Source organism: Anabrus simplex, chromosome 2, assembly GCF_040414725.1.
Source record: "Anabrus simplex isolate iqAnaSimp1 chromosome 2, ASM4041472v1, whole genome shotgun sequence".
Classification (NCBI taxonomy): Eukaryota; Metazoa; Arthropoda; class Insecta; order Orthoptera; family Tettigoniidae; genus Anabrus; species Anabrus simplex.
The window spans coordinates 286586398-286874755 of NC_090266.1; the positions used below are offsets into that span (position 1 = coordinate 286586398).

A 288358-nucleotide genomic window follows, 5' to 3' on the forward strand; every position below is an offset into this window, starting at 1 on the left:
TGTACCTTTAACACTTTGAGTGTAATTACGACGTAATCCATTGCTCTGGTGTTTACTGTAGATGTGTCACGCCTAACGTGGTGATACATCCTTGCGACTGCTTCTTCTCCATATCATCTGACTTCTTTGTAAGTCAATATGGTATGACCTCTTGGCAGGTCCAGGGTTGCCCTCTCTGACTCCTTGGTAAGCCTTTCGTCCGCGTCTTCCACTAAGTGACGGACCAACCATTTGGTCTCACTCTCTCAATGACCAATAATGGCTCACTGAGTCTTCACCATCTCTCGTTCACACTGGTTGGCTGACCACTTAAGGCCTCTTGATCTAGTAGACTACTTCACTGTACTGCATCCGTATAAGTAATGACTGACGCTACAATGTGCACCCACCTTATATAGACTTTGGTTGACACAGCTACGTAATCTCCAAAAATAACAATGACATACTCCCACCTACGCGACAAATATTACATACAGTGGTGAAATAGCCCCGCGGCGATGACACCGTGCGCGCATATTCTAAATAAATACGATGACATAGCCAAGGCGCGGCGATGACTTGGCAGAATCGCCACCAATATTGCACAATGCACCAACGTCACATCCGATCTCTCATATATACAACAATTCTCACTGTACAGGTATCGAGTGTTATACTACACATACGTATATATGTATACATCTAAGTGCAATCTTGCAAGCAACAGGCAATTGCAAAATTGAATAAAACGGATAATTACAATAATAGTACAATATCACAGATAACATAATAATAATACTGACATAATAATAATAATAATAATAATAATAATAATAATAATAATAATAATAATAATAATAATAATAATAATAAAATACAGATAAAATCATACAATAATAAAAATACAGATATCATCTTGTAACGGGATTTGAACCGTTACACTTTAAAAATTGCAGGTATGTAGCAATCGGCTATAAACGAGGAAATAGCAAAATAATCGTTGTAAATGCTATATAATGTGTAAATTCTTTGTAATATGGCGTACGTATAGCTGATTTTAAAATATTATCAAATAAATTGAAATTGTTAATCTATGTACATGCCTGGTTGTATTAAGGACAGCTGGGCTGAGTAGCTCAGACGGTTAAGGCGCTGGCCTTCTACCCCAACTTGGCAGGTTCGATCCTGGCTCAGTCCGGTGGTATTTGAAGGTGCTCAAATACGACAGCCCCGTGTCGGTAGATTTACTGGCACGTGAAAGAACTCCTGCGGGACTCAATTCCGGCACCTCGGCGTCTCCGAAGACCTCAAAAAGTAGTTAGTGGGACGTAAAACAAATAACATTATTATTATTATTGTATTAATGATATACCGGGCGAGTTGGCTGTGAGCTTGCATCCGGGAGATAGTGGATTTGAGTTCCACTGTCAGCAGCGCTGGAGATAGTTTTCCGTGGTTAATCATTTTCACATCAAGTAAATGCTGGGGATGTACCTAAATTAAGGCCTACCGAGCTCGATAGCTGCAGTCGCTTAAGTGCGGCCAGTATCCAGTATTCGGGAGATAGTGGGTTCGAACCCCACTGTCGGCAGCCCTGAAGATGGTTTTCCGTGGTTTCCCATTTTACACCAGGCAAATGCTGGGGCTGTATCATAATTAAGGCCACGGCCGCTTCCTTCCCACTCCCAGGCCTTTCCTATCCCATCGTCACCATAAGACTTATCTGTAGCGGAGCGACGTAAATCAAATTGTAAAATAAAAAAAGATATAAATATATTGATATATTTATATATTGATCTTACTTTACGGTGACTCACTGAAGAAGAACAAAATAAAGAGGCGCCCCTTTGTCCCACTAGGTGCGCACGCAACGTGCGTCTTGAGATGTCCCTTATACCACCTTCCATTTTCAGTCAGAAGGCTGAAATCTCAACGCGCTGTCACCACAGTGAGTTACGTGAACTACAGGTAAGACTACGGTATATTCTAAACACTATGGATAAACAGTTGTATTTATATAAGAGCATGTGTGTGTGTGTGTGTGTGTGTGTGTGTGTGTGTGTGTGTGTGTGTGTGTGTGTGTGTGTGTGTGTGTGTGTGTGTGTGTGTCCATGCTCGCTGATTTTAATCTCATGAAAATGGTTTATCGAACTAGATTTCATCGACTTCTCTTAATCCCATCAACTCCTATAATATATAAATGACACATCTAAGAGTACGCTGTACCTATTCTTCCTTTCCCTGGGTACGGAAATGTATATTTGAGATGAATTAGCATCGTATTCTCACTTCAACCTGTTGCACATTTCCCGCATGGGCACTTGAAGAGTGTGTTAAAGAGATTTTTATTAATAACTCTTTAAGAAAGCAATATTCGAAAACAGTTCCGTGAGTAACGTCTATAAAAATTAATCCTCATTTTTGAACACATTATTTTCCAATTTGCTTTATGTGGCACCGACACAGATAGGTCTTATGGAAACAACGTGATAGGAAAGACCTAGCAGTTGTAAGAAATCGGTCGTGGCCTTAAATAAGGTGCCTCGTGTGAAACATGGGAAACTACGGAAAACAATTTTGAGGGTTGCCAAAAATAGGTGTTCGAACCCACTATCTCCCGAATGCAAACTGACAACTACGTAATCTTGAACACTCATACGGCTAGTGATGAAGATCATTTTATGTTATTCATTTAAGGACTCAAACATCGTGGTCACTACTCTCCCGTACTTATTGACTGCATACATTTTCCTTAGAACATGTGTTAACAAAGCGAGTAGGCTACGCCTTTCCAGGCATGTCGCTGCTAACCTGCATTAACGAGATAATGGATTCTGTCCAACTCTTTGGCTGAATGGTCACCGTTGAAGCCTTCGATTCAGAGGGTCCCGGGTTCGATTCTTGATTCTTCTGGCTCGAGTACTGGATGTGTGTGTTCGTCCCAACACTTTCATCGTAATATTTAGAAAACATACCACACAACCAATCACCAGAGAAACACGCAATAGTGATTACATCTCTCCATAGCGTTGCCGTCAGGAAGGGCATCCGGCCATAAAACCGGGCCAAATCCACATGTATGACACATTTCGCACCGTGACCCCACAGGTGTGGGAAGGTGTGGAAGAATAAGAAGAAGAAGAAGAAGAAGAAGAAGAAGAAGAAGAAGAAGGGAGATAAAATGGATTCGAGCTCCACTGTCAGCAGCCCTGCAGATGGTTTTCCGTGGTTTGCCATGTTCATAATGGGCAAATACTGTAGTTATATCACTTCCTCTCCATCCCTAGCCATGCCCTATCTCATCATCGTCATAAGATATCTCTGAGTCAGTGAGGCGTAAAACAAATACTGGAGTGAGTATACGTGTGGTTTAAGGTTGGTCCAAAAGTCTTTGTGATCTTCCTGCTGCTGCTGATTATGATGACGATGATGGGTTTTTTTTAATTATTTACGGTACTACTTTCGTAGTAGTTTAACGTCGCACTAGCATACTGAAGGTTTTCGGCGACTCAAGGGTGGGAAAGAGCTAAGAGTAGGAAGGAAGCGGCCGTGGCCTTAATTAAGATACAGCCCCAGCATTTGCCTGGTGTGAAAAGAGGAAACCAAGAAAAAATATCTTCAGTGCTGCAGGCAGTGGGATTCGAACCCACCCCCTCCCGAATGCAAGCTCACAGCTCACGACTCTTACCGCACGGCCAGCTCACTCGGTACAAGGATGATTGTTGTTCTAAGAGGCTTCATATCTAGGCCATCGGTCCCTATCGCGAGACTGAGAAATTTTATGAATACCGGAGATAGAGCGGTGAGCTCCGTGCCTGGTCCCTTTTACCCAAGGATGTTAACCTGGTACGCACATTTTGGTGTAGGCTGAGTGAACCTCAGGACTAAGTGCCTCTCCAGGAGAGACATTCTCGTTTCTAATCTTTTCAACCTCCTCGCGGGGAACTGAACCCACGTCCTTCTGGGTGAACAGAGCACGCCTTTAGCACCTGAGCTAGGCAGCCCATTCCCATGTTTGAGCGTTATAATTATCATTTTAAGTTAGTGTGGGTTACTGTGTAGTTTAACGTACTACAAACTGTTCACGTGTTCGCTGACAAATGGGAATTGCTCTTTTTATTTCATGTAACGTTATCTCATAACTGTACAACGTCGCCATAAGACCTATCTGTGTCGGTGCGATGTAAATCACAATTGTGGTAGCGTCTACCAGCCTTAAAGGGAAAATTTGAAGAAAAATTTAAATACGGAAATAAATACGCCATACACCATCAAATTGTGATTCTCATAATGAATGGTAGTAAGAAGCACCTTCATGTTGCCGTATGTTTCCTTCAGGTGCACAGAATGTCCGACAGGTACTGAGGCATGCATGTTACCATTGTGCAGCAGAACTGCCTTCAGGCCTCTTTTAGATGACGTTGGGGATAGGAATGGCCTAGGAGTGGGAAGGAAGCGACCGTGGCCTTAATTAAGGTACAGACCCAGCATTTTCCTGGTGTCAAAATGGGAAAATACGGGCTGCCGACAGTGGGTTTCGAACCCACGATCTCCCGGATGAAAGCCCTAAAAGTCTCAGATATATCCCTAAGGGTACGCGTACCACAGTTTGATAATCGATGCCCTGGAGCTTAAATATGCACAATTCATTTAGGCTACGGAAATAAGGAAATTATAAATAAAACATGAGGAGAAAAGTTGCGGCGATTTCAAAGTGTTGAATATGTTTCTAGGACAACAGACCAGATATACCAAGTTTCCTTGTTTCATCTGTGAATGGGACAGTCGTGCTCGTGACAAACGCAGTGGCCCCGAAGGTTGGAATTGGTTCCAGGGGTCAACAATATCAAGTGTGACCCTCTAGTGGAAAGATACAGAATACTCTTGCCACCTCTGCAGCTCAAACTGGGCATAATGAAGCAGTTTGTCAAAGCATTACCTAGGTGTGGCAACTGTTCGCCAACCTGTCAGATGCTAAGCTAGCTCCGCTTTAGCCTTAGCACGAGCAACACGTATCTCGAGCAAGTGTGTACAAGTGTGGAGCCGTACAGTGAAGTGGGGAAAGTCCGTTTGGTTTAAGTGTTTTGCGTATTATACGCTTAGGGAACTAAAGACATTACGGAACGATGATAGTTGAAAGGAAAAATACAATCGTCATCACATTCACAGAACGAGATATACCAAAACCTCCCCTACGAAATCCACGAGTGGATTTTTGAAAATTTGAAACTTGATGAAGCCGACATCGAAACATTACAGCTCAACGGAATTTCCCGACAAGTCTTCATTAAGTGCCGGAGGCAAGAGACAGTTGATCATCTTCTCAAGCACTATGCAGGTGAGCAATATTTTGTTCATAGCAATGGCTATCGTAGTAAAATAACTGTTGATTTGGCCGGCCTAGGGATTAAACTTGTGAGAGTTTTTAACCTCCCCACCGAAACATCTCATGGACACATTTCAGACGTTTTATGTTTGTACGGGACTGTACTTTCAGTAAGTGATGAAACGTGAAGTTCCAATTTTCGATATAAGCTGCACAATGACATACGTGCAGTACGCATCATGCTTAAAAAACATATCCCTTCCTACGTATACATAGCAGGAAATAAGGCTTTAGTAAGTTATGATAACCAACCACCAACCTGTGCCAGCTGCAGTAAGATAGGCCATTGCCGTAGTGAGTGCCCAACGCGCCGTTTACCAGTTCAAACACCTGCTACACCCGACAAGCCAACCTGGGCGACCTTGACTTCAGCCTTGGGGAAGCTACCGACGCAACGTATACCTCTCACAACAACACAACTCACCCCAGATTTTCCGGAGGTGGACACACGATCAGCTGATACACCAGACTCACATGTAAACACACCGTCCGCACAACAGGCAGAAATTACCACAGAAGAGGAAGAGACACAAGTAGCCAAGCCAGCAAACAACCACCTTGAGGGGACAACAGAACCTGTTTGCGATAGAAATTCCCCAGTGGAACAGTCGCTCAGCGCATCAACCTACCAAAATAATACCCAGTTAAATGACGTACCGGTACTAACAGAGCCACCCTCACAGCACCAGACACAACGTTGTGAACCTGTCAGAGAACCGTTCCCGACACCTACCAGTGACATGACTGATTGAAAAATGACACCACCACACAGTCTGTGCAGACGCATTCCGCACAGTGCACAAACAAAGTAAGCGGTGACGAAGGTAGTTTAATGGAAACGGAAACCACCAGTTCAAAATCCAACCAAGCAGTTAGTCACAGGGATCCAAGATTTAAAAGATCGGTTGAGGGGAATGATAGGAAGAAAGTAATAAAATTAAGTAATTGTCTTCCACAAACCTAATCTGAAGAATATTTACGTGCTGTTGGGTAACGCCAAACGAGTATGGAAGCTGCTAATGTATTCTTCTTGGTAATCTTAGCTGTGACGTCAGTAGTTAGCTGCTATGGTACTCTGAATGTGAACTGCCTCCGAAGTCAGAGCAAGCAGGTCTTGCTAAAAAAAATTATTAAAGATTATGATTTAGACGTAGTTTTCTTGCAAGAGGTTAACGTCACGAACTTAGCTTTCCTTGGATCTCAGTACAGTTATATAATCAATGCCGGAGAAAATTTAAGAGGAACTGCCATAGTCTATAGAGCAGGAATAACTATCAAACTCAGTGAATGTCACCCGAGTGGAAGAATTTCATGCATACTTACCGAAGATAATACACTGATGATTAATATATATCTACACTCAGGAACACACAGACGCCAAGAACGGGAAGATTTCATTCAGAAGGAACTGCCTTATTTTCTGCGTCACAATTATGATAACATTATTCTCGGAGGTGATTTCAACTGTGTATTAAACGCAAAAGATCAGACAGGTGACTTCCATCCCTCCCTGGCATTAGGGAGAGTATATCGCGAACTTAGGCTTTGTGATGTGTGGGAAGTTATTCATGGTAACAGAGTCGAATATACTTTCTTCCGAGGTACGGCTGCTTCACGTATCGACCGATTTTATGTAAATAAAGAATCAGAGAATAACATCCGAGCAGTAACTGTTAATGTTGCACCATTCAGCGATCATCATGCAGTAGTGATGAAGACTGCGGGGCATAGACCGGCGGCACAGATGGGAATGGGTTACTGGAAAATAAACAGCTCCTTACTGTCTGATGACGATATACAAAATGAATTTTCACTCCTGTGGAATGATCTGGAAACTAGAGTGCGAAGAGGTGGACAACTTTCGATCAAATCTTGGCTATACAAGTTTAAGCCAGCTATTCAGAGCTTTTTCAAACGAAAGGGAGTAGAAAAGGCCATCAACAGACGCCGTACGCTGCATTCTTATTACGTGATTCTTCACGATCTTGTCACCCGTCAGCAAGCCGGAAATGACGTATCCAATCATTTGACCGCTGTAAAACGCTGAATCAACTCAATACAGGAAACTGTTCTCCGAGGAGCAATCATTCGCTCCCGTACAACATCAGTCATACACGAAGAGAAAGCACAGTTGTACCACCTTGCCTCCGAAAAGAATAACGCGAAAAATAAATACATTCACTCGTTAATTACAGATGACAATAGGAGTCTTACCACTACAAGAGACTGCATTACTGAAGCCGAAAAATTCTTCCAGAGAACATGTAGTGAAAGTGAGATATCGATACCCGACCAAAACAAAATACTATCCTACTTAGATCAACGTTTGTCTGAGGAAGGAAAACAGCAGATGACCCGTGAGATCACCGAGGAGGAAGTTCTAAAGGCCCTGCGCACTGCAAGTGACAGATCAGCTCCTGGCCCAGATGGTCTCAGCTTCACCTTCTACAAAAACTACTGGCCAGTCATTAAATATACGCTCGTAGAATTGATGAACATTCTATTAAACAACTCCGAAGAATCAACTGGATTCAGCGAAGGCATAATCATTCTTATTCCAAAAGTTTCAATGCCCCGAGCTTCATCAGACTAAATGCAGACTACAAATTATTTATGAAAATTCTGGCCAACAGGTTACGGCCGTTTCTGGAAACCATCATTCAGCTAGGGCAGACGTGTGGCATTCCGAACAAGAAAATCACTTTTAATATCCAAGCAATTAGAGATGCTATATTATTATGTGAATACTACCCCCACAATGACGAAGCAATACTTAATCTTGACTCTGAAAAGGCCTTTGATCGAGTTCACCATGGTTATTTGTTTACGATTCTCGATAAGTTTGGTATTCCACAGTCAACATGTAGTATCATTAGAACTCTATACACTCATGCTCATTCCCCTCAATGGTCATTTCTCCAAACCTATTTCAATACGAAATTCAGTGCGACAAGGATGTCCTCTATCTATGATTCTCTTCGCCTTAAGTATAGAACCCTTCATTCGAGCTGTCCATCACCTCCTAAAGGATGTACTAAATCCGCACAAGATGTTTACCGTCCGAGCGTATGCTGACGACGTAACACTTTTATTACGGAACCGAGCCCAAGCGGATCAGCTGATTGGAATAATATTTGTGTACGAAAGAGCCACCAACGCGAAAGTGAATTATCATAAATCTGTGTTGTTACCTCTCGGTACCTGGCCAAACCACATCACAATTGCTGGAATCCCTGTCAAAGAAGAAATAACAATTCTCGGTTTGAAATTTACACGCAAATTTCAGGAGACAGTCGAAAAGAATTGGACTGCAGTCATCAACACTGTCCGGAACACAATGACGAAGGATCTCAGCAGAAATCTTAATCTAACACAGAAAGTATGGCACATTAACTCATTTGCTCTCTCCAAGATATGGTACGCGGCTCAGGTCCTCCCCATTTCAGAGAAGCATACACAAAGAGTGGAACTTGGAATGAGTTACTATCTATGGAGAGGATACATCTATCGCATATCAAGAAATCAGCTCAGAAGACCAGTTGATCAAGGGGGCCTAGGCCCCATCGCCGTCTCCGCTAAATGCCAGGCTCTGCTTCTGAGGTCAATTCTAATGGCAAAGAACGGACTCGGAGATATTAATGATATGCATTTTTGGACATCACCTCGAACTGGAAGCTTTAAACGAGTACTGCATACTATTGAATCTTTCTATCCTCAGGTGAATCAACAGTGCATTCCACCCACGCAAATCATCTACCGTCGTCTTTTAAACCGTCAACTTGTTACCCCACAGATCATGGAAAAATTTCCCAATAGAAATTGGAAAAATATCTAGAAGCAGTTCACAACACAAGAGATCCCAACAGACTGGGAAAGTTCAGCATACATGTCCATCCAAGATGCCATACCAACCGAGGAGAAAAAATCTCGCCACAACTTGGTCAGTCACCCTTGTGCCAAAAATGTGAGATTCCAACTAATGACACACAACTCCACAGACTAACACGATGTGATGGTATGATGGACGTTTGGCGATGGGCACTGACTCTGGTGCAGCAGTTAACATCTTCCAATAACCCTAACGATATATATCGTATCTTGTTAGCTTTGGACATACCCAACAGGAACAACAAGTTTGCCCTAGTATGGCTGGCAATGGGCTATCTTCATTATGCGCAGACCAACGAGAAATGCTCTGTACAAGGTTGTAGGCAGTTTCTCAAGACAGCGGGACAAAAACTGAAAGTGTATAGTGCTTCTGGAGGGCAGGAGAAATTCAATGAACTTTATGTTCTTACCTTGTGATGATACAGCTTGTGTAAATACTACTTTGTTTCTGTATGCATTTATTTGCTTCTCTATTTAATAATCTAAATTAACGATGTAATTGTATACTGTATCGGTCACCGACGAAAGTGGATCGCCTTTCCGTTCCTCATTAAAGTGGTGGATCACGTGTGTTAATTATTTTTAAAAAACGAGATATCTTAATGGCCGTGTATCTCTCAAGATTTGTTTGTTTTTTGTTGATTTTGTATTTGATGTTTATCTGTAACAGTATGTCTAATTTAAGCAGCACTGTAATTAATAATATATCCTTTACTTTGCTCTAGAAAATAAAATAATTATTTGAAAAAAAGCTAACGGAGGGTGTGTTCAATGGTCCCGATATTCGGAAATTAATGCTAGATGAAGATTTCCTTAATTCGATGAATGCCGTGGAGCGAGAAGCCTGGACTGCCTTTAAGTGTGTGGTTCAAAACTTCCTGGGAAACAATCGTAGGCCAGAGTATGTCGACATAGTGAAGAACATGCTGACGAAGTTGAAAAAGCTGGGTTGCTCAATGAGTTTGAAGTTACATTTTTTACATTTTCACCTTGACTTTTTCCTCCAAATCTGGGTGCTGTAAGTGTGGAACAGGGTGAAAGGTTCCATCAGGATATAAAGGACATGGAACGACGATACCAGGGAACTTGGGATGTATGGATGATGGGCGACTACTGCTGGATGCTTCACCGTGAGCACACAGAAATGCCCCATAAGAGGAAAGGCAAGGGCCATGCCATGACAACTAAGAAAGTACGGAATGAATTACGTTAGTGCATGTTTTTACCACATTCTGTTCATTGTGTGCATATTTCAGTATGTTGTTGGTTTAAACTTGTATTCTAGTTCAGCATGATTTGTGTGCCATATATATATGTATTACTTCAATATGTGATATCATTATTAACATAGTACACGTTTTTTGCCAAAACTGTGGGTGATACGATATTTTCAGTGTCATTTTTGAATTCAGGAGGCAGAAATACATAAAGTACGCCTACTTTTGTGAAAAAAAGATTTTTTTCCTGTTGCATAGTGTAATGTGCGAAAAACCGTGGGTCTACATTGCCTGTGATTAGTACCACCATGTGAGCAACACCATGAGTCTACGTTACCTTTGATTAGCGAAACCATGGGGGGGTCAATATGGTTCTGCTTTACCAATGATTAGTTCACTTATAAAGGGACGATGACCTAAATTTTGGACTCCTGTGGACAACAAGCGTCATCTCGCAATATTAGGCATTGTGAATTGGATTCACTGATTGTTTTGGATTCATGGTCATTTTTTCTTCATCATTCGTTTTAGATATTAGTCAGTGGATACATTCTGAAGTTTTAATTGTCGTTTCATTTCGTTGCACTTTTCACAATTAGGGGCCGATGACCTAGCAATTAGGCCCCTTTGAACAACAATCATCACCATAATCATCATAATAATAATCATCATCATCATCAAATCTACAGACACGAGGCTGACGTATTTGAGCACCTTCAAATACTACCGGACCGAGCCAGGATCGAATCTGCCAAGTTGGTGTCAGAAGGCCAACGCTCAACCGTGTGAACAAGCAGCCCGGCGCGGCAATGTCAGAGTAGCTCTTTACCTTTCTAGCAATTTTCGAAAGGATGGATGCAACCACGGTCCCTGAAATTTGAGACATGAATAACAATTTCTTTGAATCTACGGATAACGTATTTTTCAGTGAACACCTTTCGTTCGTTGACCTGAAATTATTATTGAAATAGTATAGACAACTCGAGCCTCCGTGGCTCAGGCGGTAGCGCGCCGGCCTCTCACCGCTGGGTTCCGTAGTTCAAATCCCGGACTCCATGTGAAATTTGTGCCGGTACTCCGGTTTTTCCTGTCATATTTCGTTCAAGCAACACTCTCCACTATCATTTCATCTGTCATTCATTGATCATTGCCCTAGAGGAGTGCGACAGTCTTCGGCAGCCGGCACAATTCCTATCATGACCGCTAGATGTGGGCTTCATTCATCCCATTCCTGACCCGGTCGAATGACTGGAAACAGGCTGTGGAATTTCATTTTCAGTATAGACAACTCGCATTCAACATAGACTGACACAGTATCAGCAATGAAATCGTACACCCATTGTTCATTAACTCATTAACTATTTTCCTTCATTTTTGTCAGCTTGGATCATGAGTAATGTCACTGACGTCTTATGAATCACACACCACTGCACAACACTTGATTCACATGTGTGCACTGGTACGGATATTCCGCGTCACATACTGTTTTAATTGTCATAGCCCGTAGTAAAGGCTGAATTTCTGCCGGACATAGTCGTGAAACTTGACAATTTTAAAACTAATAAACCTTAGACATTGTTTATTACTTACGTTATAAGCTCATTTCCATTTCAACCAACAAATCTGTATAACAGAATAAGGTTTGTACGAGTGCAAAATAGCACTCGGCGGCAACTTCGGTAAGGATTACGTGTACTTCCCACAGAGTACCCTAGACCGGTTTTTGAGTATGCTTCTACCACCCCGACTTGCCCAGCGGCTAGGGGAAGGGACAGCACATGTGTTGGCCTTCCATAACTGACGGGTTCAACAAGCCCTATACTCTGCTATTGTACTCTACTACCCAAGGGCAGATTGACATAACCTGTGTTTCCTAATACGGCCATTCAAAACACATTAGGTCCTGAAATATTTGGCTCATTTATGGGGAAACTAATATGACAAGGTAAAAAGTACACAACATATTTTCTGAGATGTATTTTTCTTTACCAACTAGCAAAATATCTGCACGTATACCCCTAACATCCTGTTTAAACATTCAAAAGGAAGGGGAACAAACTGCAGCCTTGCCTAATAATAATAATAATAATAATAATAATAATAATAATAATAATAATAATAATAATAATAATAAATGGTTCATGTTTGTGAGTTACTGTAGTCACGTCCTAGTTCGTGAACCATGGGCAACGGCTGAGTGGCCTAGTAAGTGGTCCTGAGAGTCGGGATACCAGTTACTATGGAATGGGAGTGGGCATCTCGGACATATTCTGAGTCGTGGCCCTTCTTGTGCTCAGGCGGCTAGGACTATACAATCCACCGGTGGTCCATAACCCGTTAGAGGAGAGATCCTCACTTGGACTATGTGCAAGTAGGGCAGCATCCTGCTTCATGAATTTACCGAGCTCAGAACACTTTCAGCAAGCCTCGGACCTATGGGAGTAATGGAGTCCCACTCCCATTTGACAGGCGAGGGACTCCTTGGAAACAACTTGTAGAACGAAATGGAATTCGATGGGGAGCTATCAATATTAATGGGGCTTATGGAAGAAAGAAGGTAGAACTGGCTGAGTCAGCAAAGAGGATGTATCTGGATGTGCTAGGAGTAAGTGATATTCGGGTAAGGGGAGATAATGAGGAAGAGATAGGAGATTATAAAGTGTACTTGACGGGTGTTAGAAAGGGAAGGGCAGAGTCTGGGGTAGGGCTCTTTATCAGGAATACCATTGCACGCAACATAGTTTCTGTTAGGCACGTAAATGAGCGAATGATGTGGGTAGATTTGTCAGTGGGAGGAATTAGGACAAGAATTGTGTCTGTGTATTCACCATGTGAGGGTGCAGATGAGGATGAAGTTGACAAGTTTTATGAAGCATTGAGTGACATTGTGGTCAGGGCCAACAGCAAGGATAGAATAGTGCTAATGGGCGATTTCAATGCGAGAGTTGGGAATAGAACTGAAGGATACGAAAGGGTAATTGGTAAATGTGGGGAAGATATGGAAGCTAATTGGAATGGGAAGCGTTTACTGGACTTCTGTGCTAGTATGGGTTTAGCTGTTACGAATACATTCTTCAAGCATAAGGCTATTCACCGCTACACATGGGAGGCTAGGGGTACCACATCCATAATAGACTATATCTTAACAGACTTTGAATTCAGGAAATCTTTTAGGAATGTACGAGTTTTTCGGGGATTCTTCGATGATACAGACCACTATCTGATCTGTAGTGAACTAAGTATCTCTAGGCCTAGGGTAGAGAAAGTGAAATCTGTCTGCAAACGAATAAGGGTAGAAAATCTCCAGGACGAGGAAATTAGACGGAAGTACATGGATATGATTAGTGAGAAGTTTCGAACAGTAGACAGTAAGCAGTTTCAGGATATAGAAAGTGAATGGGTGGCATACAGGGATGCTGTAGTAGAAATAGCAAGGGAATGCCTAGGAACAACTGTGTGTAAAGATGGGAAAAGGCGAACATCTTGGTGGAATGATGAAGTGAGAGCAGCCTGTAAACGTAAAAAGAAGGCTTATCAGAAATGGCTCCAAACAATGGCCGAGGCAGACAGGGATTTGTACGTAGATGAAAGAAACAGAGCGAAACAAATAGTTGTTGAATCCAAAAAGAAGTCATGGGAAGATTTTGGTAATAACCTGGAAAGGCTAGGTCAAGCAGCAGGGAAACCTTTCTGGACAGTAATAAAGAATCTTAGGAAGGGAGGGAAAAAGGAAATGAACAGTGCTTTGAGTAATTCAGATGAACTCGTAATAGATCCCAGAGAATCACTGGAGAGGTGGAGGGAATATTTTGAACATTTTCTCAATGTAAAAGGAAATCATCATGGTGGTGTTGCAAACAGCCAAGCTCATGGGGAGGAGGAAAATGATGTTGGTGAAATTATGCTTGAGGAAGTGGAAAGGATAGTAAATAAACTCCATTGTCATAAGGCAGCAGGAATAGATGAAATTAGACCTGAAATGGTGAAGTATAGTGGGAAGGCAGGGATGAAATGGCTTCATAGAGTAGTAAAATTAGCGTGGAGTGTTGGTATGGTACCTTCAGATTGGACAAAAGCAGTAACTGCACCTATCTATAAGCAAGGGAACAGGAAGGATTGCAATAACTATCGAGGTATCTCATTGATTAGTACACCAGGCAAAGTATTCACTGGCATCTTGGAAGGGAGGGTGCGATCAGTCGTTGAGAGGAAGTTGGATGAAAACCAGTGTGGTTTCAGACCACAGAGAGGCTGTCAGGATCAGATTTTCAGTATGCGCCAGGTAATTGAAAAATGCTACGAGAGGAATAGGCAGTTGTGTTTATGTTTCGTAGATCTAGAGAAAGCATATGACAGGGTACCGAGGGAAAAGATGTTCACTATACTAGGGGACTATGGAATTAAAGGTAGATTATTAAAATCAATCAAAGGCATTTATGTTGACAATTGGGCTTCAGTGAGAATTGATGGTAGAATGAGTTCTTGGTTCAGGGTACTTACAGGAGTTAGACAAGGCTGCAATCTTTCACCTTTGCTGTTTGTAGTTTACATGGATCATATGCTGAAAGGTATAAAATGGCAGGGAGGGATTCAGTTAGGTGGAAATGTAGTAAGCAGTTTCGCCTATGCTGACGACTTGGTTTTAATGGCAGACTGTGCCGAAAGCCTGCAGTCTAATATCTTGGAACTTGAAAATAGGTGCAATGAGTATGGTATGAAAATTAGTCTCTCGAAGACTAAATTGATGTCAGTAGGTAAGAAATTCAACAGAATTGAATGTCAGATTGGTGATACAAAGCTAGAACAGGTCGATAATTTCAAGTATTTAGGTTGTGTTTTTTTCCCAGGGTGGTAATATAGTAGGCGAGATTGAATCAAGGTGTAATAAAGCTAATGCAGTGAGCTCGCAGTTGCGATCAGCAGTATTCTGTAGGAAGGAAGTCAGCTCCCAGACGAAACTATCTTTACATCGGTCTGTTTTCAGACCAACTTTGCTTTACGGGAGCGAAAGCTGGGTGGACTCAGGATATCTTATTCATAAGTTAGAAGTAACAGACATGAAAGTAGCAAGAATGATTGCTGGTACAAACAGGTGGGAACAATGGCAGGAGGGAACTCGGAATGAGGAGATAAAGGCTAATTTAGGAATGAACTCGATGGATGAAGCTGTACGCATAAACCGGCTTCGGTGGTGGGGTCATGTGAGGCAAATGGAGGAGGATAGGTTACCGAGGAGAATAATGGACTCTGTTATGGAGGGTAAGAGAAGTAGAGGGAGACCAAGACGACGATGGTTAGACTCTGTTTCTAACGATTTAAGGATAAGAGGTATAGAACTAAATGAGGCCACAACACCAGTTGCAAATCGAGGATTGTGGCGACGTTTAAGTAAATTCTCAGAAGCTTGCAGACTGAACGCTGAAAGGCATAACAGTCTATAATGATAATGTATGTATGTATGTATGTATGTATGTATGTATAATAATAATAATAATAATAATAATAATAATAATAATAATAATAATAATAATAATAATAATAATAATAATAATAAAATTTGATTAAACCACCAGCTGCACATGGCCAAATATAAGACGGTCCCTATTTATGAACAGTCGTATAAATACTTTTGATAGATTCATTTTTTTTTTTGCTATTTGTTTTACGTCACACCGACCCAGATAGGTCTTATGGCGACGATGGGATAGGAAAAGCCTAGGAATAGGAAGGAAGCGGCCGTGGCCTTAATTTGCCTGGTGTGAAAATTGAAAACCACGGAAACCATCTTTCGGGCTGCCGGCAGTGGAGTTCGAACCTACTATCTCCCCAATACTGGATACTAGCCGCACTTAAGCGACTGCAGCAATCGAGCTCGGTGATAGATTCAGTGACATGAATGACGTTTCTATGGTGATAATCGTTCATCTAATTTTCTGTTATACATATTTGATAGAGGGATCGATATTATGTAGGAAATTCAGAACAAGTCGTCCCGCTAGACACGATCTTGAATGGGAACTTCACCACATCATCGGGTATTCTGCGAGTGTTGTAAGTTTCATACGTTTATCCAGTGGCGGCTGGTGGTATCTGAAGCTGGGTGTTGCATCAAAATGTTCAATGTCACATTTTTATATGATAAACTTATAGAAATAACAAGGATGTATGTTATCGTTAAGTAATGAGCTACGTTCTCATTAAAACTGAAATATATCCGCCAATTAAAGCACAGGAAAAAAGAGGCTAATTTTACAGTATAACTACAGTTATTCTTACCTCACTTGAATTGAGAATTTTCCCGCCTGTTCCTCATTGATGCCAAATGTTGTTAATATTGTGGGTGTATCGGTATGGCATACCCAAGTCGCGAGGAAAATAAATTACATTTGCGAGAGTAGAGAAAGCAGGCATGGGGTCATCGCCGCGGAGTGGTGCGATCTAACGGGGACATTTGGAGTTGTTTCTCGATAGGAGATTTGCTGGTTTCGTATAACACCCAAGGACCAATACTGGCGAGCGTGCTACCTAATGCTACGTACACGCTTAGGCTTACCGCTTGGGAGTTCCCGCAGGAAAGCAAACCCCTGAGTTTGATTCGAAGCCGGCAGAGTTTATTGCTCCATTACGAAGCATTAGTACATCAAATGACCAAAAGTGGTTGGATTTAACATATTTTTTAATATATTATGCTAGATTTAGTAAACTAAATATTTTGAAGAAAAGACCACAAATTAAATGTAAAATTATTGGGAGTTGTGCAACACTGCAACACCACCACGCACCGCCCCTGCGTTTATCGATAGTCAAAAGTCTAGTGGACTCTATTATACCATCTGGAAGGCAGGCGTGACTGTGCTGCAACCAGCCTTACAGCTGAGGCAGTGAAGTCACTTAAATACGTATCTCAGCAGCAGGGATGCCACAGAATACAGTGCATCCAGATGTGTATGGGTTGCTGTCTCTACAGTAATATTTAACACTACTTTTCGTACTCGGTTATTCCTTTATTTGATGACATGGTAAATCTCCCGTCACCAGATCAGTGTGCAGTGAGATTCATCACCACTCTGCACTTACGTAGAGGCATGATCACTTTTTAAAATAATAATATTCCTGGTTTTACGCCTCACTAACTAATGTTATGGTTTTCAGAGACGGCAGGCTGCCGAAAAGCTGTCCCGCAGGAGTTGTAATGCACGGCAATATACCTACCGACAGGAGGCTGACGTATTTGAACACGTTCACAGTTGAAAACTAGAAAAGCAGCTGGAAATGATAAGATTTCTGCGGATATACTAAAGACAATGTGTTGGGATATAGTACCATATCTAAAGTACTTATTTGATTATTGTTTGGTCGAATGAGCTATACCAGATGAATGGAGAGTTGCTATAATAGCCCCTGTGTATAAAAGAAAGGGTGATAGACATAAGGCTGAAAATTACAGGCCAGTAAGTTTGACATGCATTGTATGTAAGTTTGGGAAGCCATTCTTTCTGATTATATTAAACATGTTTGCGAAATTAGTAACTGGTTCTCTAGAAGGCAGTTCGGTTTTAGGAAAGGTTATTCCACTGAAGCTCAACTTGTAGGATTTCAGCAAGATATAGCAGATATCTTGGATTCTGGAGGTCAAATGGATTGTATTGCAATTGACCTGTCTAAAGCATTTGATAGGGTGGATCATGGGAGACTACTGGCAAAAATGAGTGCAATTGGACTAGACAAAAGAGTGACTGAATGGGTGGCTATATTTCTAGAAAATAGATCTCAGAGAATTAGAGTAGGCGAAGCTTTATCTGACCCTGTAATAATTAAGAGGGGAATTCCTAAAGGCAGTATTATTGGATCTTTATGTTTTCTTATATATAAATGATATGAGTAAAGGAGTGGAATCAGAGGTAAGGATTTTGCGGATGATGTTATTCTGTATAGAATAATAAATACGTTACAAGATTGTGAGCAACTGCAACGTGGCCTCGATAATGTTGTGAGATGGACAGCAGGCAATGGTATGTTGATAAACGGGGTCAAAAGTCTGGTTGTGAGTTTCACAAATAGGAAAAGTCCTCTGAGTTTTAATTACTACGTTGATGGGGTGAAAGTTCCTTTTAGGGATCATTGTAAGTATCTAGGTGTTAATATAAGGAAAGATCTTCATTTGGGTTATCAGATAAATGGGATTGTAAATAAGGGGTACAGATCTCTGCTCATGGTTATGAGGGTGTTTAGGGGTTGTAGTAAGGATGTGAAGGAGAGGGCATATAAGTCTCTGGTAAGACCCCAACTAGAGTACGGTTCCAGTGTATGGGACCCTCACCAGGATTACCTGATTCATGAACTGGAAAACATCCAAAGAAAAGCAGCCCGATTTGTTCTGGGTGATTTCCGACAAAAGAGTAGTGTTACAAAAATGTTGTAAAGTTTTGGCTGGAAAGAATTGGCAGAAGGAAGACGAGCTGCTCGACTAAGTGGTATGTTCCGAGCTGTCAGCGGAGAGATGGCGTGGAATGATATTAGTAGACGAATAAGTTTGAGTGGCGTTTGTAAAAGTAGGAAAGATCACAATATGAAGATAAAGTTGGAATTCAAGAGCACAAACTGGGGAAAATATTTATTTATAGGAAGGAGAGTTAGGGATTAGAATAACTTACCAAGGGAGATGTTCAATAAATTTCCAATTTCTTTGAAATCATTTAGGAAAAGGCTAGGAAAACAACAGATAGGGAATATGCCACCTGGGCGACTGCCCTAATGCAGATCAGTATTGATTTGATTGATTGATCTCAGAAAGCCAGCGTTTTACCGTCTGAGCCATTCAGCCTGGCGTCATTCGGTCATCGCTTGCCTGCCCTCTACTCAGTAATAATCCGATAATTCCTTTGCAGTTACTGACTTCTTGTTGACCACATGGATTTCATTTCCATCTTGTTTATTAGGATTTGAAAATAAAGCGTGATATCTCCATCCACCCAATATAGGTGCTAAGGATATCCTAGTTATCAGTCATTAGTAAGTTTTATTAAGAACCTGCAGCATTGCACCAATGTAATTATTTAGAAATGAGCTTAGTTGGGTACCCTGTGAAGGAGGTATTCATACTGCAAATTCTGAAGGTAAGCCAAGTCAAAATTTGTGTAGAAATTAATGTATTTTAAACTCATAATCCGACCACGTTACTTTCTGTCTTCCAAAATTACATACGAAGTTTGTCTTAGCACGTCACTGTGCGGTGTGTTAATCTATGACAAGAGGAGCAGACGGAAACTACAAAGTGATCATTACGTTCGATATTTACAGGTTTCAAAATAAGAGGCATAGAAGTAGAAGTATTATTATTGGTGGTAGTATTATTATTACACTGACTGACAGAGCAAATGCAACACCAAGAAGGAGTGCTCAGAACTTTATGCCAATTGCAGGGTAGACTGACGTCACTGAGGTATGCTCATGATGTGAAATGCGCCGCTGTGCTGCGCACGTAGCGAACGATAAATGGGACACGGCGTTGGCGAATGGCCCACTTCGTACCGTGATTTCTCAGCCGACAGTCATTGTAGAACGTGTTGTCGTGTGCCACAGGACACGTGTATAGCTAAGAATGCCAGGCCGCCGTCAACGGAGACATTTCCAGCAGACAGACGACTTTACGAGGGGTGGTGATCGGGCTGAGAAGGGCAGGTTGGTCGCTTCGTCAAATCGCAGCCGATACCCACAGGGATGTGTCCACGGTGCAGCGCCTGTGGCGAAGATGGTTGGCGCAGGGACATGTGGCACGTGCGAGGGGTCCAGGCGCAGCCCGAGTGACGTCAGCACGCGAGGATCGGCGCATCCGCCGTCAAGCGGTGGCAGCCCCGCACGCCACGTCAACCGCCATTCTTCAGCATGTGCAAGATACCCTGGCTGTTCCAATATCGACCAGAACAATTTCCCGTCGATTGGTTGAAGGAGGCCTGCACTCCCGGCGTCCGCTCAGAAGACTACCATTGACTCCACAGCATAGACGTGCACGCCTGGCATGGTGCCGGGCTAGAGCGACTTGGATGAGGGAATGGCGGAACGTCGTGTTCTCCGATGAGTCACGCTTCTGTTCTGTCAGTGATAGTCACCGCAGACGAGTGTGGCGTCGGCGTGGAGGAAGGTCAAATCCGGCAGTAACTGTGGAGCGCCCTACCGCTAGACAACGCGGCATCATGGTTTGGGGCGCTATTGCGTATGATTCCACGTCACCTCTAGTGCGTATTCAAGGCACGTTAAATGCCCACCGCTACGTGCAACATGTGCTGCGGCCGGTGGCACTCCCGTACCTTCGGGGGCTGCCCAATGCTCTGTTTCAGCAGGATAATGCCCGCCCACACACTGCTCACATCTCCCAACAGGCTCTACGAGGTGTACAGATGCTTCCGTGGCCAGCGTACTCTCCGGATCTCTCACCAATCGAACACGTGTGGGATCTCATTGGACGCCGTTTGCAAACTCTGCCCCAGCCTCGTACGGACGACCAACTGTGGCAAATGGTTGACAGAGAATGGAGAACCATCCCTCAGGACACCATCCGCACTCTTATTGACTCTGTACCTCGACGTGTTTCTGCGTGCATCGCCGCTCGCGGTGGTCCTACATCCTACTGAGTCGATGCCGTGCGCATTGTGTAACCTGCATATCGGTTTGAAATAAACATCAATTATTCGTCCGTGCCGTCTCTGTTTTTTTTCAAAACTTTCATCCCTTTCGAACCACTCCTTCTTGGTGTTGCATTTGCTCTGTCAGTCAGTGTATTTAGAATTTGCTTTACGTCGCACCGACACAGATAGGTCTTATGGCGACGATCGGATAGGAAAGACCTAGGAGTGGAAAGGAAGCGGCAGTCACCTTAATTAAGGTACAGCCCCAGCATTTGCCTGTGTGAAAAGGGGAAACCACGGAAAACCACTTCAGGGCTTGCCGACAGTGGGATTCGAACCCACTCTCTCCCCAATGCAAGCTAACAGCTACGTGCCCCAAACCATACTCGCTCATTATTATTATTATTATTATTTACAAGCGAATGGACCACTAAGGATCACGCTACATCTTCATTTCTTTCTCTTCGTGTGGAGTTTTCTCTGTGTCCAATACTCCTTCATGCGTTCGCTGGCCTGCTTCCGTTGTTCATCTGTCCAGGCTCTTCCGGTCTTCCTAGTTCTTCCTGCGGCTTGAACACCTTCCAAATTTTTCAGTGTGTTCCTAAACGCATTCCTTTCTAACAGCTGGTCTTCCAAGATGCTTAACCTTTCCATATCCTTCTTCGTTTCCTTAATCCATGCTGTAGTGGTCTTTTTTCTCCAGAAGTAATCAAATATCTGTTTGGTAAGTCTGTTTGCGTTCATTCTGTATAGATGTCCAAGAAACGCCAACCTCCTTTTCTTCATGGTCTCTGAGATTCTTTCCACCTTCTGGTAAACTTCGTTGTTACTCCGAAGTTTCCATCCGCTTTCAGTTTGGACAGCTCCCATAATTTTTCTGAGGATTCTTCTTTCTAGGACTTCTAGCTTCTCCAGCTTGTAGTTCATGGACAGGCATTCACTGGCATACAGGCATTCTGTTTTGACCACGGTGTTGTAATGTTTTAATTTGGAATTCCAAGATAAGCACTTCTTATTGTAGATGTTTTTTGTCAAGCCATAAGCTCTCTCCATTTTTGAGATCCGATCTTCCACTGCAGCTTTTTCTAGTCCATTCTCCTGTATCGTCTCACCAAGGTACTTGAACCTCTTGACCCTTTCTATCCGTCCTATCTCTGTTTCCAAGAATTTTGGTCCATCTTTGATGTTCTTCATGAATTTGGTCTTTTCTGCTGAGATCCTCAGTCCTGTTTGGCTGGCGATTCTTTCCAAGAGGTTGATCTGGATGGTTGCGACCTCTGGACTTTCTTATTATCTTTCTTATTTCTTATTATCTTCATTTTCTCCTGCGGCTTTTGCCACACCTTGGTGGGGTCTCAGGTACGATTTGCATCGAACATATCTAGATGACCTAGTTTACTGTCGGTTGCCCTTCCTGATACCAATCGTATCTTGAGGGATGTACGTAACTGTTTCATTTCACTGCAGTGGTTGCTATTAGTGTCTTAATAATAATAATAATAATAATAATAATAATAATAATAATAATAATAATAATAATAATGGCGTGTGGCCTCCGAAGAGGCCTGATGAAGGTCTTTCTATCTGACGCCGTACAGGCGACCTGCGCGTCTGTGAGGAGGGGGCCCTACCTAAGATGAAATCTAATTATGAAAACGTCACAAATACTGACCCCCCAAGCCGTAGGAATTAACTAATGAAAGTTAAAATCCCCAACCGGACCGAGAATCGAACCCGGGATTCCTTGAACCAAAGGTCAGCATGCTAACCATTTAGCCATGGAGCCAGGCTGCGTCTTAATGAAGGATGTGCATTAAGACAAACACGAACACCCGTTTCGCGAGTCAGAGGAATTAATCAGACGCGGCTAAAATTGCCAAGGCAGCCAAAAATCGAACCCATGACCCTCTGAACCGGAGACCCTTGGCTGTCTATTGAACCAAGGAGCCAGATATAATAAGAAGGAGAAGATGAAGAAGAAGGATGCCATGCCACGGCCGCTTCCTTCCCACTCTTAACTCTTTCCTATCCCATCGTCACCGTAAGACCTTTCTGTGTCGGTGTGACGTGCAGGAGATTGTAAAACATCCCTGCAATTGATATTGATTATAGGAGACACTGAACTGCTGAAATTTTGCCCTGGAAAGAGCTTGATTAATGTGTCACTCAATAGGCCTATGCTGATGCGGTTCTCTCGCATTTAAGGACTCTTTACAGCCTACCTACTGCGTCGGGATTCGATCACGCAGTCCTGAACAAGAATGGCGAGATTGTATACTGCTTTGAAAAGAAGCGTGTGAGTATGTAGCTACGTGCATTACGCATGCTTCCATTAAGCCTCCTTAATTTCCAGCTGTCAAATGCACAGTATACGTCCTAGTCATAGAGGACAAATACATTTTATGAAGAGATACAGTATTCCTCGCGTCAATTCTACATTCTTCTCTCTTATCTTCTGCTGTGGTAAAATCTTGTTATCAGGCTCCTTCTTCCTGTCTGTATTAGTAACGAAGTCCATATGCAAATCCAATTGCTCCAGTATTCGCTTGGTTACAATTGCTATACAGGTCGCTCCACTGCACCATGGCTCAGATATCATTACATACGGTTTTACCATGACAAACCATGTGGTAGAAACATCAACGTTGTCACAGTTCACAGGTTCTCATTGATCTTATAATTATAGTTGACGTTATTTCTATTAGTGACGACAATGATGATGAATTACTTCACGGAATTATTAGATCATCATCTCCGTGAACTGTCGCAGAGGAGTTCATTATAGGGTCCTTACTCTTATTCTTCTGACGCTTTCCCCATACCCTGGTGGGGTCGCGGGTGTGAACTGTGTCACATGTGAGGGCTTAGCCTTGTTTTGCGGCCGGATGCTCTTCCTGACCCCAAGCCTATGTGGAGAGATATATTCACCGCGGCGTGTTTCTGTCCCGTGTGTTGTGAGTAGATCAAGGTGTGTATCAAGTCACCAAGCCATGTGAATTAACTATATGCGGGTAAAGTCCACGATCTGTCTGGGCATCGAACCCGGGCCCTATGAACCGATGGCCACGACGTTGACCATTCAGCCAAGGACCAGGACATTTTGGGTTAAATGTAACTATTTGTAACCAAGATAAACTCTCCCTGTTTTGAAGAATTTTCAGTTACCCTACGGCCTGTACTGTGTGATGAAAATTTCCCGGAAATTCCACCCAAACATTCGTTATCAGTTCCAGGATCTGCGGCCATACAAGTGCCGTGTCCTATCTGGCAAAGTGAGATATCGCGACCACCTGCAGGAATTATATCACGGTTTACAATGTGAGTGATTGAATTCATCTCTTGTTTGCAAACACCATAAGTCAACACCACACCGGATACCACCTGTCCCCATTGTTAGAATTATCACCAGCTGGACTAACAGGATATGGTTTCTATAGGTATTGAATTGCCTTCAAGGAATTGTATACAGGTAAATATCGTATAGCAACCTGAGTGGTAATATTACTGTCATGACGTATAGATCGACGACTTTCAGTTCATTTCACTAGTAGCAGTCATACTTCGAAGACGTCTTCCAGCTGTCTCTGGTTACTTTGTAGTTTAGTACAGAAACTTGAAGCTGTTCGTTTGATTCCTCCATAATATCACGACGGCTACGAAGTATGTCTTACCTAATTATACGTACAAGTACTTGTGCAATTAAGATAACGTACAACCTGGCGAGTTGGCCGTGTGGTTAGGGGCTTGCAGCTGTGAGCTTGCATCCGGGAGGTAGTCGGCAGCCCTGAAGATGGTTTTCCATGGTTTCCCAGTTTCACAGCGGGCAAATGATTGGGCTGTACCTTAATTAAAGCCACGGCGGCTTCTTTCCCGCTCTTAGCCCTTTCCTATCTCATTGTCGCCATAAGACCTATGTGAGTCGGTGCGACGTAAAGCAAATTTGTAATTTAAAAAATAATGTTATACAGAAATATTTTGATAACTTTATTTTCAGGAAATGAAGGTTTGAATTCTTGTTTTAATATTGTTCCTCAGTTCTAATTAAGCCAAATTGTCTTCTCCAGGTTTGAGTGACGTACCGACGAGCAGGGGAGTGGGGCAGACGTCCCACGTGGCTTGGGCTAGGCCAGGACTCCACCCGCCATCTGTATTGATCCCAGACACAGCAGTGCAGCGACTGAAAAGTCTACGCAGTGGGGTAGGCTATGCATGGTCTCATCATTTTCACGTCTCTTCAGCAACCAGTGTTGTTTTATAGGATGTGTGAGTAGTTCCTTCGTATGGAGTGTTAGTTATCGCTGAAATCTGAGTGAAGCCACGCGGTCTGCAATCCAGACGTCCTCTAACCTCTCAACGCTCGTTCCGCGTTCCGCTCCACTTTAATTTAAAGGTGTCTTCTCAAACGACGGAGGAAATACGTCTTCTAGACGTGGGCCCATCTCCCACCCCATCATCACGAGGTAAGTGCATAAAACTACTCGGAATTCAGAGTTAGCCGGGTACCGGTACCACATGCTCATAAAGTTATACCGGCAAATAAAAATAATGTATTTTTAATCAAGTTTCTGTACAGGATGTAATCGTCTTCATAATTACCTACGGCACATTCTCGCACGTATTTCAGTCAACCCCCGTGAAGGGGGATAATATAAGCTAACTAGTAATATTCCAGGATTTACAATTACTATCTGAAATGTGATGATGATGATGATGCTTGTTGTTTAAAGGGGCCTAACATCGAGGTCATCGACCCCTATATCTGAAATGTTACCCCTTAGTTCGTTATACGCACATGTTCAACTTCAGAGTACCGTACAGATTTGTCAATAGTTCTTGATAAGAAAGAATAATAGTCATATCATTAATATCCTTCTTAAACATTTTACCACACTTTAAGTGGTGTTTTCAAACCTACAATTTTAAATCGTGTTTTAATCGTGGTTTTTTTTTTCCTAATTACAAACTTCAGACGTGCAAGCTGGAGTGTGAATTAAAGTGAACGAGTGCCACGTTGACATATCATACCGGCTGGCGGGGTATAGGAATATTATAGTGCAAACAATCATTTGTGTACGCTACAAGAATAATTCTTCATTTTTTGGGATGTAGAATAATTTTGTAATTGTATCTGAACAGAAGAAACTCGCATACCTCAGCTATGGTGTGTTAACCTGCATCACAAATGGAGTAGTGGAACAAATTTTCAAAGATGTTTAATTGTTTTTACTACTCTCAATAATTCCCTCCTTTCACTTCCAATTCAAGTAACAACATTAATCTGCATGTTTATATATTTACTAAATAAGATAATGGGTTGTTAAAACTGTACTCAAAACAAATTCTTGAAAGAAGTAATGAGTATTTCTTTCCTTCCATCGTCTTCTTAGTTCCATTCAATTTGAAAAATACATCTGTATGACAAAGGGTTTGATTGCTCGTACAATTATGACTACAAAATTTCAATTTTTTAAATCAAATTTATCATCAAATTTATGATCATTTTAACGCACTATCAATAAACGCCATGAATAATTTGTTAGGTCACTGTTAATTCATACTCACCTCTTCTTCCTTGTAAATATATTCTCTATTGTACACTAGGAACTGTTATGCATCTCGTGATTTGTTTCTAATTCTTTCACTTCTGTCAACGACAGAACTCTATTAAAATATCGCATTGTAATTTGTTGCATTAGAAAGTCGCCATCCTTGTTTCCCGCTCATGGTGAGCGATGTGCTGATGTCTACTTCTATTTCAGCGTTACCAAGTTTGCCGTAACATTGCTGCCAATCTCATCCTTCAAAATAACAATGAATAGAAATATATAATCGTTTCAAGCGAACTTGTATGTTGTCATTTTTTGTTTACATAACTGAGTTGGAATTCAGTATTTCTTGAAATTCTCAGAGACATTCTTAAGATACTGTATTGCTTCCTGATTCTAAGGACTGATTTATAATGATAATTTAATAATGAAAGTGTATAAATAGTCTATAAAAAGTCAAGAAGCGGCTGTCAAGGTGATGTGGTGGTTTTAAAACCATAAAAACGAACATTTTCTGGGAATTTAAGTACAAAATATAATCAATACATTTCCTCCGGTAGTGACACAGGAATAACAAGAAATGCATGTTGTTGTCGTGGTATGTCTCCTACCAAAAACTATTGTACGCAACTCGTCTCATATTACACACAAACGCGCGCGCGCACGCACACAGGCACACCATAAGGATGTTTATAATGTAGTCTGAGTAGTAATGAGAAAAATATACAGGATGACCCTAAAGTACATTAACATTTGACAAGGCAATACTTCACGGAATATCAGAGGTACAGAGGTAATAACTGACACACATGATTGGCATAGCATGGAGTTTTATTGACACCAAATGAAAGTACACAAGTACACAGATGGCGCTGCATACAATGTGATGTGGTGACAAGCGAGGTTTAGCAAAGACGATGTTCTTTATACCACATGCTCTACTTGTCGGCCGTCATTTAGCAACAATACCTGTTGTTGAGCGACAATGTTGTGAACAGCAATGTACAGCATATCCATAGGTATGGTGAAAAATTGCCGTCGGATGTTGTACTTTAGCATCCCTAATGAGGTCGTTCGATCGCGTAGACTTGCGATTTCTCGTGTACTTTATTTTGTTGTCAATAAAACCCCATGTCATGCCAATCATGTGTGTCAATTATTACCTCTCTACCTCCAATATTCCGTGAAGTATTGCCTCGTCAAAGTTAACGAACTTTTCAGTCACCTTGTATATTGGATAAACATGTAACAAGGGTGTGCATAAAAATAATTTTCAGTATAAGGTAAGTAAATGGAGTAAACGAAGTAACCTGGTACGCTAAGAACGTCCTCAAAAACTGTTCTAATACAGTATTTTGCATGCGTAATTCTAACGAACTCACTTATTTCTAGACTGAATTCATTTCCGCATTTAATAATTCACATGTCTACTTCATTAGTCAGACATGTAAATCAGGTAGGCTATTTATCTTAGCTTAACTTAGATCATTTTAAAAGCCCTGCATTCAGAAATACTCTCTCAAAATTATCCCCATCGTTTTGCTCGTTCCATGATCATTCAAATGTCAGTTTCTTCGAATATATGAGCTTACTTTGATATATTCCCATCACATTCTGAATGAGAATGAGGATTTGGCACATAATTGTGACACCTAAGTGTTAATTGAAGCATTCATTCTTCACCTCTTGGAACCTAATATTATACCCAGTAATTTGTCACATTTTTCTCTCATTATCAAGTACTGGTTGCCCTATTGCTCAGTAAGTCTTTGCCCATGAGTGTGGACGTCTCTTTGCCTAAATAATGCCAAGCCATTCTTTCTCCCAGCGTGACATTCCACAATATCAGGTCCGACTTAGTTTATATATCGCAAAAGATGATCGGTAGGGATATGGATCGTAACTCGCATTCATGCAAGCAATTACCAACATCATGTCTTGCAACATGAAATGAAACATTCGCTTAAATATGATCAGTTGTTACTCGAGAATGACTAAGTCAACACGTTGTATGAATCATTCCCCCACCCCCTCCTTCATTTCCAGTGGCCTATGGTGCGTGTGCCTTCTTTCCATAATAGCTCTACTGTATATTAATTTCCACCAGCCCGTGAGGCGACATTCTACAGAAACAACCCGCTCTTGCACATGTGCTCCCAAATATTGACAGTTGTTGATTCTGTAGTCTTCTCCGTTCACTTTCTACAGCATTAGCCGAGTTACAGTATGCTGATGATAATTCAGTTGTAGCTCAGTCTGAAGAAGAACTAGTGTTAATACAGATATGTTGGTCTCAAACTGAATGCCAGTAAGACACAGATTCTCTATCAACCATCTCCTGAAGACATAGGGGGATCAATGTCTCCATCAAGTAGTAAACTCCTTCCCTTACCTTGGCAGCATCCTCTCATCAAGCGCAAATATAGATTCGGAAATCCAATTTAGAATAAACCGTGCTGGAGCATCGTTTGCCAAACTACGATCCCGAGTAATTGACAGTCATTATGTCAATGCTGCAACGAAGATCCTCGTATAGAATTCAGTTCTGGTTCCCAGCTTACTATATGGATCTGAATAAGACGTCAGCTACGATGGACAGGGCATTTAGTACACATGCCCGACAATCGCATTCCCAAGCAAGTGTTTCACACTCAGTTAACAGAGGGTAAACGTTGTTTGGGAGGTCAGAGGAAGCGATTTAAAGATATAATTAGGGCTAACATGAAGATGTGCCACATTGATGTCAACAACTGGGAGACTTTAGCCCTCAACCGTTCATCCTGGAGATTTTTAGCTCATCGCGACCCACTACTTTTCAAAGAAAACCGTAAGCGAATAGCGAACGATAAGAGGCAACGAAGGAAAGAAAAAGAAAGAAAAAGTAGAACAATGGCTGTTCCACCTGGGACTATTTGCCATCTCTGCGGGAAATTCTGTGCCTCCCGTATTGGGCTGTTCAGTCACCTACGGACTCACAGATGAAGAGGAATTCTGATTGTAAGACCAACCTACTTGTTTTTGAGTGATTGCTATTGTATTATAGTCTTATTTATATAATGGACATGCCTGTTATTATTGCGCGGTGTGGCTGTGATTTTCCTTACCTTGAGCAGCGCCAGTGACAATTTCGGAAATATTGCTTTACTTAAGCTTCGCCAATGAGAGCCTTAAGGTATCCAGTGAAAACCTGAAGATGACGTATGTCAGTTTCTTGTCAACTCTGCGTAGAGTGACGCGCTGGGTTGCGATATTATTCGTAGCCCGTGATATGTTATTATGTCTATCGTGTCCGACTCATTGGCTGAACGGTCAGCGTACTGTCCTTCGGTTTAGAGGGTCCCAGGTTCGATTCCCGGCCGGGTCGGGGATTTTAACCTTAATTGGTTAATTCCACTGGCACGGGGGCTGGGTTTATGTGTTGTCTTCTTCATCGTTTCTTTCTCATCACGACGCGCAGGTCGCCTACGGGTGTCAAATAGAAAGACCTGCACCTGGAGAGCCGAACTCGTCCTGGGATATCCCGGCACATTTCATTTCATGTCTATCGTATCATGACTGCATATTTCACGGTACTGATATACTGTAAGTGATTTTTATACTGAATAACTCACAATACACAGCATGTAACTCATTTGATCAAACCATAATATAAATATGAGGTGAGCAGCAAACACTGCACTGAAGAAAGAAAACTGACAACTCCGCTTCCTCCTCTACCCATCCCACTCACTTCTAGAGATGCCAGTTGTTAACCTGTTGAGAAACACAACAATGCTGACTCAATCAAACCATTCATTAAACTGAGTGGCATTCAAAATGAATACGTTTGTTTTGCTAGTGGCTTTACGTCGCACCGACACAGATATGTCTTATGGCGACGATGGAACAGGAAAGGCCTAGGAGTTAGAAGGAAACGGCCGTGGCCTTAATTAAGGTACAGCCCCAGCATTTTCCTGGTGTGAAAATGGGAAAACACGGAAAACCATCTTCAGGGCTGCCAATAGTGGGATTCGAACCCACTAGCTCCCGGATGCAAGGTCACATCCGCGCGCCCCTAACCGCACGGCCAACTCGCCCGGTAAAAAAATGAATACTTGGAATGTTTTACCTGCTTCTAACCACGTAAGAGGCTTCCATTATTTTTAAAAACCACGGGTATATTATGTAAGAACAACTCATTTATCATCTTTTACTTAGTTGCACTTCCTTTTTCTATACGGTATATGAATTGAAACCGCATTCGTATTAACAATTCTCTGCGTATTTCTCATGTCATACAGCAGAAATTTGGAATTTGAAGCCAATAAATACCCGGTGAAAGAAAATAGAGAGTGAAGATGTGGATGATTTTGGTATCTTGCCATGAATAATTGCGTGAAACCTTTACTAACATAACTTTATTTATTTATTTATTTATTTATTTATTTATTTATTTATTTATTTATTTATTTATTTATTTATTTATTTATTTATTTATTTATTTATTTATTGCAATTTGCTTTACGACGTACAGACACAGATACGTTTTATGGCGACGATGGGATAGGAAAGGGCCTAGGAGTGGGAAGGAAGCGACCGTGTCCTGGTGTGAAATGGGAAACTACGGAATATCATACTCAGAGCTGCCGGCAGTGTGGTTCAAACCCACTAACTCCAGAATACAAGCTGATAGCTATGTGACCCAAACCACGTAGCCAATTGCTCGGTTTAATGTGTACATTTTATAACGATGAAATGGCTTGAAAACCAAACCATTTTAAACATATAACGATGGTGTTTCATTATAATTCAGTGGTAACACAACGTAGTTGTCTAGAGGGAAGTTTGCCAACCTGAGTGAGATACAATGAAGAAAGGCAGGAAATTAATGGCATAAGCTCAATTATCAGATGTTCAGTCCATGCAAGGATCTCCTCGGTTTCCATGACATCTTTACTTTAACACTGCCCTGCATGCTGTGTAGTCTCTGAATGCAGTACTTACTGATGTCAAGACTGTAGGAATGCTGTCAGAATAATTCCGAAGCTAATACAGCCAAGACCCTTGTACCCAGCTAGGAGTACGCAACTGAATTCAGAAAATATAACTTTTCTATTGGATCAGCTGTATGGAGAAAGTTTTCACTTGCTACCTAAGTTCTTAAAACTTGCCTGTATCAGCAAATCATCTAATATATCGACTGTACCCAATATCGAAAAAGTCTTGCCGTACTTGCAATACCGGGCGAGTTGGCCGTACGCGTAGAGGCGCGCGGCTGTGAGCTTGCATCCGGGAGATCGTGGGTTCGAGCCCCACTGTCGGCAGCCCTGAAGATGGTTTTCCGTGGTTTCCCATTTTCATACCAGGCAAATGCTGGGGCTGTACCTTAAATAAGGCCACGGCCGCTTCCTTCCAACTCCTAGGCCTTTCCTATCCCATCGTCGCCATAAGACCTATCTGTGTCGGTGCGACGTAAAGCAAATAGCAGCAGTACTTGCAATACTTCTCATGAAGTATTTTCGAAGCGCTTTCTTTCCATTTATAAGAATTTTGTAAAATATGCTTACTCTGGAGCTTAAGGTATTAATTGCTGACCTTCGATCTATAATTGGCTCTGAATTTGTGTGTTGTAAGCACGAAGGAACTAAGGGAACTTTGGGATTTACGACTACAAGTAGTGTTAAAAACTGGAAATCCGCCGCGTCATGTTATAATCATATTTTTATTACGAGTATTATTTTTGCTAGCAGTTTAACGTAAAATTAAATCAGATAGGTTTTCGAAGACATCTGGTGGACTTGGTTTTAAATAAAGTACAGTCATGTATTTAGTGGATGGGAAAATAAGAAACACCCGAGGACCCCCTTCAGGGCTATCGACAGTGGTGTTCGAACTCATCGTCTACCAAACGCAAACTTATAGCCACACGACCCGTTCCCCATAGCCAACTAAGTCACTCGTTATTATTATTATTATTATTATTATTATAATTATTATTATTATTATTATTATTATAATTATTATTATTATTATTATTATTATTATTATTATTAATTTCGACAGAAAATATTAATGTAATGCGTAACATATGTTAAGGACCACTAGTATCAGCCCATGTATCTACAATGTTTCGGACATATTGATTAATTATTTCTGCGTAGCTACACGAAACATCCGGAACGTTCTATGGAGGCCACGTAACAAAATATCCAATAGGATTGTTTAAAATGAACCAACATCGCCATCTCGTATCTTATGATACTGAGCTGTCATTGGTGAGATGGTGTGGAATAATAATAATAATAATAATAATAATAATAATAATAATAATAATAATAATACAAATAATAATACTTTCGTGTGGCTATTTCTAGCCGAGTGCAGCCCTTGTAAGGCAGACCCTCCCATGAGGGTGGGAGGCATCTGCCATGTGTAGGTAACTGCGTGTTATTGTGGTGGAGGATAGTGTTAAGTGTGGTGTGTGAGTTGCAGGAATGTTGGGGACAGCACAAACACCCAGCCCCCGGAACATTGGAATTAACCAATTAAGGTTAAAATCCCCGACCCGGCCGGGAATCGAACCCGGGACCCTCTGAACCGAAGGCCAGTACGCTGACCATTCAGCCAACGAGTCGGACGGTGTGGAATGATATTAGCAGACAAATAAGTTTGAGTGATGTTTTAAAAAGTAGGAAAGATCACAATATGAAGATAAATTTGGAATTCAAGAGGACGAATTGGGGCAAATGTTCGCTTGTGGGAAGAGGAGTTAGGGATTGGAATAATTTATCAAGAGCGATGTTGAATAAATTTCCAAATTCTTTGCAATTACGTAAAAAAAGACAAGGTAAACAAAAGATAGAGAACCTGCCACCTAGGCGACTGCCCTAAATGCAAATCAGTGGTGATTGATTGATTGATTGATTGATTGATTGATTGATTGATTGATTGATTGATTGATTGATTGATTGATTGATTGATACTTGTCTTTAGATACCCCGTATGTGTAAAATAAAAATCTGAAAAGAACAACATTAATTTTTGTCGTCGTCGTCATCTGTTTACCCTCCAGGTTCGGTTTTTCCCTCGGACTTAGCGAGGGATCCCACCTCTACCGCCTCAAGTGCAGTGTCCTGGAGCTTCAGACTCTTGGTCGGGGGATACAACTGGGGAGTATGACCAGTACCTCGCCCAGGCGGCCTCACCTGCTATGCTGAACAGGGGTCTTGTGGAGGGATGGGAAGATTGGAAGGGATAGGCAAGGAAGAGGGAAGGAAGCGGCCGTGGCCTTATGTTCGGTACCATCCCGGCATTCGCCTGGAGGAGAAGTGGGAAACCACGGAAAACCACTTCCAGGATGGCTGAGGTGGGAATCGAACCCACCTCTACTCAGTTGACCTCCCGAGGCTGAGTGGACCCCGTTCCAGCCCTCATACCACTTTTCAAATTTCGTGGCAGAGCCGGGAATCGAACCCGGGCCTCCGGGGGTGGTAGCTAATCACGCTAACCACTACACCACAGAGGCGGACATTAATTTTTGTACCAATCAATATAGTTATTATAAAATTGAAAACATCACGTTTTGTAATTGGCACAATTTTGTCTTCTGTTTTTAACCATAGGGCAATTTGCTCCTTCTCTTGTAAAACCAGGCTTTTTGTTATATGCGAGGTCTCCATTCTTAAGCCACAATTTAGCACTAGAGTCTCGTTCTCGGTAACTAGGCAACTCTCATGACCTGTGGGTAGTTCACGTTTCAGATTTAGTGTATATACATACGTACTGGAATCTCGATACCCGTAGACCTAAATATTCAGTAACTTACAATATGATCCATTAAGCAATCAAGTTAGTAGTTTAATGCGACCGTTAATATCCTGATTTTTAGCCACTGGACCTAAAGTATTAGACGAAATGCGAACCACAGAGATGTGACCTTTGATTACCCTCACTTACAGTATGTTGAAGGGCTGCCTAGCCGAGGCGGTAAAGGTGTGCTCGATTCAGCCGAACGGACGTAAGTTCGATTCCCCGTCAGGAGGTCTAAAAATTCAAGAAACGATATTTCCACTTCCGGAGGTGCATATGGTCCTGAGGTTCACTCAGCCTACACCAAAATTGAGTACCAGATTAATTCCTGGGGGCAAAGGCGGCCGGGCGTACAGCTAACCACCCTACCCCACTATGTGCCGAGGTTACGGATAACGGAAGCCTTTACCTTCCACACATCCTGGGACCTTCATGGCCTGTACGGAGATGACTACAGTATGTACCACGACCGCCTTGGTGAGAAGCCGGTAATGATGTCGGTCAACTATTTTGCTCCTTCGGACTTCTATTGACAGCTAAAGTGCATCACAATCGGTTATATTCTTAATAAAGATTACCAAGTTTCTTCCTAGATTATAGGCCTGCTGTAAACAGAGCAACTGGCTTACCATGTCATGTCCTTTTCTGAACGACAACGAACTCTCACTCAATACAAAATGAAACTCTTCTTCTTCTTCTTCTTCTCCTCCTCCGTCTTCTTCTTATTCTTCTTCTTCTTCTTCCGCTATTTTTCCCACACCCAGATGTGGTCGTGGGTGTGAACACATGCGAAATGTGCCCTGTTTTACGGCCGGATGTATTTACTATTGCATGTTTTTGTGGTACTGAGGATTGTGGTGTGCTGTCTGTGTATGAATAAGTATGTATTGGGACAAACACAGATACGCAGACCCAAGTCAGAGATACGGCTAAAATCACTGACCTGGCCGGGACCCGAAGCCACGACCCTCTGAACTGAAGACCGTGACGCTGACCATTAGGCAAAAAAGTCAGACACAAGGTGAAGCGATGAACTTACGAATTAATTTTGTTGTTTTTATCACATTTTTGTTAGGCCATAAAGGGCATGGTGAACATCAGCCTCGTACATAGTATTTACTGCAGGAATGGGGTTCTGATCACCTCTGTCGTTGTGGCATCTGTATTGGAGTCTTTTATCCAATCTATACCTCATTGGGTAGCTTCTGAAAGTAAGAAACTGCATGATATAAATTTACTATCCTAGCATTTGTCCGTAATTAGAGTGGGAGGATTAACCACACTCAGACTAACGTCGAGATTTGCTATGGCTCAGAGAAGGAACAATCACCATTGACTTCAAAGTTCGGAACGCCTTCCTTTTCGTGTGGACACCTACTTGAAGTCGAGATTTTTACATATGTTGAATGGGGAAACCTCATTTCTGGATATTTTTCCGGCATACAATATGCATAATGGCTGTGCGTCGCAACTAGAAAAATGGCTAATGCTGCTCCCAGATCAGTCCCTATTCATGAATGCAAACTTACCGGTCTCAATCCCAGTTTCCTCCAAGTCAGTTCTTGGTACCACACACTTCCTCTGTCCGCCTGACGTGCGAGGAAAGCCCTTCAAGAACGAAATATATCCTTTAATAATAAACATTGAACATATCAATGTATGTGCTATGTTAACAAAGGCTATTTTTCCGGCGAGTGGAATTCCATTCCCATTAATACTATAAAAATAATCATAGGTTATAAGCACTTGGCCTTTGAAGGAGCGTTATTATTATTATTATTATTATTATTATTATTATTATTATTATTATTATTATTATTGATATTATTATATCCCTGTTTGTGGATTAAGTGCGTCGACACACGGATTCCAAGATCGTGGATTCAAGTCCAGTACAAGAATTCGTATCTTTGAAGGGTGCAAGAGATCACATTCGGTACTCCATGTCGTACAATCTGAGCCTGTAAAAGATCTTTCGTAACACATTCGACGTTTAACCATCAACATTGATTAAAACTCGTTATATTTGTTAAAATTAAATAGATTTCTGGTTTCTTTGTCTTCTAGTAAATAAAATGTGGAACTCCGAAATTATTAGTTAGGGAGGCTGAACTATGTTAAATCGAAATGCTTGCATATGGTAGCTGAGTCCATGTTATTATTAAATAAACGTGTCCTACAGAAATGAAAAGATTGCATAAGAAATATAGTACCAAATGAGGGTAAATATATTAAATCATAAAATGCAAATTTTAAAGGAGAAGAAAAAACAGTTTTTCCAACATTCTGAAGCAGATGTTACGGAAAATAAATAATGTAAAATCAAGGAGTACCGGTAATCCATTTATCAGTTTAACATACAAGTTGATTTACGTTGCACCGACATAGATATTTATTGTGACGACGATGAGACAGGATGGGGCTAGGAGTGGGAAGGAAGTGGCCGTGGCCTTAACTAAGGTACAGCCTCAGAATTTGCCTGGTGTGAAAATTGAAAGCCACAGAAAATCATCATCAGGGTTGCCGACAGTGGGGTAGAACCCACCATCTCCCGAATACTGGATACTGGACTAACTTAAGTGACTGCAGCTATCGAGCTCGGTAGTTTAACATACAAATTTATGCTAATTATGTTTCAGGCACAAATTTTTGCGATAAAATACAATGTAAAAAATCACTGTCTAATCAGTTTGTCAGCTGACGTTCATGTTTCAAGCGGACATTTCACGATAAAACAAATGATGTTTTCCAATCAAGAAATCCAGCATAGCCAATAGACCTAAGTCATGTTTCTCGGTTCGCTGATAGTCTCCTTCCAAGTGGTTGTAAGGTCTGTATGTAGTTGATCGTGTGATAGGACCGTCCTCGTCTGAGGATATTGTGCTCCTTCCACGGTTCTAACTCGTTGAATGATTGCATTGTCTAGACTGAGGGAAGTTCGTCTTCAGAAGTCCTTATCCAGCTTACAGTGCTAGTATTAAGACGTTGAGAATTTAAATACACTGCTGTTTGTAGAAAGTGGAACACCAAGACTGAGAGCTGTGATCACAATGCAATTTATTCCACATATTAGGGACATGACAAGACACAAATGATTACAATTACAGAACTGTACATGCACGGTGACCGTGGAAATTCAGTACGGCGTAGCGCCACCACGTGCTGCAAACAGAGCCGCTAGACGTTGTGGCATGGGGTCAAAGAGTGCCTGAATATGCTGCTGGGGAACACTCTGCCACGCGGTTTGTAGGCGCGTCCATAAATCATCAACAGTGACTGCAGGAGGACCTGAACGAACAAGGTGCCGACCGACCATATCCCAGACATGTACAATGGGTGACATATCCGGCGAACGGGCAGGCCAGGGAAGCAGTGGTATCCGTCGTTCTTCGAAGAAGGCTTGCACATTCCTTGCCGCATGTGTTCGGGCATCGTCCTGCCGGAATATGGCGTCTGGAACGGCCTGCAGGAGGGGCAGTGCCTTAGGCTGTAAAACCTCCCTGATGTAGCGGCAGCTGTTCAGATTGCCCTCAAGACGTCTGAAGAGAGATCGCATGTTATAGGCAATTGTGGCCCAAACATCACACTTGGGGTTTGTCCGCTATGCCCCTCAACAATACAGTCTGACCAATGGCGTTCACCACAGCAGCGTCTAACGCGTATGCGGCCATCACTGTAGGAAAAGGTGAAACGGGACTCGCCCGAAAACACTACATTTTGCCACTCAGCACGCCAGTGTCGGTGTTCAGATGCCCATTGCAGTCTACGGCGTTAGTGGTTGCTGGTCAATGGAAGCCAGCGCAATGGCATGCGTGCCACCAGTCCAGCCCTCGGAAGACAACGTCGAACCGTCGATGCAGACATCCCCACACCCGTTGCAGTGCTCCAACGTCGAGCCAACATCGTGGACGAAGCTGTTCTGTCCGTTACGGCCAGGCGGACAAGATAGCGGTCATCTCGCGCTGTATTCACATTGTGTCGTCCAGTACCCTGTCGGCGTTGTGTACGGCCCTCTTCTCTCCACTGATTCCACATACGTCTCACTGTTGAAGCAGTACGAGCCGCAATGTCACGGAACGACAGACCCATCATTCTGCCCCGTTCGAACGCACTCACATGCTGATGTGATGTCGGCGAGGCACACGTACACGTTTCCACTTCGTATGATGGCAGCTCCGCACTTACTGAGCATTGCGTAACACTGCCCTGGCCAGTCACACACAGAAGGGCACTGCTGGGCCTATGTGCACGCCATCTCTCTGCAATTTAAAACACTTATTATGGTTCCACTGTTCTACATGTCCTCTGATTTTGGCATGTTTCAGATCATGGCTTCTGAGTGTTTCACTTTCTACAAACAGCAGTGTATCACTCGCTTTCCATGGCGAAGTCACGAAAATCCCCAAGCATCATCATGCTTACATGAAATAGTCGCTCTCTGATTATTTACGCGGTTTCTTCTGGAACCACTGTTGGCCACACGTAGTATCTATTTTTGAACATAAGGAACTAGTTATGAATGTCATGTCAAGATGCTGGCAATAACGACTTACCGTTTTGAACGGAATAGGTTTACGAGGCATTCTGGTAACTGAAGTATCACTATGACGAACTACAATAGCTATAAACAAGGTTTACATGCAGTTGACTTTCAACAAATGGTAAAGGTTATATCTAATTCACTAGCGGCAAAGGCTGACTCACTACCTTCCCCATGCCAAATCTCATGGACTTACAAGTTCCGTCTTGCGCCAATCGTAGAAACTAATCTACTGTACGAGTTAACTTGCCACCTTTCGATGCAATTGGCATGAGCGTTTACTACGTTCTCCATGAAAAAACTACATTTCGATGTTTTTTGCTTACTACCTTTCCCATGCCAACACTTCAAATATCTAATGACATCGTTATTTGATTCTCACTAAGGAGACCGTGAATTCGAATCATGTAGCGTATGTGGGATTTTTAAAACAGCACGTCTTTGTAGTTTTGATTCTATGTAAGAAGAAGAAGAAGAAGAATTATTATTTACGTCCCACAAACTTCTTTTAAGATTTTCTGGGACTCCGAGGTGCTGGAAGTTTGTACCTCAGTTCTTTAACGTGTCAGTATATCTACCGACACAAGGCTGGTGTATTTGAGACTACCGGACTGAGCCGGGATCGAACCCGCCTGTTTGAGCTGAAAAAGCCAGCGCTCTATCATCTAAGCTCTTTGCCCAGAAGATTCCATGTAAAACTGGTGGTCCTGTGACTATGATCGATCATGATCATGCAGAACTAAAAGCTTGGTTGCCTGCTTCATTGCATAAAAATCTAATAATAGCTTAGGTTTAGCATCATATTTACGAGGAGGCAGCACTAGCCGTATGGTGCAATGAAAATGAATAACAGTAACTTCTCCTCGTCAGTTGTGTGGAGGTCAAGTACTACGTCTGGGTTACAATAGATTGTGAAATCGCAAAGTATGAGAAAACATACAAAGTGACGTCGATCAGACCTGTGAGTCTCTTTTCTCAACAAACTGTTGCCTTAAAAATCTAAGTCAACAGTTACCAACAATAACTTTCCGTGTCTTGAAAAGGAGAGAATTGCATGTTTCAACGTATACATTCTCAGTGTGTTACGATTGCTTCATATTTGGGTTGGGCGCAAAGTGGAATCATTTTCCTAACCACTATTCTCTCATTTGATACTCTTTGATGATTTTCCTAGCGTATTTTGTTGTAATTATGTGCAACTAAACTTGATGCACCTGGATTTAGAACCTGCCGTCAGTACGTAAGCTGCCATCCAATCCAAGATGTGATAACATCTGTTGAATCTTCGATATTATTTAGTATCTTCTGCCTTTTCTTCTACTTCTGTTTCTTGTGACGCTTTCCCCACACCTTAGTGGGTAGTGATGGCCAACACTCTCGCTCCAGACTCTCGAGACTGTCGCCACAGATCTCGAGACTCTCGCGAGAATCTCGAGACCGATTCACCTGTACTGCGAGCTATGCGACGTCCCAGTAACTACGAGTTTAAACTGATAATATATCATCAGCAGTTATTGCGTGAAATAACGTTCTCATAGGGAAACGTGTAAGCCAATAAATTTTGTCAAAAGCCTGGAAAAGTACTGCATGTTCAATTATGAACCCCTTAATACCATTAACGAAGGTGAAAAAAAGAATGTCAGTATCTTAAACTGTTCATAACTTATTTTGAGAGGACATCTTAGTTTCTAATCCTACATAATTTGTGTATGACTGTAGATACGATGTACACCTGCTAGGATACTAGAGGCGTGCATAATTCGAAGTTGAGACGGGGAAAGATGTGCTTTGCTACATATGCAACCACCATTACACATGAGTGGAGGATGTACTGTAATTTGAAATGCCCAAGTTTGCTCCAATTCTTTCGACAGGGGTGAAGAGCAACGCTCTCTAGACCGATTCTCGTGTACTGCGAACTGTGGGACTTCCCAGTAACTACGAGTGTAAGCTTGATAGTTAGCATCAGCAGTTCTTATATGGAAACGTGTGTGACGATAAATTTTGTCAAAAGCCTAGGTAAGCACTGCATGTTGAACTGTGAGCTCCTTAATACCATTAACGAAAGTGAAAACAGAATGTCAGTATCATAAAACTGTTCAAGAGTTATTTCAGGTGAACTTCTTAGCTGAATAACCCGTGTAATTTGTTAATAACTGTAATTAGGATGTACACCTACCTGGATGCCTCACAATCGTTGTCGGCAGGGTTGCTTCTTATGATTCAGACCTGATCGGAGGTGTTCTGTGACGATTCCTCTTCATTGATATTATGTGTTTTTTAAGTTTCGGATCATCTTTTGTATTTCTGCCGACGTATTTTACTTCTTTAGAACAAACAACACAGCAGGCTGTGCTATGTGGCATCTCTTCAAAATAACCGACATCCACGACTTACGTTGCGTTTCGGACATCGTCTTCAAGTTGTCGCGTACAACTAGACACAATTACACATTGCACCATCATATACCGAAGTACCTAATTATTATTAACAAATACATCGCAAATGGAAAATATCCCGGTGGCAATGGTCACTTACAGTAGTGTAATAATAACCAGTACACTGATGTGGGCAAATTTTCCTTCGTAAACAGGAACATAAGGGATTGGAATAAATTACCTGCAGCAAGCCTTGATAGATTCCCGTCCGGTATCAAATCGTTTAAGAAGATTATTAGTGCTAGTGTGAAGTGAACAGTAAAAGCTGTAAATGACGGACTCTGAATTTATAATTTTCTGCTGGATTTAGAACGTTCAAATAGTAGTATTTCTTCTAATATTTTCTCTCCGTGGAATTGCTTGTTGTACTTGTTGTTGGATAATTATGTTTTTAACTTTACTTTATCATCACTTGTAATGTTTAGCTAGTAGTAAGCTCAACCTACAGTATTGTAAACCGTAGAGTTAAGTACTGGAAATACTTAAGTTGTGTTTGAAATTGTATATAATGTTGCTGGATTTAGAAAGTTCAACTAGTAGTACTTCTTGTCATATTTTCTTTCGTTGTTGTTGTTGTTGGGTAATTATGTTAACTTTACATACGACGCGAATACTCCATAACATTGTAAGGAATTATTTCCTTTGTCACCAAAATATTGCTAAACGCAAGCAGTGGTCTAAGATTTTCAATCTGGGGTTTGATAACGATGTACACGCACATGTCGAAAGAAGTGGAGCAAACTCAAGCATTTTAGATAACACGTTCCACTCATGCGCAATGGTGGTTGCATATGCAGCAGGGCGAATCTTGCCTCGTCTCGAGTTCGAATAATGCACGCCTTTAGTATCCAGGTAGGTGTACCTAAAGTTGCCGTCAATTTCTGTACTTAGCCTATTCATTCGTGTACTTACCACTTCTTACAATGCCTGAATGCGTACCCTTTATAATTACGTTATACTGCGTCAAAATATACCTCGGTAGAAATGAAAGAAATGAACGCCCTAATCGCTTGTTCACGCGTATTTACGGAATGGAGAAGGTGCGTGGTTTACTATTCGCATACTCGGCGCTAACAATACTCAGCTATGTCTATCTGTAGGTCTACGACACGATACTCGCCACACAATGCGGGGACAACGCTCTCCAGATCTCTCGAAATTTCTCGCGAGAAATAGTGCCTGTGCTAGTCTCGAGAAATCTCGAGAAATTTCGAGGCCTCGAATCAGACTGCCCATCACTAGTAGTGGGATCGCGGATGTGAACTGTGTCGCATATGTGGCCTTGGCCCTCATTTACAGTCGGATGCCCTTCCTGACACCAACCCTGTGAGGAGGGATATATTCACATTGCGTTTTTCTGTGGTGGTTGGTAGTGTATTTTACATGAAGAGGAGAATGTTGGGACGAGTACAAAAAGCCAGTACCCGACTCAGCGAGTCAGATTGGATATTCCTTAGGATATAGTGTTAAAAACACTGGGCTGAGTAGCTCAGAGGGTAGAGTTCAAGATGGTGGGTTCGATCTCGGCTCAGTCCGGTAATCTCAAATACGCCTGCCTCGCGTCGGTAAACTTACTGGCAAGCAAAATAACTCCTCCAGGACAAAATTCAAGCACGTCGGCATCTCCGAAACAGGTAAAAGTATTATCCCCACGTCAGGAGATATTGCTGCGAGCATAAGGGCTGGTAAGGACGAGGTTTATACCACACTCAATACCGAAAACTTCGCTTGGCTTACCTTACGAAGGGGCGAAGGAAGATGCGAAAGATTCCCTATCATTTTCGTAATTAACATTCTTCTTGCTGGCGTGCTGTATTATTCTTGTACATACATTAAAATACTTCGTAGCTCTCACTTGTTGCTTTATTAATTACATATCTTCATCACATACCTTTATAAATTTGGCCCTCAAAGTTCTCACTTCACCGTAAACTGCTTCTCGTTTCGGTCTTTCCACTGACATTTTAGTTACCTTCTATATTGTTATTTTATTACCTAGATAGTATACTCAGCTGTGAGCTTGCATCCAGAAGATAGTGGGTTCGACCCCACTGTCGGCAGCCCTGAAGATGGTTTTCCGTAGTTTCCCATTTTCACACCAGGCAAATGCTGAGGATGTACCTTAATTAAAGCCAAGGTCGCTTCCTTCCCCCTCCTTAGCTTTTTCCTATCCCAGGGATGGCGAACCTTTTCCGACTAGCGTGCCATTTTAAGTATGGTTTATTATTCTCAACTGTTGAGTGTACCACTTGTTAACTTCCTTTCCAAATTTCCAATAATGATTCATAATATGCTATTTATTTTTTTTACTGATTTATTTGTTTATTTATTAGATATATATCTTGTAAATACATTTGATTTCATGTTCTGTGTGTCGTATTTTGAAAATAATGCAAAACATACATTTAAAAAAATGTAACTTTTGAGAATACATATTATTATTTGTAAATAAATAATAAGCTCCTAATGTAACACACTTCGCCATTAAATATTATTACCAGGCGAGTTGACCGTGCGATTAGGGGCGCGCATCTGTGAGCTTGTATCCGGGAGATAGTGGGTTCGAGCCCCACTCTCTGCAGCCCTGAAAATGGTTTTCCATGGTTTCTCATTTTCACACAAGGCGAATGCTGGGGCTGTATCTCAATTAAGGCCACGGCAGTTTCCTTCTCATTCGTAAGCCTTTCCTATCCCATCGTCACCATAAAACCCATCTGTGTCGGTGCGACGTAAAACAAATTGTAAAAAGATAAATATTGTCTATACTAATATTATAAAGAGGAAACATTTGTATGTTTGTTTGTAACGAACAGACTCAAAAACTACTGAACCTATTTTAAAAATTACTTCACCTATAGAAAGCTACATTGCGAGTGAGTAACATGGGATGTATTTTATTTTCAAAACAATTCGAGGCGGGGGGCACGGGAGGGAGATATAAAAATTATAGGCTAATATAGGCAAAATATCGAATTTGTCGTATAAGGACGAAACAAAGCTCAATTTAATCCTCTTGACGCAAAGAACAAAACTCGGTAAGACTTACGGGCCCGAAAACCATGGTGTAAGGCCCTAAAACCAACCGTTACGGCGATATTGGCACCACAGTACCCCTGTTCTACGAATCGGATAAAGTAATAAACTGCCGTAACCATGGCAACGTCAGCTCCAGGATTCTACAGCAGCGAAATTATCTACAATAAATCACAAAAAAAACCTAACATGTTACAGACATGAAAAATGATATTTGGAATCGCCTTTAAAAATAAAAGAACACAAGTTTTCGTTTTCAGAAAATCCACTTAAGGTGGGGGGGGGGTGAAAAGAAGTGAGGAAGGTGTTGAATTATTTATATGAGGATACATATATCTCAAAAAGTAAAGATGTTACAGACTTTAAAGTTGGTACTTGGAATCTCCTTTAAAAATGAACACACTCTTTAGGGAAAATTCACTTAAGGGGTTGAAAAGAATAAAAAAGGGGGTGAATTTTTAAAATAAGTATCTTCTTCTTCTATCGCTTTACCCACACATGTGGGGTTGCGGGTGCGAACTGTGTCGCTCATGTGGATTTGACCATGTTTTACGGCTGGATACCCCTCCTGACGGCAACCGTATTTGTAGAGATGTAATCTATGCTTCTATACTAATATTATAAAGAGGAAAAATTTGTATATTTGTTTGTAACGGGTAGACTCAAGAACTACTGAACTGATTTTATAAATTACTTCACTTATAGAAAGCTGCATTCCAGTGAGTAACATGGGCTGTATTTTATTTTCAAAACAATTCGAGGTGGGGGGCGACGGGGGAAATATAAAAATATTAAAATAATACGCTAATATAGGCGAAATCGAATTTGTCGTACAAGGACGAGACAAAGCTCATTTTAATCCCCTGGACGCAAAGAACGAAACTCGGTAAACCCTTCGGGCCCGAAAACCATGTTTTAAGGCCCTAACACCAACCGTTATGGAGATATTGGAACCACACTACCCCTAATCTAGGAATCAGATAAAGAAACGATCGGCCGTTACCATGGCAACGTCAGCTCCAAGATTCTAGAGCAGCTAGATTATGCATGTACGTTTGAGCATAGCTGTCAACCAAAATTGATACACACATGACTTACTATCTGGAAAAAATAAACTGTTGTGTAAGACGCTCATAGCACTCCTTTGGGCGGGGATGAAAGCTAGTGAAGTATAAAATTAATAGCCCCAGAGATCTCCGTAGTACAGCGACCACCGGTTGCCGACGGGCCTCCGTTTTTACGTACTGGCTTAGGTTTCAGCGTTTTGCGGAGTCTGTTACCTATAGTTTCAGCTATTTTATATCAAATCATGGAGTAGTAGGATCACTGATGTTATTAGTACCGATATTTTGGTCCACTTTTACGATCATTGCAACCATGAAAACAACCTATATACTGTCCATGACTTGAAAAAATTTCTCAACATTTATGCTCAGATTCATTATATGATGTGCGACATGAGTGACAAGCCCTGAGAATTATAATTATCGATAATTATAGTAGTTTCTTTTATGCATCGCGTATTTCCTTGATCATTTGTAATAGTTACTGTTGTAACCAAGGTTGAGATTTACAAAACACAACTTTATTATTCGCTTCAAATGCAAAATACACTATTTACACAAATAAAACTGAAATTTAACTTGAAGCAAAATGAATTAGGAATCTTGAGAAAGAGTCTATCTTTTGTACACTATATACAAGTTTACAGTATTTACATCCACTTCTATCTCGAAAAGATAGTCCTTGTGATAAGAAAAGTCGATAGTCGAAAACTATCCGAAGTACTGACATAAATGTTTGGAAAGTCCTTCCTTGCTGAGTTCATAAAAGCAAATTCAATGTTGGAAGAATTCTTACTTAGCGAAACTAAGGGAGCTTGCATTAATTAAGGAAATATGACGGTATGTAATAGTATGACTGGATATGGGCAGCGGAAGAGGAGCGGTGACCAGAGGTGAGACCTCGTACTGCCAGAAATTCAGTCCACCTGGCCGAAGCACATTTTCAAGAGGAGTAGCCTCCGTGCTCGACGTAGGGTGTATTCTGGAGCTGGACACCGGGGCAAGTGGGCATCTGGACAGGCTGGGAGTTCCTCTTTATAGTACACACACGATGGTTCAGGCACGCGCACTGAGGGCTGCGCGTCGAGGCTAGAAGAATGACACTTGGCGCGCGTGTAGCTGGCTGGCGGAGCGAGAAGGGAGCGCCGAACATACAACACCCTCCCCTCCTAAATACGCCGGTACGGCGTGAAACGGCGGCGGCGCTGGCGGCGGCTGCGATGCTGGGCCGGAACTGCTGATGTCTCTGTTGGATTGTCCGGAGCTGGGACCGGGCGGAGTGGCGCTGTCTCATCCTGAAAGGAACCCATGGTTATTAAATGGTCTAAAGCTCGTTCAGCAATAGATTTATCTGGCTGAGCAATAGAATCAATAGCTGGACATGGGCGGTAGCGCAGACGTATCTGGTCTTGATGGCGGCAGATACGTTTCTCCGTAGTCTGTATTTCGTAGAGACGATGACCCAAAGATCTGCAGATGACTCCAGGTATCCAGAGTGGGTTTGACCTGAATGTCCGGGTGTAGACCTTGTCGTTGACTGAGAACTTCGTTGGTGAGGTCTGAGACTGGGCCGGAAGAGGCTGCAACAGAGAAAGTAAAGTTCTGTGAGGTCGTCCATGGAGCTTCTGTGCAGGAGTGATATTATCAGCGCCGGGCAGCGTTCTATAGTTGCTTAAGAGTTGGAGCAATGCTTGGTCTTTAGTTAAGCCTGAAGAGACAGCTTTTTTCATACTTCTCTTAAATGTTTGTACAAAGCGTTCAGCTTCACCATTAGATTGAGGGTGAAAAGGCGGTGCTAGGATATGACGAATGCCATTATATGTACAAAATTTCTTAAAAGCAGTAGCTGTAAATTGAGGTCCGTTGTCCGAAATGAGTACTTGAGGTAAGCCTTCTGTAGTAAATATTTTATGTAGAGCACGAATGGTAGCTTCGGTCGTAGTAGTCGAATGCATATCCACTACATATGGAAAGTGCGATAGTGAATCGATGACTATTAACCACATGGAATTGAGGAAAGGACCTGCGAAATCGATGTGAACTCGTTCCCATGGAGTAGTAGCAGGAGGCCATGAAGCTATATCAGAAGATGGGGCGTTCTGATTCAGTTGACATTGTTCACAATGACGGATGAGCTTTTCGATGGCGGCATCAATACCGGGCCAGTAGCAGTGTTGACGTGCTAGTTGCTTCGTTCGGGATATACCCCAATGGCTTTGGTGTAATAATTCTAGAACTTGTTTCTGTAGGCTAAGTGGGATAACCACTCGGAAGATGGTGCCTGCTTCTAGGAGTACGACTCCAGCACGAGTCGTGAGACGATGCTGCATACGATGATAAGGTGCAAGGTGGGCGGGAAGATTGCTCTGAAGAGGCCAACCGTTGCGGATGTAAGTACGCACAGTAGCAAGTGTACTGTCCTTATCCGTAGCTTTAGCTATGCAGGTAGCATCAATAGGAAAACTGGAGACAGTATCTTCAAGTTCTATGTCCAACTGAAGACATTCAGATTCTTGAGAATCGAAGGCAGTATCAGGACCAACTGGTAAGCGTGAGAGGGCATCAGCATTACAATGCTGGGATGTGGCTCGATAGACAATCTGATAGGAATAATCAGAAAGGAACATGGACCATCTTTGAAGCTTTCTGAGGGAATTCTCAGGGATCTTATTACCAGGATGGAATAAGTGTACGAGAGGCTTATGATCAGTAATGATCAGGAAATGGTTGCCATAGAGATATTCATTGAAACGGCGAATACCAAAGATGATGGCTAAAGCTTCTTTCTCTATCTGTGAGTATCGACGTTGATGGTCATTAAGTGTTTTCGAAGCGAAAGCGATGGGGCGTTCCCGTCCATGACGATCCTTCTGGGAGAGAACGGCACCGACACCGTAGTCTGAAGCGTCAGTAGCTAGCATGATGAGCTTGTCGGGCTGAAAATGAGTGAGTTGTATAGCTTGAATTAAGGCGTTGTTGATGGTTTTCCATGCCTGTTGGCATTGCGGAGTCCATTGAAATTTAACACCTTTTTTACGTAGAGCGTTTAATGGAGCTGCCACTGTAGCGAAGCGGGGAATGAACTTATTATAGTAGTTCGCTTTGCCTATGAAGGACTGGAGCTGCTTGAGGTTCTGAGGTTCTGGCATGTTGACGATAGCTGAGACATTCTGTGCACTAGGGCGAATTCCAGTCTTATCAAGTATATGTCCTAGGTAGTGAACTTGAGGCTGAAAGAATGTACATTTAGCGAGATTCGCTCGTAGGCCATTGTCTTTCAATTTCTGGAGAAGGAGGCGTAGATTGTTTAGATGTTCCTGATGATCTTTTCCAGTAACAATAATATCATCCAGGTAGTTAGCACAACCGGGAATGGAGGCCGTGAGTTGAGCTAAATAGCGCTGGAAAATAGCCGCTGAGGATGAAACACCGAATGGGAGCCGCTGGAGCTGGAGCAATCCGAGAGGAGTGTTGAGTGTTAGAAATTTCTTAGAGTCTTCGTCTAAAAGTAGCTGGAGATATGCTTCTTTAAGATCAACTCGAGAGAAGAATTGTCCACCAGCGAGACGACGGAATAAGTCTTCTGGACGTGGAATAGGAAAGATATCTGTGTCGAGTTGTGCGTTGACTGTAGATCGAAAATCGCCACAAAGTCGAACATTACCATCAGGTTTCTTGATTACCACTAGTGGAGTAGCCCATTGACTAGAAGTAACTGGTACCACAATTCCAGTTTGTATCCATCTTTCTAATTCTTTCGTGACCGGGTCTTGAAGTGCTAGGGGTACTGGACGTGCTTTGAGGAAGCGAGGCTTAGCTCCGGATTTCAGCTGTATGTGAGCTGTATAGTCTTTTGCTGTTCCGAGCTGAGAGGCGAAGACTTCAGGAAACTGCTTTAGGAGATCGGTAACGTCAGAAGTAGTATGCAATGTAGATACAACGTTAATGTTGTCATGTATCTGGAAACCAAATAAGTTAAATAGATCCATGCCCATAATGTTGGATGCAGTGTAGTTGTTAACTACGAGAAGAGGAATGGCCTTCTGAATTCCTTTATAACTAGCCTGAAGCTGGATTTGACCTTTAATGTCAATTTTCTTTTTGTTAAACGTCACAAGCTGGATGTCAGCTGGAGAGCATGAAGGGGAACCTAAGTCATGGTAGGTAGCTAGATTAATAATAGAGACAGGTGATCCAGTGTCTAATTGAAAATCGACAGATCGAGTAGAGAATGAGAGAGGAACGATGATCTTGTGAGAATTCCTTGTGGGAAGAATAAGATTGATCTGATCAACTTCCATGTCTTGGCGGGGCTGTATATGCTTCGGGCGTGCTGCAGGAGTCTTAGCAGGGCGGAGCGAACTCCGACATACAGTCTTAATGTGTCCAAGTTTATTACATCGTTCACAAGTGGCTTTGAAAAAACGACAGTCACGACGTTCATGATGCTTGAAACAGCCTCGGCAGGAAGGCAGGAGTTTCGAGGTGCTTTTAGAATTGGGCTTCCTTGTAGCATTACGAGAGGGAACCTGGCGAGAATGCTTGGTAGAGAGCGCCTTATCCGGACGGTTCACTGTAGCAGAGGACTTGCGGGCCTGAGTCGAGACTTGAGCAACTTCGTGTGGAGAAGCTATGGCTGCGGCAGTCTTGGTAGTAAGCTCATAAACCGTAGCAATACGCTGGACGTCTTCTAAAGAAGAGTTACTCTGCTTGACAGCGTCAAAACGTATCTTGTCCTCAGGAGTATGTAAAATTACCATGTCCCGAATGAGAGAATCAGTGTAGGGTGAACCACAACCGTCCTTGGAGCATATGAACTGGCAGGGTTTAGCTAGACCACGCAATTCAGTTATCCATTCAGTATGTGTCTGATGGGGTTGCTTTCTGCTCTGAAAAAAATTTATAGCGAGCAGCCACTATGTGAGGAGCTTTGGCATAATGTTCAGTGAGACGGGCCAGGAGCTGTGCGAATGGTACCTCAGAAAGGTTTTCTTCTGGACCTAATTTACGTAGTAATTCACACGTAGCATTGCCAACCGAACTAAGAAATAGTGCTCGGCGGCGTTGATCATCTGTGACAGAATGGCAGATGAAATGCTGTTGTAAGCGTGCTAAATAAACTGACCATTCTTCCTTAGGCGGATCAAAAGCAGAGAACGGAGGAATAGCTGATGGCTGTGTAGAGACAGAAATAGCTTGAATAGCCTGAATTAATGCTGCCTGTTGTTGTTGCATAAACTGTTGTTGTTGCTGCTGTAAGGCTTGGAATACCGTAGCGAGTTGCTCAGCTGTAGCCATTGCGAGATGCGTGCAAGAAAGAGCAAGGAGAGCTGTGTGTCAGAACTGGTTGTAGGCGCGACCTTGACCGGTATATGCTGGGAGTGAGAGAGAGAGCAAGCAAACACGCTGGAGCGTGCCACACAGGTGGAGCGCACGACAGAGAGCTGTGGAATGTCTGTTAAGTGGGCGACACACTGAGCACTGATTGACTTCGTCGCCAATGTCTAAGCGTATGAGGGCACTGAGTTTGCTGTACCTCGTTGTGAAGGAGTGGATGAATTGCAAGTTATTATCCTGTCGCCACAGAGTTGGTGACTGGGGCCGATGAATTGGAGTGTTTGGTGCGTTTTTTTTTTTACCTCGTCGCCATAGAGTTGTGTTGTAACCAAGGTTGAGATTTACAAAACACAACTTTATTATTCGCTTCAAATGCAAAATACACTATTTACACAAATAAAACTGAAATTTAACTTGAAGCAAAATGAATTAGGAATCTTGAGAAAGAGTCTATCTTTTGTACACTATATACAAGTTTACAGTATTTACATCCACTTCTATCTCGAAAAGATAGTCCTTGTGATAAGAAAAGTCGATAGTCGAAAGCTATCCGAAGTACTGACATAAATGTTTGGAAAGTCCTTCCTTGCTGAGTTCATAAAAGCAAATTCAATGTTGGAAGAATTCTTACTTAGCGAAACTAAGGGAGCTTGCATTAATTAAGGAAATATGACGGTATGTAATAGTATGACTGGATATGGGCAGCGGAAGAGGAGCGGTGACCAGAGGTGAGACCTCGTACTGCCAGAAATTCAGTCCACCTGGCCGAAGCACATTTTCAAGAGGAGTAGCCTCCGTGCTCGACGTAGGGTGTATTCTGGAGCTGGACACCGGGGCAAGTGGGCATCTGGACAGGCTGGGAGTTCCTCTTTATAGTACACACACGATGGTTCAGGCACGCGCACTGAGGGCTGCGCGTCGAGGCTAGAAGAATGACACTTGGCGCGCGTGTAGCTGGCTGGCGGAGCGAGAAGGGAGCGCCGGACATACAACAGTTACGAAATGTCGTTTCAAACAAATACATTCAATAATATTTACATTTGTGGTACTATCTAGCGGAAGTATACTTACACTAAACCTGCAGCTTTGTGAAGGGAGCAGGTATATCTAGGTGGGAATGAAGGAAAGACATGGTAGCGAAAGATCTTCGAGGTCGAAGCTAATTAGGAACTAATATTTAGAGGCCCTCATAAAGAAAAGAAGAAGAAGATACACTATAATTCCAAACATGACAAATAATTTCTACGTACTTATGTAAATAAACCAGTGATATAAATATCTAATGAAGTCAGTCACACCGATAGTATGAGTAACTAAAGCCAGTTTCTGATAACCCGTACGAAGAACGGGTACTTCTGCTAGTTAGATATAAAAATCAAAAATACTATTTTTTTTTTTTGCTAGGGGCTTTACGTCGCACCGACACAGATGGGTCTTATGGCGACGATGGGATAGGAAAGGCCTAGGAGTTGGAAGGAAGCGGCCGTGGCCTTAATTAAGGTACAGCCCCAGCATTTGCCTGGTGTGAAAATGGGAAACCACTGAAAACCATCTTCAGGGCTGCCGATAGTGGGATTCGAACCTACTATCTCCCGGATGCAAGCTCACAGCCGCGCGCCTCTACGCGCACGGCCAACTCGCCCGGTAAAGCTCTACCCACTGCACCAACTGTACAGCACAATACTAATATTGCCAGTGGACTTCACTTCCTTAGCTTCATTTTCCTTCCATGTTGTCGTAGTTCGTATGCTCAACAATTTAACTAATTTCTACCTCATCACATTTCTGCAAGGAAATCAGAAGAAAAAAACCACCGATCTTTGCTTGTAAGGTCACATCCATGCTTTCATCAAAACATATTGCATACATCCGAGAGTTATCCAAATTAGTTTTCAATTGCTCCGAAACTTCTTCACTCATTCTTATTATTCTGTCATTCAGCTGGCTGGTATTCCTTTCATTCTGTTAATTATTTGTTGTTTGTTAGGGAAGTTTTCAAATAATGTGCCGGACATCAATAAGGAAGTTTATTTCAAGAACTCACCGTCAGAAAGCGGTTCCCCATGCATGCTGTACTATGCAGTGAAACAGATGGAAACAGTCGCACTGGTACTCAATTCCTTGGCCGACAAGAAGATACGAAAGAAGTAGTTTGTTTCGAGTAATGTTCAATATTTTGTGACACGAACTCTCTTCTTTCTACATTTGGCATGGAACGAACATTTGAATGATTAGTCTCGAAATGTCGCTACATTAAATGTGAGGGATACAATTGTTTCCTAACCCAGGCAACACACATGTTTCTATCAGTCCGAATTCCCTTGTCCACTGTTCTTGAAAAATCTGGTCACTACCTTTAAGTTTCTGTTCTTTTCGGCACCGGAAACATGTTTGCGCGGTTCGTATACAAAACCACCAGAAAACGACACTGTTATCTCACTTGACTTTCGGACCTGTCAGTGTAGCAGTGTTGCCATTTTGCACGTCCGGATGGAACTAGTATTTAGATTTTCGATATTTATTTATTATATGTGTAACACTATAAGATATATATATATATAAACATCATGTTCATGTGGCGTGCCACCGTAATCGTGTTCGCGTGTCACCTAGTGACACGCGTGGCATAGGTTCGCCATCCCTACCTATCCCATCGTCGCCGTAAGACTTATCTGTGTCAGCCACGGCCAACTCGCTCGGTATTATTATTATCATTATTATTATTATTATTATTATTATTATTATTATATGTCTAACCCTTAGTCCCGTTTCCTGATACGGGGTCGTAGATGAGGTAAGAAGAAATTATAAATGAAATTATAAATGTATTGTAATGAAGACGAATTGTGGTGAATGAAACAGGGTAAGGAGCTGGAAGGATTCTGCTGTGGCCTATGAGTAGAAAGTGTCATGGCATTTCCTGGAAATGAAAAGGGAAAACCGCAACACCATTCTCAGGCTGGCTGACGATAGTTGGGTAACTGGACATCGCACTGGTTCTACACCTCTCCACCCTTCGCCTCACTGCGACTGGGATGAAAACACTGTGGCATTATTAATATTAGTGTACAAAAACATCTAAGTTCGCATTATGGGCATAATAACTGAGTGATGTCATCACGGGCTTCTCAAAAAGACGACCGCTGTTCGAATCTTGGTCAATGCATGTTGAGATTTTGAAATAAAGTCACGTCGACTTGACTCGGCTTCCAGTTAAGTTTAAATGTTTATTCGAATTATTGAAATCTCAGTAATTAGTGATGCTACTGTTAAAAAAATTTCATACATGCAGGGGGTGGTTATTATTGTTTTCGGAGAAAGTACAACTGGGCAACCATCCTCTATCAAGATTAAAAAGATAGGTGAAAGAAAGAGGCTCGATCCTTCGGGATATGAAGGTATCGGCTGAAGAAAGGAAACAGCCACAAAGGGTCTTCTGGGGACAACGCCCTTCCGTATTCAAGCTCATGGTTGAATTGACGCTAGTCATAGCTCCAATCATACTCATTTCGTATATGTTCACTCTGCAGCGTAATTTTTAGGGTTAACTGCCACATTTTAATAAGTCAGAATAAATAGTAATAGAATTGCAACCTACTATGTCTTGCGAAAGAGTATAGTAGGATTATGTGTCCGAAGAATTCATTATTATTGTTAGTAATAATAATAATAAGAAGAAGTACAACTGTCGATTTAATCGATTAATCGAACCGATTAATCTAAAAATCAGATTAACCTATCAATGTGCTTTAGTCGATTAATCCTATCGGTTAAAATTGTAGTGTAGTGAAGAAACATTTTCTCCGCCAATCCGATTGTATCATCGTTCTTAACACAACACGAAGAGCATCCCTGGTTATAGTTCTGATACACTCTGCATCATTATAGACTGTTATGCATTTCGGCGCTCAGTCTCTAAATCTCTGTGAATTAACTATTTGTAAAAAAAATGAAATGGCGGATGGCTTTTAGTGCCGGGAGCGTCCGAGGACAAGTTCGGCTCGCCAGATCTGCGCGTCGTGATAAGGATGAATTGATGATGAAGATGACAAATACACCCAGCCCCCGTGCCAGCGAAATTAACAAATTATGGTTAAAATTCCCGATCCTGCCGGGAATCGAACCCGGGACCCCTGTACTCATAGGCCAGCATGCTAACCATTAAGCCATGGGGCCGGACTAACTATTTGTAAATGTTTGTAACTACCTCCGTGGCATCACCAAATTCCGCATCTCTTATCTTTAAATCATTACAAACTGAGTATCACCATCGTCGCCTTGGCCTCCCTCTACTTCTCTTACCCTCCATGACTGAGTCAATTTTTCTCTGAGGTAACTCATTCTGCCTCATACGACCCCACCACCGAAGCTAGTTTATGCGTATAGCTTCTTAGCCTTTATCTCCTCATTCCAAGTACTCTGCTGCCTTTTTCCTCCACCAGTTTTACCAGCAATCATTCATGCCATTTTGATGTCCGTTACTTCTAACTTACGAACAAGATATTATGAGTCCATCAGCATTCACTCCCGTACAGCAAAGTTGGTCTGAGAACAAACTGGGGTAAAGATAGTTTCGTCCAGGAGCTTCTTGTAGAATATCGCTCATCGCAACTGCGAGCACACTGCATTAGCATTACTGCATCTTGATTCAGTTTCACTTACAATGAACACCGCACCGGGATTTGTCACGGCTCCTTTATTTGTCTCTGAATGCTATTGTGACAGATGTTCTTCTGTAAAACTCCCCATGGACCAGTATACAAGAACCACTTCGAAGTACAAAGAGCCGATCTGCACGCATAAGGTTGCTGTTGACATCCATAACTGCATTATAAATAGTCGGGACATGCATATGAGGACATTCTACAACATGATGACGGCAATAGCCGTTACCGCAAAATGCACAGGTAATAAATGCAACATCAGTACACTCAATGAATGCACACTGACGAAGAACGTTACTGTTGAAAGCCGCATCTAGTCGCCATAAACATGTTTGTGTCGGTGCGACGCAAAGCCATTTCTAAATATTAAAAAAGCCGCATCGATGATATTTATGGACGTCTGCGCAGGGTTGTCACTATGCATAACGCAGCTTCGGTCGATAGATCACCGCAGACAAGTTATTGAATATTACAGATGCATTTTGAGAATGTATAGTCTGTCATGTAATTTAGGCTGTGGCGTGTTGAAAGGTAGTTTCATGTAGTCCGTGGTCCTTTTGCGGTACATTTTTTACTGTCTGAAAATACTCAAACCTAGAGATTGAGGATATTTCGTAATTTTCGGTAGGACGAGATTTAAAAGAACGCGTTATCCCCCGAAAGCCTATTGGTTTATACACTGACTGACAGAGCAAATGCAACACCAAGAAGGAGTGGTCAGAACTTTATGCCAATTGCAGGGTAGACTGACGTCACTGAGGTATGCTCATGATGTGAAATGCGCCGCTGTGCTGCGCACGTAGCGAACGATAAATGGGACACGGCGTTGGCGAATGGCCCACTTCGTACCGTGATTTCTCAGCCGACAGTCATTGTAAAACGTGTTGTCGTGTGCCACAGGACACGTGTATAGCTAAGAATGCCAGGCCGCCGTCAACGGAGGCATTTCCAGCAGACAGACGACTTTACGAGGGGTATGGTGATCGGGCTGAGAAGGGCAGGTTGGTCGCTTCGTCAAATCGCAGCCGATACCCATAGGGATGTGTCCACGGTGCAGCGCCTGTGGCGAAGATGGTTGGCGCAGGGACATGTGGCACGTGCGAGGAGTCCAGGCGCAGCCCGAGTGACGTCAGCACGCGAGGATCGGCGCATCCGCCGCCAAGCGGTGGCAGCCCCGCACGCCACGTCAACCGCCATTCTTCAGCATGTGCAAGACACCCTGGCTGTTCCAATATCGACCAGAACAATTTCCCGTCGATTGGTTGAAGGAGGCCTGCACTCCCGGCGTCCGCTCAGAAGACTACCATTGACTCCACAGCATAGACGTGCACGCCTAGAATGGTGCCGGGCTAGAGCGACTTGGATGAGGGAATGGCGGAACGTCGTGTTCTCCGATGAGTCACGCTTCTGTTCTGTCAGTGATAGTCACCGCAGACGAGTGTGGCGTCGGCGTGGAGAAAGGTCAAATCCGGCAGTAACTGTGGAGCGCCCTACCGCTAGACAACGCGGCATCATGGTTTGGGGCGCTATTGCGTATGCTTCCACGTCACCTCTAGTGCGTATTCAAGGCACGTTAAATGCCCACCGCTACGTGCAGCATGTGCTGCGGCCGGTGGCACTCCCGTACCTTCAGGGGCTGCCCAATGCTCTGTTTCAGCAGGATAATGCCCGCCCACACACTGCTCGCACCTCCCAACAGGCTCTACGAGGTGTACAGATGCTTCCGTGGCTAGCGTACTCTCCGGATCTCTCACCAATCGAACACGTGTGGGATCTCATTGGACGCCGTTTGCAAACTCTGCCCCAGCCTCGTACGGACGACCAACTGTGGCAAATGGTTGACAGAGAATGGAGAACCATCCCTCAGGACACCATCCGCACTCTTATGGACTCTCTACCTTGACGTGTTTCTGCGTGCATCGCCGGTCGCGGTGGTCCTACATCCTACTGAGTCGATGCCGTGCGCATTGTGTAACCTGCATATCGGTTTGAAATAAACATCCATTATTCGTCCGTGCCGTCTCTGTTTTTTCCCCAACTTTCATCCCTTTCGAACCACTCCTTCTTGGTGTTGCATTTGCTCTGTCAGTCAGTGTATATTCATTCTTGTGTCGAGCCCAGGAATCACAGAGGAGTGACCTCTATTCTTCTCCTTCTTCTTCTGCCGCTTTTCTTTCACTGAGGGTTCGCGGGTGCGAACTATATTACACATGTGGATTTGGCCCTGTTTTAAAGTCGGATGCCCTTCCTAACGCCAACCCAATGTGGAGGCATATAACAATGCTTTCGTGTTTCTGTGGTGCTTGGTAGTGTGGTGTGTTGTACGTGTATGAAGATGCAGAGTGTTAGAACAAACACAAAAACCTAGTCCACGAGCCAGAAGAACTAATCACAAGCGATTAAAATCCCCGACACGGCCAGAAATCGAACCCGAAACCCTCTGAACCGAAGGCCTCAACTCTGACCATTCAACCAAGGAGTCGGACAGGAGTGACGTCTATTATCAGGCAGATATCTATTCAAAACGGACGGAAAGAAGTTCTGCAGGTGTTATTTCGTCATCATTACGATCACAATGGCATCCACAATAACATTTTCAAAACAGTTTTCTTCGGTTTCTCGTGCCACACAAGGTCCAAATTTTTCATTTTGTTCCTGGAAGCATATACAAAGGCCTGTTGCTTAAACGGCCATCCATTTACATTGCAGTGTGTATCGTATAGCTGTGTGCTGCGCTATGAAGTGATACCATCGTCTCTTTGGTATGAGAAAAATGGTAGTTTGGGGGAAGGCCTAAAATTTAATTGTCAAATATTTATTTTCTTTGTGGTCGTATCTTCACGAAAATTGGTATGCAAAGTCAGGGAATAGGTCGCTATAATCCAGGCTATCAATAATGTTATTCACACCGAGTGAAATGGTAGTTTAGGGGAAGGCCTGAAATGTAATCCATATATATAACATAAGAGTTTTGTCTGTACATTGCTCAGAATTTGAAAAGAATGGTATTTCTGTATCGGTCATGTCCGCAGTAACAAGAAAATGAATTTTTTACTTTTCCTTAATTTATGTCTGTCTGTCTGTATGTATGTATGTACACGCATCACGATAAAACGGCTGAAGAGAATTTAATGAAAATCGGTATGTAATGTCGGGTGATGAACCACTGTAATCGAGGCTACAAATTATTTTTTTCACGCTGAGTGAAATGGTAGTTTAGGGGAAGGTCTGAAATGTAAGTCTCATATACGTTATTTATGTTATTAGTGGTCGTATCGATAAATACTACATAACTTTAGTTATGTCGTAAGTTAGTAGTAGTTATGTAAGAAGTTATTAAATTTCCGATCACATATGTCTTATACATTGTTACCGTACCGCGTATAATCGGAGATATTCATGAATTTGGATTTTTGTTACTAAGTCAATATCAGCGCCGAGTCACGAGAAAATGGGTAAACAGAATTTAGTGAAAATCGGTATGTAAAGTCTGAGAATAAGGAACTACAGCCTACGATATGAATAACTTTGTAAGACATCCTAATATCACAGAGTCGAAAGAAAACTTATGTGAAGTCCTGCAATATAGAAAGCTCATAAACTTTATCAACAACAACATTACATTGACCATTGTTTGTTGTGATGTGCTTTTTGTCTTCTGTTTCCTCTCATCCCCGATAGATAGGATTACAGCAGCGTACCAAGGTTTTTTTATTTGCTTGACGTCGCACCGACACAGGTAGGTCTTATGGCGACGATGGGATAGGAAATGAATAGTGGTGTGAAGGAAGCGGCCTTGGCTTTAAGGTACAGCCTGGTATGACTGGTGTGAAAATGGGAAACCACGGAATACAATCTTTAGCTTTTTGCTTAATGTCGCACCGACACAGATATGTCTTATGGCAACGATGGGATAGGAAAGGTCTAGGAAGTGGAAGGAAGCGGCCGTGACTTTAATTAAGGTACAGTCCCGGCATTTGCCTGGTGTGAAAATGGGAAACCACGGAAAACCATCGTCACGGCTGCCGACAGTGGGGCTCGAACCCACTATCTCCCGATTACCATCTTCAGGGTTGCCGGCAGTGGGGTTCGAATCCACTATCTCCCGGATGCAAGCTCACAGCGGCGCGCCTCTAACCACACGGCCAACTCGCCTGGTCGTACCGACTGTAACAGCCTGCCTGTATATTGGCGGGAAGTAGCTGGGGAGTTAGACAACTTTCTTCTTTAGCATGCCATTCCTCTGGTTCATACATTTTCTGATATATCTGGTACGTAACACACTGGTTCTTCATAGTATTCGAGCTATACAATCCCTACTCTGAGGCACTGATTGGAATGAGTAGTGTGCATATTTAACGGAATAATGACAGATGAGTGTTCACGGCAGTCTGCGACCTGGTTATTCCAGCTCTGGAACTTTGGACTCTTAGATCGGCACCGTAGTACTGTTCGTTGAAAGTAAGCGGTTTTTCATTTGATCGAGTATTTTATATGATAACATTGCTTTCAATCGCTACATTCCTACTAACGTTTTTGTAATGATCTATGTTGAATTCAGTTAGGAAAACCGCCAAGTCAGTCTTTCTGAGAATCCCGTAGCGAAGCACGGGTACATCAGCTAGTTTTTAATAAGTCAGGATAAATAGTACTAGAACTGCAATCTACAATGTCTTGCGAAAGAGTATAGTATAATTAGGTGTCCGAAGAAATTATTATTGTTAAGAAGAAGAAGAGGAAGAAGTACAGCTGTAAATTTAATCGATTAATCGAACCGTTTAACAGATTAATGTAAAATCAGATTAACCTATCAATGTGCTTTAGACGATTAATCGTATCGATTAAAACTGTAGTGCAGTGAAGGAAAAATAACCGGTTTTCGTGGCATAAAATCTGTGTATTGTTATTTGCTATTTGGTGTGCTAGTCTCAGCTACTGTATGATGGACTGGTCATTAAGGTAATCTGATGTTCATATCTTTCTCTGATATTATCTAGATATATCAAATAACATGTCCTGACTGACTGACTGACTGACTGACTGACTGACTGACTGACTGACTGACTGACTGACTGACTGACTGACTGACTGACTGACTGACGGACCGACCGACCGACCGACCGACCGACCGACAGAATGACCGACTGACTGACTGACTGACTGACTGACTGACTGACTGACTGACTGACTGATCATCGCCGACCCAAAACTACTCGATATCAAGATGTGAAATTTCAGGAATACTATTGTATGCCAGCGTAGGTGATCGCTAAGGAAGGATTCTTGGATATTCCGTCGATAAGTGGGTGTAAAGGTGGGTGAATTGTTTAAATGAGTATATCTATATCTCGAAAACTGAACAGTTTACAGGTGTAAAAATTGGTATTTGGAACCTCCATTAAAAATAAAGAAATACATATCTTTTGTTTTCGGAAAATCCCCTTAAGGAGGGTGAAGAAAGGTGAGAAAGTCTTGAATAGGTTTTATGAGGACACTTATATCTCAAAAACATAGGTTGTTACAGACATGGAAATTGGCATTTGTAATCTCCTTTAAAAATAAAGAAACACGTATTTTTTGTTTTTGGAAAGTCCACTGAATGGGGGTTGAACAGGAGTGACAAAATGGGGTTTTAAACTGAGTATATCTTTAAAAAACGTAATATATTAAAGGCGTGAAATCTGGTATACGGAATCTCCTGTAAAAGTAAAGAAAAACGGACAATTGTTTTCGGAAAATCCACTTAAGGGGAAGTGAAAAAGGGGTGATATTAAAAAATGACCATATCTACAGTAAACCTCAAAAACTTAACATGTTACGGACGTGAAAATTGGTATTTCAAACACTTTTAAAAATAACGAAACACGTATTTTTATTTTCGGAAAAACCACTTACGGCGGGGGGGGATGAAAAAGAGATTGAATGATTTTTAATACTATACTGATATCTCAAAAACTGAAGATGTTAAAGACGTGAAAATTGGTATTTGGAATCTCCCTTTAAAATACAGAAAGTTGTATTTTCTTGTTTTCGGAAAATTCACTTATGGGGGTTTGTACAAAGGACTGAAAATGGGGTTGAATTCCCTTCATCAGAATATTTATACCTCAAAAACTGAAGATGTTACAGGCATGAAAATTTTTGTTTGTAATCTTCTTTAAAAATAAAGAAACACGTCTTCTTTTGTTTTCGGAAAACCCACCTAAGGGGTAAAGGAATTAAAAAAATAGTTGAATGCTTTGCATGAGGATACTTATATCTCAAAAACTACAGATGTTTCAAACGCGAAAATTGGTATTTGGAATCTTCTTTAAAAGAAACATGTCTCGTTTTGATTTCGGAAATTCCGCTTAAGGGGGCTGGTGAAAAGAAGTGAAAAATTACTTAAATTCTTTTTATGAGGATACTTACAGGCCTACCTCAAAAAATGAAGATGTTACAGACGTGAAAATTAGTATGGGAATCTCCTTCTAAAATAAAGAAACACTTATATTTTTGTTTTGGTAAGATCCAATGAAGCGGGGGGAGGGGCGGGGAGAGAGAAGAAGTGAAAAAGAGGTGGAATTATTTTTATGGGGATACTGATATCTCAAAAAATGACGACACAGACGTGATAGTTTGGTATTTGGAATCTCGTCTAAGGGAAGGTATGACTGAAATATCAAACTTATGTCACACACATATACATTTAGTAGTAAGCTGTTAACTGAATTTCATTAATTTAGGCCATTCGGTTTTGAAGTTATTCTTCTTTATTTACAATTTTTGATGCTCAATAAAAAGCCCTCCTCGTGACAACTTTGTCGATAATGAAACCAAATTTAGTAAAGTGTACTTTATGGATGTATAAACAAACTTTTCTGTACATTTTATAATTCTGTAAAGATTATTGCAGTCAATAGATTTTTTAATTCTTAAGATTTGAATGTTATCCTTCTGAAGGGCATGGCCTTAATTAAATGTGAAAAAAGGCTGTTATATATACTCAATAGCAAGTGTTAATTCCGACATATAACACAGCTTATAAATAAACTTTGTACAGGTTATGAGGAAAACTCTGTCACAAGGAGCATTTTGTACACAGTAACAACTACTGCTGTAAAGTCTGAAACTGAGAGAAAAGAAGTAACCATGTCCTTACCATAGAACTGTCCTGTTATGGCTGTTATTACCATTATCGATGTCAGATTGGATACTAATTTATAATATTTTCTAGTACATTAAGGACTGGGATATTTTATTATGCAAAAAAGAAATAATGAATTTTCACCAACATCCATCAAATTACACTCATACCTCCCCTTAAAAATAAAAAACACGTACTTTTTGTTTTAGGAAAGTCCATTTTTGTGAGGGGGTGAAACGAAGTGAAAAAATTGAATTTTTTATGATGGTATTCATATCTCAATAACTGAATATGTTACACACGTGAAAACTGGTATTTGGAATCTCCTTTAAAATTAATGGAACACGTATTTCTTTTGTTTTCGGAAAATCCACTTTAAAAGGGGGATTAACAGAACTGGAAAAAGGGATTGAATTATTTTTACAGTGATACCTATATATCAAAAGCGGATGTTACAGAAGTGATAATTGGTATTTGGAATCTCCTTTTAAAATAAAGAAGCAATTTTTTTCTATTTTAGAATGGCCTGTTTCTCATATGGACACTTCTATGTCGCATGACCCGAAATTAGCTCTTCCAGTAGCCTGGCCTTATTAGCCCCAAAAGGCAATACCAAAAACGTGGATTACGAAGAGGTACTGGGGTAAATGAAATTCAATTTTTCGGTGAGTGACCTTAGGAATTTTCATAAAATGACTTACAAGGAACACCTTTGACCTCGAACGCTCGGAACCGCACGCAATCATGCTTAGAATAACAAGCAATCATAAACAAAACAGTGGTGTGCGTCATTTCCATGCAGAACGTTGCATTCTACCTCAAGTAACATTTTAATAGAGAGAAGCAAAGTAACAAGATATCAATAACGTAGGAAGGAAATTATATGTAATTTAATGGTGTCAATGTATCTTTACAATCTCCATCAGCAGCGCCAAAAACACTCTGCTTAAAGTAGGTACAATTGCGCAGAACACACATATACAGCAGTACCACACACCAGAAAGTGCTTATATTAGTCCTCAAAGTGCAGATGCGGGATTTCGATGAAGTGGTTAAAACCGAGTGGGAGAGAACAATGTGCACACCTCACTAAAGCCACGTTATTACATTCCAAATCACTTTCGCATTCACGCAGTCCAATATCAAAAGCCACACTAATTACATTTTCAAATGATGATGATGGTATGTCAATGTCATAACCTGGCTTTCACCAAGCATATTGCAACATAGGCTTATACGTAGGTGCAGCAAATTGTTTGTAAAAGACAGAGTGAAGTTTCACGATGAAATAACGATCTCGTACTTTCACTTGTTGTTTGGCACCTTGTAGTTTTACAAAATCAGTAATCCTTCTAATACATAGTTTATATTGCTGAAAGAAGTAAACAACTATGGGTTGGCAATATTTTGTTGTTCTTGGTGGCAATATTTTCAGCGTAACATCTTTGTTTGGAAAACTTGAATCTAGAAGGGTACGAGCTGTATGACCTGCCCATGAATCACATACCAATAGGCTCTTTTCATTTGTTACATGTTCGCCAAGGACTGACGTTAGAGAACGTCTCATGTGTTCTTTAGTCATTTTTTCACTTTTTCTCCCCTCCACGTGAATGTTTCGTGCACAAGTTGTTGCAAGTTTCTTTAAAATATTTGGACCGAAAGTGCCTTGTGTCTCTTGAAAACAGATGTACAAGTTGTTTGCTAGTCTGCCTGCCATTGATAAAGCCACATCAATTGTGTGGCTGTGGGTAGAGCTATGTACAGACTGCAACACACTACCTGTAGTTTTCTCTCCTCTGTAGGACAGTGTTGATGCTGAAGACATTTCATACTGGAATTGACTCTGGTCACTGTTCCAAACATTACCTTTCTCCACACCCTCCTCTGAAAGATCTTCATTGGGGTAATCACATAAATATGATTGTAAATAAAGGGTACAGATCTCTGCACATGGTTATGAGAGTATTTGGGGGATGTAGTAAGGATGTAAAGGAGAGAGCATACTTGTCTCTGGTGAGACCCCAACTAGAGTATGGTTCCAGTATATGGGACCCTCAGCAGGATTACTTGACTCATGAATTGGAAAAAATCCAAAGAAAAGCAGCTCGATTTGTTCTGGGCGATTTCCGACAAAAGAGTAGCGTTACAAAAATGTTGCAAAGTTTGGGCTAGGAAGACCTGGGAGAAAGGAGGCGAGCTGCTCGACTAAGTGGTATGTTCCCAGCTGTCAGTGGAGAGATGGCGTGGGAGGACATCAATAAACGAATAAGTTTGAGTGGTGTCTTTAAAAGTCGGAAAGATCTCAATATGAAGATAAAGTTGGAATTCAAGAGGATAACTTGGGGCAAATATTCGTTTATAGGAAGGGGAGTTAGGGATTGGAATAACTTACCAAGGAATATGTTCAATAAATACCCAATTTCTTTGCAATCATTCAAGAAAAGGCTAGGAAAACAACAGATAGGGAATCTGCCACCTGGGCGACTGCCCTAAACGCAGATTAGTAGTGATTGATTGATTGATTGATTGATTGATTGATTGATTGATTGATTGATTGATTGATTGATTGATTGATTGATTGATTGATTGATTGATTGATTGATTGATTGATTGATTGATTGATTGATTGATTGATTGATTGATTGATTGATTGATTGATTGATTGATTGATTGATTGATTGATTGATTGATTGATTGATTGATTGATTGATTGATTGATTGATTGATTGATTGATTGATTGAACATGTTCACTTCCTCCACAAACTGCTGTGCCTTCTGACGTATAATAGTATCGTCTTTTATGTCCTTACGTGTGATAAATGTAGTAATATGCCTGGATGAAATGCCATATTTAGCCTTGAGATGGTCAATAAAGGAAATGGAAGCTTTGAAATTGATAAAGCCAACCATTTTAGCCCCTTCTAGTGCCCACATCTGCAGATGCTAATAGTGAACTGTAGATCCATACCTCCTTGCACCATCAAATTGCGATATTACATACACTTTTATAGTTTGTAATTGCGACAGTCTGTTTCCTTTGAAACGAACACCTGCTCCCCGTTCCCTAGACACATAATTTAGAATTAATGTGCAATTTGATTTGTTTTTTATGCACTTATAGCGCTTCATTAGTTTGCTATAGGAATTGAAGCCATGATTGTAATAGTCCCCATAAATGTTCTCTAGCACGCTGTCATCAATATCTTTTAATACACTGGACCTCGTCTTTTTGGGTGGAGAGAGTTCGTACTCACTTTGACTTGACTGTTCCTACCGGGCGACTTGGCCGTGCGCGTAGAGGCGCGCGGCTGTGAGCTTGCATCCGGGAGATAGTAGGTTCGAATCCCACTATCGGCAGCCCTGAAGATGGTTTTCCGTGGTTTCCCATTTTCACACCAGGCAAATGCTGGGGCTGTACCTTAATTAAGGCCACGGCCGCTTCCTTCCAACTCCTAGGCCTTTTCTATCCCATCGTCTCCATAAGACGTATCTGTGTCGGTGCGACGTAAAGCCCCTAGCAAAAAAAAATGACTGTTCCTGTTGCACTGGAGATGAATGTCGTGTACTGCTTGAAGAGCCACCTTCAGGTTCAGGTTCCTCCTGTCCTTCAAAATCCGTATATCTATCCAGCGTAACGTCGTGTATTTCTCTGCCATCGCCATTATATTTCTGAATTATCATGTTATATAATGTATCCGCGAACTCCATATCCTCGGCCCCGGTGTCGTTTCCATATTCAGCACGTCGCAATTTGGTCCCCAATATTTGGACCACATAATTCTCTTCATGAAATCATTGCACTGTACACAGTTTACACAGTAACTCGCTTGCGAACACTCCAAGAGACAACTACGTTCTGCAGCTATACCACTCACGCAACTGGAGCACTGGTTAGTGCAGCTACACTATGCCACCGTCTAGTGGCACTAGCAGACAAGTGCGGAGTTTTGCATGGAAATGAAGCACATCACTGTTTTGTTTATGATTGCTCGTTATTCCAAGCATGGTTTCGTGCGGTTCCGAGCGTTCGAGGTGAAAGGTGTCCCTTGTTAGTGCAGTAGCGAGGAACGATTCTTTTATCAAATTAGGAAATCCACGCGAGGGTAACAGCTAGTTGTAGTATATGTGTGGATCTTTACAAAAATAAAAACAGTCAGGTGGCATAATTTGGGGAAGGTTCTTGAAGCGACTGTCATTAAGAAATTTTCAGGAATTTCCAGGTAATGCGTGAATGGGCCGATAACAATTGCTAGAAAGACATAGCAGAAAATGTGATAACTTAAACCTCAGTCTGTGTGCGGTTGTTATACACCAGACAGTATATGTTCGCATTCAGTGTCAGGGAACTTCAATTACAAATATGGCTTATGAGCCGATCCGATGAAAACTTGGTGAATTTTTCGGACTTAAACTAAACAACTGTTGTAAGGTGTCAGACAGAAAAAACAGTGTTTTGTAAGAAATGCGGAAAATCGTTATGTTTGAAGTACAAGTAGTCTTCAATATCATCTTAAACATGTTCCTCCCTTCCGAAGTCCACCTGCATCTATCAATGACTCTACCAGTTCGTCTTCTCAGTCAACACTGGAGCACCTAATAGTGAGGCGTGTTTCCTCTAATATAGAAAGTGAAAATACGAATAAACTAGTGAAGTGGATTGTGCAGGATAGCAGGCCGCGATGTCCCTCATCGTGGTATTGAAGAGGTGTTCTCACTTTTTTCTCTCTAGTGACACGGTAACAAATGAAGAAAAGGGGACATGTTTTATGACGTACAATGGTCAAATAATTAGATGAAATGAAACAAACAGCCTTTGCTGATCTCGCGGGGAATTTTTGATCTTACAAATCCAACCGTAGCTACCTGGGGGTCACAGCTCATTGGATAGTATCGTCATTCAACATTCCAAGTTAAACATCTTAGAGAAAACCACAACGCCGTCAACTGCACAGAACAATTTGAAGGTGTAGCCGAATTCGTGAATGGGGTTTGGAAGACAAAGTTGTCACTGTTTCTACCAACAACGCAAGAAATATTGCTCTAGGAGCTGAGAGAGCAAAGTACGACAATTTTCGGTGTGCACCCCACTCTACAATTAAGTTTAAATAAAGCTTTCAAGGATACTGTGTGCACCCGATTAAAATTCGATTAATCGATCGATTAATCGATTAAAGGCATTCGTTTAACTGATCAAAATTTTTAATTAAATGACAGCTCTAACAATAAGGTTGCTTCTATGAAAATATAGAAAAATACGCCGATGGAGAAATCTCCCAAGTTATATAATAAATAAGCGCAGTAGAAAGGATTGAGGGGATTGGAAGCTGGCACATTAATTGAGTGAGACCCCGCGGAGGGTACGAAAAATGGTACACGGAAAACAGAAAGCCAATGGGACATGAAATGTGGAGTTAAGTATCCAGAAAATACCACGAAGTTCAGTTATTATTACTATTCTTGTTTACCGAGCGAGTTGCTGGGCGATTTGGGTCGCGTAGCTGTCAGCTTGCATTCGGGAGGTAGTAGGTTCGAACCCCAATGTCGGCAGCCCTGAAGATGGTTTTCCGTGGTTTCTCATTTTTACACTAAGCAAATGCTGGAACCTGTACCTTAATCAAGGCCAAGGCCGATTACTTACCACTCCTAGCCAGTTTCGATCCCGCCACCGCCATAAGACCTACCTGTGTCGGTGCGACGTAAATCAGTTGTAAACATTAACTATTATTATTATTATTATTATTATTATTATTATTATTATTATTATTATTATTATTATTATTATATCAGAAATGGTAAATTAAACAAGTTATTTGCAATAAAACCTTATAAACTGTGTAAATAATGGCAAACAAAGTAAGGTCTGATTAAGGGACAACGTTGAAGGCATCAATTTTAAGCTAATATTCCTGCAATAATAATTCGCCTGTAACCATTGTAACAATTAATCTCATACGAAACAGTAGATTATGATTATTAGAGCTCATACTGCTTCAATCTATTCACAAAATGTTAAAATACAATAGAACAGGAGATTACAAGAGTTAAATAAAATAGCAACTTTTCAGCTACAAGAAATATTCGCAAAAATGTAGTCGCACAAAAAAATGTATCAAAAAAGGGAGAAGTTAACTTGTTTACAAAATTTAATTTATATACTATATATAATATGAATGAGACAATAAGAAAAGACAGGGGCATGTCAATACATCCTTGTATCTTATATCACAAAGAGAAAGTAATTAAGGACACTCCTTGCCAAGTTTATTTATTTATTTATTTATTTATTTATTTATTTATTTATTTATTTATTTATTTATTTATTTATTTATTTATTAAATGTGCCGGCAACAGAGACACACTGCAATTAAAAGTGGCTTTTACAAATTATTTGACACAAATAACAGAGAAATGCTAAAAAGAAGAAATTACGAAAATGCTATTTAAATGAGATGATAATGGCACAGACCAGAGTAAAGTGTAGCTTCCACCGAAGTCCCAGTCTCATCCATGGCTGTGACAATATGGAAGCTGCTGGGGTATGGATGGTGCTGAGTAATAACCTTCAGGGCATGACTAGTGCATCTGAGCGTTATGAAAGGTGTTGCTCATAGGGTCAGTCGTGCTGCAGTAGCACTTTCTGACCCAGTGAGGAAAGCAATGGCAAACTACCTCACTCCTTGTCCTACCTAGTACGCCTCATTTTGGTGCTGCCATTGGTTTTTGCGGTTTCCTTATAACCGCATAACCTTTGGTGGTGCTATTTGAGGATCCAACCAGCCTCTGGGCTGATGACCTAACGGACAGACAATGCTCTCTATGAAATGGATGAAACAATATCTCATATACAGATGTCTGTTAGAACATTAAACAAATCACTCCGACGAGTACAATTCTTTTAATATATTTACATATGTGTCATATTCATAAGCAAAGTCAAGACCTATATGCAATTTATTAATTAATTTATTGTATGTTTCACACATGTTGTTAAACGGAGAGTTCTTAAAAATACAGTTTTGGAGACTGGAGTTATAAACAATTGCCGAAATCTTAAATTTCCTTTTCTAACATTAAAGCATAACTCGTGAAGCAAACTATTATCGTCAATTAATGCATTAACAATCTTATAGAGATACTGTAAATTTGTTGAGCTATTACACAACAAAAACTCATATGAAACATAATTTCTAAAAGGGAATATCTTATATTTTTCATAATAAATATTCTTAAAAAGCGTTTCTGCACTCTTTCAAGTTGATTTCGACAAGATTTACAACATGGAGACCAAATTATACATGAAAAAGCTATCTGTACAAGCCTTGTCTTATCTGCTAATTCTTTCCTTTATTTTCTTTAATTAATAACATAATTATTGGCGGAAAGGTGTGCTGTACCGGGAGGTACACCGCAACGCCGCGCATTCAAAATAAGCGCCTTAATAAACTCCTCTATTGATCCCAAGGTGAACTTAGAACGTTAATCAGAAGATGTCACTACTGAAATATTAAGTAATTGTGTTTTGGTGAAGTTTCCTAAATTGATTGAATTTCTCCTTGTTTTGTTTTGCTATATATCAAGAAGTTTGGACATTTTTCCACAGATGACACTACCAAAAACTATGATCATGCACTCTGGTGCAAGATGGAAGAACTTACAACCTAAAGAAGTTTTGTATTCCTAGGTTTTTCATAACTGAATCTATGCTCATTTATTTTTGGGTTGGCAACACTTCTCTTTCCTTCCGCCAGTTTTGATTTTTACCAAATGAAATTTTCTGTAATTAAATTTCAACCTATCACAGGCTTCTTGTTCGATTTTGAGTGTAACTTTTGAATTCAACCAATAAAATTGAGAGGGTGTGTACGGATTAGCCCAGAATCCTCTCGAACCTTCCATGAGGGTATATAGAGTGCGGCTTTTCACGCTTCCTTGTCAATTGATCGCCGTCATTCTATGTGTGGGTGTGCTAAGGCAGGAGGCGGGGCGCCTCTTTCTTCGGCCAGCAGAACATCTACAAGGTAATGGCCACATAAATTCTATCTTTCTTGCTGTATCTGCCAATTAATCCGAGGGGAAGGTCCGAATCTTTAATTATGTAACAAACGTTTCTAAAATGTAAATCTTCTTTCGGCTAATGTAAAAATTTCATTTTCAACAAAGCCACATTATTCGATAAGAATTTATGCAATTGGATTATACCGGGTGGCTCACCCACCCCTCGCGACCTAGTTTTATGCAACCCACCGCGCTGACTACAATTCTGAAGCACATCCGTCCCTCTACCTAAGCCGGGTTGATATAACGAGATGTGTGGTTAAGGGCTAGAAAATAGCAGGAATCGTGAGCGCCACCATTGATTCATTATGAGTACCCCGAATGAACGCGTAAAACTAGCAGAGATACCAGGAACATGTACCTTACAACAGAAAGTGCACACACAGATCAGGAACAGGTATTGAATAGGCTACGAACTGCCCGCTGCATGTCATTCATTTGAGTGCTGAGAGCACTGAGTACAGTGCCCCTACACAAGTTTAGTTATGCGCTGCGCACGGGAGTTTTGGACTTTAAATATTTCTCGGAAACAGCAATGCAATCAGCCCTTAATATACTACCTTTGTTTTCAGGTAAAGGGTAGCAAAATCAATGTAATAGTGTGTATTTACCCTTAACTAAGATGTTCATGAATTTTTCGGGGGTTGCAAGGCGGGGCAAGGGGACATTGCTACCCCACCCCACCCTTACCGCACACCTGTCCACCAAACCCGTGCCAGATCCTCAAAAAGGCCAAGGAAACATGACGCTGAAGGTGTTAGTTCGTGTATAGCTACCATTTTCCTATGTCTTGGATGTAAAAGACATTTATACGTATACTTAATATTGCAGTAACTGACTTTATTGCTGATTGACTACAGATGTATAGAAATAAAGGTTAACCAATTATTAACATACATTTCAATAAATATTACTGTACATTACCAACAGATATGTCATCTATATTGTTAATTATATACATCAACAACCAACAGGAAACTTTACAAATGGAAACCTAGTAAAGGAAAGAAAGGACTCCATCGTTACAGATCTACATGATAAAATTGAATACGTAGAGAAGAGAGTGAAACTGCAATTCCTGATTGGGCTAGACATAACAGCAATGGATGACAATAATAATAATAATTTCGTGTGGCTATTTCTAGCCGAGTGCAGCCCTTGTAATGCAGACCCTCCGATTAGGGTGGGCGGCATCTGCCTTGTGTAGGTAGCTGCGTGTTATTGTGGTGGAGGATAGTGTTATGTGTGGCGTGTGAGTTGCAGGGATATTTGGGATAGCACGAACACCCAGCCCCCGGGCCATTGGAATTAACCAATTAAGGTTAAAATCCCCGACCCGGCCGGGAATCGAACCCGGGACCCTCTGAACCGAAGGCCAGTACGCTGAACATTCAGCCAACGAGTCGGACAATGGATGACAATGCGATCACCATGCAGAGACCAAAGTGTGTACTGATTGTCCCTCCACAGTCTCCTCACATTGTCCGATTGGGGGGAGGGGTTTTACGGGATCGAAGGAAATGAATACGGATAGGGACGAAGAGTGGGTACTTAAGAGGGTCCTGTGGCGTGTGGAGAGGATAAGGCGTTTACGGTTCACGGAACGCTGGAAGTATCGGGATGCTAAGGTGGATACGTACGTGTTGAGTTTGTGAACTGGGAAGATGTTATAAAGGTCAGCGGTACGGAAGTTTGGGTAGAGTCGAAGGACAATGCGGATGAGGTGGCGTTCCATGGATAAGAGAGGTCGAGAGTTGGCGGCAGTTGCCCCAGCGGCGAATCCATAGACTATAGCGGAACGGTTAAAGGAGGTGTAGTTGAGGGTTAGAAGTTTGGAGTATAGAGCCCAATTGGTGCCCGACAGTCAACGCACCAATTGGGCTCTGCGGTAGGGTTTGTCTTGAAGGGTCTAGAAGTAGGGCCGGAAAGTCAGGAATTCATCTACGGTAACGCCTAGGTACTTCATGCTGGGTTGGGTATTTAGGAGTGTGCGGTGAATCGTTAGACGGAGAACGGGTGACGGGGAATCGGTTGAGACCGCAACGAATGAGGATGGACTGCCTTTTGGATGGGATTCAGAAGAAGAACAGTCTGTTATTTATACGGCACCGAACAGGTCAAATGAGTCACAACTAGCGTAACAGCAAAGATTGTCGAAGGCAGTGCTACCTAGTGATGTGTCGCATGATGCATAACTCTCGATGTATTCTGAGCAACCGATGCAGTACGCGTATCGTTATGCTATCTCGATGTTTTATAGTGACGTAAGGCGTATGCGGTCTGTGTCTCTGGCTAGTACTGGGAAGCGTGATTCAGAGCTCTCGATGCATTCTGAGCAACTGATGCAGTCCATGCCTCATAATCCTATCTCAAAGTAGAATTGGGATATCGTACGCATGCGGTGTGTTATCCCTCGAGTATAGTATGTCTGCTGATCAACTAACGACAACGTTACGTCCACTTCTTGATAATCTACTCTCTTCCTGTATTTTACTTTGTCCTGTCCACCTCCGCAGCGTAACGGTTAGTATCATTACCCACCGTCCTCGGGGTCCGGGTTCGATTCCCAGTACTACCCGAAATTTGCTAGTGCTACCGTAGCAGAGAAGGTTCCCCTGAGCTAGGAGCAGTTGCTGTCGTCATGCGATGACGTAAGCAAGCTTCGGGGAGCGAGCTAAGCCGGGCAGTTGGATTGTGAGAGGGAGTGGTGTGTAGTCTTCCGTGAGTGTGTACAGCATGACAGCGATGTTTCACGTTGTAGATGTACGGTAGAAGAGCTGGAGTAGCAGATGCCTGAAGGTAAACTTGCAATAAGATAATTAACGTCAGTGACAATGTTTCTGCACGTTAGATTTTCTTCTTATTATTATTATTATTCTCTATTCGCGTTCTTTGATTGGAGCTTAGTTATATTGTGTGACGTTATTCCAAATTCAGTTACCAAATTGATCAATAAAATGTCGTGAAGCTTTGAATTTCAAAAGACCGATAATTTTGGCTGCTTCAGTTGCGTAATGTTGCAAATTCCAGCAATGCACGCTATACCCAAGTCCCCTTGCCTCATCAAACTTAACTACTATTGTTTGTTGTTTGTCGTTTGTCGAAATGTATTTCTTGCGTGCGGTTTCCCTTGACCACGATTACACCTTTTCGTTTACCTGTTACATATTCAAGCATCGCTTTAATATTACTTTTCGTTTTCTGTTTCGGATTCCGCTTCAGTAGCTTTTTCATGACCGGACGAGTTGGCCGTGCGGTTAGGGGCGCGCAGCTGTGAGCTTACATCCGGGAGATAGTGGGTTCGAACGCCACTGTCGGCAGCCCTGAAGATGTTTTTCCGTGGTTTCCCATTTTCACACCAGGCAAATGCTGGGGTTGTGCCTTAATTAACGCCACGGCCACTTCCTCCCCAGTCCTAGCCCTTCCCTATCCCATGGTCGCCTAAGATCTATCTGTGTCGGTGCGACGTAAGGCAACTAGCTAGCTTTTCATGTGTGTTGTACCTACAATAATCGTCAAAAATACGGTCTGATACTTCTCATTAAATATTTCGACGACGATAGACACTTCGCTCTTCTTGGAAAGTTAAAGTTCATATTCATATTCATTGTGGCTGCTGCCTTGTTCACCTGTCGAATTGGAATTACCCTGCTGCTTTAAATTCACTGCTTATGGTTATCATAACTGTGGTCTAACGTTAAGTTTACATATTTGCTAAGTGATAGCTCTGTCAAGAGTGGGTACAACAGGTATAATCGCTATAGAGAGGACGGATAAAAATATGCAAATGACTCGTCCTCCTCACCAGCACCTTTTTACGTCGTATTTTCAGTTTCACCAATCCCACAAAACATTAATTGGATTGATTGCTACTCGTCGAACCATTGTGTTTTATCTCTCTACAAACAATACACAGGTATCGAGACGTTTGATAACACCGCCGACACAATCTTGGTTGACGCAGTGTACTGGGAGTCAAGCGTGATGCATCCCAAACCCCATGGCGCAACAGTCCCGAAGGCGCACGGCCTACCAAGCGACCATTGCTCAGCCCGAAGGCCTACAGATTACGACGAGTCGTGTGATCAGCACGACGGATCCTCTCGGCCGTTATTCTTGGCTTTCTAAAACGGGGTCGCTATCTCACCTTCAGATAGCTCCTCAATTGTAATCACGTAGGCTGAGTGGACCTCGAACCAGCCCTCAGATGCAGGTAAAGGTCCCTGACCTGGCCGGAAATCGAACCCGGGGCCTCCGGGTAAGAGGCAGACACGCTACCCCTACACCGCGGGGCCGGCTAAAGCGTGATGCATACCTGCGGAATATTACAGGCAAATGCCTTTGCTGGCGAGATGTAGTGTTTACAGTGCACTATGTCTTCTGGTATGGGCTATATCAAATTTGTTACTTTCATTGACCTGTCACAGTCTCATCCTTGGCTTTGACAATATGAAAGTGACTGAGGTATGAGTGATGCTAGTAATACCATTCCTTATGCAGCCAGTCCCTGTTATGAATGGTGTGAAAATATCGCTCATAGGGTCAGTTGGTGCATACATTTCAGTGGGCTTGGCAGAATGATATGTAAGAGCAACTGCTGGCTCGGTGAGGAAAGCAACGGGAAACTACCTCACTCCTCGTTTCCCTAGTACGCCTCTTCAGTGACGCCTAGGCTATTTATGACAGCTGTTGGCGAAGCTGCAGAGGATCAAACCAGCCTTCGGGCTGATTACCCAACATACATACATACACATTACAGGCAAACGACTGCCACCAATGAAAGCAGGGGAACGTACGGGACCTTCAACTGCATTTTGGTGCCATTCTGCTTATTCGAACACAGGGTGCTCCTCGTTAGTATACGACTATCCTGGGTGAATACACATCCTAAATACTTTATATAATCTACGTGTTCCAGTTCTTTATTTCCGATCAGAGATTGCCTTAAGTTTGCTCCCTCTTTATATCACTTTAGTCTTGGAAATATTAATTTTTTATCACACTCTCTGCACCTATTTTCAGGTTCCATAAATTCATTAATATTTATGGAATAATATTCAGACTTTCAGTGCGATGCAATTACCTGAATTATTAATCAAATCTCATAAAATCGTCTTTCTGTCTGTACGTTTTAACATTAACCTGATACTTGGCTTTCACACCGACACGACAAATAACAGCATACGGCGTATTCAGTTTAATGGGTTCGATCCTGGCTCAGTCCGGTGGTATTTGAGTATGCTTAAATACATCATCCTCAAAACGGTAGATTTACTGGCAAGAAGAAGAACTAATAATAATAATAATATAATAATAATAATAATAATAATAATAATAATAATAATAATAATAATAATAATAATAATGTTACGTGCTTTACGTCCCACTAACTACTTTTACGGTTTTCGGAGAAGCCGAGGTGCCGGAATTTTGTCCCGCAGGATTTCTTTTACGTACCGACACGAGACTGACGTATTTAAGCACCTTCAAATGCTACCGGACTGAGCCAGGCTCGTACCTGCCAAATTGGGGTCAGGAGGCCAGCGCCTCAACGGTCTGAGCCACTCAGCCCGACAAGAAAACGAGCTTATGCGGAACTAAATTCTGGCACCTCGCCGTCTCCGAGAACCGTAAAAGTTGTTAGTGGGATGCAAAGACAATAACAGCGTTCATTACATCTGAAACTTGACATATCTCTCTTACAGTTCGTTTCAGAGAAAAATTGCTCGTGACAAAATTGATTTAGAATATTACTTACAAACTTTTTTATTCTAGCATACAGTGGCAATCATCTGAATATTTAAGTCCATGAGCTGACAACTAACTCTACGTAGAGTTGTTATGGAGATCATTCCGTCAATAAGTTATTCTAAATGGTTGGAACATCTCTGTGCTTCTTAAATATTAACGGGATACTTGGTTCTTATAACAGAAGCAAGAGGTCAAATGTAAAACAGATGGAAGTGCACAGAGAGAGAGAGAGAGAGAGAGAGTTGAGAGGGGTGGAAATGTTACGAAAATTTGGTAAACTTTAAGCTGGAAAGATTTGGGAGTGAAGGGACGACCTGCTTGACCTGGAGCTGATTAAGATTAGAAAGGTCATAATATGAAAGTAAAGTTGAAATTTGAGGGGGAAAATTTGGGTAAATATTCATTTATAGAAAGAGGAATTAGGGATTGGTATAATTTACCAAGGAAAATGTTCAATAAATTTCCAACATCTTTGAAATCATTAAGTAAATACTAAGTAAGCAATTGGTAGGAAATATATCACCCGAGCGACTGTTCTAAGTGCAGATCATTGATTGATTGATTGATTGATTGATTGATTGATTGATTGATTGATTGATTGATTGATTGATTGATTGAAGAGCTGTCTGGTATGAGAGACAGCGGCCTTGGTCATGAAAGCCGACCAAAATGTTTGCGGACGTAACCAAGCTGACCACGCAACACTGAACTGTCTGCAGTCGGTCAGGCTGGACAGCAGTCGTCTCGGCAGGCCAAAGCCCTTAATCGGCTACATGTGCAATTGTGAGGGTTATGATAGGCCTACAAGTTGGTCAACAGTCCGATATCTATCTACTGTATACATAATAATTTTATCTGTACTTTGGTCAGAATTTTAAAACTTGGTATTTGTATTTCGGTCATGCCCATAATAAGAAGGAAATGAAAACCCACAGCCTGTTTCCAGTCATTCGACCGGGTCAGGAATGGAATGAATGAAGCCCCCATCTAGAGCCGAGGATAAGAATTGTGCCTACAGCCGAAGCCTGTCGCACTCCTCTGGGGCAATGATTAATGACTGACAAATGAAATGTTAATGGACCGTGTTGCTGGAAAGAAAGATAACAGAACAAACCGGAGTATCCGGAGAAAAACCCGTCCTGCCTCCGCTTTGTCCAGCACAAATCTCACATGGAGTAACCGGGATTTGAACCATTGTATCCAGCGGTGAGGGGCCAACACGCTGCCGTCTGAGCCACGGAGGCTTGTGCAGTAAGAAGGAAATGTAATTTTTAAATTTCCGTCGTGTTTGTTTGTTTGTTTGTTTGTTTGTTTGTTTGTTTGTTTGTTTGTTTGTTTGTTTGTTTGTTTGTTTGTTTGTTTGTTTGTTTGTTTGTTTGTTTGTTTGTTTGTTTGTTTGTTTGTTTGTTTGTTTGTTTGTTTGTTTGTTTGTTTGTTTGTTTGTTTGTTTGTTTGTTTGTTTGTTTGTTTGTTTGTTTGTTTGTTTGTTTGTTTGTTTGTTTGTTTGTTTGTTTGTTTGTTTGTTTGTTTGTTTGTTTGTTTGTTTGTTTGTTTGTTTGTTTGTTTGTTTGTTTGTTTGTTTGTTTGTTTGTTTGTTTGTTTGTTTGTTTGTTTGTTTGTTTGTTTGTTTGTTTGTTTGTTTGTTTGTTTGTTTGTTTGTTTGTTTGTTTGTTTGTTTGTTTGTTTGTTTGTTTGTTTGTTTGTTTGTTTGTTTGTTTGTTTGTTTGTTTGTTTGTTTGTTTGTTTGTTTGTTTGTTTGTTTGTTTGTTTGTTTGTTTGTTTGTTTGTTTGTTTGTTTGTTTGTTTGTTTGTTTGTTTGTTTGTTTGTTTGTTTGTTTGTTTGTTTGTTTGTTTGTTTGTTTGTTTGTTTGTTTGTTTGTTTGTTTGTTTGTTTGTTTGTTTGTTTGTTTGTTTGTTTGTTTGTTTGTTTGTTTGTTTGTTTGTTTGTTTGTTTGTTTGTTTGTTTGTTTGTTTGTTTGTTTGTTTGTTTGTTTGTTTGTTTGTTTGTTTGTTTGTTTGTTTGTTTGTTTGTTTGTTTGTTTGTTTGTTTGTTTGTTTGTTTGTTTGTTTGTTTGTTTGTTTGTTTGTTTGTTTGTTTGTTTGTTTGTTTGTTTGTTTGTTTGTTTGTTTGTTTGTTTGTTTGTTTGTTTGTTTGTTTGTTTGTTTGTTTGTTTGTTTGTTTGCACGTACCCGCAACAGGAGAAAATGACAGAACATAATTTAATGAAAATTGACATTTAAAGTCAGGAGGGAGAGCGCTACAATCTAGGCTTTTTAAAATTCAAGTTGGGCGAAATATTAGTTTAGAGGGAAGTTTAATAATTCATTCTCAAATATTCACGTCAATACGGATTCTGGCGATAAATATTACATAATAAAAATTGTTGGAAAATAACATTTCTAAACGTATGCGCAGTTAAAGTTCATCCTGTGATGAAAAATAATGGAAATATTTTACACTGTATTTCTTTGATTACTTTCTGCGTCGTACCGTTGCTAATATTACAGTAATATTACAGTAATCCTACCAAACAAACCTTTGTAACAAAGAGCAGTAAATCCTAATAGTCCGTGCCTCATATTTTTATCGTAGTAGAAAATCTATCGGTTCGAAGCCCTCCTGGTGGCCATGATCGTTAAAGGACCAGGTCTATATAATGTGACGCAGTGGTTTGCCGGTTCGAGTCCTGTTTGACGAAAAAATGTTTGCCATCAGAATGTTGGCTGGAAGGCTAGGAGAGATATTAGTAAACAATTTATAATCAAAAGATTGCGCTCCAAAAGGCCTAGATTAACTTCCAAACCTCTCTTCAGTGTTCAGATGAGGAGTGCCTGTTCAAGAGGTGTTATTATTCTCCTTTAAAAAATAGTATTCCGTCCACAGTCATAACCGTGCCATGTGCATTGCAGACCAAAAATGCGCAATTTCTTGTGTAAAAACATGATCTGGTACAAAAGGTCCTATAACTTATATATTGTGGTGTAGTGGTTAGCGTGATTAGCTGCCACCCCCGGAGGCCCGGGTTCGATTCCCGGCTCTGTCACGAAATTTGAAAAGTGGTACGAGGGCTGGAACGGGGTCCACTCAGCCTCGGGAGGTCAACTGAGTAGAGGTGGGTTCGATTCCCACCTCAGCCATCCTGGAAGTGGTTTTCCGTGGTTTCCCACTTCTCCCCCAGGCGAATGCCGGGATGGTACCTAACTTAAGGCCACGGCCGCTTCCTTCCCTCTTCCTTGCCTATCCCTTCCAATCTTCCCATCCCTCCACAAGGCCCCTGTTCAGCATAGCAGGTGAGGCCGCCTGGGTGAGGTACTGGTCATACTTCCCAGTTGTATCCCCCGACCAAGAGTCTGAAGCTCCAGGACACTGCCCTTGCGGCGGTAGAGGTGGGATCCCTCGCTAAGTCCGAGGGAAAAGCCGAACCTGGAGGGTAAACAGATGATGATGATGATGATGATGATGATAATCGGTGTGCGTTCGGAATCACCGAACGAAATTCGGGAACAAAGGAGACAATTTCCTTCGCATTGTGGGTGGTAGGAAAGGTATTCCCTTTCAAAAGGGCGTATTTCCTGTGGGTATTCAGTGACGTTTATTAAGTATCAGAGCTGTATCGGACACGAAGGCGTATGTGTGGCGACACCTGTTAGCAGGCAGGTGTACCCTCGGCAGCATAGACACGATACTCGTTGTTTGGATGCACCTTGCTGTGATTACTGCACGTTCGTACCTGTGTGATGGTCAATTAACCTGAATCCGCCCAGCGTGCCATATATGGCACGGCAAACTACACAGTCTTCTTGGACTCTTATTATTGTAACCGCGCGCACTGTATCCAACGCTAAAAGTTACAATTTTATTCTCAAAAAATTCAATCTTGGGCGGATCCAGGTTAATAGGCCTACCATTGTGTACTAATGCTGAGATAGATGTCTCTGTTGATATTTTGTGGTAAGCTAATTTAAGTCCGCCTCTGTGGTGCAGTGGTTAGTGTGATTAGCTGCCACCCCCACCCCCCGGAGGCCTAGGTTCGATTCCCGGCTCTGCCACGAAATTTGAAAAGTAATACGAGGGCTGGAACGGGGTCCACTCAGCCTCGGGGGGTCAACTGAATAGAGGTGGGTTCGATTCCCATCTCAGCCATCCAGGAAGTGGTTTTCCGTGGTTTCCCACTTCTCCTCCAGGCAAATGCCGGGATGGTACCTAACTTAAGGCCACGGCGCTTCTTCCCCTTTTTCTTGCCTATCCCTTCCAATCTTCCCATCCCCCCGCAAGGCCCCTGTTCAGCATAGCAGGTGAGGCCGCCTGGGCGAGGTACTAGTCATCCTCCCCAGTTGTATCCCCGACCCAGAGTCGGGAGCTCCAGGACATTGCTCTTGAGGTGGTAGAGGTGGGATCCCTCGCTGAGTCCGAGGGAAAAACCGACCCTGGAGGGTAAAGAGATAAAGAAGAAGCTAATTTAATGCGTTAGTGGTCCGTATGTAACAAACTTTATGCAATGACCATACGCAGACATTGTGGAGGAGCGGATTGTGCTTACATTGAACATTATGTGTGTGACGGTCGAGTGTCATGTTCTCTCGTCAATGAGAGCACAACTTATCCCACATTGTTATAAAAGTATGTAAATCTATTATGTATTTGTTGCTGTTTTGTTCTGTGCTATTTCCTCATTCCATTTCAAAAAAGGTTATTTCCGATGTGTCTGAACAAGAAATTGCTATTTGTGTGGTACCCAATCAAAAGACGCTATTTGCATTTAGTTTACAATTATATTGATGTTAATATCAATGCGAGAACACTCGTCACCGGGCGAGTAGGCCGTGCGGTTAGGGGGTGCAGCTGTGAACTTGCATCCGGTATTTAGTAGGTTCGAAGCCCACAATCGGCAGCCCCGAAGATGGTTTTCCGTGCTTTCCCATTTTCACACCAGGCAAATGCTGGAGCTGTACCTTAATTAATCATCGCCATAAGACCTATCTGTGTCGGTGCGACGTAAAACAAATTGTAAAAAAACACACTCGTCATTTACATTTGGGTTCACAGCATAGTTGTAAACAGTTGTACCATACCCGATCATGGGTACGTCCCATGTGCCTTTTATTACTACGCGTTTCTTGCGTTTTCCCACAACTTACTGTTGGTTGAAATAAGAACATCTGAACAGACACTCCTCATATGGAATAAGGGCATGTGACGCTGTTGATGGTGATTCGTCCGTCGGAGGAGACTTTAAGCCTTGAGCAGACCCCTTGCGCTATTCGACAGGAGTAGGCAACGTGCCGGCACTGAGTTTCATTCTCTCCCTTCTCACTATCGTATATTAACTCCTCTGATGAGACTGAAGTGAGGAAAGGCATTCGGTCCTAAAACACCCTGCGAAGATTCATCTCACTTCATACTCAACCTCGTGGAGAAACGGGACAAGGGTTTTACATACAGAAAAATTATAGTTGCGATACTTAAATATATTGTGTGTCCCAAAGGGAGCCATGAGCGAGCGTTCCACACGATGCGTGATCTAGGGGAGTTACGTCGCCCAGTGGAACAGCCTGTCTCAATATTGACGAGGAGGAACTTGGAAGTTAGATAACTTCCTTTTCTGTCTTGCCATTCTTCTGGGTCGTATACTTTACATTCTGATAACTAATGCGCAATGATTTCTATTAAGGGGACCAAAACAAGCAGTGACGTGTTTCTACGGTAATATTAGCTGTATGGGAAAGCTATACATCATTAAACTTGTGCAAAATTTAAATTCCGACCTTTTATATTTCATGCTTTTTTTATCATGCGGTGAATGATAACGGAGATATTAGTGATTGTTATATTTTTCACAAACTTGGGCTACGAATATCTCGGGAAATATTACTTCTAAAAATATTGTGCTTCTGATGGAAGATCCAGCCAGTTGCCAAGCCTAGGTCTCAAATATCACCGAGCCGGAAGAAAAAAATTTGATGACTGGCAATATCCTAAGTCTCCAAAACGTATCAACAATAATATTACACTGCCGGATTATTGTTGTTAATTGTCTATTCTTCTATTACTCATCTCCACCAGATAGGATTACCGGTGCAGTTACAGAAACGACTTCTACACAGCAGGTAGTATTAAGATACAATGTAGTGTTGGTGTTGGTGCTAGTCTTTAGAAGAAGTGTAAAGAAGGAGCTACCTCGGTCGCCGATCGAGAATGAAATTATTAGCCCATTTCCCTAATTTTAGATGTAACCACAAGAGTCACAACTCCCATTCTAAGAGCTAAATCGTCCATAAGAGACCCAAGAATTGAACCCTGGCCAACTTGTCAGAAAGCTAATATCCTAGCCCGTAAAGTACGACGGAGATACAGTACGGCTTATAAAATACTACTGCGTGTTGAATGTATGAAAGTGAAAGCTGCACTGCGAAAACTGGTTCCATTTCGAGCCATGGAATATTATACGGAGTGAGTCAATAAGAAACGTCCACCTCAAATACCTCCAGATACATTAAAGGTACCAACATTTTACTTTCACATTATTAAATCATATTAAAGGGCTCTTAAAACAATGTGCTTCCAAATTTCATGGGTTCATGGAGGAATTGATACTAACTTTGCCTTATAAAATGAGTCTACTGGTTTCATGCGCGAACACAATACCTAGCGTTAAATGGGCAAATTCAGCGGTGTGCTTGTTTATAATGTACATTCGTTTCTTTCGGAGCAAGTCCAGCTCCATGGTTAAATGGTTAGCATGCTGGCCTTTGGTCCCAGGCTCTATTCCCGGCAGGGTCGGGAATTTATCAATCATTGGTAAATTTCTCTGGTACGGGGGCTGGGTGTATGTGTCGTCTTCATCATCATTTCATCCTCATCACGACGCGCAGGTCACCTACGGGAGTCAAATCACAAGACCTGAACCTGGCGAGCCGGACAATGTCTTTGGACACTCCCGGCACTAAAAGGCATACGCCATTCCATTTCATTTCGGAGCAAACAAGTATTCCAGACAATACTCTTTAAAACGTGGCAAGTACGGTATGTTGGATGTTACTTACAAGGAAACCCTTCCAACTATAAGTCCCCGATATGAGTGAGATTTGGTACAACGATAACAGTAGGAATGCTTTATTCATCCTTATCAAAATTAGATGCCCGGTCTTATATTTAGCGCCTGTTTTGGGGTGTCAATGTTCGCTCATTTAAGCACCGCGTAGACAGGAGAGAGTGGCGGAAAGCAGGTAGAAGTGAAGTAATGTGTGTGTGTGTGTGTGTGTGTGTGTGTGTGTGTGTGTGTGTGTGTGTGTGTGTGTGTGTGTGTGTGTGTCCCACGAACCTACTACGCTGCCGTAGCAAGGGAAGAGGTGATAATCCGACGTGGCGCGTCCTAGGTGGCGGATAGAGGGGTCCTAACCGCCTTGCCGGCGGCCTTGAGCGAAATAAAATAGCTCTCGTGACCAAACACACAACCCCTGTGGGTGGGGGACGCAGACGAAGAATACACCCAGGTATCCCCTGCCTATCGTAAGAGGCCACCAAAAGGGACGACCAAGGGATGATGATTTTAGAACCATGAGACTACTTGTGATTAGTACCATTACGTTAGGAACACCATGGGTCGACTTTTGTTGCGATTAGTACCACCATGTGAGGAACACCATGGATCTACGTAACCTACGAGTAGTACCCTTATGTGAGGAACAGCACGAGTCTGGGCGTTACCTCTGGTTAGTACTATCATGTGTATTCCATCATGGCGGGGGAAGGGGGCATTCGGGAGCGCGGACTAATGTCCGTGTGTCGTAACACTGCGCTGGAATGTGTCGGTTCCCCTGTGTTCAGAATGGGTATGCGCTCCCTATGGGTAGTACCACTTTCTGAGAAACTCCATGGGTCTACGTTGACTGTGATTAGTGCCACTATGTGAAGAAAACTATGGGTCTGCGTTACCTGAGAGTAGTGCCATTATGTAAAGATCACCATGGGATTTGTTAACTGTGAGCGTTACCATAACGTGCCATACACTGTGCCTATGATGAGTACCACTATGTGAACAACACCACGAGTATACGAGGCCTGTGATTAATTCCACTAAGTGAAGAACACCACAGGAACACTGGCGCCCGTGATTTGTCCCACTATGTTCGGAACACCATGGGCCTGCGTTACTTGTGAGTAGTACCGCTATGTGCGAAACACCATGGGTTTGTGTTACCTGCGAGTGGTGCCATTGTGTATGGCATACAATGGGTCCACATTACCTGTTATTAATTACACTTTGCGAGACACACCATCAGTCTACGTTACCTATGATTGGTACCAGTATAGGAAAAACACCATGGTTCTGCTTTACCAGCGATTAGTACCGTTATGAGGGGCCAGTGACGTTGATTTTGGACCCCTTTAGATAATGAGCATCGTCCCGGTCATTAAGACATTGCGAATTGGATCCACTGATCGGATTTTTCATCATCATTCGTTTTATACTCTAGTCAGTGGATATATTTTGAGTTTTAATTGTCATTTCGTTGCAACTTATACAATTAGGGGCCGATGACCTAGCTGTTAGGTCCCTTTAAACAGCAAACATCATCATAATCATCATCAGAGAGAGAGAGAGAGAAATAGTGAGAGCGTGCCACACGAACTGGCCGGCCGCCCCACCTCTACCTGCTTCCCGCCACTCACTCCTGTCTATGTGATGCTTAAATGAACAAACTTTGACACCGCAAAACAGGTGCTAAATATTCGACCGGGCATCTACTTTTGATATGGATGCATACATCATTCCTACCGAAATCATCGTACCAAATCTCAATCAGATCGGAGACCTACAGATGGAAAGGTTAGCAGCAGAAGTTCCTGGCGGGTGGGGGTTAGTAACAACGTAGTGATATAATCATACCGAAGTTCCGCCTAGAGAAACCAATATGTGTTAACATTTCAGCTTAGAACTCTTGACTAGGAAGGTTTTGTGATCTAAGTAAGATTCAGTATTGCACGAACACTTATCAGCGAATGTTCATTCTAAGCGATACTTGTTCCGCGGGTCGGTATTTCTCCCCTGAACATTGTCAGGGAGCGGTATTTTGGGGCGCAGCAACGATAACCTCTGTCCAATCGGAGTGGATGTAGGTACAGTCATTCCCATAAATATTCGGCCACTGATAAAACCCGCGAAAAAGTTATGACAATAACACACCCATGAGCCGAATGTGAAACCAAATGTGTCCAAGTTATGAAACTACATTTGGTTGCTTAGGCTGCATCACGGAACATTGATGTACAGTATGCTGTAAAAGAAAGGACATAGTGGACATGGGTGAAATGACACGCCTCAAATATATTCGGTCACCCGAAAAGGCCGGGATTGCCGTTGTGTTCATTGACAGAGACAGGGCAGATAGCGTTGCAAAACGTTCAGTTCAGGAGTGCGGTGCCGCGAGACACGTCGTGCAGAAATCATATGCTGCAGTGTTGCGGAATGGTATTAAATGGGGTGCAAAATACAACACAATGCCACTTTTGAAGAACGCCAGCTCGTGATATTCCACGTGCTCGAGGTAAATCGCATAGAAAGATATCGCAGATGCTTAACATAACCAGAACAACAATTGGAGATATAATAAGACGATGCAAAAATGAAGACAGAATTGATTCAATTCCCCAGACAGGCAGACCAAGAAGGCTGACACAACAAGAGGAGCGGTTGTGCTTCAGAATGGAAAACGAAATCCGAAAATTAGTGCTCCGAAACTGGCAGCAGCTGTTTTAGAGGAGTGTGGAAAGAAAGTGGGTACTGATACCGTGCGAAGAGCACTGCGAAGGAATGAGTTCTTTCGGAGAAGAGCTAGGAGGAAACCATACATTAGTGCAGTAAATAAAAACAAACGGCTAGAGTTCGCAAAAACCTTCGTACGCAAACCCAGTGCCTGGTGGGAGGATGTGTAATTTGTTGATGAGTCAAACTTCAACGTCTTCGGGTCCGATGGAAAGCAATTTGTGTGGCGGAAACGTCACGAGGAACTGAGAACAAGCAATTTACAAGCATCGAACGGGGTTGGTGCACTGAGTTTCATTGAAGATTCTTTGACAAAAAAGGGGGTATTTGGCTATCCTCAAAAACAATTTGCGACAATTTGCGGAACAACTTGGTATACAGTGAACTTTCAAGTTCTACCAAGATATCGACCTCAAGCACAAGTCGTAACTTGTCAGGGAGTGGCTGTTGTACAACTGCCCGAAGGTCTTGAAACTCCACCACAATCACCCGACCTGAACCCCATCGTGAAGGTATGGAGTCGAATGAAGGCAGCTCTGCAATTGCGGCAGCCAAGTTCCTTCAGAGACTTGAAGAGGAGACTGCTACAAGAATGGGCGGCATTAAGCCCTGATTATATCAAGAAAGTTATCGCCAGTATGCCGAATCGACTGTAACAGGTCGTAAAACATTAAGGTGGACCTACAAAGTACTGAATGTGTAACATTGTTGTGAATTATGCGAGTTTATGTTGCTTTTTGTATAGTGGCCGAATATTTTTGAGGTGGCACTGGAATTATTGCTTTTATTTAATGTACGACAGAGGGCGTACTAATGACTCTCAGAAGATTTTGAATTGCATCACAATGTTTGTAGAACGTCTTACTATGTTTTCCTACATGTTTCGTTGTATTATACGTTATCATTATAGTGTAAGAATAACTACCCAATAAAAGTTTGTGAAAAATCAGACTGACCGAATATTTATGGGAGTAACTGTAGATGCATCAAATCGACAGATATAAACAGAGTTCGATGCATCCCACGATTAAGATGCGTGCATTTGGTACGATGATTAACTGTAAGTAAGAGAAGTGGTTATAAAAGTCAATATAACTTTTACGCGTAACACGAAAGCAAACAGAAGTTTATTTGTTCTGCTGTGTAATTAGAACTGCATGGAAACATTTCAAACGTTCGAAAATTCCTGCTGGAGGAATATTGTATGTAAACCGTGTACCGTGAGTAGTGCGGTTGACCGGGCGAGTTTGCCGTGCAGTTAGGGGCGCGCAGCTGTGAGCTTGCATCCGGGAGATAGTGGGTTCGAACCCCATTGTCGGCAGCCCTGAAGATGGTTTTCCGTGTTTTCCCATTTTCACACCAGGCAAATGCTGGAGCTGTACCTTAATTAAGGCCACGGCCGCTTCCTTCCCACTCCCGGCCCTTTCCTATCCCATCGTCGCCATAAGACCTATCTGTGTCAGTGCGACGTAAAAGCAACTAGCAAAAAAAGTAAGGCGGTTGAAGGAGGCACCGCTTCAAAGTCACATAGAACATATGGGGCCATGTTCGAACTACACAGGTTTTATCCGCCAGCACAGGAGTGATAAATTAGGCAAATCCCATATCCTATGAAACATAACACTGTAGAGGGATGGAAAATTGATCTCCTCCCAGAGGTATAATTATACGTTGAAAACAAGTATTACAATGGATTTGCCTAACTTGACGCTGCTTTGCCGGTGGATAAAATCTTAATAACTCCCTTTTAACAAAAATGGTATCGATACCTCCGTTATCAGTAATTCGACGGAAAATGGCATTATATTTCCTTACGACCCCTATAATACCAATTAAACATATGAAAGCAAAATATCGAAATCTTTTGTGGATCTGGAGATATTCGAAGCGAACTTACTGATTAACTCATCATGAACAGTGGTTTATAACAATGAAAATGTTAACGACGAATTCACGATTTCTTCGGTCAAATATCAAACAATATCTAAGAGTTTGAGGTATCTGAGGATGGAGAAGGAAAAATTTGAATCTGCACGTTTTTAATAATAATAATAATAATAATAATAATAATAATAATAATAATAATAATATAATTTTCCATCGATCGACTTGGCCGTCTGGTTAGGGGAACGCAGCTGTGAACTTGAATTTCGGAGATAATGGGTTCTAACCCCATTGCCGATAGCCCTAAAGATGGTTTTCCGTGCTTTCCTCTGCCGGGGCTGTGCCTTAATTAAAGCCACGACCACTTCCTTCCTACTCCCAGCCCTTTCCTATCCCATCTCCGTCATGAGACCTATCTATGCCAGTGCAACGTAAAGCAACTTGTAGTTTTATGTCCCACAGACTACATTTTCCGAGCAAGTTGATTATGTTGTTTGAGGTGCCTAGCTATTGCATTAGCTTATATTCGAGAGACAGTGAGCTCCAACCCCATTATCGGCACCCATGAAGATGGTTTTCAGTGTTTCCCATTTTCACTTCAGACAAATGTGGCCTGTCCCGTCCTTGCCCTAGCCTATTCCTTCGTCGCCGTAAGATCTTTCTGACCGGGCGAGTTGGCCGTGCGCGTAGAGGCGCGTGGCTGTGAGCTTGCATCCGGGAGATAGTAGGTTCGAATCCCACTATCGGCAGCCCTGAAGATGGTTTTCCGTGGTTTCCCATTTTCACACCAAGCAAATGCTGGGGCTGTACCTTAATTAAGGCCACGGCCGCTTCCTTCCCACTCCTAGCCCTTCCCTGTCCCATCGTCGCCATAAGACCTATCTGTGTCGGTGCGACGTAAAGCAAATAACAAAAAAAAAAAAGAAGATCTTTCTGAGTCGGTGTGACTTAAAAACTAACAGCAAATATGAAACCTACTTTTATAGTTTTCGTGAAAGGGGACTGTGTTGCTTTACGACCATATTAATACTGTTTAAGAATTTGAAATGTAAATGCGGATGTCTGAATTTTGCCCCGCAGAATTTCTTTAACTTGCCAGTAAATTTACCGACACAAGGCAGCGTGAAATGCGGCTGGACTGAGGTGGGATCCAGCTGCCAACTTAAAATTTGTATTTCAGCATTAGTTCGTGGTCGCGACTGTCCACTGCAGAATTTATCCAGTCCAGTCGTGCGCCCTGTACTTGAGATAATTCACAGTGGAATACTACTAAATGTTAACGGAACGTTTCTAGGAAAGGTTACACTTGCAGGAACCACATTTAAGGTCAGAGTTCACGAGTGACGTGTAAGGCAGTTGTATAACGTTTTGGCAACTTAACACAAAAGTTCTCGAGCCATTAGTCCCACAATCAGAGCACCCTGAAAGCCCTTTATGCAGGGTTCATCTACGGAACTAGGTAAATGTCAAAATCTCATTATGTTCATTTTTTAAACGGCCCAGTACGGAAGCGGCCAGTGCACGAGTTTCCAATCAATAGAGGGCAGGAGAGTCATATTCCCTGAATAGACAACATCGAGCAGTTGGAATCACTTAGCGTGACGTCACTGGCCTACCATGGTTCACCTGTCAAGCGTGGGCTGGCCCTTTGACAGAAATTCCTTCACTTTGAGTTCGACATTTTATGGCAAGTAAGAATTTGAAAGACTACGATTATATAAAGTTTCACAACGCAACTCAATTGTGAATACTCATCCATGATGAGAGGAACAGAACCTCTCTTAGGGAAATAACTGCAGATACTCACAATAGAACAAATACCACAGTAATCAACCATTCCATCAAGCAACGATTGTGGTGTTTCTAATCTCTAAATTTAAAAGATCATGCTAAAGAGGAATTAAAGCTCCAAGTTTTAACTTCATAGAGTACCTACACTTTGTATAACTGTTAGGTTCTTCAGTCTACCGAAACTACTTTCTTTCTTTCTTTCTTTCTTTCTTTCTTTCTTTCTTTCTTTCTTTCTTTCTTTCTTTCTTCTTTTTCTTTCTTAATTTGTTTACCCTCCAGGGTTTGTTTTCCCCACAGTCTCAGCGAGGGATCCTACATCTACTGCCTTAAGGGCAGTGTCCAGGAGCGTGAGATTTTCGATCGAGGGAACAACTGGAGAGGATGACCAGTACCTCACCTAAGTGGCCTCACCTGCTATGCTGAACAGGGGCCATGTAGGGGATGGGAAGATTGGAAGGGATAGACAAGGAAGAGGGAAAGAAGCGACCGTGGCCTTAAGTTAGGCACCATCCCGGCATTTGCCTGGAGGAGAAGTGGGAAACAACAGAAAACCACCTCGAGGATGGGTAAGCTGGGAATCGAACCCCCTTTACTCAGTTGACCTCCCGAGGCTGAGTGGACCCCGTACCATTTTTCGAATTCCGTGGAAGAGCCGGGAATCGAACCCGGGCCTCCGGGGGTGGCAGCTAATCACACTAACCACTACACCACAGACGCCGACCCACCGAAAATAATATTAAATAAATACATTTATAAACAACCTTAAAATTAAAGCTTATATTTGAAGAAACAACTTAATTGAAATACCTTTCGTTCGTAAAAGATCATCAGATTGTATCAAACACACTCAAAATATTTAGAAATGTATACAAATATTTGTTTATTTCTGTTTAAATCCTTGAAACTTGAAATTTGGAACTTACCTTAATTATCTTAATGAAGAAGGATGACCCGCTGATATGCCCTTGGCGTTAGCGATCGAAAAAATATCACGACCCACTAGCACCCCGTGCTAGTAACAGGATCGGAACAATCTGGGGTACGCTAGTAGCGTCTTACCTTCTTATACACTGTTAAAGAAATTAAACCAAGCCAAACTTAGCTACGACCACAACAGTTCCGTAAAGTCAAACTGGACCTGACACACGCTTACACGGTATTGCCTGTCATCTTACTAAAATTCAAGCAATAATGCATCACTCTCAGTACTATTAACTACAACATTACAGCAGCAATGCTACGCACAACTTATACATAATATGTGACCGATATCGAACAGAACTAAAAGTAATAAAAATATGATCGATACAATCGTGCCATTACACCAGAAAATAAAAGGAAATGCATATTCTTAAAATTTAGTAATATTTCAATTACAACTGTTCGTTGGAAACGGTTTGTTTTCAATGAAATGGCATTAGATGCAATGTAAATCATAGTTATTTAATCTCACAGAAAGAAAATGTATATCACCAATATTACTAGAGGATCCACCACCGCTGCGGTACGGAACAGGAAGCCTACAGAAAGGAAACTTCTCTTCCATCCGCGCGAGTGACCAGAAAGAGAGTAAAATGCCGCGGGGAGTAAACTCTTGTTTTATACCTTGTGACATTTAATTTGAACATAGTAAGCGGCTGTAGTACTTACATGCAAGTGACACTTGTTTTATACATTTTAAATGTTACATTTGAAATAATTCTGCACTCTTAACAATAAGAGTGTGTAAGCTCAGCAGGTAATATCCACTTACGTTGAAAGTAGACAATAAAGCAAATGTTTTTAAATTCAATACGTTTTGGTTTATAGGATGAAAAAAATTGAAATTATAGCACCAGAAAATGTCTTCAGAGTGTTCTAAAACTACTGTTTTTCGGAAGTAAAGTTAATTTACTAGGTCACAGCCCTATAGAAGAAAAACTGAAGAGACACTTAAAATCATTCCGACCGAGCTCGATAGCTGCAGTCGCTTAAGTGCGGCCAGTATCCAGTATTCGGGAGATAGTAGGTTCGAACCCCACTGTCGGCAGCCCTGAAAATGGTTTTCCGTGGTTTCCCATTTTCACACCAGGCAAATGCTGGGGCTGTACCTTAATTAAGGCCACGGCCGCTTCCTTCCAACTCCTAGCCCTTTCCCGTCCCATCGTCGCCATAAAACCTATCTGTGTCGGTGCGACGTAAAGCAACTAGAAAAAAAATCATTCCGAAAAAAACATCCAGAATTTAAAAAATAAGGTATCCTCACTTAAGTAGAAAACAGAACTAATTTTAGATTATGGATATAAATAGCGAACAGTTTAAAAGTCTGTGTGATAAGTTCTTACATAATGTAAATCAAATGGATTAAGAGATCATAGCAAGAAAGGAATGTGATATTCAAAAGAATTCAAACTATGGCTCTAACCCTATTTTTAAAGTCCTAATGCATAGAAGTTTATGGTAAATATAGTATGCAAAATTTGTCCACATCAAGATGCTTAAAACACGTGTCAGAAAAGTAGTAGTACGGTACTCTACTCGATCAAATTATTATTATTATTACTATTATTATTATTATTATTACATACATTATCATTATAGACCGTTAAGCCTTTAAGCGTTCAGTCTGCAAGCCTCTGTGAATTTACTAAACGTCACCTCAATCATCTATTTGCAACTAGTGCTGTGGCCTCATTTAGTTCTATACCTCTTATCTTTAAATGGTTAGAAATTGAGTCTAACCATCGTCGTCTTGGTCTCCCTCTACTTCTTTTACCCTCCTTAACAGAGTCCATTATCCTCCTAGGTAACCTATCCTCCTCCATTCGCCTCGCATGACCCCACCACCGAAGCCGGTTTATGCGTACAGCTTCATTCATAGAGTACATTCCTAACTTAGCCTTTATCTCCTCATTCCGAGTACCCTCCTGCCATTGTTCTCACCTGTTTGTACCAGCAATCATTCTCGCTACTTTCATGTCTGATACTTCTAACTTAAATAATGAGATATCCTGAGTCCACCCAGCTTTCGCTCCCGTAAAGCAAAGTTGGTCTGAAAACAGACCGATGCAAAGATAGTTTCGTCCGGGAGCTGACTTCCTTCTTACAGAATACTGCTGATCGCAACTGCGAGCTCACTGCATGAGCTTTACTACACCTTGATTCAATCTCACTTACTATATTACCATCCTGGGAGAACACACAACCTAAATTCTTGAAATTATCTATCTGTTCCAGCTTTGCGTCACCAATCTGACATTCACTTCTGTTGAATTTCTTACCTACTGACATCAATTTAGTCTTTGAAAGGCTAATTTTCATACCATACTCATTGCACCTATTTTCAAGTTCCAAGATTTTAGACTGCAGGCTTTCGGCACAATCTGCCATTAAGACCAAGTTGTCAGCATAGACCAGACTGCTTACTACATTTCCACCTTACTGAATCACTCCATGCCACTTTATACCTTTCAGCAGATGATCCATGCAAATTATGAACAGCAAAGGTGAAAGATTATAGCCTTGTCTAACCCCTATAAGTACCCTGAACCAAGAACTCATTCTACCATCAATTCTCACTTGTCCCAACTGTCAGCATAAATCCCTTTGATTGATTTTAATAATCTACGTATAATTCCATAGTCCCCCAGTATGGCGAACATGTTTTCCCTCGGTACCCCGTCATATACTTTCTCTAGATCTACGAAACATAAACACAACTGTCTATTCCTCTCGTAACATTTTTCAATTAACTGGCGTATACTGAAAATCTGATCTTGACAGCCTCTCTGTGGTCTGAAACCGCACTGGTTTTCATCCATCTTCCTCTCAACCACTGATCGCATCCTCCCTTCCAAGGTGCCAGTGAATACTTTGCCTCGTATACTAATCAATGAGATACCTCGATAGTTGTTGCAATCCTTCCTGTTCCCTTGCTTATAGATAGGTGCAATTACTTCTTTTGTCCAATATGAAGGTACCTTAGCAACACTCCATGCTAATGTTACTACTCTATGAAGCCATTTCATTTCTGCCTTCCCACTATACTTCACCATTTCAGGTCTAATTTCGTCTATTCCTGCTGCCTTATGGCAATGGAGTTTATTTACCATCCTTTCCACTTCCTCAAGCGTAATTTCACAAACTTCATTTTCCTCCTCCCCATGAGCTCGGTTGTTCGCGACACCACCAGGAAGATTTCTTTTTACGTTGAGAAGATTTTAAAAATGTTCCCTCCACCTCTCCATTGATTCCCTGGGATATATTATGAGTTCACCGGAATTACATAAAACACTGTTTATTTCCTTCTTCTCTCACTTCTTAAGATTATTTAATACTGTCCAGAAAGGCTTCCCTTCTGCTTGAGCTAGTTTTTCCAGGTTATTACCAAAATGTTCCCGCGACTTCTTTTTGGATTCAAAAACTATTTGTTTCTCTCTGCTTATTTCATCTACGCACAATTCCCTGTCTCCATCGGCCCTTGTGTGGAGCCATTTCTGATGTGCCTTCTTTTTACGTTTAAAAGCTGCTCTCACTTCATCATTCCACGAAGGTGTTCGCTTTTTTCCATCCTTCACAGTTGTTGCTAGGCATTCCCTTGCTGTTCCTACTACAGCATTCCTGTATGCCACCCATTCTCTTTCTATATCCTGAACCTGTTTGCTGTCACTGTTCGATACTTCTCACTAATCATATCCATGTACTTCTAATTTCCTCGTCCTGGAGATTTTCTACCCTGCTTCGTTTGCAGAGAGATTTCACTTTCAATATCCTAGGCCTAGAATTACTTAGTTTACTACAGATCAGATAGTGAGTGGTCTGCATCATCGAAAAATCCCTGGAAAAATCATACATTCCTAATAGATTTCCTGAATTCGAAGTCGGTTAGGATATATTCTATCATGGGTCTGATACCCCTAATACTCCATGTGTAGCGGTGAATAGCCTTGTACTTGAAGAATGTATTCGTAACTGCTAAACGCATACTAGCACAGAAGTCCAGCAAATGCTTACCAATCCTATAAGCTTTCATATCTTCCCCACATTTAATAATCACCCTTTCGTATCCTTCAGTTCTATTCCCAACTCTCGCATTGAAATCTCCCATTAGCACTATCCTATCCTTGCTGTTGACCCTGACCACGATGTCACGCAATGTTTCATAAAACTTGGTCAAATTCAACCTCATTTGCACCCTTACATGGTGATTAGAGTGAGAAAATTCTCGTCCTAATTCCTCTAACAGCCAAATCTACCCACATCATTCGCTCATTTACGTGCCTCAACAGAAACTATGTGGCGTGCAATAGTATTCCTGATGAATAACCCTACCCCATACTCTGTCCTTCCCTTTCTAACACCTGTCAAGAACAATTTATAATCTCTTCCTCGTTATCTCCCCTTACCCTTATATCACTTACTCCCAGCACATCCAGATGCATCCTCATTGCTGACTCAGCCAGTTCTACTTTCGTGGCAGACTTGCGACTTCTTGCGTACTTTATTTTGGTGTCAATAAGTCATGCCAATCATGTGTGTCAATTATTACCTCTCTACCTCTGATATTCCGTGAAGTATTGCCTCGTCAAATATTAACGGACTTTTTCGTCGTTTTGCTACACACTTACTTCCATTTACAAGTATTTTTATTATTTATTCAGTATGTCGGAAATTTCCTGAAACACTTTCTCGGAGCTTGATGTTAAAAATGAATTTGTACTTTCGGGAAATGTTTAAGCCCATGAAAACCACAGGTCATCGCTTTGGAAGTATTTCCCACTGAGTAAATAATACGTACGCTTGCATACCTATGCTTTTTGCTTCTGAGCCCCAACTTCATAACCCCAAATCCAACCAGCAAGACCCCCAGAGGAACGCTTTTAAACATTTAAAATTTGTTGGAGATCTTAGTGGCATCGGGTTCTCTGGTATCAAGTTTTCTAAGTATCCAGATTGCGTCTGCCCCACGTTTATTCGGTTTCAACATGGCGGCCAGCACTAGCCACCCTCAGCGTTCCGTTCTGGATGTTTCGAATTCTGTGACTACAGTCAACCTCGTTCCGCCGCGCGCCCCTCTTTTTACGCCACAGAGACGTGTTTCACAGTCCTGGTGCCTGTTGTAGACAAACTTCACAAGATATTTTCTTTACTCCTCCCTTTTTATTTTACATCTAGAGCGGAAATTTGTTCGTCATAGGGAACTTTCTTTTTTAAAATTTGCTTTACGTCGCACCGACACATATAAGTCTTATGGCGACGATGGGATAGGAAAGGCCCAGGAGTGGGAAGGAATCCGCCGTAGCCTTAATAAGGTACAGCCCCAGCATTTGCCTGGTGTGAAAATGGGGAAATCACAGAAAACCATCTTCAGGGCTGCCGACAGTGGGGTTCGAACCCCACTATCCCCCGCATGAAAGCTCACAGCTACGCGCCCCTAACCACAAGGCCAACTCACTCGGTCTCATAGGTAACTAACCTAACTAATAAGAGTCTGGCCCTTCACGGGTCTGGCGTGGCCTACAAATATTAAGGAGGTTCTGCCAACATTAGATAAGAAAGGACACTATTCGAAACCAGATGCATCGGCACTATTCCGTGCTCAGGACTGTACAAGTATGTAAATGCATACAGTTGCAAGCTGTAAGGCTGGTTGGAAACGAACAATTCCACCATTAGCTGTCGTAGAAAACTTGACCATCAAAGAAAAGGAGTACAAGGGATATGAGGAGAATGGTGCTTGCCTCATGCTTTCCATACTGTGCCAAATTGCTTTACATTAGAGCAGAGGGTCCTGGGTTCGATTCCCGACCGGGTCGGGGACTTTAATCGCTTCTGATTAACTCTTCTGGCTCGGGAACTGGGTGTTTGTGTCCGTCCCAACACTCTCCTCTTCATATTCATACAACACACTACACTATCAACCACCACATCCCTCCATATAGGGTTGGCGTCAGGAAGGGCATCCGGCCGTGAAACAGGGCCAAATCCACATTTGCGACGCAGTTTGCACCCGCGACCCCACGGGTGTGCGAAGAGCGGTAGGAAAAGAATAAGAAGAAGAAGAAGATTGCTTTACATTACAGTTTGTCAAAATCGTCAACCGAGCCTAGAAGCCATTATTTCGCAGCATTCACGACAGGGACTGACTCCACAAGGAGTGGCCTCACTAGCAATCACTTTTTAACCTTATCAGAAGACTCTCACAGGAAATGAATCAAGACGAATCCTCTGCACGGGCAGATAGGAAGAGAGTGACGGATGTCTTGAAATAAAGGGAAGTTCTTTAATTAGGTACCTTGAACTCTGGAGTGGATTATAAACTACTACTACTACACCAGGAGAGTTGACCGTGCGGCTAGGGGCGCGCAGCTGTGAGCTTGTATCCGGGAGATAGTGAGTTCGAAGCCCACTGTCGGCAGCCCTGAACATGGTTTTCCGTGGTTTCCCGCTTTCACACCAGGCAAATGCTGGGACTGTACCTTAATTAAGGCCACGGCCACTTCCTTCCCACTCCTAGGCCCTTCTTGTCCCATCCTCGCCATAAGACCTGTCTGTGTCAGTGCGACGTAAAGCAAATAGCAAAAAAAATGCTACTCTACCCATTTTATTACAAGAAATAAAATTCATATTTAGCTCGTATTTTCGACCATAACAAATGTTATGGTACTTTAAGGTTTCGTCAGCTGCGTGCTTCCTGAGTGTTTTTTGACTGGACTTAGGACCTTTACTACGACAGGCTGAAAAATGTGCGGTTTACATTTATGTGGCAGTTTGCACATTTGTCTGGAAGTTTGGTTGAAAACGCGTATTACGACTTTCGTTTATGTGCAGTCTGGGAGAATATTCTCTAATTTAGCTATACCGAAGTTGGCGAGGCAGTTAACGCTGTTATCTGGGACTTGGCTCCTATCGGAGACGCTGCCGTAAGAATCAAGGTGGCTGCACATCGTGATGAATCTACATCTGCACGATGCTATACGAAAAATAAGTTGTTATAATGTAATTTATGTATATATTTTTTTTAAAATATCACGCTCCATGTCGAGCGATCACATATCTCTTTTAAGAACTTCCCAAACTAGCAAGTTGTTGCCACTGACTTACACGCAAACATATCAACGACAAGCTTCCTAGGTACTCGTGGTCGTTACAGCGTCATTACTGGTTGCTGTCATGTTTTTATTTAACGGTTCGAGACCCAATAGTTCAAACATTTTCTTTTACCTTCTAAATGTTAGTCGGCAGAGTATTAGAGTATGGAGTAAGGATATATGAAGTTGTCCATGGTGATTCGTCCGTCGAATGAGTCCAATGGTCCGCCTCTGTGATGTAGTGGTTATTGTGATTAGCTGCCACCCCCGGAGGCCCAGGTTCGATTCCCGGCTCTGCCACGAAATTTGAAAAGTGGTACGAGGTCCACTCAGCCTCGGGATGTCATATGAGTAGAGGTGGGTTCGATTCCCACCTCACCCATCCTGGAAGTGGTTTTCCATGGTTTCCCACTTGTCCTCCAGGCAAATGCCGAGATGGTACCTAACGTAAGGTCACGGCCGCCTCCTCTCTTCCTTGTCTATACCTTCCAATCTGCGGATTTGAGGGATATCAATCAGTCACTACTGATCTGCATTTAGGGCAGTCGCCCAAGTAGCAGATTCCCTATCTGTTGTTTTCCTAGCCTTTTCTTAAATGATTGCAAAGAAATTGGAAATTTATTGAACATCTCCCTTGGTAAGTTATTCCAATCCCTAACTCCCCTTCCTATAAACGAATATTTGCCCCAATTCGTCCTTTTGAATTCCAACTTTATCTTCATATTGTGATATTTCCTACTTTTAAAGACACCATCAAAACTTATTCGTCTACTGATGTCCTCCCACGCCACGTCTCCACTGACAGATCGGAACCTACCACTTAATCGAGCAGCTCGTCTCCTTTCTCCCAGGTCTTCCCAGCCCAAACTTTGCAACATATGTGTAACGCTACTCTTTTGTCGGAAATCGCCCAGAACAAATCGAGCTGCTTTTCTTTGGATTTTTTCCAGTTCCTGAATTAAGTAATCCTGGTGAGGGTCCCATGCACTGGAACCATACTCTAGTTGGGGTCTCACCAGAGATAAATATGCTCTCTCCTTTACATCCTTACTACAACCCCTAAATACCCTCATAACCATGTGCAGAGATCTGTACCCTTTATTTACAATCATATTATTTTATGTGATTACCCCAATGAAGATCTTTCCTTATATTATTACCCAGGTATTTACAATGGTCCTCAAAGGGAACTTTCACCCCATCAACGCAGTAATTAAAACTGAGAGGACTTTTCCCATTTGTGAAACTCACAACCTGACTTTTATCCCCGTTTATCATCATATAATTGCCTACTGTCCACCTCACTACCTTATCGAGGTCATTTTGCAGTTGCTCACAATCTTGTAACTTATATATTACTCTGTACAGAATAACATAATCTGCGAAAAGCCTTATCTCTGATTCCACTTCTTTACAGTGTTCTGGAGCGTGAGTCATTGGGTCGGGGGATACAACTGGGGAGGATTAGCAGTACCTCGCCCAGACGGCCTCACCTGCTATGCTGAACAGGGGTCTTGGCGTTAAGTTAGGCACCATCCTAACATTTGCCTGGAGGAGAAGCGGGAAACCACGGAAAACCACTTCCAGGATGGCTGAGGTGGGAATCGAACCCACGTCTACTCAGTTGACATTGTGTTATCATCATATCAGTTAATATCATTGATATATATAAGAAAATATAAAGGTCCAACAATACTGCCTTGAGGAAATCCCCTCTTATTTTTTACAGGGACAGATAAAGCTTCACCTACTCTAATTATCTGAATTCTATTTTCTAGAAACAGAACCACCCATTCAGTCACTATTTTGTCAAGTCCAATTGCACTCATTTTTGCCAGTAGTCTCCCATGATCTACCCTATGAAATGCCTTAGACAGGTCAATCGCGATACAGTCCAATTGACCTCCTGAATCCAGGATATCTGCTGTATCTTGCTGGAATCCTACAAGTTGGGCTTCAGTGGAATAACCTTTCCTAAACCCAAACTGCCTTCTATCTTACCAGTTATTAATTTTGCAAACATGTCATATATAATCAGAAAGAATGCTCTCCCAAAGCTTACATACAATGCATGTCAAACTGACTGGCCTGTAATTTTCAGCTTTATGTCTATCACCCTTCCCTTTATATACAGGGGCTACTATAGCAACTCTCCATTCATTTGGTAAAGTCCCTTCATGCAAACAATAATCAGACAAGTACTTCAGATATGGTACTATATCCCAACCCATTGTCTTTATTTATATCCCCCGAAACCTCATCAATTCCAGCTGCTTTTCTAGTTTTCAACTTTTGTATCTTACTGTAAATGTCATTGCTGTCATAGGTAAATTTTAGTACTTCTTTAGTATTAGTCACCTCCTTTATCTGGACATTATTCTTGTGACGAACAATCTTTACATACTGTTGACTGAATACTTCTGCCTTTTGAAGATCCTGGCATACACACTCCTCTTGTTCATTAATGATTCCTGGAATGTCCTTCTTAGAACCTGTTTCTGCCTTAAGGTACCTATACATACTCTTCCATTCGTCACTGAAATTAGTGTGGCCACCAATTATGCTTGCCATCATGTTATCCTTAGCTGACTTCTTTGCTAGATTCAATTTCCTAGTAAGTTCCTTCAATTTCTCCTTACTTCCACAGCCATTTCTATTTCTGTCATCCGCTTCATGAGGGATAGCGGTCTGTGTTGTTTGTGTCAGTTGCGCTTTTATCCCATTGATTTCATTTTAGTGTGTGTTGCGTATTTTAATGTGTTATTTTAACGTCTAACGTCAATTATGTGTTAATATCTGTACTACTGGGCAATGCCTTATTCCTTCGTTTTCCTGTATTTTCTCTTATTTTATTAGAAAATAAGGCATTGCGTATTAGATCCTCTGAATGTTTTAATCTCACCCTCATTTTTCTTCATACCCATTTTTTTAACTCTAGTCAGTGGATACTTTTTAAAATTTTAACTTCATATCTCATGTCGTTCATTTCGTTCCATTTCGTAACATGACCTTTGATGTTAGGCCCCTTAAAACAACAAGCATCATCATCATCAACTCTATTTCTTTCCAACCTGCACCTCCTCCTTTGTCTCTTTACTTCTGTTATAATATAGTGGATAATTACCATTCCTTACCACCTTTAAAGGTACAAACCTATTTTCACATTCCTCAACAACTCCTGTTCAGCATAGCAGGATCGTCACCATAAGACATATCTGTGTCGGTGCGACGTAAAGCAAATAGCAAAAAAAAGCATAGCAGGTGAGGCTGCCTGGGCGAGGTACTGGTCATTCTCCCCAGTTGTATCCCCGACCCAATGTCTCACGCTCCAGGACACTGCCCTTGAGGCGGTAGAGGTGGGATCCCTCGCTAAGTCTGAGGGAAAAACCAACCCTGGAGGGTAAACAGATTAAGAAAGAAAGAAAGAAAGAAAGAAAGAAAGAAAGAAAGAAAGAAAGAAAGAAAGAAAGAAAGAATAATAATTAGACCTGGGATTTTAAGGCAAATGCCTATTTCGTTCCTTACGTAATAACATGATTTTTAAAAATATGTTGACGTTTCATAATAAATCCCTTACATTAATAGAGTTTTATAGTATCCTAAAATGCCTATTTGGACCTTTAGAGCCTATTTTACTATTTTAGTGCCTTAAATGCCTATTTTCTACATTTAAAATAAAATTCAACTTCTGTAATTTTTACTACCACACAATGAACATCCCTGGAACGAGCAGAACAGCAGAGGCTGGGTTTTTCACAGAAATGAGCTCTTCTCAGACAACTGTCACCAAAGGAATGCTGAGTGACGGGGTGAGTGGGAGGATTATCTAGGAAGAACAAGGAACAGGTAGTAAGAAGGGACATACTGTGTTAAGTCGCCAGTGAAAGAACATCTGTTTAAGCGAATATAGTTTATCACGCCTAAAACGAAATCATCTAAGAGTGTGCTTATAGCCTACAACAATGGCTTGTACAATTTCCAGGGATGACTTGATGGCAAGATTATTTTCTGCCAGTACTGCAATAAACAGGTATGTGCATATATCTTAAATTTCATATTCATCTAAAACTAAGTTTTTTTTATATTGGCTCCTCTAATTAATTGCAGAGACCTAGTCCAGGCGACCTGGGATCGATTTCCAGTACCAGCAGTAATTTAGAAATCTATGAGGTCTGGAACGGTGTTGACCCAGCATCGTGAGGACAAATGAGAAGCTACAGTAGGCAGGGGTCACGGAGGCAAGGCAATACGGCTGAGGGATGTATCGTGCTGACCATACGCCATCCAATATCTGCAGGCCTTGAGCTGGGCAGCAACCGTTATTGAAAGCCAAGGCCCTTCGGGGACTGTAGTGTTCTTGTTCTTAGTTAACTTTAGAGTAATAATGGCTTAATTTAAATAGTTCAAAATTACAAATTTTATTCAATAGCTCACCTTTTCTATTCCTCATCTTAGTCTCTAATTGACATCACTTTATTGTGTTTTAGATTTCACATGAGAAAAAATGCCACCTTCAGCAGCATGCAGATACTGCCAGTCAGAAAGCGAAAGCAGCTATGAAAAGTAACATTAGACAGACTTTGCTCACACAAACTATATCTCCTACAACCCATAATGGTCTCTATGCTGATACGTGTAGAGCCCTAGTTGAAGCAAATATTCCCTGGAATGCTGTGCATAATCCGGTTTTCAGAGATTATTTACAGAAATACACCAAGCAGCACATCCCGTCAGCATCTATATTAAAGAAAAACTACTTAGATAGATTTTACAATGAGGTCATTTTGTCAATCAGGGAGGATATTGGGGAGTCTTGCATATGGTTGTGTGTGGACGAAACCACCGACTCTGTGGGCAGGTACATTGCTAACCTTACAGTAGGAAAACTGGAACCCAATCAGGCATCTGCCGCTCAACTTCTTTGCTCTATTCTCTCAGAATAACTCGATCAAGCAACTTAAGGTACATGATTTAATAATCGAAATAAATTTGAAGTAGGTCGCTCAAGTTGCATAGTCAACCAAACATAGGAAATCCCATTAAAAAAGGCAGTAAGAAGTAAAGAACATAGAAATAAACTGAAGTTAAAGGGCGAACCCCAGGATCACAAGGATATAAAACAGAATCAGAACAAATCACACCAGAAGAACAATAAAGCATATCAACAAAGAAAACATGGACACGCCCACAACAGGGAGAACAGCTTACATGATATGACTCAAGAAATGGTAGAACCGAAAGGATCCTTCGCTCAACTTATAAATGATTACAACTTCACAATTTAAAGTTATAACATTCACCAAAACTGGGAAAGGTTTACAAGCCTAGAAGGAAATTTAAGCATTAGAGTAGAATAATGCTCAAATTAACTTTGATGCACTCCCAAAAGATCAACGTCATCACTAAAACTATAGAAACAAAATTTAAAATCAGGTAAAGAAAAACATAATTAAGTTCAACATAAAATATCAGTGGAACCAAGGAACAGAAAAGTATATAACTCGCCCAAAAAATTAATTAAATCAACCCATGGATGGTTCATATTGTTATGAAGGCGTAGGTGCAATCAGAACGATCATAGTAACAAGTACAGACCGAAGAAGGTTACGTAAAGAAAGAACACTTCACAAGTTTCAATTTAAAGTTACTTAAATATACTAATGCAGGTAAGATACCGTCCAGGTAACCATTTTTAAATGGTCAGTCAAATGCAGATGGAGCATACTCCACAAGGGGCAGTAAATAGATACGTAAACAGCCAAAGCAAGGATATATCTTTCATAAAGGTAATACCAGAGATTACTTACATCGGCGATGATGTTTCATTTCCGTCAATAAGAATATCTTAACAGCGAGTTACCTGGCTGGCAAAATTATTTAAAATGACATTTACGTTCAAAATTTAAAAGCCACTGCTCACACTAGCAGTAGAGATAGTTTCTTCTCCACAGCACAGCTAGAAACCCCTCCATGGAATTCCACATTGCGAAGAGTAGTAGGGCAAGGGGGATTGAGAAACAATTTTTATCTACACCACTGTCACCCCTAGTAGTATACCTATGTGGGTTCTGACCCGAGGTCATTGACCCCTAGTATAGTAGTAGGGCTATGCTGATTCGCGGATTTTGCACAAGAGAGCGAGCCTGACCGCACAGACGCCACCTTGCAGGGGCCTAACCTACCTTTTACGGCAAGTTGCCCTTCCCGACGTGGATTTTACTTAATAGAGCATGCTTAACCTCACAGTCGCCATCTTGGAGGGGAATAACCTCAGTTTAACTCCTAGATACCCTTCCTGACGCCCTCTTGTGTAGTAGGGCAATGGGGATTCTCGCGACGCTATATTGAGTGGTAGGGAAATGGGGATTCGCGTAAGAGAGCATACCCTAAACGCATGGAGGAGCCTAACTACACAGAGCCTAGGATTACGGTCAGCTGCCCCTCTCGACGCCATTTTGGAGGAGCCTGACTAAACATGGCACAGTTTTACGGACAGATGACCTTCCCGTTGCCATTTTGATCCTCCTACTAGAGGGAGCAAATAGCTTTATGTCTCCATCCGACAGACTGTCTCCGATGAAACTGAGCACGTGCCATACTAAGATTATTCTGTTTTTAACATGCAGCGATGACATCGACATGGTTACACATGTTTAAACTTGTTCGTTATCAGGGTTATTCTCAAGTAAACTCATACCACAATAGATGGTATAAGTGTAAATATTTTTGATAGGTGTAAGGATGCAAACGGAATGCCATAAGTAGAACATTTTGAATTTAATGAAATATTTATTGTATGTATAATTATTTTCAAAATTAAACAAACTACTACCGGTTGTACAACACTCTTGGTTATGTTGCCGACAAGGTTGCTGTACTGCTTAACATCTTACTGCGAAAATGTAGCATGCTTCCAAAATTGTAATGCCCCCCTGCAACATTAAAATTAAACAAAACTTTATTTTATTTATGAAATATATTATACTACGTATGTTATGCTTTACGAAGAAGTTAATACAGTTCTTAGCTTGTTGTTATTCATGTGTTTTGTTCCTTTCTGAATTATTATCAGGTACTGCAATAAAGGGAAAATGATCATACATACACTGTGTACAGTTTTCAGTCTTCGGATTAGGTCAATCACGATCATCATCATCATCATCATCATCATCACCATCACCATTTTTACCTCGATGCTTGTAATGACGTTGACAGGGTCAGCATGAAGCTACATCTATTGACACCCTTCTGTGGAGAGGAAGAATGTCCCAAAAAGCATTTAAGAAAGGAGCAGCGTACGTAGATAAAAATCCTGGTGGTAAACATTATATCAGATATTTTGGCATCTGGTACAAGGCTCCATGTTTATATAACATCTTAATAGCCTCACTTAATTGTGTGAGATAAATAAGATGTTGCGTATTAGCATGCGAACAGCATGCATGTTGACAGTTTTGTTTGTTATCAAGACGATTGTCTGTAACCGTGTAGTCTTTTCCTCCTTTCTGTGTCATAGCGTACGATGTAGAAGCACACACTAATGTTCACGATAAAGAACTATCCTTATTTATAGTCTTCTAACAATATTCGTTAGCGGATGGCAAGTAACATCACTCATATGAATAACTAGCAGTTACCCGCGACTTCGCACGGGTGGATTTCGTAAAATAATAAAATTAATCGTTCCTCGGTACTGTACTAAGACATTATCAGAAAATCCATAAAGTATAAACGGCTATTTGTTTTACGTCGCACCGACACTGATAGGTCTTATGGCGACGATGTGAGAGGAAAGGCCTAGGAATGGGAAGGAAGCGGCCGTGGCCTTAATTACGGTACAGCCCTAGCATTTGCCTGGTGTGAAAATGAGAAACCACGGAAAACCATCTTCAGGACTGCCGACAGTGGGGTTCAAACCCACTGTCTCCCGGATGCGAGCTCACAGCTGCGCGCTCCTAACCGCACGGCCAACTCGCCCGGTTAAAGTATAAAAATTTACCGACAAATTGAGTTTTATTTACCCCAGAAACTCTTTGTAAACCACGTTTGTGTTATTGCCTTTAAGGGCTAAGATGACCATGTGCATACGAGAAAGTCTCTTCTCTCAAATCGAAGAGAAAAGTCTATTTTTAAAGCAGATTCCAAATATCTGTCTCCATTTCGTAACATTTACAGTTTCTTGAGATAGGCTATAAGAATCCCCATAAAAGGAATTCAGCTCCTTTATCAGTCCTTCCCATTTTCCGAAAACAAAAAGAAATACATGTTCCTTTGCTTTTAAAGGAGATTCCAAAAACTAATTTTCGCGTCTGTGACATAATCAGTTTCTGACATATAAGCATCCTTATTAAAAATGATTCACTACTTTTTTATTTCTTTTCACACCCCGTTTCCTTTTCCGAAAACAAAAAGTACACGTTCTTGTAATTTTAAAGGACTTTCCTAATACCCAGTTTAATGTCTGTAACATGTTAAGTTTTTGACATATACTGTAGTTATACCGGTACTCATTTTCAAAATTCGCCAACTATTTCAATTATTTTCGACCCCTTTAATTCTATTTTATGAAAACAAACAGTACGTGTCTCTTTATTTTTAAAGGAGATTCAAAATACAGTACCAACTTTCACGTCTGTAACATCTTCAGTTTTTGAGATATAAGTATCCTCATAAAATGAATTCAACTTCTTTTTCCCATTTTCCGCCCCCTCTTCCTTTAAGTGGACTTTCCGAAAACAAAAAATGTGTTTCTTTATTTTTAAAGGATATTCAAATTGCTACTTTTTACGTCTGTAACATCTTCATTTTCTGAGATATAGGTATCATATAAAACAGATTTCAACTCCTTCTTTACTTATTTTCACCCCCCCCCACAAGTCGATTTTCCGAAAAACAAAAAATACGTGTTTATTTTTAAAGGAGATTCCAAATACCAAGTTTCACGTTTGTAACATCTTTACCTTTTAGCGGAATAAATATCCTCATACAAATAATTCAACGAATATTTCAATTCTATCCCCCGTAAGTGGATTTCCGAAAACAAAAGAAGACGTGTTTCTTTATTATCAAAGGTAAGTGAGATTGAATCAAGGTGTAGTAAAGCTAATGCAGTGAGCTCGCAGTTGCGATCAGCAGTATTCTGTAAGAAGGAAGTCAGCTCCCAGACGAAACTATCTTTACATCGGTCTGTTTTCAGACCAACTTTGCTTTATGGGAGCGAAAGCTGGGTGGACTCAGGATATCTTATTCATAAGTTAGAAGTAACAGACATGAAAGTAGCAAGAATGATTGCTGGTACAAACAGGTGGGAACAATGGCAGGAGGGAACTCGGAATGAGGAGATAAAGGCTAATTTAGGAATGAACTCGATGGATGAAGCTGTACGCATAAACCGGCTTCGGTGGTGGGGTCATGTGAGGCGAATGGAGGAGGATAGGTTACCTAGGAGAATAATGGACTCTGTTATGGAGGGTAAGAGAAGTAGAGGGAGACCAAGACGACGATGGTTAGACTCTGTTTCTAACGATTTAAAGATAAGAGGTATAGAACTAAATGAGGCCACAACACTAGTTGGAAATCGAGGATTGTGGCGACGTTTAGTAAATTCTCAGAGGCTTGCAGACTGAACGCTGAAAGGCATAACAGTCTATAATGATAATGTATGTATGTATGTATGTGATTCCAAATTCACATTTTCACGTCTGTAACATCTTTTTTTTTGAGATATAAGTATCCTCAAAAAATTCAACTCCTTTTTCACGACGCCCTCGTTAAGTTGAATCCAATCCCCCTCCAAATGTGTGTTTCTTTATTTTTAAAGGAGATTCCAAACACCAGTTTTCACGTCTGTAACAATCAGTTTTTGAGATATAAGTATCCACATAAAAATAATTCAAATTTTTAACATCATTTCACCCTCCCTTCGCAAGTGAATTTTTCTAAAACAAAAAATACGTGTTCATTTATAAGGTAAGGTAAGGGTTATTCTGCCCGAAGGCAGGTCCGGACCTCCGCAGAGGTATTCCTGAGCCGGAGTTTACGTGCGATAGGGTGGCCAGTTCCTTTCCGCTCCTCCATTCCCTTACTCCCCACCAACAGCGCGTGGCAACCCATCCAACTCCTGACCACGCCCAATGTTGCTTAACTTCGGAAATCTCACGGGATCCGGCGTTTCAACACGGCTACGGCCGTTGGCTTCATTTATAAAGGAGCTTCTAAATATCAGGACTGTAACATCTTCAGTTTTTGAGATATGTGTCCTCATAAAAGGAATTCAATTCCTTTTCACCCTCTCCCCGCAAATATTTTCCCCTAAAATGTGCGTTTCTTTATTCCAAATACCAATTTTCACGTCTGTATCAACTTTAGTTTTCGTAAGATATAAGTATCCTCATACAAATAATTCAATAATATTTTCATTTCCTTCACCCCCCTTAATTGGGAACATGCATCATTTTCAAAAATATTTTTTTTGAAAAGTACACCAATGAAATAGTACGTAAACGTATTACATTGTGGTATGTTGCCTTGTTTTCTACCATTAAAAAAATATTTAATAGTGCCTTTCCGCAAGGCGAGTGAAACGGCCTCTGACGTAAGCGGCGCGCTGTGACGTCACGATCCAGTACCGCATGGAGCTCTACCAGCCGTTGTGCATCAGCCGTTGCTAAAAGCCGATCGTTTATTATTCATGATCGCGAATAACTTCGAAATGACAGAAGAAAGGTTCAAAACAGCACAGTCAATCTACTATGTGTAGATGTCATCATTCTTGAAAAATGTGACTTTTGTGGCCGCAGAAATTAGCGGATAACAAGCAAGTTTGTAAGTGGCGTCTTTTATATATGTGCAATGTACTGTAACCCATAGTATTAGGATAACAACGAACCTGGATAGATATCACATCACTTTCAATATATTTACTTCTGGACTGATTCCCCTATTAAAGAATAACATTACATTTTCGGGCTTTCAGCATTAGTAAAGTAAGAAATCGGATTTCAGCACTAACATAAACATATAGGTAGCATTATAGTACTAGTCCGCTTCTGTGGTGTAGTGGTTAATGTGTGCCACTTCCGGAGGCCCGGTTTCGATTCCCGGCTCTGCCATGAAAGTTGAAAACAAATAGTACGAGGGCTGGAACGGGGTCTACTCAGCCTCGGGAGGTCAACTGAGTAGAAGGGTTTCGAATCCCACCTCAGCCATCCTCGAAGTGGTTTTTCGTATTTTCCTACTTCTCCTCCAGGCACCTAAGGCCACGGCCGTTTCCTTCCCTCTTCCTTGTCTATCCCTTCCGATCCTCCCATCCTCCAACAAGGCCCTGTTGAGCATAACAGGTGAGGCCGCCTGGGCGAGGTAATGGCCCTCCTCACCAGTTTCATCACCATACTCAAAGTCTCACGTTCCAGGACACTGCCCTTGAAGTGGTAGAGGTGAAATCTCTCGCTGAGTCCGAGAGAAAACCGACCCTGAAGGATAAACTGATTAAGAAAGAAAGAAAGAAAGAAAGAAAGATCATAGTACTGTAGATCTATAACCTATCATTTCTAAAAAAATATATATCTATGGTTGGGGCAACTGGCCTACCCACTTCCGGGGCCCATGAAAGAGAATTAAATATCTTGGTGGAGGGAAAAAGTTAAACATGATAAAGATAAATATGACTTCATCTAGTTTTCACAAGTTGGGCTGAGTGGTTCAGACGGTTGAGGTGCTGGCCTTCTGACCCCAACTTGGCAGGTTCGATCCTGGTTCAGTCCGGTGGTAGTTGAAGGTGCTCAAATACGTCAGCCTCGTGTCGGTAGATTTACTGGCACGTAAAAGAACTCCTGCAGGACTAAATTCCTGCACATCGGCGTCTCCGAAAATCGTAGAAGTTGTTAGCGGGGCGTGAAGCCAATAACATTAATTACATTTGGCTTTTAACAAGCTGAGCATATCAGGAAAGAAAAGTGTCCTGGTGACATTTTAGTCGCTCAATACAGGAATGTCTTTGGGTGCTGTGACTTTTACTTTTTTTTGTTTTTGCTGTTTGCTTTACGTCACACCGTCACATATAGGTCTTATGGCGACGATGGGACAGGAAAGGCCTAGGAATGGGAACAAAGCAGCCGTGGCCTTAGGTACAGCCTCAGCATTTGCCTGGTGTGAAAATGGGAAACCACGGAAAACCATCTTCAGGGCTGCCAGCAGTGGGGTTCAAAACCTTCTATCTCCCGGATGCGAGCTCACAGCTGCGCGCTCCTAACCGCACGGCCAACTCGCGCGGTATTTTTACCCTTCGGTTTATTGACTTGGCTTGTATAACCGAAAACTTAGGCTAAGTTGGATAATATTTTAAACACCTACATCACTATTTTCACCTGTGTGCAATTATGTTATTTATTTCATTAATATTATGATAATTATTATAATTGAGCATTGTTAACTTATAAGACCCCAACAAACAAGCATTGGTTTTGTGTAGAGTTATACATTTCTTAAATTCACGTTGTTTCCTTTCGTGATGTACACGCCTATTCTTTGTTACATTATAGACTATTTAGATATAGCCTAAATTTCTTTACCAATTAAGCTCTTCAATAAAGACATACATAACTGTCCCATGCCAAGATATATTGGTAGAATTAGAGCTGTCAAAATGGTTCATAACCCCTTTGATTTATTATCTTGACATGGATCACCCAAAACATAGGTTAGGTTTGGAGAATACTTTAATAATCAGCATTATTTAATGCACTGTTTATTACTTTCATATTCCAAGATGTAATTGAAGCATTTAAATAAAGCATCATATATTAAAATTTAAAGTTTTACCACTAGAACAGCTGACATGGAAAAATGATTTGAAAATTCAAACAAATTCATCTTACGTTAAAATCTTCAAAAAAATAAACTGTAGACTTTTCCGATATATCACCAGCATTTTTCCGGCTCGCCAAAATCCATTTCTCCCTAGTTTTAGCGTCTTTGGAACATGTATAAAAAATTTGTTTGGTATGGTATGCGATGTGCTATTGCACATCGGAACTCTACACCATTTATAAGTTTTCTGCCTCACTGTCTGCGCAGGATTCATTTTAAGTCTAAAATATACCACTCAGATTATTATCCGATGTATAGACCTCGAATTTAATCATACTAGACACTAACGTAAAGTAGAAATACGCGAAGTGTATCCTGCTTCTCACAGCGCGCTATGCGTTATTTCGTCTGCTAATTCAGTCAACCTGTACGATGACGTCAGACCAATGAGATCGCGTACTTGCGTGACGTGACATTTTCGTAGATTTTTATCATGTTTGGAGTTATTATTTGTACATTCTGATCACATTTTTGAATTCTGCACGAAATTTTGAATCAGATTAGCATATTTTTAATTAAAACCCCGGATCATGCATGTTCCCTATTGGATTTTCTGAAATCAAAGGAATGTGTGTTATTTTACGTTTACAGGTGTTTTGAGATATACTGTAGATATGGTCATTCTAAAAATTCACCCACTTTCTTAGTTCCCCTTAAGTGGATTTTTCGAAAAAATTGTCTATGTGTCTTTACTTTTACAGGAGATTCCAAGTACCAGTTTTCAAGTCTGTAACATGTTAAGTGACTGAGATATATTATAGGCCTAGATATATATTTTTTAAATTCTACCCTGTTTGTCGCTCCCGTTCACCCCCCATTCATTGGATTTTTCAAAAACAAAAAACACGTGTTTCTTTATTTTTAAAGGAGAAAGTCTGTAAACTTTTAAGTTTTTGAGATATAGATATCCTCATTTAAAAATTTCACCCCCATTTTCACCCTCTTAGCGACGGAATACCCGAAAATCCTTCCTTAGTGAGCAGCTACAACCTAATATAAATGTATCCTCAAAATGTCATTTCTTTATATCCAGTCGTTTTGGCTCGGCAATGATGAATCAGTCAGTCAGTCAGTCAGGACATGTTATTTTATATAGATAGATAGATAGATAGATAGATAGATAGATAGATAGATAGATAGATAGATAGATAGATAGATAAGACAATAGACTGTTGTGTTAGCAGGAATGTTTTCAGATGTTTCAAACTCAAAACGAATATCGACAGGAGATTCTTTTATAGATTCTTCATGATACGAGCAGTCTATTGCTACAATCGGTGCTTTATTTTTAAATTCTTCAGGCGAAAATAGCGGACGATCTTCTTTCTGATAACACGATGATTGGAATTTACAAAACATGTCACAGAGCAACCCAAATTTATTTTTCTCAAAATTAATGTCCATATTTATGTATGGATACGTAATTCTGTTGAGGTATAGTCTAATATTTCTTAATTTGCAGTAATCAAACTGTGAGCTATCTTTTTCATGGTTGAATTTACGATAGGTTCGAAATCCAAAAATAAAACGTGGTGTTTTAACAACCCAGCTATGCTTGTTTGTAGGTGGTAACACAACTTCGAAAAAGTATAGGTAATGGTGTATCATTTTCTACAATCTTGAGTAATCGAAGTTTTTCTCGATCAGATAATGTTATATGTGGAATCCTTCACATTATACGATGAAGTGTAATTTTCTAGTCTACAGGTGTTTCTGCTACTTTAAGAGAATTGTAATCACTTCGATCACGGATCAGAATAAGCTCTTGTTTTGCGTTGGTTATAATACGTCTAAAGTCTTCTGCGAAGTCAATAGTATGTTTCAATAACAACATACCTGTAAAAGTTCCGTCCTGATTAATCATCCAGTTGTTAGCAGCTTTTGGACACCATCCCGCCACCCGTTAAAAATTACTTTCTTCATCACAAAAAGACGGGTAGAATTTCATTGCACTTGTAATACCAACATTCTTCGATCTATCTATTTCGACATTATTTACATCATATCGCGCTTCAGAAAAGATAAAAGCTGGACCATGGTTGTTTAGTTGAGATGTGCTTGGTCTCCTTCCATCTGACTTATCTAGTCGTCCTTCAATATAGAGGTAGCTTTCGTGTGGTAGGGTGTATACATCAGGCTGATTAATGATAAAGCGAATTTCATCATTGTTATTTAATCCAAACGTAAAAGGTTGATAAGAATGAAGCTCACTTCGTACTACATCTTCATGAGATTTTACTGTGTTCATAATGTCTAGCATTTCTTCCGTTTTGTTGTAGTAGCGTATAACCTAAATATTGAAGTATCTGCTTATGGTTATCTGTTAACTCGTTGAGTCTCCGCAAACATGTAGTATGTCTTCGGATTGTACATTGTGTTTTAGATGTTTTTCATACTGGTTTAAGATGAAGTTTGTAAGCTTCGTACGTGTGTCGATCTAAATTAATAAGCTGATTATGTTTATTTACAAGCCTAAGAGTGATGCCACTAATGTGTTTTACAGACACAGGATGATAAAGAAATACTGACGGTTTCTAACGAATAGTATATCCACGTTCCTCTGTAATAGTAAAGTCGTGCAGGACGTGCGAAGGTTGTTGATTACTATTCAAGTCTGTAATAATATTACAAGTAATGTTCACATGATGATCATCGCAAAGTGTTATAGGTTGATAAGACTCGTAGCGTATGTTCTCTATAACCTCCCTTGGTGAAAATGCAAGCAATGGTCCAATCGAATCAGGTTGTGATTTGAAGTCAACCTAAAATGATGATTCAATAACACATTTATGCGTAATGTTGCTTACAGTAATTGAGAAATTGTAATTATGATTACTAAAACTCTCTTCCCTAAACTGTTCAATTAAGGTACTTTCAATTTAGTCATGAATATTGTCTACTGAATAAGTGCCTGATGGTAGAGTTAGCACATACTCATCGCAATAGAACTTGTTTACACCATCAGGCATGTTATAGATTTTATTGTAGCTTTCAAAATGACACTAGTCCAAGACTATGCGGCTGATTACCGAGTTCGATCGGGGGATTAAAATAGACTGTTGTTTCAGGTCCTTCTCCACGTACAGCGAACGTTCTTTCAACGTTAGTCATCACGTGCACACTAATGCTCTTTGTCTATTGTCTGGGTTTGATATAGGAACATAAGACATAATCGTCCGCACATGTGTGTATTGAATTTTTGCGCAAGGTTTTCATTGTAAACAATGTCTGCACTGCTTCCGAAATAACGTACGAGCTCAAATGGGGGAAGTAAGTCTCCATAGCTATTGAAATACCATACTTTGGATTTACGTTTTACGTAGGCAACGTAGTGAGTTCCAGGTCCACGACTGTTTTCTAAGTTAATTACAGCACTCTTACGTTCACTTGGGCACGCTGGGCGCATATACACACCTCGAAAATAATGAATTCCTAGTTGTTTAGCAAACATAAAAACTTCTTCATGGGTTAGAGCTCGATGTAGCAGTGCATTCAGTAGACGGTTTTTGGAGATATGTAGATGCCAAGCCCTTTTTTGTATGGCGCTAGATTCACGTGTACGCCTTTGCCTCGTAATGCAATTACCTCCATCGTCTTGTTATCACGTTCACTCTCTTTCAACTGTTGCTTCGCTCCTACTACTGCCTTCACAGTTCTTGCTACAGCACTAACACCACCCAGCAATGACCCTAAAGCTGCTAGTCCAGCAAACAGCGCAGGAAGAAATCCTCCTCGTTTTGGTACAGGAATACTTCGCGCACGTTTACAAAACATTGCTCTGCACTTTGGAGAAATTCTTGCGCTTGCTGCGCGTAGTGCCTTAGTAATAGCTATATGCGGATTGTATTCCCCTCGAATAGCTTCTTGTGCAGCCCTTACAACACCTTTCCATCCAACAGTTTTAGTTTCCTTCTTCTTCGTATCGTTTGGATCTCGTTGTTTCACCATTCTGTACACGACTTTACTCGTCAAGAGCAAATTATAAACTGTCAGTTACCTGTTGTTTCGTTTGATATATATTGCCTACTTTATTAGTCAGTTAGCATTAAAATTATAAAGCAGCAAGACACACTACCTATTAGTGACATTGTGCCACATCTCTTACCTAGTTCTAGTACAACTACAAAAAAATCATGGAACGTTGTTTCTTTTTACTATTCGATGTATTATATCTGGCCCATCGGGATGTAGGAAGACAAATCTTTTACTCACACTCATTACTTCTTTAAATGGTATACGCTACGAGAATATTTACGTTTTTGCAAAGTCACACTATAAACCACTATATACTATTCTACAAATTGTAATGAACGATCTGGTTAAAAGTGGAATAAAATATTTTGAATTTAATTCACATGAGCTAGTACCATCACCGGATGATGTGCATCCCAATTCTCTCATGATCTTTGACGATTCGTGCATACTTTAGTATGGGACGACATAAATATGTTGATTGCACCTATATAAGACAAACCTATTGTCGTGTGCCTAAGCAGTTGATACGCGACAACGCAAATATTATTGTGCTTTTTCGGCAAGACGAGCGCAACACGCGGCATGTGTATGATGATCATGTTAACAGTGATATGACGTTCAAAGACTTTAAACGTATGTGTGCTACATGTTGGTCATCACATCGTTACTGCTTTTTAATTATTGATAAAGAAATTAATGTTCAGTTTATATGCATTAACACAGAATTACAGTTACCACTTGATCAAAAACCACCATCATGTTAACATCTAGCAAGGAAATTACAAAACATATAATCCTTGCTCGAAACAGTATTCGATGGAAATTTAAAGAGCTTAAAAATATTCAAGCAGACACAGATTTATTTTTGAAAACGCAACTCGGTACACCACTGAAAGACATTTATAATTCTACTTCATCGCCGCATTCTACTACAAGTTTTGTTTCTGTGCAAACATCATATGATAAAGAGAAGCATGAACAAGGAAAGCATAAACAAGAAGAAGAGAAGCATAAACAAGGAAAGCATAAAGAAGAATAGAAGCAGGATGAGGAAGAGGAGAAGCAGGACATGGATGAAGAAGAGGATGAGGAAAAAGAACTTAACGATACTTCACAATCTAATAGTGTTAAGTTTTTAATTACAGATGTTATTGGTGAAACACGTACAACATCATCACAAGTTCTACCTTCTTTGTCTGAGGTTATGATAACGCCTGATTATCGTAATCAGTTTAGAAATGTTATTCTAAATACCTATGGATCTCTCTTTGCTCCTTTTATAGAAAAACTATTTACAGGACAAAGTGACACAACCTACGGTATTCGCTATGAAAACGACTGTTTCTGCATAGGAAATGCAAATGTTAAGATTAATAGCGACAGACTTAACGAAAAAGGTGTTACCTATAAACCTACTAAAGGACACTTCGAACTTCTTTTCTCACGAATACCTGACACGGATATCATTTTACAAGATGATCAAAAAATATATAGCAATACGCAACAGGACGTAATTACAAGAGAACAGAAGCTGTAAATGCAAATAAGAGTCACAAGTATTGTGAGTTTATTTCTAAGCTGTTTCCGTCACATCAACCAACTGCTCGTGGTCTTAATGTTATCTACAAGCCTTTGTTGCTGTATGTAGACGTAAGATACTGGAATGACCCTAACTTACTCGCTGAACGATTACAACTTCTAAGAGCATCACAAGATGCTGTGTCCACTCCTGGAAAATCTGGGGTGAGTTGTGTTGATGTGAAAAATATGCGTTACGTCGGTAACTTCCCTAGGCTGAAGTTAAGGTCGCCCAATTTGGCTTGTCGGGTGTAGCAGGTGTTTGTACTGGTAAACGTCACGTTGGGCACTCACTACGGTAATGGCCTATCTTACTGCAGCTAGCACAGGTTGGTGGTTGTTTATCATAACTTACTAAAGCCTTATTTCCTGCTATGTATACGTAGGAAGGGATATGTTTTTTAAACATGATGCGTACTACACGTATACCATTGTGCAGCTTATATCGAAAATTGGAACTCCACGTTTCATCACTTACTGAAAGTATAGTCCCGTATTGACGCAAAACGTCAGAAATGTGTCCATGAGATGTTTCGGTGAGGAGATTTAAAACTCTCACAAGTTTAATCCCTAGGCCGGCCGAATCAACAGTTATTTTGCTACGATAGCCATTGCTATGAACAAAATATTGCTCACCTGCACAGTGCCTCCTGCACTTAATGAAGACTTGTCGGGAAAATCCGTTGAGCTGTAATGTTTCAATGTCGGCTTCATCCAGTTTCAAATTTTCAAAAATCCACTCGTGGATTTCGTAGGGGAGGTCTTGGAATATCTCGTTCTGTGAATGTGATGACGATTGTATTTTTCCTTTCAGCTATCATCGTTCCGTAATGTCTTTAGTTACCTAAGCGTATAATACGCAAAACACTTAAACCAAACAGGCTTTCCCCACTTCACTGTACGGTTCCACACTTGCACACACTTGTTCGAAAAACGTGTTGCTCGTGCTAAGGCTAAAGCGGAACTGGTCTTGGCCCACAAGTGGCCACGGCTGGTCCGTGATCCAACAGCTCTGCACTCTGACCGGTCAACCGAGCAGGGGAGGGGTGGTCACGGCTCTCCCGTGGCCCTACGCCTCTGTATTTGGGAGATGGGACAGGGCTGGACCTCATGGCTGGTCCCAACCGTCGGCTGTCCTGAGAGTGGTTTTCCGTGGTTTTCCATTCTCCTGCACTAAGATGAATGCCGGGACAGTTCCTGCGTAGGCCAAGGCCGCCAACCCCTACACCTTCTTCGTGCATCTTCTTCACCGTAATAAATCTCCCGGACTGAGAGACGGCGTTACCGTCTAAGAGGCCCGCCTCCCCCTTCAGAGGAGGAATGAAAATATTTTAGTAGTAGTAATAGTAGTGCCTTCCACGGCCATCCTTCGCTGTCCAACGTTTTTTCTACACCGTAACTCAGGCACTCCCTATTTAAAAAAGTGTTCTGACCAGGTGCACTGAAGAAAATCCGACAGGTATCACCTCAGGGCGAGCCCATCGTCAGCAATGCCAGATTTCCTCTCACTCTAATAAAGATCACTCTCCGTCATGTATCGTTACTCACCTTATTGTCCAATCAGCACCACAGCAGCGACCACCACAACCACCATCACCACCATCGCCGCCATTGAATTCAGTCAAACAGCCGAAGCAGCTTACCATTCTACTTTTGCCACTCCTGAATACCAGGCCAGATTTCTTCCCATGACACCAGCTTCGCTGGGAGATAACAGTAGAGTTCAATTCCAGTTTAAGAGGTTTCCTCCACAGTTTGCTCCGGAGGAAGAATAAGCTCCACGCCACCTTGCTTTGGACCCGGAACCTGCACCATCAGTCCACGGACGCTGTCACTCAGCACATTCCTCCCAATTCTACCCCCACCAGCACCACGACTTTCTCCGCTCGGACTTTCATCAATCATTCCCCTTTGCTCCAACCTAACCCTTCAGGAACGCACCCATTTCTACTCTCCAAGCCTGCCCCTCGAGTTCCCATCACCCCTCGCCAATTTCTCCACCCTGCTCAGATTTAATTTGCGACGAACGACAACTGGAATCTTCATTCAAGTTAATGGGACACCGCGGCTACTCACCTCACCACTGCAACTACTCTCAACTCAACCCATCGGAACTCCCCCTCCCAACCACGCTACCGCCTTCTCAACTGTGTCATACGAGGTGTTGACCCCCTACATCACAGAAGAACTCCACGGCTCCCACATATATGGTGAAAATTCTTCTGCCATCGCCCGAAGATATCGACCGTGTCTTGGCCAGCGGAGTCTCCATGCACAAACATCACCATAAAGTGGAACCATCTCGCGCCCCACCACCACGAGTCATCCGGTGTGAGCGTTGCCTCTTCTTCAACAGTCATAACGCTATTCAGTGTACCGAGAAGACCCCTAAATGTGGACATTGCAGTGAAGCTCACTCTACATCCGGGTGTCCCAACATGCATCAACACCCCCTCCCCCTGCCATACCTGTGGAGGTAATCACGCCGTGTATTCTCGCCGCTGCCGTCGACGCCCTGCACTTCAAAATCAACCGCAACGTATAGCTCCTATCAGAAGCATTGATCCACATACATCACCTAGCTGTTTCCTTTTTCCATCACCTACAATCGAGGATCCAATTTGCATTGTCACCATTTCATTACTAAATATCCACCCCTAGAACAGACCCTTAGTTATCACTCACAAGCTGCGGCAAATCAAGCATTCATTCTTCACTTTCTAACCACCCATTCCGGCCTAAATTCGCACTTCAACCTTACACCATTGGTAACCCTTGTGTAAACATATTCAAAGCCCCCTCGGCTCAAGCAGCTAAGCAACTATGCCAGAGAATCGCATCCACTGCAGTCTTTGCGATCACCGACTGAGTTTACATTCTATTCACCGCAGACTTGTAAGTGCACCAGGGAAATTAAATGCCGTTCTTTACACATATGCTACCCTGTCTTCAAAATAGAACACCTCGGTGAAGGAACCAAGGAACCAATGAAAAAAATTGGTGTTCATAGCACAAGAACTGTTAAACTGTAAAAGTTATATAGACAAATATACATGAAAAAAGGAAAATACCTTCGCAAGTAACAGTTATATACACAAATATACATGAAAAAAAGGAAAATACCTTCGTAACTGATAATGAAATAAAATAAAGTTCCCAACCCCTTAGCTAAGTGTCCAAACCTCTCCAATCTCCTCCTTCCTCACACCATTTACCTACCTCCTTCTTCCATCACATCTCCCCAATCCGCCCGCATCTCTTGGCCAGAGAGAGGACGTAACCCTCTAGGTTTCCCGCCCCACCCCCTCAGGGTGAAAATGAAAACATTGATGGAATAGCCTCCACGGGGTCGGTGGATGCAGAGAGGGTCTCGGCCCACAAGTGTCCACGGCTGGTCCGTGATCCAACAGCTCTGCACTCCTACCGGCCAACCGAGAAGAGGAAGGGTGGCCACGGCTCCACCGTGGCTCTATGTCTCTGCATTCGGGAGACGGGACAGGGCTGGACCTCATGGCTGGCCCCAACTGTCGGCTATCCTGAGAATGGTTTTCCGTGGTTTTCCATTCTCCTACACTAAGGCGTATGCCTGGACAGTTCCTAGTATAGACCACGGCCACCAACCCCCTCACCTTCTCCGTGCATCTCCTTCACCGTAATAAATCTCCCGGCCCGATAGACGGCGTTACCGTCTAAGAGGCTCGTTTTAGCAGTAGTAGTAGTAGTAGTAGTAGTAGTCTCCACGGCATGCACTAGCCACGCGCATTGGTATGTGTGCTGTTTACTAACTGATGAGCCAAACTTAGCACACCGGGGCGAAACGCTGGCAACCAGGAATGAGTTAGCTGGAAAATTTATAATGTCCAATAACGGACGAACTATACTTGGATATAGGGTATTGTTGAATTTCCATCGGTTGAGTTTATAGAAAGTTGACAATCCACATAATGCAGAGGCTGTTCCCCACCCATTAGAGTTCTAAATAAAATATCGCATTGGTACTGTTGTTAATGATTCTGTCCGACTCATTGGCTAAATGGTCAGCATTGAGGCCTTCGGTTCAGATGGTCCCGCGTTCGATTCCCGGTTGGATCGGGGATTTTAATAGCGTCTGATTCATTCTTCTGGCCCGGGGACTGGGTGTTTGTGTTTGTCCCAACACTTTATCTATATATAAAAAATAACTTGTTCTGACTGACTGACACATTAATCATCGCCGAGCCAAAACTACTGGACATAAAGAAATGAAATTTTGAGAATACATTTATATTACAATTTAGGTGCTCGCTAAGGGAGGATTATTTGATATTCCGTTGCTAAGGGGGTGAGAAGGGGGATGAATTTTTAAAATGAGTGTATTTATATCTCAAAACTTTAAAAGTTTACAGAAGTAAAAATTGGTATTTCGAATGTCCTTTAAAAATAAAGAAACACGAATTTTTTGTTTTCGGAAAATCCCACTGGAAGGGGTGTAAAAGGGTGAAAAACGGGTTGAACGCCATTAATGAGGGTACTTATATCTCAGAATCAGAAGATATTACAGACCTGAAAATTGGTATTTTGAATCTTCTTTAAAAATAAAGAAACACTTTTTTTTGTTTTTGGAAAATCCAATTAATGGGGGGTTAAACAGGCGTGACAATTGGGGTGAATGTTAACAAATTTTTAAAATTAGTGTATCTATATCTCAAAACTTTAAAAGTTTAGAGGTGTAAAAATTGGTATTTAGAATCTCCTTTAAAAGTAAAGAAACACGTATTCTTCGTTGCTTAGGGTATGAATGAGGGGTGAAATTTGTAAATGGGGATATCTATATATCAAAAACTTAATAGTTTACAGACGTAATACTTGGTATTTGGAATCTCCTTTAAAAATAAGGAAACACGTGGTTTTTGTTTTCGCAAAATCCCATTAAGGGGGGTGAAAAGGGGGGAAAATTGCTTGAATATCTTTTATCAGGATACTTATATCTCAAAAACTGAAGATGTTACAGACATGAAAATTGGTATTTGGAATCTCCTTTAAAAATAAACACGTATTTTTTGTTTTTGGAAAATCCAATGAATAGGGGGTGAACGGGAGAGACAAACGGGGTGGAATTTTTAAAAGATATATCTATGCCTACAATCTATCTCAGACACTTACATGTTAACGACTTGAAAACTGGTACTTGGAATCTCCTGTAAAAGTAAAGAGACATAGATAATTTTTTCGGAAAATCCACTTAACGGAAACAAGAAAAGGGATGAATTTTTAGAATGAGCATATCTACAGTATATCTCAGAAACTTAACATGTACAGAAGTGAAAATTGGTATTTTTAATACCTTTGAAAAATAAGAAACACGTATTTTTCGGAAAAAACACATCGTAGGGGGAGGGGTGGCTAGAAAGGACTGAAAAGCGGGTTGAATTATTTGTATCAGGATACTTATATCTCATAAACTGAAGATGATACAGACGTGAAAATTGGTATTTGGAATCTCCTTTAAAATAAAGAAACGCGCATTTTAGAAGAAAAGTTAACTTGGGAGACACATATTTCGAAAACTGAAGATGTTACAGTTGTGATAATTGGCATTAGAAGCTCCTTTATAAATAAACACGTATTTTTCGTTTTCGGAAAATTTACTTACGGAGGGAGGGTGAATGGATGTGAAAAAATTGAATTATTTTTATGTGAATACTTATATCTCAAAAACCGATGGTTACAGACGTGAAAATTGGTGTTTGGAATCTGCTTTAAAAATAAAGAAACACGCATTTTGGGGGCAATCAACTTAACGGGGGTGGGGTGAAAAAGCTGTAAAATTCATTTTGTGAGGATACTTAAATCTTTAGAAAAAGATGCTACAGACGTGAAAAATTGTATTTGGAATCTCCTTTAAAAATAAAGAAACGCGTCTTCTTTTGTTTTCGGAAATCCACTTACGGGGGATAGAATTGAAATATTCGTTGAATTATTTGTATGAGGATATTTATATCGCTAAAAGGTAAAGATGTTACAAACGTGAAACTTGGTATTTGGAATCTCCTTTAAAAATAAACACGTATTTTTTGTTTTCGGAAAATCGACTTGGGGGGGGGGAAGGGTGGAAATAAGTAAAGGAGTTGAAATCTGTATCTACAGTATATCTCAGAAACTGAAGATGTTAGAGACGTGAAAGGTGGCAATTTGAATATCCTTTAAAAAACACATTTTTTGTTTTCGGAAAGTCTACTTAAAGGGACAGGGGGCGGAAAAATGGGAAAAATAAGTTGAATTCATTTTATGAGGATACTTATATCTCAAAAACTGAAAATTTCATAGACGTGAAAGTTGGTACTGTATTTTGAATCTACGTACTTTTTGTTTTCGGAAAATCCACTTAAGGGGTTGAAAAGAATTGAAAAAGTGAGTGAATTTTGAAAATGAGTATCGGTATATCTACAGTATATGTCAAAAACTTAACATGTTACAGACATGAAACTTGGTATTTGGAAAGTCCTTTAAAAATACAGGAACACGTACTTTTTGTTTTCGGAAAAGGCACTTAACGGTGGGTGAAAGAAGTGAAAAATAAGTGTATAATTTCTAACGAGGATGCTTATACTTCACAAACTTATGATGTTACAGACGCGAAAATTAGTATTTGGAATCTCCTTTAAAAGTAAAGGAACACGTATTTCTGTTCGTTTTCGAAAAATGGGAAGGACTGATAAAGGGGTTAAATTTTTTTTTATGGGGATTCTTATAGCCTATCTCAAAAACTGAAAATGTTACGACGTAGAGATAGATATTTGGAATCTCCTTTAATTTTTTTTTCGATTTGAGAGAAGATTGTTTCTCATATGTACAGTTCTATGTTACATGGTCATCTTAGCCCCAAAAGGCAATAACACAAACGTAGTTTACAAAGAGTTTCCTGGGTAAATGGAACTCAATTTGTCGGTGAACGTTTATACTTTAGGGATTTTCAGATAATGTCTTAGTACAGTACCAAGGAACGATTACTTTTAATATTTTACGAAATCCACGCGAGTGAAGCGCTGGTAAATGCTAGTTTCATATTCAGACCACACACTACACTACCAATCACCACAGAAACACGCAATAATAATTACATCTATCCATATAGGGTTGGCATCAGGAAGGACATCCGGCCGTAAAAGACGGCCTAATCCATATGTGCGACACAGTTCGCACCCGCTACCCCACAGATGTGGGAAAAGCGGAGGCAGAAGAAGACTGTTGTTAGTGATTCTACAATTTTAAAAAGAAAATATGCTACCTGGTGCCATGAAATAGCCTATTGTACGATATGAATATAAATTATTCTAATTACTCAGAAATTGTTAGGTTAACAATTGGGCAATTCTTCTCAGTTACTTGGTCTTAAGTTGTTACGCACAGACAGCATGCACACGCTCCAAGCATTTACTGTGTAGCGCTGTAGCGCTTGTGTCTAGAATTGGCGTTCACATGTCAGCCTGTGTTCGTGATTTGATAGGTGCGTTATAACCAAATAAATAGGAGGATTGTTATATTCTTACTCCTGCATTTGGGAGATAGCGGGTTCGAACCACACTGTCGGCAGCCCTTTTTACGTAGTTTCCCATTTTCACAGGAGGCATATGTTGTACCTTAATTTTAAGGCCACGGCCGCTTCCTTCCCTTTCTTATCCCATCGTCGCCATATGGCCTATCTGTGTCGGTGCGACGTAAAGCAAATTGTGAATATACAGCATATATGTTCTTACTCCTTGTTACGAGAGAGTTGTGACTTGGAGAATTGCTAAAATTATTTAGTGGATCGGTGGGATTGTGTATCGGTGAGCATTTTTGTTTTGCTAGTTGCTTTACGTCGCACCGACACAGATAGGTCTTATGGCGACGATGGAATAGGAAAGGCCTAGGAGTTGGAGGGAAGCGGCCGTGTCCTTAATTAAGGTACAGTCCCAGCATTTGCCTGGTGTGAAAATAGGAAAACACGGAAAACCATCTTCAGGGCTGCCGACAGTGGGATTCGAACCCATTATCTCCCGGATGCAAGCTCATAGCTGCGTGCCCCTGACGGCACGGCCAACACGCCCGGTATGAGCATATTTAATAAATAAGGTAAGTTCCTCTGATGTTTACCTTTCTCTCTGCTTTCAGCTAGTGTGAACACCCAGCTACTTTTGCCTCGAGACGCCACTGCCATAGTGTGTTTACATGTTTATTTACTAATTTACACCGAACATAAATATTTTCTTAAACTTCCTCGTGTCTCTCTCATCGACCATATCGTCCCCGCGCGACCAATAGTCTACCGCATTTGTGACAATGCTCTTCCTATCCATTATGACCCTTAAGACTGGTCACGCCTCCCAGCCACATACGGATATGCAGTATATTAAAACAAAATTCATAGTTCATTTTCCTATGATAATGTGTAACGGAAATTTAATCTCAAATACGTTATACAGTGGGATTGCGTACATACGTCATGCAAACATACATTCCTACAGTGCCGTACGGTAAGGTTCATTTTCTTTACATGCGCATAAGAAACTGAACACAATGATGTTAGTGTGGAATCCATAGTTTATGGGGTCCCTGAGATGAATAGTGACAATCCAGATGCCGTGTAAGTTAACATTCAGCTCTTCCGGCGTAGGGGCGTGGGGAGGTAAAGAGCAAATCGTCCAAACTAACCGAGATTAGTGCTGAATCCACTTTTCGGCCTCCGTAGGCTGACGGCTGAGAGATGGAATCGTGTACGTCATAAATATGGCGCGATGCGCAAATACATACAGTCATCACTTATTTTCATCATTTAATTGAAATGATCAGCTACTTCTCAGACAACAAGGGGCTGCCACAAGGGCAAAGTTTAACTAATGCGAAACAAAATAATCTAAAATTTAAGTAAACATATTACAATAACTATTAAATTACTAAATAGTTCTTAAAATATCAATCAACGTCACAATAACATATCTACAAAACACGGCTTCATATAAAATTAACAGGTAATACAAATCATCAAGGTAAACGTTCAAGGTAAAGAGCGCCCGGTAATATAAAAAAGCAAAGCAAAGTCATCTCCGTACAGGCCATGAAGGCCCTGGGAGTAGTGGAGGGTAAACGCTTTCACTATCCGTAACCTCGGCACTTGATGGGGTAGAGTGGTTAGCTCTGCGCCCGGCCGCCTTTGCTCCCAGGAATTAACGTGGTACTCATTTTGGTGTAGGCTTAGTGAACCTCAGGGCCATATGCACCTCCGGAAGTGGAAATCTCATTTCTTAAACTTTTACGACTTTTGATGGGGATTCGAACCCACGTCCTTCCTGGCGAACCGAGTACGCCTTTACCGCCTCAGCCAGGCAGCTCCTGCCGGGTAATATAGCCAGTTGAAAATAAAAGGAAATTCATTGTAACTTATTTTACGGAGCAAACGCTGTACAGGTTACAATATTTAAAATATTAAGAACTTCATACGGATTATGGCGTTCAATCACCACTGATCTGCATTTAGGGCAGTCGACCAGGTAACAGATGCCCTACCTGTTGTTTACCTAGTCTTTTCTTAAACAATTGTAAATAACTTGGAAATTTATTTAACATCTCCCTTGGAAAAATATTCCAATCTCTAACTCCTCTTCCTCTAAACGAATATTTGCCCCAATTTGTCCTCTTGAATTCCAACTTTATCTTCATATTGTGATCTTTCCTACATTAAAAACACCACTCCAACTTATTCATCTACTAATGTCATTCCACGCCATCTCTCCATTGACATCTGGGAACAAACCACTTACTCGAGCAGCTCGTCTCATTTCTTCCAAGTCTTCCCAGCCCAAACTTTGCAACATTTTCCTAACGCTATTCTTTTGTCGGAAATAATTCAGATCAATCGAGCTCCTTTTCTTTGGATGTTTTTCAGTTCTAGAATCAAGTAATCCTGGTGAGGGTGCCATACACTGAAACCATACTCCACTTGGAGTCTTACCGAAGACATAAATGCCCTCTGCTTTACATCCTCACTACAGCCCCTAAATACCCTCATAATCGTGTGCAGAGATCCGTACCCTTTATTTACAATACCGTTTATGTCATTACCCCAATGGAGATCATTTCCTATATTAACACCTAGGTACTTACAGTGATCCCCATTAGGAACTTTCACCCCATCAACACAGTAATTAAAACTGAGAGGACTTTTCTATTAGTGAAACTTGAAACCTTACTTTTAACCTCGTTGTCCTTAGGTCTCAAGTCATCTATAATGGCAACAATATTACATCAATTTCTATGCGTTTAAATTATGTCAAGTTTTCTTGCGGAAATTAAGATGTAATGCCCGATAAAATTTCGCACACGGATCCTTCAAATTCGGACAAGTACCTGGAAAACTAAACAAGTTTAACTGAACATCAACACTTGCCGTGATTGTGCAGTACTTAACTGAGGGCAGCGACACTTGTCGACTCAGTGATTATTCATAAAACAGAGCGTCGTTCAATGAGCTGCATCAGCGTTTCCAGTCTATTGAGCGCAGCTTCAGTTTCCAGCTCTGGTAGTAGCTACACTGCCAACATTACCAGTGTTATCACCCTTACTGCAGGCGTGTGGCATAGTCATTGGCTTCCCACAAAGGGGGACGCACTTCGAATTCTAGCCAGTGGAAGTGGAATTTTTTGAAATAAAATGTCACGTCCGTGCGCTTCGGGTTTCCCATAAAATTGGAGGTCCCGTGGCTATAATCACATTATAAAGTCACGTACAACTAAAAGCTTATTATTATAATTATTATTATTATTATTATTATTATTATTATTATTATTAATTTATTATTTTTTATCATTATCCCGAGCATTTCGTGGAACGCAGAGGTGTAAGAAGGTGCCGGGGTGAATGGGTGCACAAGGAAATGACCAGAGCACTAAATGTTGAAATTTTATTTCTTTCCTTTTTTATTTTAAAATTTGGTAGGTAGAAAATCAAAACAAGCAACAACAAACAACAGTCAAATGGAATAACAATTGAGCTCGTCAGCTCGGATGACAACGGCGGACTGTAAGTCCGAAAATCACGTATAATAGAGAAAATTATCGACACACTAATTTACGAGGAATGTGCAATATAGCTCAAAACAGGTACACTTTTACAAGAGCATGTTTGCCCCACTCATTTACATTCTAGAAGACTGAGCTCCAAACGTTACTACAGTCCAGCCTCTCAGAGGCACAAGCTTCTTACAAAATATACCGGATAAACTTCAAATACTGTGTTCAGTCACTTAGGCTCAACAGTATTTTACACACTCGTCTATGAACAATTACCAAATAAACAGGGGTAATGGGCGCCCATTCTAAACGGCCTTAAATTAAAAATAAAAGGTTTAACATGAACGGCCATGGACAAAATGCTAGGAGGGGAAACACTTGCATTACTTTTAGAAAACCACTTAAAACCCTAAATGGGCTTATGGCCCGAAGTCGCAGAGGCTAAGCCTATACTACAGAGGGGTGACTAGATGCGAAATATTAAGTACAAAGCAGAGTGAAGATTTTGGAGGATTAGAAAATTGTAATCACCCCCTACCAAGTTGAGTGGGAATCAACACTCTTTGTTCCCTTAATTTACAAGTTCCCAGCAGGGCTTTGAACAGAGTCCTCAGACTTGCCGAAATATTACATTTAAACTAGCTTTCGAACTTTGCGTTATGAGCAGGAACTTGAAACCTTCCCCTCAAGTGATCTGTCTGGATCTATCACATGTTAAGTGATGTCTGCCAATACCTTGAGTTGTTGGGCCTTGCGATAGCCGCCCTGCAGCCCCTGCCTCCTAATTACACCGCACACACACTAGACCGGAGCGATGAAGGTGACAATACGACCCTAAAGCGCCCAGCTTTTATAGCATCTCAGAGAGGAAAGTTCCAGAACTCTCTATAGATAGGCTGGATGCCTGTACACACCCCGAATTTAAATTAGTTACAGAAATATACACAACATTCCTGATTCGTTAATAACTAAGGAAGAAGGAAGCCGTAGGAGTGTTGACAACTTTAACACATTAAAAACCAATCTACAACAAAGACTTAAGGTTTGCCACCTTCAAAAATTTGAAATTCCCTCAAGAACTAATTGTCCTTAATGCCGCCAGAGGGGGGCACATAGGGCGATGGTAGCGACATCTAATGGTTGAAGCTCCAAGTATCTTGTCGTGCGTTAGTTCAAGATTCATAGCACATATGGCCTTCTAGAAGGCGCGCAATTCAACGGGACGAAGAATGTGTACCTCCGGTATTATTATTATTATTATTATTATTATTATTATTATTATTATTATTATTATTATTATTATTATTGGTACGTTATTATTTCGGTAGTTTCATTACTGTCTTATCGTCCGGACAGCACACATTCGAAACCCAGTGAATCACAGTGGACATGTGTGTGGAATTTTCACTTCCGGGAAGGGCATCCGAATTCACACTCCCGGTCAAAACTCAAAATCATTCAGAGTGGGTTCAATGGCCCTAGAAATAAGTGGGCGTAGAAGACTGAGCTCCAAAAGTTACTACAGTCCAGCCTCTGTGGCACAAGCTTCTTACAAAATATGCCTGATAAACTTCAAATACTGTGTTTACAGTCACTTAGGCTCAACAGTATGTTACACACTCGTCTATGAACAATTACAAAATAAACAGGGTAATGGGTGCCCATTCTTATATGGCAATAAATTAAAAATAAAAGCTTTAACATGTACGGCCATGGACAAGAGAAGAGGAGACGAAACTTTTGCACTCATTTTAGAAAACCACTTAAAACCCTAAATGGGCTTATAAAATTGCTGTTGCTATTGTTATTAATAGGGGAACGTTATTAGAGCTGCGACCTATTCATTAGCTTACGACATTCGAATCCTGGTGGATCCCGAATTGGATTTTTCACCTAAAAATTCATGCTGTGTCACGAAGGGTATCCAGTCTCGAACCCCATGTCAAAACTCAAAAATATCTGGACTGCTTAAATAACGATGGCATCATGTCCGTAGATTTACCAACACGTAAAATAAAAACCCGAAGTACAATATACTGGCACATAGGCGTCTCCAAGAACCGTAACGATTGTTAGTGGGAATCAAAACCTATATACTAAAACTCAGTGTAAGTCACAGCAGCTTGAGAGCCCCCCAGAAGTACCTGTTGTAAACCTTGTAGGCCTAAGTGTGAACATGGTATCATTCCACCTCGTTAGCCAAGGTTTAATTCCCGTCCCTCTCATGAATTTGAGACGGTTTGAGAGACTGTGACGGATGTTCATAACCTCCAAAACACCCGATAAATACGAGGAGTAGGTAGAAATCGAACTAACGACCATCCGTGGTTCCGCACTTTAACAGATCAGGAAGGCCACAGCTACTTTTCTATTTATCAAAAGCTCCAGATGGATAAACACACACACATCAGAAGAGACACCACACTGGCATAGTTTTCTAGACAAGATAAGTACCGGACCTGGTGATCAAGATGCCTCAGCCTCTTATCGCAACTGTACGAGTAGCATAAAGAACCTGCAGTTTTACGTGCAATCGAGATAACGAAGATATGATTTCCCATTTAGAAAAATGCACTCTATTGAATGAATTTTGAGAAACAGCTGAAAATGAGACAAAATCGGACTCTCGAAATTCCCACCGGTTACCTTTTCGATTTTCTCGCCAGGGTTTTCCATTCTTGAAGTAACGATAATACGAGCTGACGTAATGGAGTTGTTATTTTGGATTATATTCTACTGTTCTCTTTTGGGCAAGGCTGTGTGATTACCCGTTCATGGAGGATAAATATATTGATATTCTAGTGTTCGTTTGTCCACGTCAACTAGAATTTGTACTGTATGTTATAATACGAAAACTTACCCTAGTATTAATTCTGGTTTCGTTATGTTATAATTGCAGGTGATGTACAGTTAGAATTTTGTAGTATCCCTTATATCATGTCAACAATTTAGGCTTTAGGAAGTCCACGAATCAGCAGTACATAATAAAATAATTGTGACATGAGCTGCAAATATTTACTGACTTACGAAGTGGCACCGCAAGTGACTTCGTAGTAAGGCGGCCAGGATTTGAACCTTGGCCACTGTATAAGGATATTCATGCGATTCAGATTCCGAATAATACTAATAACAACAACAACAATAATAATAATAATAATAATAATAATAATAATAATAATAATAATAGAGTTCCCGTGGCTACTAATAATAAGACTTAATTAATTTCGTGTGGCTATTTCTAGCCGAGTGCAGCCCTCGTAAGGCAGACCCTCCGATGAGTGTGGGCGGCATCTGCCATGTGTAGGAAACTGCGTGTTATTGTGGTGGAGGATAGTGTTATGTGTGGTGTGTGAGTTGCAGGGATGTTGAGGACAGCACAAACACCCATCCCCCGGGTCATTGGAATTAACCAATGAAGGTTAAAATCCCCGACCTGGCCGAGAATCGAACCCGGGGCTCTCTGAACCGAAGGCCAGTATGCTGACCATTCAGCCAACGAGTCGGACAATAATAAGACTAACAATGATGTAAAACTACAAGTCTGCTTTATATCAAAACAAATCGTGAAATCAAACGCGAAAATTGATTCTCATACAACCCCAGATGAGGTATGTAGAATGACTGTAAAATGCTGTATAAGGTACAGTAACATACAAGGCACAACCAAAGCCATCTTACCTCATCTTACCAGTTTACTTACAGTAAGTAGGATATACATGGCTGCAGAAATTAACCTGGTACTAATTCCCAGTGTAGGTTGAATGAATCTGTTCCATGTCCCTCTCCAGAATTGAAAATATAATTTCTAAATTTTCGACTTCCTGGCGAGAATCAAATGCACGTTTTTCCGGATGAACCGAACACGCCCTTCTCGCTTCGGCTAGACAGTTCCTTATAAATAGTACCCTAAGCACAGTCTGCTTTGTCAGAATAAACCACGATCTGTCTGTCTGTCTGTCTGTCTGTCTGCCCGATTGTCTGTCTATGTCTCAAAGTGTTAAGAAATTCGAGTTGCTTTAACAGCAATTGTTCGAAGTTCAAGTAGTACTAAAGCTAAGAAATGTCTAGACAAAAGAGTGGTTGATAAAAAGATAGATATTTACCAACGCAAATTCACAAATTAAGAGGTGAATTCATATGATTTGGCTTAATTTTAGGAATGTTGATCGGCTTAGTGTTGTCCCGCCGGAGCAGGGTCGCCACTTCGCTGAGTCCTGGGCATTAGTTGGGCGAATGCCGCAGATTCTCGTGCCATTGTGTTCCGCCATCGTTGCTTTGGTCTGTTACGTGGTTGCTGGCCATCGACGGTAAGGTGATGGCAGCTGTTCCAGGTGCTGAGGCCAAGTTTCTCGTATTTTGTCTTGAATGGGGCGATACCGAACTGCTGCCTAAGAGTGCCGTTCCGGATGTGATCCTCAAGGGAAACACCCACTGTCCAACGAACCATAAGTTTTTCCATTACATGAAGTCGACTGTCGCTGGTTTTGGTAATCGAGCGAGTCGGCCGTTCGCAGCTGTAAGCTTGCATTCGGAAGATAATGGATTCGAACTCTCGGTAGCCTTGAAGATGGTTTTCCGTGGTTTCCTATTTTCGTACGGGGCAAATGCAGGGGCTGTACCTTAATGAAGGCCACGGCCACTTCCTTCGCCATAAGACCTATGAGTGTCGGTGCGGCGTAAAGCAGGTTGTGCTAGTTTTGGTCGCGGGCCAGATAACGCCAGTTCGGTAGATCATTGACATAAGGTGGATTGGCATTCTGCGGTCACACACGTTGCTTTGACTCGCGCTCTAATATCACTGTAGGTTCCACCCTCACACTGAAGGTACGACCCCCGCTATATGAACAAAGACCAACACCATTAATTTGGATGGAACCATCAGCCGGATTTTTTCCCAAATAATCTGTATTCGCAATGTTAAAACGAAGCCCCAGCTGCGGAAGGCGATCGGCCCACGCCTGTATTTGTTTATTTTAAAAATGAGCGTGTGAATTTATCACCGTATATCTTCACAAACATCACTCCCTTCACCGTATCGTCCGTTTGTGATATCATTTGCATTCTAAAATTGTTCTAAATTCAAATTTGTAAGTAAACCTAATGTGATTGATTGATTGATTGATTGATTGATTGATTGATTGATTGATTGATTGATTGATTGATTGATTGATTGATTGATTGATTGAACGATCAGCGTACTGGCCTTCGGTTCAGAGGGTCCTGGGTTCGATTCCAGGCCGGGCCGGGGATTTTAACCTTAATTGGTTAATTCTAATGGCACGGGGCTGGGTGTATGTGTTATCTTCATCACCATTTCATCCTCATCACGACGCGAAGGTCGCCTACGGGCGTCAAATAGAAAGACCTGCACCTGGCGAGCCGAACCCGTCCTGGGATATCCCGGCACTAAAAGCCATACGACATTTCATTTGATTGATTGATTGATTGATTGATTGATTGATTGATTGATTGATTGATTGATTGATTGATTGATTGATTGATTGATTGATTGATTGATTGATTGATTGATTGATTGATTGATTGATTGATTGATTGATTGATTGATTGATTGATTGATTGATTGATTGATTGATTGATTGATTGATTGATTGATTGATTGATTGATTGATTGATTGATTGATTGATTGATTGATTGATTGATTGATTGATTGATTGATTGATTGATTGATTGATTGATTGATTGATTGATTGATTGATTGATTGATTGATTGATTGATTGATTGATTGATTGATTGATTGATTGATTGATTGATTGATTGATTGATTGATTGATTGATTGATTGATTGATTGATTGATTGATTGATTGATTGATTGATTGATTGATTGATTGATTGATTGATTGGAGCAACAGTACTACATATTCCCCAAAACTTTATATGATTGGAGGATCTGAATGCTTTCTATCTAACCCTGCAGTCGAACCATCGAAGTTATTTTTCTGACTAATTTCGTTAGATCACAAGCCAACAACTTGTTGAGGATATTTGGCGCTTGTTCTAACAAGCTGCTAGGCTGAGTCGCTCAGACGATTAAGGCACTGGCTTTCTGAGCCCAAGTTAGCAGGTTCGATACTGGCTCAGTCCCGTGGTACTTGAAGGTGCTCACATACGTCAGCCCCGTCTCGGTACACTTATTGGCACGTAAGAGAACTCCTGAGAGACGAAATTCCGGCACCTCCGCGTCTTCAAGAACCGGTAAAATTAGTCAGTGGGACGTAAAAACAATAACATTATTTATCTAAGAAGCCGATGTGTGTGCCTTATGTAGGTTTCTTATGTAAAATGGAGACGGGTAAACCTTCCCTTATACCATAGCTCAGTTTGTACGTCCCATCTCCTCACGCCTTACTTAATTTAAATGTCATTCTGATTCCAGATGAGGGTGGCGCGATGGGGCCAGAGGATGGTGCAGATTATCCTTTCGCTTTGACGGATGTCACCCCCGTACCAGACGAGGCAGACCAGCCATCTTTACCAGACGTGGTCGTCAAACTAGCTACAAGCCCTGGTCCGTGTGATCCTGAAGAAACTCCAGCTCGTGAGCAAGCGATAGAGACGCACTGTAGTATCGGTGCCCAGGTGATAGTTCCTTTCTTCATCGCCGGCATGGGAATGGTTGGTGCTGGATTTTATTTTGATATGGTCCAGGTAAGTTGACTTCCTTACAGAACAGGCTAGTACTAACAAATCAGTTTATTTAGCCAGTAAATGAAACCTGGGAATATTCTTTATTCAAATAATGAACCATATAGAGGTATACACTCTCGTAGGTAGATAAACACTCTCTCCTCTCTAATCCCGAACTCTGCCAAACCTGCAAGGGTTGTGAGCTTTTTCTCAGCTTCCCAGTAATTCATCTATACAGGGTATATCAGAACTATACCGACAAAAGGGAATCTGGGATACTCGTCGTGTTATGTTAAGATCGATAGTGCAATCAGATTTGCGGAGAAAATGTTTCTTTTCGAGAAGGAGGGAGGGAAAGTAGGGTGTATGAAGGAGACAGAGATAATGCTCCGCGCGTATGCACAAGTTTCCTCCTTCGACTCGCACAGGATTGTCCATGTCTTTTAAAGGCAATATCCACAGTTCGTTAATTAAACAGCCGTAACTTTACGCACAGTACAAGAACACACTGTAATCAAGACACACTCGTCAGTCAATGAATGCACCAGATCCTTTCTCCTCTCGTCTTGTTGGACGCAGATGGAAAGCTTCCGCCCTACTATTGTGTATTCCTTAACTCACAACATTGTAAATGGAATGAAATACTGAACGAAGGAAACAATACGCCCTGTGGTTTGATTACAGTAATGTTCAATATGCCCTCCTCCTACTACGATGCACAGTTCACAACGGTGCTGTAGTGACTTTTTAACTCTGTTATGTGTTGTGTCGCGAAGGACCTTGAAAGCTGACTGTATTCTTGGTACAAGTCCATTTTCTCTTTCTATGGGGTTTGCATAGTAATCAGTGTGTGCAGAACAAACTGCGCACTGCCTACTGTGCTGGGAAGCGATTATGAGACACAAACAAGAATCTTCTGCATTCGCACTGAGCATTACCTGTGCCCCTCCTCTCTTCCCCTCCCTGCCCTTCACTCCTCTGACGCACAGCAACAGACAGTGGCTGGCTCCCTGGCATAGCAAATAAGGCAAGTTCGTCCATTTGAATCGCGCGAACTCATTTTCTCAAAAAGAAAAATGTTTTCCGCCAATCCAATTGCACCATCGTCCTTAACATAACACGAAGAGCATCCCTGATTTTTTGTCGGTATAGTCGTGATAGACACTGTATACTCTGTACTACCCATTGCTATTTCTTGATGGATGCAGTATTTTTGTATCTGTCTCTTGGCACAGGCCAAAGCACAATGTAGCTTCCACCGAAGTCTGTCTCATTATGTATGGCTGTGCTAGCATAGATGCAGCTGAGCTATGGGTGGTGCTGAGTAATGACATTCGGAGCACGACTAATGCGTTTGTATTTAATAAAACGTTCCACTTATATGGCTAGTCGTGCTGCAAAAGCAGTTTCTGACCCAGTGAAGAAAGTAATGGAAGACTACTTCACTTCTCATCACGCCGTATATGCCTCATTTTGGCACCGCTATTGCCTTAACCCGCGAGTGGTCGCTATATGAGATTTTCTCTCGCATTATTTTTTATTGTGATATTACTTCACAGTGATGAAAGGGAGGTGACTATTCCCACTTCTAGCTGAGTTTATAACTGTTGTGGGCAGAGCGATTCACATTTGAAGGGTAAGCACACCCTCGCTTAGTCAGAACAGGTTCCCATGTGTCCGTGCGCGCTGCGTGAGTGTTTCTCTCATCGCGCGACCAATGACGTTGGTGTTATTTTGAAGTGGAGCGGGAAACTTACTCCTGTTGTAAGCGTTAGTATTTGTATTATGAGCACTTCCTGTTTTTGAAAATGTCATTGTGTTCAGAAACCTTGCTTTGTACGTAAATATTACTAGATATAATGCATGTGTGAGATTTTTTTTTTTTTTACAACTTCAGGACGGAAGTTATTTTTATGTACATTGCATATGTCATTTTAAGTAGTAATTTGTGTCTTTAATAAAGAGCTAATCATGTCCGTCTCCATGGCTAAATGGTTAGCGTGCTGGCCTTTGGTCACAGAATTCCCGGGTTCGATTCCCGACGGGGTCGGGAATTTTAACCTTAATTGGTTAATTTCGCTGACACGGGGGCTGGGTGTATGTGTCGTCTTCATCATCATTTCATCCTCTTCATGACACACAGGTCGCATACGGACGTGAAATCAAGAGACCTGCATCTGGCGAGCCGAACTTGTCCTCGGACAGTCCCGGCGCTAAAAGCCATACGCCAACTCCCTCTCTCTCTCTCTCTCTCTCTCTCTTTCTCTCTCTCTCTTTCACACACACACACACCTAATAATTTCATTTTAATCTAAAATATATAAGGTAGAACTTGCGTTTCATTTCAGTAGTAAATTTCAGCCTTACGCCCCACAAAACTGTGAAAAATGTCTATTTATTTTAATGTCTCACGCGCGACCACTCATCCATTAAAGATACAGACATACTGTTTTTAAATTTTTAAATCGTATTAAGTGCCCATAAAACACGGTCTAATTCGTCTCCATCGCGTACGTAATTTCAAAAAGCGATAGCAACTTTGTTTTTTAATGCGATTATATTAATTGCACCCAATAGAACAACTAAGAAGCAACCGACAATTTCAGTGATGTACTTGCCTTGCAAACCCGACGAGTAGTTTTGGAGATATTTACGGGTTTCATTCTTCTAGGCATTAGACAGAAAACTATGCGCCACTCGCTGTTATTTTTGGGGCATGTTTCTCCTGCGTCACTCACACCTTGTTGATAAACATCTCCAGCGGGTCCGGATAAATAACACTATCATGTACAGCATTTCGGAGTTACTAAGGTTTTGTCTGATTGGCGTTGGGTCGGAAAAAACAAGATAACACAGTGAAGTTGTAATACTTGAAGTGCTTTGTTATGCTTCCCAAGAGTACACAGTATATTAAATAAAATCAACAACTTCAAAACTCAATGAATGACATGGTCAGTGGAAAGAAGAATGGATGCAAACATTAATACAGAACTTATTGTTGGGCACTTCGATCCTCCTTAAAGCCAACATGTTATATCGATGTACCTTAGCAACAGTTGGGAATAAATTATCGCTGGTATACTAGCATACTGTACGCCGCTGTTTAGACAAAATGATTCAGATATTTATTTCTTACAAACATAGCTTCATTCTCCCTCTTTTCAACCACTTCATTCCAACACCACAGAAATATTAAGATGAAATACGACAATTCATTATCTACCTTCAGACAGTTTAAATCAGAACGTTATATCCCTGAGCTGCCAATCCCATTTTTCGCAATTCTGTTCCACGAATGAGTTATTTGGACTCCTACGTGTTATTTTATTAAATAATTCCTTATTGTACCAAAACACAATCTGTGCTGTTATATACAATACATTTCTCCTCAGTCGCCAACTACTTCGAGAGAAGTGAGTTGTTATTTGTGTCTGAAAAAAAAAAAGGACCATAAAACTCTGAGTAATTTGATATGCTAAGTTTTTAACTGTCACTAATAATGTAAGTGTGCACTTTTCAGAGGTGGAAAGTGTTCATCAACGTGCCTGAGATCATAATTCTGGTCCCAGCGCTGCTGGGGCTCAAGGGCAACTTGGAGATGACACTCGCCTCACGTCTTTCCACGGAAGCCAATCTCGGACATATGGATGAGCCTAAGGAGCAATGGAGCATGATATTAGGAAATTTAACTCTAGTTCAGGTAAATATACCCAGCGTTTCCATGGATTGTAGAAATAGAAATTCTTTACTGTACTCTTATATAAAAATTATACGGTGCTGTTAAATACTCAGGACGCTCTTACATTATTCTTTTGTCTCTTCTTATACAGTACTAAGTGTAGAATTAGAAATTCTAAATTCCAATGATTTCGCTTAACGTATCATAAAGAGCATTTATTTAATGCATGTTACATCTTAGTTTGTTGGTATAAAACAGGGGTCTCCAACCAGCTGCTAACATTTTATGTGTGAGAAACCTTTAGTTCTTATGATTACGAAGTGTACCACTGGACATGTTCAGGCTGTACTCACCACTCTCTTCAAAATGAGTTCGAAGTACACAGAAGTTCCGGCCAGACAAGTATAGTTTGAAAAAGGTCCATTTCCCTTCTTCTGTCTGTTCATAGATATATTACGTGTATATAGATAAAGTTCATTTGAAGCATTTAATACAAGAACTTCATCGCTGAATTTTACAACATTCAATTCTTAATTTCTTATTTTGTTTCACATTAATTTTCCACGGTCTGTTAAGATACAGTTATCGGGCGAGTTGGCCGTGCGGTTAGGGGCGCGCAGCTGTGAGCTTGCATCCGTGAGATAGTGGGTTCGAACCCCACTGTCGGCAGTCGTGAAGATGGTGTTCCGTGGTTTCCCATTTTCACACACTGTACATTAAAAAGGCCACTGCCGCTTCCTTCCCATTCCTAGGCCTTTCCTATCCCATCGTCGCCATAAGACCTATCTGTGTCGGTGTGTCGTAAAGCAAATAGCAAAAAAAAAAGATACAATTACATTTTTCGTCCAGGTAAGGCGTTGTTGTTCTGTGTAGGCTACACATGCGAGCAAAAACATCAGGCCATATAAAGACGGCGATCTAGGTTGGTAATTAATGTCTAGCAGCCCCACTGGACTGGGTGGCTCACGTGGTGGAGCGCTAGCCTTCTGAGCTCAAGTTGGCGGGTCCGATCCTCTGTCAGTCCGGTGGTATTTGAAGGTGCTCAAATACGTCGGCTTCGTATCAGTAAATTTAGTGGCACGTTAAAGAACTCCTGCGGGACAAAATTCCGGCACCTCGGAGTCTCCAAAAACCATAAAAGTAGTTAGTGGGGCACAAAATCAGTAACATAATTCGTCGCTGTTTGGGCGAAAAGATATTTCACAATGCTCTTCCTATCTATTATTTTCTTTAAGACTGATCACGCCTCCCAGCCACATATGGATATGCTGTCCATCAGAACAATGTTTGTTGTGTTCATTTTCGTATGATGCTGTGTAAAGGAAAACGAACCGTAAGTACATTATACTGTAGGAGTGCGTAAATAGGTCATGCAAACATACATTCTTAGAGTGCGGCACGGTAAGGTTCATTTTCCTTTACGTACGAGCAAAGGAAAATGAACACAACGAAAATATTGTTCTGATGGACTAAATATCAATATGTGGCGGGGAGGCGTGATCAAGCTGAAGGTAAATAATGGATAGGAAGATCATTGGGAGATATGACCTTTTGCCCGAACACAAACGAATTATTCTAACAGCTACACCTTCACCAGTGTCAACCTCCTTCCCCTCGTGCATGCTTCTAGCAACACGATTGACAGATTACTTGTATGTATGTTGGTTATTCAGCCCAAAGGCCGGTTTGATCCTCTACAGCCCCACCAACAGCTGTCATAGATAGCCTAGGTGTCACTGAAGAGGCATACTAGGGAAATGAGGAGTGAGGTAGTTTCCCGTTGCTTTCCTCACTGAGCCCTAAGTTGCTATTACATATCAGTCTGCCAAGTCCACTGAAATGCATGCACCAACTGACCCTATGAGCTATATTTTCACACCATTCATAACAGGGACTGGCTGCATAAGCAATGGCATTACTAGCATCGCTGTCCGACTCGTTGGCTGAATGGTCAGCATACTGGCCTTCGGTTCAGAAGGTCCCGGATTCGATTCCCGGCCGGGTTGGGGATTTTAACCTTCATTGGTTAATTCCAATGGCTCGGGGGCTGGGTGTTTATGTTGTCCCCAACATCTCTGCAACTCTCACACCACACATAACACTATCCTCCACCACAATAACACGCAGCTACCTACACATGGCAGATGCCGCCCACCCTCATCGGAGGGTCTGCCTTACAAGGGCTGCACTCGGCTAGAAATAGCCATACGAAATTATTATTACTAGCATCGCTCATGCATCGGTCACTTTCACATTGTCAAAGCCAGGAATGAGACTGAGACAGGTCAATGAAAGTAACAAATTTATTCTATCCCGTGCCAGAAGACATAGTGCACTGTAAACATTACATCCTGCCAGCAAAGGCATACAAGTTACTTACCTCCCCTTAAAGATGAGTGGAGGTTAACTCTCACCCCTCCCTCCGCACGATCCAGTCCCTAATCGTATTACATCGGGCTGGCCCTATTTCCTTGTGTCCTCCAATCAGCAAACTTCACTTAAGGACACTATTTCTGAGTTCACTCTTCATTTTTCACCGAATGTAACAAAGTTCATTGGTTCACATTGAAATAAAAATCCACAGCTCGTTTCCAGTCATTCGACCGGGTCAGGGATGGAATGAATGATGCCCCCAACTAGCGGCGAGGATAGGAAATGTGCCGGCTGCCGTAGCCTGTCGCACTCCTCTGATGACTGATAGATGAAATGAAATGTTAATGGAGAGTGTTGCTGGGATGTAATATGACAGGGAAAATAGGAGTACCCGGAGGAAAACCTGTCCCGCCTCCGCTTTGTCCAGCACAAATCTCACATGGAGTGACCGGAATATGAACCAAGGTATCCAGCGGTGAGAAGCCGGCGCGCTGCCGTCTGAGCCGCGAAGGCTTCCCTGGTTCACATTTGTTTCTGTAAATTAACTTCAAGCCAGTCAGAGAGAGAAGCAGTAAGGGCAAGACCAACTACAACCTATCAGTCCTTAATGCGGAACATTGGGATCAGTCTGCTGTAGGACATTAATTTCTAATAATATACCTAACGCCGATAATGTTATAATCTTCGTAAAGAAGAATTACTGTATGAAATATAAATCATGTTTCCATAGTTAGAAAACGGGAAACGGTTTAAAATGATATACCCAAATCCACGAACCTACTACGCTGGCGTAGCAGGGTGAGAGGTGATACTCCCACGTGGGGCATCCCATGTGGCGGATAGCGGGGTCTTAACCGGCTTGCCGGCGAACTTGAGGGAAATAAAATACCTCTCGCGGACCAAACACACTACCCCTGCGGGTGGGGGACGCACATGTAGAATACACCCGCGGTATCCCCTGCCTGTCGTAAGAGGCGAACACAAAGGGCGACCAAGGGATGATTGTTAGAACCATGAAACTACTCTTGATTCGTACCATCATGCGGGGAACACCATGTGTCGCTTTTACTTGCAAGTAGTACCACTCTGTTAGGTACTGAATAGTTTTGTGATTCGTAGCACTCAAGCGGGGTTCAGTGTGGTTTTCCAGTACCCGTGAGTCGTACCCATGTGAGCAACACCACGGGTCTGGGCGTTGCCTGTCAGTTGTACCGCTATATGAGCGACACCGTGGGTCTGCGTTGCCAGTGATTAGTACCCGCTATGTGAGGAACACCACGGGAATGCCGGCGCCCGTGACTAGTACACCTAGGTGAGGAACCTCATCGGTTTACTTTGGCTATGAGTGGCGCCACTGTGTGAGAAACACCATAGGTCTGCGTTACCTTTACGACGTACAATACTTGTGAGTAGTACCTTAATGTTTGGAACACCGTGAGTTTACGCTACCTTTGATTATTACCGCAGCCTGAGAAATATCATGGTTCTACTTTACTCGCGACATGTACCATACTGAGGGGCCTTAGACCTGGTTTTTGGGCCCCTTTAGACATCAAGCATAATCTATTCAGGACTGTGCTTTATAAGTGGTCCCTTGGTCAGTAATACTATTATTTATGACCGTTTTTGAGTCGGATCTACTGTTCTGTTTCTTTGTTTCTTGTTTGTTTTTGTTTTTTGGGTTCATATCCATCCATTCATTTTTCATGACAAATTTATTTTGGTCAGTGGATATTTGAACTTTTTGTTGTCATTTCATTTCGTACCATTAGGGGCCGATGACCTCGATGTTAGTCCCCTTTAAACAACAAGCATCATCATCATCATCAATATAGCAAAATCGAAACAAGTATTCGACCGACTTACAATACATAAACCTACACCAGTTAATTTAACAATGACAAAATGTAAGTTGGCAAAACAACAAGAACACATTACAAGGAAAAACACAAATCATCCATAAGAGTGCAATGGCATAATAATTTCTCTGGAAAACCTAGTGTCATACATATTGCAGGTATTAGTACTGCCGTCCGTCTAAACCTCAGTAGCGGACTGTTGAAAAATAGTGCACATTCATGTGTTAAACACGCTTTTATGACACGGATTCCAACATTCGTTAGCAATACAATCTCATAGGATAGGCCTAAGTATGAAAAACCTTTATAAGATGCTGTGACACATGCTTCCACCCAAATCATCAAAAAACGTTTACATCCGCAAACCAGGTTAACACAGTGCCCATTACTGTAGGAAAATGTCTTCCATTAATAGCCTGAGTCCCACGTTATTACTATTATTAAGAAAATAAAATAAAGAAAACTACGCTGTGTTTAGTGGCTTTGCTAGTTGCTTACCACGTGGTTCTGGGCTTACCCACAAATGAAAACTAGTGTCATTTTCCAATTCAATGACTGTTCAAGGACAAATTGTTTATGATTATCATTATTATTAGGAGCTTGTATTGTACCAGTAAAAGTTCGGGGCGTAAGGCATGAGAAGGATCTCAGATAGTGGAAGTTGGTTTTTGGAGCCGGTACAGAGCAGGATAGACTCGCAGGGCGAATAATAGATGGTTATACCTTTTTCAAACAATTTATTAATAATGTTAATTAATTCACCACCCTGCAATGTTGATATAGGATTCAAATAATATGTCGAAATAAAAAGGGTTAACGTAAATCTTCTTGAGTGCAATTTGTGAAAATAAATAAATCTCACAGATCCTATAGTCTTTTGCGAAAACACAAAGTGTCAGTTTTTCACCTAAAGTCTTTCTAAGTATTAAGACATGACATGAACACATTTATAATTGAAAATAAGAATTTGAACTTCTGTTGAGAGTTTCTCAGTTTGTTAGCCTTGAAACATAGAACACTTGAAACTCCTAAAGTCTTTCTTCTGTGAAATAGATTTTGAAAATAGATTTATCATTAAAAGATGAATTTTGAGTAATGATGGAGAACTACGAAGTATCGTCACACGCAGCACTGGGTAAACCACTGTTCAAGATTGGTAAGAAAAAAAAAGTCAGTCAGTTTGTGACTACTCACTTATTAAAGAAAATTTGGCTTACAAATACTGATGAGAATCTGGAACATTCCGCGGGTGCGGATGATGACTCGAACTTGAAGTTCCACGAAGAAACCACGTTGACGTCATAGATGAAATGATGTTGAAGGTAGCTGGATCTTGTAGAATTTTCTCAAGATTTCTGCTGCTCGTGGACATGATTTTAACACACGGAACATGCAAGTAGTATTGACAGATGCTATCGTTCACTGTTAAACACAGTCCAATTCATATGTTAATTTTAGGACGTCAATTGAGTGATCACAGTCCTCGTTGCAAAAAAAAAACCACTATTTTAATTCGTCACTGAGAACGTCCAACACAGTGCAAATACGTAATATTTCTCATTACCGTCTCTGACCACAGTCTTCGAATCGTTATCCTGACAGATAACACTGATTCTCTAATGTTGATAGAATTGTATTATTTTAGAAAAGGTCCTTAACTTTTACTAAGTTTATCACTGTAACACGTCATGTCCTAATATGGCACATAAATAAAGAGACACAGTCCAAGGATGTGCTATGTTAGAAAATAAGTTCTAGAGTAGTTAGAGTTACTGTACACGACAGTTTCCGTTGGTAATTTAATATTGTGTGAAATTAATTAAGTCCACACGTCATGTTCTAGTTTGTGAATGTCCAATATATAACTTCGAACTTCACTGATTTCGTACGTGTTATACTTCGAAATGTCTGTAAATTATATCGTAGTCGCGGCACAATAGACTACTTACGGTGCGACGTCCTTTTTCAAGTACGATGGCGATTTACTATCCCGTAATTTCGTCTCCGCGAAACACGACGGAAAGTACTGTCTTCGAGACTGCACGAACATACTATGCGAGGGCCAGTCTCCCCTCTCTCTTACTCATACACATACTACACTGCTAGACTGGACTGCTTGCAATAAACTGAACTCAACTCAACACCACCACCTGTTAACCTGGACCCAGTGGCATATATAGCTGGCGCTGGGAGGGGTAGTTTCTCTCGGCCATGTGACCGTGAGTGCGTAATTTCTGTTAGATTTTAAATCATTATAACTCAGCAACCATGGGATGGATTAATTTGAAATTCGCAGGGATTAATTTTTATGACGTCCGCTACAATTTAGCGTTTGTTCCATTAAAATTGGTACAGGCGTTGAAAACTTGCGAAAAGAAAGATATTTTCGAGAAATATCTCTAGGGGAGGTGAGCTTTGAACGATAGGTGACGTCACTTGACTCCGCCTAGCGCACTCGTGAAGTCTGGTACATACTGGAACATTATTTTACTTAGATGTTCATACGTCGGACGGATCTTATATGCTGGAACAACATTTCTTTTGATAACTATGGACCAGGACCTAGGCTTTCCTGGTACAGTATACACATCAACACGTGTGTATTCACGTGAGTCAGAATTTCTCTGAACCTGAGCTATTGTGAGATTCATGATTACGGTACGTGATTTTCTGTAGTTGTTTGCCCCAGCAATGAGACAGATGCCCATCTACTCCTTGATATTGAAATAAGTTAACCAATTCAGCATTATAATGGTGTGAGTACGAGAGAAACCCGGTAGGACACTACAGATATGACAGCGAGTGTCAGTGCTAGAGTTTGAAACATGGACTCGCCGTCTCCGCACACCTCCTTCTCCGATGCAAATTTCCTGCCCTGAGAAACGGCGAATACCAAGCGGGCTGCCGACCAGGGCGTTCCGGCACTGAACAGAGATCTTCAATTTGAAAATGATACCGAAATATAAGGCAACCAGAAACTGATCATTTGCATGTTCGTTGACTTCAAGAATGATTCAATCGACCAACAGTCCCTCGTTCATATCCTAGAAGAACAGGGACCCAAAGAATTTAAACCTCATCGAAATCAAAAGTAAAATTCATCGGCAAAATATCAGATCCTTTCTAGGTTAAGACTGGCGTTCGACAAATCGATGGACTGTCACCACTTCTTTCCAATCTCGTCCTGGATAAAGTTATTAGAGAGTGAAGGAAAGAACTAAAAATTCGGAACCATTGGAAACCCACTAAACTCGAAAGAACGAAATATGACATCAAGATCAGTTTCTTGGAAACTAGCAATACTAGAGGGCAGTGAAATCGCTGCAATCAGATAGAAGTCTTTTAGGAATGCGCTGAAAAAGTTGGGCTACAAAATTCATTTGAGAAAACTATGTTCATTTGTACTAGATTCAAATTTAAGAAACTAAACACAAAATACGGGCAGATAAAACGGGCTACACACTTCAAGTTCATTGGTGAGATTGTAGAATCAACAGGGTTAGAAAAGGAAGCACAGAAAGTTCACCTACAGAAACTCAAGAAAGCGTACTGGTGAACATGCGACATTTACGACAAAAACTGGCATATCCACACACACACACACACACACACACACACACACACACACACACACACAAAGATCAGGCACTACAATACTGTGAATGTTAAGTTCTACACCCGAGCGAAACGCTGGTACTCGATAGATAAGGGGATCTAGAAGACATTCTGAAGGAAGGAGGAAGCGAAGATCATGAGGAAAATTCTTGGTCCTGAAAAACTGAAGGCTCATACAGGCCGAAATCCCGTAAAGCAACAGATAAACTGTCCAACCTGGCAGCAGATATCAGAAAATGAAATGGGAATTTTATGGACACGTTCAAATATCCCAGCGATAAGGCTTACAAACAAGATCATGACATACAGCATAAAATTGAAGAGACTACCATGGATCCTAGAAGCCAAATAGGACCTGGAGAAAGCCCAGATAGATATATCAGAAATATTGGACAGAAAACTGTTCCGTAAACAAGTAAACAGGTGGGCTGTACAGCAAGAGAATGAAGTTCCGAGGAGACCAGGAACCGAGTGGACTGGAGAAAGGAAGAGAGCCCACCGAGAAAAATGAAAGTCATGTGGAAAAACAGAAAAGCGAACCATAAAAGCACTGAGTGATCCAACAGGGTCCATACACAGGTGTCAGTTTTTTATAAGAGTGTACAATTTAGTCTTCCCTGTCATCTCACACTCACTAAAAGCGTGGATGAACAAAATCATCCCACTGCACTTATATTTAAATTACACTCTGGAGTACAACACATCCGGCGTCCTTCCTTTTCCACATGGACGGTAGATGCAGAGTGGGTCTCGGCCCATAGGTGGCCACGGCTGGTCCGTGGTCCAACAACGCTGCACTCTGACCGGCCAACCGAGCAGAGGAGGGGTGGCCACGGCTCTACCGTGGCTCTACGCCTCTGCATTCGGGAGACGGCAAGGGCTGTGCCTCATGGCTGGCCCCAACCGTAGGCTGTTTTGAGAATGGTTTTCCGCAGTTTTCCATTCTCCTACACTAAGGCGAATGCCGGTACTGTTCCTAGTATAGGCAACGGCCGAGCATCTCCTTCACCGTAACAAATCTTCCGACCTGAGAGACGGCGCCACCGTCTAAGAGGCCCGCCTCCCCTTTCAGGGAAGGAATGAAAACATTTTAGTAGTAGTTTTCCCACATTTTCTGAAAAAAATTGTCATTCCACGAAGCTATTGCTGTTAAGACTAAAAGGTCATCGTCTTCACCAACGACAAAAGTGTTATCATACTAAGATCCAGCAGGAACAGCAGTTTCAGCATTTAGTACTTCTTCGTCCTTCACAGTCTGTTTTGCTGGTACACTTTCTTCTTGTAGAACCTGTTTCAGGGGGTCAATAACACTTTATTGCATTCATTTCAAAAAATTGCTTGAAAAATTTCTGGACATGTGGCTTCATTGAATAGGATCTCATGAGATGAATAAACACTTTTCCGTCGAATACGTTCTGCACTTTGAGACTCTCCCTGTTACATCAGAAGGATATCTATCAAACATTACAGAAATGTTTGAACCACAATGTACTTGAAAGTAGTCTATGTGAGATAACGCTTGGCAATATCCCCCAAATTCAAATTCCGCTGCCAAATAAATTTAGGAAGTAGATGACCTCCATCCACAAGTACAAAAGTTTCTTTTTTTCCGACAGCATCTGTGATTGGTGTGAATGTTGAAAATAAAGACGATTTAGACCCCTTTGGCATGCCCTCTAGTGAATAACATGCGGACATTCGCGCTTCTCACATTGCTTGAGACAATGAAGATGTTAGGGAAGTCTGTGCAGTGGTTTTCTCAACACATACCATTTCCCGCAAATGATGTGCTGATATCAATAAATAGTGGCAAAATAGAGAACAATATTTTTAGGGCTTCATTTGACTGTTTGGTTACACAAATTCTGTGGAAGAGTGTTACTGGGTCCACAGAAACTTTTCTCTTTCCCAATATCAGCACCGTTGGTAACTGAAGCAAGTGTGATTACTTTATATTTGTGTTGAACGTTTTTAAAGTTATCACCAACAATTATGAAGATTCCATCCAAACCAAGTTCGTAAGACAAGTGGCAATTAATGTCCGTTGTTTCTTCCATGCCACTATTTATTGATATCAGCACATCATTTGCGGGAAATGGTATGTGTTGAGAAAACCACTGCACAGACTTCCCAAACATCTTCATTGTCTCAAGCAATGTGAGAAGCGCGATTGTCCGCATGTTATTCACTAGTTGCTGATTTTGTATTACGAAAGAAATGTAATTGTAAATGTATCCGTTACTCTTGGCGTACCTACAAGCTGTCGCGACTTCTCGTCAGACGCGTCTGTGTGTCCCGAGCAGAACACACCACCTACTAGTTTGGCGGTTTTCATAACATCGACTTTGAACAACAACAGGTCTTCAAATGTAAGTCGTAGAAACGCCCTATTATGCTATGTATATAGCAAATTTACTCATCTTTATAAATGATCCGTATGATGTTTGCCTTTGTTTCCTAGATATTTAACCAAATTTTACTGAAAATCACAACTTTTTCAACCTTCTGATAAAAACACAATTGTTTGAAAGCCTGTATCTCAATCACTACGTAAATTACAGAGCTGAGGTTGGGCTCAAACTTTTGAAAATTTACTTTACTTTAAATTTTGAACGAATGAGTTTCTTTATTAGACCAGCCAATTAGGAGATATTTCGAATAAACAGACAAAAGGTTAAAGATTTTGATGTTTTTTCAAAGCCAAGGGACGCGCATTGGCGCCAGAAGGTCGGAAACTTCGACTTTACGTTTGAGGCTCAACATCAACAACATACCAAAAAATCAAAACTACCGGAAATATTTTTTTACAACTTGTTTTACGTCGCACGGACTCAGATAGGTCTTACGCCGACGATGAGATAGGAAAGAGTAAGAAGTGGGAAGGAAGCAGCCGTGGTCTCAATCAAGGTACAGACCCAGCATTTTTCTGGTTTGAAAATGGGGAAACCACGGAAAACCATCTTAAGGCTGCCTACAGTGGGGTTCGAACCCACTATCTCCCGAATACAAGCTCACAGCTGCGTGCGCCTAACCACACGGCCAACTTAATCGGTACACCGGAAATTTTGTACAGCAAACCCCTGTATTCACGACAACTTTACAGGACAACGGTATATAGTGGTTAGCTCTATGGGTCCGGTTCCTTGTCTAAATGGTCAAAATTAAGGATGTCTGTTCAGGGGGTCCTGGATTTGATTCTCCACCCGGTCGGTGATTTTTATCGCATCTGGTTAATTCCTCTGTATGTGTTTGCCTTAACACACTCCTCACGTTCACCACCACAGAAACCTGCAAACATCCGTGCACATAGGGTCAGCGTTAGGAAGGGCATCTGGCCGTAAATCAGGGCCAAATCCACATGTACGACACAGTTTCGCACTCGCGAGTTCAGGAAGGTGTGATAAAAACTGTATAAGGAGAATAAGAATAATTCCCCTATATCCACCAACCTTCGTCTCAGGAATGAATCTGACACTCACTTCTGGTGCCAGGCTAAGTAGCTCAGGCGGTAGAGCACTGGCCGTCTGAGCCCTACTTGGCAGTCCGGTGGTATTTGAAGGTGCTCAATAAGTCAGCTTCGTGCCGCTAAATCTATCTGCGGGACAAACGTCCGGCACTTCCACATCTCCGGAAACAGTAAAAGTAGTTAGTGGGACGAAAAACAATTATTATTATTACTATTATTATTATTATTATTATTATTATTATTATTATTATCTGTATTAAAATCTTCTCTTCAAAATCTGCAGACTGAAGTGGTACAGGCCACACGCGTCAGAGCATGTAAGAGTAAGTACAGAATATCAGAATATATGAGAATAGAACACAGAATAGAAGATATTAATAAAAGTTACCACGCACGTTACAGAAAGACGGTAACAATTCTCAAAGAGAAGATTTTCCTACTGTTGAACCTCTGGTGACAAAAGTGATCGCGTCAAGGAGAAACAAAAAGAAAGAGGCCCTAGAACATTCCTCGCGCGAAAAGTTGTAATTTCTATCATTGAGGCTAGCGCAGTTTTTTGTCCTTACTTCTTCAGCAAGAAAATGTTCCGAAGAATTTTGTAAACAACCTGAAATTTCGAGAATGGCATTCACGGGTGGTTTAACGAAAGGTAAGTTTCCTGATGCATGAATTTTCAACTTCTGATAAGGCACGCACTTGCATGTCATTCATTTATTTTCACAAGAAGTTTTGCCTAGGACACAGGTCCTAAATTTTAATAGTAACATAGAACCTTTGAACTGCATTCATACAAATCCACAGAGTCCCAGTCTACATTGATGAGCACTGAGCTCTGCTTCAAGACAGGAACGTGCTTTTTGCGGGAGTGAAACCTGGTTGAGGAAATCCATTCCCAGCAGCATGGTCGAGATAAATGGATATTGTGTATACAGGCATAACAGTTGACAAGAGAGGAGTAGCTTTACACTGTAGAGACGATATCATCTGTAAATTGGTTTACGCCCCTAGCTACTTTACCGAGCCGAGACCCGAGTATATGTCCGCGGATCCAATTACTTATCCAGTAAAGGTCTTAAATGGTGTTGTCTACAGACACCCATGAGTAGGACATATGACTGACTTTGAATATATTCTACACTGATTATTACCAACTTAATGAACATATATTACTATTCATAGACTTCGCTTCTGACACATTAAGCAGACAAGTGACGCGAAACAAATGGTAAATATATTCCAGTCGTGTAAAATTAAAGTATTACCACTACAACCCATTAACCACACAATCGGAACCACCTCGTCCTCTCATTTATTTAATGGTTACCAATAATCCTCATAAAACCAGGCGAGTTGGCCGTGCGGTTAGGAGCGCGCAGCTGTGAGCTCGCATCCGGGAGAGAATGGGTTCGAACCCCACTGTCGGCAGCCCTGAAGATGGTTTTCCGTGGTTTCCCATTTTCACACCAGGCAAATGCTGGGGCTGTACCTTAATTAAGGCCACTGCCTCTTCCTTCCAACTCCTACACCTTTCCTATCCCATCGTCGCCATAAGACCTATCTGTGTCGGTGCGACGTAAATACACTAGCAAACAAATAGTTATTGTCGAAAACAGCATGGGAGGTCATTTAGTTTTCTTCCGTCTTGGAGATATTAGAACGTTCGAGGCCTAGGATTACAAAAACCTTTCCTTTTATGATTCCCTTTTCTTACCTCATTCTTCGAGTGATCGTTCATTCACGTTCTTCTTGTCATTTCGATAGCCATTTTCATTACCTTGCTGATCGCCACTCGGCTTTTCAGCTTGTGAGAACAATCACGACAGCCACCAGTTAGTTCACAACTATGACAACTGAAAAAATATTTTCACATCAAAGGATTCTCGACGTTGTTGGACTTAATAAATCATGAAAATATTGCTATAGGCCCTATGTTAGCTCGTGCGTTAAAATGTATCAAACGTAAAAGAATGAAAATTGGATTTTCCTTCACTTTTGTTATGCGAGGTTTCTAGACAGAAGTAGGCCTACTATTTCTTAGATACTTGAGTGTCTGTTCAAAAGGTGCTACTTCCACTTCAAAATTCGTTTTAATATTTCATCCACATGCATTGCGGTAGTTGAATGCTATGGAATGTCATGAGCAATCTAGACCAGAAAGACGTAATTCCTTGGGCATGCTCCATATGCCTTTCATTATATGCTTCCTTGCGTTAGTCCTCAACTTTCATAGGGTGAAAATAGTGCCTTTTGAACAGACACTGCTCATTTGTAGGCTTATGAAAAATGTTGTTATTGTGAATATATCTATTATTATTATTATTATTATTATTATTATTATTATTATTATTATTATTATTATTATTATTCCTCGTACTATAAAACTCATTAAAAATGCAATATCAGAAATTATGTTTTACACAACTTCCGTCATTTACAGCATTTCGATACGATTAATATTAACGGAGACATTTGATATTTTCTGTTTGGTCCCCTTAATATTGCTATGCCACTGTTCACTAATCAAATAATACATAGCGTTGTGTACAGCTCGGGTATCGCTGAACTTGAAAGGTGACTTTCGACAAATTACGTTTAGCAGTTCTCCCGTGAACTCGCAACAAGGGAACGAACGAACGAACGAACGAACGAACGAACGAACGAACGAACGAAGGTCAACCTACTTTCGACTTTTGTACACCTAATCCGAGATAGGTCTAAATACTCTTTACCAGAGGTACTCAGATTTCTATAAGAATGTACCCCTCACTCATGACTAAAATTCAATATAAACCCATGAAAAAATCTCAACATTATTGGTTTAACAAATATGACTAATTATTAAGGCAGTGTATGCAAGGTTCACAAAACGCCTTCCTATCAAAATCATAACTAATAACGTATAATTTTCAATATTAATCCTGGAATTATCATAATAATGGCGTGTGGTCCCCGGAGAGGTCTGGTGGCAGGTCTTTCGAATTGACACCTTGTACGCGACCAGAGCTTCTTTGAGGAGAGGGCCCTATCTAAAATGATTTCTAAGGTTGAAGACAGCACTAACACCATCCCCGAACCATAGGAATGAACTAATTAAAGTTAAGTTGCCAGAGCCGGCCAGGAATCGAACCCGGGATCCCACCGACCAAGGGCAAAATTTTAACCATTTAGCCATGGAGCCAGACATTCGGGAAATCGGCGATTACGAATCATCAACATTCCAATGGAATGTGTGTGCCCGCATGGCGTGACAGTTTCCTGATATGTGGTAGTCCAGGTGAAAGTTTCAGGCGAGGTATGGATCCAAATTTATCTTATTGTGATACCAAACTTGTTTTTGGTACAGTATGGACGAAAAGCCGCTCTTGCACACAGGTAGATGGTTGTTGAAAAACTGATCATAAACTTGATGGCACGGTCAGCGATATGAGGAATTTTCAAGTAAATATATAATAAAATATATAAAATGAAGACCTGTACCGTTATTTCAAAATTATTGCCCAGCACTGTTTGAGGCACTTGTTCCAATGCGACACAAGGCGGTGAATGGCCGTCTAGTAAAATTCCTGGGGCTGCGTTGTGAAACAGTTCGAAACGTACTGCTTGACACCATCGTCCGAGGTAAATCGTTTGCTTCTCAGAGCCTTCTTTAGCTCACCTTGGATGTTTTACGTCGCGGCAACCCTGCATACTTCCACTGGAGACGTTTGACTCAGGTTCGAAGTGATGACACCATGTCTCGTCTGCAGCGAACACTCGTGACAGGAACTCGTCTCCTTCCTTGGCATAGCGCAGGAGATGTTCAAGAGAGAGGTCCATTCGGCATGGTTCCTGTGCTGGTTGAATACTGTGAGGCACCCATTGGGGGCACTTTTAGCGAAATTTCAATCTGTCGCTAATGATGGCGTGAATACTTCCACGTTCACTCCGACCTCTGCGGCAATGGCTGCTACCGTAACTCGCCGGTCTTGCATAATGAAGGCATCCACCTGCTGGACAATGGCATCGGTAATGCGGAGTGGCTTTCCAGAACGTGCATCATCGACCAATGATATCCGTCCTTCCTTGAATCGGTTGTGCCACGCCTTGACACTTGCAACAGACATGCAGTGTTCTCCGTACACTTGTGCCATTCTTCGATGAATTTTCGATCCCCTCACTGCTTTTGCTGTCAGGAAATGCTCTATACCCATTTGCTCTTCATTTGAAGCACCCGTTTCACTGCTGTCAGCACGACCGGGTGCAGTGGACGATCAACGGGTGCAAGTCCTCGCCCTGTCGTCACGTGCTGTGCACCCATGTCCCTCCAGCGGCGAGCTTAGGACCTCAGCGCTCTTATAGGGGCCGCACCTTCTTCCGCAAGCAGTTGCATTGTGATCCTTTCAGCGGTTTTCATTTTATGGCCTTCAGCTCATTTCTTTTTGAATGGCTCTCATATTTAACGACTGCTCTAGACTAGATTAAAGTCCCCTTCGTTAGGAAACGTAAAGGGTAAATCAGCTACTCTTCTTTTTTCATATCTATGCAACTATCAGTTTACTCTCTAGCATGAAAATATCTGCCCTTTCATCAGACAATATTTTCTTGCATAGATACATTATTTTTAATACAGGTGCTAATAACGTCGAATGAATGCTGTGGAAGTTTACTGTCCGCACCGTTTTCTGCTGGGAGCATTAACGGTTATCTTAATGAATTGCTGACATTCCTTAAACAGAATGTTCATAACGTCCGCCTCCTGCCTACCCTAGTTCGTCACCTCGTAGAGTTCCGTCCGCACTCTGACATTCCGCAGTTCGCTCATGGACAGCTCACACACTTCAATCAAGAAATATGCATATTGTCAAAAATCATTGTTTCGGATTTAATTCAGTCAAATGAAGGTAATGACAAAACCTGACGCTCGGATAACTCAGAAATGAATCATTTCAGGGCCCATATTGATATGACTTTTCTTGCTCAAATTTGAAGAACCGGGCGAGTTGGCCGTGCGCGTAGAGGCGCGTGGCTGTGAGCTTGCATCCGGGAGATAGTAGGTTCGAATCCCACTATCGGCAGCCCTGAAGATGGTTTTCCGTGGTTTCCCATTTTCGCACCAGGCAAATGCTGGGGCTGTACCTTAATTAAGGCCACGGCCGCTTCCTTCCAACTCCTAGGCCTTTCCTATCCCATCGTCGCCATAAGGCCTATCTGTGTCGGTGCGACGTAAAGCCCCTAGCAAAAAAAAAAAAATTGAAGAAGCTATTCCTGAATTCATGTTGTCCCTAGACTATTAAATACAGGTATTTATAAAATATTTATGATCATAATTTTTTGCTACCTGCCGATATTGAAGACTCTTTAATTTATAGCTATTATTTCTGGAGTATGATTATTTTTGGTGCTGTCTACTATCTCCACCAATTCAGAAAATATGGAGATGTGTTTGAGGCAAAGTCCAACAACAAGACACGAAGAATCCTTTCTGCAAACTTCTTAACCTACATATTTAATTTGGTAATGAAATGACTAATTTCAATATTTTCAACATTTCTCTGAGGGATTAAACCACACTTATCTTCCATCAGTTTCCTACCACCTTTTCATACTTTTATTTCGAGTGTAATGTAATCAGGCTCATCATTTACAAGCACGTCAATTTCGTAACGTGGAGCACCTAGATGAGTCTAAACACAGAAGACGAGTTGCAGTCAGGTTAACACAAAAGTTTCTTCAGCTTTTTACCGCCAGGACATAATGCTGTGGAATAAAGACAATAACGACCCGAAAATCACTTTGGCGACTTCTCACCCCAGGATTTTAAGAGACAAATAACGGGTATTTTACTTATGGTGGGAACAAAACCTCTTCTACCTTGTAGCTCTATAGATCGTAGATCCTCACTTATAACATCTTATGAATCGAATTTATCACTTGTCGCTTCATCGAGCCATGATTCATTTGTCTATCCCTGAAGAGATTTGAGTTGTAAGTTCTCCAAGTGTTCACTGATATATTCCAGTTTTGGATCGACTGATAACAAGTACAGATTCTTCTTCTTCCGCTTTTGCCACACCTGTTAAGTCGTGGGTGCGAACTGTGTCGCACATGCGGATTTGGCCCTGTTTTACTGCCGGATGCCAATCCCGACGCCAACCCTGTATGGGCGGACGTAATCACTATTGCGTGTTTCTGTCGTGGTTGGTAATGTGGTGTGTTGTTTTAATATGAAAATGAGAGTGTTGGGACAAACACAAACAGCCAGTCCCCGAACCAGAAGAATTCATCAGACGAAATTAAAATCCCCCAACCGGTCGGTAATCGAACCCGGGACCCTCTAAATCGAAGGCCTTAATACTCAACTTTATTCTACGCTTCATTTAAGAATTAAAAGGCAGGAATAACATATTAAGAAATACAAAAAAAGCAAGGCTTTGTTGAAAGGTCTATTATCCGTCAAGTTACATCAGAAATAATACAGCAAACCATTGCTGATGACTGAAGTTTTAAAAACTGTCAGTTCTATGCTGAGGTTTGCCTTTTCACGTGGATGATGATGATGATGATGATGAAGATGATGATGATGAGGAGGAGGAGGAGAAGAAGAAGAAATAATTTATCGTGGATCAGATGATCTTATTGGTAGTGATGCTGTTGGTGATGCAACTACGGTATGTTATCTCTTATGATATATTGAATCACCTATTACATTGTTATCAGAAAAGTTAAGTAGTGTGCATGCCTCCACTGCTTGAGTTATTTCATAGATTTATGAAGAAATGCCACACTCAAGTTACTTTTCACAAAGCCTTACTGAAAAGGAAAATATGATTTTGATATTTATGATAATTCTGCGTTCCCATAGATTGAAGAAGGAACTGCAGATTTCTAAATGAGCACGTACACAACAGCATAGCTACGGGTCTATAGGTATGGCAATAGTTAAAAAAGGGAAAGTTTGCAGAGAGTTATGAAGATCTTCAAGAACAGTGGAGGACAAACGGGAATAGAAGCGGGAAGAACATTATAGGGGAATAAATGTTATAGAATTTTAATCGAGAGACATAAAAGAAATTCCCATCGATCTTGTAAAACTAAAACGCATAAGATAATTTAAGAACGTAGGAAGCAGATGGGAAACATCCAAACCAAAGGACAAATCTAGGCTTACCTAGGAGCTCCAAAGGAGTACACTCGATACACCACAAAAGGAGAAACTGACTATAATTCAAATAGTAAACGAGTAAAATAAAGCCACTAGAAGAAGAAATGGACAAAAGCAAAAGAAAATAGGAGAAGAGAAACGCTCAAGCATACATTTTGAAATCGTTACTGGAAAAAAATCTAGTAGGCTTACAAGAGTGCGGGGGGGGGGAGATTGAATTACAGCATAGTGCACGCTATGCGAAATCCAGAATGCACGTGGCGAAAGTAAACAAGATTGACAATAATGGCATTTTACGCAAATATGGTTAGATTAAATTGTGTAAGTTTTGTCAGAATTATTTCGTCGCGCAAGAATGTGAATGCAACGTAATTGAAGTTTACTAAATTCTCTTTCACAGCATTTTAATCTGAAATATAAACATTATTTCAACATCTAAGTGAAGGGACAGCATTACTCAAATTGTTGTTCTTTGAAGTATTAGTAATGAAAGGCACAGGGGAATAAGGCAGCTCGTACATCCGTTCGTGACTTATGATGAGATTTAACCTAAACTTAGAAAATAAAGGATTCCCTCTTGCAATTTAACTGAACGCTCCCTACTTGGCCTTCAAGAAATGAAATACGACAACTTCCTGTGTAAAATATAGCGAGACTACAAGATCTTAACAAAAACTTCAAGGAAAAACTAATTGAAACTTAATCTGGTGTATTTCAATGCTGTATTCTTGAACAAATATCATTACAAAGCGAGTTCGTTAAGGGGTACGTTAGCTGTAATCTTGCAGTCAGGAGACAGTAGTTGCGAATCCTACCGTCCACAGCGTTGAACATAATTTCCATTCGAATCCTAGTGTCGGAAAACTTGCCGGTTTTAATGAGGCGCTAAGCTGCTAGAAAAATGAAAAATAAGTTGCGGTTGCTAAAACGAAGAAAGAAACAAGAAACAAAGAATCAAGGCCAGAGATGCCAGTGATAAATAACATACGATTTTCACCTAGAAGTGTAGGTGTTGTCACCTGGAACTTTGTATTAAGTTTAGTCAACGTTATCCATTTATATTTTCGTCCTAAGGAAAATTGAAACATGAGTATGACGTATCTGTTTAAATATTTGATGAAGCTATGACATTTAAGACATACAAAGCGTGTTACGAAGTCATCATTGACTCTAACACATGTTTTCTGGAAACTTTTAATGGGTGACTAATGGTCGTTACAACGGTACTACATAAAAACCCAATATAAAGAATAAATAATGAGGACAGCACTCCGACAGGTAAGGGCACTTACGAATATTTGTTTAAGTTTCTTGTAATTCATGTGAACAAGCTAAAACAGTGCATTGAGTATCCAATTGAACTCAAGTTCAGTAGCCTTGAAATAAACATACACTGAATATTCAAGTACACAGCTGTACATTTTTCCTCAAGAAGGAATGGCAAAGTACACATATGGGACGGCATATACAACACAGCTGGAGGAATAAAAACGATCTAACTCTCTTGACTGAATGGTGGCGCTGTATATCAGGCTCTTTAATACAATATTCATCATCTTAGTCATTATAATCGCTATCTAAGAGGCAACAAGTTTGGAATTTGGAAGCTGGATTCAGTCACGTTAGTAACGGAAGAATATTTCGAGAATTGTTGAAAAAATTATTTCGATAATGAGCAATGAAATTTTACATAAACAGACCATCATCATGTACATTATCCGACATTATTAAGCCATAAAGGGGGCGATATATCAAGGAGCATGCATTAACTAATAACTAATAAATGCCACATTTCGGTTTAAAAACAGAGAAGATTTTGGTAGATTCTACTGTAAGTAGGAATAGGCGAATTTGTATGAAATAACAATACTATGACAGCTAAAATTCCAGGAAGAATGGGAACAATCTGAAACTAAAACGTGTTTTAGCTGTACCTGAGGAGCGGTATATGATATTACATAATCCAGGGGGATTTTCAGCAAAAAAATAAGGAATACTACAACTTCAAGACACAAGAAGTTGATCAGTCGATACATCGGCGGCTTGCCAAAGAACAACACCCAAACCGTCGGCAGATTACTGGATGTTCTGTCGAGATAATTATTAATTTAGGTCATTCGTCTAACATAAATGCTTTAATAATATACTGCCACGGACAGTGTGGTACATTTATGAATGTTTATCGTGATATACGCAAAGCACAAGGGAACTGTTTCATTGTTGCAGGACTAATGTCATTGATCTCTTACATCTCACGATTAAAAGGGATGAGGCTAAATTTGCTTTACAAAGAGCAATACATTCATCAAGACGAAAATTATGTCTCGAAAGCACATAAAACTGGAAGTATATTTCTGATGGAAATGACCTCATTTTCAGATGTATAATTGTATCCAATGGGCTACCCATCGTGATGGATTGTGATAAACATTACTGCAGTTACGAAGAACAAATTCTTATACACTATCTTGTAAAACACATGAAAGCAGCTACTAGAATAGTGGTGATGCGATGCGATGTGATGTGATGTGATGTGCTAGGTTTCATATTGAACTTTACGCTGTAAGATCTTTTAAATAAAATCTCTTTTAGTTTGTATGAATCGATCTTTCAAATGATGTAAAATTATGTGCATTATGTGGTACGTAATTTATGGAGATTTTATTTTAACTAAAGAGATGTACAGACTTTCAACAAAATAAATACATATTTTTATATTTTTAGGCCACTCAGTCTACAGAAGATTTTTTTTGCATACCTTCAGAAATCAGCACGTTTATCAGTGAGAGAGGTGTCTTCGCATTCCTTGGCCCTCATTTAGTTTAACAATACCAAGGAATATAATCAACATAAAATGTTTCTACGTGTAGATCTTCCTCATCAGCTGACTGCAGTAAGTATGTTGTATAGAGTGTCGTGAAACTCATAACAGATGACAACAATTATATATTTGATTCTTCCAGTTGGCGATCTACTGTGAATGGGATGACTGTGAAATACGTACCATTAATTGCAGCGTAGAAGAGTATTATCTGTTCTAACTCTTTTATTCTAAAGTTATTTCAATATTACAAATTTCTACACCAGTATATACCCTATTATTGGAATTACCAATAGAAGGACATTTATATCTGTAGAATAAGAACCTGTTCACGTACTTGTTGTGAAAGTGTAAAGGTTTATTGCATATCTTCTTCCGGAAGCGAGCCCAACGGAGAAGGAAGGTCCATTAACGGAATAGATGACTTATTATAAATTAAACCTAGGTACTGATTATTAGGAAGTCTCATCATGTCGTTGTCACCTTCTGATAAGAGGCACTGAATACATGTAGTAAAAAATGGTCAATATTGTAAAGTACACTCTGACAGTTGTGCGATAAATATTGGTATAACTTAATGCCGGTATGTCACCGTTACAAGAAGACGATGAATTATATTGCTATATTTCTCAATAACACCTGAGTTTTAGTTTCTCATTTTTAAAGTATGAAATCAAACTTTACAGAATTTAGTGATCTGGAGCCAATGCAAATTCACTTGCATAATTTTCTCTCTAAATTCCTCGCTTTGTAATTCTGAATATATTCAACAAATCAGTCCTTCCTATCAGAAGGAAAGAAGAATTAGTCCACTGTAGGAAAGTCGGTTGGGGACCCTTCAAATAAAAAACAAATCCGTAGGATAAGTAGTAGTGAAACATGTAATATATTTTCGTGTTTCAGTGCCAAGCAATCGTGGTTGGTTTGTTATCGGCAGTTGTAGCCGTGATAATGGTTGCTATTCAACGACAAGAGGTTGACCTTAGCCACACAATGCTTCTGTGTTCTTGTAGTATCATCACATCCTCCATAGCCAGTCTTGTCTTAGGTAAGAAAGTCTAAACTAACAAACCTGCTTATACTAACAACTGTTGGCATAAATCACTAAGGATGGGTAATATGTCGTTGTGCAGAATGTATATTCTCTTCCCAGTGCAGAAGGTAGTTCATTGAAAATCTTACATCGGATGTAATATTTAAAAACTCAGTTTCTTTATTTGGTTATAAAGTTAAAAGCAAGCAGAGTAAATGAGCGTGCAATTTTACGTGACTATTGAAATCGTGAGCATAGCTATGGGTATAAAAGTAGGACGCACTTTGAGAGACATCTGAAATACTTGTTTGCATGAACACTAACTCACAGTCTGCTTCAAGCACTCAAGCACTCTCAAGCATACACCTCATCATTTACCTCTTCCAGGTCCTCTTAGAGCTGTTACTGTTTAGTCTCGTTCCATCTTCCCTTTAAGTTCCTACTTTTTACCGTGTCACGTCTCACGACCAGTACGTTTCAAACTAGTTATATTTTTTCAGTAGTGTTAAAGGTCTTCTACATGCCTTCATTTATGAGTCTTGATACCTCTATGAGGCAATGTTAATAGTTACCTTCGTTCCCGTAGTTCTCTTTAGTAGATACGCCAAACTTGCTGGCGTGGTTGGACAGTTGTTGGATAAGCGTAAGGAGGGTTCCACACTCGAAGTCTAGATATAACTTGTCGACGATGCTGAATATTTCCCACTGAACGAGCAAAGTCTATTCTCAATGAATAAGTTCAGTTTCTACGAGCTACGACTGGTTCATGGACCATGAATTAAGCATTTAATTAGGGACAGAAAAATACAGCTGTGTATGGAGGATTCAGTGACCATGGATAATTATGGCCGTTAAGCTAAATGAAATATCAGACGGAATATAAAATTCCCTGGCTGAAGATGTATATACCTTAAAGCCAACTCAGTCTTTCAGCAGCAACTTAGGCTAACAAATCCGAAGACTCATGAACTAGAATGTACAAGATGAAGTTACTTGTGAGGTGTTAACTCCATTTAGTGAAGAAGAAATGTACTATGAAGAAACAAAGAATGTAAAGGAATTATTTATCAGTTTGTAAGTTGCAGCATGCCGATGAATCTAGGAAATGAAAGTAGCGTACTGCTAGTTCAATTTTTCTCCTCGGGTCATGTGAGTTCGAAACAATATAATCAAAGAACTGAGACAAATATGCCGTTTAAATTGCCCCCAACGTCTTCTCTTTGAGTTGTAAATGATGTTCAATTAAGTTTGAATTGACACATTACAATCATAACGTCGTAACTCCGGCTTTTGCCACCTCTAATCTACAAGTGTGTGCGATGTAAAGTTTTCGCTCTTACATGCTTTGGTGATGCGATTCTCAGCAAATTAACTACTACTACGAGATTCTTCAGTAAATTATGTCCTATTTTCCGGTGAGCCACTCTCACCTCTGCCACAAACTAACGTACCAGACTGGTCGCAGAGTTTTTAATACGAATTCGAGAGCAACTCTTCGGCCATCGGCATGCCGTATTACGTTGGGATTCATTTATTGCGAGTCCGGTGTGTCCTGCAAGATATGTCGATAAGAAATGAGTTCCTGATGATTCTGCTTCATAAATTCAGACTGTGTCCTATTTTGCAAAATACTTTCGGTAATGTAGACAAGGAACGTGAGGAAACATCTGAACGTACTGTCTATCAGAAGTGTGGTCAATTCAGTTCCGGAGACCGGAGCCAACAAGATGAGGGTGGTAGAAAACTATCTTCTGTCTTGAATAACGACGCTCCGAAGGTATATGTGGAGATAACTCTTCTCCTCATCATACAAGACTCGCCAAAGACTAACATGTGTAGGTGCTGAGGCCTTCAAAATAACTCCATCAAGTCAGTACGATCCATAGGAACCAACACAACAGAAATATTGCCAACTTGAAATTTAGTAGCCTCCTCCTTCGGAGTTAAAATATCGTCCAGGTGATTGCATTGTAAACAGCAACGAATAAAATAGGTTGTGCGACAAAGACACGCTGTTTGGACAGAGGTAAAACTTTGATACAGCATCCTAAACTACTACTGATTCCACGGAAATACTGTATTTGTTGGTAAGGTGCTGAACTGTCAAAGAATAGTATGAGCAGATTTCTGACCACGCAACTGAAGATGACACAACAGGAATTACATTAAATGAAGTACAAAACTATACCCCACCCCTCAGGCTTCACTGCACAGTTTCACCGATTATCACATTTTTATATACTGTACCTGGACAACCAACCAAAGAAAACAGATATCGTTGCAGCGGGAGCAACACCGCGTATCTGACAGTGCACCTTTCCTCAAGACTAGTCACGCCTCCCAGCCATATATGGATGTGCAGTTCATCAGAACCATTACCGTTGTGTTCAATTTCCTATGGTGAGGTGTAAAGGAAAATGAACCTTACCGTACCGTACTGTAATATGTGTGTCTGATTGACGAATTTAGAAATTCTTACAGTAAAATGTATTTAAGGTTCATTCTCCTTTGCACATTATGATAGGAAAATAAACTTCCCCCCTCTGTGGTGTAGTGGTTAGTGTGATTATCTGCCACCCCCGAAGGCCCGGGTTAAATTCCGGGCCCTGCCACGAAATTTGAAAAGCACGAGGACTGGAATGGGGTCCACTTAGCCTTAAGAGGTCAACTGAGTGGAAGGATTTCAATTCCCACCTCAGCCACCCTCGAAGTGGGTTTCCGTGTTTTCCCGCTTCTTCTCTAGGTAAATGCTGGTATGGCTTCCTTCCCACTTCTAGCCCTTTCCTATCCCATTGTCGCCATAAGACCTACATGTGTCAGTGTGACGTAAATGCAAATAGTAGGAAAATGAACGCAATGAAAACTGATCTGATAGACTGCATATCCATATGTGGCTGGGAGACGTGACTAGTCTTGAGGAAAATAATGGTTAGGAAGTGCACTGTCAGATACGCTGTACTGCTCCCTCAGCGACGATATTCAGATACGTAGATATTTCGGAAACTGCATTCGCAGATATTTTCGAGTCCAGGGAGCCAGTTTACAGTACTGGTATTGAATTAGTTGTCACTCACTGACAGAGGCGTATATTTGTTGACAGAATGTATTTCAAAGAAACCAACAATTTATACTATATTGTATTTCTCATTCAATATTTACCCTAGAAATTTACCATTATTTTCCTAACGAAATCGTACACTGTTCTGTACATTTAACTTTAGCCCTGTGCTAAATATCGAGAGCTGTAAGTATCCCAGGCTAGGAGAATAAATATCACTCAGGAATAACTTCTGTTGTAAGTTACGGGAAAATAGCCGACCATCACCCAACGTACATTCTGTCAGATGAGTAATAAATTTCTGCTATGTATTGACCTTGACACTAAATAAATATTACGACCACGACATGTTTCCTAATTCAGAACGGACTATGTATGTATCTCTTTACAACGCTGATGCAGTTAAACTTTGGACAGCAGTGGTTTGCATGTCAATTGACTCGAGATTTCTGCTTGATCTTCACAGAATGTTCATTATTTAATTCCTCCATTGGACAAACAGCATTCAATAAAATTGGAGTGAATAACTAATGCAGAAAGCAGTTGGTGCGACTTCTTGAACAAAATTAAAGGAAGACTTGATGATTAGGCTATGGAAGTAGAATAGGTGAAAGGCGGCCTAAGGAAATTTGAAAGTTGTTCAGAATCATGTATGTAGAATACCAAAAAAAAAAAAGATTCAAACAAGAAAATAATATTGTCCATGAATGTTATGGTACAACGTTCGTGGTATAACCTGCATACAGTATGATGGAACGAGTATGTCAGGGGTAGCCCTCCCCTGATCATTATACTATCATAAATATTTCACTCCTACAGGAATATTTTTAACAAATTTATAGATGCACGATATGTTCGAAAGTATCCGAACACCTCTTCTAATCAGACAATGCCTTTTTCTTTGAGGAAATTCTATTTTCAACCAGTTTTCTTGAAGTCGATGGAGAAACAACAGATAGGGAATCTGCCACCTGAGCGACTGCCCTAAATGCAGATCAGAATTGGATTGATTGATTGATTGATTGATTGATTGATTGATTGATTGATTGATTGATTGATTGATTGATTGATTGATTGATTGATTGATTGATTGATTGATTGATTGATTGATTGATTGATTGATTGATTGATTGATTGATTGATTGATTGAAATGTTGTTTCATTTCACACATTCATCAAAATTTCACTGTTTGCGATTCACATGAAGCCAGGTATCGTTCATTACACCCAAACACTCTCTCTAAGGTTATGGTGTAATTCATCACTTTAAATCACACATTTCCCATTGTACATCGTCCAGTAAGGCGGCCATTTTTATCTCCTTGTGGGAGGTGCGTAACATTAGTAGATGACGAAATATTTTGTTTACAGGGAACTCCTCAACCATAGATCCGCATTTCTGTCAACACTCATGGTTATTAATAGCACGGAATATTTTTTCAATCTATGTCTGGCGATTGACATGAAGGACTGTACACGAAACTCAATGCACTCTGTCATTAAACGTAACCTATCCGCCGTCCGGCTCCATGGCTAAATGGTTAGCGTGCTGGCCTTTGATAACAGGGGTCTCGGGTTCGATTCCCGGCAGGGTCGGGAATTTTAACCATCATTGGTTATTTTCCCTGGCACGGGGCTGGGTGTATGTGTTGTCTTCATCATCATTTCATCCTCATCATGACGCGCAGGTCGCCTATGGGGGTCAAATCAAAAGACCTGCACCTGTCGAGCCTAACCCACCCTGGGATCTCCCGCCACTAATAGCCATACGCCATTTCATACCTATCGGCCCTTCACGTTTCCACATCATAATCACACCACCAATGTCCATGACGGATTTATTACTAATATGGCAATCAATAACTCATCCACACTTGGAGTCACTCAGTGTTCCTGAGCTTCCCATTCTGCTGGTGTATCTTATTAATGAACAACACAGAGTACTCTACCACTTTCTATACCTGTGGTTGTAGTGGCATCTACGCTTGACTTTATTCCGGTGGTTCGGCGGTGATAAGGCCCCACAGATCTCGCGGGGCGGGAGGGGGCATGGCTTGTGAGGATTTCTTACTTCAGTAGCTGAAGAGTGATTTCACATAAATAGAAAGCTACAGCACACAACACAATATTATGTGTATTACAGAGGGTTATTCCAAACTTAGGCCGTTGTAGTGCAGAACTTCTTTCGTCAATAAGAGTACGGTAGTTATTTCTGAAAGAATGCGGGTTTCCCAGCCTGTTCCAATAATAACCATCTCTTTCTGCCACTCACAACAAACAACAAGGATTTTGAAGTAATTAGCCAGTTCTGATAAGCCAGTAGTCAGCGAAGAAGCGGTAACAAAGACAGCCTCCTTATCTAAACTCTAAATACTGAGGTTTCGAGCCTGTTTACAACTCTCGGCAGTCAGTGTAGCTAAGTACGCCTACGATTGATGGTTCTTCTTCTTCTTTTCTTCATGGGGCCTCTAAATATTAGTTCCTAATTAGCGTCGACCTCTAAGATCTTTTGCTACCATGTTTTTCCTTCATTCCCACCTAGATATACCTGCTCCCTTCACAAAGCTGCAGGTTGTTCTTACTGGGTGTTCTTGGATTTTTTTCTCTCTCTTCAACTGGTAGTCCTAGAGTGGAGAGTCTGATTCTACCCAGCGCCTCACATTCGAAAAGTATGTGTTCAGCTGATTCCTCTGCTTCATTGTATTTCCTACATAACGACTGATGTTTGAGTTGTAAATTGTTTGGTCCTAGGAACGAGATTATTTCTTAATATTGTGACGGTCAGCGTCTTTTGGTAATAGTTGGGGACAAATCATGTTGACCTCGCCTCACACCACTACTTTCCAGCGGCAGATCGGTGTCTATTAGCGACTTAATAGAATTTACTAACTCTACTGCAGCCAGAGTTGCCAAATCGGCCACTGCACTCTACACGAAGAAAGGGTAAATACTACAGAGTGTGAGGAAGAAAGTGATTTGGCAGCCTCTCCAAAACAACCAAGGAGCACTTAGAACTCGTTAACTCAGCAGGGTGCAGGATGTGATTGACTGCTGGCTTCCAGCTCGCTTCCTGGAACTGAGGCCGTCATGTTTTGTCCAAAACTATACCATAATTGGAATATGCATTTCTTGTGTGTGTGTTTGTGTGTTGTGTGCATATAAGTGTATAATTTTATTCCTTCGGATTTGGAAACTAAATTGTGTAACATTATTATTATTATTATTATTATTATTATTATTATTATTATTATTATTATCGTCGTTGCTGTTCATTGTAATAATATGCAACCTTTTACTACGAAATAAACTTGCAACGTTTCTTATCAGGAAACAAGGGGCCCATTTTCAATAATTTTTGCGGGGGTGGGGGCGAGCTTTTTAGCACTGCTACTGTTATGATCACAATATCAACGGCCACGTAAGACTTCCAGCTTGCTTGGTATTTTCAGTTTATCATTACAAAGATGTGCTCGGATGCTTTCAATAAAATAGTGTGTGTTCAAAGTCCCCAACTCCTGGATTTTGTCCAAGTATACAGCTCTACGTATAGAATTTACTGGTTCTGTCTTACATACGGGAGATGAACGGCATAGGTGGAGGAGAAGGCGATGAAGTAATTCTGAGTCCAGTGAATATATGGATAAATTATTTCCAAGATTATGACATGCCTCTGATTGGTAAGTCTCAAAACAGTTTACCTTGTCAGGTGAGCTTTGTATTCCTTCGTAGCTATAAAGTTAAAATATGTTTCATCTACAAATAAACGATCCATTCATTCCTTTATGCGTATACAGGGTATATACAGTAGTAAAAATGTGTGTTCGTAGTTTATCTTAATTATTAACTTCTCTTGTGAGGATTTTTATACCGAAAAAGGTATAAACTACAAACAGGATCCCCATACATTGATTTAATTCGATTGCTTTAATTATAAAAGAAGACTCAGTCAACAGAAAATTGCAAGCTTGTATGTCATCAGTATTACTAATGTATTAAGGGTTTCGTTTTAGAATTGCGTTAATGATTTACTTTGAATTCATTTCTGCGCATTCGTTCTTAATTCCTATGCGTTTGCTTGCAATTATCACGTTAAAATACCCGTACATATTTTTTTAGTTTTCATATGAGTTCTTTGATTAGGCAGAGATTCAGAAACCAGGTGTTGGATTGCAAAACTTTCCCAGGAGCAGACGTGGACTCTGACCACAACTTGTTGGTCATGAAATGCCATCTCAAGCTGAAGAAATTGAAGAAAGGTAAGAATGCAAAAAGATGGGATCTAGACAAGTTGAAAGAAAAGAGTGTGAGGGATTGTTTCAAGGAACATGTTGCACAAGGACTAAATGAAAAGGCTGAAGGAAACACAATAGAGGAAGAGTGGTTAGTCATGAAAAATGAAGTCAGTATGCTGAAGAAATGTTAGGAAGGAAGAAAAGATCAACTAAGAATCAGTGGATAACTCAGGAGATACTAGATCTGATTGATGAACGACGAAAATACAAGAATGCCAGAAATGAAGAGGGCAGAAAAGAATACAGGAGATTAAAGAATCAAGTGGATAGAACGTGCAAGGTAGCTAAGGAAGACTGCCTGAAGGAGAAGTGCAAGGATGTCGAAGGTTGTATGGTCCTAGGAAAGGTAGATGCTGCACACAGGAAAATCAAGGAAACCTTTGGAGAAAGGAAATCTAGGTGTATGAATATTAAGAGTTCAGATGGAAAGCCACTTCTAGGGAAAGAAGACAAAGCAGAAAGATGGCAGGAACATATCCAACAGTTGTATCAAGGTAAAGATGTAGATAATTTGGTTCTGGAACAAGAAGAGGCTGTTGATGCTGATGAAATGGGAGACCCAATTTTGAGATCAGAGTTTGACCTGAGCTGTGAGTGATCTAAATAGGAACAAGGCACCTGGAATTGATGACATTCCCTCTGAATTACTGACTGCCTTAGGAGAAACCAGCATGTCAAGGTTATTCCATGTAGTGTGTAAGATATATGAGACAGGAGAAGTGCCATCCGATTTTCGGCAAAATATTGTTATACCTATTCCCAAGAAAGCCGGTGCTGACATGTGTGAAAACTACCGCACCATTAGTTTAGTATCTCATGCTGCAATATTTTAACACATATTATTTACAGAAGGATGGAAAAACAAGTTGAAGCTGAGTTGGTAGAAGATCAATTTGGCTTCAGAAGAAATATAGGAACACGTGAAGCAATCCTGACTTTACGTTTGATCTTAGAGGATCGAATCAAGGACAAGCCCACGTACATGGGATTCGTAGATCTAGAAAAGGCATTCGATAATGTTGATTGGACCAAGCTATTTAAGATTCTGAAGGTGATTGAGATCAGATACCGAGAACGAAGAATTATCTACATTTTGTATAAAAATCAGTCTGCAGTGATAAGAATCGAGGGCTTTGAAAAAGAAGCAGCAATCCAGAAAGGAGTGAGGCAAGCCTGCAGTTTGTCCCCCCTCCTTTTCAATGTTTACATAGAATAGGCAGTAAAGGAAATCATAGAGAAATTTGGAAAGGGAATCACAATCCAAGGAGACGAAATCAAAACCTTGAGATTTGCCGATGATATTATTTTATCTGAGACTTCAGAAGATCTCCAGAAGCTGCTGAATGGTATGGACGAAGTCTTGGGTAAGGAGTACAAGATGAAAATGAATAAGTCCAAAACAAAAGTAATGGAGTAAAAATGAAATGGCGTATGGCTTTTAGTGCCGGGAGTGTCCGAGGACATGTTCGGCTCGCCAGGTGCAGGTCTTTTGATTTGACCCCCGTAGGCGACCTGCGCGTCGTGATGAAGATGAAATGATGATGAAGACGACACATACACCCAGCCCTTGTGCCAGCGAAATTAAGCAATGATGATTAAAATTCCCGACCCTACCGGGATCGAACCCGGGACCCCTGTGGCCAAAGGCCAGCATGCTAACCATTTAGCCATGGAGCCGGACAGTAATGGAGTGCAGTCGAACGAAGGTAGGTGATGCAGGAAATATTAAATTAGGAAATGAAGTCTTAAAGGAAGTAGATGAATATTGCTACTTGGGTAGTAAAATAACTAACGATGGCAGAAGTAAGGAGGACATAAAATGCAGACTAGCACAAGCAAGGAAGAGCTGTCTTAAGAAAAGAAATTTGCTCACTTCAAACATTGATATAGGAATTAGAAAGATGTTTTTGGAAACTTTCGTGTGGAGCGTGGCATTGTATGGCAGTGAAACATGGACGATAACTAGCTCAGAAAGAAAGAGAATAGAAGCTTTTGAAATGTGGTGTTACAGAAGAATGCTAAAGGTGAGATGGATAGATCGAATCACAAATGAAGAGATACTGAATCGAATTGGCGAGAGGAGATCGATTTGGCTAAATTTGACGAGAAGAAGAGATAGAATGATAGGACACATCTTAAGACACCCAGGACTTGTTCAGTTGGTTTTTGAAGGAATTGTAGGTGGTAAGAACGGTAGGGGTAAACCAAGATATGAATATGACAAGCAGATTAGAGCAGGTGTAGGATGCAATAGTTACGTAGAAATGAAAATATTAGCACAGTATAGGGTGACATGGAGCGCTGCATCAAACCAGTCTATAGACTGATGACTCAAACACAACACATGAGTTCTCCTGTATTACCTTATACTTCGTCTTTCATAATCATATTCTTTCTTTTTTTAAATATAAATTCTTGTAACGTCTTATATCAATGGAATTGTTTGTTGTAATTTTTGTTATATAATTCGTGTTTCTCATTTAATTTCATTGTCATACTATTGTAAGGATGCATTGCCACAGGAATGTCTCCCAGTCGTAAAGTATTTGTTCCTTTCTTTCTTAATCTGCTTACCGTCCAGGGTTGGCTTTTCCCTCGGACTCAGCGAGGGATCCCACCTCTACCGCCTCAAGGGCAGTGTCCTGGAGCGTGAAACATTGGGTCGGGGGATACAACTGGGGAGCATGACCAGTACCTCGCCCCGGAGCCCTCACCTGCAATGCTTAACAGGGACCTTGGTGGGGGATGGGATGATTGGAGGGGATAGACAAGGAAGAGGGAAGGAAGCGGCCGTGGTCTTAAGTTAGGTACCATCCCGGCATTTGCCTGGAGTAGAAGTGGGAAACCACGGAAAACCACTTCCAGGATGGCTGAGGTGGGAATCGAACTCCCCTCTACTCAGTTGACCTGCCGAGGCTGAGTGGACCCCGTTCCAGCCCTCGTACCACTTTTCAAATTTCGTAGCAGAGCCGGGAATCCGGGGGTGGCAACTAATCACACTAACCACTACACCACAAAATAACAAAAAAATTAAAAATGTTTTGATGCGCCGTAACTTGAAATATGGTACCATATGTAGCGATGGATTTGAGCCCACCTGGTGGCCACGATCGTTAAGGCGCTGAAGTCTAAACGGCCTGACGCCGAGGTTAGGCGGTTCGAGTCCCGTTGGTCGAAAAAATGTTCACCATCAGAATGTTAGCCGGTAGGGGAGGTGGTGGTATACAATTTCTAATCACTGGATTGCGTGCCAAAAAGCCTGGATTAAATTCCAAACCTCACCGCAGTGCTCATATGGAGTGAAGGCATATGTCGCTGTTGATGGTGATTCGTCCGTCGGACCCCTAGAGCAGACCCCTTGGTGCTATTCGACAGGAGTAGGCTATGTGCCAGCACCGGGTTTCACCCTCTCCCTACTATCATATATCACGTCATTCATTTCGTCTCATAAACTCCTCTGTTGAGGTTGACGTCAGGAAGGGCATCCGATCATAAAAACCCGTCACGACAGATTCATCTCACCTCACACCCGACCCCGTAGGGAAACGGGACAAGGGTTGGACAAACAAACAACATGTAGCGACGGATTCAATACCGTATCGGTATCAAGAACGGAGCACATCCTACTGTGAAGTTCGATATTTTGTTGTGCACAGCTGCTATGAATCTGTGGGGCCCATTTAAACAACAAGCATCATCATCATCTATCAATCTGTCGCCAATGATCGCCATTTAGAGCCGTCGCCTAGGTGCCGATACCCTTACCTAATTTTTGCCTGGTATTTTCTTAAATAACTTCAAAGGAGTTAGACGTTTATCGCACATCCCCCTCGGTAAATTATCTCAATCCATTCCTCTCCCTACAAACGAATATTTGCCCTAATTCGTCCTGTTCAGTTCTAACTCTGTATTCCTATTATTATTATTATCTTTCCTACTTTAAAAACCTCCATTCAGAGTTAATCGTCTACTACGCTCATTCCATGCCACCTCTCCGCTGACAGCTTGCAACATGGCACTTAGTCGAGCAACTCTTCTCTTTACTCCCAAAACTTCCCTAGCCTAAAGTTTGCAAAACTTTCGCAACACGTATCTTTTGTCGGAAGTCATCCAGAACAAATCGTGCTGATTTCGTCTTCTTCATCATAATCGATCACCCAGGAGACATTTATATGAGCGGTGCACGCTGTTTCCGATCGCCGTGTATTCACATCATGAACCTTTCTACAATTAAAAGCTTCGCTCAAGCTTATTCGTCTAACTAATGTCATTCCACGCTCATCTCTCCACTGAGAATTTGGAGCATACTGCCTAGTTGAACAGCTTATCTCCTTACTCCCGAGACTTCCCAGCATAAAATTTGCATTTTTTTAATACTAATCGTTTGTCGGAAATCACCCGGAACAAATTGCAGTGCTTTTCATTGGATACTTTGCAGTTCTCGCACAAAGTAATCCTGGTGTGGGTCCCATACACTGGATCCAAATTCTAATTGGGGTCTTACCAAATGTGTATACGCCCTCTCCTTTATATCCTTACAACAGCCCTTAAATACCCTCATGTCCGACTAAATGGCTAAATGGTTAGCGTGCTGGCCTTTGGCCACAGGGACTCCGGGTTCGATTCCCGGCAGGGTCGGGAATTTTAACCATAATTGGTTAATTCGCCTGGCACGGGGACTGAGCGTATGTGCCCTCTTCATCATCATTTCATCCTCATTACGACGCGCAGGTCACCTGCAGGCGTCAAATCAAAAGACCTGCACCTGGCGAGCGAAAGTCCTCGGACACATCCCGGCACTAAAAGCCATACGCCACTTCATTTTTTTCAATACCCTCATAACCATATTAAGAGATCTGTAGTCTTTACTTACAGTACAACCTCGTTAATGTGATTACCGTAATGGAGATATTTCCTTACATTAACACCTACGTAGGTACATACAATGATCTTCATGAGGTACTTACACTCCATCAACACAGTAATCAAAGCCGACACGCATTTTCACCTTGATGAAACTTTGTCTGACTTTTCATCCTGTTACCAGCTCTCGAGGTCTTTTTTTCAGTCACTTAGGCCTACATGTCTGTACCGTGAAACATTATCCGCAAAAAGCCTTATATACGACTCCAGTTCTTTACTCATATCTAGGGCTTGGATGATAATGAAAAGTCATATTTTCTACTTTATCTCTAATTTAATGCCTGGTTGGGTTTTAATTCATATCGCTATTTGCTTTACGTCGCACCGACACAGATATGTCTTACGGCGACGATGGGATAGGAAAGGGCTAGGAATTGGAAGGAAGCGGCCGTGGCCTTAATTAAGGTACAGCCCCGGCATTTGCCTGGTGTGAAAATGGGAAACCACGGAAAACCATCTTCAGGGCTGCCGACAGTGGGGCTCGAAGCCACTATCTCCCGATTACTGGATACTGGTTGCACTTAAGCGACTGCAGCTATCGAGCTCGGTTAATTCATATCAGGTGGTTATCGTCACAATTAAGTGTATTTTATTTGTCATGTAAAATGCATATTGTGACCTTTTTACCGTTGCGTTATAATTTGAGTATTTTTGGTAAGAAAGGAAACGTCCCATCGTCGCTGCGCGAGCAAACCGCGTATCTGATAATACTCTTCCTACCCATTATGTTCCTTAAGACTGGTCACGCCTCCCAGCCACATATGGATATGCAGTCCATCGGAACAATTTTCGTTGTTCATTTTCCTATGCTGGTGTTTAAAGGAAAATGAACCTTACAGTACCGCGCTGTAGGAATGTATGTTTGCATGACGTATTTACGCAGTCCCACAGGTTAATTTTCCTTTAAACACCAGCATAGGAAAATGAACAACGAAAATTGTTCCGATGGACTGCATATCAATATGTGGCTGGTAGGCGTGACCGGTCCTAAGGAAAATAATGGATATTGTCAGATACGTGGTATTGTTCGTGGAGAAACAATGTTTTGGACATATTTCGGTGTTTCGCCGAAAGCTGTAGCTGTACAATCATCTTTAACTTGCCAGACGTTAACCAGTGTTCATAGAAACTGCACCTTCCAATCTCATCTGCATTTAATGCAAATGGAAAGCAAATGAGTATTGGATGAATATCACTGATAGCCGTTACTTTACCTCTCACCCTGCCTGCTGTATCGAGCAACTCGGTGTCCTAGGTAGAGACAGAAAAAATGCTTCAAATCCCATCTCATCAGTGTGCTAATTTCTTCTGGCATATTAGAACCTCCACATCCCTTCACATACAAAGCAGTTGACAGTTAATGTTGAATAGCACCCGAGTATACATTCCGTTATGCCTAAGGAAAAGACTTGTACTCGTGTTAAGTTTCGAGGTTTTACTACGGAATCTGGAGAAGGATATTTCCGTACGACCTGTTTAGTTCTATTTTGCAAGTAGTTTGAAGCGAATGTCTTCGCTGAAAAACGTTCTAATATGCAGCATCTTTGTGACACAGTAAAGCATAGTAGCAATGCCAGTCGACAGCAAGTCGATAAGAAGACAGCAACTGTAATGCGAACAGATTATAACTCCCTCAACGAGAGACTGAAGTTCGGAATTTTTGGAGGAACTTTGTGAGATGATTGTGTCTGCAAACATTCCGCTGAACAAAGTGAACAATCCCAATTTCAAGAATTTCATGGAAACGTACATAAAGAAATCTGTTCCTACAGGATTAATATTGTGCAAAAAAACTATGTACCATATTGCTACGAGGACACTGTAAATCGAACGCAGCACAGTGTAGCAGACAATAAGATAAGTGCGAAATCCCAAAGGACATTTTCCTAGTAACGTCAGAAGTGTTAGAGAAACCAAATCATTCAACGATTGTAATTCTTTTTGATAATGAAATGAAAATTGTGTGGAAGGATGAAATTAAGCTAGTAGCATTCTTCTCTTTGTTATTGATGCTGCGCCGTATATGGTGAAAGCTGCTGAACGCCTCAAGATGTTTCATCCAAGAATGATTCACCTCACTTGCCTTGCGCACGCTCTGCACAGGGTGGAAGAGGGAATTCGTTGAAATTTTCCTTACGCCTCGAAATTAACATCGAACGCCAATATTTCTAGAAGCTCCGCTGAGAATTGCGATCTTCAAGGAGCTAGTTCCTTTGACAGTACTCCCTCCACAGCCATTTCTTACTAGGTGGGGAACGTTGCTCGATGCCGCCGTGTATTATTGCGGAAGCTACTCCATTATCAAAAACATTGTTAATAGCTTCAACAGAGATGATGCCTATTCTACCAAATTGTGCACGAATTGCAAAATAGCACCAACACTGCAATATTTTTGATGCAGAATTGTTAAAAAAATTGTTTGTTTTCTTATCAGTTTCCTGAATATTTATATTGAAATCGTTGTAGAATAGTTATATACAGACTATTTTCCCTGATTCGCTCAAAAATATTTGCACACTGCATTTTCGGTGGTTTGAATTTTGATAAAACTAGGAATCTCTTTCTTTAAAAAATTGAGAAATGTGAAGATATATTACATTAATATCGTCGCTGGAACGGTAAAAGGTTGTATCCCACAATACTCTTCCTATCCATTATTCTCCTTAAGACTGGCCACGCCTCCCAGCCACATATGGATACGCAGTCCATCAGAACAATGTCCGTTGTGTTCGTTTTCCTATGTCGACGATTAAACGAAAATGAACCTTACATGCATTGTACACTGGGAGTGCGTAAATACGTAATGCAAACGTGCATTCCTACAGCACGGTACTGTAAGGTTCAGTTTCATTCACACATGGGCATAGGAAAATGAACACAACATAATTTGTTCTGATGGACTGCATATCCATACGTGGCTGGGAGGCGAGGCCAGTCTTAAGGAGAATAATTGATAGGAAGAGCTTTGTGGAATACAACCTTTTACCGTTCCAGCGACGATATATTTGGTCAAATGTGTATTATTTTAAGTTGAATACCGTGAAGTGAATTAGAAATATTTCAACGCACTACAGTTTAATCCAATTGCTCGTTATCTTTTTAATTCAATTCCGCCTGCTTCTCTCGTTTTTAACTTGTGTAATATTTGTAATTTTTGTAAACATCTTTATTATCATAGGTTAATTTTAGTACCTCACTGGTATTAGTCACCACCTCTAGCTGTACATTGCCGGGCTGAGTGGCTCAGACGGTTGAGGCGCTGATCTTCTGAACCCAGCTGGGCAGGTTCGATCCCGGCTCTCTCCGGTGGTATTTGAAGGTGGTCAAGTACGTCAGCTTCGTGTCAATAGATTTACTGGTACGTAAAAACTCCTACGGGACAAAATTCCGTCACCTCGGTGTCTCCGGAAACCGTAAAATTAGTTAGTGGGACGTAAAGCAAATAACTTTATTACTATCTGTGCATTACCCTTATGTCCAACTATATTTACATACTGCTGACTAAATAACCCTGCCATCTGTAAATCCTCACATATAGCCTACACTCCCCTTATTCATTAATGATTCCTGGAACCTGTTAAAGTACCAATACATTACATTCCATATTTCATTAAAACTCATGACTACGAATTGTGGTTGCCTTCATGTTATCCCTAGCTGAAGTTTTTGGTAAATTCAATTTCCTTTGCAACTTTATTCAATCTCTCCTTACTTTCATAATCATTCCTAAATATGTTCCTTTCTCATCTATACCTCCTTTTAATCTCTTCATTTCTCTGTTATAATATAGTGCATCATCACCATTCCTTGCCAATTTTAAAGGTACATACCGGTACCTGTATTCACACTTCTCAGCATTTGCTTTAAACCCATTCCATTGGCCGTTTTTATTTCTGTTGACCAGTTTCCACCGATCATAATAACTTTTAAACTGCCTCATGCCTTAATGCCCATATTTAAGTGGGAATTAATTCTTTGGATCTTACCAAGTTCATGTTTACGTTTATTTTCCGGAACCAACTACAGAACACACATAGTGTCAACTTCATATGACAATAAACCTCACAGCATAATTTAACAGTTTTAGAAAACTAAAGTTACATATAAGCTGGACAAACCGCCATGGGTATACAACAACGGAATCATCATTTTAACGGATTTTAAAATGGAATGCATCTTCATCTACCATATTTTATTTTATATTCATCTGTGCAAATGTTATAGTGTGTTTTTAAAGTTGTTTTAAAGTCATATTTCATATTCATCCATGCAGATGTTATAGTGTGTGTAAAGTTGTTTTAGGGTTTTACTGTGTTTGCCCGATTTGACTTTGTGGCTGATGATGGCACATATCTGGTGCCGAAACTAGTACCTCATTTGAACGATATGTGATTCTTTCACATTAATAAATATCTTTGTATTGAATAGGAGGAACCTTCTTAATTTTTAAATATTGCCTCATGCCTCCCTTATCAACCAATGGCACTGCTTAACAGTCCTTCTTTCACAACCTTTCTATCACATTTATGTCTAACTGTGACTGAAACAGCCTCGCTTTCACTTATAACAAACATATATTGTCGCTGCTGTGCCAAAACCGTGAATGTGACAATGATCTTTCTATCCATTATTTCCCTTAAGACTGGTCACGCTTCCCAGTAATAAATGTTTATATGCATTCCATCAGAACAATTTTCATTGAGTGCATCTTCCTATACGCGTGTGTAAAGGAAAATGAACCTTACTGTGCCGTACTGTAGGAATGTACGCTTGCACGACATATTTACCCACTCTTAGAGTATGATGTACTTAAGGTTCATTTTTCCTTTACATATGCGCATAAGAAAATGAACTGAACGAAAATTGTTCCGATGGACTGCATATCAATATGTGGCTGGGAGCCGTGACCAGTCTTAGGGGAAATAATTAACAGGAAGAGCATGATCACATTGACACAGCAGCGACGATATCTCTTCAGTTTCTCTACATAGCTCAACCTGTTTTATTGGCACCATGTTTAGAATATTCGCTATACTTGGTTCCATCAATTCCTAATTAAGTTGTTCTTTCCAGACTAACGTATTTACTATTTGTTGATCATGAGACGATTCTCAATACCGACCACACACGACACCTCGTAACCTGCAGGCTTTAAGGTTGAGCAGCGGTCGCACTGTACGCATTTGCTCTTCGGGGTTGTTGCGCCATGGAATTTGGTTTGTTTTTTGGTCATCCTCTCCGTCATTAGCATTATCTTACCAGTCAATATTTCGTAAACTGAGATCACCTGCTACAACCATGTTCCTTGCTACGCGTTCCCCACATAGCTGATTATATTATAAAATAATTCCAAGTCATTGTCACCTGTTCCACGTCTGTATACCTCAAAAATATCGAGTTGACTATCATCTTTAGAGATGAGCCATAGATACAGAATGCCACGTTTTACATCCCTAACATTTATCTAGCTTAAAATCCTTTTTTCCCCAATATGGCTACTCTCCCCCCATCGTTTATATTATCTCTACTATAAATACTCCAGTTCCCGGAGAAAATTTCTGCACCCATATCACTTCTCAGCCATGATTCAACTCCTATTACTATATACCAATATAATTACTAAATTATATTCATTTCCTTGCAATACTTCTACATTTTTGACACTAGCAACTTGCTTGACTTACAGTTCTCTGTACTTTCACCACCACTCTCTAGTCTACACAGTTTTCCTTAATATACCTCCCTATAGCCTTTCCAAACGAGCCCCATAGCTCGTACGTACCCCTGCGATTCAAGTTAAGACCAACTCAGCGCAGATTCCTATCTCCTACCCACCCATTAATATCTACCAATGTCACTCCGTTTGCCACGTACTTACTCCATAGTCTTATTTAAAATCCCGATCACCCTCCAGATAAGTATCCCTACCACTCAGTATCCCAAAGATAACAATCTCCGTTCCCTCAAACCTCTCCCGCGCTGTCATAACCAAATGCCACACATCCACAACTACGAGTATGTTGATACCTATTCCTGCTTGCCTTGCATAGCTGGTACAAACGTTATAAACTACCACCTTCTCCTCACCCTCCTCCTTCCCTTCCATTTTCAACATCTACCTTAAAATACAATCGATCCTGGTTCCCTTTCCTCAACACGTCTTCCCCACATGTCTAGCAATAGATTTCCCCATGAGCCCAGCCTAAACACCACCTAGTTCATTAGACACACTCCCCTACTAGTCTCTATTATCTTCCGTGATTGCAGAATTCACGTATAAGAGGATAGAGAATTTCGTTTCGTTATTGCCTCCAGTACACGTCCGTTAATGGAAAACCCATCATCCTAACTTGCTTCTCACAGTAGCTGAAGAGAACTCTTCGCAGTCGTTCATTTCATATCTTCGTGTCATCCAGTGGAATTTTATTTAATGCTTTATCAAAGAATTTGTATAACTATACTGGAATATCTGATCCTCGCAATATACATTATGCTGAGGTATTTCCGTCGTGAACACACTTTTCACGAGATTCCCACATTTTAAAATTAGATGAAGTTCATGTGCTCCAGATTTTACATGCAAACATTTGTGGGCACAAGTATTTTCCCAATCTGTCACTAATTTTCTGTTTAATGTCAATTTTTAATTTCCAAGGACGGAAAATACCAATCTTCTTGAGCCAGAACTGCGCTGTTGAGCAAACCCCTTGATTTTCTAGGAACTGTATCGATCTGTTCACTTACAAATTCAAATATATCGATTACTAATTAATTTACGATCCTACTAAATTTTTCCGCGTGGAAATTCTTGGGGGGCTCAAATATGCCAGGGAATATAAAGCAGAATCCACCATTAAAGCTGATAATAAGAATCTGTCAAACGGGGGCCTCACTACTTGTTGCAAAGTTCTATACAAAAACATATTCATTTTGTGTTCAGTGTTCGAAACCAATACTGAAGAAGAATTAATTACTACGGGAAACATGCATGGAAGGAATGAGTTGGAACCCTCCCGTAGCGTCCACATGGAATGGGTTATAGATTGATCTGATTTCAGGAGTAAATTTCAATATGTGACTTGAAGAATAACATATAAAAAGATATTTCGCAAATAGAAAACTCTGAATCACTAAAAACTCCATCGCACAAAAGAGCCTTTTTCTTAAAATATCGACGGTCTAGTTCTAATACCACGTATCTGAAAATGCTATTTTTATCCATTATTTTCCTTAAGACTGGTCACGCCTCCCAGTCATAAAAGTTCATATGCACTCCATCAGAACAATTTTCGTTGAGTGCATCTTCCTATACGCGTCTGTAAAGGAAAATGAACCTTACTGTACTGTACTGTAGGAATGTACGCTTGCACGACATATTTACCCACTCTTAGAGTATGATGTACTTAAGGTTCATTTTCCTTTACACACTCGCAAAAGAAAATGAGAACAACGAAAATTGTTCTGATGGACTGCATATCAATATGTGGCTGGGAGCCGTGACCAGTCTTAAGGAAAATAATGCATAAAAATAACATTGTCAGATACGTGGTATTAGAACTAAGCCGTCGATATCAGCGTTCTTTCCAGAACTAATACATACTCGTTCATCAATCTCAGGGGTCGCTTTATCTCCGGATTCTAATCATAAAGGAGCATTTTAGTCTGTTATTATAGATATTATAACTTTAAAGTTTCTCCATTCCGTCGAAACAATAAATATAACGCTTAGAACACTATAATATTCTTGTAAAATATGAACTATCAGTAACAGAATGAAATGTTTCGTTCTACAAGACCATTTCCTGATTCTATCAAACAACTTAACCATTCACATGTATGTGCAATTTTGTTATCGTTGCGCAAACTAGCCAATGTTAGTGAATTGGTGATATTATGAACAATTGTAACAAATTATGTGAATGTAGAAGTCCACTATTGACACTTAAGTAAATTTGAGAATTTTTTCTGTACTTACGTTAAAATCATTACCAGCTGAACTGATATCATGTCAATGACCACAACTGTTGCTTGCTAACATAAACATGCCAGTAGGGTAGGTAGGGAAAGATCAATGATGTGACTCCGTTCAACAGAGAGGGAGAAGTGCTACGCGGTTATAGTCTATTTGTCTTAACGTGCACGGTATTAGAAAATGAATTCGTGATAATAATTTTAGGAAGAAATTAATTTGCAACAATTAATTAAAAGTGTACTTTAATGACTATATTTTTAGTGCTAAAATAATAGCCTACAAAGCTATTTCAATTGGAAAACCGCTGCCTAAATTCATACAATACATCCGGATAGGTATATCGTAAGCCACATTCCAGACATAATTTGAATCAGAGTAACCTCCAGTGGGATTAATTTAGAGCCAACGAAAAATGTGTGAAATATTTTTTATCCAAATTTGAAGTAATTTAGTAGCGAGAAGAGGGGGGGGGGGTCGGATTATTTGTGAGATCGTTGAAGTTCGTTTGGTTGGCTACCTTGCGATGTGTATTTCTATTGCATGCTTTAATCATTTGCTTTTTATTTTTGATCCTTAAATTTACTAACATGTCAATAACGGGCTTCTACATTCATGTAACTTGTACACTTTTTCATAATATCACCAATTCACAACCGTTGACACGTTTACGCAAAGTAACCTATATTGTGCTTATATATACATGGTTAAAAGCGATTTGGTTGAATCTGAGGATGTTATTCTAGAACGAAACATGTCATTCTGTTATCAATAGTTTCCTTTTTTCTTTTTAACGGATACGTTTTAGTGTTCTAAGTGTTATATTTCATGTTTCGACAGACAGGAAAAACCTAACAGTTGTATTAACCGATTCGAATCTGAAGCAGAATGTCTTCCATCTTAACAAATATTATAACAGAATCATTCCCCAATGTCAACATGAGTTTAATAATGTCATTGAAACAACAAAATTTAATACAACCAATTTAATCCTTTTAGTTTCATCATATAAATAATCGAATTGTTTTTCACATTTTAATAAATGACAAAATTAAGAAAATTTGCTTGTGACAAACATTCCTTAAATATTTATAATTATTATATTAGAGTAATCCTGTGTTTGTAATTCTTGGTTGGTAGGGAAAGAAAGCAAATAATTTTAAACAATAAAAATTTTCAGGACAGAGGGAAAACTGTTTATCTCCTCAAAATTGTTATAATCATGTCCGACTTGATAGGTAAATGGTTGGCGTGCTGGCCTTTGGTCACAGGGGTCCCTGGTTCGATTTCGGCAGGGCGGGGAATTTTAACTATCATTGGTTAATTCCGGTGGCACGGGGGCTGGGTGTATGTGTCGCCTTCATCACCATTTCATCACGACGCGCAGGTCGCGTACGGGAGTCAGTTCAAAAGACCTGCACCTGGAGAGCCGAACACTCCCGAGACTAAAAGCCATGCTGCATTTCATTTTGTTACAATCATAACTTCAAACCACTTAGTTCTTTTGATATGATTTCTACGTACTTATTAGGTGTGTTTACAAACAAAAGTTATTTTCTAAAGAATAGTTTCGTGACTTACCTTCCTTTGATCTTGTTTGCTTCTTACCTGTGTAACTGTATTATACTACTCTGAGCATGGATATGTCGTGCCCGTATTTTCTTGTGAATTATCGGTACGAGAGTGAAAAAATACACTGTTGCACCATATGAATGAAATACCTTTGAGTAACATTTTGCAGAGTTAGACTCTTATCCTTTATATTAAACCTTGTTTAGAAAGAGTACGTTGCATTATAGCTCATGAACACATCAGGGGCATAGTGGGAGATTTCCGATCACTTCAGGGATGACCCATAGAACTCAACTATTTTTATTTTCAGGTAATCAAAATGGTTGATTGTTTATTGACATGTTATCTACAAGGTTGTAGTACATAAAATGTTACAATCTTAATAGAGAAAATAGAGAGTATTGCAATACCTACAACTGATCGGAATTGCCCGAAAACATGGGTAATTCATTTAACCAATTTAGAGTCATAGGAACAGCACGGAAAATGAAGCACCAAGTGACCAGTCACTTACAAGGGAAGTATCACGTAAGACAGGTCGAAACCTACCTTGATAGTTTTTTACACAGTCGTTGTACTGTAAGCGAATAGCGTGCGGATAATCGACCTCCAGATTTAACTGTAAGGCTCTGAAATTGTACCTGGAATCCTGGTATGCAAGCATGACGGGTGGCGCAGCTGGATATCCCTGAGCCAGCTCGGAGTTGTGGTGTGCATGCAGTCTCTCTAACCGCTCTGAAGATGTATCGTTTCACTCACTTGTCACTCACAAAAATATAGCAGAAATGACTGGTGTAAATTGCATGATGATAACACAAGTTCTTTGTACATCAAGCACAACGAATTAGAACTTCATTGTCGCACTGTTCTTCACACGTTTCTTTCTTCTTCTGCGAACAATATTTGGTGGGCACTACGAACTCAGGAAGTCACTCTGTGGTGTAAATCGTTGCAAACGATAAATATTTTATATCCCGAAATCATGGAGATGAAAACTGAAAATGTATGAAGGAGTCCAGTTTAAGAATTTCTGTTAATCGGCGGTATAAAGCTTATCACTGCCCGAAGAATAATTTGTCTAACGGTTGAATTATGCCCGTGGTACCTGGAGGAATCTGAAGCAGTTCGATTGCTTTGCGTGGAGGGATATCTTCATGACAAGTCATATCACTGTATGTGGTCCACAAATCGAAAAGCAGGGCACAGTTGTCTTCAGAGAATGCAAAAATGGCTTCTCCAAACCATAATTTCAGTCCTGTTTTCCCCATTTTTTCCTTATTTTGTGGCAATAACAACGATGTTATCCTGCTTTAAACATTTTTTTAAACCAGAGAACCGAAGATTCCGGCCGGCTCCTGCAGTACAATAAATTATTTAGGAAACAAAGAACCGTCCGTACCGATTGTTGGTATTATGGTGTATGAATGTATGTGTGAACTAACCAATTGGCTATCGTGTGGGTTATTTTCTTACCTACAAAAGAAAGTCCTTTTCGATCGCACTTCGCTCTCGAACCCGCTTTGATCAGGGTTGTAAGTAGAGGACGGGGTGTAACTGACAATCGTTGTCGAGCCGTCTCTAGAAATTCTTCTGCAGCCTTATTCTTTTGTTTTTCGTCCTGAATATGCGAACGGGATACACATTTCGTAATTTTCCTACTCCCAATTCTGTGTTGTTTCTTGACACGCCTGAGCCAGGCATGAGAAGCGGAGATATTACGTTTTTTCGATACATAATTCACGTGCAATTTCCAAATCCCACAGTCATAAATCTTCATCACTTACATTTCGCCTTCCTTTTCTTGGCCCCTGGAAACAGGAATAGTTTTTCATACATGATGTTTTAATGTTCAATCGGACTTGCCGACATACCCGTATTTTCCAACTGCTTTTTCCACGAATGAAGATATCGCTCCGACTTCACTAATCCAAAATATTTGTGGAACGTGTGAAAGTGATAATCGCGTTTTACCACCTTCGTTAAGTCAGAATTTTACTGCCCTCTTCCTTTACTCCATACTGATGTTTTCTGCCACACTTTTTACGTGACTAGCAACATAACTAGAACTAGACGATTTGGATGGCAGTGGGCACTGAGTAGCACTAGATTCCGCGGAGACATATTCTAGTTATGAACTGGGACCCAGAGCTTTGCTTGCGATCGACAGACGGTTTTGACAAATGGAATACCTAGGTCGCTTTCACTGTCTCCACTGTGGAGAAAACTCAATACGTTACACTCCTCTACGATTATTTTCCATCAAATCAATGAGATATTGTCCCATTTCCTTTCCTTTGTAGCTAATTTTTCCTGAAAACAAAAACGCATTTTCGCGGAAATAACTCATTACAAACTCCGCTACGTTAATAGCATTTAAAACGTCATCCTCCGAGGAACTCATTTTTATTCTCTTGCTTTCTTTAAAACAACCATCAAAACCGTTAGTTTATCGCTGGGTACAGTGAAACAAGCCATAGTTGACTAGCGCGTGCGGGCCTGGGGTACGTCGGCCGCCAGGGCTGTCCACTCCAGCCGATAAGTACATGCACAGTACTCGCGTCACATCCCATTGCTCTATATGAAATGAAATGGCGTATGGCTGTTAGTGCCGGGAGTGTCCGAGGACAAGTTCGGCTCGCCAGATGCAGGTCTTTTGATTTGACATCCGTAAGCGACCTGCGCGCCGTGATGAGGATGAAATGATAATGAAGACGACACATACACCCAGCCCCAGTGCCAGCGAAATTAACCAATTAAGGTTAAAATTCCCGACCCTGCCGAGAATCGAATCCCGGACCCCTGTGACCAAAGGCCAGCACGCTAACCATTTAGCCATGGAGCTGGACATTGCTCTATATGAGAGATTCACCACATGATTTCGGAGACTTGCAGTTAAATATGGAGGCTGATTTTCCGCACGTTGTTCTCCTATAGTACAACGATTGTGTCAACAAAATTCAAAGGCAGGTTCGACCTGTCTTACCTGACACTTCCCTTGTTAGAACAATTATCACACACATAGTATTTTAGTGTGCCATAGCCACTGCACGCTGCATGGATCCAATCTGAGCATAAAGTGCACCTGTACCACAATTCCTTGACCTGGCCTTAATCACTACATAGCATGCAAATGTCTTTCTCGCTAAAAATTGTGGACTCTTGTCATAGCACGCATCCTCGTCACAGACATCAACAGACGTTTCCTCGACCAACTATCGCAGAAAATCTTCCTGCGAGAATTCTTCCTCGACTTCCGGGACTCTTCGACTTACTGACGCTTAACCCCAGACGTTTTGAAACTACCTGTGTTAGGGATAACTAACTGACGCTTATTTTCTTTCTGTATTTTACTTCTTATCTCTGGCTTCGTTAAAATAGTATTTTGTAGTAGAAGTTAATATTCCCGATTGGGTACTCTCCCGTCTCGTAAGCTTCGGATTCGTTGCCGTGACCGCTTTTGGCAGTGGAGATATACTCTGAAAAGAGCATCAAGGTTGTGGACTACTGGAAGCAGAATCAGAAATAGTACCCCCATACGATGGAGAAGTCGCTTCCATTATCAACATAGTCGAAAGTGTTCTTCAGAAAGCACGTCAGGATTCAGTGAGAAAATTCCCGTTTTCCTGAACCCATTAACGGTCTCCTCTACGGTTGTCGGTCTCGTATAGGTAGCATTAAATAGCTTCGAAATTTTATCAAGGATTATTTTTTCATGGGAATGATTTATCATCCATATCTTGCATCCTTCATAGGATCTCTTCTTAAGAGACGAATAAAAAGCAACATCGAGTGGTTGCATTCGGCGTGATGTATAAGGGGGTAAAGACAGAATTCATATAAATCCAAAGAAATGTGGCTGGAATGATTGTCTAGCATCAGTCAAAGACTTTCATATTACTTGTCGGATGAGTAGCGCCGGATTAGCAAAATTAGCTTTGGAAAATTCTGTGAAATGATGAAGTTATTCTACAAATAATTTCTCATTTATGCATCTTTCTTTAAGCACTAGTAAGAAGATCCTGAAGGGTCATTATTCTTCATTGCCTTGTTCAGTCTCTGACGTTGATAAATGAACATTGGTGTTATATATGCAACCTGTGCTCATAGCACAAACAACAGTTCTGTTTCGTCCCAATTTCCAACTAACTGAAGTACCAACATGCTTTCCTCCCTTCTCCGCAAGAATCCTACCTGGTTTCTGCACTGTATTAAATGCCAGTTTCAATTTTTTTGAAATTCTGTTAGGTCGTTGAATTCGTATTTCAACATCAGTTCTGTCAAATTGCCAAAAACCGAGCTCGATAGCTGCGGTCGCTTAAGTGCGGCCAGTATCCAGTAATCGGGAGATTGTGGATTCGAGCCCCACTGTCGGAAGCCCTGAAGATGGTTTTCCGTGGTTTCCCATTTTCACACCAGGCAAATGCCGGGGCTGTACCTGAATTAAGGCCACGGCCGCTTCCTTCCACTTCCTAGGCATTTCCTATCCCATCGTCGCCATAAGACCTATCTGTCGGTGCGACGTAAAGCAAACAAAAATTGCCAAAAACAAGTTCGACTTCATCTTTATTATGTTCATGCTTCGTTGCCTGGGAAAATCGAAAATTAAAAGTTGACCCTGCAGTATTTCAGTATAATATAAAACAAACTTTAAAAGTTAAAATTTAAGGTATGTTATAAAAGCAAGGTTGGGGTAATTTCGATGACTAATGAAGAACTTGCTATATTGAAAAGTATACGTCACCACCACTTAGTGAAGTTAGGTATTACAACTGTAACAAATATACCCACATTGTTACCTCCCCTGGTATCGCATTATATAAAATTATTATTATTATTATTATTATTATTATTATTATTATTATTATTATTATTATTATTATACATAAATATGCGTAGCCCGCCTAACAATTAATTGATAAGATTGATAAGATTTCTGGGCATATACTAAAGACAACGGGTTGGGATATAGTACTATATCTGAAGTACCTATTTGATTATTGTTTGCATGAAGGAGCTATACCAAATGAATGGAGAGTTGCTGTAGTAGCCCCTGTGTATAAAGGAAAGGGCGATAGACATAAAGCTGAAAATTACAGGCCAGTAAGTTTGACATGCGTTCCATGTAAGGATTGGGAAGGCATTCTTTCTGATTATATTAGGCATGTTTGCAAAATTAATAACTGGTTCGATGGAAGGCAGTTCATGTTTAGGATAAAAGCTCAACTTGTAGGATTCCAGCAAGATATAGCAGATATATTGGATTCAGGAGGTCAAATGGGCTGTATCGTGACTGACCTGTCTAAAATATTTGATAGGGTGGATCATGGAAGACTACTGGCAGAAATGAGTGCAATTGGACTAGACAAACGAGTGACTGAATGTGTTGCTATATTTCTAGAAAATAGAGTAGGCGAAGCTTTATCTGACCCTGTAATAATTAAGAGAGGAATTCCTCAAGGCCTACATGTTTTCTTATATACAGTGGTGGTCAAAATAATAGAGCCACCTGGCAAAGGTTTAGAATAAAGTGCAAATGTATTACTACACATGTTTGTACTATGATGGAAACAAAATTTTACGTTGTACAGGAACCATTACAACAGAGTCACATTGTACCACAGTCAGTTATATGGATAACACAACTGAAACTAATCAATAATATTCAAAATAATACCAGACCACAGGGTCAAAAAATAGAGCCAATTGACACAAATATTTTGTACTTGATCTAAGTCTTATGAAATTTACAGGAACAGTCGTTTCTTGCATAGGAGTGCAGTATTACTTCGTGGTGTAACCCTTATTTTTGAGGATTTCCCTGCACCTCTTACCCATAGAGTCGACTAAACGTCTGCATTCGTCGCTGCTGATCGCATACAAGGCTCTCTGGATTTCTTCCCAAAGTTTATCTAAAGACGTAGCTTTTGAGCGGTCAATTCTCTTGTCTACGATCTCCCATAAGTTCTCGATGGATGATGCGTCAGGGGATTGAGGTGGCCACTCTAATACTTCGATATGGTGATATTGAAAAAACTGCCTTATGATCCTTGCAGTATGCTTTGGATCGTTATCGTGCTGAAATTTCCATTTCAGCGGCATTTCCTCTTCAGCATAAGGCAGCATCACATTTGCTAAGATGTCGTTGTACATTTCTGCGTTCATTATGCCGTTGATACGGTGTATTGGACCAAGGCCATACCATGAAAAACATCCCCATACCGTAACACTTCCGCCACCGTATTTCACAGTTTTTAAAGTGTACTTGGGATTAAATTCCTGGTTTGGTGGGCAGCGCACATAGACTTTTCCGTCTGAGGCAAACCTATTATACTTGGATTCATCGGACGAAAGGATGTTCCTCCATCAAATATTGGGTTTGTGTTCATTTCTCCGGGCGAAGGCCAACCTTTTCCGAACATTAGCTTTTGAAACATGTGGCTCCTGTCTCGCAATGCGCCCATTCAATTTTGCGGATCTCAGTCGTCTTTGAATCGTTGAAGTTGATGGTTGATCATCATTTTTGTCGCTAAACAAAACGGCTTTCAGTCGTGGTGGTGACAAAAATGGGTTTCTTTACTTCCCTAGTGATGAGTCTGTCTACGCGAGGAGTAGTTACACCGGGACACCCCCTGTTCCCCACCTGCGGCTTTGTTTGTTTTGCCACTCTAATGGCGTTCTGGACTCGTTTTCGCGAAACGTGTAAATCTTTGGCTATTTGATTCATGGATATCCCAATTTTGAACATCCGGAACATTACTATACGACCATCATCACTTGTATGCTCTGCTCTGCACATCTAGAAGAATGTAAACAAAACCAAACGTCAGTTTACATACAAAATAATATTGAGTGGAGGTTTGTTGACAAATAATATCACTAGCCCCCAAAACAACTGCAAAAAAATCAATTTGAACGGGACCTCTGTAAAACGGCTCTATTATTTTGACCCATAAAATTCTTACCTTTATGCCTCTTTTCGAACGTCTACCTCAAACGCTTCCTTTCGCACGACTACAGACAGCAGCGACGTCTTCCCTGATATTGTCTAAAAGGGACTGACAACACGGCACTCGTGGAGATTTTGCGAACTAATAGATATCCTAGTTCTTAATCTCGTCAATAGAGGTGGCTCTATTATTTTGACCGCCACTGTATATATAAAAACTAACAATTATCCGCGGCTTCACTCGCGTGGACTTCGTAATTTGATCAAAGTAGTCGTTCCTCAGCATTGTACTAAGATGAAAATGAAAACCTACAACCTGTTTTCCAGTCTTTGACCGGTCAGGGATATAATGAATGAAGCATATGTAGGCTATTGGTACGATGGGGACGCCACTCACAAAGTGATTTATGAATGACTGATAAATGCTATGAAAAGATAATGGAGAGTTTTGCTGGAATGAATGATGACAGGGAAAACAGGAGTACCCGGAGAAAAACCTGTCCCGCCCCCGCTTTGTCCAACGCAATTCTCACATGGAGTGACCGGGATTTGAAACACAGTATCCAGAGGTGCGAGGTCGACGCGCTGCCGTCTGAGCCACGGAGGCTCTGTACGAAGATATTATCTGAAAATTCCTAAAGTATAGAAACTCACACAAAAACTGAGTTTCATTTACCCCAGAAATTCTTTGTAAACCATGTTTGTGGTATTACCTTTTGGGGCTAAGACGACCATGCTACATAGAACTGTACATGTGAGAAACAGTCTTCTCTCAAGTCGAAAAAATAAATAAATGTTTCTTTATTTTTAAAGGAGATTCCAAATACCTATTCTCACATCTATAACATCTTCAGTTTTTTGAGATATACATAAGTATCCCCACAAAAACAATTCAACTACTTGATCATCCCTTCCCCCAACCCCACCCTCATCTAAGTATATTTTCCGAAAACAAAAATACATGTGTCTTTATTTTTAAAGGAGATTCCAAATACCAGTTTTCACCTTTGTAACAGCTTTAGATTTTTTGGCATATATATAATAAGAGTTTTGTCTGTACTTTGCTCAGAATTTAAAAATGATGATATTTATATATCAGTCATGTCCACAGTAACAAGGAAATGCTCTTTTTAATTTTCCGTAATTTCTGTCTGTCTGTCTGTCTGTCTGTCTGTCTGTCTGTCTGTCTGTCTGTCTGTCTGTCTGTCTGTCTGTCTGTCTGTCTGTCTGTCTGTCTGTACACGCATCACGTGAAAACAGCTGAAGAGAATTTAATGAAAATCGGTATTCAAAGTCGGGGAATAAGCCGCTACAATCTACGCCATGAATAATTGTATTCACGCTGAATGAAATGGTAGTTTAGGGGAAGGCCTAAAATTTAATTCTCAATATTTATGTTATTAGTGGCCTTATTTTAACGAAAATCGGTATTCAAAGTTGAAGAATAAGTTGCTACAATCTAGGCTATAAATAATTGTATTCACGCTGAGAAAAATGGTAGTTTAGGGGAAGGCCTAAAATTTAATTCTCAAATATTTGTTGTTAGATGTGTAATCGATAAATACTGCATAACTAAGGTTATATAGTATTCGATTTCCGATCATTAATGTCTTATACATTGTTACCGTACCGGCTGTGATCACAAAGATATTCATGAAGTTGAAGTTTTGTTACTAAGTCCATATCAGCGCCGGGTCACGAGAAAATGGGTAAACAGAATTTAATGAAAATCGTTATGTAAAGTCGGAGAATAATGAACTACAGTCTACGCTATTAAAAAATTTACAAATCACAGAGTCGAAAGAAAACTGAATATGAAGGCCTACAAAATACAGAAAGCTCAAAACATGGATCAGCAATAATATTACATCGAACATTGTTTGTTGTGATGTGCTTTGTGTCTTGTGTTGATGCTCATCTCCGGTAGATAGGATTACTGTTGCATACCAAGTATGTTTTTATTTGCTTTAAGTCGCACCGACACAGATAGGTCTTATGGCGACGATGGGATAGGAATGGGCTAGGAGTGTGAAGGAAGCGGCCTTGGCCTTAAATTAAGGTGATGTGTGACTGGTGTGAAAGTGGGAAACCACGGAATACCGACAGCGCTGTCGACAGTGGTGTTCGAATCCACTATCTCCCGAATGCAAGCTCAGAGCTGCGCACCCTAACCATACGCCCAACTCGCCCAGTCGTACAGAGTATAACAGCCTGCCTGAATATTGATGCGAAGAAGCTGGGGAGTTAGATAACTTTCTTCTTTAGCATGCCATTCCTCTGGTTCATAAATTTTCTGATACTGGTACGTAACACACTGGTTCATCATAGCATTCGAGCTATACAATCCCTACTCTGAGCCACTGATTGGAATGAGCAGTGTGCATATTTAACGGAATAATGGCTGAGCAGTATTCATGGCACTCTGCGACCTGGTCATTCCTGCTCTGGAAGTTTGGACTTTTAGATCGGTACCGTAGTACTGTTCGTTAAAAGTGATAAAATGTGCGATTTTTCATTTGATCGAGTACTTTATATGATAGCATTGCTATTAATCGCTACATTCCTACTGACGTTTTTGTAATGACCTATGTTGACTTCAGTTAGGAAAACCACAAATTCAGTCTTTCTGAGAATCCCGTAGCGAAGCACGGGTACATTAGCTAGTATATATACACCTTCTCATACAAATAATTCAACTCATTTTTCAATTCTTCCCCCTCCCCTTCCGTTAAGGGTTTTTTTCGGAAAACCAAAGAAACGTGTTTCCTTAAATTTAAAGATTCCAAATACCAATGTTCACGTCTGCAACATGTTAAGTTTTCGAGATATACTGTAGATATGCTAATTTTAAAATTCGCCCCCTTTTTCAGTTCTCCTTAAGTGGATTTCCCGGAAAAAAATTACGTTTCTTTACTTTTACAGGAAATTTCAAATACCAGTTTTCAAATCTGTAATATGTTACGTGTCTGAGATAACTTTCAGATATAGTCTTTTTTAAATTCACCCCGTTTGTCACTCCTGTTCACCCCCCTATTGTCCGGGTCCATGGCTAAGTGGTTAGCGTGCTGCCCTTTGGTCACAGGGGTCCCGGGTTCGATTCCCGGCAGGGTCGGGAATTTTAATCATTATTGGTTAATTTCTCTGGCACGTGGTCTGAGTGCATGTGCCGTCTTCATCGTCATTTCATCCTCATCACGGCGCGCAGGTCGCCTACGGGTGTCAAATGGAAAGACCTGGACCTGGCGAGCCGAACATGTCCGAGGACACTCCCGGCACCAAAATCCATACGCCATTTTATTTTTTACTCCCTATTCGTCGGATTATCCAAAAACACAAGAATACGTGTTTCTTTGTTTTCTATCTATTTGCTTTCAAGTCGCACCAGCACACATATGTCTTACGGCGACGATCGGATAGGAAAGGCCTAGGTATTGGAAGGAAGCGGCCGTGGCCTTAAGTAAGGTACAGCCCCGGCATTTGCCTGGTGTGAAAATGGGAAACGACGGAAAACCATCTTCAGGGCTGCCGACAGTGGGGTTCGAACCCACTATTTCCCGATTCCAAATACCAATTTTCATATCGCCGGGCTGAGTGGCCCAGACGGTTAAGGCGCTGGCCTTCTAACCCCAACTTGGCAGGTTCGATCCTGGCTCAGTCCGGTGGTATTTGAAGGTGCTCAAATACGACAGCCCCGTGTCGGTAGATTTACTAGCACGTAAAAGAACTCCTGCGGGACTAAATTCCGGCACCTCGGCGTCTCCGAAGACCTTAAAAGTAGTTAGTGGGACGTAAAGCAAATAACATTGTTATTTATTATTAATTTTCATATCTGTAACATCTTCAGTTTTTGAGATATAAGTCTCGTCATAAAAGGTGTTCAACCCTTTTTAACCCCCCACCCCCACCCTGTCCTTAACATGATTTTCCAAAAACAAAAATTACGTGTTTTTTATTTTTAAAGAAGATACCAAATACCAATTTTTACGTCTGTAAACTTTTAAGTTTTTGAAATATGGATATCATTTTTTTAAATTCACCCCCATTTTCACCCCTTAGCGGCGGAATATCCAAAAATTCTCCCTTAGTGAGCACCTACACCCTAATATAAAAGTATCCCCAAAATTTCATTTCTTTATGTCCAGTAGTTTTGGCCCGGCGATGATGAATCAGTCAGTCAGTCAGGACATGTTATTTTATATATATAGATGATATGAGTAAAGAAGTGGAATCAGAGATAAGGCATTTTGCAGATTTTGTTATTCTGTATAGAGTAATAAATAAGTTACAAGATTGTAAGCAACTGCAAAATGACCTCAATAATGTTCTGAGATGGACAGCAGGCAATGGTATGACGATAAACGGGGTTAAAAGTCAGGTTGTGAGCTTCACAAATAGGAAAAGTCCTCTCAGCTGTTCGACTAAGTGGTGTGTTCCGGGCTATCAGTGGAGAGATGGCGTGGAATGACATTAATAGACGAATAAGTTTGAGTGGTGTCTTTAAAAGTAGGAAAGATCACAATATGAAGATAAATTTGGAATTCAAGAGGAAAAATAAGAGCAAATATTCGTTTATAGGAAGGGGAGTTAGAGATTGGAATAACTTACCAAGGGAGATGTTCGATAAATTTCTAATTTCTTTGAAATCGTTTAAGAAAAGGCTAGGAAAACAACAGATAGGGAATCTGCCACCTAAATGCAGATCAGTAGTGATTGAGGAAACCAAAATTGAGATTTGCCTATGATATTATTACCGTTTCCTATGTCCACACCTGTTAAGTGCTGGGGCTGTACCTTACTACGGCTACGGCCACTACCTCCCCAGTCCTAGACCATTCCCAGCACTATGTCACCGAAAACCTTGGATGAGTCAGTGCGACGTTAAACAACTTGCAAAGAAAATTATTTTATCTGAGTTTGCAGAAGATCTGGAGATATTGCTGAATGGTATGGACACAGTCATGGAGAAGTACACTATGAAAATAAATAAATCCGAAACAAATGTAATGGAGTGCAGTCGAACAACGTCAGGTGATGCAGGAAATATTAGATTAGAAAATGAAGTCTTAAAGGAAGTAGATGAATATTGTTACTTTGGTAGAAGAGTAACTGACAACAGAAATAAGGAGGACATAAAATGCAGACCAGCACAAGCAAGGAAGCGTCTCATAAGAAAATATATTTACTCACTTCTAACATTGATATAGAAAAATGTTTTTTGAAAACATTCATCTGGGGCGTGACATTGTATGGAAGTGAAACATGGGCACAACTACCCCAGAAATAAAAAGAATAGGAGCATTTGAAATGTGGTGTTACAGAAGTATGCTGAAGGCGAGATGGATAGATCGAATCAGGAATAAAGAGATACTGAATCGAATTGGTGAGAGGAGAACGATTTCGTTAAATTTTACCAGAAGAAGAGATAGAATGATAGGACAGGCCTTAAGACACTTAGAACTTGTTGAGGTGATTTGAGGGAAGTGTAGGCTGTAGGGAATCTGCCACCTGAGCGACTGCCCTAAATGCAGATCAGGATTGATTGATTGTTTGTTTGTTTGATTGATTGATTGATTGATTGATTGATTGATTGATTGATTGATTGATTGTTTGTTTGATGGATTGATTGATTGATTGATTGATTGATTGATTGTTTGTTTGTTTGTTTGTTTGTTTGTTTGTTTGTTTGTTTGTTTGTTTGTTTGTTTGTTTGTTTGTTTGTTTGTTTGATTGATTGATTGATTGATTGATTGATTGATTGATTGATTGATTGATTGATTGATTGATTGATTGATTGATTGATTGATTGATTGATTGATTGATTGATTGATTGATTGATTGATTGATTGATTGATTTGTCGACTCAGCTTCCTAATAAGAAGATTTCACGAAACACAGAACGTCCCGCCACCCTGCAAACAAGCTGCTCTATGTCATGACCGCTCTGCAGGAGGCTTCAGACGCTTTCATGTAGATGTCCGCACTATATAGATCACTGTTCTCATTCTCGTTTCTAAAAAAAGTGTCGTGATCGGAGTTACCTTCGTGCTCGGAATACCCACACTTATCACCCTTACTTTCCCCTAGAAAAGGCAACTGGTCAGTAGAGCACTTCTTTTGCTCAAGTTGTGTCATAGCTGCACCTCTTCGTAAGGAAGTGAGTATCTTCAGGGGCTCATCCTCCCTTTGAGTGTTATTTTGCGCAACCATCCTACTTGGATTGAAGCCATTTGAAAACATTTTCATTGCTATCCTTAATCCCTAGCACTAAAGAATTTTTGGGAAGGCTATAAAGTGTCAGAAAACATGATGGCCCACTTGGTGCTTGTTGTTTTTGCGTCCAGTGTATTGCACCAGTAGGTAACCAGCCCTGTAGACTGGTATTCAGGAGTGGTACTTATAGAAACTTCTTCTATGGCTCCGAATGTTGGGTAAGACAGAAGAAAGCATGATCATCGAACGCATGTCACAGAGATGCGGAAAATGCGGTGGTCAATAAGCGTCACCCTTACTTGACGAAGTACGCTATGAGCAGGTGAGAAGATATTTTAAAGCTGTGTCCATAAGCGAGAAGATGGATCAAAAGCAGCTCCGCTGGTAAGGTCACGTTAGTAGACGAGATGTACACCATCTAGTACAGAGAGGTCCTGCCATGGAAGAGCCGCGGAGAGCAACACGGCATCCTAAGGCAATATGAAAACGAACTGCTGAGGCTGCTTTAAGAAAAAGTGAAGTGCCGCTAGGTCTAGTGCAAAACGTCGGACATACTCTTGAGTCAGATGAGCCGACCCAACCCTTAGTGAGTTCAGTAGTGATCGTTTTATGAGTTCATATAAGGCCAGGAAAGGAGGGGGTCATGTTTTCACTTACTGGTCTTTTCCCTATCACCCAGAAATCATGAATGCACTCTATAATACACAACAAATATTATGAAAAAACATAGCATGCTAGTTTACGATTTTTCACCTTTTTCGTCTGCACCTGATCTCGGATGCCGTAGAATTTCTCACAGTACCAAATTTTGATGCACGTCCACACGTTGCAGAAAACTGCTGTAATAATGGTCTCTCAATGAAAATATAGTCGACAGCGTAGCCATCTTGGCACACCAGATCCCGTGAGAACTCAGAGTTAAGGAACATGGGCTTAGTCAACGCTTGCACGAGTAGACCACATGCTGCTGGTTGAAGGAGGGACGAAATGAGCTAGCCACTCTACAGTAAGTAAAATCCGACTCATGATGATTGATAAGTAGCTATCTGACTTAACAGGGGGGTCACTGAGTGTTGAATAAGGCATTACGTTATTTAAACTATTTCCAATTATTTACCAGTAGTATTATATCTGACAGTCTTGAAAGAACTGTAACTATCTGAAAATTATTATCATTATAATATCACTTACTGTTATTTTAACACTGTTTCCTACAATTTCATAGGTCTCAACCGGTCTCTAATACGAAGTATAAAGAACTCCTGATTTCAACTTCCACTTTAAATAACACAACTGTGCAGCTCTTGGGTTTGAACATATGCAAGTAATAATAACGTTATGGTATAAATAGTGAAGTTGTATCTATATCCGTGCTTGGTTGGTCTTGGAATTGAATTCATTACTTATTAAATAATTTAATTTAGGTTTTTATTATTTATTTATTTATTTATTTATTTATTTATTTATTTATTTATTTATTTATTTATTTATTTATTTATTTATTTATTTATTTATTTATTTATTTATTTATTTATTTATTTATTTATTTATTTTAGCCTTTCTCGTGGACAGTCGATATTTTCTTATGATGACGCAAAGCACAGTCACTGCGAAACGTAATAATATTAAAATATTGCCATTGATACTTTCACGGCCCGTACTTAAAGACATGATACTGTATGGACTTTTGGCTCGAGCAATACCGCGTATCTGACAATGCTCTTCCTATCCATTATTTTCGTTAAGCATGGTCACGCCTCCAAGACACACATGAATATGCAGTCCATTAGAACGTTTTTCTTTGTGTTCATTTTCCTATGCACAAATGCAAAGGAAAGGTTCTAGAGTGAGCAGATTGGTATAAAAATTATGTATGATCTGGGAATACCATACGTCGCATCACAGCCAGCAAGTGTCCATAATGTCCTCGTCCGAAAGCTTTTTGAAAAGCCAGACTTAAAATGCTACCCGGCATATCCGTATAGTTTTCACAAACACTGTGTTCTCTATAGTTTGGAGAGTTATTTCTCTATTTGAAATACCACATATCTAATCTTGCTGGATGACTCTTTCCATTTAGGGCATTATCTGACTTGCAATTACGTTTATAAATATCATATAAGCGGTATTATTATTATTATTATTATTATTATTATTATTATTATTATTATTATTATTATTATTATTATTATTATTATTATTATTATTGGACAGAAGTCTGATAATATTGAACCTGGTATATTCTGCCAATTTTTATAAAAGTATTTCCATTGTCTCCGCAAAGGCAGTTTTGATTATATTCAAGTAGTTATTATAGAAAATGTATGTAAGACCATCGGGGCCTGGTGCGGACCTGTTACTTGCTGCGTGTATCGCCTTATATACTTCATCTTCTGTGATGGGTTGAGCGAGGTACTTTTTTCCTGCTTCACCGAAGTGCTGTTCTACAAATGATAAAATTGCGTGTTGCTCCAATAAGGAACTTCCGTAATCTTTTAATGTTTGAATACTTCTAGTTATAAGATATCGTTATCAGAGTACAGTGTATCATATGTGTCCCATTAAATGTAATCAGACGTCATCACTTCCCCTTCCTCAACTGGTAATTACCGAGGATTGGATAGTTAAAATACCACAGCTATGTTTTATATTCTAAGTAATACTACTACACACACAATTAAACAGGCTAAATTGCCAGAATTCAAGTCGAGAAGAAAGACTGCATACCTACTTTAATTCTAAAAATTCCTATTGTAACATTCACTCGAGATTCAATTTCAGCATATTTAACTCAAGAAAATAGGCTAGAACTTCACTTCCTCTCAACGATATACCCGTACATTTAGAAACTTTAACGCACTGCTATCTGAACTGTGTGTCTCTCTGAAGACACACATGTGAACTATAATTCCCCACTACTAGAAATTCGCTCTGCTGTACTTATTTTGTAATATGTTGAAGAGGGAACATATTAGTACGTTGTCCGATACCAAGCTGTAAAATATTAAAAATTTTGAACGCATAGTCTCATGGAATTTCCTCTTCACTTGACTCTATTTAGACCACTAGTAGGAAAAAACAGCGCTTTAAACGTGAGGAAGGACTAAGGCGTATTTCACTGTTACCTCGAACGTGATTGTATTTGTAGACTAATATTGCTCATAATCATAGAGTGAAAACATGTTCTCGATAGATAGATAGATAGATAGATAGATAGATAGATAGAGATAGACAGATCGATAAATCTAAAATAACACGTATCTGCCTCGCAGGACTCATCACGGCCACGGTAATTGTGATATCTCGGTGCTTCAGGATCAACCCCGACAATGTGGCTACTCCTATAGCAGCCAGCCTGGGTGACATTACTTCCTTGGCGTTGCTATCCTGGGTTGCTTCTCTGATGTATGACGCAATGGGTAAGGACTAAAAAACATTTCTTGAAAATAACTAAATTGACTCTCAGATCTTTCTTTCTTCTCATGACCACACAATTGACCATTTCAGATAGAGCCAACTGGATATCGCCCGTAATTGTCGTATGTTACATACTGGTGATACCCTTCTGGGTATGGATAGCGAAGAAGAATAAGTACACGAATTCCGTCCTCTACACTGGCTGGACTCCAGTTATACTAGCGATGTTGATCAGCACGTGAGTACTATTTATCTACAACACTCATTTCTTTAATAGAATAAAGATCACTAATTCTAGTAGCAGATATAAGGAATGAAGTGATACAGTATACATAATTAACTATAATTATTAAAATTCAATTTCATAATATACGCATAAGTTATATATAAGGGTAAATATTGATGCTCTATTTGACAGTCAGGGAAGTGTGCCTGCCTCTTTCCCAGAGGACCTGTCTTCGATTCTCAGCCAGTCCATAGATTTTTAATTCTGTACTGGAGGCTTGAACGAGATTCTCTCAGCCTCGAGAGGTCAATTGAGGAGCCTCACAAAATTAGAGGCAGTGGGGCCGGTCACGAAAGCCAAGCAGTACTGCTCAGAATGTCGTTACGCTGAACACATTAGCACTCCGATATCGAAACGTCATCTCGCTAGGCAGCAGTCATGTCGACAAGAAACGGTCCAAAATGGATTGCTTGTATTGCAGGGTTCTAGACACACTATTTTTACATATTCGTTAAATAATACGAATTAATTAAATATTACCGGGAAAATGGCAAGAAATATTACAAAACCAAATATTGATTTAAAAAATAATGCTTAATAACTAACCTTTATATTCTTTGTATACTGGCAGGGCCTTCGCAAAACCTTGAATAATATTGAAGGGACTTCATGATGTTCTTTAGATTCGCTGTCAGAAGCAACCAGCATCGCCAGATTTCCATCGGACGGACAAGAATCTGAATATTCCATGTCATAAGTGTTGGCATTCACTATGTGCCCTAAAGTATCCGAAAACCCCTGTACATTAGTAAATAACAGGGGCATCATACTGGTATGCATAAAAGTGGCAAGGTGGTTTGTAAAATTCAGTACAGCTAAGGAACAGCAACATGGGTAGGGCAGGTGAGCTTAGTGACTTCCAACGTGGGGTAATCATTGGTTGCCTCATGAGCAGGAAATATGCAAGACATATTTCTAACCTTACAATTGTACCCACTTTGACTGTCAGTGATGTAATAGTAAAATGGAAGCGTGAAGGTACGACCACAGCAGCATCACGATCTGGCCGGAAGTTTGGAGGAGGTAAGGAGGTGGGAATGTTTCTCACTGCATGAACAGGGGCACTTTGTAGACTGCATCGCATTGTAAACACAAAAGTATATCAACATATTTCGAATGCTTTCGTACTGCCTACCGAGAAAAATATGTTCGGTGATGACCATTGTTCAAACCAACATGATAATGCTCTGTCATAAAGTGGGCTCTGTAAGCCAATGGTTTTAACTGGGCTGGCCCGCCCGGAGACCAAATCTAAACCCAAAATGGCACATGCCGGATGACTCAGAATGGTGACCTCGCTCCAGATCCCACTAATATTACTACTACATGAAGTTCTCATTCCTCTCCTGAAAAGGGAAACTGAGTCACCGACATATGTAAACTGCGCCAAGGAGATGGCGTAAACTGAGTCGCCGACATATGTAAACTGCGCCAAGCAGATTGTGTAAACTTATTCACCGGCATATGTACAGTGCGCCAAGGAGATGGTGTAAACTTAGTCACCGACATATGTACAGAGCGCCAAGGAGATGGTGTAAACTTAGTCACCGACATATGTACAGTGCGCCAAGGAGATGGTGTAAACTTAGTCACCGACATATGTACAGTGCGCCAAGGAGATGGTGTAAACTTAGTCACCGACATATGTACAGAGCGCCAAGGAGATGGTGTAAACTTAGTCACCGACATATGTACAGAGCGCCAAGGAGATGGTGTAAACTTAGTCACCGACATATGTACAGTGCGCCAAGGAGATGGTGTAAACTTGAATCACCGACATATGTACAGAGCGCCAAGGAGATGGTGTAAACTTGAATCACCGGCATATGTACACTGCGCCAAGGAGATGGTGTAAACTTGAATCACCGACATATGTACTGAGCGTCAAGGAGATGGTGTAAACTTGAATCACCGACATATGTACAGAGCGCCAAGGAGATGGTGTAAACTTGAATCACCGGCATATGTACAGTGCGCCAAGGAGATTGTGTAAACTTTGTCACCGACATATGTACAGAGCGCCAAGGAGATGGTGTAAACTTGAATCACCGGCATATGTAAAGTGCGCCAAGGAGATTGTGTAAACTTGAATCACCGACATATGTAAAGTGCGCCAAAGAGATGGTGTAAACTTGAATCACCGACATATGTAAACTGCGCCAAAGAGATGGTGTAAACTTGAATCACCGACATATGTAAAACGCGCCAAAGATATGGTGTAAACTTGAGTCACCGACATATGTAAACTGCGCCAAGGAGGTGGTGTAAACTTAGTCACCGACATATGTAAACTGCGCCAAAGAGATGGTGTAAACTTGAATCACCGACATATGTAAAACGCGCCAAAGATATGGTGTAAACTTGAATCACCGACATACGTAAAGTGCGCCCAAGAGATGGTGTAAACTTGAATCACCGACATATGTAAAGTGCGCCCAAGAGATGGTGTAAACTTGAATCACCGACATATGTGCAGTGCGCCAAGGAGGTGGTGTAAACTTGAATCACCGACATATGTACAGTGCGCCAAGGAGATGGTGTAAACTGAGTTGCCGATATATGTAAACTGCGCCAAGGAGGTGGTGTAAACTTAGCCACCGACTTATGTACAGTGCGCCAAGGAGATGGTGTAAACTCGAATCACCGACATATGTACAGTGCGCCACGGAGATGGTGTAAACTTAGTCACCGACATCTGTAAATTGCGCCAAGGAGATTGTGTAAACTGAGTCACCGACAACTGTAAATCGCGCCAAGGTGAGGGTATAAGCTGTGTCATGATTAACTTGTGCTACAATCAGTCGGTATCTCCAATCCGCCACACGAAGTTCCTCGATGCGACCTCACTCAAACTGCGGTAATTGCATAACAGAGGCAAAAGAATATTTTTCGAGGCATGACTGTAGTTTGACTACTACACACCAAAACAAACAAAATTCAAACTTCTAGGCACATACGATGCTGTCTGTTACGTGGTTGGACACGGCACAACGAAGTTAATGGCACCGCGTCATCTGTGTGCCGATGTCCTTGAAACGCTGTCAATTCAACTACAATCCTCCTGCAAGCAACTATTGCACCTACGTTTCATTGCGCATTACTCTTTTAGGGTGTTGCAAGTTTTTTCGGGAGTGTATTATGAAAGTAAAAATACATACATATAAAATATACCGACTGTGGTAAAAAATAAACATAACTTACACAAGTTGAAAACGTACAAAAATCATACATGATTAAATTTAGAATGTTGAAATCCCACACTTGAAAACTAAATATTACATTATTACAGCCTAATCTGTAAGCGAAAGACTATTAAATGGTAACGTTCTTTCTTTTCCTACTTCCCACGCATTCATACATAATTTAAGATTAATGAAACAATGAATTAATTTCAGTACGACTCTAGGCAATATTCAACAGCTTTCCCAAATTCTGAACCCGCTGCCATCTCGAAGACTTACAGTGCAAAACACGGAAAGTCAAGGGACAAGACTGGTTATCAATCGCCCTTATCTATCAGCTCCTAAACCGAAAACAAGACTTTACTCTACACTTAATTTAATAGTTGTAACTTTCCGTGTTTAGTTTTAATTATTTAGTGTGCAAATTACGAATCTGCTTAATCACATTAACGAGACAAATCTCGTGCAGCTTTACATCCACTGTGAGAAATGCTTTCACTCACGCTGAACATTTAAGTTATTATTATTATTATTATTATTATTATTATTATTATTGTTGTTGTTGTTGTTGTTGTTGTTGTTGTTGTACTGACGTTCAGATCCCAGCGAGATGATAATGAGAGGGGTAAGGCTTAAACAGACAGTTTTTCTTTATTTGGTGCTCAAATACGTCAGCCTCTTGTCGGTTGGTTTACTGGCACGTAAAATAACTCCTGCGTGATTAAATTCCGGCACATCGGCGTCTCCGAAAACCGGAAAAGTAGTTAGTGGAACTTAAAGCCAATAACATTAAATTATTAATTTCCTTTCTTTGCAGGTTTGGTGGCCTAATCCTGGGAATCCTAATGGCCAGTTACTCTGGTATCGCAATCTTCCAGCCCGTAATGAACGGTGTCGGTGGAAACCTGGTGTCCGTACAAGCGAGTCGGTTGGCCACTGCACTACACAAAGAAAACCAACTCGGAACATTGCCACCAGAATCGAAAATATGTATAACTCCTATCGATGCCTTCTGTTCTAAAGGTAAGTGAAAACCAATTACTTGGTCATGAGATGTACTAATGGCGGATTAACAACGAAGTTTACGAAGTTATAGTAAATGAATTAGTTGAGGTTCAGTACTCTGGTTCAAGGAATTAATTCAAAAAGTAATCTTATGCAGAAAACTTACAAAATCATGATAACGGAGCTCGAACTCCAGAGTTCAATTCATCAATAGTATCGACCAAGTTTTCAACACCAGAAGAAATCGAGTTGATAAGTTTTACCCGTTTCAGATCTAAACAATGATACCATTTACTATAACTACCAACAAAGCCGACCATTTGTTTTCATGGTTGGGAAAGGAGCACTGTTTGAAATATATATGGTATTTGTTTCAACTAAATGGCCCTAAAATCTTATCCCACCATTCTTAATTCACAATTATTGAATGGTGACAGCGATTTGGCTGCGCGGTTCGGGTCATGAAACTGTTAGAGTTCATTCAGGCGATATTTGGTTCGAAACCCAATGTCAGCAGCCCTGAAGATGTTTTTCCCTGATTTCCCATTTTCAAACCAGGTATTTCCTATGTATACACCTTAATTAAGGCCACGGTCACTTCCTTCCCAGCCTAGCCCTCTCCAATCCCATAGTCGGAAAACAGCTTCTCTGATCTGGTGTATCATTAAACCATTAGCCAAAAAGTACTTAAAAAGTAATTAATGATATATATATATATATATATATATATATAAACTATGCTTTACCCTAACCTGGACATTGGTGTTCTAGTCATTGCCAGCTAGCAAAGCTAGGGGCTAATGATCAGGCATCTTAAACAGGAGTTTACTTGAGGTAGGGTGGTTGGTCCGTGTCTTTTCGCTCCTCTTCTCACAAACGCCCAATGGTGCTTAACTTCAGAGATCTCAGAGGATCCTGTGTTTCAACTTGACTCCGTCATTAGCTAATGGTACTCTAGCCATAGAAAATCCGTGCTAGTGGAAAAGACTGACTTTTTGATTTTAGTAAACACAGAATTTAGCTGGAAGAGTCTCTTCTTCAAATGGCAACATACTTCGTGTCACCATGAGGCTTGTATGTGTCGGTAAGACGTAGAACCAAATAGAAAAACTTATTCTGAATTCACCCAAGTGTCTTTCATTTTCCATTTATGGTTTGTAATATAACGCCGTTTCAGGTCGTATTTCTTTAGAACTATTAGCACGTCGAAATATATTCAGCACTGTTATTTGTGCAGTTATTATTCAGTATGAATAAGTAATCACGTTTGTACACCAGTTAGAATGATCGACTTTCATAGCTGACTTTTGTAAACTACGATTCTAAACTACTGCTGCTTGTAAAACTCTTATAACTGAACCTTGGAATATTCAGTAGTTAAAATATACCAACCAGTCCTTTCGCTGGTCAAACTTTGATATCGTGGAGGTTGTGCTCTCAAGTTCATCTACATGTGACCGACACCTTTAGCTTTATCATCGGAATGCCTTTTTTTATCTCTACCTGTACTCAACAACAATAAGAGAAATTTCTCGGGTATTGGTAACTAAAGCTTGCTTTAGACTACCAGATACTCGTGGAAAGGCGGACATAAAGAATCTTCAAAAAGAGAAGCAACCACAGGCAGGGGCGTATCCAGGGAGCAGATTTGGAAGGGAAGCTTCGACCGTCAGCCCTATTGGGTATGAAAATTTGGCAGGAAGAGGGGTTCGGTCCATCCCAAAATAATTTACCTGTTTTTAAATGCTATTTGTTCGGGGCGTCGACTCTTGTGGATCTTTTGCCCCTGTAATTAACCTTACTCTTCGAAAGTGTTTGAGAGTGTTTCTAGACACCAGAAAGTAAATCAATTAATTAGTCAATCAGTATGCTTTATTTGTAGCCTACCTGGTGGGCATGATCGTTAAGGCACGAAGTCTATATTGTCTGACACCGTGGTTCACCATCGGAAGGTTGGCCGGTAGGAAAGGACATGGGAGGTGTTGGTATACAATATCTGATAACTAAATTGCGTTCCAAAAGCATGGATTAATTTTCAAACTTCTTTGCAGTGCTCATACGGAGTGAGGGCATATGACGCTGTTGATGGTGATTCGTCCGTCGGATGGGGACATAAAGCCTTGAGCGGACCACTTGGTGCTCTTCAACAGGAGTAGGCTATGTGCCGACGCCGGGTTTCACCCTTTCCCTCCCTACTACCATATATCATGTCATGAACTCCTCTGATGAGGTTAACGTCAGGAAAGGCATCCGGTCGTAAAAACTCGCTTCAAACCCTACGCCGTAGAGGAACGGGAAGTGGGGTGGACATACATACACAGTATGCGTTATTTGTAAATAGAGGTATTAGCCCCAATGGCAAAATTAAAGTAAAATAATAATGAAACTAATAATTGAATGGCCTCGGCCACAACATGCCGGCATATTGACATGGTACCATCTAGGTTGCCTGAATGTCAATTTCTGTGTTCCGTTTCACTCCGTAAAAACGCAATAGCAAATAGAAAAAATATTTGGTGGCCTTTGACTGATTTTTAAATGTATTTTGTCGGGTAGATACCAAATGTGCCACCAGATATCTTTAACATGACATCGTACTACATGGAGTGCCGAAGTTTTTTTTCTTTTGTAGCCTTCAGAAATACGATGCCGCCCGATAAGTATGAGAAATGTGGGTGGGCTTCCTACCCGAGGCTGGAGCATGTTAAAGAAGCGAGGCCAAATTAGCTGATCTGCGATGATCAACATTGGTACAATCACTGGTCGCAGCCGCAAGTTGGCCGAAACACTCGAACTACGACTGGTAGACATTGCTTGTATCCAGTAAGAAAGACCCGAAAGCCTTTGACATTGGTGAAGGATGCAAGCTCCTGTATTAGGCCCTATAGCACAACATCCTGCCGAAATGGTGTGGCAGTTGCCGTCTACGAGAGATTGTGAGTGACATCACCTACGTAGACCGTATATCAGATCGCTTGATTGGCATCCGAGGTGTCACCGGGTCAAGAATAGTACGCATCGTTTCTTGCTATTCTCCACAGGTAGGATGCCCAGTAAAAATCAAGATGGATTTTGGACATAACTGTAGCCATACATCCTCTCTATTGACGCCAGCGAACATCTGTTAATCGGTGGAAACCTCGACAGCTAAGATGGCTCCTTAAGGGAGGGTTTCAAATGAGTACATGGTAGATTCGAGTTTAGCGTGCGTAATGAAGCTGGGAACACGCGTTGGAATGCAACTTGACAATTGCAAATGCTTTCTTCAAGAAACGCTTTCCCACATTCACATAGTCACAAGTCGCAAATCTATTACTGGGTGTTGAAGAGTCTGCGTCTAGTAATGGACAATATCAGGCTCCTGGTTCTTGAATTTCAGCTTCACCTTCGCCCACCTGTCCGACCTGTGACCGTCACAGAACGCATCAAGGGGTGGAAGCTTCATGGACATCATCTGCCCCTCCTGAATACCGACTGCCTTGTGAAGGATACGTGGAATGTGATCGCTGCACGAATTCGATAGAGTATGAAAGAAATTGTAAGAGTGACGGAACTAGGAATGCGTTTCATTGACAAATAGGTCTGGTGGTGGAATGAAGAGGTCTAGCGCGCAATGAAGGCCAAGAAGATCGCCGACAAGAACTGAAATCGATCTGGTCCACTATAGGGAGCTCAAATCTGTCACCAAATGAACAGTAGCAACCGATAAGTACAATTACGTGACCTCTATGAAGGGTTACATCAACCCGGACGAGCCAATGCTATCTCTAGGATCACCAAATTTAGCTATCGTGCCACGCTACTCAACAAGGTTTTTGCTACATATCCAAAAATGGACATAGTAAGTCAAGATTTATGAGCTATTAACAGATACGAGCATTAAAATGTTCCACCACCCACCATTTTTCTGTAAATCATGAAAATATGTTTAAAATCAAGTTAGTGAAACATGGACCTTTATAAATTCTCTAAATGTTCTCTAAAACGAGTTTTCACACACAGTTTTTCTCTTTTCAGTTACTTACGATTCAGAGCTTATATGAAAACGTAGTTTACAATATGTGTGAACTTGGTAAGGGTAAAGGGATGAGTGATGTATTGCTTTAGTGCTCTAGGGTCTAGGCATCAGACCATCGGGAAGTGACCAAGATGGCCCGGTCCCTTTATAAACATTCACATTTTAGGTTCAGTTTAAGATTTATCTTGCAGATGAAAAGTGGTTTGGTTTCAAGTAGCTGTTGTGATCTTTTATATTATTTTCTCTGCAATGAAGAAATCTCGTCGTGCTTGTGAAAATTCACCAAACAATTTCTGTTACATATGTGGGCAGCTCACTAGAAAAAATCCGCGTCGAACATGACTGTTACTTTTGTCTAACAAAAATTGGTGGGAGTAGGGATGCATTTAAAAAATCCGATGTTGAATATCCTAATGATCTCTCCGTAGGAAAACCCGTTCCTCATGGAGCTGAGCTCTTAATTCCTAGCCCACCTTCACATTTAGAAGAAACCACTTCAGTAAATTAACAAGTTGATGAGTCCGAACCGTCCACTTCCTTTGATCCAGATTAAACCCAGAACCTGAAAATGAACCCTTCCAGGTCAATCAGTCTAGACTAAATGACTTAGTGAGAGATATGAATCTCACAAAATAGCAGGATAAGACGCTGGGATCACGACTGCAACAATGGAATTTACTTGCTCCCAACACCAGAATTTCAATTTTTAGGAAGATGCATGAACAGTTTTCCAGTTACTATGCTATGAACAATTTCCTTTGCGCATGTAAAGGTGTAGTTGGTTTAATGAATGAAGTAGGATTTCAACACATCCTAGAAGATAGTAGGTTGTTTATTGACTCTTCTAAGCTAAGCCTCGAAGCTGTGTTGCTTCATAACTGAAATACTAAACTATCAATAACCAGTGGCACAATCAGTATAAATGAAAGAAACATACCAATGTATGACAGTTTTGTTAGATATGATTAATTACAACAATTACAGACTGGAAAAATTGTGGAGATTTAAAGGTCATTGCCATTGTATTAGGTCTAAAAGGGGGATTTACAAAGTACTGTTGTTTCCATGCTTATGGGACAGTAGGGGGCACTGTAAAAGAGTGGGCTCTAAGGGAAACTCTTACACCAGGACAACACAATGTCAAGTATGTTACATCAGTAAGACCAACCAAAGTGTTGCTACCTCCACCGCACATAAAATTAGCCCTAATGAAGAAATTAGTTAAGGCTATGGATAAGAATGGAGAAACCTTTGTTTACCTCCAAAACTCAGCGATTCAAAATTAAAAGATGGGAAATTCGTTGGCCCCCAGATTAGGAAGGCTTTACAAGATAAGTAATTCGAAAGAAAGTTAAGTGCTTGGAAGGCGTTTCGTGAAGTAGTGCGCGGATTCCTGAGAAATGATAAAGCAGAAAATTACAGACAGATAGTTCTGATGTTACTGTAGTTTGCTTTAGACTCCATTTTCAAGTTTCTTAATGAGATTAAATCAGTTGAACAAACAGTTACCAAAATGTAGGATGTAGGGTGTCCCTAAAAATTCACGTCCTCCATTAACACCTGGAATTTTCCCCGAGAATTTAGAAGCTCTGAGTGTCGAACACGGAGAAAGATGCCACCAGAAGATGCATAAAATGTAGCAGAGGTACCAAGGATGATGGGATCCCCACATGATGTGCGACTGCAGTTAGTTTTTACTTAGAGAATGTGACGGATTCTGCAAGAGGAGGTAAAACTGTAAGTGTTAAAATACCTGTCGTAATTGTGATAAATTTTATTATAGCTGCATATTTCAGAGTGCTACCATTATAGGTACTATTCGCGTTTTCAAGTCAATGAGATTAAATCAGTTGAAAAAATAAATAATATTATTTAATAAATTGGGAATAAAGGCATTTTATGACCAGAGTGGATAGTTTAAGAAGTATATTAATGACAAGATTATTATGTGCTAACATAGAGAAATATTTTGTCGCTTTTGCCAGAATCCAGCTCAATTCTGTCACACGGAAACGTTACGTGTTATGAATATTTTACTGTTATTTTCCTATTTAGGAGGTTCGATTTATTTAAAATGACCACCTTTTGTGCATGTGGGAGACGAAAAGTTGAAATTTGTTGACTAATGTATTGGTCATGGGAGGCAAATGTACAATGTCTATATAATTATCGTCACTACCTACAGTTTCGTCCAGTTCACCGCCATGAAGCACATTTGCAGTCTCTTACAAACAAAGATATTTCCTGGAGCTCAAGCTGGGTCTGAAATAAAGCAAAAATCGCTATATGAACTGTCATTATCAACGTCAGATCTGGAGATAAACTACTTGCCCTGAAAGACAAGATCTCCAATTCAACCAATCATCATCACAGGTGAAGGACCAATGCATATGGTCAACAATGCTGCAGGGCTGCCAAACAATTCACAAAAGAGAAAAGCGCAAAATTCAAATATCTGCATTTGGGGGTCGCAACAGGAAATGGTTAATGGAATTGCTACTGTTAGTCATAAGATTTAAATCTAAAATGCATTTTTTACAGTTTGCTTTACATCGCACCGACAAAAACAGGTATTACGGCAACGATGGGATAGGAAAGAGCTAGGAGTGTATAGGAAGCGGCCATAGCCTTAAGATAAATTTGACTGGTGTGAAAATGGTGAAACAACGGAAAGCCATATTCACGGCTACCGACAGTGGGCTTTGAACCCACTATCTCCCAAATGCAATCAATCAATCAATCAATGAATCAATCAATCAATCAATCAATCAATCAATCAATACTGATCTACATTTAGGACAGTCGCCCAGGTGGCAGATTCCCTATCTGTTGCTTTCCCAGCCTTTTCCTAAATGATTTCAAAGAAATTGGAAATTTATTGAACATCTCCCTTGGTAAGTTATTCCAATCCCTAACTCCCCTTCCTATAAATGAATATTTGCCCCAGTTTGTCCTGTTGAATTCCAACTTCATCTTCATATTGTGATCTTTTCTACTTTTATAAACGCCATTCAGACATTCGTCAACTAATGTCATTCCACGCCATGTCTCCGCTGACAGCTCGGAACATACCACTTAGTCGACCAGCTCTTCTTCTTTCTCTCAATTCTTCCCAATCCAAACACTGCAACATTTTTGTAACGCTACTCTTTTGTCGGAAATCACCCAGAGCAAATCGAGCTGCTTTTCTTTGGATTTTTTCCAGTTCTTGAATCAGGTAATCCTGGTGAGGATCCCATACACTGGAATCATACTCTAGTTGGGGTCTTACCAGAGACTTCTATGCACTCTCCTTTACAAGCTCATAGCTGCCCGACCCTAACCACATGGCTAACTCACTCCGAACAAAAATAATATATTGGAAGGATAATAAGAATTTCCTTCGAATATGACATCCTACGAAAATGTTTCGGATTCTTCAAAATGCTTTGTGCCAGGAACGCTGGTCCAGCATTAGAGTTTAATTATTTCAAACTTAAAATACGTGCCGCGCGCCAACAGAGCAGCTGACGACAGCGAGCATGCTGCGAGTGACGTAGGAGCCAGCCCCGGCTCCCCAAGGCTAAGTTGCCTTCCAAACCTTCTATCATAAATAACTCGTCTGGGAATTGCAGTACAATAATAATAATAATAATAATAATAATAATAATAATAATAATAATAATATCACCATGTACACCATTGTAAGATCTCCAATAGCACCAAGTTTTGTTAAAATCCACCTCGGATTGAGGAAGATTTTGAAGGAAATGAAACACCTGCAATCTCCGTGACTTTGGTATAAAAGAGGAGCGAGAATTCAACACGACACAGTCTTGTGCCACAGTCGAACCAGGACGGTCGGTTGATGGAAGTTCGTGCAGCGATGTGACAGTACGTAATCGGAATCTACAGCCAACTATATGAAATTACGGAGAGAAGTGATTGAAACATTGCAATAGTCTTGCGAACATAGAATCTTGAGCAGTCAAATAAGACTTGTATTTTTTCCGGTGGTAAATATCTCAAAGTGATTGGAATATTTCTGCAGATTGCGAACTTAGTTTCTAGAAAAATGCATTAGGACTCGTATTCAAAATTATTGAAATATTTCTGCTGATAGCAAATTTAGAATATTGAACAGTGCATTAGGGCTTGTATTTTTCAAGTGAAATCTGAATGTTAGGAAAACATCAAAACTTCACGTATGAATTAACTTGTTATTTCACGGTATCTTTTTTTTTTTGCTAGTTATTTTACGTCGCACCGACACAGATAGGTCTTATGGCGACGATGGGACAGGAAAGAGCTAGGAGTGGGAAGGAAGCGGCCGTGGCTATAATTAGGGTACAGCCCCAGCATTTGCCTGGTGTGAAAATGGGAAACCACGGAAAACCATTTTCAGGGGTGCCAACAGTGGGGTTCGAACCTACTATCTCCCGAATACTGGATACTGGCCGCACTTAAGCGACTGCAGCTATCGAGCTCGGTCACGGTATCTTTAGATGAACCCAGGACCATTAGTGAACGGAACTAATTTTCAATATCAAAGTATTATAAAGCCTTACCAGCCTTCACGTTTGAAGATAAACATGACAGTGTGAGTGAACGGGAATAATTTCATTCCTGCATTAATAGTCTAATAGTGCTACTTCTTTTCATGTCCGACTCGTTGGCTGAATGGTCAGCGTACTGGCCTTCGGTTCAGAGGGTCCCGGGTTTGATTCCCGGCCGGGTCGGGGATTTTAACCTGAATTGGTTAATTCGAATGGCTCGGGGGCTGGGTGTTTGTGCTGTCCCCAACATCCCTGCAACTCACACACCACACATAACACTATCCTCCACCACAATAACACGCAGTTACCTACAAATGGCAGACGCCGCCCACCGCATCGGAGGGTCTGCCTTACAAGGGCTGCACTCGGCTAGAAATAGCCACACGAAATTATAATTATTATTACTTCTTTTCATACAATAGTGCGTGTGAACGGAACTAATTTCACATGTAAGGTATTTAACTTCTACGAAAGTGCCATCACAGTGCTAAAAAAACCTTGTAAATACCTGCATGGCAACCATAAAGCAGTAGAACTCTACAAATAATTGTGTTCGAACGTTAAAAGCTTAAGTGAACTATTTGTGAACAATATCATAATTTGTGCCAAGTGTCACGTACGTTGAAAAGAATGCGGGTTCGATTCCATTGACATTCGGCGGCATGAAAGTTAATTTCTTTATTTTCTCAAGTGACCAGTTTATTTGCCTTAAAATATTTGTGTCTATTTCATTGACATTCCATACGGCAATGATTAAAGTGAGTTCAGAAATTATACCTCAGACTAATACCTCCGATATGTACAAGGGCTTAAATGCGTGTGTTCGCGCTGTCCTCCGGAATCAGTGGTCTTGGCGAACCAAACTGCCTGACCTCCAAGATCTTCAAGAACTTCAAGAATGTCTAGAACTACTAGAACTTCCCTCGTTGGAGTGAACGTGGTTCCATGGTGCCGAGAGCTGATCCATGGTGAGGATGAGAGGAGTAGCAGAGCAACGCGGAACATCGCCAGCTACATGACGGAGAAAGGTCACGCCCTATTCATCTTCTACTATACTGAGGTGATAAGAAGTTGAATTTTCACAATAAAAGGAACAGTTTAAAAAAAATAGAGTCCCATTCAAAACAAATCCTCTCACTCTCTGTACCTCTCCAATGTAATGTGCCGTACACGCCCTGCGTACCATCTCATGTTCTTCAAGCATAAAGCACGGGCATGTCCTGTTATAGCTTGAACAACTTTTGACAGCATCCTTAAAATTGTTTGCATTTGTAGAAAACATACATATTTGAATTTTAATCATTATTCTATGCTATGAAGTATTAGCCATTTTGATTCTCGAGGATGAGAAAATAAAAATAATCATAATGGAAACAAATAATAAACGCTAGCGAGCTTGCAGTTTTACGTGATTCCAAGTCACGGGACCGATAGTTTTATGTAGAATCCGAACCAAATAGACTTGATTGCCCGTTTCGGTATTCTCATATGCTCCTGCTTTCGGGAGAAGGTGGGATCGAGCCTCACCGTCGGCACCCCTGAAATGATCTCCCATGATTTCCCATTTCCACACAATGGACCGTAATGAAGGCCATGGTCACTACCTTCCCAGTACTGGCCCTCTTATTTCCAATCATCGGAAAAAACTGCAGTTTTTAGTGCGACGTTACCACGCTGCAAAATTTATCTCGCACGCACTGCAATCCGTGATCACTTTGGTACGAAGTCAGCACGCTAGGAAGAAGCTGCCACTCCTTAGAAGGAACAAATATCGTAGGGCTGTCGTCTCAGGGAAAGGACGGCCGGGGAGACGCTATGGGCTAGAGGTCGTAGTGAGCAGCCTTTTATGTTATGAGAGGGTTGGCGTTTTGAAAACTGTTTTTGGAATTAAGAGGACCTCACAACATATCGTCACTGCTCTGGCAAAATCGCGAATATGACAATGTTCTTCCTATCCAATATTTCCCTTAAGACTCGTCACGCCTCCAGCCACATATTCGTATGCATTTCATCAGAACAATTTTCGTTGAGTTCATTTTCTTCTGAGCGTGTGTAAAGAAAAATTAATGTTATTGTACTGGTACCGTACTGTAGGAATGTATGTTTGCATGACATATTTACCCACTCCTAGAGCATAAAGGTTCATTTTCCTTTACACTGAGGCACAGGAAAATGAAGACAACGAAAACGTTCTGGTAATTATGATGTTAGCTCGCTGCGTCTCCTAGGTTGCGGTGGCATTTCTCCTGTCATTCACCGTGCTTTCCTTCACCATTTGCCTCTCTACTCCCCTCCTTCCCTTATCCTCCTTTATGGTCAAGTTGTCGGTGCTGTTAACATAAGAGGGTAACTTATGCTATTTATTCAGAACCGGCGATAGGCCTACCTATTGTAATTTCATTTTCTAACGTCACAATGTGTGTCCTATTGCTATGTAAATTGTGCATTCAAAATTGTATTATATCAAACTAGACACTGATGCTCTCTCTACCTTTTTTATTTCTGTATGTTCATAAAGTTTTCAGTCTTTTCACCTGACCATTTGGGGGAGAGAACCTCCCGCCCCTCTGTGGATCCACCCCTGAACACAGTCACTGGTATCGATCTCTAAACTCTCCCGTGGGAAGGAACGTTCTTCTTCTAAGAGACACTTTCTGGATACCGAAAATGTTTTACCGAAAACTTACACGCCAAGAAGATGCGCTGCTTTTAAGCCAAGAGGTTCAAATATTTGTGCTGACAGTTGCTAGTTATTGAAATACAGTAATGTTATTGTTTTTACGTCCCACTAACTACTTTTGACTTTTCGGAGAGTTTCTAGTCAACCATAGTTTATTTCATGGTCTTCCTCTCTGACTACCTACATATAATTCCTTAAACCAATAATAATAATGATAATAATATAGTATTATTATATATATGTGTCCGCCTCTGTGGTGTAGTGGTTAGTATGATTTGCTGCTACCTCCGGAGGCCCGGGTTCGATTCCCGGCTCTGCCACGAAATTTGAAAAGTGGTACGAGGGCTGAAACGGGGTCCACTCAGCCTCGTGAGGTCAACTGAGTAGAGGTGGGTTCGATTCCCACCTCAGCCATCCTGGAAGTGGTTTTCCGTGGTTTCCCACTTCTCCTTCAGGCAAATGGTACCTAACTTAAGGCCATAACCGCTTCCTTCCCTCTTCCTTGTCTATCCCTTCCAATCTTCCCATTCCCCCCGCAAGGCCCTGTTCAGCATAGCAGGTGAGGCCGCCTGGTCGATGTACTGGTCATCCTCCCCAGTTGTATCCCCGACCCAGAGTCTGAAGTTCCAGGACACTGCCCTTGAGGCGGTAGAGGTGTGATCCCTCGCTGCGTCCGATGGAAAAACCGACCCTGGAGGGTAAACAGATGAAGAAGAAGAAGATTGTTACACATTTGTATTTATTATTATTATTATTATTATTAATAATTTCTGCATCATATGGTTCTCTGCTTCACAGTAGTATAATTATTTCACATTAACAAGCCTATCTTGCGCTAATATGCCAAGAAATGTCTAGGATCTCTATTCCATTAAAATGTTACCATCCTGAACCATCCCATGTAACATTTAAGGGACTGATGCTAGGCCCCTTACAAAGACAATTATAATTGTTATTTACTGTTCTAGTGTGTTGTATACTGAACACAAGTTAACTATTTGTTCCTTTCTGTTTCCGCAGAACAATATGCCACCACAGCTCGAGTTCTGATGTTGCTGGTCATTCCAGGACATTTGACGTTCGTTTATACCATCCGATACTTCCAGTCTGGAGATGTTGCCCTCACCTTCCTCTTCGTTCTGTCATATCTCGTGGCTGCGGTCATACAGGTAATATTATAGGCATCTGATAATTAGACGCATCTCCACCATGGAATGCAGTTCAAACATACCAACCCATGTGTTCGCTTGGCAAACTTAGATTAGTACATACATACATACAGTACACTTCCTTCTTTTTTTTTTTTTTGACAAGATTAAGTTGGGACGAGCAACAAATTTAATGCACTTCATGTTCCGTTACATGTGAAACAAACGCCACGGGTGAACAGTAGACACTAAAACAATGGAATAGTTCAAATAAGCAAATGTTACATTTTGTATCATTTCCGGTTGGCCATGTTCGTAATGTGGAACATATCTGTAAAGGGCTACATGATGGTCTACACTAGTCTTGGGGGGGAGGGGGAGGAACCTGTCGTCGAGTTCAAAGTAGAAAAGGCGTTTAGAAATGATTTTTCCCGGAAACCTTTCCTTCTAGGTCCTTAAAACATGGTACTGTATTTGAAGTCCGTTGTGGGCCTTTCCTAGCTTTGTTGCTCACGCCATGAGAGTTAAAATCGGGTTTTATGGTTCTTCAGCGGCAATTTTGGCAAATGAGCCGAAAATCAATAAAATATCAAAGGTCCTAAATCTGGACTTGGAAATAGCGTTCAGATATAAAGTAGACAACGTTACCCGTAGATTCCTAAGACTTGACAATGCAAAATTTGTTTTCGATCATGGATACTGAATAAAATGCAATAGAGAGCAAACAAACGGACTTTCAATTACCGGGCGAGTTGGCCGTGCTGTTAGGGGCACGCAGCTGTGAGCTTGCATACGGGAGATAATGGGTTCGAATCCCACTGTCGGCAGCCCTGAAGTTGGTTTTCCGTGATTTCCTATTTTCACACCAGGCAAATGCTGGGGCTGTACTTCAATTAAGACCACGGCCGCTTCCTTCCCACTCTTAGGCCTTTCCCATCCCATCGTACCATAAGACCACTCTGTATAAGTGTAAAAAACTTTCAATCTTCTATATACATGTAATACATTTATCCTACCTCTCTTAAAAGTGACATATACGATATGTCCGTAATCTAAGCCAGGACCTCATTTAAAGGCTCATATTTACAGCTAATTTTCCTCATAAATTTACGAAGTCACTGATATTACAAACAAAGCTGTCACGCTAGTCCTTGCTTGATACGTATACTAGGACGAAATTATAAACTATATTTTTATTTCTAGCAATGCTTCTAGACACCATACTAAGGTGCAGTTTTAAGCATTTCATCAACAGGATTACTTTTCGTGGTCGTTACATCTGGGTATGAAAACATGTAGTACCGCTATATCGGAGAAAGTCAGTAAACTTAAAGCTCATGTGGAGAATGTAGTGTCTTGGGAAATAGAATTCAGGAAGCTTTGGCTGCAAAGAAGATGCCGGAAGAATTAAAAAATACTTAAAGAAGTAATCTCACCCCTTAAATCCAGAGCCTTCTCAAATTTATGTAACGAACCAACCGATCGCCGCTAGCCCGCCTCGTGGCCATGATCGTTAAGGCGTGGAAGTCTAAATGGTCTGACACCGTGGTTAGCCGGTTCGAGTCCCGTTGTTCGAAAAAAGTTTTCACCATCAGAAATTTATGCGTGCCAAAAGCCTGGATTAAATTCCAAGCTTCTGCACAGTGCTCATATGGAGTAACGGCTTATGGCGTTGTTGCTGATTCGTCCGTCTGATGGGGACGTTAAGCCTTGAGCAGACCCCTTGGTGCTATTCGACAGGAGTAGGCTGTGTGCTGGCAGCGGGTTTAACCCTCTCCCTTCCTGTTATCATACGTCATGTCATTAATTTCATATCATTAACTCCTCTGATGAGGTTGACGTCAGCAAGGGCATCCTGTCATAAAAACCCGCCACGACAGATTCATCTAGCCTCATACCCAACCCCGTAGAGGGACGGGGCAAGGATTGGACACACGTGTACGTGTTTTCGATGTCAATATGGAAAGTATAGAACCAATTCCTTCCTTCAGTTATGAGAAGAACTCAGACTGTTTAAGGCTAATTCTAAATTTCCATAAGGTCAGTTGAGCAACCCCGATTGATTGATTGATTGATTGATTGATTGATTGATTGATTGATTGATTGATTGATTGATTGATTGATTGATTGATTGATTGATTGATTGATTGATTGATTGATTGATTGATTGATTGATTGATTGATTGATTGATTGATTGATTGATTGATTGATTGATTGATTGATTGATTGATTGATTGATTGATTGATTGATTGATTGATTGATTGATTGATTGATTGATTGATTGATTGATTGATTGATTGATTGATTGATTGATTGATTGATTGATTGATTGATTGATTGATTGATTGATTGATTGATTGATTGATTGATTGATTGATTGATTGATTGATTGATTGATTGATTGATTGATTGATTGATTGATTGATTGATTGATTGATTGATTGATTGATTGATTGATTGATTGATTGATTGATTGATTGATTGATTGATTGATTGATTGATTGATTGATTGATTGATTGATTGATTGATTGATTGATTGATTGATTGATTGATTGATTGATTGATTGATTGATTGATTGATTGATTGATTGATTGATTGATTGATTGATTGATTGATTGATTGATTGATTGATTGATTGATTGATTGATTGATTGATTGATTGATTGATTGATTGATTGATTGATTGATTGATTGATTGATTGATTGATTGATTGATTGATTGATTGATTGATTGATTGATTGACTTTACAGATATTAGTGCAATCCATCACTCTTTTCCTTTACATTATCTAGATCCCAACCCCTTTAATTTCTTCCTTTCTTCAATTTCTTCAACTTCAGACGACATTTCATTACCAAGTAGTTGTTTCACATGTAACGGAACATCATGCGTATTAAACAATTATGTTACTCATCCCAAGGAACATGTTGCACAAGGACTAAATGAACAGGCTAAAGAAATACAATAAATTGGACAGTCATGAAGAATGAGAACAGTAGGGCTGCTGCTGAAGAAAGGCTAGGAAGAAAGGAAAGATCAAGTAAGAATCAGTGAATAAGTCAGGACATACCAGACCTGACTGACGAACGATGGAAGTAAAAAAAAATGGAATACTTGAGGAAGGCTTGAAAGAATAAATGAATTTAAAGAATGAAGTAGATAGAAAGTTAAGGACAGCTCAGGAAGAATGGCTGAAAGAGAAGTGGATGGATGTTGAAGGATGTATGACTGTAGGAAAGGTAGATGCTGCACACAGAAAAATCAAGGAAACCTTTGGAGAAAAGAAAAATACGAGTATTAATATTAGAGTTCAGATGGAACACTACTTACAGGGAAAGAACACAAGGCAGGAACGTATCTAACAGTTCTGGACGTCAGAGGTAAACGATCGCAAATGCAAAAACGACGATTTTGAGGTTTTTATCGTATGTAACTTAATTTGGTCGTGTCTTCTAACGGGTACATGGATGTGTGTTTTGCAGGAACGAAGATAAGCTATGTGATACTGTCGTATGTGCAAGGAGAACCCAGCGATAAACAATGGTAAGTGATCACACAACAGTTCAACCTTATGCCGTCCATTGCACTCCTTATCGTATTGGCCAGAACAGTCGATTTGACTTGTCTGCAGTCGCTTAAGTGCGGCCAGTATCCAGTATTCGGGAGATAGTGGGTTCGAACCCCACTGTCGGCAGCCCTGAAAATGGTTTTCCGTGGTTTCCCATTTTCACACCAGGCAAATGCTGGGGCTGTACCTTAATTAAGGCCACGGCCGCTTCCTTCCCAGTCCTAGCCCTTTCCTGTCCCATCGTCGCCGTAAGACCTATCTGTGTCGGTGCGACGTAAAGCCAATAGCAAAAAAAACAGGTAGTAAAATATACGCCTCAGCAGATTCTTTCTACTCTCCTATAAAATGTCACTTATGCTAGTTTACCTCTGACGTCCAGAATTGTATCAAGGGAAAGAAGTAGACGACAAAGTTCTGGAACAAGAAGAGGGAATTTATGCTGATGAAATGAGAGACCCTATTTTGAGGTCAGAATCTGAGATACCTAAATAAGAACAAGGCACCTGGATTTGATGACAAACCTAGAATTACTGGCTTCCTTAAGAGAAACCAGCATGACGAGGTAATTCCATTTAGTGAGTACGATTAATGATACAGTTAAAGTGCCATCCGATTTTAGACAGAATGTTCTTATAGCTATGCCCAAGGAAGCAGGTTCTGACAGGTATGAAAACTACCACGCTATTAGTTTAGCAGGTATTATTTACAGAAGAATGGAAAGACAATTTGAAGCTGAGTTTGGAGAAGACCAGTTTGGCTTTAGAACAAGTGTAGGAACACGTGGAGCAATTCTGACTTTACGTCCGATCACAGAGGATCGAATTAGGGTCAAGCCCACGTACGTGGCATTCGAAGATCTAGAAAAGGCATTCGATAATGTCGATTGGACAAAGCTATTTGAAAATCTGAAGGAGAAAGGAGGATTATCTACAATCTGCACACAAATCAGTTTGCAAAAATAAGAATCGCGGGCTATGAATATGAAACGGCAATCTAGAAAGGAGTGAGGCAAGACTGCAGTTTGTCACATCTCCTTTTCAATGTTTATATAGACCAGGCGGTAAAGGAAATCATACAGCGATTTGGGTAGGGAATAACAATCCATAGTAGTCCCCGTGTATAAAGGAAAGGGTGATAGACATAAAGCTGAGAATTACAGGCCAGTCAGTTTGACATGCGTTGCATGTAAGCTTTGGGAAAACATTCTTTCTGATTATATTAGACATGTTTGCGAAATTAATAACTGGTTCGATAGCTTGTAGGAATCCAGCGAGATATAGCAGATATCTTGGATTCAGGAGGTCAAATGGAGTGTAAAGTCCTCTCGATTTTAATTACTGCGTTGATGGGGTTTAAAGTTCCTATTGGGGATAATTGTAAGTACCTAGGGGTTAATATCAGGAAAGATCTTCATTGGGGTAATTACATAAATGTGACTGTAAATAAAGGGCACAGACCTCTGCGCATGGTTATGAGGGTATTTAGGGGTTACAGTAAGGATCTAAAGGAGAGGGCATATAAGTCTCCGGTAAGACCCCAAATAGAGTATAGTTCCAGTGTATGGGATCCTCACCAGGATTACTTGATTCAAGAACTGTAAAACATCCAAAGAAAAGCAGCTCGATTTGTTCTGGGTGATTTCCGACAAAAGTTTAGCGTTACAGAAATGTTGCAAAGTTTAGGCTGGGAAGACTTGGGAGAAAGGAGACGAGCTGCTCGACTAAGTGGTACGTTCCGAGCTATCAGTCAAGAGATGGCGTGGAATGACATTAGTAGACGAATATGTTTGAGATGTGTCTTTAAAAGTAGGAAAGATCACAATATGAAGATAAGGTTGGAATTCAAGAGGACAAATTGGGGCAAATATTCATTTATAGGAAGGGGAGTTAGGAATTGGAATAACTTACCAAGGGAAATGTTCGATAAATTTCTAATTTCTTTGAAATCTTTTAAGGAAAGACTAGGAAAACACTACTACTTCACTACTCTTTCTTGCTGTGGCTTTGGGGATGGAAGAACGCACAGGCTAGGCTGCTGAACTTGCCTTTTTAGCTGATATTACAAACCGTTTAAGTATTTTAAGTGGTTTCTTTTGTAATGCAAATATTGTATATGTTGATTTGTGCTGTGCTCGACAGAATTCGTGCTTGTAGAATGGAACTTTCGTTGTTCGTAAAACAATAACAGGGGAATGTAAAGAAGCCTGTCTTTGAAACCATGAGACTCCTTGTCCGATTGTAACACTGGTAGTAACTGAGAAGCCCTTGAATAATTCGACAATGATATAGAAATAGCGAAAAGAAATCGTCTGAAATAAATTTTTTAGGATGCCCTTTTCTGTCAGTTTTGAGCAGAGAACTGTTTAGGCTTCATCGTAACACAATTTTGAAAGATAGTTATTACTAAGGTTCGGTCGTTAAGGAAAAGTCGCATTTCATTCCTAAGGCCAGTTTACACTAACTCTGAGAAATAACTGTGAATGTTGGGTCCATGACCCCGTTTAAAGCAAATTTACTTTTATTGCTTTAGTCATATTTTGCTCAATTTAGTGATATAAGGTCATATTATTTGGTTGCATTTTGATAATTTTTGTTCAAAATTAGGAGTCTTTTTTACAAGGTCGGTAGATAAATTAAAAATTCATATATTCATTCAGTATCATAGCCCTAAGGCGCATTTCTCATACTGTTTTCCCAAAAAATAGCCGAAAATGAAGCATTAGCATTCCTTTTGGTATCTGACTGGTGCACATTCGTAAAGCATTCAATTTACCTATCTGCATCGATTTTTAAACATAGGATTTCGAAATACTGTAGTATATGTGTATTTTTCTTTCTTTTGCCGAAAGAGATTGCGTAGGTAACTGGTGTTTAGACGACATGATTCCGAGAAAGAGATACTGTACGAATATACAACCGACATATACCAAAAAGGAAGTATGAGAACTACGCCTCAGGGCTATGATAATGAATGTATGAAGTTTTAATTTACCTACTGTAGCTCTGTCAGTGTGCAAAACTAAATGTGTATGCTGTATTATCGCTAATCACCTTTCGGCACGTTTAATGTCAGTAATACTCCAATAATTGTTACCTATCCCTAAAATATTTGTCATATTTTATATTTTAGATCATTTTTAGCTACTATTTTAGGGCAAATTTGCTGGCATAATTTGTAGTTCTTTAGGTCATAGGCATCCGAACATTAGTTATTACAGTATTCCAGTCCACCTCAATGTATTTTACTAGAACTTGGAACAGGATGAGTTTGCGCATATTCACGCATTGAGATGGAAATGGCGTATGGCTTTTAGTGCCGGGAGTGTCCGAGGACATGTTCGGCTCGCCAGGTGCAGGTCTTTTGATTTGACTCTCGTACGCGACCTGCGCGTCGTGATGAGAATGAAATGACGATGAAGACGACACATACACCCAACCCCCGTGCCAGCGAAATTAACCAATGATGGTTAAAATTCACGACCCTGCTGGGAATCGAACCCGAACCCCTGTGACCAAAGGCCAGCACGCTAACCATTTAGCCATGGAGCAGGACCACGCATTGACATACAAATTAGTTGCTATAATTGACTGTACGTACCACTATACTATGGAGGTGGGAGGAATCAAGGGGATGGCTGAAATGAAATTTTATTTCATTTTGTGTGTAAACGTTTTATGATTTTTCATTTATTTTGCTGACCATTAAACACTGTACTATTTTCTTCTCCTTCTTCTTCTTCTTCTTAATCGGTTTACCTCCAGGGTTGGTTTTTCCCTCGGACTCAGCGAGGGATCCCACCTCTACCGCCTCAAGGGCAGTGTCCTGGAGCGTGAGACATTGGGTCGGGGATACAACTGGGAAGAGGACCAGTGCCTCGCCCAGGCGGCCTCACCTGCTATGCTGAACAGGGTCCTTGGTAGGGGATGGAAATATTGGAAGGGATAGACAAGGAAGAGGGAAGGAAGCGGCCGTGGCCTTAAGTTAGGTACCATCCCGGCATTTGCCTGGAGGAGAAGTGGAAAACTACGGAAAACCACTTCCAGTATGGCTGAGGTGGGAATCGAACCCACCTCTACTCAGTTGACCTCCCGAGGCTGAGTGGGCCCCGTTCCAGCCCCCGTACCACTTTTCAAATTTCGTGGCAGAGCCGGGAATCGAACCCGGGCCTCCGGGGATGGCAGCTAATAACACTAACCACTACACCACAGAGGCGGCCTCTGATTATTTTCTTCGTACTAATATTCACCTTCGAGACGTTGTCGTGCTGACCACACGACACCTCGTAATCTGCAGGCCTTCTGGCTGAGCAGCGGTTGCTTAGTAGGCCAAGGCCCTTCAAGGGCTGTAGTGCCATGGGGTTTGGTTTGGTTTGGTTTGGTTTGGTTTGGTTTGGTTTGGTTTGGTTTGAGACGTTGTAGAATTAATATAGCTTCAATAACTGATGTCGACAGTTAAGAAAGCAAAGCTCCCTGGGGGGTGCTGTATGCTGTGGCGCGGAGGTAAATATCTCTTATGTAGTAACTTCTTACAAATTTGCAACACTGCGCGTGTGTCAGATGGACCCACTCATGAGTTGTCTGTATTCTTCTTCTTCTTCTTCTGTTTCTGCTTCCGCTTTTCCCACACGTGTGGGGTCGCGGGTGCAAACTGTGCGGCACATGTGGATTTGGCCCTGTTTTACGGCCGGATACCCTTCCTGATGCAACCCTATATGGAGGGATGTAATCGCTATTGCGTCTTTCTCTGGTAGTTAGTAGTATAGTGTGTTGTCTGAATATGAAGAAGAAAGTGTTGGGACAGCCACAATCACCCAGTCCCCGAGCCAGGAGAATTAACCAGATGCGATTAAAATCCCCGATCCGGTTGGGAATCGACCCGGGACCCTCTGAACCGGAGGCCTCAACGCTGACCATTCAGCCAAGGAGTCGGACCATAAGTTGTCTACAGTGTTTACTAAAAACACAGTCGTATCGTGACTCTTGCTACACTCAACCTGTTAGTTAAATTTGTGTTTGTTTTTGCTGTAAAATCACAATGTCGAAGAGGAAAACGTAACAAAGTTTATTAACCGAACATTTTTAAAAACGTTCGATATTTGCGGTTGTCACCAACACCAAGCGAAGAGGAACATACTGAACCAGGAACAGCGGGAAGAGATGCAGATCACTCGGCAACAAAAGGTACTCCTTACACAAATTACATTGATTGGACAAAAGTCGCGGAAAGACGTTAATAACGAGTCGTTCCTCCGCAAGCCCTTAAAACGGCAGCAATACGGAGAGACATCGACTCTACAAGGTGTTGGGATCTTTCTGGAGGGATCTCGACCTAAGCAACCGGCACTGCTACCCACGATTGTTCTTGTGTTGTTGGTGCGGGGTTCATGGAGCGTACACCAGCATCGACAGCATCCCATAAATGCTAGATTGGATTAAGATCGGGGGATCTCGAGGACCAACCCATGGTCGTAACTTCATTGGAGTGCTCCTCCAACCACCTGCGTGCCACCACAGAGCGATGACACGACGTATTGTCCTGTTGAAATATGGCATCTCCATCAGGGTTCTCTAGGGCCAGAAAGGGCTATAGATGGGCTGAAAGAATGTCCACATAACGTGCACCTGTCAGCGCTCCCTGGAGCCGGACAGTGGGTCTAATTGCGACCACGAACACGCTGTCCACACCAGAACTGAGCCACCTCCCGCCTGAACATAACCTTGTTCACACGCAGGATCCATAGCTTCATGGGGCATACGCCATACTCTCACGTGCCCAACAGCTCGACACAACTGGAACCAGGATATATCGGACCATACCACACGCCGCCACTGTTCCATGGTCCATTACCGATGTTCGTGGGCCCACGCACGTCGTTGAACTGTGTGTCGAGATGTCGGCAAAGGGACACGAGTTTTTCGTCGGCTGGTGAAGCCTATGCGATGCAATTGCCTCCTTACAGTCCTGGTAGAAATGGGTTCCTGACTCCCAACATTGAACTGGGCGGTGATCTGACTCACAGTAATCCGTCGAGCGCCCAGTATAGCTCTGTGGATGTGAAATGATGTCCGTTCATTAAACACCTGTGGTCTTCCCGTGCGGTGGTTTACGTGGGTTGTAACATTCTCTCTGCGATATTAAAGATCTACCCTCGACACTGTTGACCTCGGCAACCCGAATTCGCGTGAAACCTTCAAGACACTGGTGTCTGTGACAGACTGCTCGGCTACGCAGCAGCTATCCGCAACGCTCAGGGGTCATACATGCCCCATTTTCTAGTGGGACACCCCATTCCCGTGACTTTTGGCTACTCGGTGTATATTATTCTTTATGCTGACAAAACTCTTCCCCATTTAAAAAGAGTTGATATATGAAAAAAGGTCAAGCCTCACTTCCCCCACAAATTTCAAAGCAGAAACTAAAGTTCCAATATGCATTGTTCACTGATTTGTTCCGGTTAGCTTATTCTGAAGTGGAACATGTGTATCTTGTAAATATTGTTGTTAGTTTGCCAAGCATGGCGTTGGAGTTGACCATCAAGAGGTAGGCGCTGTGGTGAAAAGAATGTTTGACAGTTGGAAGAAAACTAAGGAAGGAGCTTTTACAACCCACTATCACCAAAATTCTGTATTATATCTTTAAAATTGGAGAAATGAAGGTAAATATCTGAGCCCGTCCTGAGCAGACTTCATCAGCACGCCAAGTTACAGTAGTAAAAAGAAATCATTAAAGCCCATTATCGATGCCGTCTTACTGTATGGGCGTCGGGAACTAGCACTACATGGGCACCGTGATTCTGGAAATTTAAAACTGATGATGAATGCAGTGAGTCTACTATGGAAATATTGAAATACCGCAGGTAGCGTGACGAGGAACTCACTGATATGCTGAAGACGACAGGGAAAATTAAGTACCTCTCACCAAATTCAAAATGAAAGAATTGCTTCCTGCGACACAACTGTTTTGGAGACAGTTGTAGACAAAGTCAGTGCTGTTCAGTGTTTTCCAGTTTTAACTGAGCATACAAGATTTATGGCGTCTCACGGAATGTACGATATCGTCGCTACGTGAGCAATACCTCGTATCCCAAGATCTTCTTCCTATAAATTATTTTCCTTAAGACTGGTTACGCCTCTCAACCACATATGGATATGCAATCCATCAGAACAATGTTCGTTGTGCTCATTTTCCTACGCCACGTTGTAAAGCAAAATAAACCTTACCGTACCGTACTGTGGGAATGGATATTTTCATGAAGTATTTACGCTCTCCTACAGTATAATACACTTAAGGTGCATTTTCCTCTGCAGGCCCCGTGGTGTAGGGGTAACGTGCCTGCCTCTTACCCGGAGGCCCGGGTCCGATTCCCAGCCAGGTCAGGGATTTTTACCTGGACCTGAGGGCTGGTTCGAGGTCCACTCAGCCTACGTGATTAGAATTGAGGAGCTATCTGACGGTGAGGTAACGGCCCCGGTCTAGAAAGGCAAGAATAACGGCGGAGAGGATTCGTCGTGCTGACCACACGACACCTCGTAATCTGTAGGCCTTCGGGCTGAGCAGCGGTCGCTTGGTAGGCCAAGGCCCTCCAAGGGTTGTAGTGCCATTGGGAGGGGGGTGTTCATTTTCCTATGCTGATGTGTATGACTACAACGAACGTTGTTCTGATGGACTGCATGTCCATATGTGGCTGGGAGGTGTGACATGTCTTAAGGAGGATAAAGGACAGGAAGAGCATTGTGGGACACGAGGTACTGCTCGCGCAGTATGTGGAAAAAGTGAATGGCCTGCACTTCATAAAATAAAGATTTTCCGTTTGGACCAATCGTATCAGTCACGAGTGAATACCTAGCAAAACGTATCATTGAAAACTTCACAAAATATGACATAAACTTAATGCTTAAGAGGGCAGGGTTCTTATGGGGTGGCCAACATGGCAGAGATGTACTATGGAGTATATAAATCATACAGAATGATTATCCTTCTGCCATAGATGTGTGTTATGCCGCTCATGCTCAATCTAGCTGTGAGGCACAAGACACCCGAAATTGCCTACAAGTTGTAGGAAAGGTCCATACATTTTTCGAACCACCTAAATGACAAGCTGTATTGCAGAGCATCATTGAGAAATCCAACGTAACTCCTCAAGTCAAAACAGTTAATCGTATATAGAGGATGGGTCTCGAAATATGACTCATTCCGGGACGTCCTGCATGTAAGCCTACTAAGAGGCTTTAATTGAAGCTTTAATTATTATATCATCCTGAACCGACGGAAGTGACGGAAACGCACTGAAATGGTTCATTTTAAATGAAGAATCCGTTGTTTCAATACATATTATTGCAATGGCATTGGTTTACTGTTTACCTCTGTGTAAAACTGTACAAAAGGAAGGAACTGACTGGAAACGAATGGTACATATTTCTAAGATATGTGTTACACAACTTTAAAACGTAAAAGAAAATCCTTACAATGAATTTAGTTCTATATTTAAATTATTACAATCGGTTTCAAATGATCTTTAAGTTGAAGTAAAATACCAAGATTATTTGGGAAGAAAACTAGTCGGAGTAATGCTATTACTTTTTCCGCTAATGCTAGTGGTGCATTGAACACAGAATCTTACTTCCGAGTATATTTTTAATTCCATTTTTGGCCTTTGTCATTCTCCAACTCGAACACTTGTAATTTGTAATACTTCTATTAGAGAGCTCCCGGGTGTCCTGGCCTCAGTAGTCTACTTACGCCACTGTTGCATATCTCTGCGAACACACATTCTCAGTCAAGAACCTCAATAAGAGTAAAATTACTTGATGTTTGTCCGATGTTGCGTAGAAAGCTGAGTTATGAATTCATTTTGCACAAACAATATTTCTGGCGTCACCAAGTTGGTAAAATCGAAGAAATGTCAGGTATCGTCCTTAATGCTGAATAGCCGGGTTGAGTGGCTCAGATAGTTCAAGCGCTGGCCCCAACTTGGTAGGTTTGATCCTGGCTCAGTCCGGTGATATTTGAAGGTGCTCAATATGCGTCAGCCTCCTGCCGGACAAAATCCCGGCACCTCGGCGTCTCCGAAAACCGGAAAAGAAGTTAGTGGGACGTAAAGCCAATAACATTATTATTATTATTATTATTATTATTATTATTATTATTATTATTATTATTATTATTATTATTAAATGCAGAAAAAGGAAAGTTTTGTTGTATTATTTTTTAGGATGATTTTTTAAATTCTAGAATTCTTTCTATGTTTCATAAAATCTGCCGTCCATACACCTCACTCCCCTCCGTCTCCTTTCCGCTCACTCGCTCTCTCTCTCCGTCGGAGCTCCCTCTCAGACCTGAAAGCCCGGGGCTGCCCTGGGCCAAACAAGGGGGCTACCTACTTGGAATGGACTGGGTTAAGGCACTCGAAAATATGACTGAGCGTCCTGTAGCTGTTTCATTTTCCCAGAAAACTGAGCTCAAGCTTTACTCGGACTGGTAATGCATCTCTAAAAACTCAGCCCTAGAGCCATATGGTAAACGAAACTTGCTGCAGCAAATATTCATAATTTTCCGGGAACATTCTCAACAAGTAGCTGTATTCTTCAGCTAATTTCCTTAAGAGTTGAACGGAAAATCCTAGCGTTTCTCTTCTTCCAACCCAATTTCTTACCCACTCCCTTTTCGATTAACATATTTCGTCCTAAGTCCTAAGGTTCAATTCGGTCCACAAAGTTCTGCACACGAAAGAAACATTTATTTTCATAATTTTACCCTGTTTTCGTGAGGTTTCGCCCATAGCGCAAACGACTTCATATTCATTGCTAAACAGCATATTTCACAAGATGCCATGTCCTTTGTGTGTAAGCAGCAGCGATTATTTTCTTCTTACTTCAGAAAAGCAGTCTACTGTCTCTGTCAAGTCCCAGAGTCGAAATTCTTGCTTTCAGACGAAAGCAGTCTACTGTCTCTGCCAAGTCCTAGAGTCAAAATTCTTGCTATCAACCAGTAATCCTTTATGTCTAAAATCGTTTGCGCGCGTTCATGCTATATACCTACTCATAGACATATTATATATTATGAATCAGTATTTGAAAGAATCACAGATGGTTGATGACCACTGCTCGGCCCATAGGCCGTCAACCGTCTGCAATAGGAGTAAGGAGTGACCTGCCAAACCTCTGTCAGTAAGAATGCGTTTTATACAGGCTATAGCCCAACCTCCTCTTAAATGATGAATATTTTAGGAGTTGGTTGGCATATTCACTAACTATTGACGGTTAATAATATTATATAGAATGGGCGAGTTGGCCGTGCGGTTAGGGGTGCGCAGCTGTGAGCTTACATCCGGGAGATAGAGGGTTCGAACCCCACTGTCGGCAGCCCTGAAGATGGTTTTCCGTGGTTTTCCAGTTTCACACCAGGCAAATGCTGGGGCTGTCCTTTAAGGCCACGGCCGCCTCCTTCCCATTCCTAGGCCTTTCCCATCCCATCTTCCCCATAATACCTATCTGTGTCGGTGTGACATAAAGCAAAATAATAATAATAATAATAATAATAATAATAATAATAATAATAATAATAATAATATACTGTATAGTTTGTGTGGTTTTTCTTCCCTTACAAATTGTTAGCTTTCGTGCCCTTGGCAAAACCCGAGAGGTGATGACATTATATGACTTTGGACAGAAAATGTGATCAACGGAAAGACCTTAACGTTCCGTACGCAGTACAAGGCTGGAAAATTTCATTGAGAATGATCGCTCTAAAACATGATGTAATTAATACAATGGTATAAAGGATCTAACTTGTATTGTGATTTTACTATATCTAGTAGATCAATTTCTGTGTCCTACGGTGTTCATGAAGCGTATACACACACCTTAGATACTAAATTATTTCAAATGTTTCATTGCAGGTGGCTGTTCTCCTTTACGTGGCCTATGTACTAACATACTTCTTCTGGACACGAAAAATTGATCCTGATAACTCAACAATTCCATATCTGACTGCTCTAGGAGATTTATTAGGAATTTGTCTGTTAGGAATCAGCTTTGTATTCTTGTCGCTAATGGGAGACGAAGAATCGACATCAATGGGTCATTAATAAGGTACATATTTCAATAATTATGTGAAAATTGTTCAAGGTGGCGAAGAACATTGTTTCAGAAAATCATTAAATAATATGATCTGATTCTTTCGTTACAGTGCCAGAAAGCATCAGAGACAGACGTGCCCCTTCTAGGATCAATGGAGGACCGACCTAGACTCTAGTGCTTTTAATGTAAATGGATGTATCATAAATAAATGAATATTGTTGTGTAAGATTCTACCATTCATTTTCCTAGAAACGTTAGCTTTAGTTTCAAATAAACTATATGAAATGGTGAAACATCTGTAAAAACTAGGAAGACTGGCCTTGAATACTATATGCAGGAAGAAGCTCCTTCACTGATGATGCAGTGAGACAAGTAGCCGAGTACTCGAGAATCTCATAAAGCATCTCGAGAGAAAGTGAATAGTCCTGCACTCTCTTGAGCACGTTTGCGAATTATAATCATTATAAAATATCAAAGCCATCTTAGTAAACAGTGCTGATGATACTATTTATTATTATTATTATTATTATTATTATTATTATTATTATTATTATTATTATTATTATTATTATTATTATTATTATTACTAGGAAATGTACCCGTGCTTCGTTACGGCACTCTACATTGTATACGGATTCCTCCGTAAATTACTGTAAAGGCAGTGAGTAGGCCCTTGACTTGGCAGGGTGGGCTCGCGACCACGGACCCTTAGGTGAGTCTCGTTTTTATACCTTAATTTTTATATATATGTATTACAGTGTGTATAGATCGCTCCAAAGCGACTTCAATTTATTAATATATAGATTATATTTCAGCCCCCTAGCGAGGGGTTCTAGGGGCGTCTTGCTCCCACAGTACTTTTTCCACATAGTAGGTAATATTTGTACGCCCCCACCGCAAAGGGGGCAGAAGTTGAACTTTAAAAAATCCGAAGTGTCAGTATTCATCTCAGCGACCCCGAAATCTATGGATTCGACACTATTTTCGATTATTTGTATATGTCACTCCCCCCCCCCTCGCCACAAAGGGCGTGAAAATGAAAGACACCACAGGCCTCCACACGTAATACCGTGCTAGTTGAAATAGAACGAAAGTTGACCAAGGAGGTCGAAAAGGATAGATGAAAGTGAGAAGCCTAGCACAAGGAAACAGAAGCAATGTCAGGACTCAGCTAAGGCCCCGCGATCGCCAACCCATACTCCCTACTTAACAGCCCCTGAGGTGGCTTGTAGTCGCCTCTTATGACACGGCATCATGATAGCACTCGAACTCGACTGCGACTGACAGTAGTAAAGGGAACGTGCCATTATAATGAAAATACCTTCCCTATTCCCAGTCATAGTGTAGTTGGGGAAGTATCATGAAATCGCAAGTGGCCTTGGGTGTTAGCAATCAAAAACGTGATGGAGTTTTTCCGTTTTAATGCCAGGCCACCGTGTGTACTTCCAGTCGCTGTCAAGTTGGAGAGTTCCCATTACAATGGGATATCTTGTTTCCTTTTTCCAATGATAACCATTTGGGGAGTTTTAACTATAATGGCAAGCGGACTTGTCTACCGACAATATTAGTCCAATTGGGGAGTTCGAGTAGAAGTCAGAGTCGAGTTGGGAGTTTTAATTATAATGACAGTTCTGCTTACTTATATTTTTGCTATTTGCTTTAGGTCGCACCGACACAGATATGTCTTATGGCGATGATGGGATAGGAAAGGCCTAGGAAGTGGAAGGAAGCGGCCGTGGCCTTAATTAAGGTACAGCCCCGGCTTTTGCCTGGTGTGAAAATGGGAAACCACGGAAAACCATCTTCAGGGTTGCCGACAGTGAGGCTCGAACCCACTATCTCCCGATTACTGGATACTGGCCGCACCTAAGCGACTGCAGCTATCGAGCTCGGTTGCTTAGTGCCAGTCACAGTCGAGGTGGAGGGTTTCAATTATTACGGTAGATCATTTTTGCTATTCCCAGTCAGAACTGAGTTGGAAAGTTTTGGTTAGAAAAGAAGGCCCCTTTGTCTACTGTTAGCGAAATGTTCTTCAATATAATGGCAGGCCCACTGGTGGGCAGGCGGTCACAATCGAATTTCAAGGTTCCCATTATCATTATAGGTCGTCTTTGGTATCCCCAGTCACTGTTGATTTGCGAAGTTTTCATTGAAATGACATTTCCGCGTGCCTATGGCCAGTTAGTATCAAGTTGGCGACTTTTCATGACAATGTCAAGCCTTCTTGCCTATTACCAATCAAAAATGTGTTCGGGCGTGTGGGTTATAAAAGTAGGTCCCTTTGCTACTGCCAAACCCAGTCAATTTGGGGGTTCCCATGATAACGGCAGATCTTCTTTCCTATTTCCGGTTATCGTGTTTTGATTATATTGCCAGGCTCCCTTGCGTATTGGCAGTCACAACGAAGTTGGACAGTTTTCATTGTAATATTATTCCAGTTTGTCTACTGCCAAAAACATTGGAGTTGAGGAGTTAAAATTATATTGGCAGGCCCCCTTACCTTCTGCCAGTCACAACCGACGTGGGTATTTTCATTACAGTGGCAGATCCTCTTGCCTATTGCCAGTCACAGTCGAGGTGGAAGGTTCCCTACCGTCACAGACAGTAGATTTGAGCAGCTTTGGTTATGATGACAGGCAACGGCCGTAGCCGTGTTGAAGCACCGGATCCCGTGAGATCTCCGAAGTTAAGCAACATTGGACGTGGTCAAGATTTGGATGGTTGCCACGCGCTGTTGGTGGGGGTTAAGGGAATGGAGGAGCGGAAAGGGACTGGCCACCCTACCGTACGTAAACTCCGGCTCAGGCACACCTCTGCGGAGGTTCGGACCTGCCTTCGGGCAGAATACACCCTTTAGTTATGATGACAGGCATGCTTTCTCTTATTGCCTGTCACAATGGACTTGCGCAGGTTTCATTATAATGGCCGGCTCACTTGCCTATCGGTAGCCACAGCCCTCTTTCCTATATTCAGTCATAGTGTAATTGGCGAGGTTTGGTTATAATGGTAGTCCCGCTTGCCTACTGCGAGTCACAATCGAGTTGAGGAGTTTTAATTATAGTGGCAGTTCCCCTTGCCTACTACCACTCACATTCAAAATGGGGAGTTTTCATCATCAATGCTGGTAGAGTTTACCAGTGCTAGTCACAGTCGAGTTTGAAGTTGCTATTATAACGGCGGATCTCCTTTCCTATTTCCAGTCAATCGAATTGGGAAGGATTTTTATAATAGCAGGCCCCTTACCTACTGCAATTCACAATCGAGTTGAGGAGTTTTAATTATAATAGCAGTCCCCCTTGCCTACCACCAGTGTCAATCAAGCTCGGGAGTTTTCATTTTAAGGGCAGACCCCCTTGCCTAGGGCCAATCGCAGTCAATTCGGAGAATTCCCATTTTAAAGTTAGGTCTTCTTCCCTATTCCCAGTCAGTGTCGATTTGGCCAGTTTTCATTATGTTGGCATGCCCCCATTTCTACTTCCAGGTAATCAATAGTGTGCTTGGAAAAATTAAGTAACGCTGATGATCTTCCCATAATTCGGAGTCTATTCGTTTATGGGGTCAATTTCATTTAATTTGTCACCAGTACACGTACTGAAGCGAAGGAAGAACAGAGTCATTGAAGAACCTCTTGATAAACAATATTTCGTGTTTTATTTTCTGGTGCACATATAAACAGGGACATGCTGCTGCTGACTCGGGAACATGCGACGTACGGTTGCCCGTGGGAAAAGCAGGGTGATCTAAGGTCAAGTCCACCGGGCGAGTTGGCCGTGCGCGTAGAGGCGCGCGGCTGTGAGCTTGCATCCGGGAGATAGTAGGTTCGAATCCCACTATCGGCAGCCCTGAAGATGGTTTTCCGTGGTTTCCCATTTTCACACCAGGCAAATGCTGGGGCTGTACCTTAATTAAGGCCACGGCCGCTTCCTTCCAACTCCTAGGCCTTTCCTATCTCATCGTCGCCATAAGACCTATCTGTATCGGTGCGACGTAAAGCCCCTAGCAAAAAAAAAAAAAAAAAAAAAAGGTCTAGTCCAGCAATACTCAACGTCTGGCCTTGGGATTTATTAGTAGTCATCGCAAAGCAGAGGCTGACTGGAAACTGCAGATGCTTGAACTCAAACGGGTAGTTGGTTGGGATTAGTGGTATCCGCGGGATAAGAACTGACTCTCCTTCACCGCATCCAGTCATGATAGTTGCCTCTATCACATGTTTGTGGAGGGCGTTTACCTGAAGTCTTGTCCCATTGCACAAATTAGGTGGGCTGAGATTGCGCATCAGTATGATTGGTGCGTCGATCTTTAAAGTAATTTTGTGCGATGGAAACCCCGGAGCCGTTATAGAATTCAGGAACTCAGGAGGATAGTGAACTGCGTCGTCAGAGTTGATTACTTGATTGACAGACGTATAAACTGTCTCCTCGCCGTGGAACATTGTGAGGATAGTCGAATTAATGTACGCCGCTTGTTCATTAGTTGGAGTTAAGATCGCTCTGCAGCAAAGCCATGAGATGGGTTTGCTCCTAATATTTTATACGTCCGGGTACACCGATGAAATGAGAGCTTCAAGGTTAGAAAGCGACAAACAAAATTCATCAGAAAGAGTAATGATCCCGTTACTGTCTCCCAGTGAGCCGTTCCCAATCGACAACAATATTTCAGTGAATGTATGTATGTTTTCATCACCACCTAGATGTACCCTCATATTCTGTGTCAGGGACAGTTTTTTGATATTTAATGAAGCGTTCACTTCATCTGCTCTGCTCCCTCTTGGAACAACCGGTAACGTTTGATGAAAATCACCAGAAAAGAGGATAGGGACACCTCCAAAGAAGTTATCACTGTTTCGGATGTCCCGCAGCGTTCGGTCAACTGCTTCAGTCGCCTTTCTGTGAGCCATAGTGCATTCATCCCAAATTATAAGACTGCAGTCTTGTAGAACCTTGGATATGCTACTTTGTTTTGTGATGTTACATATTGGTGACTGTGCAGTCAAAATCTATAGGCGCTTTAAACATTGAGTGAGCAGTTTTGCCACCGGGTAAAAGAGTGGCTGCGATCCCCGAAGAGGCTACTGCTACAGCAATCTTACTATCCTGTCTGATCTTAGACAACAGTAAGTTAATCAGGAATGTTTTTCTAGTTCCGCCTGGAGCGTCTAAGAAAAACATTCTACTTTCCTTATTTCTAACACAGTTTAATATTTCCCGGTATACTACAGTCTGTTCATCTGTAAGTTTTGGTTCATTTAATAGCACAAAAGACCTTAACGCTTCTTTATCGTAATTTGTTTCCCTGAGATAGTCAGCATTTAACGTTTGTAAGATCTGAGGGGAAGGAAGGCCGTAAATGTTCAAAGGCTGACCGCCAATCGATAGAACGTATTCTTCGAGGTATTGAAGACATCTGTCTCCACATGGGCGATCATTTCATGAGCAGTACCGTCGTTACAGCGGGAAAGTTGTCGTAAGAAATCCTCTGCTAGGCTCTCCTTATATTTGTTCCACAGATTCAACGGATCAGAGAGACTGCAAAAGACTAACAATATGCCAAAAAGCCGGCGAAGTTTTGCTGGGCTTTGTGAAACTATCGCCTCCTTCAGTGTCTCTTCCCATTGAGAGTCATACAGGAGTAATCCATGGGCTTTGCATGCACTCCGATATGTAGGGTGAAGTATGCCATTGACGGTGCGAAGGTCAGTGAAGGATGTTGGTCCCCTGACAGTGAACAGAAGCATGCGTAAATAGAAGCACTCGGAATTATTAGGATGGACTGCATACACTCGGCTAATTACGTGCTGCTTTCTAACGCCCGAAAATACCACCACAGGTACTCCTTTCTCTCTTCTTACAAAGGTACCTTGCTGTTTGTTATACGTACAGTAAGAGGGAACGTCTTCATACAACAGTGTCTTAGCAAAATCATCTGTCTGACATAAGTTAAAGAATGCCATTAAGGTGGTGTTACGCGGATTTTCTACTATGTCATGAGCCGTTTTTGCAGTAAAGACAATTCTTTGAAAATTTTGTAGATGAACATCTAAATGCATTACTGGAGGATACCTTTCATGGATAGGAAATGAAAGAATTCGCCAAACTGCTTCTGAGCTGGATATGTACCTTCCGCTCTGATACTGGCACACTTCATCATTTTTGTCTTGCAAACCTAAGACTGCCTGATCGCTTCCTTTGTTGATGTACTTACAGATGTATTTGATGGACTTAACACTGCTACAGTATTCAACATTGATGTGTGTTTTGAATACCCTAGAAAAAACAGGACAGTATTGCACTATCCATCTATTGTCCACTTCCATATCCTGTCCATTTAGCATAAGGCGTGCAGTGAAGCCACCCACAGAAGGATTCCTGCGCTTACAGGATGGGTACCCATCGTTCCCTGTGACAGTTTCATTGACGAATGCTCGTGGGTATCGTTTTGAGCATCGTCCACCTTTCATACATGGTGAGCCTACGTTGAAAGATCCGCATGGTCCATGGACCATGTGACAGTTAACTGTGTTAAAAAGCTGTGGATCTTTATCAGGATCTGGAAATTCAGCACTAATAACCTCATCAATATCGACGGGTCATATCTTGTCCTCAAGCCGTAATAATATGTGGGCGTGAGGCAAGCCACGCTTTTGCCATTCAACAGAGTACATAAAACAAAGAGTTGGCCCAAATATTTGTTCTCTGGTTAGTAAGTCCATGAGAGATTTTAATTTCATGTGAAATACACGTGTAATAATGTCGTGACGATCATTCGCTGACTGACCATTATATACGGCATTACCAATTTCTTCCCATTTTGGATTAGTTGTAGCTGTAATAAAAAGATCTGGACATGAGTATTTTCGCACATAACAGAGTGCATCTTGAGATCGCTCGTGCATATATCGGGGTCCTCCAGTGAAAGTGGACGATAAAATGACTAACCGTCCCAAATCTGCCATGTTACCCTCGTCCTTCCTCAGGGCGTCTTTAAGGTGAATGTAGCTCTCAGCCCTTAATTCCCTTTGGTGTGTTCTGATATAGACTAACCTTTCAGTCTCTATTTTAGCATACATGTCTACCCGGAACTGATTGGACAGTTGACGGTAACAATGTAAGTAGTTTACCTCGCCTTGTCTTATCATTATACGATAAGAATAAAACTGAAGAGAAGATATTTTCTTGAGAGGGGTCTTTAGTTCTCCGGTTCGTGGGTCTACGTGGTACAGTAAGAAGTGGTAGCCATCATCTCCACAAGGGAACATCAGGGGATATTGAAGAGCGTCGTATGATCGGTGGGTTTCAGATATTCGTCACAGGCCCTGGTCTCTTGTCCGAAGCACGATGTCTCGCTTATCACATTCGTGTCCAACCAGTAAGACAGCTATCTCGTTTGTTGTCGGCTGATTATAACAGCCTCTGTGCTCACCAGCAGGAACTCGGTCGGCGTGGATCACAATCTTGTGGGTGTCACCGTCCGGCATTGTCTGTAGAGTTGTCTTCAGTTCCTTGACATATGGGTTCACATCATGTAACATGCCCTGCAAATCATTAACTAAATGGGTTTTTAAATTTGGTATTATTGCTGTTCTTTGATCTACCTGTGCTTTGTGGTCTGCAATGAAATACATTTGAAGATATTTAGAATTTTCATTGTTTGCAGGGAGTAATGAACCTATTAAGTGGTATACTTGTCCTTGAATTTTGAATCTTGGCATACAATTTCCTTCCACTACTTTAGTAGCTCCGAAGCTTGTCATTTGGAATGCGCTGTTGTAGGCTCGCACAAACTGAAGAAAATGGCGAGAGTCAGTATGCGTCCCATTTAACAGAGAAACAAGAAGTTCCGGTAGAGGAGTTAGATGATTTAATGTAATTTTTCCGGAAGAGCAGCACATTCCTTCTGGCTCTTGCTTCCATTTGAGAGCCCTACAGAAAGGACACACTTTACTCAAAGACCCTATATGGGCTCTTGGATGGTAGTCGATAAGAGGGTTATAAGCATATGCACTTCGCTGCTTTTCATGCCATGGAATCATATTAGGACACCTACTGTAGATTCAATTGACGTTGAATGTAATTCTCTAACATTGCCATGTCTCACTCTATCTTCATCTAACCGTCTGAGATATTCATCAGTGGTCTCTGATGTACGTCTTTCTGCTGCACGTTGTCTTTTCTCTTCCTGCTGGACATTTTGCATTTCGTTTAACGATGCGTAGGTACTTCGTCGTTGTGTTAACGCCTGAGAATATTCCTCCGCAGTTAGGTTTTCGCGTATGAGGGAATGGTGCTCTCTGTCATGCTCCATTCGAGCCGTCCGCTGATCCTCTGATTCTGTTTCTCTTAAACGCATCTGTCTAAATCTTTGCGATCTGAGTCTTGCCTCGCGGTCTGAAGCAGTCTCAGAAGCCCTAGATGTGGACTGGCGTGCTCTCTGTGAGCGAAGCCTGGCCTCGCGCTCAGAAGCAGTATCCGAATCACGGTGAGTGCTCTTCCTCAGTCTGTCTGCATTGAGTCTGGCCTCGCGGTCTGAAGCAGTCTCGGAAGCCCTCAATATCTTCACTTTTTTAGCTTTTGATAAGGACCGTCCAATGTTAATTCGCTTCCTGGCATGGTCAAAGGAACAGTCACAAAAGTGTCGAAACCCAATCAGTAACTCTGTAATGGGCAGCAAAGTGCATGTGGTGGTGATTATTTTCTGGTGGTGACGGTGGTGCTGGTGATTATTGTTTTAACAAGAAGTACAACGGGGCAACTATCCTCTATTAACACTAAACAGAAGAAAACTGAAAGAGATCCGATACTTCGAAGAATGAAGTTATCGGCAAAATAAAGGGAAGGGCCACAATGAGCTCGAAAATAACAAAAACAGAAACCCCTCCCAGAGCAGAAACTGGGAAGGCAGGAAGAACTAAGGGGTAATAGTCAACAAAATAGAGGTAGTTGTGATTATTGTTTCGAGAGGTAGTACAAATGCTCAACAATCTTCTGTTAACACTAATCAGAACGAAATATGAAGAGATGCGATACTTCGAAGAATGAAGATATCGGAAAAGGAAGATAAAGTCCACAAAGGGGTTGAAAATCGCAATCAGCAACAGAATTGAAATGGCCGTATTGGTGATTGTTTCAAAAGGAAGGACAACTCCACAACAATCCTGCCTTATCACTAATCAGAACGAAATTGAAAGAGATCCGATACTTCGAAGAATGAAGATATCGGCAAAAGAAAGGGAAAGGCCGCAAAATGCTTCCAAATAACAACCACAAACCCCGCCCAGAAGAGAATTTCAGACGCAGCGGTTCCCAGTGAAATTAGAGTAGCTGAAAATTTCTAAAGTGGAAATAAATTAACGTACCGTCGCAACGCTTCTGAAACAGGAAACAATATTTCAGATATTTTTAAACGCAACAACTGACATGTACACTCACATAGATATGTCAACAATCTCAGTTAGAAAGTAACAATGTAATACAGAGAAGAACTAAGCGCCACCAGTGTGAATTCCATTAAGCAGTCAAGTTCCTTTTGCTCGGAGCAATATTGATTTCGGTTACGCTTATCGACATGGATGATATAGACTGCTGAGGCTCACCGAAGTAGCTGTTGCCTGTGACTCACGGGTGGCCCAGATTGGTTGCGCAGTAGATGTTGGTTTTCCCCACAGGAGCATCGTGACTGTGTAGCACACAATCGCACGTGTATCTTATTTCTTTGTTTATAGCTGTCTCTCTTATAAAGGAAAGATTTCCACGTAATATCTGTACGTAATTTCTTTCCTTATATTGCTGTTGGTGTATATAGTGGCCTACTGTAGTTTGCGTAGTGTGTGCATCGTAGTTCGTTTCTGCGAACCGCCTATTGCGGGGTGGAGGTGGGGAGGAATACATCCGGGTTATTCCCTGCCTGTCGTAACAGGTGACTGAAATCGCCCCAGGGGTCCTTAACTTGGCAGGGTGGGCTCGGGACCACGGACCCTTAAGTGAGTCTCGTAATTGCTTGCACTTACTTATGCCACGCTCCTCAGTTTAGCTATCCTATCCGAACTTCCGTGGTCTATTCTTGTTCTTTGCAGACCCCGACGGCATTAGAACATTCGAGGCCTCATTTCCACGCCCTTCGTGGATAACTTAATTTCGGAAGAGTCGGATTCCTTCCATTTTTGTCACTGATTACTGTTGATATAGGATGGTTACCCAGTTGTAGTTCCTCTTGAAACAAAAATCAGCACCATCACCACTCTCTTCTCTCATCCGACTTGTGTTCTTATGTTTGAGAGATCTCGGGAGTTGGCCCAATTTTAAGACCGTATGCCGTTCCTGAGGCCAACCGAATGTGGAGGATTGCATTGAACAATTACGCCTTTCTGCTGGGATTCAATCAATCAATCAATCAACATACATACGGAGTAATTAAGGAAGAAAATAATAGTTAAGAAATCTGACATTAATGGAAAATAGATTATAATAACTGAGGATAGCCGGATGACGACAAATATGTAAATACCAAGTGAATGTATTGCACTTACTTATGCCCCTCAATAAATTATGCTGGTGTGAGTTATGGATATAAGAAAGCCGTAACAGAGGAGCAATTTAGGCGCAGGGATTCTTAGGTAAACAGATAAGATGACTAATGGTGTTATTACTGAAGCTATTCGAGAACGGTTATAACCTCCAACGATATTCCGCCAATATCCCGCAGAATGGCCGATTGACACCTCTCTTGCCTTCTACCCAAGGAACAACCACGAATTTAAAGGCAAGATGAGGACAATGGCAATACATTACTTCCCTGCTGGCATGCAGTCAGAGACGTTGCCATGGTAACCTGTAGGTTCGTTGTCGGTCTGTCGGTCACTCAATGCAGAGCATGGTACCAACAGAAAATTATAAATTTCTCCGTCATGTGAAGAGTAAGGTAAATTATGAACATAACGAAAGTTGTTTATAATGAAGAGACGTTTCACGTACGGTAAACGAAGTTTACAGAAAATCAATAGTATAAGAGAAAATGGAGGAAAACCATTCTGGTTTTCTTATAAACCCCCCATCTATTGAAATATTTTAAAATGATTTGCATATCGAAACCTTCCCCGGGATGAGTATACTCTAAACATGAAGTTTGGTTGAGATCTATCCAGCCGTTTCGACGTGATGGTGGAAAAACCATTCTGGTTTTCCTATAAAACCCCCGTGTGTTCAAAGATTTTAAAATGATATGCATATCGAAACCTTCCCCGGGATGAATATACTCTAAATATGAAGTTTGGTTGAGATCTATCCAGCCGTTTCGACGTGATGGTGGAACAGACAAACAGACAAACAGACACGAAACGTAAAAACCACCGATTCGATCTTGAGTTGACCTAAAATGGATAAATATCTGAAAAATTGGCAAAACAAAAGAAATTACAGACAGCGGACCCCCTACAATTTTATTTATATAGATTACTAGCAAGATACCCGTGCTTCGCTACGGTATTATACTGAAATTTATAATTGAATGCTTATTGTTTTAGATATATAATCCGCCGAAATTCGCGGTCTGGCTCGTTTTCTGCGAGAACCCACCAAAATTCCCGATCTGACTCGTTTTCTATTAGTTTACGGCATGTTTCCTCCCATTTTTCAATCTTCTTTTCCAGCAATCGATTTCGTACTTCCCGGGCTAGGCTCAGGTATTCCTCCCGGTCAGTTGGGTCCGTAAATCTTTGCCATCTTTTCCTATAATCATTTTTAATATGGATAAAATCCTTCAGGAGATCCGGCGTGGTGTCATATTGCGTGCCTAGAAGGCACTGAACCCGCGGCCGGACTGCATTCTTAGTCATTACCCGTCCAGGAGCCGTTTCCAGCGCGGTCCGCACATTTGACGACGGTCCGGAACATTATTATTATTATTATTATTATTATTATTATTATTATTATTATTATTATTATTATTATTATGTGTTGCTGGAATGGATGATGACAGGAAAACCGGAGTATCCGGAGAAAAACCTGTCCCGCCTCCGTTTTGTCCAGCACGAATGTCACATGGAGTGAACGGGATTTGAACCGCGGAACCCAGCTGTGAGAGGCCGGCGCGCTGCCGAGGATCCTTATAAGTACATTAAGAACAGTAAAATCAATTGGTCTCACCTCCTTCTACACCCCACCGCCGTTAAGTTTATTTACCGGCTCACCCCCCCCCAAAAAAAAACATTAAAAGAAGGCTTGTTTCTTATGTTTAAAGAAGATTTCAAACACCAATGTTCACGTCTATTACCTTCAGTTTTGAGATATAAGTATCCCCATAAAAATAATTTTCTTTTTTCACTTCATTTCACACTACTCCCCCCCCCCCCAAATGAATTTTCCCGCAAAAAATACTTGTTTCTTTAATAGTAAAGGATCTTCTAAATACCAATTATCACGACTCTAACTTCTTCAGTTTTTGATTTATGTGTCCTCATGAAAGGAATTCAACTCCTTTACACTCCCGCCCTCCAAGATGGTTTCCGCCCAAGACGCGTTTTTCTTTGTTTTTAAAGGAGATCCAAATAAGAATTTTGACGTCTGTAACAACTTTAGTTTTTATTAGATGTATGTATTCTCATTCAATTAATTCAATTAATTTTTCAATTCTTTCACCCCCCCCCCCCCTTCATTGGATTTTCCGAGAATACGTGTTTCTTTATTTTTAAAGCAGATTGCAAATATCAAATTTCACGTCTGTAACATCTTCATTTTTGAGATATCAGTAGCCTAATTAAAAGAATTCAACACCTTTTTCAGTCACTTTTACCCCCCCCCCCTTCCACCCAAGTGGTATTTCCGAAAGCAAAAAATACACGTTTCTTTATGTTTAATAGAGATAAAAAAAAATACCATTTTTCACTTCTGTAACATGTTAAGTTTTTTGAGATAAACTGTAAAAATTATCATTTTAAAATTTCACCCCTTTTGAGTTTCCCTTAAGTGGAGTTTCCAAACACAAATCACCTATGTTTCTTTAGATTTACAGGAGATTACAAACACCCACTTTTTACGTCTGTAACATTTTACTTTTCCAAGATATTCTGTAGATATAGTCTTTCAAAAATTCACCCAATTTGTCACTCCTGTTTAACCTCCATTAATTGGATTTTCCAAAACTAAAAAAATACGTGTTTCTTTATTTTTAAAAGAGATCCCATATACAAATTTTCAGTTCTGTAATATCTTTCGTTTCTGAGATATATGTATCCTCATTAAAGGCATTCAACCCATTTTTCACCCTTTTACACCCCTCCTATTGGGATTTACAGGAAACAAAAAATACGTTTTCCTTTATTTTTAGAGGTGATTCTAACTACCAATTTTTACATATGTAAATTTTTAAAGTTTTAAGATGTATACACACTCATTTTAAAAAATTTACCCTCCCTCCTTTTTACCCCCCAATATTTGGATTTTCCAAAAACGAAAAAACACGTGTGCTTGTTTATTTTTAAAGGAGATTCTAAATACCAATTTTCACATATATAACCTTTAAAAATTTTGAGATAGATACACTCATTTTAAAATATTACTCCCTTTTCACCCCCCCCCCTTAATTGGATTTTCCAGAAACAAAAAAATGCGTGTTTCTTTATTTTTAACGGAGATCCCAAACACCAATTTTCAGGTCTGTAATATCTTCAGTTTCTGATATATAAGTAGCCTCATTAAAGGCATTCAACCACTTTTTAGCCCCTTTTCACTCCTCCTATTGCGATTTTCCGAAAACAAAAAAATACGTGTTCCTTTATTTTTAATGAAGGTTCTAAATACCAATTTTTACATCTGCAAACTTTAAAAGTTTGGAGATATAGATTCACTCATTTTAAAAATTCACCCCCTTTTCACCCTCCCATTAATTGGATTTTCCAAAAACAAAAAATTACGTGTTTCTTTATTTTTAAAAGAGACCAAAAGTACCAATTTTCAGGTCTGTAATATCGTCAGCTTCTGAGATATAGGTACCGGTATCCTGATTAAAGGCATTCAACCCATTTTTCCCCATTTTCACCCTTTTTCACCCCTCCTATTGGGATTTTCTGAAAACAAAAAAATACGTGTTTCCTTATTTTTAAAGAAGATTCTAAATACCAATTTTTACATCTGTAAACTTTTAAAGTTTTGAGATATAGAGCAACTCATTTTAAAATTTCACCCCCGTTTTCACCCCCTTAGCGAAGGAATATCCAAAAATCCTCTCTTAGCGAGCACCTACGTCTTAATATGAATATATCCCCAAAATTTCATCTCTTTATGTCCAGTAGTTTTGGCTCGGCGATGATGAATCAGTCAGTCAGTCAGTCAGTCAGTCAGTCAGTCAGTCAGTCAGGACAAGTTATTTTATATATATAGATTATTATTCACAAACAGTCGTATCAGTCGTTTTCTTTCTTATTTTACAGTTGATCTCAACAGGACTCCATTTTAACTTTTTAAACTTAATTTAACTCATTTTGACGACACACTCATGTGGACTTAAATGTTTAGAGTCCGAAAGACGGTTTTGAATTAATATAGTGTGCTGATACGACTGTATGTGATTAATAATAATAATAATAATAATAATAATAATAATAATAATAATAATAATAATAATAATAATAATAATAATAATAATAAACGTTTGATAATTACATCGAAATGTTAGTGTTAGAACAATTTCCTCGAAGCGCAGCATTCGGGTAATTTTAGAGGACCGTATTTTTGGTTGATCTGACATGGAACACGCGGAATATTTGCCTTAACTTTATACTTAAGTCCATATGAACACAACTGCTTATTTATAGAAAGGAATGGCATAGAACAAAACTTAGCTTAGATTGCTTTTAGAAGAAAAATAAAAATCTAATCAAACAGTTATATCATTCCTAACCCTCCTAGAGGATTAGGCGGGCCATCAGCTAAACAAAGTAGTTCTTCGGCCGTGAAATATCGAAACATTATTTTTAAGGGTGTAATATTTATTATGAAGTACGTCTAGTACATACGTAATGGCAATAGCTCATTGTGTGCTTTCTGGCACAGAAGTCACCGAATCAGATGTCCGCTCCGCACTCACCTCGAACAGACTCCCACTATCCCCCGTTTACTGTACATTTTACAAATCTTTACACATACCTATACAGTGGGTAACATTAACACGAAGTCGTACAATTGTGTTGGCTTGAAGATCAGGCTATGTGATCTCGTCATTGAACTGTGAGTGACTACTGGAAGTCAAACTTGTTAGACTGTTAGTAACGTAGGCCTAATTCTAAATAGCCTATATCTATCTATATACAGTATATAAAATAAGAGTTTTGTCTGTACATTGCTCAGAATTTGAAAATAATTTTATTCACCCTGGATGAAATTGTTGTTTAGGGGAAGGCACCTAAAATTTAATTTTTAAATGCCTGTGTTATTGGCATTACTTTTACTTTTCCGTAATGTCTGTCTGTCTGTCTGTCTGTCTGTCTGTCTGTCTGTCTGTCTGTCTGTACACGCATCACGAGAAAACGGCTGAAGAGAATTTCATGAAAATCCGTATGTAAAGTCGGGGGATGAACCACTACAATCTAGCATATAAATAATTTTATTCACGCTGAGTGAAACGGTAGTTTAGGGGAAGGCATAAAATTTAATTCTAAAATATATTAGTGGTCCTATCGATAAATACTGCATAATAATGTTATATAGAATTAAATTTCCGATCATTTATGCCTTATACATTTTTACCGTACCGGCTATGATAAAACAGATATTCATGAATTTGTATTTTTGTTGCTAAGTCCATATCAATGCCGAGCCACGAGATAATGAGTTAACAGAATTTAATTAAAATCGGTATATAGAGTCGGGGCTGTGGTGTAGTGGTTAGCGTGATTAGCTGCCACCCCCGGAGGTCCGGGTTCGATTCCCGGCTCTGCCACGAAATTTGCAAAGTGGTACGAGGGCTGGAACGGGGTCCACTCAGCCTCGGGAGGTCAACTGAGTAGAGGTGCGTTCGATTCCCACCTCAGCCATCCTGGAAGTGGTTTTCCGTGGTTTCCCACTTCACCTCCAGGCGAATGCCGGGATGGTACCTAACTTAAGGCCACGGCCGCTTCCTTCCCTCTTCCTTGTCTATCCCTTCCAATCTTCCCATCCTCCTGCAAGGCCCCTGTTCACCATAGCAGGTGAGGCCGCCTGGGCGAGGTACTGGCCATACTCCCCAGTTGTATCCCCCGACCAAGAGTCTGAAGCTCCAGGACACTGCCCTTGAGGCGGTAGAGGTTGGATCCCTCGCTGAGTCCGGGGGAAAAGCCGAACCTGGAGGGTAAACAGATGATGATGATGATGATGATATAGAGTCGGGGAATAAGAAACTACAGTTTAAGCTATAAAAAATTGTATTCACCCTGGATGAAATTGTTGTTTAGGGGAAGGCACCTAAAATTTAATTTTTAAATGCCTGTGTTATTGGTCCTATCGAAAATTACTACATAGCAAAAGTTATAGATAATACAATTTCCGATCATTTATGTTTTATTCAGTTTTACCGTACCGACTCTGATAAGAGTGGTATTTCAGAGTCGGAAGGAAACTAAATGTGAAGGCCTACAATATCGAAAGCGCATAACATTGATCAACAGTAACATAACATTGACCATTGTTTGTTGTGATAGTCTATGCCTCTTATGGTGCCACTCAACTCCAATAGATGGCATTACTGCTGCGTACCGAGTACAAGGTCTGTCTAGGGAGGTCTGGTCACGAATGCTTCTTATGGAGCCGCCATATTGGTCTTTAAGCGAGCGTAACAAAAGGCAAGTGTATTCGAATTTAGAGGATTTCGGTGCCGTACATTGAAATAAAAACAAAATACCAACTATTTTTCATAAAGAATTTAATTGGGCATCTACTGTTCATATATATAACTATAACTGTATAACACTCAACTGATATGAATACCTTCACAGCTATTTGAATTGGAAGATAATTAACAGAGTCCGATTCTTTTTTTTTTTTTTTTGAGAAACAAGAATCAACAGAAAAGCTCATGTCCTACTCTTTTACTTCCTTACAACTTTGTCTTACTGTATTTCTTATTAATATCATCTGTCAAATACGTAATCTTATTGACAGAAACATAGAAATCTGTACAGTACCTCAATATTATGATTACCGGTACATGAAATACTGAACTTGAAGTACTGTACTTAAAGTATTAAAAGACAGTTTTAATAAATTACCTTCAGCGTTTTCTTTATTAAGAAAGTAATTATCGATACTGCGTTTCTAAAAGGTTATCCCAGTATGTTGACAAGCACTGAATGCCTCTTGAGTTGAGTGCATTAAATTATGAATGGTAACAGTTGTTATCCATTCTTGTGGTATTTCTTTGGGTTCTAAGGCAAAAATACTCCGCACATGTGCAACAAGAGTGATGTTCTTAGCTACTCTTAACTAGTTTATTGATAACCCATGCAGCTATATAGTACAAAGTGGTGGTAGTGATTATTGTTTTTCTTTTTTTTTTTTGCTAGCGGCTTTACGTCGCACCGACACAGATAGGTCTTATGGCGACGATGGGATAGGAAAGGCCTAGGAGTTGGAAGGAAGCGGCCGTGGCCTTAATTAAGGTACAGCCCCAGCATTTGCCTGGTGTGAAAATGGGAAACCACGGAAAACCATCTTCAGGGCTGCCGATAGTGGGATTCGAACCTACTATCTCCCGGATGCAAGCTCACAGCCGCGCGCCTCTACGCGCACGGCCAACTCGCCCGGTGATTATTGTTTTAAGAGGAAGTACAACCGGGCAACCATCCTCTATATACACTAATCAGAAGAAAACGAATGGAAGGGGTCCAACACTTCGAAAAATTAAGGTATCGGCAAAAGAAAGATGAAGGCCACGAAGTGCGTGGAAATGAAAATCTTCCTAGGCCTCGAATGCGCTAATGCCGTCGCGGTCGGAAATGAACAAGTGTTGACCAGGGGAGGTCGGATGGGCTAGAATGATGATGATGATGATGATTGTTGTTTTAAGGGGCCTAACATCGAAGGTCATCGGCCCCGGATGGGCTAGAATAGGTGAGAGCCTAACACAAGTAAGTGAAAGCAATTTAAAGACTCAGCTAAGAGCCTCGTAGCCACAACCCAAATTGATTTCCCCCTGTGGGCGGGGGCAATAGAATAACACTAACGGTATCCCCTGCCTGTCATAAGATGTGACTGAAAGGGGCGTCAGTTGCTCCTAACTAGTGAGCGTGGGTTGGCGACCACGGGGCTCTTAACTGAGTCCTAACATGCATGCATATTATAATAATAATAATAATAATAATAATAATAATAATAATAATAATAATAATAATAAAGGTAATAATGGTTAAGAAAATTAAAGCCATTGGTAGACAAGATTCCATAAGAAATAGAAATTCAGTCACTCTTAAGTTGAGTTAACCTAGGTTAGGCTATTTTAGAGAAAACATTAGGATATTATGTTAGGCTACGGTACGTTAAATTACAGTAGTTGGTTAGTGCGAGTGTTGTAATCTTTACGTATTTGTCCAGCCATATAATGTACTCCGTAGAGCATTAAAGATGAATGAAATATAGCTGTAAATAATAACTACAGTACCGTATGAGACTGCTATTAACAATTTTTGTTGTAATGATGGCAAGCTGGACACAAAGTGTTGGTTTGAAGTTATAGGCCAGCGAAATTAACCAATTACGGTTCAAATTCGTGACCTTGCCGGGAATCGAACCCGGGACCCCTGTGACGAAAGGCCAGCACGCTAACCATTTAGCCATGGAACCATTTAGCCATGGAGCCGGACACATGAAAAGGAAATTTTCATAAACATCAATACTACTAACAGTAAGTTATTTATTAAATTGACCACCTAATCAATACAATAAGTAATTGTCTTGGATGATTTACATTGATCTATTAACTAAAAATAGGTACATGTTTCGCCTAGTATGACGGCATCATCAGCCATTGTCTTAACCTCGGAATAAAATAAGCACTTGAATAACATATAATAAGATGAAATTGATTTTTAAAATCTTGAAGAGACTTAAACTAAAATTAACATTAAAAATAACAATGTTGGTTTAAATTTTTTTTTTTTTTTTTTACAATGTGAAGAATTACAAAGGTGAAAGTATTAAAATTATTGACATTAAAAGGTTGCTATTACAAGTAAAATGGACAAAGCAACAGACTGTGATGAACAAGTTGAACATGTTGGTCAAGTCCACGATAAGATCACTCACTTTTAATCTATGGTCGTACGAGTTTGCCGGAATTATTTATAATTTACAGTACTTACTTGAGTGGAGGTATCCAATATAGTAACTTACATTACTATTACAGGTGGCATATCGGTAAACGGCTAAAACAAACAAACAAACAAACAAACAAACAAACACACACACACACGAGAATTATTTTCTAACACTAGTGCAATAAATATGGGTTGGAGCACCCAAAAAATATATACAACAGCACCAAGGCATACCCTAGCTCAGGGCCTCTCAAACGCCCAAAATCTCACGCGTGCAGATAGAGGCGCAAGAGCTCCGTGCACTGTGCATCGCTGCCGCTCAGCACGGCTCGGATCAACGCTTCGTCTCTGGGCTACTCGGCTAAGCTCGCCTCAACTCGCCTATGCTCGGCTCAAGTCAGCTTGGATTTGGAGCGCTACGGCGCAAGTGGGGCAGAGGGAGACAGGCGGAGCGAGCGAGACAGGCGTGAGGAAAGAGAGAGTAAGCACTATTGCTCCAAATCGAGGAGTGGGGGGTCTGCACTCTGGTCAACCAAGCCAAGTCGTCTCTTGCACCGTGCACAGTGCATGCACCACGCGCTTGCACCCTGAGAGGCCCTGCCCTAGCTTCTTCACACTCATCCCGGAGAGTCACATTCCATGTCTAACACTCTCCGAATACGGTAAGATGTCTTTTTACGAGCACGGCTAAACACAGCCGTGTTGGATGGATGAACTCAACAGACTGCCTCCTCTCTCAAAGCAGACGGGAGAGAGAAGCTCCCAGCATTCAAAGTCCCCACTGCGCAAACGCACAATAAATAATCGATCGTCCACCGAGCGAATCAGAAAGATCCAGCAAAGACGTAATAATGGGAGATACAGTTTTTAAATTAAATGTGCATGTTAGATTCCACAATTAGACGACAGTTCCAAACAATGGGCGATAATGTTAGATAACGTCTCGATACACAAGTAGACATGCCAAATAAATAAATATTCGTAGATGTTTTCATGTCACACTACCAATGTAGTTTTATGCAACCCACAATATCAATTCCGTCCTGAAAACATCTGCCTTGCTGGTATGCTCAGGCAACACAACCGGATATCTTAGTGTTTACCGCCTCACCATGATAGGACGCAGTAATGTTATATTCGTATTAAACACTGGTAGACATGCGTGTGCCTTCTAGATCATATGAAACTGACAAGCCAATGAAACACTAAATTGATATTGTGACCGCAGTAAACCTAATACTCGCTATAAGCTGCACTGTGTGCCGTACTTAGCCGTAGTGTAGTGGTAAAGGCTTGGCGGAGCGGGCTTGCATGTGAGGTAGGAGCTTCAAATCCGGGGCGAAGATTACACATTTTTGAAATATTTGTTTAATACGTACCGCACGCAATGTAGGTTCAATACCCGCTTTCATGCCAATTGTCTGTGAATGAATGTGTTTATGGCCCTAAGAAGGGCCGATTAGTTAGCAGGCCGTACACATACAGACCGGAAATCATAGGAACACAACTAACCTGACAATATTTCATAGCAGCAAATGTTCGAAGTGATGATCGTTTTGGTTTATGCAAATTCGGGCCGGTGTCCAATAGATCGTCTTGCGCGATGGAGCATTCCAGGTGTAACAGCTCGGCAGGCGGACGTGATGAGTTGTCGGAGCTGGTCGGGGTTTTCCGGCGCTTGAGTGTAAGCGATGTTCTTCAAATGTCCCCACAAGAAGAAGTCTAACGGCTTTGAATCAAGTGATCTGGCGGGCCAAGAAAAAGGACCGCCTCGTCCTATTCATTTCCTGGTAGTTCCTCGTTCAGATTTACGAACGGGCAAAGTCGAATGTGGTGGAGCTCCATCCTGTTGCAACCACATCGTCAAACGATCGTGCAAGGGCACAACCTCCAGCAACAGGGGGAGTTCCTGGCGCAGAAAGTGCAGGTAGCGGGGGCCCATCCAATGACCCTGAAAGAAATAAGGTCCAATCAGGCGATCCGCCAAGATTCCACACCAAACATTCACTCTCCATCGTAATTCATGGGCTGCCTGTTGCACCCAGTGAGGATTGTGCGGACTCTAATAGTGCATGTTGTGGCGATTGACGTTCCCATTATTGCGGAAACGCGATTCGTCTGAGAACAAGATATGCGATACGAATGCTGCATCATTGTCCAGCCTACCTAATAGCCACCGACAGAACTCCATTCGAGCTTCGAAATCCCGCGCATTAAGCTCTTGATGTAGTTCAAGATGGTATGGGTGAAATTTATGTTTATGCAGTATTAGCCAGACTGCCAGGTGACTGATGTTCACCTGTCATGCAAATGCCCTTATACTGAAGTGTGGATTATTACGAGCTGCCTCCAGGACGGCCTCTTCTATTTCACCCGATGTAACGGTCCTATCGCGGACTGGTGGCTGGTTGGAAATCACGCCTGTTGTCCTTAGGCGTCTTTCAACACGGCGGCATGTCGTAGCAGCCGGGTGTCGTCTGTCGGGATAGCGTTCTTGGTACAAACGTAGTGCCTCGCTCATGTTTCGTCTTGCTTCCCCATAAATAAGCAGCATGTCAATGTATGTCCGCCTCTGTGGTGTAGTGGTTAGCGTGATTAGCTGCCACCCCCGGAGGTCCGAGTTCGATTCCCGGCTCTGCCACGAAATTTGAAAAGTGGAACGGGCTCCACTCAGCCTTGGGAGGTCAACTGAGTAGAGGTGGGTTCGATTCCCACCTCAGCCATCCTGGAAGTGGTTTTCCGTTGTTTCCCCTTCTCCTCCAGGCAAATGCCGGGATGGTACCTAACTTAAGGCCACGGCCGCTTTCTTCCCCCTTCCTTGCCTGTCCCATCCAATCTTCCGATCCCTCCACAAGGCCTCTGTTCAGCATAGCAGGTGAGGCCGCCGGGCGATGTACTGGTCATTCTCCCCAGTTGTATCCCCCGGCCTAAAGTGTGAAGCTCAAGGACATTGCCCTTGAGGCGGTAGAGATGGGATCACTCGCTGCGTCCGGGAGAAAAACCGAACCTGGAGGGTTAACAGATTAAGAAGGAGATGATGTCCATGTATTCATCTGTGGAAAACATGCCGAATGACAGCAGAGATTACAGTATATTCAGGCCCTAACCAGCGGAGTATGCGCAGGACACAAGATGAATAACAACGTCATTCTACTGTTTGAATGTGGCAAATGGTCCGCCTCTGTGGTGTAGTAGTTAGTGTGATTAGCTGCCACCTCTGGAAGCTCGGGTTCGATTCCCGGCCCTGCCACGAAATTTGAAAATTTGTACGAGGGCTGGAACGGGGTCCACTCAACCTTGGGAGGACAACTGAGTAGAGGGGGGGTTCGATTCCCATCTCAACCATCCTGGAAGTGGTTTCCCGTGGTTTCCCACTTCTCCTCCAGGCAAATGCCGGGATGTTACCTAACTTAAGGCCACGGCCGCTTCCTTCCCTCTTCCTTGTCTATCACTTCCAAACTCCCCATCCCCACAAAGTCCTGTTCAGGATAGCAGGTGAGGCCGCCTGGGCGAGGTACTGGTCATCCCCCTCAGTTGTATCCCCCGACCAAGAGTCTGAAGCTCCAGGACATAGCCCTTGAGGTGATAGATGTGGTATCCCACGCTGAGTCCGAAACTGACCATGTTTATCTGTATTTTTGTCCTAACTGCGCAAGAGATGGCCAGCATCATGCACTAAGAAGACAAAGGCTGACAGTCTGGAGATGGTGACCTGATGTCGGCGGAGCTATCCCGAGATGACGGAGAAGGAGGGATGACCTACCCATATGTTCCCAGAGACCGACACAATGTAGCAGAAGTATCTGACTACATGTCCTAAAGCATCTGGACACACCATTGAGGGAATTCAGTGAAGAAAAGATAAGTCGATTGATATATTATTACAGTAAGTAACCTAAATAGCTTGTTTTGAAAAGTGCCATTTTCTAATTGCGTGTAATATATAATTGTGCAGTGCTGTCATTGATTTAATTCAAGAAGATTGAATTCATGTGTGAAATAGCATTGATATAACGACGTAGGAGGATAATAGGTAGTCATCTAACTAAAAATGACAATCCTTTGCTTAGGATGTATTTGATCAGTGATAATCAAGTTACGCGTTCGTAATGCTGTCTATTTTAGGTAAGAGGTTAATTTACTTTGGTTGTGGATATTATACCGACATTATGGTTAATGTTATGATTGAATTAGGTTGTTATACCACGGAATGGTGATGATGCGGTACAATATACAGGTTATATTTGGATCATAAGATGACATATGAGCAATATGAAATGAATCTGGAGAAAATTGAGAAGGAAATGGAATATATAAGTGGATAAATGGTAGTTATGAATTCATATGCGTCAAATTTATATATATATATATATATATATATATATATATATATGTGTGTGTGTGTGTGTGTGTGTGTGTGTAGTACCGGAAAATGATTATAGGCCAGAGCATGGGAAGGATCTCAGGTAGTGTGGGGTTACTTATTGGAACAGGTACAGGGAAGGATATTTCCGCAGGGCGGATAATAGATGTTAAAATCTTTTTGACAATATTTATTGAAATTTTCATGTAAATCACCCTGCAGTTGAGTTGTCAAAATTAAATTTTCAGTCAATTTTTTTCAAAATGCAAAAAATGAAATATCGGCGCTGTTATATTCTGATGCATCCACTTGATGTTAAAAATGTCCAAAAAGAATACCAATTTTCTGAGATCATAAACACCCTACAGTTCATCTAGGATCTCTTATATAGCTTTAAATTCCAAAATAACACTTTGCACATAGTACTTCATTTAACCAAATTGCGTAAAAATCAAGTCAATCACTTGCGACGCAAGCCTACAGTTTTTCTAAGATTTTTAAGCATAATATTAACACACACTTCCATTAATAATCTGATAATTCAAGTAAACGTTTTCAATCACTTGCTGTATACTCCTACAGTTCATCTAAATCGATTTTATAAGAAAATAAAATAGTGCACTTGCTTTATGGCAAACCCTATAGTTCGTCTAAGTGAAATGACTTTAATTTATAGAAGATTTTAAAGAGAAATCTACAGTTCAAAACAAGACATGGAGTCTTATTGAAGTATTAGGAATAGTAAAATTCACACGAAGCACTTTTCTGTAGCACTATAAATGATTGAGTGCTTTGTTAAAAGTCAGTTTAGTGTCTAAGTGGAATTACTCACTCAAAAAATATATGAAAACACTTATATCACCTGTAATCTGCTTGTAAGGATTGATGAAGTACTGTCCTGCGCCTTGGTGACTGGATCTTTCTGCAGCGTGCAGCCAAGACTCGAACTCATCACCAGCAGCGTGACACGTCCATTCAATGTTGACACTGTGTTCTTATCCCTTGTCGAAAACGCAATCATTCCCTCGCTGGACACCACGATTGAAGAAACCACATTTAATCCCACGCCGGAAATGACGTTCTACGTAGTGTAATATCACGACACTTCGCCAAGATTTCCGATGTTCTTTTTAAAGAGAAATGTTGAAACACAGAAAATTCAATTGGCACAATATAATGTGTTGTAGAACTCTTAATTATCATTAAGATTGGTATTTTACACGGACACAAGTCTTAATGCATAGTTCATATCCTCACTTTTTGTTTTACGATGTTAAATACGGACTCAGAATATCACAGTTTATGTTATAGTATGATCCATAAGTCAAGTTAATGCAGCAATGACCTCCAGTCGTTTTCAAAATGGAAAACACAGTCTTTCACTGACAGTTTATAGAATAAAAATTGAACACTGTCACAGTTCATAATAGTCACTGATTATGCACTGTACACACCTGCTTACAAGCTGAACGCTAGAATAGTCGTCTCCCAGTATGATCAGCAAACGCGATTAGGCCATCTATCTCTCTCGCCCCTTAACAGCCACCCCACACGTGAGATATTGGAATAGACTTCTATCATTATGACTATCAATGTGTCCCTAAGAAAAACGACCGCTTAAATGTACTCCCACAAATAGAACAACCAATGGGCCTACCACCGATATGTGTAACGGTACGTGACCCAAGAGAGGATTTAACCTAAAGGAGCTCCAAAGGAGTTTTATAAGAGGTCCCACAAACGGAACGGAAGTCGATCCCCACTATGACTGCTAGTGAGTACCTGACAATGAGTATCTGACTGTGTACAATGTTACCTATGGAATTTAATTACCTATGTAACCTAATCATTGTGTATTATTGTGTGTATGCAATTGGCTGCAATAAATTATTATGTCTTAGGTTCAGTCGTAGAACAATCATTACAGACCATGAAACACTCGAGAAAATGCCATTAATATCACTCCTATAACAGTCTCTGGAATACCAGTGTTCATAGATTAAGAAGTTTTTATGACTGAATTTGCATGACACGAGTTCGTATGACCTAAGATTGCCATAAAAAGTCCTTAACATTCAGTTAGTTTTTCAGGGTAATAATCGAAAGTTCGAGAAAATACGTGAAAAAATAATCACTTTTAGTCCCGTTATTTGTTGAATATTTAATGGAATGGTATTTCACACAGTTCACAATCGTACTAGTATACGAGAAATACGTCTCAGAATCAATTAAATTGTCTTAAATTGGAAGTTCAGTTTATGACACACAATGTCCCAGTATGCTGTTACTGTCAATGACAAAGTTCAAAATTACGAGGGATTGACAAAGTCCACAATACCGTCAACTGGTAAACTAAACACTTGAGTTCCCAATTATACTTCAATGCACAGTCTCTATCGTAAATTCATTTAGTTAAGACATTTGCAAATCTTATGCAATGACGGTTTAGTCAGAGAACATTTTATAACATTTCACACGCCTCGATGCGGCTGAAACTTCACTTGCAACGTCCTCGCACACTTTCAAGTTCTAGAGCAGGGCCTCTCAGGGTGCATGCGCGTGGTGCATGCACTGTGCACGGTGCAAAAGACGACTTCGCTTGGTTGACCAGAGTGCAGACCCCCCACTCCTCTCTCCCTACACCTGTCTCCCCGTTCGGCCTGTCTCCGCGTTCCTCACCTTCACTGCTGTTTCTCCCCCACTGCGAAATGTTTACGTGTGGTGAGCGGAGACGCACAGTTGTATGGGACAAGGTTACCAGTGTTATTAAAAAATTAAAAAAGTGAATTGGATATACACATACATGTTTGAGAGGAATGTAAACATAATTTTAAAAAATGCAGAACCCGTAACCAAAATGAAAATGCTACAGTACTGGAACAATACTCATTTGTGGATATAGAATGCTCTTCTTCAAGCTGTTTCAACTTCCTTAATTCTTTCTCTCTGACGTCTCCTATGATTTCACAATAATTTTCCGAATGTAGTCTGTTGTAGTGTCTTTCAATAGATGATTTTCTTACGCACGTAATTATCGTCCCACAGATTAAGCATTTGGCGTTATCGTCACGACAAACAAACAAACAAACAAACAAAAAATACGAAAGTTCCCAGTTCGATTGAAATGGACTTTCGGAAGTCTTTGCTTTCTTCGAAACAGGTTGCTCCATTATTATGTTGTTGTCGTGCGCTTGTCTATTTCACTGATAAACACGTCGTCTACCACCAAACGCTTCGTCGCTCTCAGCACACTACACCATCCGAGTCAAGCCGAGTTGAGGCGAAGCGTACCGATGCACAGTGCACAGAGCCTATGCACCTCGCTCTGCACGCGTGAGAGTTTGGGCGTTTGAGAGGCCCTGTTCTAGAGTGTAACTTTTATGTCTCTGGTGAAGCGCGACGGAGCATACTGACGTTTGTCATGATCGTAGAGTTTCAGATACACTGACTATACCCTGGGTTCGTCGACCTATTTATATCCGGCTGGGAGCCGCACTCTGAGTCAGGTGACAGAGGGGTGATAATACTTCCCAAATTTCAACTCGTCATATCCTTGAAACCACTGGACAGATTAGTCTCAAATTTGCAGGGTTGTACTTTTAAAATGTGAGCTACAATTCGGTGTTAGTCTCATATTTATAGGCCCAGTCGTTGAGAAGCAAAAAAAATAATTTCGAGACGTTTCTGCAGGGAGGTAAGCTACAAGCAGTGCTGACGTCACACGCCATTGCCCCTCTCATGCTGTCTTCCTCACGCAGTGCAGTAGGGACGAGAACATTCACTTGTGTCTAGGGAATGTCGAGGTGCAGCCATCATCGGCTACGCTCGGGACAGCTCGAGAAATCTCGGCGTTTAGGACCTCCTACCTATCATGGCGATTTCGCGCCACGTGTGGAGCAGGAGAAGGAGGAGAAGCAGAAGAAAAAGCTTTGTTTTGCTGTCGAGGGAATGTCGAGGTGCAGCCATAAAGCATGTCCGCCTGTTTCCGCGAGGTGCAGCCGATGCAGTTTTCGTGAAGCCAGCACTGTCACTCGTGAGCGCAGTGCGTGGAGCCGCTCCCACGTTTTAAAGTATGAATATCCTTCATTCTTAAGCAATAGTACAAATAAAATCTGTCTCTCCAGACGCCGTGCATGTTTGTATAACTTTAAAGCCTAGAGTTTTAATTACGGTACTTAACTATATTTTTAAAGCGTTTTCAAGTCCCTGAAAAATAATCAGGCGGCAAGATTGAACAACGAACATTACGTGTTTAAAAATGATAGAAATAATGAAACTAAATAATAATTTTTGCTTCTTTCTATTGCGGTAGTTGAATGTTAATACTGATAGTAATAATAAAACTCAATAAGGATTTAAGTTTGTTCGAATCCTTGGCTGAATGGCCAGCGTTGTGGCCGTCGTTTCATAAGGTCCCGGATTTGATTCCCATCCGGATCGGAGATTTTAATCCCGTCTAATTACTTCTGGCTCAGAGACTGGGTGTTAGTGTTTGTTCCACCACTTTTCTCTTAATATTCAGACAACCCACTGAGCCTCCGTGTCTCAAACGGCAGCGCGTCGGCCTCTCACCGCTGGATAACGTGGTTCAAATCCCGGTCACTCCACGAGGGATTTGTGCTGGACAAAGCGGAGACGGGACAGGTTTTTCTCCGGGTACTCCCGGTTTTTTTCCTGTCATCTTTCGTTCCAGCAACACTCTCCATTCTCATTTCATAGTATCTATCAGTCATCAATAAATCACCTTGCGAGTGGCGATCCCATCGTACATTAGCCTAAATATGCTTCATTCATTTCATCCTTGACCCGGTCAAGGAAAACAGGAGGTAGTTTTTTTTTCTTAAATTCAGACAACACACTGCACTCCCAACCACCGCATAAACATGCAGTAGTGATTACTAGACTTCGGATATTTAGGTGTTAATTTTAGCTGCCTAAAAGACTGTCAAGTAGTTTCTAAAATACTTTTAGGCAGTTTCAATTGTACGTATTTTGATAGGCATTAATTAAAATGCCATACTTATTTTGCTAAATTGATAATCAATCAATCACTACTGATCTGCATTTAGAGCAGTCGCCCAGGTGGCAGATTCCCTACCTGTTGTTTTCCTAGCCTTTTCTTAAAGGACTGCATAGAAATTGGAAATTTATTGAACATCTCCCTTGGTAAGTTATTCCAATCCCTAACTCCCCTTCCTATAAACGAATATTTGCCCCAATTTGTCCTCTTGAATTCCAACTTTATCTTCATTCTGTGATCCTTCCTACTTTTAAACACACCACTCAAACTTATTCGTCTACTGATGTCCTCCAACGCCATCTCTCCCCTGACAGCTCGGAACATACCACTTAATATGCTTACAATATTGTGATTTTTTATTCCACCTTTTCAATACAATTGGTTTTATGTTGTTAGATCATAGTGCTACAACACTATTTTTAGATCATAGTGCTACAACACTATTTTATGATTATGATCTAACAACATAAAACCAATTGTATTGAAAAGGTGGAATAAAAAATCACACTATTGTAAGCATATTATATCAAATTCAATATGGGTCTAATTACACCCAGTCTCTGAGCCTGAAGTAATTAGACGGAATTAAAATCTCCGATCCGGATTGGAATCAAATCCGGGACCTTCTGAAACGACAGCCACAACGCTAGCCATTCAACCAAGGATTCGAACAAACTGAAATCCTTATTGAGTTTTATTATTACTATCAGTATTAACATTCAACTATCGTAATAGAAAGACGCAAAAATCATTATTTAGTTTCATTATTTCTATCATTTTTAAACCCGTAACGTTCGTTGTTCAATCTTGCCGCCTAATTATTTTCAACCGAGCTCGGTAGATGCAGTCGCTTAAGTGCGGTCAGTATCCAGTATTCGGGAGATAGTAGGTTCGAACCCCACTGTCGGCAGCCCTGAAAATGGTTTTCCGTGGTTTCCCATTTTCACACCAGGCAATTAATTACGGCCACGGCCGCTTCCTTCCCACTCCTAGCCCTTTCCTGTCCCACCGTCGCCATAAGACCTATTTGTGTCGGTGCGACGTAAAGCAACTAGCAATTATTTTTCAGGGACTTGAAAACGCTTTTAAAAATATATTTGAGTACCGTAGTTAAAACTCTAGGCTTTAAAGTTATACAAACTGTACGACATCTAGCTGCATCGGCTGCACCTCGCGGAAATGCTTTATGGCTGCACCTCGACAGAAAAACAAAACAAAGCTTCTTCTTCTTCTTCTTGCCCCACACGTGGTGCGCAATCCCTAGGTAGGCGGTACTAAACGCCGAGATGACTCGAGCAGGCCCGAACATAGCCGATTATTGGCTGCACCTCGACATTCCCTAGACTCAAGTAGAACATTCTCTCGCACAGCTGTTCGTACGTCGTAACATAGCGATGTGCCAGGGCATATGCCTTCCCGGTACAATATATATATAAGGGTTATTGAAATGAAGGAAGAGATATGATGCGAAGAATATGAAACAGATGATATATATATGAAGAATGGTTGCGTAATAAGAAGAGTAATGATGGTGATGATTACTATTTCGTCGAGAGAGAAGAGATGGATGTATTTTAATGGTGATATTAAGTTAATTGACGCGATTTAAGGTTAGGAATGCATGCATTTAATACTATAACGTATATTAATTCTTCAGTGTTCCGCATCCAGCATTGAATATGATCCGTGTAGTTTACATATGTCATATAGATACCAGTAGATCTTCAAAATGAATCCATATAGGGAAGAGTGAGTGGAATTAGCCCACATTATCCAGAATCATGTTTATGTTAATAAACAGAGTTATAATGCTTAATTGCTCATTTCAATGATATCACTGAAGAGGTTCTCCATAATTAGATGATGAAGATACTGGTAATTAAAGTCTTCATAGATGACAGACCACAGAATTTCCATAAATTATATTAAATAAGGTGTTATGAGTTATTGGTGACACACTAACAGGTCGCACATGATACGTATATAAATAATTGGCACATAACTTGATTTTGGAATTTATATTTATCTTAGGTAAATGATCTACATAATGATTAGTAATGGTAATTTTTGATTATTTAAAAATGAAACAATGATAAATGACTTACCTTTTATCTTTTCTTCCTTGAAATGTTGAAGATCAAAGCTACTGAATCTGAAATACTCGAGAAATGAATAAGAAGACCAATGTTTTCCTTGTACTAACGATTAGTGATGGTGATATAAAGCATGATTAATAAAATATACACAGCTACATACCGGCAAATATACTGATAACCTTTGAATAGATCTGCAATATACTATATAAAAATTTTAAAAGAGAATTTAGGGACTTATTTTGTGTTCAAGCAACCGTGATTTTAATTTTTTTAAATGTCATAATGATGAAAATCTCTAGATTATTTTCTACTTTTAAACAGAAGCAATGTATATAGTCAAGATTTATATTTCTTATATATATCAAAGGTCTTTGAACATATATATATATATATATATATATATATATATATATATATATATAAATGAGCTTAGTTAAGTGAGGAGTTAGTCAGATTTGTTGCGCGCTCCCGATCTCAACATTTTTTCTTACCTTAAGCATACTTCTCCGCTCCGTGCTGCTACACATTACACTGCTCTGCCTGCTTGCTTGTCTGCCTCACTACTGCTTGCGCTGTCGCTTCTCCCCACACCACCACCTGACGTCATCTCTCACCAGCATTTTCTAGACTTGCCTTCCCTGGCGTATATATACTCGCCGCTTTCCTTCGACCAGCGAAGGCCCTACCCCCAATAACTACAAGGCAGGTTAAGCCCACGCACGCTGCCCCCGAGCTGCCCCAGCCCCCCCCCCCCCCGGGCCAGCTCCAACCACCGCAGACAACCTGCCGACAAAAAACTAGCATCCGAGGCACCGCCCCCACTGCCCGCCCCCAACACCACAACAAACAGACCCATCTCACCACATACACACAAATCACCAAGCCAGCTACAACAGCCCGAAGGGAACACGGCAGGGAGAACATTCAAGGAAAGGATAGAGGAAATCCTGAAAACCATCTTCCCGAACTTGAACCTCACTGCAATCATAACCTCTGCAGTTATGATAGCCAACCTGCTGCCCTTCCCCTGGCTGAAGGACCTGGCGAATACAATTTACGAACTCCTAACCCAAGATGGCTGAACAACTCAACGAGAAAAATAACAACAACAACAATAATAATAATAATAATAATAATAATAATAATAATAATAATAATAATAATAATAATAATAATAATAACAATAATAACAACGATAACAATAACACGCAAGGGCTTCGAGTACTAATATGGAACTGCCAGGGCGTCAGGTCTAGGAAATACGAACTCGAACCCTTCCTCGTCGCCAACACTATTCACGTAGCACTCTTAACAGAAACGTTCCTCCCACCGGGGAAGAAGTTCAACATAAGAGGCTACAAAATACACAGAAGCGATAAGGCCAACGGAATTGGAGGGGTGGCAGTTCTGGTAAGAAAGGACATCAAACATACGGAGGTGGACATACCAGAGCTGGTCGAACTGGAGGCATGTGGAATTGCCATGCCAGTCCGAGGAACACTCATAAATGTCATAGCGGCATACTCCAGACCGAAAAGCCTGAACACACAAGACATAGACGCAGTACTAAGGCTAAATCGAAACACGATCCTAGGTGCAGACCTAAATTCGAAACACGCCAGCTGGGGCTGCCTAAAACCTAACTCAGAAGGCACAAAGCTGTACAACCACATGCTATCCCAGGGCGATATACTAGACATAGCCCTACTGCGACATATTCCTCAAAGGCATAGCATAACGGTAGTGAACGACCTTGGGTCGAGGCACCAACCAGTGATATTTACACTAGATGCGAACCCAGAGGAATATGAAAACAACCCCAAGCGTAGGCTCAACTACAAAGCAGCCAAGTGGGGCAAATTCGAACACAAACTAGACACACTCCTACAGGGAAGTGAGGGTATGCTATTAGACAGCACAGCCCAAATTGACGAAGCAGTCAAAACCCTAGTAGAAGCAATCCAGGTAGCCGCAGCAACGAGCATACCAGAAAGCAAACACAAAGAATACCCACAATTCGAAATACCAGCCCACGTCAAGGAATTAATACGCAAGCGCAACAGCCACAGACGCAACTAGGCACGACACCATAGAGGCTACGACAGAATTATGAAAAATGAACTCAATACCGAAATACAAACCAAACTACAAGAATGTAGGTCGCGAGAATGGAACAATAAACTCCGTCTATTCGACACAAACACCAGGCCTGTGTGGAACCTAGCGAGACACTTCACTCGTGAAACACACAGCATCCCTACTATTAAGGGACCAAACGGCCCGGTATATGAGAACCGTGATAAAGCGGAAGTCATAGCGGACTCGATCGAAGCGGCATTCACTCCGAACGAAATACCATCTGACCCTGCCTTCACCAGGCAAACCGAGGCTAAGGTAGCTGAGTTCCTCGAAAACGCACCTAAGCCGGTTAAGAGGACAAATATACACGAAATTAAATGGATTATAAGTCACCTTAACCCCAAGAAGGCGCCTGGCCCAGACGAGATACAGAATAGTATAATTAAGAAATTAACACACCAGCATCTTCAATGCAATGTTCAGACTCCAATACTACCCTGAACAATGGAAAAGGGCTAGAATACTCGTATTTGAAAAACCAGGCAAAGACAAGTCAGACCCAAATAATTATAGGCCTATTAGCCTCGTAGACGCCCTCGGTAAAGTATTTGAGAAAATACTACTAAAAAGGTTAATAGGGCATATCAAGGAAAGAGGAATAATTCGCAACGAGCAATTTGGCTTCAGGAACGGGCATTCAGCCCCACAACTGCTCACGCGATTCATAGAAAAAGCGACCATAGGATTCAATAAACGAAGGGACACAGGCTCGGTTTTCCTTGATATCCAGAAAGCATTTGACAAAGTCTGGCACGAAGGCCTACTAGCGAAGCTAATTAACCTCGAATTCCACCCAGGCTATATAAGGCTAATAAAATCCTATCTGGAGGGCCGAGAGTTCCACGTAGACGTACACAACACGCTGTCAAGCACGCGAAGGATTAGAGCGGGCGTAGCCCAAGGGTCACTTATTGACCCAATCCTCTTCGTCCTATATACAAATGACATGCCCACTACGGAACTCACTACCACATACCTCTACGCTGATGACACTGCTATCACAGTCCAACACCCACAACTAGCGTGCACTCGGAAGAGGCTCCAAGTAGCGCTAAGAACTCTCGAGCCATGGCTAACGAAATGGCGCATCAAGGTCAATGTTGACAAGTGCCAAGCTGTGCTGTTCACTAGGAAGAACAGACGCACACGCAGACCAGCCAACATTAAACCGCTAAAGCTTTACAATCAGGATATAACATGGCATGATAAAGCCAAATACCTAAGAGTAGTCCTAGACCGAAAGCTCACCATGCTATACCACATCAAAGATATCCAAAGGAAAGCTCAGATTAGACTCAACCAGCTATACCCTATACTGAACAAAAAGTCCAGTATAAACACAAACGTAGCCATAAATATATATAAGGCCTTAATTAGGCCAATAATCATGTACGCAGCCCCAGCATGGGGGTTCACTGCAAAGACGAACCTGGATACGCTAGAACGAATACAAAATAAATGCATTCGAGCAGCGGCCAGACTCCCTTTCGACACACCAATACGCCAACTACGCGATATTGCTAAAGTCAGCTCGATTAGGCGCCACATACGAAAACAAACACTAAGAATGTACACAAAGTCATGGCGTAATAAGATCAACCCGTTAATAAGCGGGATCGGACGCTACGACGTCGATCTTTACAAAAAGTACCCCACACCAAAACACATTCTGTTCAGCCACAGAGTTGGGGGGACGAGGAGCCGATAGCTGGCTCCTCCCCAAGCTGACACCTAGACACCACTTAAACCCATACACTGCAGACAACATGTACCTATGTAAATATGTAAATATGCTCCCATGACCTATGTAAATATGTAAAAATGCTCCCATGATTACAGCTGTCTTTAACCCAGGGACCAGGAGAGGAAAGACTGATAAGCAACACAACACGAGAAGAAGACGATGGCAACTCAGCCACACGGCCAAGGACGACTCAACCACCTCCGCCCCCCGAAAGAGACACGGGAGTGGAACATCAGCCCGCGCCCTATAACGAAGACAGCAGTACTAATATAGTTATTATTTCGTGTCATTCTTCTATTACTTAGGTAGAGCACTGGACGTGAGCGCAGGCAAGCAAGCCGGCACTCCAAGGAGCACCTGTATATACACTGACTGGCAGAGCAAATGCAACACCAAGAAGGAGTGGTTCGAAAGGGATGAAAGTTGGGGAAAAAACAGAGACGGCACGGACGAATAATTGATGTTTATTTCAAACCGATATGCAGGTTACACAATGCGCACGGCATCGACTCAGTAGGATGTAGGACCACCGCAAGCGGCGATGCACGCAGAAACACGTCGAGGTACAGAGTCAATAAGAGTGCGGATGGTGTCCTGAGGGATGGTTCTCCATTCTCTGTCAACCATTTGCCACAGTTGGTCGTCCGTACGAGGCTGGGGCAGAGTTTGCAAACGGCGTCCAATGAGATCCCACACGTGTTCGATTGGTGAGAGATCCGGAGAGTACGCTGGCCACGGAAGCATCTGTACACCTCGTAGAGCCTGTTGGGAGATGCGAGCAGTGTGTGGGCGGGCATTATCCTGCTGAAACAGAGCATTGGGCAGCCCCTGAAGGTACGGGAGTGCCACCGGCCGCAGCACATGCTGCACGTAGCGGTGGGCATTTAACGTGCCTTGAATACGCACTAGAGGTGACGTGGAATCATACGCAATAGCGCCCCAAACCATGATGCCACGTTGTCTAGCGGTAGGGCGCTCCACAGTTACTGCCGGATTTGACCTTTCTCCACGCCGACGCCACACTCGTCTGCGGTGACTATCACTGACAGAACAGAAGCGTGACTCATCGGAGAACACGACGTTCCGCCATTCCCTCATCCAAGTCGCTCTAGCCCGGCACCATGCCAGGCGTGCACGTCTATGCTGTGGAGTCAATGGTAGTCTTCTGAGCGGACGCAGGGAGTGCAGGCCTCCTTCAACCAATCGACGGGAAATTGTTCTGGTCGATATTGGAACAGCCAGGGTGTCTTGCACATGCTGAAGAATGGCGGTTGACGTGGCGTGCGGGGCTGCCACCGCTTGGCGGCGGATGCGCCGATCCTCGCGTGCTGACGTCACTCGGGCTGCGCCTGGACCCCTCGCACGTGCCACATGTCCCTGAGCCAACCATCTTCGCCACAGGCGCTGCACCGTGGACACATCCCTATGGGTATCGGCTGCGATTTGACGAAGCGACCAACCTGCCCTTCTCAGCCCGATCACCATACCCCTCGTAAAGTCGTCTGTCTGCTGGAAATGCCTCCGTTGACGGCAGCCTGGCATTCTTAGCTATACACGTGTCCTGTGGCACACGACAACACGTTCTACAATGACTGTCGGCTGAGAAATCACGGTACTAAGTGGGCCATTCGCCAACGCCGTGTCCCATTTATCGTTCGCTACGTGCGCAGCACAGCGGCGCATTTCACATCATGAGCATACCTCAGTGACGTCAGTCTACCATGCATTTGGCATAAAGTTCTGACCACTCCTTCTTGGTGTTGCATTTGCTCTGTCAGTCAGTGTATATATATAGTCCTAATATCCCTAGCATAGTTGCAGATCTGCAGTGACAAGTGTGTTCCAACAACACCGCACAGAGGGACATCGCCAGGCGGAAGAAGAAGACAGCCCCTTGCACCAAGTAAGGCTTGGCTCTTAATCCCCCTCTCCAAACGGAGACATGGCACCAGGGACCACTGGCTGCTGGGTAAAGGGACGATCCTGTGGCCCAGAGCCCAGACGCTAGTGGAACCGAGCCGTCCCGGCAGTGACAAGAAGGACTGATCCCCGTAATAACAAACAATGGCAAGGAAATGGTTATGATTGAATGACACATCTTCCTAACTAACATAACCTCTGGACTTTCCAGCCCACATCCTTGCATGTGCTATCAAAAGTTGTCAGGTTTTGCACGTAGGCTCTTTCTCTTTCTGCCTATGTGGTTTTTCCCTGACCCTTCAATACCATACTTCAACACCACCTTACCAAACACAAACTCTTGCCGTGGTAGCGAGTCTAACTCGGAAACCGGCAGATACTCCTTGCATCACTTCCCACTCTTCCCTGCTATCTCTTTCTACTTAGAAATTAATAGCATGTCGGAGGCCATGTAGATTGAGTCGATGGTCACGGCGGGGGAGCGGGCTACGGGGGCACCCCGTATAAAAAAAGAATTCGACCAGCGATCAGGTGTGCTTCGTGTTTTGTAATAGGCAGTGGGAGCTCCTGCATTCCGCACGGCTGGACCGTGTGCCGTTAACCTTCTTCTTCTTCTTCCTCTTCAGACCGGGTGAGCAGACTAGTATTTTACATTATGTTTTCAATACTTGCTTTTTCCTTGCCTTGAGAGGCTTTACTATTATTTGATTCTGAACTCTAGTCCCTTCAGGACTCAACGTCAAAATACAATTATGGTGCACAAGTTTTCGTTCTGAGACTTCTTCTCCGAGTGTGTAAGAAGGGACTGGTGGACTGCCAACCTTATCAGTGACTTTGAACTTTGCGTGTGGTGTAATCAACGTTATTATTTCCGACTGGGACTATGCAGCCTGATCCCTACTTATATTTTCATTCTCCTTGTTTCGCTTCCTAACATATTTTTCTCTTTCTCGTGTTTTCCCTTATCCTTTCCCCTTTTCTTTCTTTCTACCTTTTATTATGAAGATTTTAAAAACTAATCACTGTGAAATTGTGGTCTACGTATCGAATAGTGTATTTTCTCTGGTCTTTGAAATGTTCTGTCATCTTTCTTATTTGAAGCAAGCCTGGTTGACCTTGGGGGATTAGACATTGTTTTTATTTGCACTTATATTAATTTCCGGAATGTTCCATTCTATTTGTGAAAGATTGAGTATGCCTTTTCAAAGTTTTGGTACTTTAGTGTGAATGACTCCAATTTATGTAAAAACCTGTCCAAATCTAGTCCTTGGATATTTAACTGGATAACCATTATTATAACTATTTTCAGTACCTGTGTAAGCCAAAGATATCTATTTTTACTCGTTGTTGTATAATGCTTCTTGTTTCCATTCTGTTGTCGTTACAATATATCTGTTATTGAAACTTGTTATTTTGGGAGTTCTCATTTTTTCATTCCCTCTCATTATACTACGTGTACCTACTACGGATATCCAAAAGAGCAATCTTTCGGAAGAGCAATTTGTCGATGAGCCTGGGACCACACAGACACTCATCGATCGCCGAGAACTTCCAGAGATGGCCGCTAAGGCGGAGCAGCTGTTATCACAGCACTCTACCCAAACGGCGGGCGTCATTTCGCCGGTCGTGAACGAAGTGCTGTTCTCACAGCGATCTCACTCTACGGCCGTCAGTTCATCAGCGGAGGGCAAATCGCAGTTCTCACAGCGCTGCCCCCCGCCAATAACGCCCACGGGCAATATATTATTTTTAGTAATAATGTATTGAACACGTCCTTAGGGTTCAACACTACCAGCGCGCATAGCGTCACGCTACCGGCCCTCGCACCGGTCAATGACCCGGCCGAGCGACAGCTGGGGGTGACTCAGCGCCTAGCGTGCTCCGAGAGCAGGGAACGAAAAGTACAGGAGCTGAGAGCAGACTTTACCCCTGACGCACAGCTAATAAACCTGACGGGAAACGTTTACCTGATGGGGCAAGCTATGCGCAACTATGTGTGCACCACCACCACCATCACTACCACCACCACGACATCTCCAATAACCACCCCGTCAGTACAGGCCAACTCGCACATACCAGTGCAGCCGCTCCCCACTCGGTCGGCCAGCCGCAGGGCTGACCCCCGAAATAAGAGCAGGCGATGCCTGGAAGCCGAGCTGGGGTGCGTGACGTTGTGCTCAGTCGAACGGGAACCGGAGCTCGGCCCCGAAGTGCCGGAACCCGAGCACGGGAAGGAACAGTCACATGCCTCCGCTGAGTCAGTGACTGTGGAGCAACACTAACACAAACTGGAGGCTACCTCTCCCCCTAACAAGAACCGAACCCTCACACCCAACCCAGTGGTCAGCCAGCCGGACGCCGGGAAAGCGGGACCCACTTCCGCCAACCTGAGGGCAGAGGCATCAGCGCACAAGGGAGGGAGGAGGAAGAAGAAGCGGACTCGGCGAATGGCGCCAATTAAAGTCCAACCCCCACACGGGCGAGCGGGAAACTCGGACTCGGAGTCGGACGAGGCCTCACTGGTGATCGACCTTACAGGCGCATCCCAGGAGGCCGAATCTGAGAGCTCCGAGGGAGAGAGACTCAGCCAGCACGGGGTGACCGAACCCGAGGTCCCAGCCACCCAGCCGGGAAACCAGGGGGACGGCTTCAGGGAGGCAAAAGGGAGGAAGAGGGGGAAGGGGAAAGGGAAAGTAACCCAGCTCCTGAGCCGCAAGACTCAGGCAGGTGGGAGAAATAAGCCAAGTACCCGAGTCGATAGTAGTACCGATACATCTATCGGCTCAACCCAACCCCAGCACTCCACACACAAGAGGCAGGCTCGTCAGAGCCCACCTCCACCACCACAACAAAAGAAACAGGTCACCCGTAAGGGGTCAACCCCCCCACCTCTTACGGTCTACACTACAAACACAAAGACACTCGAAACGGAGCTCCTCAAAAGGCTACCGCAAGACCAGAGACAGTATTACTTCTCCAGGCCGAGAGTTGACGCGCATGAAGCGATTCGGCTCCACATGCAAACCTTTGAGAGCTACGAAACTGCTATCGGCGTGCTAAAAGGGCTAAATATTAATTTTGTAAAAGTATTGCCCAACAGCACAATGAAGCCGTTCGTAGTGAGGACCCCCGTTAACGGAAGTAATGCGGACGAAATCCAACTTGCATTGAAAGCACAGGATATCCCCGCATTCTCCGTTGTGTGGATGAGAGCAGGGAATAGGCCAGCCAAGGGCAACCTATTCCTAGTTGCCGTGGCGGACACCCCAGACGCGGACAATCTGCGGAAAATGCGGACGCTCACGAACATGCTGGTGTCAGTCGAGCCATACCGCCCCCCAGCCACTGGCCCCCAATGTGGAGTGTGTCAGAGGCATGGCCATCCAGGGGCGGGGTACCGACTGGAGCCCAGATGCCGCAGATGCGCCGCCTCCCACTTGTCCCGCGACTGCCCCCACGGCAACGACCCCGCGTACTCCAAGTGCGCTAACTGCGGGGGAAAACACGCAGCCAATTTTAAAGACTGTCCTAGCCGCAAGGACTACGAAGCCGCCCATCAAGGCAAAAGGCCAAAGGGTAACAAGCGTGGCAACCCTAAGGCCCAAGCAGGCCCTTCAGGCTCAGACGCTTCACGCAAAAAGAACCTAGGCCCCTCAGGTAAAAAGGACCCTTCAGGTCCCGCAGGCCCGTCAGGCACAAAGGGCCGAAAACAAGGTCCTTCAGACAACCAGCGCCCATCAGGCGGAGGCATCTTAAATTTCAAGCCCGTACGGACGGTAGGTAAACACAACCCCGGGCCCTCAGCCCAACCAGCCTCCACCACCGTCCGAACTAAGACCTCAAACAACAACAACAACAACAAGGCCCAGCCCCATGTAAATAAACAAAGGCAGGTTAAGTCCACGCCAGCACCTCCCGAGCTCCTAGAGGGCCCGCCCCAGGCCAGCTCCACCCCCCCCCCGCAGAGAACCTGCCGATAGTCAGCCGGCATCCGTACCACCACCCCCATCGCCCGCCCCCTCTCACCACACCAATCACACCAACTACACAGTTACAGGCACAACAGCCAGCGGGGAACATGGCAGTGAAGGCGTTCAGGGAAAGGATAGAAGAAATCCTGAAAACCTTCTTTCCGAACCTGAACCTCTCGGTAGCCATAACCACTGGTGTTATGATGGCCAACATGCTCCCCTACCCCTGGCTAAGGGACCTGGCTAATGCAATCTCCGAACTCCTAACCCCGGATGGCTGAACAACCCAACGAAGATAATAATAATAATAATAGTAACAATGACACGCAGGAACTTCGAGTTCTAATATGGTACTGCCAGGGCGTCAGGTCCAGGAAATATGAACTCGAAGCATTCCTAGCCGCGAACACCATACACGTAGCTCTCCTAACAGAAACCTTCCTCCCACAGGGGAAGAAGTTCACCATAAGAGGCTATAAAATACACCGTAGCGACAAGGCAAACAAAGTCGGAGGAGTGGCAGTTCTGGTAAGGAAGGACATTAAACATATAGAAATAGACTCACCAGAACTGGTCGAGCTGGAGGCATGCGAAATTGCCATGCCAGTGCGAGGAACACTCGTCAATGTCATGTCGGCATACTCCAGACCTAAACATCTAAACACACAAGACATCGAATCGGTACTAAGGCTAAATCGAAACACGATACTAGGAGGAGACCTAAACTCGAAACACGCCAGCTGGGGATGCCTGAAACCTAACCCAGACGGCACAAGGCTGTATAACCACATGCTATCCCAGGACTATGTGGTAACAGCCCCCAGCGAACCCACGTTCCTAGCGCCAAACGAACAGGTCGATGATATTCTAGACATAGCCCTACTGCGAAATATTCCTCAAAGACACACCATAAAGGTCATTAACGACCTAGGGTCGAGGCATCAACCAGTAATATTTACACTGGCAGCGAACCCGGAGGAATATGAGAATAACCCCAAGCGCCGACTCAACTATAAAGCAGCCAAATGGGGTAAATTTGAAAGAGACCGGGCGAGTTGGCCGTGCGTGTAGAGGCGCGCGCGGCTGTGAGCTTGCACCCGGGAGATAGTAGGTTCGAATCCCACTATCGGCAGCCCTGAAAATGGTTTTCCGTGGTTTCCCATTTTCACACCAGGCAAATGCTGGGGCTGTACCTTAATTAAGGCCACGGCCGCTTCCTTCCAACTCCTAGGCCTTCCCTATCCCATCGTCGCCATAAGACCTATCTGTGTCGGTGCGACGTAAAGCCCCTAGCAAAAAAAATTTGAAAGAAAACTCGACTCACTCCTACAGGGGACTGAGGACATACAAATAATAAACCCAGCCCAAACGGATGAATCCCTAAAAACACTCATAAATGCGATCCAGGCAGCCACAACTGCGAGCATCCCGGTTCACAAACCTAGACAAAACACTAACATTGAATTACCGGCCCACATTAAAGATCAAATACGACAGCGCAACAGACACAAGCGCAACTGGGCCCGATACCACCGCGATGAAGACCGGATACGTAAAAATGAACTCAGGGTTGAAATCGAAACCGGAATAATGGAGTATAGGTCTCAGATCTGGAATAACAAACTGAGTACGTTTGACACTAATACCAGACCGGTTTGGAACTTAGCGAGATATTTCACGCGAGAACCACACGTGATCCCAACAATTAAGGGACCTAACGGACCAGTATACGAAAACCAAGATAAAGCCGAGGTGATAGCCGACTCACTGGAGGAGGCCTTTTCGCCCAATGACGAACCGTCAGACCCCGCCTTCATTAGGCAAACAGAGGCCAAGGTAGCGGAATTCCTAGCAAACGCACCTAAGCCCGAGGTTAAGAAGACTAATATCCACGAAATTAAGTGGATAATAGACCACCTTAACCCGAAGAAGGCACCCGGCCCGGACGAGATACAGAACATAATATTACAAAAGCTAACTCCGAAAGCCCTCGCACTACTCACTAAAATATACAACGAAATGTTTCAATTGCAGTGTTATCCAAAACAGTGGAAAAAGGCGAGAATCCTTGTATTTTTCAAACCAGGCAAGGACAAATCTAACCGTAATAACTACAGGCCCATCAGTCTCCTGGACGCCCTTAACAAAGTATTCGAGAAAATACTGCTGAAAAGGCTAATAGCACATATCAAGGAAAGAGGAATCATTCGAAACGAACAATTCGGTTTCAGGAACGGCCACTCCGCCCCGCAACTGTTACCCGGGTCCTAGAACAAGCGACCATCGGACTAAACAAGCGGAGGGACACAGGCACGGTATCCCTTGATATCCAGAAGGCATTCGATAAAGTCTGGCACGAAGGCCTATTAGCGAAATTAATAGACCTCGAATTCCACCCAGGGTACATAAGATTAATTAAATCATACCTGGAAGGCCGAGAGTTCCAAGTAGACGTTCGTAACACACTGTCAAGCACGCGACCGATCAGGGCGGTCGTAGCCCAAGGGTCACTAATAGGGCCAATCCTGTTCATTCTATTTACGAATGACATGCCGGCAGCGGGAACTCACTACCAAGCACCTCTACGCGGATTACACTGCTATCAGAGTCCAGCACTTTCAACTAGCATGCACCCGAAAGAGACTACAAGTAGCACTGCGAACCCTCGAGCCCTGGCTAACCAAATGGCGTATCAAGGTCAATGTAGACAAATGCCAAGCTGTAATGTTCACTAGGAAGAACAGACGCACACACAGGCCAGCCAATATAAAACCGCTCAAACTATTCAATCGAGATATAGCATGGCACGACAAGGTCAAATATCTAGGAGTAGTCCTAGATAGAAAACTAATCATGCTATATCACATTAAAGAGATCCAGCGGAAAACACACGCACGATTGTCACAGCTCTATGCCATACTGAACAAAAGATCCAGCATTAACAAGAGAGTAGTAATCAACATGTACAAGGCCCTAATTAGGCCAATAATAACGTACGCAGCCCCCGCCTGGGGCTACACTGCTAAGACAAATCTGGATAAGCTGGAGCTAATACAAAACAAATGCATTCGAGCAGCGGCTAGACTCCCGTACGACACGCCAATACGCCATCTACGCTCTATCGCGAAAGTCAGCTCGATAAGGCAACACATACGAAAACAAACACTCCGAATGTACAAGAAGTCATGGGGTAGTAAGATCAACCCACTTGTTAGTGGAATCGGACGCTATGACGTCGACCTATACACAAAATACCCCATGCCGAAACACATTCTGTTCAGCCACAGGGTTAGGAGGCCGGGGGGCCAAAGCCGCCCTCGCTCCTAAGCTGACACCTACCCACTACACCGCTCCACTTAACATTACGCCCACACACCACACTGCAGCACCTGTATATATGTACATACCTGATCACCTATATCCTAGATTAAGCTATACTACTATTATTATGCTATGTTATGTTTTTGTTATGTTATGTTACAGACCTAGTCATCACCGGTAATCAAGCGAGGGAGGATTGATATAAGAAATACATCAAGACGAATGCAACTCAGCCTTAATAAGGGACGACCCAATCCATCCCCGCCCCCTGCCTGCGACAAGGGAGTGGACAGATAACCCACCCCTGATAATATCATTTAATTAAACGATGTACTTATTTTACAGGACACGAGAGCGGAAGAGAGCGGCCCGCACTCTAAAGTTTTAAATGTATATATGTACAAATTGTTGCAGACACAAGTGTGTTCCAATAACACCGCATAGAGGGACATCGACAGGCGGAAGAAGATAGCCCCTTGCAATACGTAAGGATTGGCTTTAATTCCCCCCTCTCCAAAAGGAGACTTGGCACCAGGGACTGCTGGCTGTTGGGCAATGGAACGAACCTGCGGCCCAGAGCCCAGGCGCTACCAGACCCGAGCCGCACCAGGCAGTGACAAGAAGGACTGATCCCCTCAATAACAGAAAATGGCAAGGAAATGGTTATGTTTGCATGACACATAATCCTAACTAACACAACCTCTGGTCTATCTCCAGCCCACATCCTTGCATGTGCTATCAAAAGAAGTCAGGTTTTACATGTAGGCTCTTTCTCTTTCTGCCTATGTGGTTTTTCCCTGACCCTTCAATACCATACTTCAACACCATATACCTAACACAATCTCGCCTGGTAACGTGTCTGACATGGAAACAGGCAGATACTCCTTGTATCACTTCCCACTCTACCCAGCTATCTCTTTTCTACTTAGAAATTAATAGCATGTCGGAGGCCATGTAGATTGAGTCGATGGTCACGGCGGGGGAGCGGGCTACGGGGGCCCCCCGTAAAAAAAAATTCGACCAGCGATCAGGTGTGCTTCGTGTTTTGTAATAGGCAGTGGGAGCTCTTGCATTCCGCACGGCTGGACCGTGTGCTGTTAACCTTCTTCTTCTTCCTCTTCAGACCGGGTGAGCAGACTAGTATTTTACATTATGTTTTCAATACTTGCTTTTTCCTTGCCTTGAGAGGCTTTACTACTATTTGATTCTGAACTCTAGTCCCTTCAGGACTCAACGTCAAAATACAATTATGGTGCACAAATTTTCGTTCTGAGACTTCTTCTCCGAGTGTGTAAGAAGGGACTGGTGGACTGCCAACCTTATCAGTGACTTTGAACTTTGCGTGTGGTGTAATCAACGTTATTATTTCCAACTGGGACTATGCAGCCTGATCCCTACTTATATTTTCATTCTCCTTGTTTCGCTTCCTAACATATTTTTCTCTTTCTCGTGTTTTCCCTTATCCTTCCCCCTTTTCTTTCTTTCTACCTTTTATTATGAAGATTTTAAAAACTAATCACTGTGAAATTGTGGTCTACGAATCGAATAGTGTATTTTCTCTGGTCTTTGAAATGTTCTGTCATCTTTCTTATTTGAAGCAAGCCTGGTTGACCTTGGGGGATTAGACATTGTTTTTATTTGCACTTATATTAATTTCCGGAATGTTCCATTCTATTTGTGAAAGATTGAGTATGCCTTTTCAAAGTTTTGGTACTTTAGTGTGAATGACTCCAATTTATGTAAAAACCTGTCCAAATCTAGTCCTTGGATATTTAACTGGATAACCATTATTATAACTATTTTCAGTACCTGTGTAAGCCAAAGATATCTATTTTTACTCGTTGTTGTATAATGCTTCTTGTTTCCATTCTGTTGTCGTTACAATATATCTGTTATTGAAACTTGTTATTTTGGGAGTTCTCATTTTTTTATTCCCTCTCATTATACTACGTGTACCTACTACGGAAATCCTCTGGGAAGATAGGGCCCAAATATTATTTGTACGCTACTCAGTTGAGGTCTTGCTATCTCACCTTTACTGCTCATGATTGTTCGGTCTCGATAATTCGACCCCACAAATATCTTATACCACGCTTCCCTGCGCTCTGCTTGTTGTGTGGCACTATTTACACGCTTTAGTGTATGTCATCCTTTCCCTTTTTTCGCAGGAATAGCTATTTGTTTCGGACTTAATAAACTCAACGATCGCCACATATGGTAGCAGACTACTTTCCATTTTAGTGTCCCTATTTTTCTATTTCCTATTATCATGGCCTGCTTTTCAGATAACTTCCCTTTAGGGGACGATTCCTCTTTACTATCTTCTTCGATACCACAAAATTTATCGCTCCCTAATCCTCCTGTACAAGATTTAATTTCTTTGTCTTCTTCTTCTTCTTCTCCTTCTACATACCCCTCTTCAACTAATCATACACCTGATTTCTTCTCTGACGATAGTAAACCTTCCTTTTTGCAACACCCTATGGCTCCCCCTCTTTACTCTCATCCCCCTGTACCTATCACTACATCGGTTGACAGCTCCCTAAATGTACAAATTATTAAGCAATCACTACTTCAAGTCCCACAATTATTAGCGACAGATCCTCGTAGTCTTACTATTTGGTTGTTTTCTGTTCGAAAATTTTTAAATATAAAAGTGGCTTCCTTCCCTCAATTAATTGGCCTCCTTTCTACTAAGACTACGGGTTTCTTTTCTACCTTTTGGCTTGACATGTCCAACTTTTCAAACTGGTATGGATTAAGGCACGCTATACATAATTATTTTCTACCACTGGAAGTTCGGTATAAATTAAGTACCAAATTTATCAGACGTCACCAGTTACCGAATTGAACCTGCCCATGATTATTTGGATTCTATTATTACTTATAGTGATATTTTGAATATCTCCTACAATATTTCTGAATTGATTTCCATTATACAGTTTTATGCTGCTCCATCATTTCGTATGCTTTTCAATGTACTCGCTCCCCCTGTTTCTCTTTTTCAACTTTATAACTTAGCCCATCAACATACCATTAACTCCTTAGGTGACCGTTCATATTATGCATCCGTTCATATTATGCATCCGTTCCTCCACCAACTATTTCTTCCACTCTGTCCCATCCCTCTTTGCCTTCCGTTTCCGCCCCCACTGTTCGTACTGCAATAACTTGTTACCGTTGTACCTTACCTGGCCATATTGCTCGCCAGTGTACTACTCAGCCTTCGGGAAACGCCTTCCACCCGCGTCATTAGGCAGTAGACGTTCATTTGGGGAAAATCTGCCTCATGTTACTCAGCCTACTCTTTTGACAGCATCTTCCCAATCCATTCCGGATTCTGTCTCCTTCTTACCTCCTACCTGTCATGTTCTGGTAACTGCTAATAATATCCACTCTGTTGCTTTACTTGACTCAGGTGCGGCTATTTCGCTTATTAGTTTCCAGTTTTATGAATCTCTTACTGAAATAAATCCTCATTTGCATTATCTTCCGTCTTTCACTCGCTGTCTTTCCGTTTCCAATCAACCCTTGGATGTTATTGGTACTGTCTCATTGCATATTAAAATGCAACATTTTTCCTGGCCTTTTACCTTTCAGATCGTAAAAGGCTTATCCATCCCTATTATCTTGGGTTATGATTTTTTTCTCATACTGGTCTTCTTCTTGATTCGGCACACTCTAAAGTTTTTTCCTTTTCTGACAAGTCTGTCCCTTTGATTCACACCTTTGATTACCCTTCTGTTTCCCATTCCCCTTTTCCCACTATTAACTCAACTCATTCTGATCAGGTTCAAGCCTTACTCACTGAGTTCTCTGACGTCATCACCCCCAACTTGGGTACTGTTAACAACTTTTTTGCACATATTGATCTCTTAGGTCCTACTCCTGTTCGTTCTTCCTCCTATTTCCTCAGTCCTCCTCGAATGAAAGTCTTAAATCTGTTAATTCAGAAAATGTTGAAAGATAATACTATTATTCTTTCATCTTCCGATTATGCGTCCCCGGCCTTTGTTGTTGATAAGCCCGATGGATCTGCGAGATTCATCGTAGATTATAGAAAACTCAATGAGAAGATCGTCTATGATGCTTATCCTATGCCTAAATTGAACTCAGCCTTTCAACATTTTTCGGGTTCAAATTTTTTTTCAATTTTTGACCTTAATTCTGCCTATAACCAGCTTCCGTTGGATGACATAAGTTCTCGATATACTGCATTTATTACTCCAAATGGGCTGTACCAATTCAAAAAAGTTCCATTTGGTTTGAACTTAGGCTCTCAGATAATGCAACGTTTTGTGGATTCTTTATTTTCTGACATTAAGTATAAATATTTGTTTCCTTTCGTTGACGATATTCTGATTTTCTCACCTGATTTTCAATCTCATTTGTCCCACGTTTGTGAAGTACTTACTCGCTTTCGCAACGTTGGCTTAACTGTGAATCCTGCTAAAGTCTTGATTGCCCAAACTTCTATTAAATTTCTCGGTCACATTTTAAGTTCCCAAGGTATTTGTGTTGACCCCGGGCGAGTCTCTGCTATCAATAAAATTCCACCTCCAACTAATGTAAAACATTTACGATCCTTTTTGGACATGGTTCGGTTCTATGCTAAATACATTCCTAATTTTTCTTCGATTGCTGAACCCTTAAATCTTCTTAAAAGAAAAGGTGTTAAATTCCATTGGTCCTCCCGTCAACAAATTGCATTCGATCTTTTGAAATCTAAATTATCCCATGCCCCTCTTTTACAAATTCCGGACTTTAATGTAACTTTCGAATTATCTACTGATGCTTCTGACATTGCCATTGGTGCTGTCCTACAACAAACCATTAATGATCATACTCTTCCTATTGCATGTTTCAGTCGCCTTTTATCTTCCGTAGAATGTAAATACTCCACGTATGAAAAAGAAGCTCTTGCACTTATTCTTTCTATTGAGCATTTCTCTGATTACCTTGACCATCGTGAATTTATTGTGAGTACCGATAATCAGGCTCTCTCGTGGCTTCTCCATAATGCGCTTAAAATTGTTCGCACGGGTCGCTGGTTACTTCGATTGTCTCGATTCAAGTTCTCTCTGAAATACATTTCTGGGTATAATAATTCTGTCGCTGATGCCCTTTCTCGTCTCTTTGACGACCATCACCTTCAGGTTTCTGATCTTCATTCCCTTCCTATTAACTCTGTCATTTTCGTTTCCTCTTTAACCAATTTTCCCCTTTCTTTTCAGTCTTGTCTGCAACATCAACAGCTTGACCCGTATTGCCAACAACTTTCTCGCGACCTTGCCTCTCCAAATTATTCTGGCCCATTTCGTTTCCAAAAGCAGTTATTAATATTTAAACCTACTCCCAAAGCTACTCCTCGCCTTGTTCTTCCTTCTAGTTTACGTTCTATGGTCTTCCAATATTTCCATGATTCTCCTGTTGAAGGCCATTTCGGTAGAGCCAAGACCTATGCCCGCCTTGCCTCCCAATTTTTTTTGGCCCCAAATGCGCAAATATATTTTCTCATGGGTCCGTTCTTGTGCCTTCTGTCAGAAACACAAGCCTTTAAATCATCTTCCTTATGAAACCTATGCTGCCTCTCCGGCTACCTTTTCTTCCGAAAAATTCTATATCGATATTGTTGGCCCTATTGTTAAATCCTCCAAATCTAATTCCTATATTTTCACCTTATTAGATGGCTTTTCTAAATTTCTGATTGTTCGCCCTCTGCGAAATATTTCTTCACAAAATTATTATCAATCTTTTGTCTAATCACATCTTTCCTATTACAGGTCTCCCTAAGGTTCCTGTTTCTGACAAGGCATCGATTTTTACGTCTAAACAGTTTTATAATTTTTGCTTTTCTTTGGGCATTAGAAATATCTGCACCTCCCCTTATCACCCCCGAGCCTATACGGTTGAACGCTATCATAGGAATCATAAAATAGTTTTATCTGTCATTCCCAGAATCAGAAGTTATGAGATACTGAACTTCCATCCTTTGTTCTAGCCCTAAACTCTACCATAAATACTTCTACTGGTTATACCCCTGCTAAACTCTTTTTAGGTAGGGAGTTGAATACCCCTCTCTCTCTTACTTGGGATTTACCTTCCCTTTTGGATACCCCCTCTGATCGTCTCAACCATTCTCAGTTGCAACTTGCATATCAAAAGCTTCTTCAGGCCAGGGAGGTACACAAGAGAGCTTGTAATTTTCGTGTCTCAACCCCTAAATTTCAGTTGTTTGATCTCGTTCTTCTCATAAATCATCCGGTTAGCTCCGCATCCCAAAATTTTTCCGCTAAACTTTCCCCTCTTTGGGTGGGTCCTTTTCGGATTCTTTCTTTTCCTTCTCCAAATACTGCTCAGCTTCAATCTCTTCACTCCCCTACCGACATTAAAAAGGCTCATTTTTCTTTATTAAAGCCATTTCATTCCTAACTTTTTGTAGGATGGGAGATGGGTATTGATCAGTTCTGCTATCCCTTTCTTTTTTATTTCCTTTGCTCTCTAATTGGTTTGCTGTCCATCGCTCTCTTCCCTTTTGCACTTGTTTTCTTTGCTTTTGTTTCTGCTCACCCGGCCCACCTCCCACTGCCTAATCTTTTCATGCCTGATCCTCCCCCTCTTGTAATATTTTTGTTTGCTATCCCCTTTTAGATACATTTGTTGGTAAAGATTACTATATTGTATTGTAAAACTTATCTTCCAGGCCACTAATAATTATACTTTAGTGTATACGATCCGGATCGTTCCCTTGCCCTTCCCCTTTCTCTCCCCCTTTTTTTCTGTTTCCCCTTCCTTTTCTCCTTTCTTTGTTTGTTCATCTTACTTATACTTTTTTCGTCTTTTGTTTCCTTTTTGCTGCATCACCCTGCTTGTCCCTGAGATGGCGCCTCTTCGGGACATCGTGAGATCTGCCTCATTTCCTGTCTTCATTTCTTCGTCTCATCGGGCTCCTGCATCATCTGCTGTCTTCGTCGTGGCATCTGCCTCATCACCCCTCTTCATTTCTTCGTCTCATCGGGCTTCTGCATCATCTGCTGTCTACGTTTCTTTTTTGCATCGTGGGATCTGCGCCACTACGTTGGACCATCTGTGCCACTTTCACCACCATCTTCATATTGTCGTGCCGCTTTGTCACCTCGTCCGCACCAATCCTTCGGATATTTTCTGGGTGGTGGGAGTATGTTACGCGCTCCCGATCTCAACATTTTTTCTTACCTTAAGCATACTTCTCCGCTCCATGCTGCTACACATTACACTGCTCTGCCTGCTTGCTTGTCTGCCTCACTACTGCTTGCGCTTGCGCCGTCGCTTCTCCCCACGCCACCACCTGACGTCATCTCTCTCCAGCATTTTCTAGACTTGCCTTCCCTGGCATATATATACTCGCCGCTTTCCTTCGACCAGCGATCAGGTGTGCTTCGTGTTTTGTAATAGGCAGTGGGAGCTCCTGCATTCTGCACGGCTGGACCGTGTGCTGTTAACCTTCTTCTTCTTCCTCTTCAGACCGGGTGAGCAGACTAGTATTTTACATTATGTTTTCAATACTTGCTTTTTTGACAGCCGTAGTGGAAGGACGTGTTCCTCTCGCTCGCTCTCTCTCTCCTCGCCAGGAGCTCTGTACTTTTCCAGTACTAGTCAGGCAGCTGTACTTGTTAGTACATCTTCGAAAGAGCATTTGTCAGAGCTGAGCACTTTTCAGGGCTCGCTATTTCTCTTTCAGGAGCTTTATTTTCAGGAGGACCAGGATGGAGAAGCCGACCCTACCAGTGAGACTAGTCGACCACGACTACGAGGCAGCCTTCGAGAAACTACAAGACGCGCTCTACACGATGGAAGCCCCCCACTATGAACGCCCGGGGCTGGTGGTGTTCAACCGGTGGGGGGAGGACAACCACCAGGGGACGCTGAGAGTATTCGACCACCTCAACGCGATCGCGGAGTCCATCGGGGAGCCAATCCTGCAGATCATAGGCCATATGGTCCCTGCCTGGGCGATCATCATTCGCCCTAATGACGCAGCTAGTTTCAAGGTCTACGAGGAGCGCGCGTCCCAGGAGTTCCAGGTTGCCCGGCTACCAGGACTCAGGGAACATCTGGACGTCTCAGACTACCAGGAGGCAGCCATACAGACGGAGCCGAGGACCGAGTACGACGGCGGCGCTCCCGAGCGCCGCGACGGCGCGACCCCAGTTGGAAGGCTGTACTCTACGAAGTACACGCAGACTAACAAGGCCGCCAACCAGGATCGTCGACCACCTACCAAGGCGAAGTGGTCGCAGACGCAGGCCTACCAGGAAGGGCCTGTTACCCGGGCGCAAGCCAGGAACGCGCCCGTGATGGTGGACAGCAGCACAGCAGTGGAGAAGGACGCCCCCTGGCGTTCTGAGACTGCTGCCCAGGCCCAGCCTGCCTGCATGTCTGTCGAGCTACAGACCTCGATATGCGCCCCTCAGGACAGGGAACGCAGTCGAGTGTTAGCACCGATCGACGCCGCCGCCGCGAACCAGGAGATGGAAGATGACGGTGACGCAGCGGAGCCACCAGCTACCCCGGGGTCACCAGCCCGGAGGAGGGCCACCAGGACGAGGCCTCTTCCCCTGCCGAGAAGCAACCCCTGGAAAGAAGAAGAAGACGACGCCGGACCAGGAAGCAGAAGGCGACGCCGGCCCACCAGGAGAGGGCCGCCCAGCCGCAACCCAGGACTGCTCCCAGGACAGCAGTCTGCCGAGGAACAAATCAGGAGAGGACCTCAGCGGGTAGCGGCAGCCAGGTGAGACGGAAACGTCCCCTCAGCAGCTCTTGCAGTGTTTCCGCTGTCTGAAGTGGGGCCACCGGCAGGAGAGCTGTGCGCTCCAAGTGAAGTGCAACCGTTGTGGGGGTGATCACCACTACACGGCCTGCGCGACACTTAAGGAGGCGGCTGTTTGCGCCAACTGCGCAGGGGGCCACCCGGCCTCCCATCGCAGTTGCCCAGTCTACCGGGCCATGGCGCGGGCAGAGAGGAAGGAGGCCCGGCGTCATGACCCACCCCCTTCCAGGAGGCCCCCGCCTCGGCGGGCTTGGCCTCATTCTCTGGGATCGGAGACTGGGTACGGGGGACCCCAAGGAGGTGGTGCGGTGCGGCAGGCCCTAGTGGTACTCGACGCATGGCTCCGCAGCCGGCAAGGCCCGCGCTAGTCACGGCAGTGCCCAGACGGACTGATCCCCTGGCAGATGGAACGGCGAGACTATGGTTCATGGCTAGCTGGTGCATGATACCTCTTCTCAACTAACACTACCACTGGACCTTTCCCAGTCCACATCCTTGCATGTGCTATCACAAAATGTCAGGTTTTACATGTAGGCTCTTTCTCTTTCTGCCTATGTGGTTTTTCCCTGACCCTTCAATACAACACCTCAACACTACCTTACCAATACAAACTCTTGCCGTGGTAGCGAGTCTAACTCGGAAACCGGCAGATACTCCTTGTATCACTTTCCCACTCTTCCCTGCTATCTCTTTTTTCTTAGAAATTAATAGCATGTCGGAGGCCATGTAGATACAAATACGAAGAAAAAAAATTCGACCAGCGAAAGGACGAGTTCGACTGCGCTACAGTTTGAGGGCAGCCCCACAGCAACGGCCGCTGGCAGGAATGCTAGGCCAGCCTTTCTTAAGGCTGGCACAGGTAGCCTTGTCACGCGCGGCCCCAACCGATCACAGACGAACCTCGCTCCGGACACTGATCCCGTAGAGCAGGGAATTAACGTGACGGATAGTGTTTCACTCACGAAACACTACATCCTACACATGACAGGCATACATAGCACTGACACTAACACCCCCTCGACAGCTAACCGGAGTTTAAGCTCGCACCTACCAGTCCAACCAGTGCCGGCCCGCGCGGAACGCTGTATAGCAGAGCCAGCGACCGGCCTGGCAAAACCTGGGGGCGGCGCGTCGACCGGCCCGGTGGCCCAAGGGGCTAAACATAACACGGAGAGCACCTCTCCCCCCAATGCAATCCACCCCCTCCTACCTAACCTAGTGGTCGCACTGCCAGACGCCGGGAAAGAGGAACCTAGTCCTGCAGACCCGAGCGAAGAGGCGGCCGCCCAGGGAAGGAACGTTGGGGAAAAGGACCGGACTCGGCGAAAGGCGCCAACACAAGTCCAACCCTCCCCTAAGCAAGCCAGCAACTCAGACTCCGACTCGGACGAGGCTAAACTGGTGATGGACCTATCAAGCTCATCCCAGGAGGCCGACTCTGAAAGTTCGGAGGGAGAGGACCAGCGCGAACAAGGGGTGACCGAACCCGAGGTCCCAGCCACCCAGCCTGGAAATCATGGTGACGGTTTTAAGGAGGCCAAAGGGAGGAAGAGGGGGAAGGGAAAAGGGAAAGAACCCCAGTCCCAGAGCCGCAAGGCTCAGAAAGGCGGGGGGTCGAAACCCGAGAACCCAGGCCGATAGCTCCACGGACACATCAAACGACACGTCTATGCCACCACCAAACACAAACACGAGGCAGACATATCAGAAATCACCTCAACCAGCCACCCGTAAGGGGTTTAAACCCCCACCCCTTACGGTCTACACAAACAATATCAAGCAGATTGAAATGGAGCTTATCAAAGAGCTGAAACATGAGCAGAGAAACTACTATTTCTCTAAGCCGAGATTTAATGCGCACGAAGCAGTCCGGCTACACATGTCTAGCTTCGAAAGCTATGAAATCGCTATACAGGTGCTGAGAAGGCTTAATATCACATTTGTAGAGATATTGCCCAACGCAACAGTAAAACGATTCGTAGTGAGAACGCCCAATAACACATACGAGCCGGGAGATATCGGGCTAGCCATGCAAGCCCAGGGTATCAACGCTCTTACAGTGCACCGGATGCGAACAGGAAACAGACCAGCCAAAGGCTGTCTCTTTCTAGTTGCCGTGGCGGACACCCCAGGAGCAGACAGTCTGAGGAGAATGCGGATGCTGGCGAATATGCTGGTGACAGTCGAGCCGTACCGCCCCCCAGCCACTGGCCCCCAATGTGGAGTGTGTCAGAGGCATGGGCACTCAGGAGCGGCTTGCCGGCTAGATCCCAGATACCGCAGATGCGCCGCCTCCCACCTGTCTCGCGACTGCCCCCACGGCAGCGACCCCGCGTACTCTCAGTGCGCAAACTGCGGGGGGAAACACGCGGCTAATTATAGAGAATGTCCCAGCCGCAGGGACTACGAAGCCGCTTACCAAGGCAAAGGGCCAAAGGGAGACAAGCGTGGCAACCCTAAAGCCCAAGCAGGCCCGTCAGGCACAGGCGCTTCACGCAAGCAGAAAACAGGCCCCTCAGGTAAAAAGGACCCTTCAGGTCCTCCAGGCCCTTCAGGCACAAAGGACCGTAAACAAGGCCACTCAGGCAAATTAGACCCTTCAGGTGTAGGCAAAATTAACTTGCAACCCCCGAGGACAGAGGGTACACACAACCATGGGCCCTCAGCCCAAGCACCCCACACCTTCGTCCAAAGTAAGACCTCCAGGAACTACTCAAAGAAGAAGGCCCTACCCCCAATAACTACAAGGCAGGTTAAGCCCACACACGCTGCCCCCGAGCTGCCCAGGAGCCCCCCCGGGGCCAGCTCCACCCCCCGCAGACAACCTGCCGACAAAAACTAGCATCCGAGGCACCGCCCCCACTGCCCGCCCCCAACACCACAACAAACAGACCCATCTCACCACATACACACAAATCACCAAGCCAGCTACAACAGCCCGAAGGGGACACGGCAGGGAGAACATTCAAGGAAAGGATAGAGGAAATCCTGAAAACCACCTTCCCGAACTTGAACCTCACTGCAATCATAACCTCTGCAGTTATGATAGCCAACCTGCTGCCCTTCCCCTGGCTGAAGGACCTGGCGAATACAATTTACGAACTCCTAACCCAAGATGGCTGAACAACTCAACGAGAAAAATAATAATAATAATAATAATAATAATAATAATAATAATAATAATAATAATAATAATAACAATAATAACAACGATAACAATAACACGCAAGGGCTTCGAGTACTAATATGGAACTGCCAGGGCGTTAGGTCTAGGAAATACGAACTCGAACCCTTCCTCGTCGCCAACACTATTCACGTAGCACTCTTAACAGAAACGTTCCTCCCACCGGGGAAGAAGTTCATCATAAGAGGCTACAAAATACACAGAAGCGATAAGGCCAACGGAGTTGGAGGGGTGGCAGTTCTGGTAAGAAAGGACATCAAACATATGGAGGTGGACATACCAGAGCTGGTCGAACTGGAGGCATGTGGAATTGCCATGCCAGTCCGAGGAACACTCATAAATGTCATAGCGGCATACTCCAGACCGAAAAGCCTGAACACACAAGACATAGACGCAGTACTAAGGCTAAATCGAAACACGATCCTAGGTGCAGACCTAAATTTGAAACACGCCAGCTGGGGCTGCCTAAAACCTAACTCAGAAGGCACAAAGCTGTACAACCACATGCTATCCCAGGACGATATACTAGACATAGCCCTACTGCGACATATTCCTCAAAGGCATAGCATAACGGTAGTGAACGACCTTGGGTCGAGGCACCAACCAGTGATATTTACACTAGATGCGAACCCAGAGGAATATGAAAACAACCCCAAGCGTAGGCTCAACTACAAAGCAGCCAAGTGGGGCAAATTCGAACACAAACTAGACACACTCCTACAGGGAAGTGAGGGTATGCTATTAGACAGCACAGCCCAAATTGACGAAGCAGTCAAAACCCTAGTAGAAGCAATCCAGGTAGCCGCAGCAACGAGCATACCAGAAAGCAAACACAAAGAATACCCACAATTCGAAATACCAGTGTTGTGTGAGATCAGTTAGTGTAACCTCTTTGATTCTTGTTACTCCTGAGATTTGTTTACGAGAGCTTTGAAATAAGCAAAGAAACACACTTCAAGTTTTAGTTTGGTATCATTTTGTTGTTCGCAAGATGGCTTCCATGTATATATGTGTATTAAAATAAATGTGTTCGATTATTGTGGAATTGTACCCGTGTTTTATCGTTTTTGAAGTGCATTCCCAACATTTGGCGACCGTGACAGGACATTAGACAGTTATATAATCATATAAACAGTTTCATACGTAGTATTTCAAGCATGGAAGTGAATATAGCTGTGACAAAGAAATCAAGAGCGGTATTACGGCGATCAATAACCAAGATCTACAATGAGCTCGACGCGTTACTACAGATGCCGGAGAAAGATACGGAAAGTATTAGTGCACATATGGATCTATTAGAAACAAAATTTCATGAATTAACAGGTATGGATACTCTTATCTTCACTAATATGATTGAGAACGTGGAGGTTAGGGATGACGAGTTAGACAAAGAAATCAGTATGGCTGACGAGTATAAGTTCAGATTTTATAAGGTTAAGACTGTTGTTACGAAATTATTAAATGAAGACCGGAACTCAGAAGCTACTGCAGTATCAGTTAATTCTAACTCGTCACTCCAAGTTAAGCGTTCATACAAACTGCCTTTGTTGGAATTGAAAAAGTTCGGAAGTGAACTAAAAGATTGGCTTCCTTTCTGGTCACAATTTAAGAAAATTGATGAGGACCCTGTTTTAGACCCTAGTGATAAATTCCAATACCTCATACAGGCCACCACTTCTGGATCCAGAGCAAGAGATTTAGTTGAGAGCTTTCCTGCTACCGGAGAAAATTACTGTAAAGCAATATCAAGTCTCAAAGCACGCTATGGGAAGGATGATTTGCTGGTAGAAGTGTACATTAGGGATACTAATAAGGTGTGTTTATCATCCCTCTATGATAAGATTCAGAGCCATATAGGAGCCCTAGGAACCTTAGGTGTCACAACGGACAAGTGTAATTCCATGCTTTTACCACTAGTAGTCATGTTTGCCTGAGGACATTCTAAGAACTTGGGAGAGAACTTCTTCAATCGCGCTCATTGTCCAGTCTTCTTCAAATTCAGCTGTTGAACCAGGGGGGCTAGTGTCGGTGACCAGAGTGTGAATTCCTGGAATCGTTTAGACAGTTTGATGCAATTTCTTAGATGTGAAGTAGAACAGGAACAGAAGATTACTTTGGCTATGTCAGGGTTTGGTGTTTTGTCTTCGGTAGCTGTCAAGGGAGGTCCAAAGAAGAAGGAAAAGAGCTTGAATTACACCACTAATCCGAATGAGAACATTCCCACAGCAGCAGGTCTCCTTACTGCATCTGGTAGAGAAACAGCAGGGTGTGTCTTTTGTTCGTCTAATCACAAGTCTCAAGACTGTATTAAGGCCCAGAAGATGACTTTGCAAGAACGTCGTCTTGCACTTGAGACTAAAAGATGCTGTTTTTCTTGTCTCAAGGTCGGACATCCAGCGAAGAAATGTAGAAATAGGCCTAGGTGCATCATTTGTAGACGAGGACACTTTGTGGTTATGTGTGATAAGTTGCCACAAACCCAGGTAGACTCAGCCGTAGAGAGACCGAACTCAACAGGAGACAAGATGGCTTCTAGTGCGCAAGTCCAGAAAGATGAAGCTTTAGCTAGTTTGTCGAACCATTGTGGGGTGCTGA

General features: G+C 41.6%; 1 protein-coding gene across 2 annotated transcripts; it reads left to right on the forward strand.

Moving 5' to 3' along the window:
* Positions 1-25273: 25273 nt before the first annotated feature.
* LOC136862778 (solute carrier family 41 member 1) lies at positions 25274-230133 on the forward strand. Of its 2 annotated transcripts, none has more exons than XM_067139032.2 (10): positions 25274-25555; positions 133794-134065; positions 137565-137744; positions 159902-160046; positions 198274-198420; positions 198509-198656; positions 202704-202909; positions 215145-215293; positions 229743-229935; positions 230033-230133. In XM_067139032.2, the coding sequence occupies exons 2-9, from the start codon at positions 133808-133810 to the stop codon at positions 229929-229931; spliced, it is 1422 nt and encodes a 473-aa protein (XP_066995133.1). In that variant the 5' UTR covers positions 25274-25555; positions 133794-133807; the 3' UTR covers positions 229932-229935; positions 230033-230133. The 2 variants fall into 2 exon arrangements, with proteins under 2 accessions (XP_066995133.1, XP_066995132.1); XM_067139031.2 differs by lacking the exon at positions 25274-25555 and adding an exon at positions 73374-73486.
* The last annotated feature ends 58225 nt before the right edge of the window (positions 230134-288358 follow it).

What these genes read in the sequence shown, in the direction of transcription:
- LOC136862778 (XM_067139031.2), top strand. An exon ending in TTTATTTTGATATGGTCCAG is followed by an intron (nt 134,066 to 137,564) that starts GTAAGTTGACTT and finishes TGCACTTTTCAG; the next exon opens with AGGTGGAAAGTGTTCATCAA. An exon ending in TCTGATGTATGACGCAATGG is followed by an intron (nt 198,421 to 198,508) that starts GTAAGGACTAAA and finishes TGACCATTTCAG; the next exon opens with ATAGAGCCAACTGGATATCG.